We start from the raw sequence: 206,416 nt of genomic DNA on the forward strand, positions 1-206,416 counted from the left end.
TGTGTTGTCAATGCAACAGGCCTGGTCCTTCATCAGAAGAAAGGCGGAAGCAGAAGCAGAAGCAGAGAAGGGGCAAAGTGGTATCTTTCCCTCTCCCCCCCCCTCTCTGCAGCACAGTGTTACTGGTTCTACAGTAATCCATACTGTAAAAGACAACTCAATTAGTGAAGGTACTGTGGTCTATGTGGCAAACAGAAGCAGGGTCTTTCATAATGAGGCTCAAGAAAGACGTTCTCCAGAACGGGTCACGGTGCCTGGTGCGTTCGTTCCGTATCGGAGACACAAAAAGACCCCTTTGAAGTTCCCTCCCTCCTCTCTGCTAACGGGAGCGATGCGTCTCCCCATTAACGGGCGCTGCCAGAGAGTCGGGTTGCCATGGAGACCGAAGGCCCCGTCCGCGAGCTAAGGTCCCTTCTGGAGACCGGCTGCGAGACGCAAGGAACGATCCAAGGACAGAACGTCTGCGTTTTTTTATTCTACCGCGAACCGCGACACGGAGGAATCAGCCCACAGAGCACAGCTGCCTTTCACACACGCCAGCGATCACACCGAGTTTACACCAGCTGAACCGAACGCACGGACCAGGCCACTTAACATCTGGGGGATGTTAAGCACGTCTGACTGTGCGGCAGTGACATCCTGGAATTGATTCATACCAAAGATCTTTAATTTCACCATAAGTAACCGGCTCCCTGTAACACATGTTCAGCGAACTGAACCCAGCCTTGCACGAGATTACATTAAACTCCCTTCACTTGTTATTGGACTAAGTAAGAATCAAGTTCTTGGAAATGGAAATGGAAAAAAAATGTGGTTAAAAGTCCTTTATAGTGCAGGCTCTGGAATTTACCATACAGCACATTTCCTGTCACGCCGCTGCTGAAATGTAGGTCAGCACAGATATTATAATGTATAGAACACTCTCACTCACTCACTAAGACACACACACACTTCCAGATTGCTCATTAATAACACACACACAGTCTCTCTCAAATTAGTCATTAATAACTAACGCTCACTCACTCATTCACTCACTCACACACTCTCTCACACTTGCTGTGGGAGAAACCAGCACAGAGACTACAGGGTAAGACAGAGAGACCAGCACTGAGACTACAGGGTAAGACGGAGAGAGACCAGCTCTGAGACTACAGGGTAATAGTGAGAGAAACCAGCTGTGAGACTACAGAGTAATGCTGAGCGGGACCATCACGGAGTCTTTTTTCACCTCCACTTTGCACAGCATTGATGCTGTAGAATGAGAGGTGTGGTCATCATGCACTCTGGAAACAGCTAGCCAATCATTTCAGAGAATTGCCCAGTATTCCAACTGCTATATTTCATATGTACCACAAGAGGGCAGGCACAGAACTGAACTTTCAAATTCTGAGCAGTTTGGGAAGTGCTGGGTTAAACACATTGAAATTCCTGTATATATCCTGAAATTGTAGGTTAGACACTCACGGAATTTCCTGCAAATATGCTGAAACTGTACACACAGCGCACTGCCACAGGGTACTTACACAACACACTCACACAGTACACATACACAGCACCCTAACACAGAGCACTCACACAGTACACATACACAGCGCACAGCCACAGTACTTACACAGTGCACTTACAGAGTGGAATTCAAAAGAACAAAAATAGGGTTTTACTGCCAGCTTGAATGAGCACATCCGCGGAGCAGAACGTAGACTTCACGCACAAAAGCATGGAACTCGGACACAGCAAAATAAGCAAACGCACAGTACAGGAAACTTCAAACTACTTTTATTGGAGAACTAGTAAAAAAGTACAATATGTATAAAAATACAAAACTTGCATCGTATTTCTCTACGGTGATAAATAGAAAGTGCAGGAACAGCATGCAGGGCTAATCTAGAAGCACATCAGGCGGGTCTGAGGGCGATTACACTCGGCGCACACTTCTCCGCAGACCTCATTATTCAGACAGATTCGGCAGAGGAAACCACATGAAATAAACACAAAAATAAGACTCAGCTAGTGCTGCCCACCGCAAGTGCTAGCCACATTCGCACGGCTCAGCACTTTACTACAGCCAACTGCGATAATACACAATCTAGGTGTTAATAAGCACATTTGCTACAGTTTCAGGTCAGCCCTGGCAACCACAGATATTTGGACAAACACCGCCCCTTCCCCAAAAGGACAAACTAAATGTTAGTTGCCAGGCAACACCCTACAATTTCACGCAGGTAAGTGACGGTAGGTGAGAGACGGTAGAAGATATGACATCATGGACAACAAATCCATTTACATCATACAGATCTTAGTGGGTGCTCCACTTCCTCAAACCCGACCTGATTTAGAGCGGGAAAATGGGGGTTATTTTCAAAAACACGTTCAGCAGAAATTCATACAAATACAAATAAATAGAAATAAATAAGACAGAGAAAGCTTCACCGTTACAAGGATTTACCTGATTAAATATGTACACACAACTCTTTCAGAGATGAAGAAAATGAAATTCAGAAGGTACCACGTAGTGTCCGGAAGCAGTGTTCATACACACAAATGAGAAACAGATGTAACTAGCTCACATTACAGGGTGAACCGCTCCTTGGTAAAATGCATACAATACTCACTAAATATATTCAGAGGATAGCTGCCAATGCATTCAATGAAATATTAATTGTATTGCATATTATTGATAAAACAAAAGAATCTTACACTTGTGACGTGGGAATATTCATTTGCATGTGGACAAAAGTCAGTAAATTCATCATACAGTTTCAACACCAGGATTTAAAAGTTGACCGACTTGCGTAAAAATACAAACAGCACTGTGACGTGTCTAAATGGAATGGAAAAACACAATGGTTATGACATCACCCTGATTTCAAACTCCAAATGACTTAGTCTTTTAAGCTTTTACACACTTATCAAAGAAAGGCTTTTTAACTACAAAATTATAATTGTCTCTAAAAATCCCAAAGGGTTATTGGAAGAACAGTGACGCCGAAACGCTCCACCTTGTGGCTACAAATAACACTGCGCCCAGCTGCTCCACAGCAGACTATAATAAATCCAGGAGGACAAGAACCTGCACAGAAAATAAAAGTAAAACCCTGACAAACACACAAGACATTTTCTGAGAGCGTAAGTATACGACAAGATTCACCATCAAACTTTGCACTAAGCTTTTTTTCATGCTTTTAACTGTGGTGGGTAGAGGCTGGTGCTTAGCAGTTCTCTACGTTCACAGGAAAAGTGTTTGGACATGGGGAGCATACAGTATAGTAATTAGTAACTGGGGGTTGGGAGGGGCTAATACCTAATCGGTTTCTACACATACAAGGAAGAGGTCCAATTAAGTTCCAGTTCTAGAATGTTCTCAGAGCAGCAGAAACACTCAGGTGTGAAACACCTCTACCCAAAACAATGCTATTTACAAACTACAGCCAACCAAGAATGAGTTAATTACTGTAGTAGTTCAATACACTGGAAAGGACAACATTTTTAAATAGCAATCATCTTTTCTTTTAAATACAGTATATAGAGCTGCACAGAAGGAAGGTCTGAATATAACTGGAGCTCAAAGCTCTTTCTATGGCCATGCAATATGTCCAACTCATGCAAATAACCAGGGGAATCCTTTGGAGAAAAACCTACTTTGCGTTCATGCAGACAGTTAACACCCTTTTACCTTTTCAAGGCCAGAATAAAACACTGTACTGGAGCACACCTGGAGATTCGCCTATTTCTCCACGGTAAATGGAGTAAAACCCTTAAATAACTGAGAAACACGAATAAGGCTGGTGTATCTCCTGTGTGTGCGCGCGTGTACTTTTAGGAGAACTCTACACAGTGGTGTACAGGAAGGAGGAAGTCCCAGGCAAAGGCTAGCAGTAGCGGCTGGTGAGAAGGCTGGTGAGGTTCATGGCTCAGTCCTGTGCAGCACAGGTGAGTGTGTGTGTGCATGATTCCACACGTCTCTCTCACACTCACACACACACACACACAGACACACACACAGTCAGTCAGTCACTCTCTCACACACACACACACACACACAGTCAGTCAGTCACTCTCTCTCACAGACACACACACACACACACACACACACACACACACACACACACACACAGACACACAGGGTCAGTCAGTCACTCTCTCTCACAGACACACACACACACACACACACACACAGACACACACGGTCAGTCAGTCACTCTCTCTCACAGACACACACACACACACACACACACACACACACACACACACACACACACACACAGACACACAGGGTCAGTCAGTCACTCTCTCTCACAGACACACACACCCACACACACACACACACACACACACAGTGCCCGGTTGCTTGGTCAGAGATCCAGCATTTCATGTTAAAAGAGAAGAAAATCCTGGTATTGTGTAGGCCAAAAGTCAGGCTGCAGGTTAGAACACAGCAGGAGCTATCCCATAATCAAGGAATAGACAGAAACCACGGCAACCAGAGGCCACTTCAATACAAAACAAAACTCTGACCACCATCTCCAAGGTGATCTAGAGTGCCGGTGGAGTTCCGTGCGCAAGTGTGCACACGTGCACACAAGTGTGTGAGGTCACCACTCTTCCTCCTCCTCCTCCTCATCCTCCTCTTCCTCATCCTCTTCTTTGGCTTTTGGAGGTGACTGCACCACCTGAGGCTGAAGACTCTCTTTGCTCCCTTGGGCTACCTCCTCTTCCTCTTCCTCCTCCTCCTCCTCCTCTTCTCCCGCGTGCTCTTCCTCCTGCTCCTGTCGAGCCTGCTGCTGTTTTTGGCAGCAGGGTTTATACAGGTGGGGGTGAATCAGCACCTCCCCATACCTGCCCTTATATATGACACCGCAGCATACCTTCTGCCTGTGGGGGGGGGGGGGGGGGAGAAGAGAGACCTCATTTAAATGGGAGAGGAAGGCAAAAATCCACCAACACCACCCTGTCTGAAGCATTGAAATGCCCTTCCTCTCTCATACTAACACATTGAAGGGCACGGTGAAGTAGGAGGTGGAGAAGGAATCTACCTCTTCCAGTAGGTGAGATCCAGGAAAGAGAAGACAGGAGATTGGCCAGTTCCTGGGTTAAGCTCGTTGTCAGAACCCTCATCGGATTGGTTGCTGTAGCTGGGAGACTGAGCAGGGGAAGCGCTAGAAGTGCTGTGAGCGTCCGAGTCTGCGGAAAGAGAGAACCAAACAGCACTTCACATGCAACCCCGGAGCCAATTAGCACTTCACATTCAACCCTCAGAGCCAATCAGCACCTCACATTCAACCCTCAGAGCCAATCAGCACCTCACATTCAACACCCAGAGCCAATCAGCACCTCACATTCAACCCTCAGAGCCCATCAGCACCTCACATTCAACACCCAGAGCCAATCAGCACTTCACATTCAACCCTCAGAGCCAATCAGCACCTCACATTCAACCCTCAGAGCCAATCAGCACCTCACATTCAACACCCAGAGCCAATCAGCACCTCACATTCAACCCCCTGAGCCAAACAGCACTTCACATTCAACCCCCAATGCCAATTAGCAACTCACATTCTTCCCCCAGAGCCAATCAGCACCTCACATTAAACCCCCAGAGCCAATCAGCATCCCACATTTATCCCCCAGAGTCAATCAGCATCTCACACTTAACCCCCTAAGCCAATCAGCACCTCACCTTTAATTTTTTAGGGAGGGCTATGTTCTGTAGCGGTTAAGTAGAGTTCATGTCCTCAGGGTTGCAGGTTTGATTCGAAGGTGAGGCAGTGCCTGTACAGGCAATAACATGGTCTAGTAACCTGAGGTGTGTCAGTAATTATCCAGCTATACTGAAGATATCGATGAAAAAGTCATTCTAATTGGTAAGCCAATGAGTAATAACAGGAGCCTGCAACCCTGGTCCTGGAGAGCCACAAAATCTCCAGGAACAGGGCTGCAGACCCTATACAGTTACACAGTAATTGAATGATGTAATCGTGCATTACTGTGTCTCTTCAGAACGCCGCTGGTCTGGCTTGGTCTCATTCTCCTGGACAGTGACTTTGACTTCTTTGGCCTCACCGTCGTCTTTAAGCTCGATCCACCCCTTGCGTCCACCACCTGTAACAAGGCAGTGGAATCAGTGGGTGCTAGGATACCAGTTTCCATGGAAAGCATTCACAGAACATTCCAGAACTCAGGACAATTGCAACCGTGCAGAGCTCTGGAACAGCATCAGATGGTCACAGAAAACAAACCCAATATATACAGAATTTATATTGGAATAAATTCATGTAAATACCAACATTTCAGGAGGTGAAACCAAAAGACTGAGACTGCCAAGGCCTCAAAGCACAGCAGTGGTATTTCCCATTAACTTCCTAAAATAGCAGATTTAAAATGAAGTTGTCCTCCACAATACAGTAAATGAGGGAAAGAACAGCATTAACAACAGAATTGCTTCATCGAAGCAGAAAAGGGAGCAGGCGATATGAAAACAAGGACACATCTGAACAAAACCATCAAAGACACTTAATGCTTCAATATCAGACCAGACTGCCATTTATCATATCCATATCAACTTATGATGAGAAGCCACAAGAGGTGGGAGGTAAATACTCAGAAATCACAAAAGTGACAGCCTAGGATTGACCCGAAACGGAATACAGCCATAAATCAGCAAACATAATTTATACAGACCATGTCAATAATGAAAATACCCAGGACCTAATCAATATCAACACTCAAATGGAGGCCAAAAGCCCCACACGTAGCCCAAGTATTCATTTTCACTCATTACAAAACGTATGACCTGCCTTGGCTACCACTGCTTACATTTCTGATCAAATCGTGAAGACTAAATGTGGATACTTTAAATTAAATGCAGAAACAGAACACATACTGCAGCCAGAACACAAACCTCCCTGTCCGCTGTATAATTCATTACCCTCTCCCAACCCGGTGATTTGATTAGAATACAAAATTCGAATGGACTACAATTTTGTATTTATTTAAAATTTTTGCTGGAATATCAGGATTCATCTCCAACTGGTTGTGTGCGGGGGCAAAAGTAAACATTGCGCAATAGTTGTGATGATTATTTTTTTCCCATGACTAGCATTGCCTAACCTTGTTGACACTGTAAACTTAAGGTACAGTCTTGCCAGGTACCTGCGGTATGTTTTTACCTCAACGTGTCTTCTCGGTTAAGCAAAAGTCAAACTAAAATGTTCAGGTGCTGGCGCAGGTAACAGTAGAGCTCTTACATGGTTCCAGTTCTTCTTGGAGCCCACGGGGAGTTTTTTCCATCGTTTCACCAAGAGAACACAGGCGTTGCAAATGTCTCCAGATCGAGTTTCACACAATCTGCCAGAAGGAGCCAGAACAACATAAATAAAGTCCCTCAATATCTGGCTTGTCTGAGTAGTTGCCATAATATCTGCATTTTACACACCATTCAAATACTTGCCTTGGTTAAAGCACTTCCATGCATGTGGTTACATTTGGGTGATTTACTTCTGAAATTCCATCTTTTGTGGAAAAGCAACACTTTCAATATCCACATTTTAGGCTTCTCCGTATTTACAATATCAAACTAGAATATATTTCTTATTGAATAATAGTACCAACAGAAATCAACAAGCTATTATTGACAGTATTTATCAATTAAGAGTTCAGAAGAAAAATAAACATACAACAAATTGAATAAAGTGCACTTTAAAGTGAACTCAGACAGCCCACTGTAAGGGGACTGGTTCAGAATATGAAGTTTCACGGTTCAAAAAGAGTTGCCAGGCTAGTGCCATTTGTCCAAGACTTCTGTCATCACTTGGGAACGTTTTATTTCACTCTAATGAGAGCGACGGAGAAAAAGTGTGCACTGGCTGCAAGCACGAGACAAAGAGCTCATTCAAGGCTACGGTGACCCCGACAGATGCTGACCGGGGCGGGGGACCGGAGCGCACCTACCCGAAACAGCTTGGGAAGTCCTTCTCGTAGCGCGTGCTGTCAGTGAAGCGCGAGCTGGAGGACTTGGCTCGGCAGATGCAGCAGCCGTCAATGCTCCTGTACATCTTCGGTTTGTGGAAACCAAACATGTTTCTTCAAGGGAAAAGCGTAACTTGTGTAAATATAGTTGTGTGACGCTTCCAGTAAGTATCGATCTAAATAAACAAAATGGAACAAATCGATAGAATAGAAAAGCAATAAGGTAAAAACAAAACGTTTGGTTAGTTTACAGTTTGCCAATGAATCCGTTGCAATTCGATACAGATTACAATTGTAATAAGGACTAGGACTGAAATAATAATTCCAAACTACAAAACGATGGTCGAGCCACGACAAAGATGCCCGATTCTGTGTAACGGATGTTGATAATCGATAATTTAACTGATACTGCTAACAACCTCTCGAATGTAAATAGCTCGTAGTCCCTGTTACTGCACCATCATAAATCGAAAAATGAGTTTTCTGCAGGAACATCCACGGAGCGACTGTGATCCATTCTTACCAAAAGGACCATACCGCACAACTCTGTGCACTCGGTAAGACCTTCAAACATCACACTCCATCGAAAGTGAGCATCATGCCTCACATGTCTTACATGGCTAGTACTAGCCGACCACCAGTCGCATCATCACAGGATACTAACAGTTCTCCGATGAAGAACCGAGACCTGCCTAACCTTTGCGGTGATGAAGGACCAAGACTGGCTATAAATATAAAGTTATTTTAAAAAATAAAACTGCAAAAAGTTTATCTAAACGAACGTGTTACCGTTTACAGGAAATAGGCTAGTCGTACGTTTTTAATCAGTTAAAAATAGAACAAATTAGCCGCTATGGCAAAAAAAGTAAAATATGTTGGGGTAAAGATACATTATATTACTGAAAACTGTAGCTACAGTATGGGAAACATGCTGACTTCATATCACATCCCACAGTGATATTAGGGTGTTGAACTCGGTCACTGCAGAAAAATCACACAAAAGCACTACCTTGAAATAATGCGAAAAGTGCTGTCCTCTATACGGCCAGCCCTGTCTCCTGACAGTGGGCACAACTGTCTGTATAATTCAGCTCCTGACGTAATTCAAACATGGCAACACACTTCAAAGGGAGGGGGCTAACGGGGGAGTGGGCCGATTCATCTGACCTGTAAAACCATGTATTTACGGAAATAAGAATCGAAAAATAACTTCACATTTGGAAACTTAACCTACTAAACGCTCGATTGTTCTCGTGTTACCGTTAAAACGGTGATAGCTGAAAATAAACACGGAATTTCAAATGACAATTGTAAATGCGCCAAATGCCTCCCATGTGAAGGGAAGGTAAACCGATATGTTCACCGCCCACTACTTTTCCGAGGAAGCATGGCTCGCAAACCGCATCATGCGCACCCATTTTACAGCCCATTTTTACTGCAGCCAGATCGACCTGCAGTTCCAACTCGAATCACGTTAATAAAATCGTTAAATCGACGAAAAACAAAACGTAAAACAGAATAGATATGCCATTTAACCGACATATATCCAAGAAGTAGAATAACCTACGGCATGCCCTTTGTTTTCAAAGCGATTTTGAGCGTATGCGCAGTTTATCTCAGTTTCATTTTCAAACTGAAAATACGCGCGCACAAACTTGAGCTCTAGAGCAGAAATCCTTCATGACACAAATACACACAAATATTAATCTGGAAACATTCCAATTGCGGCTTTGATATAGACGGTCTTGTTTTAGCTACGTAACGCTGCAAAATCAGATGTGATAGTGTAGAAGTAACGCATTTGATTGTCTAAATGTAGACACGTCGCCATCGAATTGTAGCCAAGGGTAGTATTATAGGCTACTTATTACAAGCCATATTTCAGAGACGTGTCGATCATTTCTTGAAAACGGATGGTTCAAAAGCGCGTAGGATGTGTGCACTTTTGACAGAGCACACTCCCTTGATAACGTGCAATAGGTGTGAAATTGCACTGTTGTGAAGTTCTGCACAGAACTACAAACTGGTAAAGACAACAATCCACGTTGCCTATTATGAGGGGGCACAATCGTTGATTGATTGAAAACTAAAAATAGCATACAGAATAAATAGATAAGTAAATAAGGCAGATAAGACCTTAAAAGGGACTACGGCACAACCTGCATTCGGCTACATCACATCAATGTATTACAGTCACACAAATGCATTCTACACTACGAGCAAAGATGTTCCAGAGGTCGACACGGTTTTAAAATAAGCTGAAGAAACTATATTTTCACTAAACACGTTATCTGACCTTACCAAAAAGGCGTGCGCCACATTAGAAGACCTATTTGTAAACACCCACACAGTGCTTCGAAACAGCTTGCTTACTCACCGAAGCGGTTGTCCAAAAGTCGGTTCACAATCATGGACATTTAACCAGATCATAAACTACACGGGTACAGCAGTAAAATAAGTTGCTTTGGATGATAACATTTTAGCTATCCAATGCTGTCTAGGATATAGTTTCAAAAACATCCTAGGGCCACCATCTGCCTCTCGAATGAGACGCATTTCTTACCTTGTTTAGATGTAAAAGCAGTTAGTGAACTTGAAAAATAATAGTAAATACAGTTGTAACTCATTTAACAAACAAATAGAGCACCAGAAACACCTCACGCTTGTTGATGTCTCACTTGTGAGCTACGTCTGGGAAATAGTAAATTGTTTCGATTTGCGCATGCGCTTTCACACGCCTCCATTTTCCGAATTTCTTCAATCAAATAATTTGCATACGCGCCTGACGTTCATCTGCGTGTGCGTTCTGTTTGCCTTATAAGGAAGGGAACATTGCGCGGGAAAAGAGGGCTGTTCCTTGTTGCCATGGTGCATTCATTTGCGCTGCGAGAATGTAAGCAAAGAGGCGGGGTCGAGCGTTACATTACGGTGGAGCGGCAGATGGCTACAACGAGGCAGGAAACAACTAGGCTAGTCACGTCATTGTAGTGAGCAGTTACTTTGAAGCGGACACACATATTTAAGAATCGGGTATTGACGCATACAGAAAGCATAATTAACATTTCAGGAAGCATGAATGCGTTTTGTTTTTTTAGGCCGTCGCTGGCTCCTGTGTGTTATGTCTCGGTTTGTTCCTGAGAAACCGCAAATCCTTGCATTCGGTATTGCCAGTCATGCATGCATGGGCTCATATACTGAACACGTAGTCCGCGTTTAGCTATTTAATGCGTATAATTTAGGCGCACGTACAATAAGTTATCGCCTTTCTGATGAGAGTTACGTTGCGCGGTAGATGCAAAGACTTTCACGACGGTTCACGATTTTTATTTGTAGCAATATTCAGACATTTTAACCCCATCAGTGTTTTAGCGCCTGCCCATTGGAGGCACATTCAAATATGTCTAGTCTCGTACAGTAAAACAGGGGCGGCAATGCCACCGATGTGAGAACTCCCGGATCGTGCCGTATGGCTCACAGAGGCATGAGTTGCAGTGACCAGTCGGACACGAGTGACGTGAGGAGTAGAAGCTATTCGTAAGCCTTGGGTGAATTATATGAACTCAAAATTAAGATTTTAGTGCTGTTAGTGCATCTGGCATTGAAAATGATTATCTGAATCTGACTCTATACCTGAAGCAGGTGTTTACACTCCAAGTCCTCCACAGACGATGTCGGTATTTGTGTAAAGCGTCGACTTGAACTGAACCGATTCAATTTCGCCCACTTTGATTTGAGGTCATCACACACACACACTTGTATGGAAAAGCATCCATTAAAAAAATAATATACCTCCTCTTGAAATAGTATCAAAATTGCATATTGTAAGTGACAGTAAATTATATCAATAAGCAGAACACTAACATTGTCATTGCAGCAGTGAAAGAGTTTTATTTGAACTGAAGAGCTATACACTAGTACCTTATCTTAATGGAATTTTTGATTCGCAATAAAAAAGAAGTATGTCTGAAACCACCACCTCCATCACCCTGATGCAAGAGAATGAGTTAACACTCAGTTTACACACGTCCACCATGTATTCCCGCATAACTCATCTTCCTCGGTCAGGCCTGTCCCATAATTTATCGGTATCATCACCAAACGGACAGAAACGGGCAGTAACGGAACCTAAAGAAAATGAATTTATCAGGATTATTTCTATGTTTTAGAAATACGTATTTGCTGCACATGTAGGTTAATTAGATGCGGGTTAGAATGAATGCTGGTTTCGGCGCAGCCTCGAGCGCCAGCAGGAGAGGACCTAATGAGGTGGTCGTTATTGCTGCCGTGTCTCCCACACTTTACTCACGGGGAGAATGGATGTAAACTGCTTGGAAACCCAGAAGCCTTTATTAGATATTATTGGCACACATACAGCAGAGTACAGTAGCCTTCTTATAGCTTCCTTCAGGGATCAGGAGACATCAGATATATAATGTACATACAGGTGAGAGTTCAGAGTCCATCAGCACTGGACACTATGGGGACCGGATGTTTTTTTTTTGGAGGAGGTGTTGGGGAGCCCAAGCCAGGACTACAATCACATTGATGGTACCAATGACAACTTAAAAGGCAAATCCCCCAGGAAGTATCCAGCCTCCAACACAAAAATAATCACAGGAGTGCTAGTATAGCCACTGGGGAGGGGGTTAGGATGGAGGGAGAGAAAGTATGACTCTGGAAAAGCAAAAAAGTATCGGTTTGTCCCCCATTCGGTTGGGACATCCTTTTGATTAGGGGGTCCACTCCTATTCCCACCCCACCCAGACCCCTTAAGGTCCCTGACCCTCCAGTCCAGCACAGCCAATCACAGACAGTGCAGTGCAGAAAACAGCCAATCCAGGGGATCCAGTGTGCTACAGAGATGATGGGGGTCACCAACAGTGTCTCTGGCTCCTTTCATCCATCCCTCCCTCCCCCATTTTCCACTCCTTTTTCTCAGTATACTGTGTAACAGAAGCATGTCATAGCAGTGCTAGCTGCTTAATGTTAAATCACATGACAAGTACACGTTCTCTTTCAGGGGTCTGAACATCTCGGGCACAACAGCCTAACACTACTGGGGTTCAGGGAAGGGGCAGGTATACACAGCCATCACAGGGAAAATGTCCAGTTTCTCTAATTTTATAAGCTTGGTGCTAATTCTCATTGAGTACAAAATGGCAAACGTGGCAGCCATCTTTGAACAGGAGTTCCAGGACTTTTCTCTGGTTCAATGCTTAGGATGCAGAAAGTCACTCAGTCTTCCCCCGTGTATTAGTCACACAGCCCCCAACAATGGTCTGCGTGTCTGACTCTTCAGGGGGCAGCGAGACAACGTTTCCCAGAATCCTCGGCGGCTATAGGTCAATGCCCTTGACGAAGGAGGTCTCCAGGGTAATGGGGAAGTCGTGGAGCGTGTGCAGGACGTTGATGAGCGTGCTCACTGTGGCTCGGTCGCGAAGGAGGGCGTTCTCCCTGTACATGGACTCGGTGAATGGGGACTCCGCCAACAGGGGGAGCCAGTGAGGCAACAGCCGGTCTCTGTAAACACAGCAGGGCAAGAGGGCAAAGGTCAGATGCCTATTCATTTCACATCATATGCAGGACCATCTGGGACAGTTTGGAATCTCCAGTTTATAAAATGAATCAGTCGCCTTCCAAGTTGTAGTTTCCAGCAGTAAATAGCATGCAGTGAGGTGTGTGTGATATGTGTAGATATATGTGTGATAAATGTGTAATAGAGGTACAGGTGCATTTACTCACCTGGCTCCCAAGCAAACCAGCAGCTGGAACTTTCCATCCTTCCCGATGTTCCTGGGCGTGGCGTTGATGGCACTAACGTAGCGGAAAAAGGTTTCGCAGGTGAGCCCCAGGGGTTTGGGGGCCTCCTGCAGGTCACCCATTTGATCAGCTGAGTCCAGGTATGCCATGGCCTTCTCTGTCGGGGTGGAAAGGGATACATGGGCACACAGAACCTAGAGCCCTGCACTTCCCCAAAATCAAAGGGAGATATGCTAATGCTCCTACTAGCTGGAAGGAGACCTATTAGCTGAGAAGGAGGGAGGATAGCATGTGCCGCTGGCTGTTTCCGCTTTATTCACTGTTTTTTAAATAAGCTTTCTTTTTAAAATGTGTTTTATTATCATTTGTGTTCTTGCAATTATGGAAATTTAAAATGCAGTTTGCCACAGGAGAGAGACCTGCTAAAACGTTTTCAGAACATAGGGATTCAAAGGTTTGTAGTTCGTTTTATACAACAGTGATACAACGTTTGATACAACAGTTTTTATTTCTCCACTAGAGGGAGCCAGCTGAAATGAAATACTGTAAGTGCGAGACACTCAAATGCTATTCAGACACAAAAACGTAATGGAGACACAAAGCTAACTTCTGTTCTATCTACACAAATCCTCACAAACCTGCCTGTTTAATACATCATAACTCAGAACCATGACCATCACTGTCACATTTAAAGTGCCACATTAAAGTGGAAAACAGTCAATAATCATTCTGAACTGCCATCCAAACGACTACTTTTTAAGTACAATATTTTTGTTTTTATTCCTGAATGTAAATTATTTTGGTTTAACAGCTGACAGCTGTTTTGACACACCTTTTCATTTTTAGTACAATATATAAGTGGGGTTTTTTTTATTTATTTTGCCCATATTCACTACCAGTTAGGAAGGCCAGAATGTATTTATACACCAAGGTCAGCCTGCTCTATCAATTTGGGACAGTGCAGACAAGCACACGCTGTCCTCTGAAACAGATGTCAGCTGCCTCTTTTTCACTCAGTAGTCTAGTTAAACTCGCATAGACACTGAGTCAGAGGAAGATGCATATGCAGCTAGTGCAGGCGGAGTGTGGGAGTCCGACTGACCAGCAGGAGTCACTGCTGCGCAATAACACAGTGATGTCTCACCACAAGTGCCATTTATTATTATTATTATTATTATTATTATTATTATTATTATTATTAATATTATGGACTACTCACCCACAAAGTCCCATATGAAGGCATTCTTTTGGAACAGACGAGTGGATCTGAAGCCATGGTGGAAGAACTGCTCCAGTGCACACACCAGGCCATTCTCTCCGCAAAGAAGGACCGTCAGACTGCCCCTCTGCAGGGTGGGGCACACAGCGTAAGAGACAGTATTAATATCACATACAATATAATGGCTATTTAAATATTTACCCCACCATCTTCAATGCCTGCTATTCTGAGTGCACAGTGCTTTCCAATCAATCTCTGCCCTGATTGTCACATGACCACAATGCTTTTACCATGTAAAATACATTATGCACCTATAACAGGAAGTAATGTATTTACGCAGAGAACTCTGTGTAAATGCAGTAGTTGGTTAGCATGCTCATATATGGAATTACACACACACACACACCTCTTTCTCAGACTTCTGGAAGTGTGTGATGATGCTATTCACTGCCTTCTCGATTGCCTCCTGGATCTGAGCAACGTTTGGCTCTGTGAAGAAGCGGAAGGTGTTAAAGTGAGGTGGTAATCACTAAATAACCCAAAAATACATTCTGAAACACAGGCATAAACCTGAATCTTGGGAGTGACAGGTGTGGTGTGATTTAGTGAGAGGTGGAGCCAGGTTTAGTGTGATTTGATGACAGGTACACTCAGGTGTGTTGTGGTTTGGTGAAAGGTGCAGCAAGGTGTGGTGTGATTTAGTGAGAGGTGGAGCCAGGTGTGGTGTGGTTTGTTGAGAGGTACAGCCCGGTGTGGTGTGGTTTGTTGTGAGGTACAGCCCGGTGTGGTGTAGTTTGGTGTGAGGTAAAGTCCGGTGTGGTGTAGTTTGGTGTGAGGTACAGCCCGGTGTGGTGTAGTTTGTTGTGAGGTACAGCCCGGTGTGGTGTAGTTTGGTGTGAGGTACAGCCCGGTGTGGTGTGGTTTGGTGTGAGGTACAGCCCGGTGTGGTGTGGCTTGGTGTGAGGTACAGCCCGGTGTGGTGTGGTTTGGTGTGAGGTACAGCCCGGTGTGGTGTGGTTTGGTGTGAGGTGCAGCCCGGTTTGGTGTGAGGTGCAGCCCGGTGTGTTGTAGTTTGGTGTGAGGTACAGCCCGGTGTGGTGTGGTTTGGTGTGAGGTGCAGCCCGGTGTGGTGTGGTTTGGTGTGAGGTGCAGCCCGGTTTGGTGTGAGGTGCAGCCCGGTGTGGTGTAGTTTGGTGTGAGGTACAGCCCGGTGTGGTGTGGTTTGGTGTGAGGTGCAGCCCGGTGTGGTGTAGTTTGGTGTGAGGTGCAGCCCGGTGTGGTGTAGTTTGGTGCCAGGCTTACTATTGGCTCGGCTGGTTAGCGCGGCGATGCCGATGTGCTGGGTCTGGGAAGGTGAGCGTTGAAGGGGCGGAGTCCGGCATGGCTTCCCCGCCTCTTCCTCTCCACATGGTGCGACCAGTTCACCAATCAGAATCCGCTCCAGGCTGCCATCATCCACACCCTTACCCAACCAGCGACCACAGGGGAATCTTGGTGGGGGGTGGAGGGAGGAGGCAGTTAATTTCTTTACATGTGGTTTTCAGGTGTCTGACTATGAAGCTGGCTGTATGTGTGTATCCACTCTTACCTCTTACCTGTTTGTGTGTCCTCTACAGGACTCTTACCTGTATGTATATCTATTGGTCTCTTACCTGACTGTGTGTATCTGCAGTTCTGTTACCTGTATGTGTGTCCTGTAATCTCGTTCCGCACCATCACACAGTCCACCAGCCACTTGGTCAGCAACCCAGAGTTATCGTGTCCCAGCTGCACTGTACTGAGCTGGCCCAGGTTCTGGCACTGAAACACAGAGGAGAAATGCATGTGTGTGGGTGTGTGTGAGACTATTTTTATTCGAATAGTTCATATGATGACCGTGGTACATAAATCAACCACGGGAACATTCTGTGAAGAGAGCAAGATGGAAATCTGGCCTATTAGCATAGGATGCCATCACAATGTCCTCAAAATGTTCTCTCAACATCTTCATCTGTGTAACTTTGCAGTGATGCTAAAACATTGGTAAGACATTATATTCTGTGATGTGCTAGCTGGGGCTTCACTCACCTCAAAGTTCATCTCCAGAACATTCTTGGGGGTCTGCATGACGCCCGAGTCGCCCAGCTCACCCGAAACACACACCCAGGGGTTGGATGTGGTCATGGAATTACTCAGCTTCTTAATGGGAATGATGACTGCCCGGTACGGAATCACTACAGGGACAAAACAGACCAGCAGAGAGCTAAACACTAGCAGCCCAGCAGTGTTGAACAATAAGAGCTTGTCAGTGTTAAACACTAACAGCCCATCAGTGTTAAACACTAACAGACCATTAGTGTTAAACACTAACAGACCATCAGTGTTAACCACTATACATCACCATCCAGCAACCAGGCAGCCTCTCTACTTCCTGAGAGCATATGCATTACATTGCACTACAGGCATTTGGCAGACACTCTTATCCAGAGCAACTTGCATAGTTTTAATATAGAAAATATGCTGATAATGTGTGATGTTGATAAGCTGACGGTGTGGTCGGATAGCAGCACTCCCTACCACTGTGGGAGGTAGCATTAGCACGCTCTCTTGCTAGTTTCAGAGACCAGAGGCTTTTTGAAGCTGATTTAGTTTTTTTTTCTGTAGCGGGTAAGTGAGGAAATTTTCTGGCATCATTTCAATGCAACTACACACTGAATAATTCAGCCTGATATTTTTAATCTGTCATAAGGTGACTGCTGCACCATTTTTTATTAACGATAAACCTGCAATTTATCACATATATCACCTGGTCTATCTTAATTAGCATCTCAAAGGGAAATATCAAACAAACAAGCACTTAATGTCATGTTAATATCCAGGAACATAATTAAAGGAGTCAAAGTGATGCCTACCACTTCTAATCTTTTTTTGGACTAGTCTTTTTGCCTCATTTACATCAGCTGTACTCAGCAATGCCTGCTCAGCAGAGACCTGAGGTCTGCTCATGTTTGACAGGTGAAACATAGCTGTGGTTGTGCCTGACAAGTGTGGTTGTGGTTGTGTCTGACAGGAGTGGTTGTGGTCGTGTCTGTCAGGTGTGTTTGTGGTTGTGTCTTGATGGGTGTGGCTGCGGTCAGCCTGCAGACTCACTGATGGTGGTGAAGGCGCTGGTGAAGCAGAAGTAGTCAACGGCATTGAGAGAGAGCAGGTGGAACAGGAACTGCTCCTTTTCTTCTTCACACCGCAGGAATGCATATCGTTTATACAACTTCCTGCAGGATGACAAACGTTATAGTACACACACACACACATGCACTGGGACACAAACACACAGGCACACACGCATGTACATGCATGTGCACACACACACACACACAAATACAGTAGACATAAGTGTATGTGTTGTGTGCATGCATGTGTATGTGTGTGTGTGTGTGTGTGTGTGCATGTACATGTGTGTGTGCGTGTGTGTGCGTGACTGTGAGTGCGTGTGTTCTCTTACTTGGTTAATTCCTGGTCGCTCAGCAGCTGTTTTAGGTGCTGTGACAGCAGCTTCTTCTCCAGTGACAAACGGATCCAGGCCCGGGTTCGACCCACCTCCGTCCTTATCTCAGTCATGCTCTGTATGTGTCTGAGAGAGACAAAGAGTCGCATGTTGAGCTGCACTACGATGGATGGGTCTGCGTGTGGAATGTCCTCTGTTATAGGAGCAGAGGGTCTGGGGCCGGTCACAAGGGCAGAGAAGAGTGACCTCTCTGCACCAATCAGCGGTGGCATGCAAAATGACCACCTGCCCCAGGTGCGGGCAGAAGCTACTGATTGGCCGCAGTGAGGACGGTAAACGGAGATTGCTGAGTGAGTAGCAGGACAGAGGGCAAACTTGGCTCTGAGCTACAGGGGGGAATTCCTCGGAGAAGCCATTAATCACAGAGCTGATCCATTGCAGCAGTAAGCAGGCTACAGCTGGGTGACCACGGCAACGGGGGACCAGAGCAGGATATCCTGGGTGCCAGCTCACCCTGCCAACAACCTCATTTATTTAAACATTTATGTTTCTCAGCTTAGCTGACGCATTACCCAGAGAGATTTTACACAGCTTAACTGCACCCAGCTACACAGCTGCATGAACGCTGAACTTGCTACAAATGAAGCTCAAGGCCTCGTCTGAGATATAAAGAGCAGTTTCCCAACTCCTACACTATGCTGCCATCTCATTGGTCCTATTCATCACACAGTGGCCATTCACAGCACGACTCCTGCCATCCGTAGAGGTAAGAAGGGGAGTGGTCATGTACCTCATATCCTGTGTCAGAGACACGCCCAAGGGTGGCATGGCCCCGCCCCACTCAGACTTCAGTCTGTCTGGTGACACTGCAGGAGGGAGAGCAGAAAAGACACATCTCAGTTGGCCTCAGGCATGCTGAAAAACTGCAAGAAACGGACTTTAAAACTATGAAACAACTTAAAAGCTCACCTGGTGATGAGGCCTGCAGCTCCAGATTCTCCTCTCTCTTCTGGTAGAGGAGCAAGTGTGACCAGAGGGCAGACTTTCCCTGAACAGGAGAAATATCATAACACACATGCTCCAGTGTCTGCCTTTGCACAAGATAGAAACCTACACACAGCAATTACCGGTTTGAGCTGCAGCGTGTGTTACCCATGAGAGGTGGACGTTTTTGAGGCATTCAGCTCTGTGTTTACCAGTTTGACTGCAGCTGCATTATGCTGTTTGAGCAGCTTGTTTACCTTTGGTAGCTGGTTACCTGTTTGAACTGCAGGTGTGTTTACCTGTTTGAGCCGCAGGTGTGTTTACCGGTTTGAGCCGCAGCTGTGTTTACCGGTTTGAGCTTCAGCTGTGTTTACCTGTTTGAGCTGCAGCTGTGTTTACCAGTTTGAGATTCAGCTGTGTTTACCTGTTTGTGGTCCAGCTGTAATTATCTGTTTGAGGTTCAGCTGTGTTTACCTGCTTCAGGTTCAGCTGCGTTTACCTGTTTGAACTGCAGCTGTAATTATCTGTTTGAGGTTCAGCTGTGTTTACCTGTTTGAGCTGCTATGCTGAACTGCATGTTTACCTGTTTGAGCTGCAGCTGTGTTTACCTGTTTGAGCCGCAGCTGTGTTTACCTGTTTGAGCCGCAGCTGTGTTTACCTGTTTGAGCTTCAGCTGTGTTTACCTGTTTGAGCTTCAGCTGTGTTTACCTGTTTGAGCCGCAGCTGTGTTTACCTGTTTGAACTGCAGGCCGTGGCTCCAGATGCGCTCAAGAAGGTCACAGAGGTTGGCGATCAGTGTATCCTCCTCCACACCTGTCAGGCTGACCTCCCCGTGGCCCAGTTCCACCAGCCTGCTCTCCATCTTCTCCACCAGCATGCGCTTAGTCTAGAACAGGAACAGCACCACCTCTTACCACCTGTACCCACCTATCACCACCTTTGCCCACCAGGCACTACCCACCTGTCTCCACCTGTCTCTACAACCTCATTATCATTCATTGTTATTTACCTGATTCTGATTCGTAAGCTGCTTAATTTTTATAAACATTGTTGAACACACTGAGGCATTACCTGTGTTCTGTGCACAGAGCTGATATGGGGTCTGTATTCTAAAGAGGCTGTACTCTAAATGTGCACTACCTTCTGTGCATCAGTAAGGATTTTTTGGGTCCAGGCTGTTTTTGCGGTGTTGTGTTAGGTCCTGGCTATCTTTGGGGTGCTGTGTTGGGTCCAAGTTGTTTTTGGGGTGCTGTGTGGGTCCTGGCTATTTCTGGGGTGCTGTGTTAGGTCCTGGCTGTTTTTGGGGTGCGGTGTTGGGTCCTGGCTGTCTGTGGCGTGATGTGTTGTGTACTGGCTGTCTGTGGCGTGGTTTGTTGGGTCCTGGCTTCTGGGATACCTCACCTTCATGCGACACTCCTTCAGAAGCCCCTCCACAAATTTGCAGTTGGTCTGGGCGAGCAGGGCGGGGGACATGTCAGATAACCTGGGCTGCCACTGGTGCTTCCCCTGGCTCCGGGCTTCCTGCATGTACTTCTATTGGAGGAGCCCCAAGAGAGACAGACATTAACCCCGCCCATAACATCAGGTCACACCCCCTGCATGCACTTCAATTGGAGCAGCATACAGCCACATCTCACAAGCTGATATTTGAATGCGTGTGAGAGCACGTCAGACCAATTTTTATCCAGTTCATTCAAGAAATGAATTGAAAGCCTCTTACCAAACTGAATAATAACAATAACATTATTTTCATACTGAATTGAGATGAATTTCAGGAGCCCCTGTGGGCTTTTTTCTCAGTCCTGATTCAGGACACAGTGTGTGCATTTATGGGGGGGGGGGGTTAGGTGAGAGTGAGAATTAAAGTTTAGCTCTGTTTTCCTGACATTGAGCTGAGCATTCCAATTTGGTTCATCTTCAAGTGCAGTACAGAACTGTGGCTGTTCAGTACTGTAATACAGCCCCAGAATCTCTCTTGTATTTAAGAAACAGGGAGGATGGAACACAGCAGCTGAGTATCTGATGAGCATATAGAAGGGTTGGCATTTGAATGTAAAGTGTATAACCTGGGGTAAAGGATAGTGTTTTAGGGAAGAGGAAGAGGTGCCAGTGTGTGGGGAGCGAGTAGGACGTGTGGGGGAGGAGGGAAAGGGGTACCTCTTTGACACCGTTTTCGGGTCCCAGGTGCTCGGTGTGCTGTCTGTGACAGTCCATCCGGCGCTGGGCTGCAGCTGAACGACCTGACCACCTGCTGAGTCACACACACACACACACACACACAAACACGCACGCATGCACACGCACACACATAGACACACACATACCTGTGAGGATGCACAGTTTATCACTTCCTATTGACAGGGGGTGGGGCAGACACAGATACTCACTAGTTGCTCCTATTGGATGTGGGGTAAGGCAGACAGAGGTGTTCACTTGCTATTGGCTGTGGGGTGAGGCAGACACAGATACTAACTTGCTATTGGCTATGGGGTGAGGCAGACTCAGATACTCACTTGCTGTTGACTGGGCCGGTGGCCAGGACATCAGCCTGCAGGTTGGGGAAGAAGCCTTGATCGTATTTGCCCTGTCCGATCTTCATGTCCAGCAGGTGGGGGTGGATGGCCGTGTGGTCGATCTTCAGGAGCCTCTGCTCTATGGCCTGGGCTGGAGTGGGGTGGGTGACAGCACTACATCATCACCACAACATGCAGAATTGCATTGGAAACTGTGTCACTGCTGCCTGCAGTCACTCTCTATGAGAGCCCGTGTATGTCTGAGTGTGCGCTGGTATGATCACCTGACACAGGTGCAGAACCCTTTGCACAGGAAACGCACAGTTAGAACTGCATCACAGCAGTAGCTCAAACTCTACGTTCAGTCTGAATACACTGTAAGTAACTGCAGATGCTCTACAAACCGACCAGACTGTCAGCTTTATATTCTTTACACTGAGAGTTCCGTCTGTGTTGAATTGCTGAATTCATGCCTGTGTTCTGATTTTCTGGAGTGTTATGAATATTCACGAAGGGGCGTGGCTGAAGGGTGGCTACCCACCTGACTCCCGGATGGTGGAGCACCTTTGGTAGTGGGAAGACTGCAGATTTGGTGCACGGGCGTTGTAGAGGCGGAACTTCTCCACACGGGCGTCAAACACACTCAGCAGCGGATCCTTCTCCTCCCAATGGGACATGATCTTATTTTCGATGAGGGTGGCGAACATCTGCGTCTCAATGAAGCGGGACAGGAACGGGAGGTAGGGCTCAGGCTGGTCCCACAGGAAGGAGGTCTAAAGCACAACCAAAGAAAAAAACACACAGATTCATCTCTGTAACACAACCCATGAATAAAGCATCACTACAGGATCATGTCTAACACAACCCAAGAATAAAGCTGCTGTAAAGAATCACTTTTGCACTGTTTATGACATGTTTATCTCTGCAGAATCTTCTTTCTTCTCAGAGAAAAAAAAGATTTTGCCTGGAAAACCTCCAGACAAAGAATGGGCAACCCCAATGTGTACAAAAAGAAGGCATTGACCAATGCACTCACTGCAGGCCTGTCCCTGTGTGTGTGTGTGTGTGTGTGTGGTGTGTGTGTGCATGTGTGTGTGTGTCCAGTCTCACCTTGTCAAAGTTCTGCATCTGATCTCGGTTGGCCATCCAGGACTCCAGGTCGTGGGCGCTCTGGATGACGAAGGCTTCGTAGTTGGCGAACACGGCGACGAACTGGCTGGCAAACACTTCCCTCAACTGCACATTGAGCCTGGTGTCCAGTAGCTCCTGCTCCTGACCGGGGGCGTGGCCATCCCGGCCAGCCCGCCCCGCCGTCTCCACGGCGACGCCGGTGCGGAGGGCCAGGGCCTGCAGCCTCTCCAGGGCCGCCAGGGCCTCGCTGCCCAGGTTCCCGTTCCGCCCGTCCTCCAGCAGCTCCTGCAGGGCCTGGCTCTTCAGGCGAGCGGGGGCGGGGCTGGGGGAGGGGCTGCCGGCCACGCCCCCCTCCGCAGACACCCCGAAACTCCGCAGCACCTCGGTCAGCTCCTGGATTAATTCCGTCTTGTTGGGGAATTGTGGGAAATCCTCGGGGAGCTCGACGCAGCGGTTGTCCAGGTCCACAAAACACAGGTTGGCCTGGAGCGGAACAAACCGAAATCATCAGCGAACCGCTGTTGTTCTTTTACGGCTTTGCATTTAATGAGAAAAGGGAAACTCGCAGAGATAGCAACTTAACATTTTAAAACAGGACGCCTAAGGCTAGCAGGAGCGGAGCTGAAATAACGAGCAGACGTTGCTGCTCTTTCCGAAGGCTGCTTTGTGCTTCCCCGCTAGCAAGAAGCAGCAGGGGACCGGCATTGGCTGGGCTGGCTGAGCGTCGCTGCTGATTGCGAACGAGTGATCTCACGCAGGCACTTCGCTCAAGTGGGCAAAATGAAGTGCGAAGAGCGTTTCTGATATTTATAAAACTCTGCCGTGTGTTAGAACCCTGCATGCAGTCTGGAGGCCAAAGATATTTAATGAGCTGTAATGCACTGGGCTACTAAGTGTCGCAGTACTGAATGAGAAGGATAAAATGACCATTTTTTCCTCTCTTGTCTATCATGTCCCCCCCCTCCTCTTAATTATAAAAACACTATATTATTAATTAATATAGTTTTATGGAGCATAGTTCTAAGAAGAGGAAATATCAGTTTTATTGTTGCAGACTTCATGGAAGGTAGATATGGTATACATTAATTCTGTAGATGGTGAAAAATTCATTCATATAGACTATTGCATAGCCAAGCTATAGAAGAGTAAATATTCAACACTGAGAATCATATCCGCACACTCCTGGAAAATGTACAGGATAATAGAATAGAAAAAAGATTTTGTCAGCCTGCCATCTTGGGGTCAGGCTATTTCACCCCCCTTTCAGCCACTAGAGCACAAATCATGATGAGATTTGGCTGAAATTGCGGTCACTCTGGAGCCTGACAGTCTGTCAGCCTCCCGCATTCTGAGCCTGATGGAGTGTGTGGCATAAGATGTATGAGCTTGGTTCCGCACACACAGCCTGTGTGTGAGTGTGTGTGTGTGTGTGTGCATGTGAGCTAGATCCACCTGATTTGAGCTCCACACAAGCATACATCTGGATAGAAGTAACAAGACATAATAGTACCTTACATATTCAACATTTCTTTTTTATTTTGGAAAAAAAAAACTCAACCATGTAATGTTGCAACCTGCAATGTTTTTATGCAACTCTCCGATTAATTCAGCTGCAGGCCAGCCATACTTCAAAGAGTTATTTTGGAAATTATAATTCAGCACAAGTGCTCGAGGGTGGGTAAAAAAAAAAAATCAGCTGGAAAATTGGATTTGGAGGAAAGAGGCTCTTGGGAAACCGTACCCCCACACCGGCGCCCGAGAGAAACCCGGGTGGATAATTAACATTTGTGTGAAACTGTGGGGGATTAGGGTTTCCTGTGGGCGGATGTTTCAGGAGCTTGTTAGAATTCTGGGGCTTGTTAGAATCTTATCTCCTCTGTGCACGGGAGAGGCGTGTACAGAGGCATCATTCGGAAGCGTGTTTCTCCCGACTGAAGTCTGTTTCATTGCGCGTTTTTTTTTCTTTTTTCTCTGAGAGCGCTAAGAAATGGCGGGAGGACGAGGCCCGCGTTTAAAGCCGCTGTTCATCTCAGAGTGAGCAGGGCAGGATTTCCCGAAACGCAACAGACAGGACACGAGCGAGCGGGAACGCGGGGAGCGCATTTAAATTCAACTGAAAGCGTCCCCGTCGAACGGTCCGGGCCTGTTCGAATTCAGTAACTGAGTTTGGGTAAAAAATTTTCCGAATGGACTGTTAAGGTGGAATTGACCCATCCCCCGGAGTCCCGTTTCTCAGACACGAAGAGAGAGCGAGAGACGGAGACCGCGCCGAGCTCGGGTTCGAGCTGCGGGGTTCCCGGTTCGGTACCTCCTGGGGCAGCTGCAGTTTGGACCGGTCGGCCCCCTCGGTGCCCGGCAGGCCCATGAGGTAGGGGACGGGCGCGTCCAGGAAGTGGCGCAGCGAGGCGGGCAGGATGGGCACGTACGCGTGCTGCCACTGGAAGGGGAACAGCAGCGAGGTGATCGCCTCGGCAACCGTCACCAAGCACTGGTAATCTGCAAGAGAGAGACAGTCTTTAGAAACAAATATGTATAACTCTTACATACAACTATATAACTCACATATACTGTACATGTAATGACTCGTATATACGTACATGACTCATATATACATGCATATGACTCATATACATATAACTCATATATACAGGTACATAAACAACTCCTACATGCGTATGTCTCATTTGTGCATACATATAACTCAAAGACACATATACATAAGTCCTATATATATATAGTACATACATATGACTCATGAGACTCATGTGAAGGGACGGCCAGAACGACTGTGACGTGTTTGGACGCCCTGCTCCACCTCCTCAAACCGCACAGGAAGCGTCATCGTCTGACTCATCCGCGCGAAATCTGGGGACCTCGGCGTCAAAAAAAGCAAAGCGGCCCGACACAGCAGGTGACGCTCATCTCTGTGCGCTCCCAGACTGAGAGCGTCAGCTGAGCGCGCCTCTCGAACACGACTGGGAGTTTCACGTCCGCAGAAAAAGGCGGTGAAAGCGTGCAGACGAAAGAGCACGAATCCGCCTTCTATCAGCGTCTCTCTAAATCTCTCAGTCTCCAGTTAGCAGTCGCTGTGTCTCTGTGTAAAAGTCAGCACCGGCTGGGTCCTGTTAAATTGAAGATATGAGAAGCGCCCTGTGGGCAGGAGGCGGGCGGTGGCCTGGACTGAGCTCTGACGGACGCAGGAAAGCGGTCTGCACTGATAGAGGCAAGCCATGGGGTTATGATTAAACCTGTGATACAAGATGGCAGGTCAAGGTTGTCCTGTCAGCACTTCTTTCATTAAGACGCTTGGTTAAACTGTGGATCGGGCCAGCAGGAGGGGCAGAGCTTGGGGGGGGAGGGGGAGGGGGGGGGGCTGAGATGTGGAGCGTGGGGTAGCACCCATAACACCACCGTCCTTCCACACTTACAAGAAAGAAACACCTGCACTCACACCTGCATTTAGGATGTACTCCACACAACCCTTGACAGACACAGTCACCGAGAGGTCAGAGCCTGTATTCATAAATTATCTCAGACTAAGTGCACTGATCCATATCCTAACGCTATCCTTATCCGTCACCAGTAAAACTGATCCTAGGTCAGTGCTGTTACTCAGAGGCGACATGAAAACAGGCCCAGAAGTTCGGTTTCAGCCCAGTGAGTCAGAGATGGTGTCCAGGTGACCGGTGTACAGGAGAAAGTGTGCACCTCATCTGCAGGTGGAGCATTCAGGTAGATCACATCACATGATGGGGGTATGAACAGCATGTGGACAGCATAGACACGCCCTTCTCTGCCCATGACTGAACAAGCTCACCCATACTCTCTCCCATGCTCTCCCTCACTGAACCCATTCTCTCTCTGTCTCTCTCCACCTCTCTCTCGCACTCTCTCCCTCACTCCCTCTTTCTCTACGTCACTCTCTCTGACTGAGACACGCAGCAGTAAAAATATACATTATTAATATAACAGATGGATATAGCGCGCTTTCTCTACCCCTCTCCCTTTCACATTCTCCCTCTCCCTCACTCCTTCTCTCTGACACAATTTGGCAGGGATAATATACATTATCTATTAAACATAACAGATGGATGTAGCTCTCCCTCCCTCCTTCCCTGATAGACTTGCTGCGGTCTTCTCTCCTCTCCAGGTTCTATACACAACCATTACACAATCTTTACACACCCTTTACACAACCTTTACACACCCTTTGCACGCCCTTTATATTTGCAGCCTCCCCATGGCTCAGAGGAAAGCACTTCCCTGCTTCATTACCATCAAAGCTCAGAATTCTGTTTCGTGTAAAATGGCTGAGGTGTCAGGAGAGGCAATTTGCATTAATTAAGGCGGGGGAAATTAATTGGGGCTGCGGAAAATACTGGAGCCGTTCGCACCATACGAACATAAAAGAGACAGAGGAGAGAAAAAAGGGGGATGGGAGAGAGAGAGAGAATTACAAGTAAGAAATTTGGAAGAAACCCGGTCGGGATGGGAACCACAACACCGAATTTGGTTTTAACAAGAAAACCTGCTGATGCTACAGTCTGCTGCGTTGACGATGCACTAGCTCTGTTTATCAGTCTGTTGCCACCCATGTTTACTTGTAGTTGCGCTACACAGTTCATAAAGTTTACGGTTCAAACGAGGACTGATGCTAAGGAGAGTGAAGAGAAAAGAACATTTTAAATATTCGTTCCTGCGGGACTTCGCAGCCTAACTGACTTCTCGCTCACTGTGGTCTGATCTGTTTTCACGGCCTCAGAAGAGATAAGCTGGAACAAAGCCAGCCTCCTGAAACCTCTGCCATCTCCATACCCCAGGCTTAATTAGCCAGTGTGCTGTGATTAGAATTGAGACAATCTAACTACACATCGGTGAACTAGTTCAGTCCGCTGGAGTTTGGCCCATTTCTGCAAACTAGGCTTTAATCAAAGCCACTGCAAACAACTGCCTGCGATACAAAATGGGAGGAAAGCAAAGATCGATTTTATTACAAAAATGATCCAAATTAATCTATTGGGGAGCAGCACCATTTAGTGTGAGGGCATTTAAGTTAATTGGCAAAGACACTTCAGCCTATTTTAATTGAATCTCAGGGAAATCCTTTACGTCTCATTTTGAAAATGGACAGAATGGAATTATAACAAGCACTTTAGTCAGTCTGGACAAACAGATAGCGGCCAGTTTCTCAGCTTCGCGCAGAGTGATGACTAATACAGCACTGTGACTAAAACACTGTGTACAAAGAAACTGTGACTAACACAGTGTATGTAATACACTGCAGCTAAAATACTGCCACTAAAACACTGCACCTAAAACACTGTAACAGAAACACTGCAACAAAAACAATGACTAAATCTCTGTGTGTACAACACTGTGACTGAAACACTGCAACTAAAACACTGCATCTAGAACACAGCAGCTAAAACACTGTGACTAAATCACTGCATGTAAAACACTGTGACTGAAACACTGACTGCAGAAGGGGTAAACATGATCCTTCAAATGCACATTTTCACAAGTAAAAATGCAGAGATTTGTAATTCAGAGTCAGATGCTCTACCTCTGCCCATTTTTAATTGGCTGTCAAGTGTTTGCCATGGAGACAAGACCTTATCCCACCAGAGTAGAGCCTGTGTGGTAGTAAAGACATTCCCAACCAAGCTTTTAACTCAAAATTCTGTACAACTCAAGCAAAGTGAAACACTAAATGCTCTTTAAAAAAGGGAAATCTGTGTAGTTCTAAAACGGCAATCGACAGTCCCAATGAAAAATGTTCAAACGCAAATCAATATATTTCACTTTAATAAGAAAATTGAATTATTCTGATTTATGAGCTTCACATGGTCTGGTTAATAAAACATGGTTCTTCATTTGGGGGAAGCAGAGGCCCCATTAATAATGCCCATAATAATTACTCATGGGGAGTGCGTGACTGCTGTCTCTGGTATTTTCTCTCTCATAAAAATCAGGCCTGTTAATCAACACAGAAAATCCATCCTCGACTTCTTGCATATACTGTTGCTAATGTGAGCAAACCACTGGAACACAGTGTATAATTTTTAGAGAGGGGCCATTTTATTACCTTAAATGTGTCCAAAAGCACAGAACGTCCATCTATTATCTATGCCCACTTATCCTAGTCAGGGTCGCAGGCGGTGGTGAAGCCTATCCCAGCGTGCACTGGGCGAGAGGCAGGAATACACCCTGGACAGGTTGCCAATTTATTGCAGGGCACACACACTATCCACTCACCATTCACTCACACATTCATACCTATGGGCAATTAAGAGTCTCCAATTAGTCTACCTGCATGTCTTTGGACTGTGGGAGGAAACCAAAGTACCCGAAGGAAGCACAGAACCTTTTTTGATAGAGAAAATTATCAAATCAAAGTTATCTGTGTGTCTGCCTTTGAAAAGAAAGTTCTTCAAGGAATTCAGAAAGAACACTGATGCCCAGGTGTTGCCTAGCCTTATCACCATGGTAACCCTTTCCCCTACCTTGTGAGTAGAGCAGGATCTGCGTCTCGAGGAGCGCGCAGGTGAACACCTGGACCAGGTTCTCCACGCCCAGCAGCTGGAAGGCCACGCGCAGGGGGAAGTCGGCCAATGGGAGCTCCCCGGTGCCCGGGCGCTGGCAGACAATCGGCTCGTAGACGCCGTGGAACTTGAGCGATCGGCCCGGCGCCGGCAGCGGCACCTCGTACAGCAGGTTGTGCACGTAGCTCTCCAGCGGCAGCGGCGGCGGGAGGGGCCCGGCGACGGCCCGGTGCAGCTGGGACAGGAAGCCGCGGCAGGCGTGCAGGAAGGGGAGGGGCGTGACCAGGCAGAGCGCCTTGGAGACGTACAGCGGGTCGCGCGCCGCGTCGTACGAGCCCGCGCAGGGGGGCGGGGCCACGACCAGGGGGGCGTCGGCCTCGTCCAGGCTGCCGGTTAGGGAGTCCATGCTGGAGGAGGACGAGGAGGAGGAGGAGGAGGAGGAGGAGGCGAGCTCCGCCCGGTGCATCTGCTGCAGCGCTCGCATGGCAGAGCGGATGGCGGCGCTCCTCACCTGCTCGTAAAAGGTGAGCGCGAAGCCGTAGGCGCGCGAGCCGTCCTCCTGCGTGAGGAGGAAGGAGTGGAACTGCGGCTCCAGAGAGTCCGTCTGCGTACGGAAAGAGAGACCTCCCGGCATGCAGAGCTGGAGAGAGAGAGAGAGAGAGAGAGAGAGAGAGAGAGAGAGAGAGAGAGAGAGAGAGAGAAGAGAGAGAGAGAGAGAGAGAGAGAAAGAGAGAGAGAGAGAAGAGAGAGAGAGACAGAGAGAGAGAGAGAAAGAGAGAGACAGAAGAGAGAAAGACAGAAAGAGAGAGAGACAGAGAGAGAGAGAGAAAGAGAGAAAGAGAGAGAGAGAGAGAGAGAGAGAGGGAGGGAGGGAGAGGGAGAAGCAGAGTATGTTAATTACTATAAAAGTGAATTGCTTAGATAATATTGTAATATGCAACAGTTCAAACTGAGTTTAATTTAGAGGGAAGTTAGTCAGAGAAGTCTCATTGTATGTAACTGGATCTGATCAGTAATGATTCATTTGGACAAAAACATATTTCATCTCCGGTCAAATGGAGCATTAATCTCTCATGCCTGCAGGAGATGGAGAGTCCAAGGAGAGATTTAATTTCAAGTATACACACACACACACACACACACACAGGCACATCCATATACACACACACACACACAGGCACACACACGCACACAGGCACACACATATGCACACACATACAGACATCTCTCTCTCTCTCACTTGGTTTCTCTCATGCAGAACTCAGCTTTGCTCTCCTGTGGTTAAACAGCAGAGTAGTTTTCACACGTAATTTCTCTCTGACAAACACCAATGACTCAAAGGAATTGAAACAGCCATTAAAGAGCTGCGATAATTATAATTATATTTGTCACTGATTTGAAAGCCTTTCATATGGAGCAAGAGACAAATATTATTTCATATTTCATTAAGATGATGAGAGCACAGCATTACATTCATCACTCCGTGTCAGAACTAATGTGAGAATTTCATAAGGATGAAGTGCGGTGCAGTTTGAGCAGAGACCTGGCATCCAAGCCCTGCTGAGGATAACACTAACACAAGCACACCCAGGCCCTCCTGAGAATGACACAAACACAACACCATATGCGATACACACCACAACCATGCCTGCTGAAGATGACACAAATACCAGCACACCCATACCCTTGTGAGGATAACAAACACGAGCACACCCATGCCCTTGCCTGTGATGGGGAGTGATTAGATGACTATGGGTGGACCATCATGGACGGTCCTGTAAAGTATAAAGATACCACCATTGCTTGTGCATCATGGTCTTCATTTACCCTGTTTAATAAATTAGCTTCAATTGGAAATTTCAATTGATTTTAAAATGGTCGATACTCACAGTTTAAAATCCCCACACCCCTGCAGCCCGCCCCTCGCTCACTCACCATGCTAACGGCCTCCTTGTTGAAGGGGTTCCGCTCCACGTTCTCAGGGAAACGTGCCAGGATTTTGGACCTGAAGCTGCGCTTGAGTGGGCTCTGCTCAAAGTGCTGCCCTGGAGGGAGGGAGGGAGGGAGGGAGAGAGAGAGAGAGAGAGAGATAAGGAGAGGAATGACATGCTTATCTGGACCCAAAAACAAAAACACGGCAACAATAGACCCCCCTCAACATCGAGCAAGAGAACCATAGCCCTGTCACAAAATACACACTAAATTCAACAGGTGAATCAATCTCTGCCGCAGAGCCCCCAAATTAAGCAGAAACCCTGTCCCACTAACACACAGCTGATGGCAACCAGAGGTGGGGTCCTAAAGTGGGAGGAGGGATTATGTAAGAGCATTCAAATTCAGCACTATTATACATATAGAGCTATTACACATATAGAGCAGATCAAGGTAAATGTTATCACTGGTAACTCTTGGGAATACTGGTGCGGCAAATATTATTCAGGGCTGTTAATTGATAATCAATAACACCTCATTAGGTACTGTATATGCACAGATATGGTCGAGCAGATACACCTGAAACAGGCTCATGAAGGTCTTATAAATAGGTGGCATCAGCGAGTCGGCTGTGCGACGAAGGGTCAACAGGCCACGTTGCAGCTACGGTAAGAGCTGCAGTAAACACAACCTGGCACCCTCACACCAGCTGCAGTAAACACAACCTGGCACCCTCACACCAGCTGAACTAAACACAATCTGGCAACTGCTCTCCAACTGCATTAAACACAACCTGGCAACCTCTGCAAGGGATGAACCAGATCCAGTCTGTAACTACAATATGTGCAAGAAACCAAGGAAGAAAGATAATAGAGGGGATGAACGGGAAAGAGCTAACACCTAAACTGTAAACACGCACGTACAGTTGGATCTAGCTCGCATGCATACACAGCTGGACACACACACACTCAAGTGAGCAAATAATTACAAGCAGAGACAGCAGACAGCACAGACTGACTCCTCTCATTATGTCGTGATGTGACGGCCGTTCTGGACGGATCTAACAAGCCTGAGTTCCAGCACAGATGGTGGCACAAGCAGCAGATTCCAGAGCTTAAATGCCATCCGGTCTGAGAATGGGGAAAAGGCCGACAACAACATGAAATACAGGACCAATAACACTGTTTAATTATGCTTATCCTATTAAAGAATCCTGTGAAAGAATCTATTGCCATGCATGGCAAATTGTGGTCACTCACTCACTCACTCACAGACGACCTGCGGGACGCATGCGCTGGTGGTGCTTCATTTAGTAGGTCGCATACGCAGGTGCATTTCCCAAAATCACCACTTCGAACGGCACAAGATTTTTAAACACAGCTTTATCGCCTAACGTTACTTTCTCTAACCCTAACATGTTAGCGTTTCGCCTCCTTTAGTTAACCTACATAGCGCGTACCACCAAGACAGATGTGTGGACACACGGAGGACAACAAATAACGTTACAGAGGTGAGGACATGCCAAAGCTAGCTAGCTATATAGTTAGCCAAGTTTTACTCATGACAATTTGTACAGGTGCGCTGTGGGTCTGCGCGGTTTTGTGCTTGTTTTCATATTTCTGCGGTAATGGCATTGCCACAGACACTGGAACTGGAGACAGGAATGAACCAGCCCCAGGCCTCAGCCTGTCTGATTCACAGATGTTACTGTGAAGCGTGGCCACTGATCGAATTGATTAATGGTGAATAACACCATGGGACCGGCAGGAATCTGAATCAATCACAGACAGCCTTATGGATCGCAGAGCACTTTATCTAAAAGCTAGATTTCCACAGTTTTAACCCAGTACCAGCTCTTACAAATCCATCCAACCTAGAGGTATAATACAGGGTAGCACGGCAGTCTGCCCACACTGATTGGCTGGAAAATGGGTGGAGTTTCACCACGTCAATCATGTGGGAACTCACAGGCGATTGGCTGGGGAAACATCCATAAAGCTTCACCAACAAAATAAATTACATTGAAATACAGTAGACTGACAGAACAATTTAAACTTTACACATTAATAAATGAATAAAGAATTACGATGGAATAGTATTAATGTTATATCTATGGGTTATGGATTTTAAAACTGTGATTTCTTTCTGTCTGCATATTAATTACAAATTTGTGCCACAATGTAAGCACCGGGTTACTAATGTGAACATATTGAAGCGATGGAATCTCTCTCTGCTTTAATACTGCAGTGGGAACCATGGGGGAGTTTGGGGAGCGGTTAAAATTGCTGAGATGATAAATTCTCACCAAGAGGGCAATTAAGAATACCCCATTCCACTCCTCCCAGGAGAACGCCATCTCCGCAGTGATGTTCTTTATTTACATTATTATTATTAACCTTAATAACACCAACACTCACGCTGCCGATTTCTGATTCATTTACCACCCATCGGAACCACTGGAGAGAAACTGCGCTGCCAACGAACAGCCGACCGGCAGCTGCTGACCGGGAGAGACTGGGCGATCGGCCCAAACACAGGAAATACAGGATCATGAAAAACGCAGTTTCAGGCTGATCGTATTCCACACCGCCCATAGATCACTGCCAGCTCAGTTTCCACCGATAAGGAAGATTCACAACAAGAGGGAACACTGAACCCCCCCGAGGGACACCAGGTGACCCCTGAGCGACCCTGCCACTGCACCCACAAGGTTGCAGCACACAGCAGCATGCAGGAAGGATTATGGGATTGCTGATGCAGGGGAGCCCAGAGAAGCAGGCAATGTAAATGATCACAGAGTGTTTGGGGATCACAGGACAAAGGCTGCAGTTACAGATAAAGAGACACAGCACAGACTGGTTTATTATAAATGATATGTAAATACTGTATCCCAATACTCCATATTCCATAAATATACACTCAGCACAGTGACACGGGACTCTAACAGACCTGCAGTGGGCAGGCAGGTCTTTTGAGATCTGTTGAGGTTCAATAGGATTCACAATACATCAGAGTCAACATGCAGCTTACAGTGCGAGCTCATTATGCAGCTTACAGTGCGGGGTCATTAACAGATCACATGCAAGTGTCAGCATCGCTGAGGTAATCTCACCCCAAAGGGCTCTTAAACAAGCCGCTACTGTCCCAGAGCCCCCAGCGCAACCCAAACTGCCAGCCAAAGAGGAGGAGGGGGGCGGGGGGGTGGGGGGGGAGGAGGGGGCGGTAAATGAGTGGGGAGGAGCCAGCAGTCCCTGGTACAGGGGCCCAGAGACAAACTGTGCTCCACCAGCCTTCGGAAGACAAACACAGGGAGAGCGCAGGTTCAGCTCTTCATTTCACGGACGAACGCTTCTCCTCATCCCTCTCTTAATGGCTCCGCTGTTTTTGGCTGAAAGTCAGGGCGAGATAAAAATGAGGAGCTTAATTTAAAGGCTCTTATCGGCAGATAAACCGCGGTCTGCCATAAAAAGAGGCTTTCTGAGTGGAAGAGGGCTTAGAAACCCTTCTGACTGCACAGTGGGGCACAGGACCGAATTTGGAAGTACAGAAGCACTTCCTGGTTCGAGTGCGCAGTTAAAGTGTTTCGCACTGAGCGGGTTTATCAATGCAAAGGGGGTGTCTGTCACAAACACACAAACCAATCATATCAAAGCGGTGTGTATTTATTTGTGCAGCATATTTCACAGAACATTATTGACAATGTTCTGCAGAGGAAAAATTCCTCAGGAATTCCTCTCACGTGCTCAAATCACCAGGGACACAGACAATGGCCTTGTTGAGAAGCGACACAAAACAATCTGAAGTGAGAGAGAGAGTGAGAGAGAGAGACAGAGAGAGGGAGGCTCATTGTTCATACGGATGCTTTGGTACGGTTAGCGCTAGCCCAGATCAGGGATTATTTCCCACACAGTGATGCTTTTGTGGCTCTCTCAGGAGCAGCGGCGCTCAAGCTAAGCCTCCAGTCAACATGAGGCCTCTCCTCCATTAGAAGAATCCTGTCAACTGAACGAACATTAGGGGGGGGAGGGGGAGGGCGGGACCTCCTTTCAGCCAATCAAATACCGCCGGCCGGCTGTGAACAGTGAAGCACAACAGCAACAATAGTAGGTTGTGAAGAGCCAGTCTCTGCTCAATGTGTGGTCTGTAGAGCCAGTCTTTGCTGTATGTGTGGTCTGTAGAGATAGTCTTTTCTGTATGCGCGTCTACAGTAGGCGTCCGATATCCCTGCTCCAAAGAGCTTTGGTCTACAGCAGGGGTTTGGGTCTGCTTTAAAGGAGAGTTTCCGCTCCTGTTATGAATTTGAGGAAGAGGTGGGAGTGGGAGTGGAAGAGAGGGGGGGGGCTGGCTGTTAATTAAAGCCGTTAACTGACACGCAGGCCGACAAACGAACAATATTTCATCCCTTAACCCTCGACGCTCAGAGTCCATTTGCACTTAGCAGCCATTTGTTCTCATTTCCTCTCATTTTTTCCCAGTCTAAAAAATGAAAGAAAGATTCTGATTCAGTATCAGGATTCTCCCTCCCGTCTCTGACAGAGCTCCTGCGTCTCTATCAATGACGCACGTCTCACATCAAGTTTCCACGGTTACAGGGTCCTCCTCTGACACAGTGCACTGCACACCCGCGATGAGACAAAGCGATCCCCCTCTGTCACATCAGCCCTCAGCAGCTATTGTTGTAGGATTTATGCGGGAAGGTCTCAGCTCAATCTCTCCCTCTGCGGAGGCCGTTTGCACAGGCTGTGCGCAGCTGCGTCGGGAATAACGACGAGTCCCTTCGTTCCGGAAAAAACGCTAAAATTTAACGCGCTTATCTGCTGACGAACATCTGCTGAGAAACATCAGCGGTTCCCTTCAGGAAACATTCGAATCAATGCACTGTGAATCCCATTAGTTTAAATAAGGAACAACTAGTCTCATTGGACAGAGCTGGGAATTTCCCATGATTCAGCTGGAGGAGGCTGGTGGGCTGGTTGAATTTAAGTTACAAATGTATAATTATAAAATGACAGCATGAAAGCAACCACAGAGAATTCCCCTCAAGCCCCTATCCAATACATTTATACAGTGCCTTTCATCTTATGCTCTCTTACTTACAGTGGGGGGGGGGAGAACCCACCTCAATCCCCCACTAGTGTGTAGCGCCAACCTGGGAGACAAAGGGCAGCCATTTTGCACCAGAACGCTCAGCGCACATCAGCTGAGGTGGGGGGAGGGCAACAGAGGGACATGATTCCGTCCAATCACAGAGCGTGCTTTCCTCGCCGTGTCTGCTGTCCTCATGGGAGAATTCTGACACGGGGTACCCACAGGAAGGAGAGAGGGGAAGCAGAGAGTGATGCAGATAAATGATGATGCACTAAAGAGAGATGCAGAACTGCTATTTTTAAAAAGCACTTGCGTTTGCACCCTACAGGCAACTGTCACCCTGATATCACACACCACCGCTGATCCACAAACAAACAGAGAAACAAACCATCAAATCCTAACTGTGCTGTCAGACTACAGTGCAAACCCAACACACTACAGACCAATTACTGGACTGTATACAGACTATAGTACAAACCCAAAACACTACAGTACAGACCCAACACACTCCAGACCACTTAATTGACTGCATACAGACTATAACACAAACCCAACACACTACATTACATTTACATTACAATGCAATTATTTAGCAGGCACTTTCATCCAAAGCAACGTACACACATCACCTCTCACTGCACCATATCAACACACTACTGTGCCGACTCAACACACATGCAGTTGGTTGCATTTATCAGCCCAGTGTGACCCCTGCTGACCTTGGGGCTCCCCCATGAATCTGGCAATCGCTGCCACATCTGTTTGCTTCATTGTGCATTTTCATTGGCTTTTCATTGGTTACCGTGTATGCACCCAGAGGCCCGCCGCGACTCTGATGAATTGTTTGCCATCAAAGATCAATCACGGCTCCGAAATCTGTTTATGTAAGACCCTAATCCTTAATGCGCGCGGATGACAGCCGCAAAGCTTTTCCATTAACCGCAGGCCAATAGAAGGCCATAATAGTCACAGCAATCGTTTCCAAAACAGCCCACAGAACAGGACAGTTTGCTGCAGGATTTGGTGGTCTAAACACAATTCTCCTGAATTCTCCATAGACTTCTATTGCCCTGTGGTTAATGGAAAAGCTTTGCAACGGTCAGCCACGCACATTAAGGATTAAGGTTTTGTACCAATGGGTTTCAGAGCTGTGATTGAACTTTGATTGCAAAAACATTTGTGAGAGACAGCAGTCCAGAGAGGACAGTGCAGAAGACAGAAGCAGCATCAGTGAAGCTTATCTCTGCTACATCACTCTGTTAATTTCATCACGCTTTTTATGTGACTACTTTTGTGTCACTTTCAACATATTTTGTGTCAAAGTAACTATCTTTGGGTTGCAAATATATTATTTATGTGTTGCAAAATGAGACATTTCAAAAGTAACACAAAATGTCTCCTACCTAGACATGGAGGTGTGCTAAAAAAATGACATATTTTATGATGCAATGCAATCTTGAGAGTGATGCAATTTCCAGATAATTGGAGTTCTGACTGTGTGGAAGGAATTTTTTTCTGATAATTTAACTGTGTTCAGCTCCACTGACTTATCTCAGGTGCTTTAAATGAATTTGGTGTCGTTTGGCTTTTCAAACATCAAGTCCTCCTTCCTCCATCAGGGCTCATCTAAAATTCAGCTGTTCAGCCCATAGTAATGTATCACAGAGGACCATGCTGACTGTTTTCAGACGATGGAGAGGCTAAATGAGAACATTCTACACTCAGTGTGACCCTCAGTCCATGGCTGAAGCAGCCATTAGCCAGCGGATATCAGCAGAACCCGTTCTATAAACGAGAGACACCAGCAGAATGCATTTTATAACAGAGACATCAGCAGAACACGTCGTATAGCGGAGCGCCCCTTCTGATGCAATTATAGGAGCTGGCTTGAGGGCCAATAACATCCTGTCCCCTTCACAGAGCAGCGAGTCACGGAGGACAAAGTAACCGTCTGATTTTGAATGGTTCTCCAGACGACCTCCATAAACATCTTTGTGCTGGCTGCTGTGATGCTGAGGGGGGAGAGAGAGAGAAAGAGAGGGGGGGGGGGGGGGAGAGGGCAGTACACCGGCACTGCTGGAATACAGAGCACTGCCGAAATAGGATATAAATATCTTCTCACTCCCAGCACTTGCCTCTGACGTAGCAGCATCGTCTCACACAGTGTCCCTGAAAGCCCTTTGAGGAGAGCCAATAAAATGCTCTTGTGTGCAGAAATGATGTCATGGTGTCGCCTAAAACCTTGACTGTGTTCCATACAAATGTACAGAAAACTAACACAGTACACACACACACACACACACACGCTTTCATTCTGAATAGACAAAAAGCAAACCTCTATAAGGTCCAGGCCTAAGCTGCAGATATATTCTCCTATGTAAACGTTTCTGTGTCTTTTACTCTAGATCAGAGTGATGTAATGGGGCCAACGATTCATTTCCCACATCCAAGGAGACTATTAAACCCGAACAATAACATTCTCTTTCACCGCTGCCAGCAGAAGGCCAGGGCTGCCATTAAAAGGCGATTGTCTGTCCCTCCTGCTTTGTGAGTGGTGCTGAGGAGCTGAAGAGGGCCAATTACCATTCAAAGCCCAGCGGAAGGGCTACTGGATAGGTCATTTGTTTAAGGCACAACAGCGCAGTGCATGGATGAGTCTCGTGGGCCGCGGACTGAATCCAAACTGTGCCAGTGCCAACCGTAGCCGGTAGCTGCATGGGGTGGTATGCAATTGATGAATGCATTGGCCAGGGTATGGGAAGGGTTAGGTGGTTAGGGGTCCACATTCATCACAATCCAGTGACCCCTGTTGGCTGATTGGGCGTCTTTGGACTGCATGCTAAACCCACATATGAAATGTCTCGATGTGATTCAGCTCTGTGCTCTGAGCTTAGCAATAATCTGCGGTGTGAAAAGAAGCAGGTGGTGACACCACAGGTTTCAGAGGAGAACCGTGGATGTGTACACGCCTCAGAATCGGTAGTGGGGTACTTGCATTAGCATAGCTAATAGGTACAGCCAATTGGAAATTCCAAATAAGGGTGGGAATTAGACCATGTTCAGCCAAACATTAGGTGCAAAATTTATATATTTTTTAAAGACCTGGGAGCATATAGCATTGGTTTAGAGTTCTGAATTTCCAAACAATCAGGGGGGCTATACCCATATCAGAAAATGATTTGTTTTGAACAACAGCCATCTATTGTCATAGTTACTCCGAACGCATTCGAATGCAGAGAAATAATGGGATCTTCACATGGAAGATTGATCACACTTCAAAATAAAAATGAAATAAAATAACAACCACTCTAGTTTCACAAAGCAATTTGACTAAGGTAACAGGAGACATTGATTCTGTGCTTTACCATTCCTTATCATTTTCTTTCTCTTCCGAAGGGAAATTACTGCTGTGAAGATGCTGCATTATGAATCATTTTGGAGTCTATTTCTGTCAGCTGATTCCAATTCAAAGCTCAAACCTCAACCAGCATTTTATCAGATTCAGTATGGGCCAGTGACTCTCATCGCTAGCAGTGCTGCCCATGACCGTCTGTCCTGCCAGCTTGACACCTGAAAAGAATGTTCTGCCATCTTGGCTCGACATTTGCCAGCAGACTACAGGAGGGACCATTTTTGGATTTCATACAACCTTCTGCTCTTAATTATTTCATTAGCCTAGTCAATTATTAGCTACATTCTCTTTCGCTAACTGATACACTCATGAATGACATCTTGATTGTGTCCCTATGTGAAGCACCAGTGTTAATTGTACACTGGTGTGCAGGGTCATTTGTACAATTGGTGTACAGGGTTAATCAGCTAATTGAGCCAGCCACCCGGCAACAGGGTTTGAGTATCCATCACCGAACCGCAGCTGAACACCTCAAGGGTCTGGACCTCTGCTAAATGACCTGCCAAAGCGGTCTAAAATAAAATCCGGCAGAAGTGACCAATCAAGGTCACAGTAAGAGAGGAAGCCATATTTGCATGCCGAGCCATGGAGACTCATGACGCACACAGAGCTAAGGAACAGCTGCGTTCAAACCGTCAGCCAGTCACATCCCCTGTTTAACTTCACAGCTCTATGAGTGTGTCTGTGACAGCAGCTCTAAGACTTAGTGCCCCTTACCTAAGAGACACGATTTTATTAAGAAAAAGAGGATGTGAATGAGCACACAAAACAGCCTGATAAAGCTGATTCACAACACAGAACTCTGGAACTCTGTCTTTTATAACAGGTGCAATAAAGCACAAGTCGCTTGTAAAGCACTGTGAGGGAAAGCGTTTTATCCCACCCGGGGAAGCCACCTAGCAGTGGCTTTATCAACAAACTCAGCAGTTGATTAAATACTCTCACCGGCGGGACAGCCAGACTGTCGGCTCACTCTTAAACCGGGAGGTTCTGGCCAAAGTTTGGAATGTTGTGAGAGGGAGGACCCAATGCAGAGGTGAGAGGCACAGACGCACACCGGCACAGACATAACCGCACAGACACACAGACACCCCAAGCCAATAACAAATATATAACTTCCTGCCAGTGGAATCTCTCTCTTGGCGAGTGATGTCACGGCCAGCTGCTATGGCTGTTGGCCACAGGTAGCACCAGCCGAGTCTGGGGAATGTGTGTGCGTGACCAGGCCAACACTGAGGGGCAAACATCTCTTCCAGCCTGCCCATCTGGTTACGACAAACAGCATGCGTGTGACTGCAGTTTATAACAGCTAGTGTGTGTGACTGCACGATTAGAACAGATTATAACAGCCAGTGTGTGACTACAGTTTATAACAGCTAGTGTGTGTGACTGCACAATTAGAACAGATTATAACAGCTAGTGTGTGTGACTGCACAATTAGAACAGATTATAACAGCTAGTGTATGACTGCAGTTTATAACAGCTAGTGTGTGTGACTGCATTCTTAGAACAGATTATAACAGCCAGTGTGTGACTGCAGTTTATAACAGCTAGTGTGAGTGACTGCACGATTAGGACAGATTATAACAGCCAGTGTGTGACTGCAGTTTATAACAGCTAGTGTGTGTGACTGCATTCTTAGAACAGATTATAACAGCCAGTGTGTGACTGCAGTTTATAACAGCTAGTGTGTGTGACTGCATTCTTAGAACAGATTATAACAGCCAGTGTGTGACTGCAGTTTATAACAGCTAGTGTGTGTGACTGCATTCTTAGGACAGATTATAACAGCCAGTGTGTGACTGCAGTTTATAACAGCTAGTGTGTGTGACTGCATGCTTAGAACAGTTTATAACAGCCAGTGAGTGTGACTGATATCTCCGCAGCCAGTGGCAAAGAGGAAAAAAATGTCATGTTTACCCATGGACTGGAATTCAGGTGTAATCTGCATCGGCTGCAGTGGAGTTTCCCTGTGGACTGGATTTAAGGTGTAATCTGGATCTGCTGCAGAGGAGGTTTCCTGTGGTCTGGATCTCAGGTGCAATCAGTATGTGCTGCAGCTGCAGTGGAGTTTCCTGTGGACTGGAGTTCGGGTGTAATCTGGATCTGCTGCAGTGTAAGAGGATCTCCTGCTGCGTGGGGCAGTTCTGCTGAAGCCAACTTTCACTGCAGCTGAAACTCAAACCCCTTTCCTCCGCAGTGCAGAGAGAGAGCGTCTGGCCTAGCTGTTTTCCAAATTTTTTACTGCATATGAACACAAAGGCTAATCAGAAGGGGAACTAAAATCTGTGACATGAGATCATAGGTCTAAACCCACCGCACCCCCCCCCCTTCAAAACAAAAGCTCTGTTCCTGAGCCTGCTCTCCTCTCCTCCTCCACCTGGACAGTCCAAGGGGACACCCAGGGGCTACCAAATTCAGAAAGGCAGAATGTGACACATTCTCACAGTGTGACATTTCTAGCCATGTGGAGGATTCTGGGAAACACACAAAGACCATGCAGTAGTTGTTTGTGATGAGACTGGATCAGCAGTGCCCAAGACTGCCTACTGACCAAAGAGTCTGCAATAGCCTGTCTACTTCACTGCTCCACCTGCTTAATACAGCAGCAGTGATTCATCTGCACCCTAAATAACAAACAAACAATCAAATAGATAAATAAATGTGTCAGAATGCACAAGCAATAAAGTTTTGTGTTTCACTGTCAATAAAAACACTGCCACTGCCTCCAGGAGATGATCCCAGTTCAGTGTGCAGGTGATGTGAATCAAAACAGCAAAAAGTCAAATATGCATTTGAAATGCTTTAACCCTTTATATGGAAGTGAAGTTTCAATACCCTCCTGCAGAACTCCAACAAAACAGGTCACTATCCAAAAAGTAAAATCATATAAAAGTTGACTTTTGTTTGGAATATTTGTAAAAAGAAATCTTTTGGTTATCTTAAGGAATTCTACTGGTTAAATTATTTAGCATTGTTTGACCTTGGGAGGTAAGAAAGCTACATTAAGAAGGAGTTCAGCATGTGTCTCTACTGCTGAATCAGAGTAGAACTGTAGTTCATGGGTATCCAATCAGAGTAGAACTACAGTCCTTGGGTATCCAATCAGAGTGGAACAATACTTCACGGGTATCCAATCACAGTGGACCTAGAGTTCATGGGTATCCAGTCAGAATGGAACTACAGCTCACGGGTATCCAATCAGAATGGAACTACAGTTCACAGGTATCTCATCAGTACTGACAACCAGACCACTCATCTCCAGAAACATCAAGTGACAAATTTCTCAGATAAACATGACACGCACCATACACTCTTCGCAGAAATCAAGCACAGCAATAGGTGACAGAAATGTTTTCTTCTTAGATTAATTGTGATCCTTATTGAACACCCACCCTCGGGGCAAGATCCATACTTATTTTCTCTTCAGCAATGCAAAAATACACGTCCTACAATGTCTGACTGGATCACCAAAAAAGCCACTAGTTTGCATTAAACTTAAACATTACCCGAACAGCTATTCAAAAACATCAGCACTTCTAAAACACTATTCAATCCCATTCTTAATTAATACCCATGAGAATCTATTCATAAAAGCACTTCCTTCACAGCATGTTTATATATTAAGGAAGCGTATGCGTCATTCCTTCTATTCCTTTTCTAGTCATCATGAAAGCCAGAACTAAATCCAAGTACCAAGGCTATCATTGCGATTTAAGAGAAGACACGAAGCGTGCGGTGAGACAACACGTCCATTGGGCTCACTAGGCTCACCAGAAACACATGCAATGACAAGCGCAAATGCAGGAAACACGGTGTCTGATTTTGGACCTAAGTGGTAAAAAAGCACACTGTAGCCAAGAATATTCTGTCGCTTCTGTGATTAAGGGATATTGGAGGACACGCGACCAAGAATCCCCAGAGCTCGGTCACTTGTCAAAACACGTGTCTGGATTCCCAAACAGTGATCCTCAAAATCCACTTACGCCTCTTCACGAATTCTGATTGTGTAGTATGCAGCGCTTTTAGATGTAATTAAAATAACACAGAGATCATTAATTCAGACGGACGTAAACCTTTAAACCCGAAAATGCATAGGCTACAGTCTCTGAGTAGACAGTCCGTCCCGTTGGTAATGAAAACAAACTGGTTTGCTATTACGGAGAATTGGCATCGGAGACCTCAGTTGTCCTGAATCCCACCAAAACAATAACATCGCCAAAACAGCAATGTGTCGGAAGTAAACACTGATTTTTTGTACATTTCGCCAAATCATGATTTACAGATGATTTCATTATTTAGTATCACCACAACAAATGATTAACCTTACCGAAACCCTGATTTTCAGGACCAAAACAGGTGCAGTGTTTTAGTTACTGTGTCTACAAAACACTGTTTGGGAATAGAGACCTATTTAACATTCTCATGTATTTTTGTTCCTTCTTACACCACGGTTTTTAAAACTTAAACTTACGGGCTAGATCGTCAGGTTCCAGACCGGTTTCTGTGTCCATGCCGCATATCACGAAGTAGTGAGCGAAACGGCACGGGGCCAGTCCGGACCCCGCTGTCGCGCTCATTCTGGACCAAGATTTCAGCGTCCTGTTTACAACTCTAATCCACCGAGCAGAAAGTCTCCATACTCAAAAGTCTGAAAAAAATCAGTAGAAAAGGGAAAAATAAATCCCGTAGCGTCCACGTAAAAAACAGTAAACTGTCAGGGGTTACGCTGTTCAGAGGGGATCTCCCGTACCGTGTCTTCTGCAAAATAACGGGTCCGGAGTTCGAGCGCTCTGTGTTTCTGCGCCCTCCCTCCTAGGGGCGGACACTAAGATTGTCGTGTGGGAGGGCGGGGCATTCAAAATGACCAATACAGTTTTAACATCAACCCTTTTCCTGAGGTTATCCAAATAATACATATTAATGGTGTCAGACATTAGCAAAATAGAATCATGATCAAAAATAAAAGTAAACTTTTATTCGACGTAGTCAAATAAAGGTGAGACATTACATACATATAGGCTACTGTATGAGGCAGTTGGTTCACAGATGACAGAATTTGTTGTGAAATGTCGTTGCTAACAACCCCTAGTGATTGAAGAATGTAGTCATTTAAGCCCATAAAGCCGACCAGAATTCTAAAAAGTACAACGATTTCAAATACAAACCCATTAAGAATGTAGTTGGCGGCCGTTCTTTCTTATTCGTCTCATAAGGTCAATACCAATGACACTAATGCTCTTCAGTGTCGATTCGAGTAGCTCCATGCCTTTAATTTTCTAAATCTATATCATCTACATTTAGATATCGCCTATATTCGTTTTCCAATAACATTAAACACCAATTACATACTCCAACAACATGCATACGTTTTCACAAAAAAATGTGCCCCATTCATAAAGGTTTCGAGGCTTTTAGGTTTTTTCAATAAGCATTACAAATAAGCGTGGGCTTGAATCACATCTACAGTAGTAATGAATCACGTTAATTGTGTGTGGCACGAAGAACATTATCTGAAACGCAACAACTTGAAGCGTGATGCGGATCAGCACTCTGGACAGCTCACGCTGAGAAATGACGCCAATAGGCCCACCTTTTCAGTCTTCCCCTTCCTATTGTTGCTGCAGCCTGTAATTGATTAGCGTAGAATATTTATAGTTTAACGTATTAGAACATTTCAGATATTTGCACAGTTAAGTGTACGAACGATTCTCGAATGATGACCTAGTGCATTCAGAAATGTTCATCAGGTAATCTTTTAGGAAGTAGCCTACATTTTTTATACCCAACTGTCAATTCATTAAATTGACATTTAGCCTCGACGAAAATCATGGGATCTCAAAAAACTCGAGTGCATTTTCGATGTGTAAAGGGGTTTCTTTATTAATGATCATGTGGGTCAGGGAATCCCTAGCAGACAGTCGGCACTTTGCTTCCATCTGGTGTTGGAAACGATGGTCTTATACATGCAGGGATACATAAAAAATTCAGCGCAGAAAATAACACGCAGGTAAGCAGTATGTGTACATCCGTGCGTGTGTATGCATGAGTGTGCGTATAATGAATCACTCATTTTTTATATGCATGTTATTATTTTTCAAAAACTCTACATCTCTGATATGTGTTGCAGTTATTTCACAAACAAACAATGACTTAGTCTGGCAGGGCTGACGCATGGCCTCAACATCGAACTGAAGACAAAATCCCCCTTAAATGTTCTAATAGCAGTGAGACTGCTCACCTGTGCAGAAGTGCAGTTGAAGGACTGCTCACCTGTACAGGGGTGTAGCTGAACGACTGCTCACCTGTACAGGAGTGCAGTTGAATGAGTGCTCATTTGAGGGGTAGGAGGATAAGACAAGTGAGGGCTGAAGGATACCCTTTGACGAAATGCGAACTTTTACATTTTGGTTTTTACGCTCTCTTCTTTAACTCCACAACATATCCACCACAGAGGGCATGTAGCCACAGCAGAGATTGTTCAGTGCAGTATAAATGACACTTCATCATCACACACAGAAACACTTGTACACTTGTAAAAATACAGACTACAATAAATACATAATACATTTATTTCTATGTCTTAGAATTAGTGCAACACGCAGAACAGAATGAGGATGTGCAGTCCGGTGCTTCTGTTTTATGCATGAGAGGTTCCAGCAAGATCATGTGACTTTCAGTCAGTGAAGCGCTCAAACTCTACGGATACTGCAGTTACACTCCCACACATTACACCAAAAAAAGAACAGGAAGAATACAAAATGCATTTAATCCTTATTTAACACTCTCAAATTATTATTATTATTAGTATTATTAGAAAAGTTGCTTGGACATTTTGGCATCAAATGTTTAGATGTAGTCATTTTCCAGGCACAAGCCTCCAAAACTAGTGTGTAAATGCTCTGGCCTGATAGCGGAACTGTCCTGGACCAAAGCAAGTAAAGTCAATTATGAAAATTATGACAGTTTTCACTATAAAATCTCATAGTCAATACACAGAGGAAGTGACATCACATGCAATATACCAATACACCAAAAGGAGTGCTATACAAGAAGTGTGAAAGCACAATTGCACCAATGGTGTCTGACCACTAGAGGTCACCCTCACAACTCAAAAGCAGAACTGTGCAAACTGTTCACACGAAACGTTATAACAACAGTTACAGTTAGACACAAAGCAGCACAATCCTTTTGAAGATTACAAACACACACACACACTTGATACATAAATACAACCTTCCTGATAAATGTATCCTACGTAAGGCCCTTCATCAGTCGGCTTTTCGCTTTAGTGAGGCCAGGGCCTGTATTTAAAGAGCCTCAGAATCTAAGTGCTGATCTAGGATCAGTTTTCCGCCGTCCATATCCTAACCTCATTCATCCAGCTTAAAGGCAAAACTGATCCTACATCACACATCGCATGAAGTCGGGGTATAAAACTCTAGTCCTACAGGGGGTGCTGTGCCTACAGGTTAAACAGCAGTCCTGGAGGGCCAGAATGTCAGCAGGTTTCTGCGGTGTCCTTTCAATCAGCAGCCAGTTACGGCCTTGGAAACAAAGTGTGCCTTAAATTCAGCACTGAGGCACGGAAATAAAATGTGCATACACAGCGCCCCCTCCAGGACTGGAGTGTGATAACCTAGATGGAATGCAACGACCCAGTCCTGCATTCAGCCGGTCCGATCTCACCATTAAATCTACCCCTACTGGTAAAGTCTGTCATCAGTACAGAATGCAGTGTAAACACCCACAGCCTTCGCTAAACAGTAACAGCGCACACGCTCGGTGGAATGGGAATTCTGGAATAGAAGTGAGATGAATGTCCAGGAAACGCCCTGACCACGCAGTCAGGAGGACAGGGGGCAGCGACGCCCCCCCTCAGAGTCCAACCGTGACACCAGCGGTCCGGTGGCCCATGCGCTGGGGGTCAGTACACGGTCCAGGTCACCTGCTGAATTTTACCCGGGCCAACGAAGTTGTGCAGCGCCCCCCGCGACTGATCTAAGAGGGGGGGGAGGACAGAGAGAACATTTTCAGCATCCAATCAGCAAGCAGAGGCCTGCCTAACACAAACAAAGCCAGTCATGCGTTTTATGTATCAGTTAATGACTCTCCTATGCCAAAAAAAAAAAAACACTCAAAGACTGCAGTTAAGAGTGTTAACTTAAGACTGACTGTGATGGCCCACATATTGGGAGTTTCTGTAATTTCTCAGATTAAGCTGTTCTGAGATCAGCAGGAAGGTGTGTGTGTTAAAGCTGACCTGTGCATGGAGGGCCGTTCAAACTGACCTGAGATCAGCAGGAAGGTGTGTGTGTGTGTTGAAGCTGACCTGTGCATAGAGGGCCGTTCAAACTGACCTGAGATCAGCAGGAAGGTGTGTGTGTTAAAGCTGACTTGTGCATGGAGGACCATTCAAACTGACCTGAGATCAGCGGGCAGCCATGGAAGTTGAAGATCCTGATTTTCGGACAGTGCGTCAGCACCGCCGTCACCGCCTCATCGGTCACAAACTGACAGCGCACCATATTGAGCTCCTGCAGCCAACCAATTACAGAGCAGTGTTACATATCACTGACCAATTAGCACCAAGCAACAAACATCGCACCATCTGGGAAACCGCTACATTGTGAATCTTTCTAAATACAAGCATCATACATCTCACCTCTCTCTATCACAATAGCACTTAGTATTTGTCTCATAAGCCCTCTTATCTTCTGTGGGTCTAAAGAACTGGCCACAAAACCCATTCGAAACCCCAGGACAGCTGCATGCCCAACGACGCACACTCCCGTGCGTCCTGAGGGTAAACCTGCAACCGTGGCAACGGGAACACACACGCGCGTACCTTCAGGCTGCCGGAGCACACTCCAGTAGCCAGCCCGATAACACCTTCGTCTGTCACCTGGCGGAAAACACCGTGACAGAAGGGTCAGAGTTCACCATCTTTGGAATTCTGTGAGTTTCATAGATTATTCACAGAAAACTGTTCAAATCTTTACCAGTCACATTTCTTCACATGATTGAACACCTGAGGTTAGTAACATGCTTCGCTGCAAATTCTCAGGGATCTGTAGGATCCCAGCTTCTAATGAATGGATACTCAGGCCTGGACCTCCAATCCAAATCCAGCCCAGGTTTTCTTTCCCCCAGGTAATTAACTGAACAATTAGTGCTACTGATTGGTCAGGCTATATTCACCCCTGACTCTCACGTAAAGGGAGGGTGGAAAACCAGCAGTTTGTGGATCTCAAGGGCCAAAAGGGGTCAAAGGAGTTAAAGTATTTCAGATGCTCGGGCCTGTTGCACTATTCCAGACTGTAGTGGACTCCTCCTGACTGGACTTTTGCCTGGATTTACCCAGGGGTTGCCGAGGTACTGTGACACACTCAAACTCAAACAGCATGCATTGCACATCACATTACATTACTGGCATTTAGCAGATGCTAATGGTTAATGTGGGCAGAAGAAAACGGGCCCCGGCCTGGGCCAGAAACGCCGGGGTCGCTCACCTCCACACTGTTGAATACTTCAAAGTATGCACACTTCTCGGAGTCTGATGTAACTGGGTTTATTGTTAGTAAATCAAAGATTGCATACAAAAACCCGGGCTGATCTGCGCAGTTCAGTACAAACAACAGTCATTCACGAAGTAAAGACAATACATCCAATCATTCCCTAATCACTCACCAAACACTCTCCAGACACTCTTCAACTCAGTACTTCCCACTTATTTTTCTTTGTTTTCTTAGGTCTTGTTTTTGACGCCATTATCTCTCGGAGGCATGTTGCAAAGGGTGAGGAGTGGCATTTTTTGGGGTTACCCTCCCCCCCCCCCCGCCCCTTACTCACGAGGGTTTCTGACAAGTAGACGCTGTGCAGGAGCCTGCAGTTGCGAGCGAGGGCCTGTAGGGCGGCGTCGCCCACGCTCGAGCAGCCCCTCAGCGAGACAACCTCCAGCAGGGGGCAGCAGCGCGCTAACGCTAACACGCCTTCGTCCGTCAGCCCGGTGCAGCCGCCCAGATCCACCACCTGCAGGCTGGGGCAGGATTCCGCCAGAGCACACACTCCTGAGAGAGAACAGTGCTGTTAACACAGACACACTCCTGAGAGAGAACAGTGCTGTTAACACAGACACACTCCTGAGAGAGAACAGTGCTGTTAACACAGACACACTCCTGAGAGAGAACAGTGCGGTTAACGTGAACGCACACAGGCGCACACACGCCCCCCCCCCACCCCCCCCTTCCCTTCCCTGTTAAGCACTGAGATCTGGAGATGGACAGAGTACTGCCCCCTGCAGGACGTCCACGTCCTGACGCGTTTCTAAACGAAGGCGGGCGTGTCGTGGTGAACAGGCGGCAGGTGAGTGGTACCTGCTGAGGTGATCTCTGGGAGGCCCCTCAGGAGGATCCTACGCAGCCCGGGGCAGCGGGTCTGTCGCAGGGCGGAGTCCGACACGCGGCAGATCTGCAGGTCCAGCGTGTGAATCCCGGGATGCAACAGCTGAAGGCAGCGCAGCAACGGGAACCCAAATCAGCGCCACACATTCAGTGCATTCTGGGTTCATTACACCTGCATTAATTACACTATGATGTACAACACATAACCGACCACTGTGCATTTATTCTAATCTCGCAAAAAGAACACAGTGTTCTGTGTCTTCTAATCTTAAGAATGTCTGAGCTGCATGGACCTGGGGGTGTGGGAGGAGTAGGGTGTGTGGAGAGGGGGGGCAGTTTCCTTATGCCCTCTGAGATCATGCAGTGAGATGTGGGGGAAGGGCTTGGCTTCCTGGGCCTCTTGGTCAATCATAGGACACACAGAGAAATGGGCACCAACACCATAAACTTTACTAAAGTGGCATTCGTACTTACACAGAGCATCATTAACCCTCACATATGAATATGCACGTGTATACACCCACAGACAACTATTTAATGAACTAACACCAATTATCCCAGGGTGATTACTTGTCTATTTTGTATTGTTTTCGTTTGTTTTACTGTACTATTGTTTTTGCAGTTCTGTGTTTCTGCTCTCCTGACATCTCAGAACACTGTTCTGATTTACACGTAAGGGAGGCGCTACAAAAGAAGATAAAGAAACAAAAGGCAAAGTTTTATGACATCTGTTCCAATGCGCTCATTTCAAACTACACCCACCCAGGTACAAAAACTGCAGAGCCATCCATAACCATTGTTTAGAAAGACTAAAATGTATTAGAATGTGAATACCTAAAAAAACGCCCTGTAACCCAGTTCATAGTAGCGAGGCTTGCAGCTCTGAACCTCTTATCGGTTGCTTTCCTCTTCCAAGGTCGCACTAAATTGCCTTTGACTGTACTTGGACTGCCGGTTGATTTCTCTGCTTTCGTCCTTGATCAACCTTATCCCCGTTCCCATATCGACTCTCAATCATGTCCATTCTATCTGCCGCGTGAGACGAGATGAACTTTCTTCTTCACCAGGTTTCTTTGGCAGTGGAAAGGTGTTAAACCCGGAACTATGCTAACGCCACAGATGTAGGTGGACCACTATGAATAGCTATGCCGACACACGCTTTATGTAAATGCATTTTTTATGGAGACCAGAAGAGGCTTCACAAAGATTTCTAATTACCTGACTGATGTTGAAATCCGTCACCGCGCCCTGTGAGGTCATTATCCGCACCAGTTTGTCCTTAATGCCCACAGGTAAAGATACAATGTCGCCGTGGTAATTGTCGGCATATTTTGCGAGGCAGTTCAGGCTTCTGTTAATTCACAAAATAAAATATGATTTGGATATTGTGCAAGTGCGATTATTTGAAAATAGAGCTTGGATATCACATCCAGAGGCTAGTCATCCCGTTTTGAATAGGCTGTAAGTAATCGGAGCAGGGGAATTCTCCGACATAGACATGACGCATGAGCATACGAAGTATGCAACATCTTCAGTCAACATTTCCCCTGAAAATGTATGGATACATCTAACATTTTTATTTTATACTATACTTTTTATCCACAAAATATGGTTTTATGCAAGGTTATTAGCCTAGATAAACGCCACCATTAACAAAAAACAATGTCAAGTTAATGGTCTAATATCGTTTGTAGTCTAGCTGTCTCAAACTCTGGCGATACGGCTAGTTAAAAATACTATTTTAAGCTACCTAGCCATCTAGTCAATCAGATAACTTCACAGTTTGCCTCATTACGCTACTCGTATAATTTAATCACTGAAATATATATTTTTTCTAGCTAACAGCAAGCATCAAGCATAAATTGAGCTGACAGCAGGCTACTTACAGGTCCAAGAGCGAATATACAGCCATGTCGTTTGTTGCTGCCAATTTTAGTTGCTAGACTTCTAAACTAACTGGCTAGTTATCAAGCTTAGGCTATCCTATAGACAACATATGACTGTTTTAAACAAACTCGAACTCTACATAGCTAACTGGCTCAAATCTAACGTAAGTTACGATTATTACGATATCCCCCAAGTCAGAGTGAAAATTTTGCGTGCAAAAATAAATTAGGCGCTTATGGAATTCCTTTAAAACAATCTAGAAAATCTGCAGGACATCCTGCAATAATATGAATAATATGGCTCTATGGCTACCGACCGTGTCGCACATTTATGACAACAGCAAACCCTATGCATTCTGGTAATTGTAGTACATAGAAAAATGCTTAGTCCTTCATGCTGTCCGGGGATTGCTGGTTTCTTAATTCAAACATCTCTAAGGAATTACAGGTTATCCGTGGAGACATAATCCTCAACGGTAACTTTTTTCCAGAGCACCATGAGCCGAGGAAAAGCCCATGGCAGTGAGGGAGCGATACAGTGTGAATGGGGGACTGAACTGACACTCTCCCCCTATCAAAGACTTGCTGACCAATGTCCCAGTGTTGCACTATCCCTCTCAGTGGTTTGTAATGGGGTATATTCCTACCCTTCCTATTCCTATTCCTACATATCATTTTCACCACATGCAGTACCATATATTTTCAATGGTAGAAGGGTGAAACTGATTTAGGAATAAATCCCATGCATTTTGAAATATTGCGGGTGGTCTTTATTTTTTTTTTTAAATATGAAAAATTCTACAGGTCCTGGAGCACCTGCTAAGATAGATGTCATCATGAACACATGAACACCAGTACGTACCAAGATTTTTAAATAACAAAACAATGCAGTGTTCTATGCGGTTTCTTAGAATTGGGGAACCTGAACTAGACATGACCCTGAGTTGATGAATCGAAACCGAGGTTTGGGGAAGTACCGTCGGCCCAGCACAGACAGGAAAGAACACTGGAAAGAACTGTTATTTTGGACTAGTGCTTTGTTATTGGATAAGAAGCTGACACGTCATACGTAAATGTAACCTTTGGTGTGACCTATGCTATGATTGGTTTTGCTTCATTATGGTATATGCATACTAAGCCTATTGGATAAGACTGCCTCAGTAGAAGGAAGTTTGTCTATATAAGATCTATGCATTTCCATTGTTCAGAGAGTTCCTCTTATCTCTGCGAAGACAATGGGACCTCCCGCAGGCTTGCGTGGAAATAAATTATTAATAAGACTTTACAGTGTTAGAGTTCTTTCTTCTTACATCGCCAACTCTGCAACAAGATCTCACCTCAGAACCTAGAAGGAAAAGGGGGGGGGGGGGGGGGAGCACATTTTCAGCAGCCAATCAGCAAGCAGAGGCCTGCCTAACACAAACAAAACCAGTCATGCATTTCAGGTATCAGTTAATGACTCTGCTATTTCAGAGCAGAACACATTACAGAGCAGTGTTACATATCGCTGACCAATTAGCACCAAGCACAAACAGTGCACCATTGCGGAAACCGCTACATTGTGAATCTTTCTAAATACAAGCATTATACATCTCACCTCTCTCTATCACAATAGCACTTCGTATTTGTCTTATAAGCCTCTTATCTACCAGTATCCATTTTATTCATTCTGATTGAGTGCTCACACTGAAGGTATGACAGACTTTCCACAATTCTTCAAATCTTTACCAGTCACATTTCTCCATATGATTGTACACCTTAGGTTAGTAACATGCTTTGCTGGAAATTCTCAGGGATTGTTGGAAAATTCCAAGAGATATATAACACCTGCCGTACACCCTTTGTACACCCATCACTATATCAGAGCACATGTAAACAAAAAGAACACAGTGTGCAGATGACCGGGTTCCCATAAGGAGGAACTGTTTTGGAACTGCTTTCTTCAATCAACATCAAAAAACATCAGGAACTTCTAACGGCTGGCATTTTGTTTTTGCCAATTACTTATCAAGGCACATGCAACTTATCAAACTTATCAGAGTCACTAAACATATAAATATATTTTTGTTTTATTTTTTGTTTTTGCCAATGTTTGCAAAACATTTAGTCTACGACCTAAAATGTCAGGAATAGGAGGTGGTTTCCTAAAATGTCAGGAATAGGAGGTGGTTTCCTAAAATGTCAAGAACAGGAGGTGGTTTGCGGAATTTCCAAGGAACATAGCCACAGTGATTTCATAAAGTCAGCAAGATTGAGTGTCAACCAATGAACATCATTTTATGCAAAGTAAACAGATAAAAAATTGATAAACCACTGTGGCGTATTGAAAGAGGAAACACCCATAAGGAGGGAATTAAGGGGGGGTTAAGTCTGAAAAAGTGTATAAAAAAGAATGTAACTGAGGTGATGGCAGAGCTTTCTGCAGAAAGGTCTCGGCTTTGTGATCACTGGTTGAGAATAAAGTCTGATATTCTGAAGATTCTGCCTCATCCTCTTTATTGAAAATATTGAAGAAATTCTGCACAAAGATTGAAGAACTTGTCATCTGGAAACGACGACAGGATCTGCAGGATCCCAGCATCTAAAGCATGGATACTCATGCCTGGACCTCAAATCCAAATCCGGCCCAGGCTTTCTTTCGCCCCAGGTAATTAACTGAACAATTAGTGCTACTGATTGGCCAGGCTATATTTACCCCAGCAGTTTTTGGATCTCGAGGGCCGTGATTTGAACAACAGGGGTCAAAAGAGTTAAAATATTTCAGATGTGCAGGCCTGTTGCACTATTCCAGTGAGATGCCTCCTGGCTGGGCTCTTGCCTGGATTTACCCAGGGGTTGCTGCGGTACCGTGACACACTCAAATTCGGACAGCACGCGATATCCCTCACCCCACGGATATGTTCCTACAGGGCGTTCAGTCATATTACATTACATTCCAGGCATTTAGCAGACGCTCTTATTCAGAGCAACTTGCACAACTTTTACATGGCATTTACGCTGCATCCATTTTTACAGCAGGATACAGTATTACAGTATACTGAAGCAATGCAGGTGAAGTACCTTGCTCAAGGGCACAGCGGCAGTGTCCTAACCGGGTTGCAAGACCAGTACCTTACCCATTGCATTACACTGCCGTCAATCAGGGTCACCGACACAGAGGCATGTTGCAAAGGGAGAAGTGTGGAATTTTTCGAGGTTACTCCTCCCCCTCAATCACAAGGGTTTCTGACAAGTAGACGCTGCGCAGGAGCCTGCAGTTGCGAACGAGGGCCTGTAGGGCGGCGTCACCCACGCTCGAGCAGCCCCTCAGCGAGACAACCTCCAGCAGGGGGCAGCAGCGTGCTAACGCTAACACGCCTTTGTCCGTCAGCCCGGTGCAGCCGCCCAGACCCACCACCTGCAGGCTGGGGCAGGACTCCGCCAGAGCACACACTCCTGAGAGAGAGAAGTGCTGTTATACACACACTCCTGTGGGAGTACAGTGCTGTTAACACGCACACACACACACACACGCCTGAGAGAGAACAGTGCTATTAGCGCACACACACGCCTAAGCGAGAGCAGTGCTGTTATACACACACACACGCACGCACACACACATACACGCGCACACACACACACACACACTCCTGAGAGAGAACAGTGCTGTTACACACACACACACACACTCCTGAGAGAGAACAGTGCTGTCATACACACACACATGCGCTCCTGAGAGAGAACAATGCTGTCACATACGCACACGCACGCACACACGTGCACACGCACGCCTGATAGAAAACACTATTGCCTCTACACACACACACACACTCACACAGGATAGACAGTACTGTTAACACTCCCACAGCACCACCTGTAGGTCACACAGGGGACCATTTTCACCTCATTCTTGGTGAGGTACACACCTTTGGTTTTGAAAGTTCAACGTTGTGATCTGAAGTGTTTTGGCGTACCTGTCCCTCGCCACATTGAGACGGTTTGCAAGACTGTGAAATGGCAGCCTTGAAAAGTCCTCCTGCTGTCGCACCTAAGTTCTGACCGTTTTATAAATGAAGAAAGCTGGAGCATTGTATGTTAAACCGCTCCCCCCTGCCATAAATCTCGGCTGATAAAGCACAAAGCTCAAACGGCCTCCAGACTTCCTGGAGACTTGCAGCCAGAAGGATTCCCAGCCCCCTGGCAAACAATTTATTAGGGGCTCCTGCAGGAGGGCCTGTGATCACAACTCCGAGTAAAATTCCCCAAATTCCAGCTGATAAAACACTGTCCTCTTAACAGACATCCAACAGGCTTCCAGCAGACCAATCTCGTTAGTTTAAATCTCGTAATTAAAAAAAAAAAGAGTAACATTTAAAGGGTTTGAATTTTTAGGCGTACGTTCGTTTATCTTAATCCTTCTGTAGACAACTGAGAGGCCCCGTCTGTCTGTACTCTGTGCTCTGATTGACCGCAGTACCGAAGTTTTTCTAAAGTGCTTTTCGAGTGGGAGGACACAGCTTGGAGTTCCGTGTGTCTTCCAGAAATGTGCAGGCAGGGAAAGGTTGATAAATTGATGAAATCCTAAGCTTGGAATGACGAGATATGGGGAGCTGAGGGGGCAGAACTCCAAACCCTTCCCTCATTCTCCCAGTATTTCACATTAAAAAAACAAAGGTTCTAAACTAGCCAAAAGCAATGCTACCTCAACACAACTTACAAACGAAGACATGATCACCATTGCACAATTATTCGCGTACAATGGATTTCTTTCAAAAGGGTGCATAGACCCTATATATTATAATATATATATATATTGTGTTGTGGCCCTTGTATTTCGGTGCAGTTTTGAAAATCCCAGTAGGAGTGTGCTGCAGTGTTACTGCAGGAATAAACCTATTAGGTGCATCTCACTGTCCGCCTGGTCCTTGGGGAACATGAATATCTCGCGGTGTTTGGCTGGTCCTTGGGGAAGGGGATACTTCTCTGCCTAACGCCATGAGGGCCGCAAGTTAAATGTTTTTTTGAAAAGCTACCATGATTGATAATAAACACTTCCTGTCCAGCCCTTGTGTGAGGGAATTTTTTATTTACTTTATTTAACTTTATTTACTTCTTACTACAAACCTGACAAGGCTGCTCAGATTGCAGGGCTTCTAATTTCACCATTAGACCAGAACTGTGCTCCAAAGACCCAAGCCAGATTAGATATGTTACAAAGAACAGGTACTGGGGGGGAGGGGGCAATCAAATATGCTAATGTTTAAATGTGTGTGTGTGTGTCGCACGAGGGGGGCCACAGATGGCATGAGTGATGTCCCAGCTGAGCTCACCAGGAGAGAGTTATGCTCATAAAACCACATGGACCAGGGCAAGCTTGGCACAGACGAGTTCCAATTCCAAACAGAGGCAGTCACACACCCGCCCAACCTTTGGGCAACTACCCCTCCTGTTTATTTAGCCCACTTGCAGAAAATTCCCACCATTTGTTTTATATCCACATTTAACCTTAAACTGAAGTCAATAGTGGTACAGAAATTTCAACACACATGAAATCATATCATCCTCCTATAACTAAACAGTTAGCTTGACCGGGCAAGTAATCAATTTGGCAAACAAGCATCGTTAACGTTGAAAAACTTTGTTAACCTAGTAAAAACTCTCCTGAATCTCCTTCTGACTGTCTCTTGATCTGCCGATTAGCACTCGCTAACCACATTTACACAGAGCCACAGGTGGGCTCACCTGACGAAACAAGATCGTCACCCAGGTGGGGGCTACACACTGGAGTTTTCTGAGGAGCATGCCCCCCCCCCCCCCCCCCCCCCCCCCCCCCCTTCCCAGTTAAGCACTGAGATCTGGAGATGGACAGAGTACTGCCCCCTGCAGGACGTCCACGTCCTGACGTGTTTCTAAACCAGGGTGCACAACTCCGGTTCTGGAGGGCCGGTCTGCTCGCTGGTTTTGATTCCAACCAGTTACCTTAGTATTGAATTTCTTTAAAATTTATTTATTTTTTCTATTCTTAATTTTTATTTCATTTATTTATTTACTTTTATATCCTTTTGGCATGGTTCACAGTTAAAGTATTAAGTTGCTGAAGATGTTCACTATTGTGATGGCAGTGCCCCGGCCAACTTTTTGGCCGACGTGATGGGGCGTTGTGCTTGCCGGCGAGAGATTGAGTGAGATGGAAGGAATAGGATAAAGTGGAATCTGTCTGGGCGAGGGATCGCTATGCGGTCAACGCAGGCGTGTTGGGACGCCCGCTTGCTCGGCATTGCCGAAAAGCGTTGCCTGAAGGATTGGCCAGCGTATCACTACCTTTTAATATACTTTTACTTGTGTACCTTGCTTAAATTTGAGCATTACCGCACCATGAGCTGGTGTGGTGGCCAGTGGAAGGTGGGAGGTTGGGAGGTTGGGGGGGGGGGGCTGCATTGTTTTGTTATTTAAATATCTTGGTACGTACTGGTGTTCATGATGACGTCTATTTTAACAGGTGCTCCAGGACCTGTAGAATTTTTCATATTTAAAAAGAAAAATAAAGACCACCCGCAATATTTCAAAATGCATGGGATTTATTCCTAAATCAGTTTCACCCTTCTACCGTCTCTTATGAAGTATGCAACATCTTCAGTCCCATTTTCCCTGAAAATGTATGGCTACATCTAACATTTTTATCATATACTATACTTTTTATCCACAAAATATGATTTTATTTAAGGTTATTAGGTAAACGCCACCATTAACAAACAAACAAAAAAAAACAATGTCAGGTTAATGGTGTAATATCATTTATAGTCTAGCTGTGAACTCTGGAGATACGACCAGTTAAGATGCTATTTTAAGCTAGCCATCTAGTCAATCAGATAACTTTACAGTTCGCCTCATTCCGCTACTCGTATAATTTAATCACTGAAATACAGCCTATACCTTTTCTAGCTAATAGCAAGCATCAAGCATAAAAGAGCTGACAGGTTTACAGGTCCAGCGAATATGTCGTTTGTTGCAAAGCCAATTTTAGCTGCTAAGACTTCTAAACTAACTGGCTAATTATCCAGCTTAGCCTATAGACAACATATGACTGTTTTAAACAAACTCGAACTCTACATAGCGAACTGGCTCAAATCTAAGTTACGACTATTACGACAGCCACTAAGTCAGAGTGAAAATGTTGAAAATGTTAGGTGCAAAAATAAATTATGCGCTTATGGAATTCCTTTTAAAAAATCTAGAAAATCTGCATGACATCGTGCAATAATATGGATATATCAAATTGGCTCTATCATAGACATATGTGCTCAATGGCTACTGACCGTGTTGCAGATTTATGACAACAGTTTACCCTATGCATTCTGGTAAATGTAGTACTTAGGGATAACGCTTAGTCGTTCGTACTGCACGGGGAGTCCACCTCATTGTGCATGGGTAATGTGTGTTCATATAATATGTGACAACATATTATTAAAATTATGTGTGGAATATATGTGTGTGTGTCATGCTGTAAAGTGCAATTGTATAGACATTAGTGGAGCCAAAACCACCAGAGGCCATACAGCACAGCAGGTAGAAAAATCAAAGCAATCTTCAAAGCAATCTTCAGGACGTGAGATAGTCCCAAAAGCTTTTTATTACCCCCTAAGTGCACCACTCAAACAGGTGGCCAGGACACGGTCTGTTCGTATGTCGTAAAAAGCCCCCACAGGCACCCCTGGATCAGGCGAGAACCTGTCTAAAACTAATACCTACTTTATTTTAAAAAGCAGTATTTGTATGTGCATGCAAATAACTTGATATAACTTACTTGATATGATAAATGTGATGGACCAGGAAAAATGTCGGCTGAAATACAGGAGATATGTGATACTGTAGGAAAATCTTGAGATTCCCCATGATTGTGATGACGTCACATGTCAAAGTTAGGGTATTCCCATCAATGTTGATCAAACTGGTTCCTCCAAACTCTTGATGCTCCATGGTAAAAGTACTCTCAATGCTTCATGCTTCATGATAAAAATATATCACATTTATGACTATTCACTCATATAATCAATATGTAATCCAATAAACCTGTATCATTAGTTGCAGCTGAGCTTATGGAAACGCAAGAAACCACAGTATCAACTGTAGAAAAAAAGCAAGAGAATGCAGAAGGCTTAAAAAAAAAACACACTTACTCACTCAGCAGAAAACATTAATCAAATACTAACCATACACTTATATTTTCAAACTGATCAACTGCTAATAAATGTGCTAGAAGACTAATATTTTACAGTGACCCCTATGTAACCTGAATACAATGGAAAATTACAGGAGGCTGTGACTTGTATTCTTAATAGAAAATTACAGAATAAAGAATAATATTTTTTAAGGGAAAGTTGGGGTAACTTTCCACAATGACATTATCACCCAAGAACAGGTAATCATTGTGGTTCCAAGAAGGTCAGGCAGACCCAAGAACAATAAATCATTGTGGTGCCAAGAAGGACAGATGGTATTTTAAGGAATGTGTTAGGGGGAGTTGTGGGGTGCACAGTGTATAAAATGAATGTAAAACTGACAATCGAGGTTCAATTCTGCAGAGTTGATGCGGCTTTATGCACCTGTGCAAATAAAGTCTAACTTTTCTGAAGAGCTTGCTGCTGTGGTGTTTTTTCCCTCGTGAAGTTGTTTTCTACAAATTAAAGATTGGACTTTGAATTCTGTCGGTTCCTAGACACGACAATACACAGTTGCTCATGTCAATACCCAAATAATCTGTAGGCCTACATAAATTTTTCCAGGTTAAAGTCACTTCGTCATGGTGCAGAAATGTGAATTGCAAGATTCCCGGATTAGTAGTACCATTACCTGCTAGGTTAGAAGGTCTTTGTGTCAGAGAACAATTATATGAATGCCTGGCAGCTGGCAGCAGTAGATAGTCTTGCTCTCTGGAGTTCATGGTTTTGTCGCCCAGTATCTCATACATCCCAGTCAATGTGTGTATATGTGGACCCGTATACACACATAAACATCCAGGTTAAACGTTTTAAAACTAATGGGGTCTGGTAAATCTTTACATTGAAACCTTTGAAGTGGCTATATATTATTACATGATAACATCAGAAAAGAACATGCACTCAAGGTACTCCAATTCCCTTCCATTTACAACAGTAGCCTATTCCCTGAGGTAACTTGCTACATTTGCATTGGTCCGAACATAGTGGTTACAGAGGTATGTCAATTTAAAATTACTAATGTTAGCTAACACTTAAACCGTACTAGTATGTTACACTATGTCCAGCATCAAGCTGGCAAAGCCATATCTCGACTGATGCATAACGTTATGTCGATTATGTCATTTTTCAAAGCTGCTGCAAGTTAATCAAGTTCAAGTACTGTTTTAAACTGAATGTTGACACCAGATATTCATGTAGTTGGAATATATCCCTTTGTTGAGGAATATGCAGATTTAATCATTATCTTATACACATTTATGCATAGTCATTATTGATATATGTTTTTTAATGCCTTTTTATTCATTTAACTTTGTGCAGTAGGCCTCACACCCTGTGCTGTGGGCCTTACACTCTGTGCGGCGGGCCTTTGGAGAATGCAGGATATAATGGTCTAATTGTTGCCTGAGGGCCTGGAGCTGCACCTTCCCTCAAGGCCAGTGTACAGCCTGGCACTGTTTACCTTATCATTGGTCACCATGAAAGAAGATGTAGCTGAATGTCAATTTGGGAAAAATGTTTTTGTCAGAAAGATATGCGACGGGAGGGAGTCCGCTGTACTGAAGTGATAGCTGGTCAAGGTTGTTAGTGAAGACGTCTTTGTTAGAGAATTTGAAAATGTGGAAGGAGAAATGTGAAAAGAAGGTTGAGAGGAGTTCACAGTCATTTCTTATCGTTATCACTTATTATATTATCTACTATCACTCATTGCACACCACTGTCATTATCTATCATCGCTGTCTACTGTAGTCCTCACTTATTAAATTACTGTAGTAAATTGTATTACCAGTATATGTTATGTGTAGGGCATAATGCCATGCAGATATAGGGTGGGTTAGATCAGGACAGAATGCGTAACTGTTTGGCAAGAATTAGAACATTTAACCATTTATTTTTTATATTAAGGGAAGGGGGCTTGGAAATATTGGTGGAAAATTGTAAGAGTGGGACAAGCCAGTTAGGAGGGGTTTGATTTTAAGCTCCACAACAGGTGGAGCTAGAAAACAGTATAAAGGAAGAGTGTATTTAGAGTTGTGTTTCGAGCTGCTTCGTGCAGACCAGCCTCAGTTTCTTGTGTGCTACTTTGAGTTGCTTACAATAAACCTAATTACATCAGACTCTGCGGATTGTGTTTGTTATTTTTTGAGGAAGCATCAACAGTGTGGAGGGAACACTCAGTCCATCTGGCCCAGGCTGAAGCTAGTTTCTCCCACACCTTCTAGATAATCTCTGCATGAAACCTGATGATTAAGCATTTTAGCTATTTGAAGTTTTTTTTGAATATCTTTGTTGTCGAAATGTTTATCTAGCTATCTTTCATTCACCATCAAGCATTTAGTTGAATGTGATCTCTAAATCTGATAGAGCATGCAATACCATATTTTTTACTGCAACATTGGAGCGTGATTCCAAACATTTTAAATAAACAGTATAACGTGATAGCTTTTATTTTATTTATTTTATGGCGTAAGTGTAGGCTCAAACGTCTTACAATGTCGTAAAAACGTCTTACGGTGTTGATACAAAATTTTTACAAAAGCACAAAATTCTTCATGGATTTAGCCTCTTAATTTCCCTCTCAAATTGCACCAGATCGATGCATTTAACTGTTAATATTTACACAATCCCCCCCCCCCACCCCCAACCCGGACCCCCATGCACAGCTTCTCTGGCTTAGTTATGCATCAGTGTGTGCTCATAACTAAAGGCTCCTCAGTGTAATTATAATATCCAGAAGTGGACAAGCCTGGTCCTGGAGAACCGCAAGGTCTGTTGGGTTCCCCAAGCCTGGTCCAGCAGAATCGCAAGGTCTGTTGGGTTCCCCAAGCCTGGTCCAGCAGAATCGCAAGGTCTGTTGGGTTCCCCAAGCCTGGTCCAGGAGAACCGCAAGGACTGTTGGGTTCCCCAAGCCTGGTCCAGGACAGCTGTGGAGACTTCTGGGGCCCCCTTATGTGTATCACAATGTTGGTAAGATGCCAGACCAATTCAACAGCAGATGTGGACAAATACAGACACCCTGAGCTTTCAGAAAATATAAAAACAAAATATAAAACCGTAAAAATGACAAAATATACTCTTACAGTGTGAATCTAAAGAGCAAAACCAACAGGATGCTGGTAAGGAGTTGTTGACATCAAAATTACAAGTCAATGATTACAATCACAGAGAACACACTTCACTTCACACTTTGGCTCTCAAATCAAAGAGACATTCTTCGGATGGATAGCCGTGAAGTGAGAAGTTCTCACGTCTTCAAACAGTTTCCACTGGAAACAAGCAATCTTCACCGGAAACTCGGGTGAGTGTGCAAGTGTGAGTCATCACACTTCCTTTTGTGCCTTGAAAACAGATTCCAAGCAGTGCATTCTGGGAAAGCTAGGTGTTGTGCTTTGGCATGTGCCTCGTCTTGTAGTCCTGGAAGGATACACATGATGGGATGGTGCGACCATGCCATGTGACTTTCCTTTTGAACAGGAAGTGTCTTTCCCCACTGGACACTTAGCACAGGAAGCTGTCAAGTGGGACAAGAGACAAATTTTCAGGCACATCCAACAAAATGATAACAATGACCATATTGACTGAATCATTAAAATTACAGAAGTATTGCCTTTTTCTCTTCATAAAGCATATAAATATACTGATAAAAATACCAATACTAATATCTAGATCAACTTAATGAGTTAAGGATTTCTATGAGGGGTGCTGCGGTTATACTCTTCCTGAATGTCTTCAGAAAAATGGACCATATTTGAAAAAGATTGCAAGGTAATTCACTCTGGAATAGAGGCTGTGCTAAATGGCACAAATGTAACCAATAATAAGACTGGTCCTTTAGCTACAACAGAATATTGTAAAGATACCTTTGATTATAGACATTATATCAGTAATATTATAACAATAAAGTAATAATATTAATATATATTTTTTTTAAAAAGAAATTCACAATAAAAGAAAAATAGAAATGCAGACTGCAAGTCTCATTTTTATACTACACTGCTGCAAACACAGGTGCAGTTACTAGCAGTACTTACTCTTGTCTTCAGGAATTCTTGGATTTCACATGAACTGGACCATCCTTGAGATGAAAGGACCTACGCAATAGAACACGGACTTTCTCTTTCACTGCAATACAATCCGGCCCCCCAGTCTCCACTGTATTCTTGGTATTTGTTTTGGTTTTGGTTTTGGTTGTCAGGGTTGACAGTGGGCTCACCGGAAGATGCACTGGCTCTACTTCTTTAAACTTCTTTTTAGTCTTTTGCCTGTTGTTTTTGTCAAGGGTGGCTTGTGTTTCCTGGAAAAACAATGGGGCCTTCTCCAAATCCTGCTGCCTTGTTTCTCTGCTGGTCTTCCTGACTGAGGGGGAGTCCTGGGACTGACGTACAGAGTAAGGTGAAGAAAACTTATTTTCTGCAAATTTCCCTGATGAGCTCTTCTTTTCTTGAGTCTTATCCAGGTGTTTGTTTCCCATTTTAGGTAGAGTGCTCTTCTTTTTGTGACTCTTTCCCAAGAGTTTGTTACCTGTTTCAGGTACAGAACTCTTCTCCTGACTCTTTCCCCGGTGTTTGTTACTTGCTTTAGGTACAAAGCTGCTCTCCCGATCCTTTCCCGGGTGGCTTTTACCAGTGTTTATTGTTGAGTTCCTCTTTTCCTCCCTCTTACCCATGTGTTTGTTACATTCCCTGCGTTTGACTGTGGCAGCTGTGCTTTGGGAAACGGATTGAGGTCTGCATTGGATCCTCGATGACTTTGGATCACCTCCACATACAGTTGGATTAGCTGCCTTTGTTCCGACTCCTAGGTTACTGTATCCCTTTATTTTACCCTGCTTAGTTGTCTCAGTCTTAGATCTTTTATGATGGTTTAATGGCACAAAACTGCGTTCCCAGATTGAAAAGACCTGTTGTTTTGCTGGGCTTTTAATTCTTGCTACTGAATGATTACTGTCCTTGGAATGAATACTCAAGCCGAGGGTTAAAGGTGCAGGTAGACTTTTGCCTCCTTGGGACTTGAAAACTGATTCTCCACTGGAACTTACAACCCTATTTCCAGTTTTAGATGAGGATCCATACAATGTCAAATACATACCCCTGCCATCTGCTTTCTGCTTAGGTGACTCTTTTGATGAAATTCCTTTGCTTACAAATGGTCTTTTTTCAAAGTTGCTTTCTTGGCATACGTGTACGTCTTTGTGCAGTTTAGGAAGCTTTAATTTTGGAGATGCAAAGCAGTGATCTCCTTTACGTTTGACTAACAGGGGGTTTTCCCTGTTGTGATGACTGTGCTCAATTCCTTTAATCACGGCCTCTTCCCTCTCACTGATCTTCACACTCTGGGGTGATGGTTCTCGCACAGGTGATGTGGAACATGGGGACTTTTCCAGACTCCTCCTTTTGCACCCTTTTTCCCCCCTTCTGACATTTTCACCCTTATGACTGTGCTTCTCTATTGAGGGTAGGCGCTTGTGTAGCCTCTGCCTCAAGGAAAGAGAAGTTTGTCCTCCTATCCGTCTTTCCAGATCACGAATATCCATTGGCTCTGGCAGCTGATTGGGCACCTCACCCTGGGAACTCAACCTCATGTTTCCAGAAGCTGCACCATCTTCAGCTTCTAACCCAGAGGTGGGAACTTCATCCACATTTACCTTGAGTAGAATTGGAAGCTCACCTTTAGCAACGCCTCCTTTCCACAGCTTTTCAGACACTGCCGCAGCCATCTTCAGTGTCTCTTCATAGTCACTGTAGACATTCTCATTTTCAACTTCAGTTACATTCAAGACAGGGATGATGACCTCTTGAACAGTGATGTCAGGATCAAAGAGGATCTCTGAACTGGAGCACTCAGAGGGGTCTGGTGCATCCCTTCCCTCCTCTGGTTCACCAGATGACACTATGGCTTCCCCCTCTGTGTTGTTCCCCTCTTCCTGGGTGGAATTATCTGCTGGCCTGGACTGGGAGCATTCAGACACAGAAAGTGCCTTGATTCCAATATGCTGATTTTCTGGCAGGTCTTCTTCTGGCAGGTCTTCCTCTGGCAGATATTCCTTTGTAGTTTCAGGTTCATGGACTGAAATGGTGTTGTGCTCTCCAGCAGGGCAGCTGTCACCTCCCACAGAACTCTCCATCACTTCCAGTCTCTCACTTTTCTCCATTTGGTTGCTGGTGATGTCTATTTTTGATTCCCCCTCTCCACCTTGCCCTATCTTGGACTTAAACTGGCATGCGCAGAAGCCTTTTTTGTAGCTGGTGGTCATCTTGATCCAGCAGAATGAGCAACAGGAAACATCTACCTGTTTCACCTCTTTCTGCTGCTCCTCTGGCTGACACTGATAAGCTTGGACCCCCATTTGGCTCATTTCATCTCCCTGGCCCTCCAGGGCAGGCAGCGTGCTTTGTGGGTTGTCCAGCTTCACAATCTCACTCTCCTCACCACAGTAAATCCGCCTGGCTTCTTCAGGTGGAAGCACTCTGATTTTGATTGAGGAGAGGGCATCCACAGTGCCATCAACTAGAGCACAGTCGGCCTGTGACTGAGGCAATGGCAGGGGTGTGTTCCTGTTACTTCTGCATGTCACAGTTTCAGGCCTGACCATTTTTCCTTTCAAAGCTTGGTTTGATTTCACAACTTCATCCTCTTCCTCGCTGGGAAGAACAGGGCAGTGTTTGAGAATTTGGCAGTTCTCTGCCACAGCTTCAAGGCTTGTGGGATTAATCTGGGAAAACACAAGGTTTTCACCTTCTTTGCACACACTGCGGGCCTCTGCCATTATTGACTGGTAAAGGTTTGAACTGAAGACATCTGGGAGATCATCATAACCCTGCAACCCAAAAAGCTCTGCAGTCTTCTTGACATCCATCTCCTGTTTCGGAGTGCCTTCAATCTGATGGAAAAAAGTGATTAATTTAGCCACCTTTGCGGTTGTCCATTCAATTATAGACACAGACGACAAATCAAAGATAGTATTTTCCAACTCTCCATCCAGGTCACGGTTTTCATGAACTGCCACACTTGTTTGGGCACCTGGCATATTGAAGTGCATTCCTGAAGGGGGTGTGACTTCACAGAAAGTTGGAGGAGCTGGATTAGTGGGTAGTGTCAGGTCAGATTTTTGTTGGTTTGAAGGTTGAGGATCAATCTTCTGAGTAGCAGAATCATCAGCTGTTGGTGGAATCACTTGGCAGGTTGAACCAGACATCTGTGGTGTCATTTTCTGGTGTGGTACAGCCAGCTCTGTAGATGCTGAACCAAGGCTTACAGTAGTGGACACTCTTGAATGGATGTTCTGTGGATCTTTTTCACCTGTTCCCATGCTGATTAGCAAGGAATCGAAAGCTGTGTCGGTCATCTTGAAGTCGAACAGGCCTGCTGTAGACTCTGCACTCAGTGATATCACACTCAGGATCTTACACGGCAAGTCACTCTCTGTTTGGCAGGTGCTGCTCGTCTCATCTGCAGGGTCCCAGGACTGCGGTGATAGGGGGGTAACCACTGCCACAGCCTTCTGGGATGAGGAAGAGCCAGATGACTTGCTCTGCTGACTGCTTACTTTTGGCGACTTAAAAACATGTTCTGGAGATGGGGAGCCAGCATCTGAAAGAGGAGCACTGTCAGTCTTTGGGCTCTTGGCTCCACAGGTCTCTCCATAATCTTTTCTGTGGTCTGCTTTCACACTGTCACCTGCAGAAGACAACTGGTTATCTCTACGTTGAGCGTCTGCTTGGCTAGCAGGCTGGTTGCTCACACATGACTCATTTCCTGCTGTAAATGCATTCCCTGGCTTTGTAGCGAAAGAGACCACTTGTCTTTCTGAACCAGTCATTGAGTTGCCTGCGGTCTGACTACGGCACGGTAGCTTCCCCGACTGCACAGCTTGGCTGGGAAAAGCCGAAGTGGCAATGCTCGGCTCATGGTAAGAGCCAGCATCAGGAAATTCGCAGCCAGATGCACTGGGCTGGTTTGGGGCATGGTTAGCCATTTTTATTGCCTTAATATGCTTCACCGCCTCACCTGTACCTCCACTCTTAGTCCCAGGTGAAACATACGGTGGAGGCATAGTAAGGCCTCGGCGATACGTTTGATTAGCTGCTCCCTTTGTGTTTCTCCCCACAGGACCCTGTGCTGTTGGTGGAGGCTGTAGGCCGGTTGAGAGGAGCTCCCCCTGCTGGTCTGGGAAGGCATGATACTGAGGCGGGTTTACAGCTCCACTTTGACTAGGAACACTCTGGTAAGACTGCTGTGCTGTTGCCATGTGAAGCTGGTTCATGAATCTCTTGTCAGACCTGCTTCCTGGAGAACTGGACCAGCTCAGGGAGCTGTGGGGGGCAATTGCTGTCTCGCCACATTGTGCTTGAACCTGAGGCATTCCTGTATTTGGAATCACCTCAGTATTCTTAAGCAAGGAGCGGAGCAATCCATCTACTTTTCTATGTAAAAATGGTTTAGCCCAGCTTACCGTATGATCCACAGGTTGTGGATGTAGGGAAGTATTCTGTGCTGGCACAGCAGAATTTGGGCTGCTGGTGGCCAGCCCCTGACCCCTACATTCTGTTCCATGAACATGACCCTGTACCCCAGTAGGACACTGTACTTCAAACTTGGGGTTCAGTTTCACTTCCATCCCGCAGTTCTTAGTGACACCCCTCACACTGCCCATCTCCTGCCTGAGGTCTCTCACGCCTTGCCATGTGCCGCCCTTCTGCTCTACCATCGCAACCTTCACAGCAGACTGTAAATTCAAGCTCTCCCTCCTTCCAGTTCTCATAGCTTCATGCCAATTGTTCCATGCTCCTCGATCTCCATTCACACTCTCCCTACAGGGGTAGAACTGTGCAGAGGAGTACTCCCCTGCATCCTGCAGAGAGTGGTATGCTCCTGCATCCTGCACTGCAGGGATAGAGACCTGCCCCCCTGTACTCTGCCTCAGAATCAACTCCCTTTGTAAATGACCCTGGTTTATGGCACGATTCCCATGTGATAGTGAGGCAGGCAGCTGAGGCACATTACCAGGCCTTGAGGAGCGCATAGACTCTTGGGAAATGTTGTAATTGTGGGCTTGCACAAAGACTTGTGTGTTCTGCTGGTTTTCTCTGGCAACATAGACATCTGGTCTCATGGGAGTTTGCTGTGCTGTATACAGGGTCTTTGGAAAATTTGCTGGTGAGGAAGCATAAGTGACATGTCCATTTGTGAAAAAGTGGTTTCTTAATGGCTGCTGGTGCACAGACCCAACAGTTTGATTGGTGTTCCCTTGAATAGGACCAAAGGAAGAGCTCACTGGGAAGGGACACATATTTGGTGAGACAATGTGCCCGTGATTCCCATTGGTCACATGTCTGCTTTGAAAGACTTGCTGTCCCCTGTGCTGTGGGTGGTTAGTGGGTGGCACAGGTGGAGTCTGGTAGACAAATGCAGGACTCCTGTTATCCCATGCTCCATTATAATCACCATGGTAACTAGGGTTATTTAGTGCAGTTGTGCTGGTAGGCTGTGTGAAAATGTTTTGGCACTGCTGGCCATCCACCATGATATGGGTCTGCATCATACAGCTCCTGCAGTCTTCCAGTTCTTAGTGGCTCTCAAGTATACAGAAATAATATCCTTCCTGAAAAAACAAGAAACAAAAAGTCAGATTTACTTAAGGTTCCAGCAAATACCATTTAGCTCCACCATAACCAATATTTCTACTAATTTCAGTGGTCGAGACAGTGATTTGTGCTAAAACCTTTTTCCATTTGTTAAAACCCTTCTGGGGTAATTTTGGGGGGGAAAATGGCTTATTTTTGATCTTGACTGCTCAGATCTTTCTGATATTTGACACCCAGAATGCAATGCTAGAGTAATGACCATTGGTATACTTTTGAGGAAAAAACATAACTCATCATTAAGAAATTAGGGAAAAGGGGTCTGTTGTTGAAGTGAGCATTAAGTAAATTATGTTTATTTTATGAATTCAGCGGTTCCAACAGTCAATGCCCCTAAAATGTTTGGCACACTGAACACTGGTATCGTGTGCTAGAACCCCTCACTTAACCTACATATAAAATATATTTTATGCAACTTAATTTAATCATTATTGTTGAAAATGACAATTATCAATTAAAACACCAAATTAATTAACGGGCCAGTCTACAGTAAACTGGTGAAATCAACCAACTAGTCAGAACAAACTCTACATCAGGTTTTAAGATTAAATAACTGAATTAAATAAAAAGCAGTCAATTATTTTAATGAATTGAAATCATACATTTTTTATTGAATGCAGGCTCACTACTTCTAAATCACAACACAGAAGACATTAAACAAGATGTTAATTTGAAAATAATATGTAGTGGAAATTATTGTCTCACAAAGAACAGTCTGTCCACGAGGCAGCGGTGGATTCAATCAGAGTTGCTTTATTTAGCAGAAGAGAGTACACCCAGAAAACACTCAAAATAGTGCTGTAGGATGACTGTACCCTAAGATGGGGTAGGTCAGATCTTTATACACTTCTAGCCCTCCATATTACCTTATAAGGATAAAAATCTGCTTGTTCTAAAGACATTCAAAAGGCACAAACAGCATGTCTTGCAAGTTTTTCGGTTCCTCTAAATTGATTGTTTCACTCTATGATTCCGCATGCCCTGGACAGGGCAAGTTCCTCTTTTTACAATTTACCGTTACTGCTCAATCACATCTTAGTACTCAACATAGTGGCACTCAGTATAAGCAAAATGTATATAAAACAGAGTTGTATAAGTTGTTGTCTTTGGTCATTGGGTGCTGACTAAAGTTCTTGATGGGTAGGGGTCAGTGCCCAGCCAGATACAAAGGTTAACCAGGTATGATACACTTACACTTACAGTGCAAGCAGGATCATTCATCTGTATTGTTTTGTCATGATTGTATCTTTATTTGTTGACTTGGTGTTTCACTTTTATCTTTTGGTATATAAGGGCAGGCGTACATTGTACAATTTTCTCACGGGTTGTGACGTCGGGAGATAGGATGCCATCTCATACTTAACGAGGTTCAGAGTTTGACAACAGGTCGGATGGTCTACAACCTCCCCAGACATTCCCATGTCACCCCCCTGCTCACTGACCTCCACTGGTTGCCTGTTATGGCTTGCATCAAATTTAAGACTTTGGTGTCAGGAGTCCAGATGGTCAAACCTGGCCCTTCCTTTGACCCCACCCTTGCCATACCAGGGAGGAACCGTGTCTGACACCATGTTCCCTAAAAGTCTCAAAATATCTGTTAGATCTTTATCTCTGGACCGATTCCTCCACTCGGCCAAGGGATAGGGCACTTCAGTCGAGTCCTTAGCCTTCATACATTAGCTACAGTCTGAATGCTGCAGTCACAACATGACGTTCATTGGCAATTTTACTCTCTTCTGGGAACAGCCTAAATCTGGTTCAGTATGTCTCTCGTCCCACACATAACCGTGGCCATATTTTAGACCTAGGTAGGCTATCTTGAAGGGTATAGATGTCGATATTTCTTCCATTCTCGATATAATTGCCTTGGATCACTGTTGCGTTCTTTTCAACGTCAATCTGACATGCCGTGCAGTCAACTTTAACGATGACACGTACAGTTGCATCAAAATGAAAATTCAAAGCACAGGAACACTGCATGCTGGGATGCAGGACACAGGGGTATATAGCCTAACTGGTTCAGCCACATCCTAAGCTCTATTACAACAGTGCCCATGTTTATAACATGAGAGACTGGCAGAATACATTTGTTTTCTTTCTTTCCTTGTGTATTTTATTTTTCTCTAGTATGTATTAAGAAAAGACGTAATTTCTAGAACCAAGGGTCTTTGTAACATTTTATTAACTACTGAAAAAGCAGGCTTGCTGTATGTATCTACATCCCAACTTTTGTTGAATATGCATTCCAGTGCAGTGAACATGTGCCAGATAAGAAGCAGCAATCTTTCTAAACCTGATTAATTGGTAACAATCACAGACAGACCTCTTGCGAGAGAAATCCAGCAACATGCACAGCATTTACTTTACACACTCAAATTCTGTGTTGTAAAACCATGGCTTTGCCCCAAGTTCTTGTTTTCAGTACAAAGTGGTGTACAATGTGTACCAATAGAAGAGATAGGCCAGTTCACATCCGAAACAAATCAACAAAGAGACTGACCTTGTGCATTCACATAACAGTACACACAGCTAGATCTGAAGAGAAAGAAAAGAGCTTCACCAAAAGATGCTGGTAACGACTCGCTCCTGTATCGGTGGCATTATCTAATGCCAAAAGAGGAAAGAAAATCAGGTAGAGATTTCTCTAAAACTAGAATAAACAGCATTGTCTGCTCTAAACATGGTCTGCCACATAAATGTTTGACTCAGCAGCATATTATACAATTACAATAGCATGACATGAAGTTACTTCGTAGCCACTGTGTTTGAGAGGATATATAAAACGGTTACAATCGGACTATTGGCCTGTTATATCCTATTTGTTGCATAACAACGGTCCAAGTTCAACTACCAACAACAGTTTTTCTTGACAACGGTAAAATATGCCCAAACGGCTGCAGAATAATATTTCAATTTCAGGTGATTAAATCAATAAAACCCGTTGTATATAAGTGGAATAAACCCCTCCGGGCTGTCCCGGTTATTAGAAAATAATGTAGGCTACTTCGGTGGTAGTATGGGGTTACAGAAGAAATCATAGGACAGATGGACCAACGACAACGTCGCTTTTTCATACGTCAGTGGGCTAATTTGCCTAATCGTCGCGGGACTTTAGACTGGGGTGGAAAGGCAGACAACAATGGGCTGAAGGAACCTTTTAGTTTCTTGAAAAGTAGTTCCTGGGACTAAAAGGTACTTTTGGTGGAAACGCAGCTAAAGTGGGGCTAGGTGTATCAGGTAACTGTTAGCCTAGGACAGAGAGCAGCCTTTTTCAACAATTTATGTTGTCAAAGAGAAATAACCACACTCTGTTTCAGAGACAAATCAAGTGTATCTATTCATGCAGCACGGAGAGAAGTCACACAAAATAACACACAAAACACACAAAGCAATTGCTTTGACGGCTTATGAGAACAGTTTCAGATAGTCCTACACAGTGACACCCATAACTCAAAACTTATTGCAAAAAATGCTATATATAGGTACAGCTAAGCCATTAGTCTAGTTTCAGGACATGCTCGCACCATATCTAGTTGCAAAATGGAGCACAACAAGAAGCCCACCATTGTAAGCGAGTGTTCAAGGAAGTAAACAGGATGTTATTTCCGTTAGCATATCTTGACAGAATGTCTGATGGTTTGTGGTTTGACATACAGAGATGAAGCAAAGAAATTCTACACCCACATCTGAAAAGCCTCCTTCCTATCTACTGTGTCCTCAAAATATGAACTGTCTACTAAACATACTGCATACTGAATATTGTCTTCTGTGGTTGTAATGTTATGTTAAATGTATGTATCTTTGTTTCTTGTCCTAATTTTTGTCTTTTCTGTGATGTTGCAAATGGAGCTGCTGTGATGCAAGAAAGATTTCAGACTTGATCTGACAATAAAGTATTATCATCATCATTATCACCATCATCATCATCATACTGTTTAATGTGTATTTTTCCGTTGGCAGGGGGAAGTATGTGAAAAAATATACTTCATACTATTTTCCAATGGTACTACGGAAGTGTCGCAAGACATCACACCCTAATAACAAAGCCCCACCTCTTCTTCTCTGAATTATGTGACCTCTCAGTGGAGATTGTCTACATTGAGGGGGGAAATGAGACTCTGGGGTTGTGTCTGAAACAGCTTCCTAATTCCTGTGGTCTCAAAATATGTGCTGTCTACTGAACATACTGCCAACTCCTTAGCACATGTTTTCTAGTTCAGGATGGGGAGTAAGCAAAAATATCCTCCATACTATTTCCAACGGTACTGCCAAAGTAAGACGTTCTGCCTTTGTAGTAAGAAGGCCCGCTTATTCCTCTCTGATTTATGGTACCTCCTCCTAAAAATTATGGTTTACATCCGGAAAATCATGCTCCCAAATGCACTCAATGAAACGCTATAAATAAGTATATCATCTGAGGATTTTAAGCACACTAAATTTAGAGAAAAGTTTAGCCTATTTAACAACTTTCTCATCCAGTGTACTCAGTTATATAGTTGATAGTAGCCAAGTAATCAGTTTCGGACACAGACTCTTCCACAACATGTAGCTATAAAAAAATATTTTTTTTAATGATAGCTAGGTAGATAGCTAAATTTAGACTAGTGATCTTAGAAAGCGTCGCTTCTTTTGCTACCAAACTCGATGAATAAACAATAAAGATTCCGTTGTTTTACTTGAACTCTTGAAGCTGGCATTTTCAGTGTAGTTATGCCCGTCTGTAATCCTGTAAATCTGTTTTCAGAGAACTCGTAGCTAAAAATGTTGATACGCGTTCATGACGATGTGTATGGAAAAAGCGGACGTCTCTTGTGTGAGCAGGGACAATGGGTGTTATAAATATCAGAATGTTCACAACATTGCGACTGCTAAGGATGTTCCCTACTGCAGCTTTAATGTACACCGATAAATTACTTAATGTATTGGTGGCTGGCTAGTCAAGAAGCCGCTCCAATATACACGTGTTAATGTGTTTACTTCCGTGTTTACGTACAGCTAGTCCAGAATTGGGCTGTTAGTTGTCCAGTTATGGTACACCCAGATTTGCATGTGGGTCGCATTGTGGGTATTTAAACGGAGCGCAATGTCAGCGCTCCTAGCTAGCTCCTGAAGTCTGTTCTGTAAATCTCGTCCTTGTTTTGAAGCTGCATTCTCTTTTGCCTGTGAATGATATATAATAATAATAATAATAATCATAATATAGATGAGCGCAATCGGCCAGGGAAATGATCCGCCTGGTCTGCCCTTCCCTGAAATCGCTACGATATATATTGGCTATGAGAAAAAAATACAGTAAAACTCGTTTTGATTCTCATTATAGGCTATTAACTTTTTTATTGTTGAACCAATGTACTGTTGCAAACTTCGTTAAAAAAAGTACTCACACTTAACTTATCAACATCGAAATTTGCTTCCGTCAGAAAGATTACATGCCATACAAGTGTATGATATAGCCTAATTGATACATTCGAAAAGTACAAAACACTGCCTGCAGTCTTTTTGTTGGCTCGAGTTTATGAAAAGTATTAAGTTAATTTAGCTGAGCGATGCTTGCTGGCTGAAACGTTAGCAGCCAAACATTAATCCCAACCAAGCGTTGCCGATAACGTACATGTCCTAGATAAAACATGCAAAGAGCCCATCAGTACTCACATATTCTGAAGTGATGCTCACGGCAGTGAGACGCTTTCCTCCTATACAGATTAGGATTCAACAAGTCAACAAAGTTTAAACTCCTTCACTTTGTTTTCCGCAAAAAGTATACACGTACGTCCCAAGCAGTGCGGACCTTCTACATCTCCAGCCAGAAATAAAAATCCTCACATGAATCACCTCTGCGGCAGCGGTGGTGCCAAGATGTTCCCGCCCACACAGATCAGAGCTGCGTTTGATGCTTAACATCTGGGCACCGTGATACTTTTGGAAGGGTAGGCCTACTTAACAGTTCTGACATTCGTTTTTCTTATTGCACTTTCAAATGGTCATCGTTCATATACGTTTCTATATGAGTTCCTATATTTGTATTTTTGATTATAATGAACGATCTTATCACACCATAAACATCCCATAACAACTACTAATCAACAACAGAACTTGATGTTTGCAGTCTCTTCCTTAAGAGTTACTTGATACAACTATATCCTTGTCCGTACTGCCGCCTAGTGGTTTAACTACTGGCGTGTGGTTACATACATTATATCAGATTCTATTTTCCAAAGTGACTTAAAATACCCACCTAAGACTCGGAAATTCATTTTTGCGGGGAATTCGTTTATAGGGAATGGTCGATGTTATTTACTAATAAACGTTTTTGTTGATATCGCTCCCTTGCCTCTTTCGTGAGCTTTTCCCTGTACGGACATTTCAGTTTTTCACATTCTTTATACATTTATTAAAATTTTTTTTTTTTTTTTTAATTATTTAAAATGACTGAGTGACAGAGACAGATAACAGCTGACATACAGACCTTTTAACTTGTATTCTCCAAAGATGCGGAGCCGTCCCAGAATGCTCCGCGATTCCCATTCCCTATACTATATGCTAATATACTATGCTAAAACCTACACTACAAGGGACATTCAATAAAAATAAAATAATATGTTTGCAATTATGTTCACTGCAACGTGTTTTTGTCGTCCAAGACTCTTGTATGATGCCTAAAAATGTAAATACCTAAAAACTTTTTTTCTGCCTGGTCCAAAGTGCATTGACCTGCTTAATATCCCTTTGACTTCTGATACCAGCTTGCGTAAAATTCAAAACCGTTGTCCTCGTCAACTCAGCAGCCAAAAGGGCCGCTTTGTTATATTATCAGACCCTACGCACCAGCCAGAGCTCTCTGCTCTGCAACTTCTGGGCGACTTGAGAGATCCACATCCAGCCTGTTATCTAGTAACTGCACTTTTCTTCGTTGAGACCAATCAAGAAACAAAACGCTTTTTAATATATTTATTAAGATTAATAGTAACATGCTTGGCTGATAAAGAAATACTGGGAAAGTGGTGCATATAGTGTGGGCAGGAGAAAACGAGCCCCGGCCTGGGCCAGGAATGCAGAGGTCGCTCACCTCCACGCCTTGAATGCTTCTTCAAAAGATGCACACTTCGCAGAGTCTGATGTAACTGGGTTTATTGTTAGTGAATCAAAGATTGCACACAAGAACCCGGGCTGATCTGCACAGTTCAGTACAACTAACAGTCACTCACAAGTAAAGACAATACATCCAATCGCTCTCCAAGAATTCCCAAGACACACACTGAAATCCCCTGGGGCCAAATGCTTCTTTTATCAATTTTTGCTAACTCCTGTTGTGGAGCTTAAATTTAGTACTTCCCACTTATTTCTTTTGTTAGTCATGTCCTGTTTTTGACACCATTATTTCCCAATTCTTTGACACCAATATTTATGAGCCCCTTCCTGCTTTGTTTTTAAAAATGATGGTGCTCATCTCCCACCTGAATCTCCCTCCCCCTTCTATTGTTGTGTCTAGGAACCGGCAGGTTCCCAAAAACGCTTTTACCAGAGCTCTTGCTTGCAGGAGGCCCTTCTTGGGTTTTTCTCCTCCCAAGTCTCTGGCACCTCTTTTTTAAAACAGCAGCAACAGTGCAAACCATCAGCAGTAACAATATTTCCAATATTAATTCTGCTTCAATCACACTTTGCAACACAATTTATGACGTCCTTTCACTCACACCATACTCAATTCACTCACGGTTCGCTGCACACGTTTCTGAAGAGCTTCCTTTGCCCTCAATTTTTGGTGTTAGTGTCCAGGTTAGTTTTACGAGAGGATTTCACTCCCGGCGTCAGGGAGAGGAGGTCAGAGGGGACAGTGCCCCAATCCGAAACAAGTAGTTAAATACTCTTACCTTTTGATAAGCTGCGCAGATTTTTAAGGGACTAGTACCCTCTGCCTCTGTCTCCAGGAGCCGGGAGCTTCAGCAATCCCTTTCTCGTATCCCGGACGAGCCCCCAAAATGTCCTGTCTAGGAACTGACAGAATTCGAAGTCCAGTCATTAATTTGTAGAAAACTATTTCACGAGGGAAAAGACACAACAGCAGCAAGCTCTTCAGAAAGTTTAGACTTTATTGCACAGGTGCACAAAGCCCGATCAATTCAGCAGAATTGAACCTCGATTATCAGTTTTGCATACATTTTATACACAAATTGTGCCCCACAACCTCCCTTTAACACATTTCTAAAAATACCAGCCATCTGGTCTTTTTTGGCACAGTAAGGGTCTTTTTTGGCTGCGTAAGGATTTTCAGTTTCCTGCTCGTGGGTCAACCTGACTTTCTTGGCACCACAATGATTTTCGGTTCTATGGTGATCTTATCGTATCAATGGTTTTCGGTTCTATGGTAATCTTATCGTAGTGGACAGTTACCCCAATTTTCCCTTACTCTGTACTTTTCCACTATGCATACACGTCATCGCTTTCTGTAGTTTTTCATTACGCCTACAAGTTCACAGAGTTATAGCCTCCTGTACTTTTCTACTGTATTCAGGTTACACAGGGGTCACTGTAAAGTATTAGTTTTCTAGCATGTCTATTTGGCACTCATTTTCTGCTGAGTAAGTATGGTTTTTTTTAAGCCTTCTGCGTTTGCCTTTTTTTTCTACAGTGGATACTGTGGTTTCTTGCGTTACCATAAGCTTTGCTGCAACTACTGATATAGAGTTAGTGGATTACATATTGATTATATTAGTATATAGTTATACATGTGATATATTTTTATCATGCAGCATCAAGAGTTTGGAGGAAACAGTTTGATCAACATTGACAGGAATACCCTTTAACAAAAAAAACTTTAACATGTGATGTCATCACACTCATGGGGAGTCTCAAAATTATCCTACAACAATAAACCCTGTTACATCAGACTCCGAGAAGTGTGCATACTTTGAAGAAGTATTCAACAGTGTGGAGGTGAGTGACCCCGGCCCAGGCCGAGCCCCGTTTTCTCCTGCCCACACTACCTAGCTGCAAATGCACTTAACTGCAAATGTAGGATTTTTGTATTATAATTGTATATAACATTTTGTTTCCACTATACATTTTCTTTCTGTCACTTTATAATAAATAATCTACCTCAAATGGTCACTTTTGCTGCTGTTAAAATAAATATTATTAGAAAGAGGGAATTAAACGAACTGCAGTTGCTGCTTTTGAAAACTTTGGCTGTCCTCTCAGAAAATAGACTCCTCACCCAGATAAGTCTTTGCATACCATCTGGTTTAGGAAGCATCTTTGGGAAAGGTGCTATACATTGGGATCACCAAATGGGGGTTAATTTGTACAACAATAGCTGGGGAATGGGGAGGATTTTGACTGTCCAGCATCAAAGCAGGGTCTGTTTAGACTAACGGGTAAACCAGACGTGCAGATAAATCTGTATTGCCTGCATGATGCCACAGGGGGCCCTGGGGGGAAGGGTGGGGCGGACTAATGGATGCCCTGGGTGTGAAGTTTGGGAGAATAAAACAGGAGATCTCGCGCAGACATGTCGGCACTCAGCTCATTCATTTTTGTAAGTTACTCTACCACAGGTCTTACAGCAGGGCCTCGAGCAAGGGTCCCATGGGACATGCCTCTACCTCATGGGCTGGTGCTGGCGCATCTTAATCCTGGAACCAGGGTGTTAAACTACATACCATTGTGCCAGAAGTCAGGGAGACCAGGATGCTGTCAGAATTAAAAATTGGATGCGTGCAGGCTCGGTGGGGGGTGTGGTGTAGGCTGTGGTTCGTCATGTGACGCGAGTCGGGAGCCATTAAAGGGAGGGATAATTTGAGGGGGTGGTTTTTTCAAAAATGTGTTTTTTTAATTTCCACAATTTGAGGAATCTTGCAAGATATGCTATGATATTGTCACAAACTGTTTAACAGGATGTTAGCCTACTTAGATAAGGCCTACAACAATGAAACCTTATCTGAAGTCGCCGTATGAACACGTGCGACGGTTTCAAGAAAAGTGGATTCTCCATTTTCGACAACCCTTTTATCTTTATGTCTCCAGGCGTTAACAGAACAATAGGCTATTAGACACTAAATTTTGTTTTAAATAACGCATATACCAAACATATTTTTACATAAACTAGGCCTACAGAATAGAGCTGCAATATAACTAATGAACGTAGCTCCACCCATTTGTTAGTCATTCTTATTTTCACGTATAGCCTATGTCCCTTTTTAAAGTAATGTAGGATGAATTATATGCACCAAGTTTTAAAATGAATGTTTTAGGCCGATGTTTACGTTGGTAAGCTTTTGTCGGTAGCCTACACTGTAAAAAAGTTTTCTTGTAAAAAAAAACAGGAAACAGCTGGCAGCAGGGTTGCCATTATGTTACTGTAAAATTAACATTTTTTTACTGTCACTAACATTTACAGTTTTGTACTGTTAATGAAAAATACAGTAAGAACTGGTTTTTTATTACTTTCACAGTATTTTACTGTTAACTGACTTTAAAAATACATTATATAGCTGTTTTTTTTACAGTATCTTACAGTTCACTGATTTGTTTTAATGCACTATTTAGTTTGTATTTTTACATACATTTTAATAAACCTATTTTTTTAACCCAAATTAATACTGACTTAGCAGGTCATACACATAGGAATAGTCACACTACATACGATTAAAGGCACTTTTGTTAAGAAAAAGGCTATAATAGACCTTACTGGTTGTCAGTCTTCAAACCATGCAAACCATAACTTAACAAACCATAACAAAATGTTCTTTGTGAATGAAGAACAGAGCTAAATCACTGATTTTTCAATCATGTAATTACATGTGAGAGAAAAAAAATCCACAGCTTCTTACTTTTTATTTTGATATAAAGTTGGAAACATTTAAAGTTGCACATGCAGAACAATTGCATGTTAAACTAGTTAAACTTTTTATGAAAATAGTGAAATAAAAGTACAAGGCACAGCCTTAAGGCATATCAGTGGTACAAATTTTTTAAAAATAAAATAAAATAAATTAAATTGGAAACAGAGAGAGAGAGAGATAAATTAGTTCCAAAATAACTTTCATTGCAACTTCTCACATACAAAAGCGTGTGTGCCCCTCATTTCCTCTTATCATAAACAAACATAAAAATCCTACAAAAAAATATGCCAAGCCCTGAACTAACCCCTCAGCCAGCCAAAACATCCCAGCCTGGAACATTCAAACAGTTGTATGTGTAGTTTCACAAACGTAACACAGAGAGAATGACAGAAAGAATACAAGGTGTGAGAATAAGTGATGTCATAAGTAATGATAAGTAAAGAATGATTGAGAGAATAAAAAATAATGTCAGAGTGAGAGAATGGAAAAAGGATTCAGACTTTCTACTCAGTAAGGGAGAGAGAGGAAGGCAGAAGGGTGAGATTGAGAGGGAGAAATAATTAGAAGAATGAGACAAGCTGGTGTTTTGATAAATATACGTGAGTAATGGGATTGAGTAATCTCACCATTTTAAATGCAGTCCCACTCAAAGTCGATGAGTCTCCTGAGCAGCGGATACATGTGGATTGACTGTTGTTGTCTTTTTGTTGGTGACTTCGCCAGTTTTCTTTGATAACACTTTACCCCGTCCAGCCTTGGTGCCTCTCTCACAGTTTATTCCAACGAAGTGCCTGAAAGATGATAGTGTTTCTTCAGACACTGTGTAAAAATCAAGTTGTGTAACTCACTCAGATTAACAACACAATAAAAGGCAGCAAATGTATAGATGTGCAGTAGCATGTCATCGAAAAGTTAAGAAAAATACAGGTTTTACTGAAAGTATCTAACCTTTGGATGAATTTGAGTGTGCATGCTGCCTCTTCTTGGTATTGGAGATTAAAGGTGTAGAAGCTGGAAAATAATGCGGCAAGCCAGGTCAAGAAGGTGGGCTGGATCCCCTCACATATGATGTGGCCCTCAAGGCTGACCATCCAGCGCGGAAACAGCTTCCTGTCATTTCACCTGAAACATTTTCCTCTGTCAAATTTCTGGGTTTTTAGTCCATGTTTGAAATTAATTGTGTTCAGTGGTGAAAAAGGAATTTGCCAGTACTGGTTGAGAAACCTTTTTTTTTTTTTTACCCATTATGAATATTCTGTCAATCTTTTTCTATAGTACCCTGAATCAATATTTCTCCAACAGTTACTGCTTCTCATTTCAACTACCCCCAATAACAATAGTTGCACAGTAACATGCAGAGATGTGATGTTTTTATTGTTACAGAATAGTTATTGTGATATAAATTTGTGCATCTTGTTTGGCTTGTGCCAGAAAAATGAACAGCTGTGATTTTTTGATGCTCATACAACTAAGTCACCAGGGTACAGTCAGAGGTGCTTTTGATTTCCTGCCTTTTTCACACAGACAGCAATAGGTGTTGCACCATGTGAACAGTCCACTTTCAAAAACCGATATCTCCAATTGTGCTCATTTCTCTACACCATGTGTTTTTTTCAGATAATATCATTCAAAAACACTAGTTGACTAGTAGGCAGAAAGTACACCATGTAAACCATTACATACAACAGTTTGTTGTTTCTTTCAAAAATGGCATTTATCGTTTTTTTGCAAATTAATTCTTTATGTATTGACCATTACTCCAACCAAGAGAAATTAGATCAATCTGAAAAACAGCAATGCATTCTGTTAAGGAATATGCAGATTTAATCATTATCTTATACACATTTATGCATAGTCATTATTGATATATGTTTTTTAATGCCTTTTCATTCATTTCACTTTGTGCAGTAGGCCTCACACCCTGTGCTGTGGGCCTTACACTCTGTGCGGCGGGCCTTTGGAGAATGCAGGATATAATGGTCTAATTGTTGCCTGAGGGCCTGGAGCTGCACCTGCCCTCAAGGCCAGTGTACAGCCTGGCACTGTTTACCTTATCATTGGTCACCATGAAAGAAGATGTAACTGAATATCAATTTGGGAAAAACGTTTTTGTCAGAAAGATATGCAACGGGAGGGAGCCCGCTGTACTGAAGTGATAGATGGTCAAGGTTGTTAGTGAAGACGTCTTTGTTAGAAGATTTGAAAATGTGGAAGGAGAAATGTGGAAGGAAGGTTGAGAGGAGTCTATCTATCACCGCTGTATACTTTAGTCCTCACTTAAACTACTGTAGTATATTGTATTACCAGTATATGTTATGTGTAGGGCATAATGCCATGCAGATGGAGGATGGGTTAGATCAGGACAGAATACGTAACTGTTTGGCAAGAATTAGAACATTTAACCATTAATTTTTTTATTAATGGATGGAGGCTTGGAAATATTGGTGGAAAATCTACGCAGTTGTAAGAGTGGGACAAGCCAGTTAGGAGGGGTTTGATTTTAAGCTCCACAACACGTGGAGCTAGAAAACAGTATAAAGGAAGAATGTATTTAGAGTTGTGTTCCGAGCTGCTTCGCGCAGACCAGCCTCGGTTTCTTGTATGTTACTTTGAGTTGCTTACAATAAACCTAATTGCATCTAATTGTGTTTGTTATTTTTGAGGAAGCATCAACAGTGTGGAGGGAACACTCAGTCCATCTGGCCCAGGCTGAAGTTAGTTTCTCCCACAATTCCTATAACAAAGGAGATTAGAATAGCTGCTGAATCCTTCTATCACGATGTGCACATATTCAGTAATGCAAACCAACTGGAAACACCACTGATAGCACCGATTTATTAATTAAATAAAATTACTACTCACCAAATAATTAGTAAGATGGGGATGGATTAAGAAAAGAAAGGATCCAGCTTCACATGTGCAGTCCACGTGGAATTGCTCTTCCCAAAATGCAAAAAATACAAAAAATACTGCATGATACCGTGCTGTATTTTAGGAATACATTATAGTTCTGTTAAAAACGGTCAATAGAGTGCAATTTTACAGATTTTCTTTTGTATTAACAGTAAACGCTGTATTTAAAAATAACTGGTTAATACTGTTGAAATCCTACTGTTAATGTACTGCAATCAATTACAGCCGTAGCCTACAGCCGTGACACACACTTTTGGCCATGGACTTTGTTTTAAAACACGACTAAGCTATGATAGAGCAGAACCAGCAATAGCTTATATTTTAAGAACTAACGAGCTTACTGATCAGTAGATCTAAGAAACATTACAAATTAGCTTGTGCTATAGTTGATATGATTGGCTACAGACATCAGATTATTTGTTAAACAAGGCTACTCTATGTTTATGTATCAATCCCTATCTAAATAAATAATTCTTATTTCCATATGTCATATAAATAATTGTCAAACCATTAACAAAGCAACGTTGCAGGCCAACTCAGTCTTTGCCCAAGTTAACAGACTCGATCTCTCATATTCATCTTTTGTAAACATGCACTGGAACGCATTGGATTCATTAAAATAATGCAATGATGTGTTGCCAGTGTAAGTAGCTAGGGTTGTGTTATTTATTGACTGACCGAATGTCAAGAATATTTTCCTGTTATGAAAAACACAAGGGACGCGCACGCGCCCACGGAAAGAACAGGTACCGCGGCAGCCCGTGGTACAGCGTTGGTTGTGGGGAGAGACGGCAACAGCATCATCTCCAGCATCAACGACAGAATACCATTACATCACTTTGCCGAGATCTGATTGGATAAGGGCGCTGTTTTACAAACCAGCAAGCCATCGTCTTACATTCTCAAGGTTGATTTTGGAGAAAGATTCCCCCAATTAACAATATATTGAACACTTTCGATTGACAAAAACTACACAATGGCCGAGAGCGAACCAGAGACGCCCAGCACTCCGATAGAGTTTGAGAGCAAATACTTCGAATATAACGGAGTAAGGCTGCCTCCCTTCTGCCGAGGGAAGATGGAGGAAATTTCCAACTTCTCGCTTAGAAGTAGTGACATATGGATAGTCACCTATCCCAAGTCAGGTAAAGGCTCTTGATTGATGCTGTACATTTACAATGGGAACAATGCGATGAGCTTGGAAGCGGCGTCCGTGTGGGGGTGATGTATTGTAAATAGTACGGAACGTAGCCTATGCATGAGCTCCTGACGGGGGGAAATAATTCATGTTCAGTTATTACATATAGGGAATATACCGTTCTGTATTTTACATAAGATGGAAAATATGTGGTTCTCCGTCTTCCTTCATTTGAATAGGCTACCTGCCGTTTGGTAGCCTACAGCAACCGCAACGTGCGTTTGTCGTACATGCCGACGTTTGCATATGTTCATAATGCTATCGCTATTTCATTGCAATTATTAAATATGAATGCAATTAATCTACAACCAGAAAGCCTAATCGTCAGCTGTTCCAAAAACTGAGATTATGTAAAGCAATGCAAATGCAGTACACAACATTGTTTGCAGTTGTAAACTATCGTTTTGGTGACAAAATATAAATAGATATATCGAAATAATTTTACTGGCATTGCAAGTTTTCTCATTTCAATGATTTGCTCTTGCATCACGATGGGCCTTTCAATCGTGGTGCTGCTTTTTCAACGGAATAGTGAGTCACAGACTCAGTGGCTCACATGGGGTTCAGTAGCTTCCTTTTTATTTCCATATAGTGCTTTATGCTGAATGCTTTCCTCCTTAATCACACTAGAAAAATCAAGCCAACTAAGGTCAGAATTTGAACGATTCCTTTAACCCAAGTTCTTGAGATATGAGAAACTTTTATTTGAGGGAAATAATCCAGCATTCATAGCGTGATAGGTTGCAAAACCACTTAGTTACAGCATAAGAAAATTATAACAGTTGACTACAGGCAACTGATTATTGCTAAATCAGAAGCTACAGTAATTTTTTTTTCTACATGCACTTGAATGACCACAGCACAGTCAAACTATGGTGACCTTCACTCACAAAGTCAAATAATCTGTAGATTGATTGGTTACTGCACAGCCTAACTCCCTACACCCACATTACACACGTAGCCGCATATGTTTTAATACTTTAACAGGATTAGACACACCCATCCAGTCCACACCACTCACACACACACACGCACACGCACACGCACACACACACACACACACACACAAACACACACACACATTCCAATCACCAATGCCAGTCCCCAAGACATTCACACTCTTCACACTGTGTACATTCAGTTCCAACCATGCACACCACACTTAAGCCGCTTTTCCACCGCATGGTACCGGTTCAACTCGACTCGACTCTACTCGACTCTACTCACTTTTGGTACCAGGTACTTCGTTTTACACTGCAGATAGTACCCCCGTAAATGAAGCTGGTCATCATAGCGATGCCGCATTAAAAACTGCCATGACGTCATCTTCAACGTGACATGCAGTGTTTTCACGTCACCTTGTGGTATCGCCTCAGCCTGCTTGGAACCTCGATGGAGGTGATACCAAAAAAACGTACCGGGTACCAGGTATTATCCACAACTTTTGCTCAATGGAAAACCAAAAAAGTCAAATAGAGTCTAGTTGAGTTGAGCGGGTACCTCAGTGCATCTGGCTGAAGTGTCTTTATCCTCAGAGCAAAGTTGTTCAATTTTTGGTGAGGTTTTATGCTCTCTGACATGATGGAACCCTACATTTTCAAAAAGGTGCTCACTGCACATGTGCCAATCAAAAGGCCAATCCGGTGCTTTTCAGATACAGGACAATATAAGATCGCAAAAGGAAAAGGTCTGGATCACACGGCTGCAAAATAAGCCCTTTAATGGTGCAAAATGAAACTGATGCATTTTGGTGTCGTGGATGTTATAGTTTCTCACAAAGAATCATACTGTCCATGAGGCAGGGCTGTAGTCAATCAGATTTGCTTTATTCAGCTAAAGAGAGTGTAAACACCTCACAGCTAGACCAATGAGGGTTTGTAGCTGGAGGGGAAGGGACCGCGTGTTTTCCCTTGGCTGGTGTGATTCAAAACCAGAGATGTTATTTATTTTTCCTCTGTTCAGAAACTGCCAGTTTCATTTTTTGGAAAATTCATGTTTGGAAATCTCAAATTTGCTCTTTTCTACTGACACACTAATGAAGAAAAAAAATAAACATCTAAGACCAAATATATACTATATGTTATATTTAAAAATCTAGGGTGCCTAAGACTTTTGCGCAGTACTGTATTTATGACATGTATGTACCTGTTTACCACTGAACCGCTACAAAGCATTCCAGTTCACTCTTCAGCTTCCATCAAGTCTATAATTCCCCTTCCCTCTCTCGGGAACACTAGACCCATCGTGGTTTATGTGTCCCCCACTTCCCCCGGAAGGGCTAGTCTATCCCATTGGCCCATCGGTGTGAGTGTGAGCCCCAGTTACGCCACAACAAGATGCAACCTATATCATCTACGTATCATATGCCCTGCTGCACGTTATATGCACATTGGTTAATCAGTAGTTGAGTATGTTGCTGCGAAACCTGTCTGAACAAAAACATGTTTTCAGCATGCAAAAATGCCAAAGTACTGTCTATAAGTCATTAAATAAAATGAGCAAATTCTCGGCAAGGTGGCTGAATAATATTGCTTATGAAATATTATAGTTGAACTATTATGAAACATAGGGCTAATACACTAGGGCTATTTAAAGAAGGAGCTGTGCTTTCTTTCCCTCTCCCTGCTCTGATCCTGTGAGATGGTTGTCGTGGAAATTTTCAGTGAGCAAGCACTATCTCTTCTGGACACAAGACGCTGCTGTGTCAAGCACAACATGCTGCTGTGTTTACTGTCTGGACACAAGACGCTGCTGTGTTTAAATGAACGTTCTTTATTTTACGCAAGATCAAGCAGGAGAGTCTACTTCTGTCAGAATTTCGGGAGAATGGACCCAGATGCAGAGTGGGGAAAAAACCCAGGAGGCGTCAAAAGGAAAATTCAAACAAAGGCTTTACTTCTATAAACGAACAGGGAACAAACAAAAGGCCACGAGGGGCAAAATCACAAACTCACATAAATTCTTAAGAACAGAAAACACGAGGAACTCAAGAAACAAGAAAACATGCTGTGGAACTCAAAATACTTTGAAAACGTTATAAACAAGCTCGGAATCCTTGAAATACTCGAAGCCACAGGAACATACAATGCGGGAACCAAAATGCCAGGGCAGAACACACACAGGCAGCAATACACACAGAAACACAAGGGACCAGCACCCGAGTCAGGGAAACACAGAACTTAAATAAACCAGACACAGGTGAACTCAATACATAATCAAACAAGAGAGGGAAGGGATGAACAGAAACAATGATTAAATAATTGAAAACAATAACACAATTAACACAGGGGAAACCAATGAGGGATCGAACAGAAATACAAAACTGAAGGAACAACAGAAACATGACAACTTCACACAGTATGTGGAGTGAGTCTCAACATAACTTCCTGTGAGATGGACTTTTATGCATTTCTGTCATCATCAGATATTGGCTTCCTGTATTTTTCCTTCTCACCAACACTCTGACCTCGGAGTCATGCGCCCGTTTCACAATGCTTATCTTTGCCCCTTGACCAGGCCTCTATCAATCAGGATCCCCTTATTCCTCTGGTTCTGTTGGACACAGACCTGAAACATTGGGTAGGAAGGGGTCTGCTGAAATGTATACATGTGAAGCACCCAATCACCATTCTCAGAATGTTAAGAAATGAAGTTAGGCTATTTTAGAAATGGGTTTGTTTGCATTAGGGCAGGGAGGGCTGCAGTAAAGTCTGTTTTTTTTACAGTAATTACCCCAGGGCCATTCAGCCAATTGGTTTTACATTCACACCTATCCTACCCTCACACCTATCCAACACACCTATCCTACACACACCTGTCCAACATTCACACCTATCCTACACACCTATCGTACACTCACACCTGACCTACACTCTTACCTGTTGTGGAGGAGAACCTCCTCTTAGGTTCGGTGGGTGAGTCGGCGATGTAAGACGAAAGACTAGAAACTATGATTTCTTCTAATAATCTTTTATTTTCTTCTAATAATCTGTTTATTTTACATAGGCCTATGAGAGGTCTCCAGTACCATAAAGACACACAGAGAGCTCTCCAAATTACGTTTACATCCTTTTTTATACAATCAGATCTCCTTCTACCATGATGTATCTTCCCTCTAAAACAACCAATCCCAGCCTAGGTCACACTTATGTTTCACCAGCTAGTTTAACAATAACTATTATATAATTTTACATTTAAATGAATGACAGATATTTCACCACACACACTTACAGAGGTATGTATATCCGTGACTTGAATAACAAGTATTTGTTCTCATGATTGACAATTGTTTAGTCTTCCGGTTCCAAAGTACATGCACTTTAAATGCATTCAATACATGCTGTGATCCAAATGAAATATTTAACGCATATACAATCACACCAGCATTTTCTAACAGAATATGTTTATTTTATTACTATTGCTGTTATTAATTTGATTTGCATGTATTCATTTTAATAGAATATAATCTGTACAATTTCTAGATATAGCAAAACAGTTCTTTGTAAGTCGGTGTGTCCTTTCTCTTCTCTTGCAACTCAGAGGTCTTCTGCCCAAGGCTGTTCCCCAACATAAGCTACTTACAAAATTCCAATAAGTAAATGTTTACAATTTTCCTCCTGCAACTGGGGTTCAAAGATTCTCTAGGTCGTATGCATCAGTGTACAAAGAGGCCACTGTCTTTCCTTAGTTACAAATTCTTAGACGTAACACAGAACACCTGCTGTTCTTCATCGATCTTCACATAATCATATACATTTAACTATATTCTTGATCTTTAATAAGCAGAAATTTAAAAACATTAAAAGTATATAGGAGAAGCATACTTCAACACTGTCCTACATCATGCCTGTCCTGCACTCACACCTGTCCTACCCTTACCTACTGCCTTTATTGACAAAAAATATCAAAGGGAAATAGCCTGTGATTGGCTGGAAGCAGCACTGAGTTACTGGTTGATATGCAGTCTGTAATTACTGTTTATACTCCATAACAACATGCTGCCTGACTGACTATTATTCTGCACAAACCTGCTCCTTCCCTCTCCCTCTCACTTTCTCTCCCCCTCTCCCCCTTCCCTCCCCTCTTCTCAGGGACCAGTCTGTTGCAGGAGCTGGTGTATCTGGTGAGTCAGGGGGCAGACCTGGATGAGATAGGGCTGATGAACATCGACGAGCAGCTGCCAGTTCTGGAGTATCCCCAACCGGGCCTGGACATCATCCAGGTACCATCCTGCATGCTCACAACCTTCCAATTCCACCCTCGCAGCCAATCAAGAGCCAGACATGCCACAGTTCAGCGGTGCATGAGGGGTGCTCTGTCCCAGTGACTGTGCGCATTCAGCTGTGGGCAACTGACGGAAAGAGGCAATGACTGACATCACTGGTCAAAATGGGAGAAAAGAAGAACCATCTACAGAAATGTGGGGTCCCTTCAAAAGGCAACCCAAACTCACTGTTTCTTCCTCAGACTCTCTTTATTGAGCTTTAATGAGCTAATCAGAATTTTCTGGAAAAAAAACATACCAATCCTGATCTCGTCTCACAAACTGAGGGAGCCACCCAATCTTTTCATAAAGATTGATGTGTGCTATAAATTATGTGTGCTATATTTCTCATCTGTAATGAATCTTAGAGCAGAGTGGTATATAGCATCTATACGTTTATGGGTGGTAGTGGCTGCATGAATATAAATGACATAGTTTGAAACAGAGAAAAAGACTGCCTCAATTGCTCTCTTTCTGCAAAATAAAGATGTTTTGTTTATGTACAGATAGCCCAACTTTGACCTCAGCTTCCTGGCAAGATTGTTAACATGCCCTGTCCTTGCAGGAGCTGACGTCACCGCGCCTGATAAAGAGTCACCTGCCCTACCGCTTCCTCCCTTCCGCCATGCACAATGGAGAGGGCAAGGTGAGCCGGCACGCACGGGGTCAACAAGGCCATAATTTACTGGGTTAATGAGGTCACACCCACTGGGTTAACCAGGCAACACATTGGCTTAATGAGGCCACACACTTATGGCTATGGACACAAAGTCACTCGGAAATTGTCATTGCTTTGAATAAGCTGTTATCTAGCTTTTGACTGCACTTACTCTGTGTTTCTGCTTTTGTATTGCTCTCTTATTCCTCTGTTATGCTCTTTCACACATTTTGCTTTGGATATATGTTTTTATGTTTATGGTTTTATATTGTCTGTAACTTTTTGTGCTGCTGCCTTCTTGGCCAGGTCTCCCTTGAAAAAAAGATTTTTGAATCTCAACGGGACTAACCTGGTTAAATAAAGGTTTATTATGAATAATAATAATAATAATAATAATAATAATAACACACACTGTCTTAATGAGGCCACACTCAATGGGTTAAAGAGCCCACATGCTGACCTGTGTGTTCCACAGGTGATCTACATGGCCAGGAACCCCAAAGACCTGGTGGTGTCCTACTACCAGTTCCACCGCTCCCTCAGGACCATGAGCTACAGGGGCACCTTCCAGGAGTTCTGCCGCAGGTTCATGAATGAAAAACGTGAGTCTGCTCCTCCTGCCTTCACCTGGGCTCTCCAGGCTGCAGGCACATTACTGTGGAACAGACAAACACTTCAAACAGGTGTTGCACTTCACAGAGAAATTTGGCAAAGTACCTGTGGAGTTATTGTTGAGTATGCAGGGATGGGTGCTACAGAGGACTCTGAACTCGCTTACCTCTGTGTGATCTTCCCTGCAGTGGGGTATGGCTCCTGGTTCGAGCATGTTCAGGAATTCTGGGAACATCGCATGGACTCCAATGTTCTCTTCTTGAAACACGAAGACATGTTTAAGGTACTAAAGCAAATGGAGCATGTGTCTGCATTACCCCAGTTTCTAAATCCTCACCTCCTCTGTTCTACAAGTGAGTGAGTTAGTGGATGAGTATTTTAGTGGTCAGGGAACTGAGCTTGTGACCAGAATGTTGTTGGTTTGAATCCCAGGTAAGACACTGCCATTGCAGCCTACTCTTGAGCATCGTACTTTACCTGAATAGCTTCAGCGAATAGTATAAATCGATATGGAAAAATGCTGCAGCTGTGTAAAGTGACTCTGGATAATAGCGTCTGCTAAATGTCTGTAATGTAATGTGTGTGTTCACGTGCGTGTGCGTCCTCCCACTCCCCCACAGGACCTGGACACGCTGGTGGGACGTCTGGCGCGCTTCCTGGGCGTGGCCTGTGATAAGGTGCAGCAGGAGAGCCTGGTGGAGAGCTGTCACCAGCTGATCGAGCAGTGCTGTGGCTCCGATGCTCTGTCTGCCTGCAGGGGTATGAGCTCACGTCAGTCAGTTCAGTGAAGGACCGTGTCACTCTTATGAGCTCTGTTTAAGAACCAACCTTGCTTTTCTCCCTCTGCTGCCACCTTTTGGTTAATAGGTATAGTTACGGCTGACATGGAGAATTAAAGGTCAGAGTTGCACAAGGCCCAAAAAAAATCGAGTGAGAATTCAATTAATTCAAACATTTTTTTTGTTTCACAGTTTTTGTTTCATTGTTTGTTTTACAATGTTTGCTGTGTGCCTTTAAAGTTCAAATGTTGCTAGTCACTCCTGTGTACTTTCTTTTCCGTGTTTCATTTTCTGTGTGGTTTTACTATGGTTTTTGTTATTTTTCTTTGCCCCTTTTTTGTCTTTAGTGCACTGACTCATGACCACACTGGTGCTGGTGCAGTGAGCACTCTCAGTAGGAACTTTAATGCAGGTCCCATAGTTTCTCAGGAAGGTGAGTAGAGCAACACTCAATTTCAGGAAAGGGTCAGAGAAAACCGATACCACAGTTAAGAGAATCAGAACAAGAAGTAGAAGTATTTTTGCCATTTTGCTGGTTTTTGTCTAAAGAATCACCTTTCAACATTTGTTTTGTCCTCATGCTACAGCTCAAATGAAACGTTTCTCTCTTTCTCCTCCTTCACCAGGGCGTGTGGGGCTGTGGAAAGACATCTTCACTGTTTCCATGAACGACAAGTTTGATGCAGTGTACCAGGAAAAAATGGGAGAGTCTGATCTTAGCTTTGACTTTGGTCTTTAAAGACCCTGACCCTAACCCTGCAGACTCTGCCCCTTATCCTGCAGACTCCACCCCAACCCTGCAAACTCCACCCCTTACCCTGCGGACCCCACCCCTTACCTTGCAAGCTCCTCCCCAACCTTGCAGACTCCACCCCTAATCCTACAGACTCCACCCCAACTCTTCCCAGTATGAGTCCCTCCCATCCCTGGCTCCAGTCCCACACCACAGATTTTAAAATCCCACCAGATACTCAGCTCTGTGTTCCTAACATTTGTAAAGCTGAACATCCTGACATGCTGTCGTTGAACCAATTTTAGGCATCTTTTACAATTCATTAACAGGTGTGTCCTGGTTGAGTACTATGGGCCGGGATGAGATCGGAAAGGGCATGACATCACCTGCCGGCCAGGAGCCCCTCATCGAGCATGCCCAATGACAGCACTAGAAACCCCTGTTATCAACCAGAATCTACTGTAGGTCAGAAGCAGCGAGGACGGAACACAGTAGCTGAGTATCTGGTGTCTATTGAATCTGTGCCTGTACAATGAGGCTTCAATCATGGTGACACAGATCTCTCTGGATGGTGGATATCGCTCTTATTGCTTGATGGATTACTATTATCCTTGCTTTGTATGTACGTACAGTGTGTACACTACAGTATTTTGTGTAAAGCCACCTCCCATGACTCTGAATGAGTATTTGAGGTTGATGTTCCATGTGATGTACAGATCTAGCACACACAGATTCTCAGAGAAAATGTTGCAGCAACGTCAGGCAAACCTTATGAGAACATAACGTGCCAGTAGAGGATAAACTGCTCAGGGTTGGTCAGTTCTGCACAGGAAGGTCTGGTCTGCTTTTTCCTACCACGACCAGCTACTGACCACACATAGTTACTGCTACTGACAGATTTACATGGCCCTGTACCACCTTTCCTCAGGTATGCTCACCTGTACCTTCAAATTAACAGGAGCATTCACTTTTAGCGAGTTAGAGATTTAATAACAGTTCTAAAGTTTTAATACACCTTTTCAGGGAAAAGTCCCATATATAGCCCCCCATTGCTTCAGCCATTCCTGGTGATGTTGAATGCACTGTCTGTGCATGCTTTAGACATTGTGGCTCTAGAATTTTACAGACATTTGCTATCACTGCGTCTGCTTAAACTTCGCCTTTTATCGCGGTCTGTGCTTATCGGACCATTTTTAAAATCAGTCCTACTGACAACCACCCCCCCCCCCCCCCCATCTTTCTATGCATAACCCCCACTAGCGTGGGGAATGCCAGGTGATTCTCACGTCATACTGCCGAGGGGCATTTATACAGAACATACAGTGTTCATTTTGACGAAGCTTCCGTTGTACTTATGGGTTTTGTGTAAAAAAAAAATGCAAGTGAATTGCCCATGCATATACGTAAACATGAGCAGATTGGTGTAACATTCTGAAACATATCAGAGCTCGATGTGTACCCCTGCTGTCTCTTCCACAAGAACACTGGAGTTTAAGTCCTATTTTTATATTGTCCTTGGTTCATTAAACAGATTCTTTTGCTTGCTGATTTTCAAATAAAGATGTTTCCTCAGCGCTGGTGCACAGAGATTGGTGTGTGGTTCAATGGACAAAAATCTGATTGGGTTATACTGGCAAGTCTCAGTTCTCATACTTGCCTATCCTCTCACCCAACATTACATACCAGAGAGAACCAGACAACATGTAACTGCAGGCTTACTTGGAAAAGTGTCATTGATAGAACAGTTGATTATAAGAATAATAGCCTACTGATAATACAAAACAATAGAACAATTTCAGAATATAGACGACACATTAATACCAGATTCTCCTATCAAAACCTAAACATAGTAGGGTGCAAGGATGATTCCAGATGACTGGCATAAAATATTGTAATAAACCTAGATTGTGTCTATTGTGGAATGTAGGAGTTGGCACTGGATTCCTAATACTACAAAACATTCACAGCAGCCACTGCCTTTTTACTGGTTTGTTCCAGTGTTGAAGTTAAGAATAATGCACCTCAAACCACAAGTTCTAAAAAATATCAGCACACTAAAATCGGTACACTGACCGGACTCCACATCGGGTTAAACCGGAGTTTTAAAGAGAACTCTTGCCACGTGTGAGCACATCACAGCAAAGTTGAATTCTAGCTCACACCAAATATCCCTAAGCTCATGTAATATGACACCGCCACAGGCATAATTGTAATAGGCACGCGAGAGTACTCCCCGCTATAAACCCGAACACCCATGTTGGCTTTCGCCACTCTTTTGCCCTCCTTGACCCTGGCCAGAAAGTAGATGCTTTCTCCTCAACACAAGATAGACACACAAACCTCAATGTAAAACAGTATGCAAAACATTACAAGTTTTTTTTTCTTGTTAAAAAGGAATGCACTTTCCTGCAACAGTTTCACTTTTCCCGTCAACAAGACCCCATCAAGAGGTCCAGAGTTGCGACTTCTCCCCCATAACAAGCATGTTTGGGTGCGCTGGCTTTGAACAGAGCAGGTACTGTAACCCCACCCATATATATGTGGAAGACAACCAAGGCAAGCACAGCTGGGTACCCCAGTTTACAGGCAGGATACCCCATTTCACAGACTGGAATGCAGGACTCAGCACACAGTTAAACAGCAGAATTAACAACTACCTCTCTACACACATACCCCCACTATCTGCCCATCTTTGTCTTTAGACCCGGCCCATTATCCTCCAGAGACCAATGGCTGCCCCCAGGAAACCATATGTACACTTGATACCACGTACCTCCCCTCTCTTCACTCTCCAGTTTGCCCTTTTAAAAGGTCCCTCTCCAATCTCAGCTGGAGTCCAAACTGGCAGGGGCGCAATAATGGCTTGAACATTGGAGGGGATTGGGGTTGGCAGGTTGTCAAGGGATTCCCCTAATAAAAGTTTGAATTTGAACTCATTTTGTGAAATCTGAGGATATTTCATAGTAAATAACAAAATAATGTACCTAAATGATTTCAGGTAGTTTTGTTTCAAGACCAAACTTCATAGAATCAGAAAGCCATATATGCTCTTTTTCCAAGGAAATGATAATTCATGGGAAAAAAGGTATAGGCTACAATTAAGATCACCTGCTTATACTTGAGGATGGAAATCCTCTACAATAGGCTGTTGTCGGGATTTTTGTTTGTTTAAAAATCATTATTCGTATTTATACAGTTTTAATTGAGAAAGAAAGTAGCGAAGAATGTTTGGTTCAGAAAGGAGTGGTTGGAGGAACGTCGGTCGTAATTCAGTGTGGAAACTTTCAGCCAATCACAGACAATACCGGGCGGAGTCAGCAATGGTTGAAGGCGGCCAGGCCGTTTCTGCGGCAACCACGGAGCGTCTCGCTGGTTGCGAGGAGAGCAGCAGGCGCGCGGAAATCAGAGAGACGTCCGTGGAACAGATCAGACGAGAAATTATTAATAAATTCCTGCTGTATTATAGAAGGGGACAGGGTAAGTATTGTTACCAAATATTTCCGCACCACCCCTTAAGTGTCTTGCAAGAAAGGCACTGCAAAATATTCGAATCATGATTATTTTATAATTGTTACATAAACTAATCTACCAGCTAATGTTTAATTAAAACATTGTAGCTTTGCCATTCAAACAAAACAACAAATGTGTGTAAATGTTGTTTTTGCTTTTCAGTAGATTAATTGTGTTTGATTTTAACTTGAAAATGAAAAGCAAACAATTTTTAATCACAGAAGATTAGTAACACCAAATGTGGATGGATCAGAAAGACGACTGTTGCACACACAGGCGTTTTAATTCTTAATCAGCTTGGCACAATGACTGTTTGAAGGGGTTGTTGCCATTACATCAAAACAACGCTAAAAATGAATAATTTAAATGAAAAACAAGAAAAAAACGACCTTTGATAAAAATTGTAATGACAAAATCTGTAATTTAACGGTTAAGCTAAAGGCAGATTCGAAATGAGTTTTAATCCATAACTGGTTCATTTTAAAAAACAAGATTGTCTTTCTCTGTTTACGTTACTATTAATTGTTTTTAATGTTTGCATTGTCATGTATGGAATGTAGTTACACGCAACTCTACCCTTCAATCAAACGATTAAGGCGAACCATAACTTGAGCTGTCTGTTCAGGGCTGAACAACTAGCGATAAAGAGGTAACTCGGCAAGTAGGGAGGGCCAGGCGAGACGGCTGTAACTCGTCCTGTTTACATCGCTCTTAGTGACCAAATTTAATTGTATTTATATTTATTTTCATTGTTCAATCTAAAACGCCAATGGCACGTCAAATAATATAACAATTAAACATTATTTAGTTGATAAAATCATGTAGTCACTGTATTTTTCCTGCTGGTATTACCTCGCGCCACAGGATCTCATGAGATCCGTCCTTTGCAAATATTTTATCAAAACACGGCAGAAGAGCTTCTGCTTTTATATATCGCACAACATCATAAACTTCGGGTGACGGTTTTAATGCGGGTAGCAGGAGGAGGGAATGGGTGATTACAGGAACAGAACCTGTAAATGTCACCTCTGCACACTTTCTTTAACAGAAATGGCTGCAGTTGTTCCTCCAAACCTGGGTCCTCAGTGTCGGGCGATGGGAGTTACCCCAAGACCTCAGAGCTCTCTAAAAGCTCAGGGCACCCCAAGACCCCACAGCCCTCAAAAATCCCAAGGCACCCTGAGACCACAGAGCTCTCCAAAACCCCAGGCCACCCCGAGTCCGAACTGTTTTCCGAAACCCCAGGGCACCCCTCTCAACCCTGAAGGTGGGGAGCCTGGTAGAGACTCAGGGCGCAACAGCAGCCAGTCAGAATCCAGTAAGTCATAAACCAGGAAATGAAGACTGTCTACAAGACCAAGATATCATCAACACAAACATGCACATACATGTATAGACTGTATGCACACACACACACAAACATACTCGCACATGCGCACACACACACACACACACACAGTAATCCTATTGTAACAGTGTCTAAAAGGTTGAAGTGTAAAATAATAATGAGACCCAGAAGGTGACCCAGCTCTGCTCTCCCAGCATCCTCAGTCAGGTCTGTCCCAAACGAGGCACTTTCGGGGGTGCAGGTGGATCAAGCCATCGCTCGCGGGGTGCAGGAGAAGCAAGGGATCCTGAGGGCAGCGTTTCGGGCCCTGGACACTGAGGGGAACTTCACCGTCACTAAAGGAGAGTTCCGCCGCGTCATCGAGGGATTCATTCTCCCGCTAACGCAGCCGCAGTTTACAGCCCTGCTGGCCAAGGTGAGAGAACTCTGCTCTGGGGGACTCACCTGTACCCATCCCACAGGTCTACCTGAGCCTCTGTTCTACAGGTCTACCTGAATCTCCATCTCACAGGTCTATCTGAGCCTCTGGCCCACAGGCCTATCTGAGCCTCCATCCTACAGGTTCACCTGAGGCTCAATCCTAGAGGTCTACCTGAGGCTCCATCCCTCAGGTCTACCTGAGCCCCCATCCTAGAGGTCTACCTGAGGCTCCATCCCTCAGGTCTACCTGAGCCTCCGTCCTACAGGTCTACCTGAGACTTCGTCCTACCGGTCTACCTGAGCCTCCATCCTAAAGGTCTTCCTGAGCCTCCATCTTACAGGTCTACCTGAGGCTCCATCCTATGTATTTACCCGAGCCTCCTTCCTACAGGTCTACATGATGCTCCATCCGACAGGTCTCCTGTAAACTAAGCTCTCCTGTAGAGGCTCTATAGAGGGTGGGATTGCCTGGGGTATAGTCGAGTCCCAGATCACCCATTAAACAGTCATAATACTTGTGTTAGACCCCTTGTGGAAAAAACAGTTTGAACACCAAGTGATCCACCTAGACGGCTGACCACAGGCATGCCATTCTCTGATTCAACCAGAGGGTGGCAATAAAAGACAAGTTTAGACTTCAGATCAAGCACATAAAATGGAAAGATTCCACAAAACGGATTTATAGATCTTAATAATACAATTTGCTGAGAAGCAGCTGGGAAGGCTAAAGGCTGGATCAGTAGGTCATTTTCAAAGTTCACACATGGTTGGATTACTGAAGATTTGAGTGAAATGATGTAATTGCATCCGTTCTACAAAGCAATTGGTAGAAAAAACAAGCACGAATTTCAGCACCATAGACAGGCCGTCCTTTGAAACAAATCGTGTGTCAGCTGAGAATTTAAGTAGCATGACACCTATGCCATTACTAATGGGTAGTCGCACTTGGCCTGGACTGGAATCTCTGTCAGTACAGATGGTTTGCGCCATTGTCTTCTCTTTGTCCCAGACACCACATACATTTGCATTTAAGCATTAAGCAGACCCTCCTGTCCGCATTGTGACACCACACAATGATATCTTAGCTCTTCCTCCTGCTTGTCACTCCTTACATTGGAAAGAAAACACAACGCTACACGGGGCTTAAAACTGTCTCCAAATTCCGTCCCTGTTGAATTTCCCAACTGCATTACAGTCTGTGCATTTCCACAGTACGATGGTGCTTCGTCTACGAGATTACGTTTTCTCCTCACAATTAAAATGCTTCCTGCACATAATCACAGTGCTTTCTTGCAGCTTTTATTTAGACAAAAGCAATGATGCTTCAGTAAAATATGACAACTCATATTCTATTGTTTAAGCAAAGACCTAAAAATATTCAGTGAAAAGAGCAAAAAAAAATAAAAATAAATTCAAATATCAGCTGTTTATATAGTCCAGGTGGGGACACCACATCTGTTAATACTACTGCCAGTTAGTACAACTACTATCACTAAAACTGCTAATACCAGCACTAACACTACTACTAGCGTTACTTTTGCTGCTGCTACTACTACTGCCACTACCACCACCACCATATCAGTAATATGGGTGAGGGTTTCTGATAGATCTGTTCATCAGGATGTGTGGGGCACTGATAAATCTGTTCATCAGGATGTGTGGGGCACTGATAAATCTGTTCATCAGGATGTGTGGGGCTCTGATAAATCTGTTCATCAGGATGTGTGGGGCTTTGATAAATCTGTTCATCAGGATGTGTGTGGCACTGATAGATCTGTTCATCAGGATGTGTGGGGCTCTGATAGATCTGTTCATCAGGATGTGTGAGGCACTGATAGATATGTTCCTCAGGACGGTGTTTTGTTGCTGCGGCATTGTCACTGTGCCGTATGACTGTAATTGTCTGTTCCTTTGTGTTCTGTCTCGCTGCTCAAGACTGACAGCTCCACTGCGTGCTGTCGGCTCCTGGCTCATCCACTCGCAAAAAAAAAACACACCCCGACTTTGTTGGTTTTTTTCTCGAGTCGTTGAAAGTTTACTTTTTAAAGACTGCTTCTGCAGCAGCAGCTGTTAATCTGGGTACATCTGACAGATGAGCATTTAGCACTGAGATGCGGGATGCCAAACACATCTCTCTCTCTCTTTATCTCTATCTCCCCCTCTCTCTCTCTCTCTCTCTCTCTCTCTCTCTCTCTCCCTCTCAGAGCACCACCAGATGCAGAACAGGATCTCATTTTTTATTCTGATCAGTTATTGAGCATTAGAAGTAGTCACTTTTCACATGAGAGCACATTTTAAAACAATAATTAAAGTGACTGAATTCACCGATACACACAAGGAAAACAAATATCTCCTCTGAAAACCAAAGGAACATGCAAATATTGAATATTGGTACAGGGGCAAAGTAAACCTGGACATAAAGAAGCATTTGAAGAGGGGGCTCATGTTTGTGTAATAACCCTGTCAACTGAGACACTGATTTTGCACTGAGCAAGTCACTATTGAAGGTTCTCAGCTAAATGACTCAGTTTAAATGTCCCAAAATAAAAATGCATGTGCACAGCTACAACACAACCAGGGCATCTTCATTCATAGCGAAAACATGCTAACCAAACAAAGCCTCTTTCAAGAGCTGGTTTTGCCTTAGATACGGTGGTGTTTGAACACCTTTCTGGAATACAGTCATATTTGACAGACTTTGAATGTTGGCTTTGGGCCTGAGGGTCTGGTTCTGTAGTGTGGGTGATTAATCACTTGCATGCGGGTCCCTCTGCTCAGCGTAGTACCCCTATGCGTTGCACTCGGGTGCTACGGCCAATCAAACGCTGATGTGCAGCCACATAGTGCATACATTAGGGAGGAGCTAGAGGCCGTGACTCACAGCATGCTGGGTGTTTTACAGGCTCCGAGGAGAGACAATGGGAGTGTGGCCTACACAGAGTTCCTGAGGAGACACTGCAGAACCCCCACTGCACGGAGCAGGTACTGTAACCCCACCCGTTACCTGGACAGGTAAACAAGGACAGTGTACTGCCCAAAAGAACTTGGGGACAACACAATTTCAACACAAGCATTTAATTGCATTTCAATGAATTACTTGAAAAACCCTTATAAAACGTTATGGGCATTGTCAATTCATTAATGTAAATTCATTTCCTGAATGATCAAACTGAAATGGAATTGACCCTGATGCATGCGTGTGTGTGTGTGTGTGTGTGTGTGTGTGGCCGCGTGTGTAATTAGACAGCCATCTGTTGAGTATGTATGTGAATAGTAGTGCCCAGTTGAGGCTGTAGCTGCAGTCAGAGGTGACTGCCTCATGTACCGGATCATGCACACACAGCACAATTTCCAGAAGCTTCATAGCCAAACCTGAAACTCAACCCCACCATGAAAACAATCCTCAGTTGATGTTTGGATATGGAGATAACTCATGCTGGGATGGGTTTGACCCCAAATCTGAACCTGGCACCCCATCTCTGCCCCTGTTCCAAGGTTCCACCCAAGGAGCCGACAGCAGCCTATGACCTTGAAAGAACTTCAGCACTGCCTCAGAGACAAGGTTTGACTTCTTTTTTTCCTATCAAAAAAAAAAAACCCTCCAGGGTTGTGATTGGATAGTCATTAGTCAGTTTACATAGTAACACAGTGTTTTACAAATATTACTACCATTTGGAGTCTTTCGGTTCCAGAAATAAAAACCATTAACTAATGACTGATATGTAAATACTGACCTCAGTATTTTTCAACGAAATGTGTTTATTTGTATGAAAGGGAATTAGGGCAGTGTGGGAGGTCTGAGAGCATGTGCTTTTCACATGTTCCAGATATTAGTTTTGAGTAATTAAATGGAAAATGCACTGAATTAAATCAGTGTGCAGATACAGTAAATACCTTGGAGATTTTACATTCAGCGAGTCTTACGTTACAGTGGTACAACATGTATGGACACATCTCTCTGTATTACACACTGCTCGGCTTTACCATGCAAATGCAGTGGCTCTCTGTCTACCTTGCGGACCTCAGATATCATAGAAGAACATAGAATAGTGCCTCACAACATCTATGCTGCAGACATATCTATGGTGCTCAGGACTTTAAAATGGGATGCGCTGTGTGAATCCTACAGAACCAAAGGAAATATATGGATAATTTATTTTGAAAATCTGTTGAACCATCATAATTGCAGAAGGAAAATGATGGAGAGATAATAGATTATATCCATTATCTACAGTAATGTACTATTATAATTTAAATCAAAACACTTTTCCGTATCTGAAGCTGTTTGAGGACGCATATTTTAACATTATTTTAGAGCATCAGTTTGTGCATTTCAGGGGGAAATGTGATGGCTTTCGCCTGTTAGCAACCGAAAAACGGGCGGTGGTGTTTTTTCTCTGGAGATTCTGAGAAGAGAGCACAGCTGTTTGTGCTAATGAGTGATGTACCTACATCTGATGAGATATCCCACGCACATGTGCAACCTGCATGCATTTTCACGTGTCAATATTTCATTAAAAACAGGAGACGTTTAGCCAGACACGCGGGGGAGACCTGTGCATGTCAAGAGAGGCGTCAACCGCAAGAACGTCTCGGCATCCGAGCGGAAACTGTTGCCTTGGTCACGCGTCTTCCCATAAGCCCGAGAACACATTGTGCTATTTGTACGAATCATTTGGAACTGTTCTGCAAATGGTACTTGTCACAATACTGGGCCTAACTACAATGTGTTTGATATTGCACATATGCCACCCATCAACACCTTAGAACACTTGGAGGATTTCAAAGCTTGTTTAGCTAGCACTTGGGCATTTTCTGTAATACTACAGAGAAATATCCTAGTTAATATGTACCACAATATGGTTAATACGCATTAGGAGTATTAACAATACTTACTTGGTTAATATACTACTCAGCTTTGGTTATTTTGAGTGTTGTTGTGGAGAAGCTTATGAGTTTCTTGGTAGTTTGTTGAGAGGTTTAAGAATCAAAGACAGCCCCAAGGCAAATAAACTCACCTGCCGTCTCTACCTGCCCCCCATCTTCTTTCCTTTCATCTCTCCTCTGTTGTTCCTTCTGGTTGCAAAGTTCTCTGGAGAAGCATCAAATAGACTTCAGAGTTCTCTCCACGAGCCCAGTGTTCTCATCAGCTTCGATCTGCGTGGTTTCTCTCTCCCAGACCGATGCCTTCGGGACCCGCGTGGTTTTACCGCGGCTGTTGCCCTCTGACTGATGCCTGCATTCTAAGGTCCTTCCATTTCTCTTGCCTCTTTTTGGGTTACATTGCTACAGGAACATTCATTTGTTCAATTAAAGTTTTTCAGTTGCATGACCTTATTGGTCTTTATCCTTCGTTCCTGAAATCCAGCCATTTTGGAGCACATTTTATTACCATAAAAAAAGGGGCGGGGTAGGTGCTTGAAGAGAAATTTGTCAGCACCAGACACACTGGGATATCTATGCTTTCAAGCCCAACGGGCTCTATTTTTTTCAGCCTTGCTCACTTTTTTATGTCTGAATATGGACTAAAATCGTGCTAAATTCATCCTGACAGCAAAGGCCCATTCTGCAGCACACGTTCCCCATCTCCACAGATGGGAGAGAAATCATTTCTAGAGCTTTTTACAAGTGGTTTACAAGATTATTTTCAACCTGTTCTGTGGAGAACAACAGACTTAACATTGCTGCTAGTGTCAAATAATATCAGGTATTTTAGGGAGAGTAAAACAGAATAAATGTCTCTTTAGGGGGTCCTGTAGCTGAAGGGATCACGGCAGAAGTGTGTGAGATACAGCTTCAAAATAAACCCCTGTTTATGTTGCATCAATCAGAGGAAATTAGGGAAATTCGAATTAAAGCGAAGCAACCAAATGTTGAACTTCATCTCCTTCCTCTGATTATTTGCATATTTGAGCTGGTCTTGTTTGTGAGGACGCCAAGCAGTGTGCTACTGCAGTAGGTTGTGAAGACATCACACAGTGTGCTATGGCAGTGTGTTACTGTAGTAGGTTGTGAGGACGTCACACAGGGTGCTATGGCAGTGTGCTACTGCAGTATGTAGTGTGGATGGCAGGCAGTGTGCTACTGCAGTATGTTGTGAGGACACCACGCAGTGTGTTACTGTAGTAGGTTGTGAGGACGCCACACAGTGTGCTACTGCAGTATGTAGTGTGGATGGCAGGCAGTGTGCTACGGCAGTGTGCTACTGCAGTATGTTGTGAGGACACCACACAGTGTGTTACTGCAGTAAGGCGTTCATCGCAGATTGAGAGTTACAGACAGGCTTTTTCACCCAGTTGTACTCATATATTTGAAACTTCTACAAAGAGCATAAAGCCCAACTGTGATCCAGCCTGCAAGTTATCATTATTACACTAACCCAAGTCTGACTGGGATGGGATGGCGCTAGAGTCGAAAGTGCTTCTCAGCAAGGTGCAGTGATTGGCCAGAAGCTATTCCAGGCAGCGCACAGCTGCTTAGCGGGAAACTGGCATCGCTGACAGCCATGAACACCACCAGATCCGGGAGAGGGGCACAGAGGACCGAGAGCATGTGTACGAGGCCTGGAAATAAGATACAGAGAGATGAGACACATTAGGCTATCCCGGCTTTGCTTCGTGTTTTTAGCAAATTTTAATTAGCTGACCAATTCTGAAGTTTGAAAGGGGGGAGTGATGATTATTTATATCCATTTAAAAAAATTAATTCTGCTTCATTTGATCTTTTTATAACTAAGCTGTGGTGTACATTTTTTCCCTTTACACTGATTAAAGCACTTCAGCTTAATAAAAGTGTTTTTTATGCACGGGTAATTACTGTGCTTGTCAGATGCACTCCCGCAGTTTGTTTAAATTTTCCACGCGTCGGAAACGTCCTGCTGTGCTGCACACCCACCCGTCCGCTAAGCCGGAAGCGTCTCTCAGACAAACACAGATTATCTAAGGATGTGTGTTTTTGCACTCATCTCATTTATTTCAGCGCTGTGCACCCCCAACAGCCAAACCCCGCACACTTTGTTTCCAGCCCCAGAGACCACACCCACTCACATCTCCCTTCTGCAGCACCTGAATCTGGAGAGAGAGACAGATAGAAAAACAAACAAACGCACTGACAGGCAGACATACACAAATACAGACATGCACACATACACACACCTAACATCGCTTACTGTCATTTTAGTTATAGGCATTTCTTTAACTAATCCATAATCTATCATCTATATTGTGCAGTTTTATTATGTACCCTCTACCTTGGCAACACAAGTGCCTGTACTTGTCCTGCCAATAAAACACTTTGAAATTTGAAAATTAAAATTTGAGAGAACGCAAGAGACAGACAGAGATTGATTAATATACATTTAAATTGAATAATGAAATGAAATATTGCTCTGCAGTACCGAGTTCAGTTTCTGAGGTGAATTTTATTTTCTGTTTTAAACTTTCAAAGATTGGGAACAACTTAAAGAACGTGATCCGGGCCTTCCGTCTGTTTGACCACAACCGGGACGGAAAGATCCAGAAACATGAGCTGCTCAGGGTCTTGGAGAGCTACTGCCTCCCTTTGGGAAACCAGGAGTTCCACAGGTCTGACTGAGCAGCAAACATGAGAGTGAGAGTGAGTGTATGTGTGTATGTGTGTGTGCGTGCGTGCGTGCGTGCGTGCGTGCGTGAGCGAGAGGGCTCTTTAGTCTGTTGGTCTAGGGTGATATGCATTACAGTAACTCCCGTAGTGAAGTTTTTGTAATTGAAGTTCTGCCGCAGATGTTGGTGTCTGTAACACTGTCTTTTTTGTTCTTCCAGAATTTGGTCCCATTACAGTCCAGACAACCCAGGAACCATGTCATACCGAGATTTTCTCCAGAGACTCAGCATTGACTGTGAAAACAACAGGAAGTCAGAGCATCAGGATACTGTGAAGTCAGGTAGCGTACATTTTGAGAACCCCTTTAAAATTCCCAACTCAGTTACAGTGAGCCTGCACCTGTAAGGTGTGTGACAGACCAGTGAACACGGCCAGGTCAGGTGTGACCATACGGCACACAGGATCTGTCAGTTGTCCGGAGAGAACCCACGACGCCAAAACGGACCAATTTTGTGTTCTCTCACGCTTTTAGCAATCTTTCCCCTTGGTGAATTTGAGTGTCATGAAAAATATTTGAGTTGCAGCTTTGAACTGGGATTCTGTCAGTCAAGATAACGAGAGACAGCTGCAGGACAGGACACCTCCAGTCTCCGTTGCCCCACCGTCCCGAGGACTGACGCTAGAGCAGGTCCACGACGCCTTCCTAAATAAAGTGAGCCATTATTTCTCTCTGTTCTGTGTGTTCAACAGTAACCCCCAAATCTCTCAGCCTCTCAGTGAAATAGCGAACCAGGCATCAGGCATTCTGTCCTTTTTAAAGAGTAGATTTTTTTGGAATGTCTTTTTAAAATTCAGTGTTCTAGAACTCGATTGCCTTCGATTACCAGTAGTGATTGCAATATCAACATTAGAATGTTCAGTTAATAACATTCTAATCACATGTTCTTGCACCTTAAAGGGTTAAAACAGGAGTGGATTAACTCCTCAGCCCCCTGTTCTTTTTTGAGACGTTCTGGACCTCATCCAGCGTCTGTTAAGCGGTAGCTGGCGCAGGATATTGTCGCTAACTGGCGAAATATCGTTCACATGACAGGCAATGACAATTTTTAATTAAAACGTTTGCCCAGAACATAATCTCCAGAGTGGTTCTGTTAATTATGACTAATTTCAGCGACGGTACAGGGGAGATGAAGCAGCTCTTTAAAAACTTGTGCGCACTGGGTTTTCTCCATGGCAACGACTGTCAGGGCGGCAGTGTAGCATAGTGGTTAGGGAACTAGGTTTGTAACACAAAGTTTGCTGGTAAGAAAATTTGCAGGTGGGGCACTGCCATTTTACCATCTGCGCTTGTAACTTGTATTGTTATCTAGACGTGTAGCTCGTTGTCACGCCTCCTAGTTTGACTTGCTATAACTTTCTGACCTAGCTTATGCATACTGTGTGAACTGGACTTAGTGTGTCCAGTAACTGTTGCATAATGAGTATTGTACCTTATCGGACCTGTGTTTTGTAGTTGTTCCAATGAACTTTGGTATGCACTTATGTATGCACTTAAAATGAAATGTAATTCACCATTGACCAATTTACTTTACCTGTCGTGCTTCCTTAGATCCAACAGAATAAATGAGATTGTATTTCAAAATGGGAGCTGTGGATAAGGGCATCTGCTAAACAAACATTATATAATGTCACATGGTCCCCTCTGGCTCCGCCCCCGGGTGCATGCAGCATTGGCCCCTGGGTACTTTGTTCTGGAGTAAACTAAACTAGTTTGTTTGACCCCCCTCTAAGTATTTTATCCCTTCCTTATGGAGTCACCCCTCGTTAGCATTACACTGGCATTTCAAAGACAGTGTGGGAGAGAAACTAATCCCACTTTCAGCTGCTCACAGTAGGAAAATAACAGGCTTTGATACGATCTGTATGGATGTGGCATTTCGGTGCACTTTTTGGGGGGCCACGCTGACAAAACAGCACATCAAAAAGCATCAAGAGAATGCTCAGGTAAAGATCTCAGCTGGAAACGTATGGGACTCTAAACCAGCTCACTGACACAAACAGTGAGCAAATTCTGCAGCTCTGCCCGTATCAAGCAGACTTTTGGGTCAGTTCCATTTCAATTTAGTCAGCTAAGGAAAAGAATTGAAATGCATTTAATTCAATGAAAACCCCTCATGGAACCTTCTGGGCATTCTAAATGAAGGACATTTTTAACCCTTTGTTTAACTGGCTGAATTAAAATGGATGAAGCCCAACCCTGATGAGGTCATGAATACATTTCTTCCTGTGACAGATGCGTCTGAGCTACGACGATGTCTGGCGGGCTCTCCAGGTGTCTGACGTTACCTGCAGTGGAGTTGTCTCCCAGGAGGACCTGAAGTCCATCCTCAGCCACTTCCTGTTCCCCATGAGTGACTTCCTGTTCCAGGGTTTGGCGAGCCGGTAAGCTGGAAAGGAATATACCACCGATCACACGCTCTGATGTAACAGTGTTAAGGTTTACGCTAGGGCTACTCACTGGATGGCCCACCATAGACGTTCTCCTGGCCCTTATATTACAGCAAAGCAGGAAACTATTTTATTCAAAGATTTATTCAGATGCATCAGATATTATGCCAGGTCTGCACAATGTCAGCACAATAATGACTGAATAATAACTAATTATGATTCATAATTTAAGAAAGCATTACTTTATTTACACCTTTACAATACATATTTTTCATATTTTTTATATGTGGAAAAGGTCTGGCCCATCTTGTAAAAAAAAGAATCTGGCCCCTAGGGAGAGACAGATGAAGAAGCTGTCCAGTTTAACACTTTCCATCTTTTTCTGATGCAGGTTTGGGTTGAATGTTGCAGAACCAGTACCGTGGGCCCAGTTTATGGCCCAGTTTAAGGATTTGACCCAGAACAAGAGGCAGACATCACCTGTCAGGTGAGAGCAGTTTGGAGAACACCTGTGTGTCAGGTAGCAGTGCTCAACCTGACCTCTAACTTAAATATAACGCTCACACCAGTAATTAACTCCTGTGTAACTGCAATGAAAATATTCTCAACATTCTGTACACTTCCTGTCAGACATTCTGTTTAATCGTGGCAGCAGTACAATATAATGGTTAATAACTCAGAGGTTGCGGGTTTGATTCCTAGATGGGGCTATGCAGTTGTACCCCAGATTGCTTCAGTAAATATCCAACTATATGAATGGATTGCGCATAATGAAAATATAAGCTGTGCAAGTCATTTAGGATAAGCGCGTGTGCTAAATAGCTAAAATGTATGTACATATGGGTCCAGCAGGGGGCACTGTGAGCAGCAGGGCCCAGGCACAGCCCAGCAGAACCTCCAGAACCTGCAGGCCTTACAGGAAGTCTACCCTCTGCTGAAGAGCTCCATCCTGAAATCTGATAAAGTGAGGATTGCTGAAAAATCTAACTTCCTGTCAAACTTTCACTCTACCACCTGTTTCATAGTTCCCACTCAGCATGTTCTATAGTTTAAGTCCCACCCACAAAGCAAAGTGTTCAATGTAAAATCAACACTCATAGAGTACTTTTAACATCAATATAGTGCACGTAATCCCTATTGGACTTTGAGAACTTTGCTGTGCTACAATTTCCCAGCCACATATTCAATATAATAATATGAAATACCGAATCCTTCTGATAGCAAATAAATACATGAAAATCACTGACAATTGTAAACAAAATCCATACAGATATCCACAATAATATTTCAATTTCATATTATTTTGTTTTGATTAGCAGTGTGTTTTGCTGGAAATTTTCTGTGATCTGCAGTAATGTTTGCAAATTTCACTAGCATCTAAAGATATAATTGTTTAAAAACAGAATTAATGGAACAGATGGCCTTCATGGTCTGGCGAAAATCAGCACAAGATCTCTTCTGTGTCTAAGAGGAAGACTGCAATGCTTCATTCCTGAATCCAGAATTTAAATTTAAAAAAACTTTGTATTTTGTAAATTGTTCTCTTCATGATATCTCTCATATTTTTGGTAATAGTCTGTAGCTTTTAGTAATGCCTTCAGTAAGTTTTTGGGAAAAGAATTTAATGCAGTTTGATGTTGCTACTGTTTAATAATGTTGTTCCAAGTTTCTAAACTGTATGAAGCATATTAGTCACACATCTCTGGGAGACGTTCCGTCTTTAATGCCATAAAACAGTGAAGAGGAAAAAAAAGGTTACCTACTGTCTTAATAATAAACAGTGTGAGTACCGGATTAAACAAAGGCCTGGTGGAGCTGCAGCCAGTAATCAGGTTTACAGTAGGTTTGTTCTCCTAGCCCTGGGGAGAGAATGTGCACTGACTCACGATGTGCGCTTACGTGTTTCAGCGCCTAGCCAACGCAATTACAACTCTTAAAAAGTACAATCGTGCCACCGAATAAGGAAAAACTACTCCGATATGAATATGATTCTCCATTTCAATGTCACCTTCGGTGTCCTCTGTGACCAATCCGGGGCAGATGAAGGTGCTTGCGGATTGGTCAGGATGGACGGTCGTATTTCATGTAGTACAGCGAGTCTAGCAACTTGTATTTAGGCATTTTTGTAAACCCACTGACTCTAGAGAAGCTGAAGCTGAAATCTTAGGATGGACAGATAAACAGATCCCAGACGATTCTTCCACAGATTTCATAGACTCAGCAGATGCTCAGATAATACATTCCTTCTGTTCTCTTTGCTTCTTGACTACAAGAGGTTCCAATACTCTATCACAGTACAGAACGTCCATTGATACTTTACCTTGACTGCATTTGGTAAAACCCCTTAAAACATCTTCATTGTTGCAGGGCGGGGCTGGGAAGGTCACACGGACGGAGTTGCGGAGGTCGTTGGAGGGCCGGAAATGTCGCCTGACAGAGCAGCAGTTTAAGGAGATGATGATCCTGCTGGACCCTGAGCACACTGGTGTTATACACTGCGAGCGCATCCTGGAGCTACTGCACCCACCACCGGTAACAGCATCACCCTCCACCCACCACAGGCTAGCATGCTAACGCCATCACCCTCCACCCACCACAGGCTAGCATGCTAACACCATCACTCTCTTCCCACAGCATGCTTACATGCTAACACCATCCCCCTCCACCCACTACAGACTAACATGCTAATATCATCACCCTCTTCCTACTACATACTAACACCATCACCCTCCACCCACCATTAGCTAACCGACTAACCAGACATTCATACTCCACCAACTGATTGAGAATGTGGAGTCAGAGAACAGTGCCCTGACCTGCAGGTGTCGCCCTCTTCAGGTAGAGACCCAGGAGTGCAGTGGCAGCACACAGGAGCTTCAGCAGAAATACAAGCTAACTGAGAGTGATGCCTGGAGCACAGTGAGTTAACCAATGAGAGTCTTCCACTAATGCTGATTAGCCAATGATAGCACAGCTGGGACAGCATGATGGCATTTTCAGGGTGGCAGTACAGTTATGGCTGAGTTTTCTGATCTGACCCATGCTCTGATTACCTGTGTGCAGGTAGAGGGGTTACTGCGGGACAAACTGTCCGAGCACCTTGACCAGGTCATGGAGGCACTCAAAAACTACGACCGTGGTCAGAATGGGACGGTTCATCAGAATGAACTCAGGGAGGTCATTAACCGATATGGACTACCTGTATCAGAGGGTCACTTCTACAGGTAAGTCAGTATAGAGTCACAGACATTTCTACAGGTGAGTCAGTAGGCCTATAGAGTCACAGTCTGAGCAGATTTCTGGGTCTACACTTGTTGCTTTTAAAGTGAACACAAGAAGAACCCTACAGCTGTCTAGGATTAGAGTTAAGGAGTAGTGCTATGGAACTTACCCTCACAGCTGGGTGACTATAGTACAGTGAGTAAGACAGAACATTAACACTGACTGGAATGCAGGTTTCAAAGCCAATGTGGTGCTGAGTGAACCTACGTATATCCTCCAGTGTGATGCTTTGTCACCAGCAGTGATGAATAATTATAAGCACCTTTATCTCAGCAACAGGGAAACACAGGTCCATCCACACTCCGTCCTTCTAGTCACATTCTGAAAGCATAATTAAAAATAGATGCCTCTTTTAAATGATCGGTGATCTGCAGGAATGTTGCTGGTTGCTTTTAAAGTGTTAAATTATTCAAAATATTTCAAATCTGACCCAGTTCTGGTTGACACGTCTGTGGGACACGTGATGGTGTTTCCTTTGCCTGCTGCAGACTTTGTGAGCCACACACGGACTCAGGAAGACTCGCATATGGCCGGTTTCTGAACAGTCTGGGCGTGTCAAAGAGGAGCAGAGAGACAGACAGTGCTGCAAAGGCCCAGAGGGCAACCAGCAGGTAACGGCATTAATAATTCTGTGTACTCGCTCATTCTGCTAGTACGTGTTAGCTTATAATGTATAGCATTACATTACATTACATTACATTACAGGCATTTAGCAGACGCTCTTATCCAGAGCGACTTACACAACTTTTTACATAGCATTTTTACATTGTATCCATTTATACAGCTGGATATATACTGAAGCAATGCAGGTTAAGTACCTTGCTCAAGGGTACAACGGCAGTGTCCTTACCCGGGATTCGAACCTACGACCTTTCGGTTACAAGCGCAGTTCCTTACCCACTGTGCCACACTCCGTCCTATACACACTATAGCATTTTTATTAGCGCATTCTGCTACCAATTTCATAGCATGGTCATTAGCCCGCTTTGATAGCATGTTGAATTAGCTCATTCTAATAGCATGTGCATTAGGCCCTTTTGCTAGTATGGTGGTAGAATTGTGTTTGATAATTTTGGTAGCATGCGTTTGCGCACCCCTGTGCTGGTCCTCTGTAGACAGACCTTACATCCCAGGATTTACTGTATTTTAGATAATAAAATCTGTTTTAAATATCTATAATATGATTGAGTTTGGTTTGTAGCTGGAAAGCTCTGGTAATGTGCTGTTGTGGTTCTAGGCCATCTGTGCGCAGTGTTAGAACCCTGGCGGTGGAGAACACTGTCCTGAGGAAGCTGAGAGAAAACCTGGCTCTGCGGAACATTGCCATTGGCGACTGTCTCCTGGAAACGGGAGGGAACACAGATGGAACTCTGAGTTTAAAGCACTTCAGGAGGGTGAGCTTCTAAACATTTTCCTTACTCTAGAAGTTTCTGTCATGATTGAATAATGAGCCCAGCAGCACTGGGAGTTCTGAGATAACCCCCTACTGGATTTTTACGGACATGCCTGCACACTGATTGACTTTGTTCATGTTTTCTTTTTAACCCGCTTAATGTTTAAATAAATCAGCAAACAGCTTGTCAAGAGATAGGGACAAGCAACATAAATATTCATTTTGTTCCCTTATGATAATGAATAGTAATGAAAGAAGCATAGAAGTTGTAGGATAATTTTAATTTTTGACACCAGAACTTAAAATTTCAGTCAGTTTTCCTGATGAAGGGTGTGTATGGCCCAGGGGTCTTCAGAGTGCATCAAGTTTTGTTCTTACTCAGATCTTGATTAATCGATTAAAGCAGCTGTTAAGTCACCTCACCTCAGTTAACTCACCTCGTCATGTTACTTGGCTATAACCTGGCTGTTGACTTTACGGGGAAAACACAAGCCAGGTTGTTTCACTGGGGTGAGTGGCAGTAGAGGTGCTTCACGTATGGTCAGAACGGTGGCGGTGTAGATTAACTGTACATTCCCCTGATGAAATCTTACCCCTCAGATGCTGGAGAACTGTGGAATCCCTCTTGGTCAGGAGGAGTTTGACGTTCTGACTGAAGCTCTTGGTTTTAAGGATGGAACCCTCTCCCATGCCGACTTCCTGGTTAAATATGAAGGTGAGACTGGCCGTCAGGTGTGTGGGGACACACGTGAAGCAGACACTGACACACATGCGCACTCAAGATCCTCACCGCAGGCAAACACATTTCTGTTGAAGTGAAGGTGTTTAACAGACAAGTTAAAAATCTCATTTTTACTTCTCTTTCGTCGACCCAAAATACATGTGTGAAAAATCATTAAATAACAAAGCACCATCACAGATTCTATAGACACACCAGATAACCAGCTCCTGAGTTCCTTCCATCCAACCTGCTTCTTAACTACAGGAGGTTTGGGTTGGTTGTTTCTGGTGCTGTATTACAGTGCAGAAAATTCACTGCCTCTTGGCTGTTCGGCACCCCTCCCCCACATCTGTATGTCTGTCTGTCTGTCCTCCCAGATTCCAGCACTAAGCACATCATATCATAGCCTTTTCTAACTCGATGAGTCATCTGCAGGATAATTAAGTGCAGATATAGGTCCTCGTTTCTCATTAGCGGCAAAAACAGAAGGAACGTAGAACGGTTTCGTTTTTGATATTCTGCCTAATTATGCGTTTTCATTGGAAGCTTTTACGGTGAGAGGGACATCTCTCATTTTTATCTTCTGAAACGGCAATTAAAAGGAGCTTTAAATGCGAAGTCACGTGCGGAACACCTCAGAACTGAGAATAAAATGTAGGATGCGCAAAAAAATCCACATTAAAGAACAAATATCTGCTGTTAGACTAATCTCACCTCATAAATAATTCATTTGTCAACAAAACAAACAACTATATTGTTTTCAGTAAGTAGCACAGAAACTGAAGGCTCAAAATTACATTTTCTCCAAACTTCACTTATTGTAGCAGAAGAAAAATGTGCATCCTGCAATAATGTTGACCACTGCATAGTAGGTACAGTATGTGCATACTATTATAACACTGATCACTGCATAATTACATTTTATGTATTTACCAGACACTCTTACCCAGAGACACAGCTTACATTCTTTTATACAGAAGTAATTTATACTTCTGAATAGTAACTGAAGCAATTGAGATAAAGCACCTTGTTTGAGGCCACAGCAGACTTCAAACCTGCATTCATTAAGTAAGGTCAGTTTCCTCAATGCCACAGTTGCAAAGTGTGTGTATTGCAATAATAGTGTTTATAACAGTGTAATAAATGTAATTCCACTGTAATAACATGCAGATAAGAGGGCCACGGAGCTGAATAACGATAAGCAGGCACGCTTCCTGACAGCTGAGGAATGTCTCTCTCAGATGAAGGAGAGGATCGAGAAGCACCACGGGGTGAGAGGCCTAGACTCTATACAGATTTAAACGGGTAGCGCAGAGATCCATGGCCTCCCCATTGAAGAATTGTCGGCTTTTCAGGACATCCTCACCGCCTTCCTCCTGATAGACCGGAACCGGGACGGCGTCATCGACAGGGGCGACCTCAGACGCCTGATCGACAGCCTGGTATTCGTCACCAAAGAGCAGGAGTACCAGCGCATGCTGGACTTGCTGGGACTCAAACCCGGAGCCACGCTCAACTACACAGAGTTCCACGGCACCATCCAGGCCTGCAGCCAGCCGCCAGGGCCAATGCCGCTTTCAAACAAGTGAGCTCCCTGTCTCCCAAACATACCCAAACGAAATATCATCAAACTGTGTCTTACAGACATCCATAATCAGACATTCATCTATAGCCATTTATTCATATATACATACTACAGTATATACTTATATATATACGTAGGTGCAAAATAGCCCCGCTCAGCATTTTTTGTTTACCTTGTAGGTTAATCAGGCAATTAATATCTTTCTATACAGGCATTGTGTTGCTGCTCCGTGAGTGTCAGCCACACAGAGAGAGTGAATAATTTAAGCCTTGATCTATTAAATGAGCGAAATTATTTTTTGTGGTAATTCCCCTTTAAACATTTCCTTATTGTATGGTGGTACAGTATCCACAACCTGTGTGCTGTCAATGCTCTGATTCAATTATGACAAAAGTTGTTTTGGACTACAAGTCGTTATTAAAATGAAAATGCTGCTTGCATGCTCATGAATAGCTCAGAGCTATTTGTTTGGTAATGGATCTCTGAAGGCTGCTTGTTTTCTAATGAATCACTAGGAGCTGTTCGTTTGCAAAATAATTGCTAGAAGCTATTTGTTTGCTAATGGATCACTAGGAGCTGTTTGTTTGTTAATGAATCGCTAGGAGCTGTTAGTTTGTTAATGAATCGCTAGGAGCTGTTTGTTTGCTAATGAATCACTGGAAGCTGTTTGTTTTGCGATGAATCGCTAGGAACTGTTTGTTTGCAAATGAATCGCTAGGAGCTGTTTGTTTGTTAATGAATCGCTATAGGAGCTGTTTGTTTAGAAAAGAATTGCTGGGAGCTGTTTGTTTGCTAATGCATCGCTGCGAGCAGTGTGTGTGTGTGTGTGTGTGTAAGCACGTGGACCTGTGGGCAGCGACGCTGAGTGTTCGCTCATTGTGTGGTCCTGTACCAGGAGCCAACGGGTCATTAGTCCCAGGAGTCACTGCTCCCATGCCTCATTATTCCTTTAGGTCTTGAAGGTTCAGTAGTCCGTTTGATACTGAGAAACAGTTCACCAGTTCAGTCATTCACTGGTTAGATGGTCGATTGGGCCTGCTGCTTGCAGATGTAACTTTGCTCCTTAGGGCAGTTTGGGTGCATTGCTGCCATTGTGGCTCTTTCTTTGCATCACAAGTAATGCCTGTTGCAGTCATGCAGTGTGAAACACAGTAAATAACACTCCTGTGTTTCTCAAATAACATTCTTACATTTCTTCACAGATCGAAGCGGTTTGTGGAAGAAGCAGGTGAACAGGTCCACAGTCACCTGGTGTCCCAAGCGCGTCGCGGCTGGTCTGAGATGGCGAAGGTGCGTTTCATTTAAGGCAGACTAACAATCGCCCGATTAAAGAACAGGCCAGCGCAGGGGCGCCGAGCAACTCACTGAGGCTCTGCAAACTAAGTTTCACATTTTCACCACTCACCAACGGAGTGGGACTTAAATTTTCTACAGTTTTCTGTGTTTGTCACCCTGCAGTCTTGAATGTGGGAAATGTATGTGCAGTCACTTTCCTTAAGCTGAATGTAAACGGTGGCAATAAATAGCGATTTGCGCATGTGTCTCCTCCCTGTGCAGGCGTTTGTTCACGCTGATGAGGAGGGAAATGGCCTCGTCTTTAAGAAGGACCTGAGAGAGCTGCTGTACTCCTATGCTTTGCCCATAACTGCAAACCAGTTTGAAAAAGTTTGGTCCAGGTAACACGCATTTTTATTCGGGCACCATGTTGGACAACCGCATGGTGTGGACTAGAGTTAAACCATTTTTGTTACATTTTTTCTTACACGAACAATAATAATTTTCACTTTTTATCTTTTCTATTTAATTGAAATGTTTTCATTAAACAGTAATAAAGAGTAGCATGTTATCTGTCCACATGTGCTGGGATCTCTTACAACTTTTATACTTCAAATGAGAAGGAACCAAATGAAAAAGATATCACACTAGTGCCTGAAGAGTTCTTCTCTCTGAGAAGACAGGAAGTTCATTAATGTTATCTGTCGCCGGTTTCACTCAGGCAGTGCGTATATGCAAAAAAATGCCTTCAACTTTCTTCAAGGACAAACTCAAAGCACACTGTCACTCACAAGAAAGTGGGCATGCTTTACTGTCACACAGAAAGGAACATCCACACGGAACTTCGAATGTCCAGCTTTTTTATGATTTTGACAAATTAAGAGCACAATGGTTTATGGTTCAGCTAGGTAATCTCACGATAAATCAAATACCAATTCTTTATTTTTTTAGCAAACATAAAAATAGCCATTACATTAGTAGCCAGGGTATGTAATTAACTTTACTGTCAGGCTGTCCACCATTTTGATATTTCCTACTTCTCTGTGCATCATTTCATGCTCTATGCTCAAGGCATGGTAACACATACGGCAGTCTCTGTGCTGGTCTCTACTGGATACAGTGGACATGACATGGCAGGCGTATGCGTTTCTGTGTGAGAGAGACCCGTATGACCAACCGCCCCTACAATTTTGCCAACAGGTATGACGGAGAGGGAAGAGGCGTGCTCACCCACTCTGAGTTCCTTGAAAAGCTGGGCGTGGCTCCAGAGAGCAGTGGGCATGGCCACAGCCGGCAGACGGCGGAGGAGCGTTCGGACTCACAGGCACTGGCAACAGCTGGCAGCGTGACACCGGGGCCCCAATTAGGGCCACGCCCAGAGCCCGTCCCTCAGAGAGAGAGCGTGGAGCACCTCAGCCCGGAAAAGGCGATGCTGAGAGTGAGAGAGGAGGTCACGACCTCCTACCACACCCTCCACAAGGCAAGCAAAGAAATATATATAGTGTCTGAGTGAGTGAGAGAGAGAGAGAGAGAGAGAGAGAGGGAGAGAGGGAGAGAGGGAGAGGGAGAGAGAGACATGTGGCACATTATGCTGAAATGGACTATTTTATGCAGCATTTTTAAAATAATGTTAAATTCCATTATCTGTAATACAGTCTCTGTACGCTGCATTTTTCTGTAATTCTTATTCTCTGGGAAAATATATTATATGATCATATTAGCTATAGGGCATAATGTTATGATACGGAAATTTTCATAAAAAATAAGGTAGCATCTGCCAGTGAAAAATATGACAGTATAGGAAATGACTACTATTATGGTAGTTGGTGTGCAGTGTGCAGTGTGTAGTGTGTAGTGTAATGCTGGATTACATCAACATTTGTCCTTAACTTTGACTTGTAAATAAACTGAAGTGTTTCCCTTCACCCTTGTTCTGAATGATTGTGCTGAGGCCTCAGAGTTCATAAGCCTGAAGCCAACCAGCAGCATGTGAGGTGTATTGGACATATGAATTTACAGAATAATGACATATTGTCTCATTTGTAAGGACTGTCAGAGACAGAGGTGAGACTGGTACCCGTCTCAGGTAACACCTCGTTCTCTCCGCTCTGCTCTCTCTCCAGGCCTTCTCTGCCCTCGACAGGAGTGGGAGGGGTACCGTCTCAACCCTGGAGTTCCGGAGGGTTCTGGACCATTTCTGCGTCAGGCTGTCCGACAGGCAGCTCACGCACCTGCTGGCCGATCTGCCCATTAGAGAGGAGGATCACAGCGTCCCCTGGAGGGCGTTCCTGGAACGATTTCGCCTCAACGACCAGGTAAGACCACACCTCAACATCACAAACCTTACTCAACTTGGTGAGAAAACACCTTAACATCACAAACTTTACTAAGCACGGTGAGAACGCACCTTAACATCACAACCTGTTGATAGCACACTATAATCCCGCTATAAACCATCTTAAACAAGGTGGGAATGTTACTTTACCTGCACAGGCCTGCAGCAAAAGACCTCGCTGATGTTAACAGCTCCCTTCTGCTACTCTGATGCCACGAGAAGAATTTGTGGTGAAATTTAATTTGTTCCAGGGGAAATCTGAACAAGTGCTTTCGCAGTAATATTGCAGTTCATCTGCGTTTATAGAGAAGCCCAAGTACCCGTGAATGTGTCCCTGTGTGCAGGAACAACATTTTCTGTGCCTGTGAGGGTTTGAAGAGTGGGAGCCATTTGAATGTGGTCGCGTTTAAAGAAAAAACAGGAAGATTATATGTTCTTATTCGCACACTTACTGCATGTTAAAAGGTGTGTGTTTTGGGAAGAGAATGAGTGATAAAAGCATGTGTAAAATCTCACGAATGTTCACAGGAAACGGGAACGGTCAAAACAGCTGACGTTCGGCCGGGGAAAGTAGAGAAAACGGTAGGCTCGCCACAGCCACGCCCCCTTCCTCTGAGTGACATCCTAGAACGCATTAGGGAGGTGGTCTGTGCCAGGATCTACACTGTCGCCAAGGAGATGGCCGACCTGGACTACGCCCATATCAATTTCATCTCCAAAGAGGACTTTAAGATCTTCTGCGACCGCCATTTCATGAGGCTCACGACAGAACAGGTACGCCCTTGTTTTGGCACTCAAGGTATGAATCACTCAGCTTTTGTTATGAAATGTATGCAACTGCCCACTTTGGACATCAACAGGATTTTATATATATATAGATATATATATTTCATAGCACCATTTGTACATATGATGTATGAAAAGGCTGAAGTGTAAGGGTAAAGGTATTAACTTATTTTTGAAACAAAGGAAAACAATCCTTCCGAACAAATACACCCATACCAATACACCACATTTAAAGCATTTTCCTCGATTCAGAAGCAGCTTGTTTTTCTTTCCTGCTCGCTCCAGTTTGAGAGTTTGTGGAAGCAGCTGCCGGTGAATGAGTTTGGAAACCTGGAGTACAAAGAGTTTCTGAAGAGATTCAGTGGGGACTCTGGTGGGGAACCCCAAAGTTTGGAGGGAGGAGAGCCCAGGGCACACTCAGGGGTCCCCACAACAGCCATACGCCGCTGCAGAACTGCCCCCTGCACCATCGGACGCACAAAGGTAGAGTGCTTCAGAAATAATATATGAGGAACACAGCACCACGGACTAGAATGCTGCAGCTGAATTGACTGGGTTGACAGAGGTGTGGAGAATGATCTGCGACTTATGGGGTGATCATGTGACCTGTTAGGAACACAAAGCTGATAGTTTGTGGAACCTGTGGAACCTGTGGAACCAGTGGGTCAGTGTAACCTGTGGTCCTATGCATGTTCCATTTCATCATAATCTTACCGTTGCTCTTCAGGAAATTTAAAATTCAAATAATTCCCTTCAGACAAGCCAACATTCAGGTATTATCATCAATCTGAAAATTGTCTCAATGAAAAGGAACAATGAGAATTTGGTTAATTTAGAATAAGTTCTTCTAAATTTTATTAGAATTTTGTTTTAAAAAAAAAAATATGTCTGCCGCTCCTCCAGTCAGCAGATGGGGAGGAGCCGAGGGGGAACGCCTCTGCGGAGGGGGGCGGGGCCACCCCCCTGCAGAGCTTCGACGCTCTGGACAGGACGGTGCGTAGGCAGATCCGCGGCTGCTGGAGGGACGTCCAGCGACGGTGCCGGGACGAGGACGCGGCGGGATCCGGCGGGATCGGCACGGACCGTTTCCTGGGTACTGTGATGTCAGCAGCGGAGTTTTACATCGCCATTTCCCAGCAGACCCTGCAAACACACCTGGCTCATCTACTCTATTTACTCTAGAAATTCACTTACATACCAGTGAATTTTCCTTCAGAGTACAGATATTTTTTCTAAACAAATATGTGTTCACCAATATTCCAATTAAAATTCTCATTCCATATGATAGTTACTAAATGGATTTTGAACGCAAATATTAAATCAGGAGCCTGAATGACTGAATGGGACATACCTCCCCAGCCCTGATTGTAGACCACCTTTAAGTTTTTTAATTCTTACCAGGAGTCATATACTAAGAATATAGTTATCAGTATGAATAGATGCAGTTAGCATATGTGCGGTGAGCGTTCTGGTGCAAAATGGCTGCCATGCCTCACCCAGGGGGAAGCTACACATTGGTAGTGGCTAAAGCGAGTTTCCCCCTCATCACTGTGGAGCACTTTGAGTGTGACAACAGCACTATATAGACGCAACAAATTATTGTTATTATTATTATTGTTAGTAAATGTGTGGAGTTTCTCAGTCTGGAGCTGACGGCTGGCGTGTTTGTGTCCCAGCCATCCTGCAGGATCTGAGCGTGAGGATGACTCGGTCAGAGCTGGAGCAGCTGGCGCTGAAGTACGGCGTCGCGCTCAACGGCAGGATCCCGTACGCCGACTTCCTGCGACAGCTCCTCCTCTCCCTGCAGCCCCGCCCCGTCACCGCCTTCCATCGGCCCAAAGTGCCACTGCCGCGCACGCCGGTACGGCCCGCCGCTCATATGGAGGATCACATGACCTGTGACTTATAGGGGTGATCATGTGACCTGTGACTTATAGGGGTGAACATGTGACCTGTGACTTATGGAGAGATCATGTGACCTGCAACTTATAAGGATTATCATGTGATCTGCGACTTATAGGGGTGATCATGTGACCTGTGACTTATAGGGGTGATCATGTGACCTGTGACTTATAGGGATGAACATGTGGCCTGTGACCTATAGGGGTGGATATGTGACCTGTGACTTATAGGGGTGATCATGTGACCTGTGACTTATAAGGGTGATCACGTGACCTGTATTAAACTACTCAATTCAACTTAATAAGGGTCAACTAACAAGAGGCTTAATAAATAAAATATATCGTTTGAGCTATCTTCCAAGACTACACATCTGGTCCTGTGTAAACATTAATAATTAATGTAATTGGTGTCGTTTTCCTTTACACACACCATAAACACCCTTTATGTTGGGGAAAAGCAGCGACCGGAGGGCGTTATTCAGAGCAAACACACTGCACGTGCACTACTGGGTTTACCATGTCTCCATCCCAACTTTACTTTTCTTCGAGGAGTCTGTCAGCTTCAGACAGGTTCCTGAGAGAGAGACGCAGTGGAGCAGCACATAACACAGAGAGGACATACTGTGTGTGTGTGTGCTGTGCGTGCGTGTGCTTGTGTCTGTGTGCTCATGGGCCTGGGAATTCATTCATTTAAAAAACAAAGAAAAACCATGCCTCCCACAAAATGAGAGCATAAGGCCCAGTTTCCTTCAAAATGGAGCTCTGTGCTTCTCCCACATACCCGATTTTAACAAGCTTCTAATTAGAACACAGGCAGGTGTGTAACTGGCTGCGCCAATTAATTTGGTGGGCCAACCCACAATCCTCTCTGGCCTTTAACACAGAGGGCTCATTCCAATCGTTTATTTTATCCGTCCTCGTCTCCTCAGTCCTTGCCTGAGCCTGAAATTGATCATGGTCCACCATCTTTAAGGACATTCCAATTCGTTAAACGCTCCTTGGAGGAACGAGGAAGGAGGCTCTCGGAGGATGCTTCAGCAAGGATACACGAGTGAACCCTTTGCAGGACAATTTTTTTGCAAAGCATATAAATGATCAACCTGTGGATCCACCTCTCCCCATCTGCCACACCGGTAATTAACGTGGTTTCAAACTGATGCTTCACCAAACAAGGACGTTCCATTTTCCTAATACACATTTCCTCAAGTCCTACGTCCTCGTGTCCTTTCCTCGCATCCTTTCCTTGCATCCTCCATCGAGTGAAGCTAAGGAGCAAGGAAATGACATGAAGAAAGGATGCATGGAGTGAAAATAAGCGATTGGAATTAGCCCAGAGACTGCAGCTCAATCTTTCCCAGTGTCCACCGCCCCCAAAAAACACAGATGAAATCCTGGCCTCAGGCTGCCATGGTCATGTGACTTATTTATGTTCGAAAGATGAATCTGTCAAACATCGCAACCTGGAAAACTCAAGACCGCAAATACAGAACTAAATACTTCTTTCACCCCAAAGGGCTGTTCAAAGAGCCATAGACCTCTCTACAAATGGTACTTCAACACAGAACCATGGGGTAGTAAATGATGTATTCTTGTGTTTTTGTTCTAGGGAGATTATGTAATTTATTTGTCTGCTTAGCAACCTCTGGCATAATGACATGAGAAATGTAGGAGACACAATGCCAGATATTAATAACAGATATGGCGATTAAAATAAGACAAACTCACAAGCCGGAGGTGATGAGGGTTACAGCCGAGGCCTCTGCAGGATTGCTGATTGAGGGGGACATGCTGGTCTGCGCATTGAGCATGCTCAGTCTGGTCTACGTCTGTTTCCTTTCTTTATGGCCTGGTGCAGTCCGGTCCACTCCGGTCTGATGTGCTTCTCTCCCCGGGTCCAGGTGAACATGGGGGTTCTGACGGGGCCGTGTGCCGACGCCATGCTCAGAATGCTGAGCTCGGTCCGGAGGCTCCGGAGACCCATGAGGCAGAGCTTCGTCGCCTGCGACCCATTGCGGACCGGCCAAATCTCCATTGGGGATTTAAAACAGGTACACTGACCTCAGCCAATGCTGCGTGCTGATTGGTGCAAACAGCAGGCTACACCTGGCCTGGAAAACAGTCAGTAATCTGCAGGAATCTTACTGGCGTCTAGAAGGTTTAAGCAGGTATCACACATTCCAGTCAGGAATCGGCTGGCTTCAGTGTTTTTCAGCTCAGAAGTTCGGTTTAAGAACTGATTGGCTAGAGTCCACATATCTTGTTTCAAAGGCATACATTGGCTGCTAGATTGAAATCGAAATGGAACCACAGAAACTTACAGCACCCACTCCCGGACTGGAGTTAAACCTGCAGACACTATGACCTCCAGCACTGGAGTTAAACCAAGAGGCACTGCGGCTCAACCAGTATTGGAGTTAGAGAACCGTGTTAAAGGATATAAAGTAAGCCAAGGTCTGCGAAAAGTTTCAAAACCCTGTGTTCTGTTGCCTCTATTTCAGGTACTGGGGCAGTACGGAATCAGCCTTTCCCAAGATGAAGTCTTCCATCTTACCTCTTACTTTGACAAAAATCTCTCTGGGAAGATATCCTACAACCACTTCCTGCATACCTTTCTACAGTGAGGGGAACATGCAGGCAGCGCCTCCCTCTGTGGAGCTGATGCAGCAGGGGGTTCTGGGTAATGTCTGTGTGGTTAATGTTTGATGGGTTTTACCAGTGAGAAATATATACTGAAATAAGACTGAGTATAGAGACACATTCACTATAAGAAGAGTGAGTACAAAGAAACATTCACCACAATAAAACTGAGTGCGAAAAATATTCACTACAATAATTGAGAGTGCAGAGAAAATGTAACCAATCAAAACATTCCTGTCTTTGCATATTTTCTATGATTCCCCTTTCAGTCCAGGCTTGTGTTTGAATCATCGCTCCTTTGTGAAATTTTGTAGCTAATTATTGCTTTTTTTTACTTACCCAAATAAACTATTTTCTACATCTGAGCCTGTGCGGACACCTCGCCTTTTCAGAGCAGAAGCTTTGTGAAGAAATGTGTAAAAACGAAAAACCGGTAAGGGAAGGACAACGGGGACCGCAGCCTGCATAGCTAAACATGAAAGGAGAACGGTCCTTTCTGAAGGCTTCTCTATAGAGACGTTCCTTACGGCCAGCTGAATACCATCCATAAGCAGCGCGACACAGAATAAACCTCACTCCTTCCCAAAGGATTACTGATGTAATTATTTGAACGAAGCTTCTTGTGTGCGGAAGACGGAATTCGCAAATGCGAAATATGAAAATCTGATTTTATTTGCAGATTAGGTTTGCTCGGAATGTACATAATTCATATGAGATGGAGATCTCCTGTCTGGACTCTGGAGGATAAACAGGAACTTGGAGTTTGCCTGCGTGGCTTGTGCAGAGAATAAAGAGAAGGGGGGTATTCATGCAGCATTTGATTTCGCTGGTCTGAGTGATCTTTCTCAAAATGAATTTCATCAGTGGTTTGATGGAAGGAAATGCACTGCAGTGGCTGAAGATAAGGTTCACCTGAAATATTGAGAGAAGGTTTCCTTTGACAGTATGGGGTCCAGGCCATGTATTTTGTTAGCACAACCTACTGGGTCTGGTAAAGCATTAGCATATACACAATTGCTACTACATATTTTAACCCCTGTAAGGCTTATAAAATAATACACTACCAAATCAAACCGTTTTATTCGCATATTCCAGACAAAATACACAACGCAAAAAAGCGGGTGAGAGATTTATAACATGCCTAATGAGGAAGGGATAGGAAAGAGAAACACCCCCAGGGCACATATTCAAAGGAAGCAGGAACTACACACAGCAAATCAGAAAAGAGCAGTATTTAAACACAAACATGAAAAATAAACATTTCATACACAGAGCAATTTTACAAAAGCTTGTTTTAAAACAGCCTGACTGAAGTTTAATGGAAAGTTTAGAAAATAAATCCAGGAATTTAATTTACCCTGCATTTCCTGTTAAATTTTTTGTCAGACAGACACACTGCCATGTCCTCTGGATCATGCTCTCTAGCGCCTCCTTCAGGACAGAATATCATCATCCTCCACAATCTTCTCAGCACTGCATAAGCCAATCCCTGCCCATACCATAACCCCACCATTCATACTTCTCCACATTCCATAATTCCCCATCAGCCAATCAGAACATCCCATAATTCCCAACCAGCCAATCACTGAGTCATTCTACCCTACCCAACCGGCCAATCACTGAAACAAACCATGATGTGTAACAGTTTGGAACTCACAGGAAGAGGACATAAGGTGCACTTGAAACCCTTTAAGACCTTGTCCATTTCATCAAGAACACAAGCATATGGGTCTGATCTGAAGTGTTCTTGTTCTCAGTGTTACTGTAAAAACATTTCTGAAACTCTGAGAGAGCTGCGAACCTTGAGCGCGTAATGAAAGGAGCACTATTGGGACTCTCCGCTAGTTACTTTGCTGATTAACTCAAAGCTAATATTGGACCTAAGTAGGATTCGTGCTGCATAATCTCACAGTGCCTTATGATTATTGCAAGTTTGTACTGTACATTGTCTGGTAATTGTACTCATTCATCTTGAGAAAAAAGACATCAACATTCCCATCACTTTGACGGCATTAAATATTAATCCAATACAATGATCATTACGGATGAAAATTTATGTAAAACCCGCAGGAATATATTATCGCCAGGAGGCTATCGAGACTTTAAATCAAACTGAAACAGAGGACACACTGAGATTCAAATCCAACAAGAGTCAGTATGTTACCCACACAGAGAGATAATGTACTCTGAGTTTCAGAAGGATGTTCACCTAAACATATTTTAAAGAGCAGGCAATTTAAAGTATTAAATTATCTGAAAACACAGCAAAAGAACACTGTTCAAACAAGTAAGGACAACCATTAGAAAATGCTGCAATAAATACTATAACTTTGCACAATTCGTGTGACATTCTCATCCAATAAAACTGTTCTCAGCAGTAGGAGTTTACAGTGGCTCACTTGTAACACGCAGAATATTTCAAGTCTTTCCGAAGAAAAAAGAAACAGTGCAAGCGCACATTTCCATTACAGTTTAACTGTGCCAACACATTTCCTTTACAGTTAACTGTGCCAACACATTTCCATTACAGTTTAACTGTGCCAACACATTGCCATTACAGTTTAACTGTGCTCACACATTCCCATTACAGTTTAACTGTGCTCACACATTCCCATTACAGTTTAACTGTGCTCACACATTTTCCAGCCTGTAAGAAGCTGCTGGAAATGAACCCCAGTTTAAGGGGAGTGTCAGAGCATTTGACATTCAGTTTTGTCCCAGACTGAGAATGTGGTTCCTCTGCCTGCCCGGCCACCCACTCTGCTTTCACCCGCATACTTTCAGGCCTGTGGGCCATGCCCAAACACACGTGACAATCTCCGGTACCACTACCTTCATGTAAGGAGGAGTTACACTGCTGTTGTGGCTCAAAATCAGACACCATTTGCTACACTCTGAGCAGCCAATGGTGAATTCCAGAACTTGGAAAGTTTGGTTCCACAGTTCCGCAGTTCCGCGCTCAGAGGGGCGACTGCAGGGGGGTTCAGAGTGGCGGGTGCAGGGGGCCCCAGAAGGGTGGGTGCAGGGGGGCACAAAGGGGTAGGTGCAGGGGGTTTTGGGGGAAATGCAGTTTATACACGCTCAGGGCACCCACCAAAGTAAAAATGAAAATAAAATTTGAAAGAGTGGTGGAAGGGCCCTGGTAGATTGAGAGAGAGAGAGCACAGAGAGAAAGTAACAGAGAAAAACGGGGGGTATCGAAAGGAACAGAGAGAGAGATGGATAGAGAGAGAGAGGTACATCATTGTTAGCTCCCTGTTGTCACAACCTCAGCAAGAGATTGTGAAGGAATGAAGCACAGAAGGCGTGCAGAGAAAGTTCTAGAACATCCCAGAGGGAGGCTGTTTTGCTGTGCGGTTTTTTATGTTTGAAATGAATAAAAAGGCAACAGGATCCAACACAAGCGCAGGTGTGGAATCCATAGCAGGACCAGCTGAGACAGTCAGAATGTGGGTACATCCCACCTTTCCCCTCCCTCCCCCGCCCACGTTCCAGCCGCTGCATAAGGTCCATGGGGGTGGGGCAGGGGGGCGGAGCTTCCTCAGTCATGTGCTCCTGGACGTGGGCAGGTCAAACACGATGGGCGGGTTCATGGGCTGAAAGTTGACGGTGCAGGCCGAGGCGTTGATATAGGATGTGATGCCATCTGTCATCATTCCGTAGCCTATCAGGAGGAGGAAGGGGAGGGACAGGAAGTAAAGGTAAAGATGAACATATCCCAGCTGTGCCACTTCATCTTCCACACTCTGACTCACTTTCTAAAACCTGGGGACCAACTGGCCTGCTAAACTAGAAAAACCACCATTGGAAGCTCCGCAGTGACAGTACCTCCCAATCATAACTTCCCCAGTTACTGTAATTCTTCGTCAGAACCTCTCCAGTGACTAGATCTCCCTAGTGACTGTACCTCCCCATCAGAACCTCCCCAGTGACTGTAACCTCCATCAGAACCTCCCCAGTGACTATATCTCCCCAGTGACTGTAACCCTCCATCAGAACATCCCCAGTGACTGTACCTCACTTCAGAACCTTCAGACCTGATTTTAAACTATCACACTGTCACTCCTCTATAAAATATGTGCTTTAACTTTCATCTGTGCACATCTGGTCCTGCATGGTAATCTGCAGGAAATGTACTGGTGGTAAAGTATTTGAAAAGATGGTAGCAGCAGAGGTAGAAGTGGGGGTAGGAACGGGGGTAGAAGCAGGCAGGCGTGGCTCGGACAGTGCAGGCACACGGGACCCACCTTCGTGGATGTGTCCAAACACGTGCAGTTTGGGCTGCACTCTCCTTTGCACTGTGTTCAGCAGCTCCACACACCCCACCCTCTGCATCTTCCCTGGAACCCAGTCCAGGAACCCTGCCACAGGGAGAAGTCAATGCCATGCCCAACCACACCTACGACCACACCCACCACCCACATATAGACATGCCACATAACCCCACCCATCACCACACGCCCCTAACCACACCATAGAGAATTCTGTGCTTTCAACGTGGTGGCCAGTTTGGGGAAGGCCCTTTCCTGTTTCAGCATGACAATACCCCTTTTCACAAAGCAAGGGCCCATGTAGTGTATTTGGAGAGTGAGAGAAAAGGAAATGTAAGGTGTCATACAGGCCTTACCCAGTGGGGGGCAGTGTGTGATGAGGATGTCGGTGTCATCGGGAATTTGGTTCCACTTGTCTAGCAAGGCTTGACCTCGAGGGAGGTTAAAACCCCAGCCATAATACCAAGGTTGCCTGTGTGAGAGAGAGAGAGAGAGAGAGAGAGAGAGAGAGAGAGAGAAGAGGAGGGAGGAAAGCATGTAATGAGACGAGAATTCAACCCAAGACCAACATTTACATTGTACAGAATTGGCCACAATACTGGAACAATATGCAACCCCTGAGCTTACTGTACATAATTAAGAAATTAAATTCCTGCTCTATGTAGGTGACTTAGTGCTTCAGAACAAGGGCTACAGCCAAATCTGGATCTGGTTGAGCAATACTGTCAAACCTGGGCCCTGGCAGTAAATGTAAAAAATAATGATTTTTCAGAAAAGACCCAGATCTCAGGGCAATAATACAGATTTAATTTAGGATCAAACACAATAGAACATTGTAAAAAATTACACTCATTTGGCCTCACACTTAGTTCATCTGGAACTTTCAACTTGGCTGTGAATGAACTGAACAGAAAAGGCCAGAAGGGCTCTTAATGCAATTAAAAGGGAAATACACTTCCAATTCAAATTTGGCAAAAAATCTATAGATCAGCCATTCATCCTATTGCGCTTTATGGCAGTGAAGTGTGGGATCCACTTATAAAACGAGATTTTTCAAAATGGGGAAAACACCCAAAGGAATCCCTGTATGCAGAATGCTTTAAAATGATACTATATGCACAAATAAAAACACCCAATATTTCATGCAGGGCTGTATTGACCAAATATCCACTAGTAATCAGCATTGGAAAAAGGGCTATTAATTTTTGGCAACATCTAAACCACAGCAACCTCAAATATTACCATTATAAAGCCCTGAAATGCCAAGAGCTGAGCTAAGAAAATCAGTCAGCTGGTCCTGAGGCGTACTGCACTAAAACCTACTAACACAAATCAGCTTCAGGACAGCACCATCAAAATACATAAATTTAGTGTAAACCAAATTATATCACAACTTAAAGAAAATCATATCAGCTATTGGAACACTCATACCCAAACACAAAGTAAACTTAATTGCAAATTGCAAAAAAACAATACATTTTGCCAGATTACCTATCCACAGTCAAAAATACAAAGCTTAGAAAAATACTGACAATGTACAGACTAAGTGAGCACAGTGTGCGCATAGAGACCAGCAGGCACAGGCAGGCACAGCTTCACAAAAAGAAATGGCTGTGCTCACAGTGCCAACAAAGAGGCTGAGGCAGTGGAAAAACATTCTATTAAAATGCACAAAATATTAAAAAGAAAGAGAAATGTTCCTCCACAAAATTACACTAGTTTGACCAAATTTCCCAAAGCTTCCTGACAATCAGAAGCTTTGAGAATGAGAAACCCATTCTCCTAGGGGAAGAAGGGAAATATGTGCCTCTGGTAGCACAATACATTTCTGCTTACCACAGCCTATGAGACAGTGAATTACACAAGACCGAGACAATGCTAATATATTTATTATTTTATTTTACACATTCAAAATACAAATTCATATTTCATTTTATTTGAAATCTAATTGTAATTGTAGAAATATTAACTCTTGTTCATGTTTTATTTCCACTGTTATACAAATTGATTTGTATGTTTTTTGTTTGCTTTGGCAATATGTACTATTATGTATTTCATGCCAATAAGGCACACTGAATTGAACTGAGGGAAAGAGAGAAAGAGGGAGGGAGGGATGGGGGAGATAGATAAAAAAGATTAAACAACGTTTTCTTGGTCAATTCTGAACTGCACAATGTTTATTTATAAAATTATGTGACCAAGAAATCACTGTACCGACATGATTATGACTGATTATTAGGCTGTTATAATATATTTAAATAAAGATCTTTATGGGTGTGTGCCCTGGTGTCACCTGTCTAAGCACTACATTGGACACCATTTCTTAATCAGAAGTTAATCAAGTGCAACAGAAGATGACTACTGGAGCTCCCAGAACAAACACCACATACACTTCAGAACAAACAGCTCCGCCACATACACTGCAGAACAAACAGCAACACCACACACACTGCAGAATAAACAGCACCACCACCACACACACTGCAAGACAAACAGTCACCACCCCACACACTGCAGAACAAGCAATAGCACCACCAAACACTGCAGAACCAACAGCACCACCACCACACACACTGCAGAACAAACAGCACCACCACACATACTGCAGAACAAACACCACCACACACTGCAGAACAAACAGCACCACCACCACACACACTGCAGAACAAACACAACAACCACACATACTGCAGAACAAACACCACCACACACTGCAGAACCAACAGCAGCACCACCACACACTGCAGAACAAACACCACCACCACACATACTGCAGAACAAACACCACCACACACTGCAGAACAAACAGTCACCAGGCATGGGCCAGAGTGGCCCCCGCTTTGATATGATCGTTTATTACGGGCTGCTTTGGAAACAGGAAGGGGAGGGGACACCGGCGTCCATCACTCTGACTGCAGAGGCAACAAGCTTGACTGACGGTGTAGAAATTAACATGTCACTAACAATCTCTGCTGGTATCCATCTTCCACGCCCGCGTCGGGTTCCCCGCGATCCTGCGACGCCGTCGGTGGCGAGCTCTCGCTGGCTTTTGTTTTAATTTGCCAAGCGCAGTCAGTCGGATCGCAGAGCCTTGCAGCGTTTCGGGTTTCGCTGTTCCGTGCCGTTTCAGACGCCTCCGTCAGTTACTTCCCGCTCCTATCTCCCTGCCTGTCTGTCTGTCTCTGTCGCCATGGTGATCAGTAGACACCGGACGATGTGCGAAACTGAATTACGGAAGACAGTGAGAACCTTTTGTGGAACGAAAAGAACCACATTGAAGAATTTCCTTCTGAATAATCAGCGAAAAATGCATTTAAAAATGGTCAATCTGCATAAATTTTATTGATTGTCTAAATGGTTTGTATTGCTGATGTCACAGAACTTACATTGAAAACAGACTCTGACTCACCTGCAGGCCAGAGACACGCCCGATCACCTGGACAACACAGAACCACGCCCCCTTACCTGGACAACACAGAGCCAACTGCAGGCCAGAGACACACCCCTTTACCTGGAGCACTACCTTAGAGAGGGAATGCCTCCCAGGTTCTTTACACCAAAAAAGCCTGCTGCCTCACTTTAACCCTACCACATATGGGTCTGGGTAATCCATGGTGCTGGGTAACGCACGGTGCTGGGTTATCTGTATATATGAGGGGAGCATACCTTCCGGTCGCTTCTAAATAGACCTCACCGTGATCTGCTGGTTATTAAACTGTGAGCTGAATATATACCCCAGCACCCATGCCTGGATATTTCACATTTTCACCATCCGAAAAAAATAATTTAAAAGAATTCTGCCAACTAGAATAAGCGCTACTGGAGGAAAATTGGGACTTAGTGTAATCAGAGAAATCACAAACAGGCAGAGTGAGAATTACTAAAGAGATACAGGGGATTTCGATGAATGAGTGGTGTGCGTGTGTGGGATTTGTGGCTTCAAACATGGGGCTGTAATAGAGGGCTTCATATGGAATGAAAATGAGACCCCCCCCCCTCAAATGAGACCCCCCCTCAGAGACAGAGCTGTGAAAACGCTGTGAACACGTTGTTAATACGAAAGAGAAATGTTGTCACCATCACCAGATTCTATCAAGGAAGGGGTGCCCTGGGGATAGAGAGAGGAATGATGGAGTGTATGTGCATATGCGTGTATATGCATATGAGAGAGAGTGAGAGGGAAAGAGAGAAGAGAAAGAAAGGGGGAAGAGGGACAGAGAGAAGGACAGAGGGTGAACGAAAGGACAGAGGGACAAAGAGAGAGATAGAGGGAGGGAGAGGCCCTGTTGGAAAATCACAGTCCTCTAAAGTCAAACCCCAAGTTTGACTGACCCAGTTTTTCAAAGCTGGGAGAACAGCTCTTTAAACGCCATTTATAATAATATAGCAACGTAGCACCTCGATTCCTAATCAAATCCTTCCTGTTACAAATAATTGTCAATTACCATAAAGGATGAGGCTGTTTGCGGGGGGACGAAGGGGGTTTTCATGTTTCTGCTGAGGCCTGCTTTTGGCAGGTTTTTCACCTCTAATTGGTGGCTGACGTGCTCTGTGCTTTATGCTGTTGACGGGGCTGTTCTGGGACGGGCGGAGAACGGGGTCTCACACAGCCATTAGTGTCTGTGTGCTGTTGGGTCCTGCAAAAAAGAATCATGTGAGTCGCATCTCCTAAACTGTTTCTAATTCTGCCTATGAAGCACCCAGACCCTTATTCCCTCCCCCCCCCCCCCTTCCTTCCTTCGATGGAATGACGGTTGCCTTGGCAACTGTGCAAATCTTCTTATTCTCAAACAGATGTCCCATATAGTAGGAAATTGGAATGTAAAAACCCAGGAGATGCAAATAATTTTAAAGTTCTTGGAAAAAAAAGAAAAACTCAAACAAACCTGCACTACACAATGTCCCACTTCTTTAACCCGTTAAAATCCAGGAAATTTCAGGTGGAGTTCAGGTGTTCGTGGAGTGCACCTACCGGCTCACCTCTCTCTACAGTTCATTTAGAGGGTTCTCTGGGGGAAAGGCCCAAAAAATAGCAAACAGATCCCAACAAAGGGAGCAGGAGGAGGAAGAGGGAAGGCTACTGTGAGTGAGGCAGTTTCAGCAGACCAGACTGTGTAGGTGTGAGAGCTCAGTTCTTAGTGGGGCAAAGGCACAGAACTGCAATTCCCAGAATGCATCAGTGACCCCAGGGAGCACAGGTGCGAACGGTGAACTAGGTATACTGACAGTGAACGGAGAGTGCAAGTACAATATTGTTATTATTCATGGTTATAAATGAATGCACATCTACTGTACCACTCCACTATAATAATTATTTTAAAACCTGCTGTCCCTCCCTCTCTTCTGGCATAATGTCTTTCCCAATATCGATGGTGAGAGCCAGAGTTAACATCCCCCCTCCCAAGACAGGCAGAGAGGGGTTTACTTCATTTTAGGAGCTGGAAGGTACAGCACAGAGTGAGGAGATGGATTCCTTTTGATGATGCATTTTAATTAGGCTGCAACAGAAGAGAAGCAAATCCTCAATAATTAAAAAAAATATAATTAAGAAGTCTTTTAAATCCATCTCATTAATGACTCCACGTGGAGGGAGAGTACAGCATTTTCCCGTTTGATTTTTTTAAAGCACCCCCCCCTCCATTTCTCTCCCCCATCTTTAAGACAAAGAAATCTGTGACAGTCATTTAGCACATCCATCTGTCTTAAGGGTAGTTCGTTATCAAAATTGACACAATTTACACACCATGAATTAAAAATCGGCAAGTCCTGCTACCTTCAGACCCAAGAGTTCAGCAAAGACTAAAATATGAACACAGCAGCTTTGTGTAATTATCCTGGAACTCAGAGGTTGCAGGTTCAAATCTGAGGTTGGGAACTACAGTTGTAAAAATACCCAGCTGTATAAATGGATTTTGTGCAAAAATACGTAAGCCTCTCTATTATAATATGATAACGTACTGTAGATACAAGCCCCTACAACATACAGCAGCGGTTGTGCTGTGCACATGTCACTGCTAATTCCACTGGCTCCAGTGTGAGCATCGGCTGCTTGTCCCACTTCGGTTCAGTGCTGAAATGCTGTGTGTTTGACAGGGTTTCCTTCGCCAGCTGGAAAAGCCCTTCCTCACACTCCCATTCAGTCTTCCTTTCAGAAAGCGGCAAAGAGCTTTAGGATTTGGGGGGGCGGGGTTAGCTTGGTGGGGCAGGATATAAGAGAGAGCGAGGGATGGAGAGAGGGAGAAAGGGCAATGGGGAGAAAGGGATGGAGGGAGTGTTTGTGGGAAGAGGGTGCATCAGAGAGAGACAGAAGGAGAGAGAGAGAGAGAGATAGAGAGAAAGACAGAGATGTTCTTCAGACCTGATCGCCCTGAGGCAGAGAGGGCGGCAGCCCATAAATCCAGCTCGTTTGCGAAAAGAAATCACCATGGAGACCAGATTTTAACAGCTCCGTCCCGCTGTTCCTGAGACTGTTCCTGAGACTAAGACAGAAGCCCCAAGCCAACGAGATTCGGAGACACCGGCAGACAGACTGACGCACAGACGGACAGACACAGGACCGCTCTTTCAGCTGGAGTTCCCTCAAACGAAGCCTCTTCAGGCAGAAAGGCCGTTAGCTGTCCAACACGCGCACAGCAAACGTTTTATCAGGTGTGAAAAATGAACTGTGGAGCTCCAGCATCCCTACAGCTGTGACTTTACCTCAGATAAATCCTGACAAACGAAGCCACAGCGCTCCGCACCGACATGCTCCAGACTGCGAGAGACCTTTATTAAGCCAAGAAGAATCGCTAAAATCTAAAACAGAAGGGAAATACGTTAGACTACGAAAAGCCAGAGAGTCATCAATTCCCCTCAGGTGAACCACGAGCCTTGCTTTATCCCACCAGGGGTGCCGGATGAAGGCCTTGCAGAGCTCTGAACTCGTCTGAAGAGCGCCGAGGGGCGTGGGGCTTTCTGGGCGTGAGTGAAAACTCTGGGGCGTGAGAGGAAGAGGAGCCCTGAGACACCACGCGAAACGCAAAAACGGCGAAGGTTCGGTTCATTCGCGGCAGGCGTCCCTTAAAGCCGCGGACAGCGCGGCACAACGCACCGCACAAACGCGAAAAAGTTATAGCGCTCTTCGCCGACGACGCCACGGTTACCGCCTTCACCCACCTGCGGCAACCAGGTTCAGTACAGGAGGAACCAGAAGAGTCCACAAATACGTGATTCATCTTGATTAATCTGCAAATACTGATTTTCACACCCTAAATGTCCCTTTTCACTGCTAGTATGAGGTAAGTCCTCTGCCCCTGGTGAATACAGTACATTTAGAGTATTAATAAAGAAAAACAAAATCAGGAGATATCCCATATCTGAAATGGGTTACCGTACCCAGGCCAGTCCCGGGCCAGACCCGGACCGGATCTGGGTCAGAATGCGTACCGCCCAGCCCAGACTCACCATGGGGTCCCGTAGATGCGCAGGCCCCTGACAGTGACCTGGGAGTCCTGCAGGTAGATGCAGTTGGTGAGCCGGGCCCGCACGTTCTCGTAGCTCTCCCTCTTCAGCTTGGAGGCCGACGGGAAGTAGTAGAAGTCCTGCTTCACCAGGTCGGCCATGAACTCCTGGTCAAAGGTCAGCTCGTGGTTCCCGGCAATCACAATCTTTATCTCGTAGGGCAAGGTACCTGGACAGGAAGGGGGCGGAGGCACAGGTAATGGGTGAATGCGTGTGACAGGAAGCGACAAAGACACAGGTAACAGGTGAATGTGAATGACAGGAAGGGGTAAAGACACGGGTAACAGGTGAATGTGAATGACAGGAAGGGGCAGAGAGACAAATAACAGGTGAATGCTTGTGAGAGGAAGGGGTGGAGACACAGGTAACAGGTCAATGCGTGTGACAGGAATGGGCGGATTCAGATTAACAGATGAATGGGTAGGAGTACAGATATAGGAGAAGCATGGAATAGTGGAAAGGGTCGCATCCAGGGGACCTCAATGAGGGCTTAGTGCCCAGCTGAGATCTGGGGCTTCTAATAAAGGATCACATCTGTTTGTGCAGTGCACTGTCCCTTTAAGAACAATACAGTTTGAGATACAGTAAATAATACAATACAGTAATTATTTTCAAAACATTTTCCCCACAAAATGATACATTCACATGCAAATAGAATTTACCACACCAAATATTCGGCAGATTGTTTGTCTCGGATAATTCTGTTTCAATTTTTACGAAAGAGATATGATCAAAGCCAGGGTCTCTGGGGATGTGTACAGCATAATCTGCTCATTCTTCATGAAATTAAAGCAAAAAAGTTCCCTCTTGTCGTCCCTGATAAAACGTCGCATGAGATGGTTGTCATTTTGAAAAATGAATTCTATTTGAAATAGAAGTGACAAATATTTTGAAGTCAGCAAGGACCGAGAAGTGTGCGCACGTCACATTTTACCAATCGCGCCTGTTCGTCAAACACGCCTGTTCAGCAACACGTCTGTTCGGCAACGCGCGCGGCAATGTGACAAGAGTGGCCCAGTCACCTTGGGGAGTTTTGACAATTATTCTGGGAACGCAGAGGGAGAAGTTGCTGAAAAAAGCAGTAATTAAATGCCGCGTGAGAGCTGGCACTGCTGAGCTGGACAGAACGGAGATGTCACGCTGCGCGCGGAAGCCCGCCGCGAGAGCGCACCGCCAACCTGGCACCGACATGGCGGTAAACAGTGCGCGAGGACAAAACCACCGAAAACCAGAACGGACCAGATCCGACCTGGCACGCGACGGCCAGCCCACCGCATCCTTAACAATGCTAGCATGGTCAGCTCTGATAGCTCCATTATCACTTCTGGAGCTCTTAGCGCTACGAGTAGCTTTAGCCCTGTTAGCGGCATTAGCATCACTACCAGACCTGCTCAGAGATACAGACCCTACAAAGGGAGACCTGCAAAGAACTACAGACCCTACACAGAGAAAGACACCGAGGCATATCTCATTCACACATGAGGCTGATCAGTATAATGGTGCCGGACCCAACATTCCCAGCATGCAATTCATGTCTAATGAAGAGGCAGTGTAAAGACGGGAGGGGCCTAGTGTGCTTAAATCCTAACAGGAAACTGTCACTGGTTCTCCCTATGAAATTGTATCTACACTGTACATAACAGCACAACACAAAACACCACAAACACAGAGCACTGAGAATCTTCAGGGTTCAGGAGAGAGAGAGAGAGAGAGAGAGAGAGAGAGAGACAGAGAGACCCTCAGGAAAAGTTATCTACCAGCTTTACAGGAAAAAAGCTGTGGCTTTCAAAAGAGTGAATACATTAGGGATACCCGTGAGTCAAAACGCTAGCAAGTAATTCACACACACACAGGCGCACACATATACGCACATACGCAGTCGCACATGCAGTAATTCACACCTTACACAGATGTCTTCAGTCACATTCCCCTCACTCTCCACACTTTCTCCATCTCCTTCTCCTTCTCCTCCTCCCTTTCTCTCCCTCTCTCTCTCTCTCTCTCTCTCTCTCTCTAACGGAGCAGCTGTTATTCCCTCTCTCACACCTCGCAGCTCTTGGGCTCAGGGAAAAAAAGCAGCGACTAGAATTGTTCCACTAATTAAAACAGAGAGGGGGGAGTGCGAGGGAGAGAAGCATCAAATCAGGGGCCCTTCCTCACATTCACACTGAGTCTGACTCCATTTTTACACACATCAAACAGAAACTCTGCCCGTAAACGCTGCTTTTGGTCGCTCTTCCTGTGGGGGGGACCGTTTCACGCTGTCACCAAATATCATTATTTTCAAACCCCATAGAGACGCGATATAAACCGCACGCGGTCAATGATCACCGAAACGTTTACTGCTGTGCAGTTTTTAATTCTTACCCTTCCTTTTCAGAGGGTGGACCATTTTCAAGCGATGTGCACTCAGCTAATGTGCTTGTGTAGAAAGCAATGTTGATCCTGACAACACATTGTGATGGGAGTACAGCACAATGATTCCACACCAGATGCTTCACACACACCCGATACTCAGCTCCTGCGTTCCATCCATCTTCTCTGCTGCTTAACTACAGGAGGTCCTGGCAGGTAACGAGAGTCTTGTACTGTACTTGAACATGCCCGACAACCCTTTGAAGATCAGGTTTTTTTGGAATGCTTTTTTCAAAATTCAGTGTTCTGGAACTCCATTGCTTTCAATTACCAGTAGTGACAGTCAAATCAGAATTAGAATGTTCAGGTAAGAGCATTCTAATTACATCTTTGGGATCTTACACCTTAAAGGGTTAATGAATATTCAGAAGAGTGTTTTGGCTTCAGCAGAAGGGAGACAGCACTCAATTTTAATGTTATAGAGCTGTAATGTAAGTATCTGCAGGGCTAATATAATCTCTGGTGTTGCCCAGGGAAGGAGGGTTTCTACCCCCATCTCGTTAGCCACTGTGGACTCATCTGTTCCATCAGTCGGTGGTCTGACTGCATCAGCTGCTGGAATGCATGCGCATGCAAATTTGTGCATCCCAAAATATCAACAGGGCTTTTCAGTAATTCATAATTGTGCTTTCAAACTGAAGTAGTTAAAAATGAGGAATAAAACAGTGAGCAGTCAAACTAACAACTGTACAATTAACTCAGGGATCTTGTACACATTCAGCAAATAAGAATTGACATCCATTATTTTTTTCAAAGCCATTCAAACCATAGCCTATCCAAACAATTTTGTCATTTCATTTGAGAAGGGGGCGGGAGTGAGCACAGGGTCCCTGAGCATCCCAAAAACACCCGCTGATTACACAGGGGACAGCACATGTGGCGCACCCTACTGGTTACACAGGGGACAGCACATGTGGCGCACCCTACTGGTTACACAGGGGACAGCACATGTGGCGCACCCTACTGGTTACACAGGGGACAGCACAGGTGGCGCACCATACTGGTTACACAGGGGACAGCACAGGTGGCGCACCCTACTTGTTACACAGGGGACAGCACATGTGGCGCACCCTACTGGTTACACAGGGGACAGCACATGTAGTGTACCCTGCTGGTTACACAGGGGATAGCATGTGTGGTGCACTCTGCTGGTTACATTGGGGATAGCATGTGTTGCACTACATGGGATACTACAGAACAGCAAGTTAAATTACATAAGCCACCACCGCCAGCTGGGAAGGGCAAAGTGACAGACAGACAGACAGACAGCGCTGGTTCATAAGGCACCAGACTTCCATTTGCTCAAAGAATGAGAACATACCAAGTATCAATGTGCAAAACACTGGATAAAGAAAGTCATGAGCAGAGGTTTTGCCTCTTTGCTCAGTTACTGATTGTGAATGGGACTCCTGTACTACGACATGGCTGTATTTATGATTCATTAATTTATGAGCTATATATGACTGGGACACAAATGCTTGGCTCTGTGTCAGTTGCTCTTGATAAGAGAGTCTGCGAAAGGCTATAACTTAAAGTAATACAATGCATTTTCTCCAGAGCACTTAACATAAACCTTCAGTGCCTCAGTAGTACTCTTTCACGGGCTGCAGCTCTCTGTTAAATCTTCATATACTGCAGATTACAAGGCGAATTACACAGCAGATTACACATCTCCGTTAATCCATAATGGACTCAATGGGTGAATGTCACATTCACAACTAATAAACAAAGTTCCTAAGAGATTGTGTCTAATCACGTCCATGTAAGTAACGAATGTCAAAATATCAGCCAGAATTCACACATATAAACATGTCATACCAGGAGAAAAGAGGACATCCAGTTACACAAATGAGGATGCAGAGTCCTGTCGCAGGAATGCGTAACTGAGCCTCAGACACCAGAGAAGAAGACGGCGGAGCCTGTAAGATTTCCCTAATGTCTGTTCATACTGGTGAACAATAAAGACGTACTGCTTAAAATGCATTAATGCATTCGGGACGAATATAAAAATGCAGACTAGATACCCATAACTTCAAAATGCACTCGAGAACCGGAGGCTCAGACAGGCGTAAGTAAGCGATGCGCTCAAAGGCGCCGTCGTTCAGGACGCTTTTTTTTCGTTTCGCGCGCTATATTGTGTCAAGTTTTTTCTCATTAACATCTGGCGGCGAGCTCCTCTGTTGAGTAAACACAGCGGAACGGCTGACGGAAAACAGACTCGAGAGCACTCGGATCCGCTGGGGGAGGGAGCGGCTCATTAAACTTTAATGCGTCCCGCGTTATGTGCGCGGTGTGGATACAGAGCTGGGGTGTCCAACTCCGGTCCGGGAAGGCTGCAGCCTCTCCGTGTTTTCAGCGTGTTCCAGCACCTGTGATTAATGCGAGTTGTTGATTGGCTAAAGAGTCCACACACCTTGCTCTCATGGCCTTAATTGGCTGCTGATTGAAGGGGAACCACAAATACCTGCAGACGCTGGACACCCCCGATACTGAGCCTTATTCTAGGGGGGGGCCTGGGATTGGCAGGGAGAGGTCAAGTGGGAGGGGTCAGAGCTGTGTGAGGTGGAGTTCACCAGAATCTGAAGGCCACTTTGTGAATGGGACACATATACTCGAAAAGGCTTAATTCATCCTACAGACCACTCTGAAAATTTGTACAACTTTTATGAAATTTTTAGATCTCCAACAGTAAAACAGGTGCAACCCGTTACTCCGGAGCACTAATGGGTTGGACAATCTCCAAACATTAACTGTAAATATACCCAGTTTTAAGACTCCAAGTTGCTAGGAATTACAGGATTATCATTAATAAAAATCAAATCTTTTGCATTTAATTATTTTTTTAAATCATTGCTCACGGTGGAACTATTTTTACTGATGTATTCAAAGGTGTGTTAAAAAAAGAAGAAAACCCATGGTAACAAGTAGCTCTGGTGGGTGGGAGAAGCAGAGGATTGACAGCTCTTACCTAGCCAATCGTTGAACTTCTTGACCTCGCTGGGCAGGCCGAGCTCGGTGAAGTCCCCGGCATGGATGAACACGTCGCCGAACGGCATGTGGATGGAGTCGGTGCGGGAGTGGGTGTCCGAGATGCAGACGAAGCGGGTATAACCGGGCAGTTTTGGGGCATCATGGGGCAGGGGCTCCACCCTACAGCACAGTGCAGCAGTAAATGAAACACCTCTGGTAAGACATCTGGGCAAATACACCAAAAAATCACACCTGCACAGACTTTTACAATAGATGTGTTTTACTAGTGTATGTAGCATATACAAACGGGTGACAAATTAAAGGAAAAACCTGGATAAATGAATGGAGAAACATAACGAATACAGGTACTTCCATACAGGTGTACTCATGATGTAATTAACATCTTATCGTGCTCTATGGCATGTATAACAATGCTGAGCAAGACGGCAAGAGGAAAAGACCTAAGTGACTTTGAAAGTGGGTTTATTGGGGCACGGATGGCAGAGGCTTCAGTCACAAAGACTGCTTACCTTGCTAGTGTTCCCATAGGAACAGTGACTAAAGTGACATCTGCATTTAGATCTATGGGAAAGACATCAGTAAATAGGGTCGGAAATTGTGGTCGAAAGTGCACATTCAATGACCGTAGTGCTTGTGCATTAGTGTGATATGTAAGGAAAAACAGAAGAGCAACTCTTCCTCAGGGGACTGACAATGTCAGCGCAGGACGTAATCAGACTGTGTCAGCAATAACAGCCTGTCAACAACTACATAGAGAGGGCTATTATAGTAGGGTTGCAGTGCATAAACCCCTCATTACAAAGACAAATGCACAATTGAGAGTTCAGTGGTGCAAGAACCATTGGCACTGGCCTACAGAGATGTGGAAAAAAGGTTAGATATGGTTAGATGAGTCATCCTTCACCTTACAAGAGTGCATGTGTGGTGTACACCAAGAGAATGGTACAGGCCTGAATGCTTGACCCCTAAATTGAGGGGGTCCATTGGCTCTGTTATGCTGTGGGGGGTATCTTCCTGGCATGATCTGGGTTCACTTAGAGGGGAGGGTCACTGCAACTCAATACAAAGTTATTCCGAGTGATCACCTTTATTTTATGAAGAAACATTTCTATCCTGATGGGAGTGGTCTCTTCCAGGAAGACAGTGCCCTTAATGTGTGTGTGTGTGTGTGTGTGTGTGTGTGTGTATGCCTGTGAGTGTGTGTGTGTGTGTGTGTGTATGTCTGTGAGTGTGTGTGTGTGTGTGTGTGTGTGTGCCTGTGAGTGTGTGTGAGTGTGTGTGTGTGTGTATGTCTGTGAGTGTGTGTACAGGCTCATACATGTGTACGTGCGGCGGCTGGAAGCGGCCCTGGTTGATGTTGTAGAAGGTGAAGGCCTGGGTTGGGTTGGTGCTGTACTCGTCCACAGCCACTCCCCCGCCCCTCTGCTGTCTCCGCACCGCCATGATCTCTGACAGGGTGAAGGCCATGGCTCCGAGAGGGCGGGGCCAGGCGGGGCTGAGTGCGCTTCTCCTGATCGCTGTGTCTTCACTGGCTATCACCCCCCTAAAACACACACACGCGCACACACACACAAACCCATACACACACACTGAAAACACTGAGCAGAAGCAGTTTGGGCAGGTCTAATCCATTTTTGCACTAATTCTGACGGTGCACAAACGGATTAGCGCACCATTTACAATGGCCGTGCGTGTAAATAAGACTGCAATCTTAATTGACCTGCCTGGTAAAACAAAGGCAAAATAAATAATAAAAAGCATTACAGAAGGAGACTTCACGTGGGCTTGCCCACCACAGCTTTGTCTGTTTCACGGCCTAACACATTCGCTCTGGTCCAGATGTGGACCTGTGTCACCTGTTGCTCCAGGTGTTAGCCATAATTCGCAAGATACATAATTTACACTGGCAAAACAATGCAGGATGTGTGCGTTGTTGTGCTTTCCATATTACTGCCATTACTGAACATCCATCTATCTAACTCACAACCAAATAATAAACCTCCAACTAATCCATCACATTCTAAATAAGCACAAAGCTAAAAGGATATTCCACGTCACATGTGTCTGGCTTCAGGAAATAGTTGTCATCTTCTGACTGATTACAATATTATTATACAGCAATTTACACAGCTTATATTTTAATGCAGTGTCCCATTGATACAGCTGAATGTATTAAGAACACTGCTCAGTACTTCACCTGGGATTTGAACCTGCAACCCCCCCCCCCCCCGCCCGCCCGCCCCCCCCCCCCCCCCCCATTTTTAGGCACAGATTAATTTACCCATTAATTTACAGTGCCGTCCTTCAACAGCTTCAAAATCTCTCGCAGCCAGAAGAACCCTGTCACGTCACACGCTGCAATTCCACAATACCTTCCCACTCAGGACTTTGACATGAGCTGAGATGTCTTTCAAGGCTTGTCTTTCTGCTGGTGTCTCAGACGGGCTGCTGGGATATCTCAGAAACACACTTTCAATGCATTTCTGTTCACAGCAGCATAGCTGCAGGAGAAACAATACTTTGAGTATATTCTGGGTGACAGTTACCGGTAGTCTGTTCCTGTGTACAGTTTTGAAAGGGTGTTTTCATACGGGCTACTCTGCAGTATACACACACACACACACGCACACATACACACACACAGTTAATATGGAAGAGCACCTGACATGTGTCCGCATGTCCCGCTCTAACCTCTGGACAGGCAGCCCTCAGAAATGAATAATTATTTATAATTAATAATTTTTCAGTTAAGTTTTTTTTCCCCTAACAACCTCCATGATGCACACCGCATGCTGTTTTTTCCCCGAGTGGGTGAATATGATTACAGCATGACATTATAACTGTGTGTCAATGTGCAGGTTATGTATCCACAAATAATAATAATAACAATAATAATAATAATGAAAATAATAATAATTATTATTGTTGATAATAACAATAATAATAATAATAATAATAATAATCATTAGAAAAACATTTTCTACAAAACCCCACTTCCTCGGCACAACATAATACAAAATATGAACGCATATCTGCACTGCAATTAGCCATCACCTGTGCTAAAACAGTTTGCACTACTTGAAGCACAGGACATTGCTAATCAAATTCGTTTTCTACTTATTTTTCTAAACACGTATTACAGAACTACTTAATTTAAATTTACTAATTAAAAATCAAATTGTTTGGGAAATGGTTCCATGGTGCCGTATACCGAATAGGGCTACCGTATGGGATGGCAAATAGTAATGGTGAATTTAGTTAAATTATTATTGAAATAATGTGTAACCCTGGACAACTGGTTTGTTATGCTATCACGTGCAATAGTACACGACTAAATTAATCACTACATTCATTAAAATAGTAGCAGTTAAAAAATGATCTGCTGGAAATTCGTTTTACATGTCAACTTACAGCTATCACAAGCAAACGCGTTTACAACAAAAATTTATGTATTATTTATATCTGGTGTCCGTTACCAGGTGGAAACAATTACATTAATAGAATTTAAACGAAGATCTCTGCGGAGCACACTGAGGGACACGCAGAAGGACCTGCCTCTTCAAAAGTCAGGTACGGCTGTACGGTAGTACACTGTAGAGCGTCCAAACCGGACCTGGCTGATCGTATTTTACCGACTCTATTGATCAGAACCTAACATTATATGCGCTTTAGCCTATCATAAACATTGCCACTCGGTAGTACGCTTAGGTCAACAGCCGCATGAGTGATTCTGAATTTTAAACTACTCATGCACGCACACACGAACAGCGAAAGGAGACCGATTTAGAGACCATAGGCATAGACAGGGAAGTGTACGAACACAAACCTGCGTTTTTTTCCAAGCGGCGGTCTCAGTGAGCCCAGGTAGGGGTGCAGCTTTGCGGTCTCGCCGAGCCCCGGTAGAGGTGCAGCTTTGCAGTCTGGCCGAGCCCCAGTAGAGGTGCAGCTTTGCTCCGTGCCCGGGACTAGCCGCCGGGTCGTGACTCGAGTTTGGTTTGCCTCACTTCTGCCTTCTGCTCCTCTCCGGTCGTTGCGTTGCGCTCGCGCTCCAAGACACTCCCCCCTTTCTCGCGCTCCTGCTCCGCATCCTTTTATCCGTTTATCCAAATGAACGGTATAACGGAGGGAGGCACGCCACGGCACACCTAAACTGTTGTAATTATCTGCCTAATCCCGTCCTACTATATAAGGATCCACCCAGAAAAACATCCACGCTTTAGATATATATTTTCTTTTTTTACAAATTCCAATGTTTTTAATTCGGTGGAGTTTCTCCATAGTTTGACTAACGCATTATTTTCCTAATAGTCAATATATGAGGTATTTCATTGGCTATTAATTTGCTGGAAACTGTATATCACTGTTACATTAGTAGTTTCCTCTGAGTCAAGTGAATTTGTCTTTTTTTAAATTTAATATTTCAAACAAACTACATTTGATAGTTTCAATCGTTTTTCAGTCGTTATATTTAATGTCTGAAAGGCAGAGTGAAACAATTATTGCATTGTCCTAAAAAGTCGTTAACGTGGCTTAAACCCTTGTACCTGAGTTCTAATAGGTGTCTAATTTGCATAATGTATGTGCTTTCGCCATCTACTGGACGTTATTTGGCGCAGTTAGATCGAGGGATGCGATGCATATTCGTTACTAGCGTTTATAAATACAGTGGACAGTTCTTCAGTTTGAGAGTGAAATTGCGTAAGGGATAAAACGGTTGTATGAATTTTAAAGATTATTTTTTATTTTATCAGTTTGGATACATTTGATATGATTTTTTGTAGGACAGGAGTAGCCAATGCAAAAAAAATGTTATTTTAAAAAAACAACCAAAACACAGACACAAAATGGAATATTAAATAATTTAATAAGTCATGTAACAATTTTTTTTTGCCAACTTTGCCTCATTTTTTATTAAATTACATGTACTTTCCTTTTGGATATATAAATTCATCATAAGACAATGAAGAAGCAGTTTTATAAATCTAGTGTTCAAGCACTTTTGTTTACCATTGGACACAACTTGACAACAATAATTATACCATTATAAGCATGTTCTTTGATTATACAGATCATTTCCTTTCTCTGTCTAAGCCCTGTAATAAGGTAAATATAAACATTCAACCCCAAAACTAGCGAACGTTTGTACATCATTTACATATTGGCAATCCAAAAGTTTACACCAGCAGTCACCAGCAGCAATTTGTCTGTCTCATTTTGAAACTTCCATGCAAATTGAAAAAAACGTCTGCATGCATTTCCATGTGTCTCTGTATATCTGCATGAACATGTTTGCATTGTATATATGTGTGCATGTGCATGTGTGTGTGCGTGTGTATGTGTTGACAACAAGGTTGTTTCTAAGGGGTAGGACATTTTAATGAACAATCTTGCAAAAGAAGACTTATATTTTAAATACTGGCAGAAGTAATTGTTTCTTTTATAACTAAATAATCTGAAGGAATCAAACATGCATACACACAGAAAGATGCGTGCACACACACACGCACACTCACACACACACACACACACCAGTACTGTGCTGATAGTGGAAATACAGTGAGAGATAAAGGCAACCATTTTTTGCTAAACCCAAGGAGATATACATCTATAAAATACAAACAAAAGGAAAATAACACGTTTTCTTTTTTAAAGGTTTCCAATATAAAATTCAAGTGCAATTAGCATTCCAAATATAAATTACACCACATACATATATTACAGGTAGGTTGGCTATACATCTTGTGTAGAATAAGTGTCTTCACTGTTATTGGGAACATGTGCGGAATGGTTTGAGCATTTCGAAAGCAGGTTCTATTAATTTACCACACTCCAATGGTTTAACCCAAAACAAAAACAAAAAACAAGAAGACATTTTAAAACCTCTTGCCTACATCAGGGGATCCAAGAAACAACCCGACCAAATGCAGACACATACATGTACACGTGTACTACCACACCCTCTCATACATGTACATGCATACCCTCACATAAATGTATATACATACCCTCACATACATGTATACGTGTACTAATATGCCATCTTACACACATACACATGTATTAACAAACGCTCGCACAGACAAATATGTGTACTAACATACCCTCACATACATGTACACGTGTACTTATAAACCCTCATACACATTTACACATGTACTAGCATTCGCTCGCGTAAATGTACCTTCACATGCATTCACACCCACACAGACAGACAGACATACAGACACACACACACACACACACACACACACATAAATATTACTTGGCAAAGACAGACATAATTTAGAAATTAGCGTCCAAGCGGGGACCGCAAAGGGCAGCGGGCAGGGTTTGCGGGGTGTAGGCATCAGCGTGAGGTTCTGAGAGACGGGGAGTGTAGGGGGCGGGGTTATTTGTACGGCCGTAGAAACCTGGAGACTTTGTAGCGGAGGAGTCGGATGAAGGACCGGGGGAACATGGCCGTGTCCTTGGCCGTGTACTGGAAGTATTTCTGAGGGTCAGCCAGCACGTCGAACAGCGCCTTCACCAGCTTCTTATCCTGGAGAGGGAAAACAGGAAATGAAGGAGGAATTAAATCATTGCTTCCTGTCAGGCATTGACCTGACCCTCCCTGATAAATATTGCCTACATACACATATTTCAAATAATTATTTTATCCCAGTCTCATGTGAATGATATTGGCTAATACACATGCTGAGAAACAATGTATATCTGGAGCACTGTTTATAACAGGCCTGGGTCAAATAATAGTCTTCAATACATATTTTAATAATAATTTAAAATATTAAAAACTCGATGTTGGTAATATTCATAATATTTTATAATATATCACTTCTGATATTTTATATTTTCAGATAAATTATCTAAAAACAATGCACTAAAGTACAGACCTACACTGCTGCAGCTTAACTGTTTCAGCACTTCAGTAAATAAATGGATGCATGAGAAATACTAACTTTCAATATTTCTTGGTGATTCTCTGAGGCATACAGCCGTCCGTCCCGAACGATGTCTTCTACCAGCTGCTGATAGTCCTCTTCACAGAACAGAATTTAAAACAGGATTACTGAAAAGACCAGTACTCACGAAACAGTGCTATATTCACATTATACATATTATACTGATGTTTAATTTGTTCAGGAAATGAACTGTAATTCAATTGGCTGAAAAATCCTCATAGAACATACGGGTATTTCATTTCTTTTCCTGAACTGGCTGAATTGAAGTGTAATAAACCCCTCGTAACAAAGCTACTGTATTGGATTTACCTGATGTGTACATATTAATGCAGGAGTGCAGCTTGGGGTGAGTGGGGTGTAGTTTTGGTGTGAGCGGGGTGTGGATTTGAGGTGAGAGGGGTGTGGTTTTGGGATGAGAGGGGCGTGGTTTTGAGGTGAAAGGGGTGTGGTTTTGAGGTGAGAGGGGTGTGGCTCTGGTGAGAGGGGTGTGGTTTTGGGATGAGGGGAGCGTGGTTTTGAGGTGAACGGGGTGTGGTTTTGAGGTGAGAGGGGCGTGGATTGTGTGTGCAGCGGGTAGGATGGTGGGCCCAACCATCATAGGTGACGTAGGGCACTTGGAAGCCCTTGGCGCTGTTCCCCTCATTGGATTTGAACTGGATCCAGAGCTTCCGAGACCGGGAGGTGAAGGCAATGGGCCTCTCATATGTCTGACACGTCTCATAGGTGGTTATGGAGGTAGGCTGGGCTGCAGGGGCAGAGAGAGAGATGGAGAGGAGGGAGAGAAAGGGAGTGAGAGAAAGATAGAAAGAAAGAAAGCGGGGGAGAGAGAGAGAGTTAGTATTAGTTAGCCAAGTGTATAAATGTTTTCAATTAAGCACGCATGTTATCTGCGTGCAAGTAACTGAAACTGATTGTTTGAATTGTTCATTGCCTTAGGGAAATTTAAAAAAATACTGTTGGCTCACTGAACAGAATGAAATCAGTGGCAATGTCATCATCATCATCATCATCCTCACCAGTTTTCCTCATGACCAGCACGTCTCCGCACTCGTCCTCGATTGGCAGGAAGATCTCCGGGACGACGATGAGGATGCGTCGTTTGGGCGGCGGGTTAATGTTCCACACACAGTCGGCGTTAGAGGGGTAGTCTCCGGGGTAGTTTGGGGACTCGATGTACCCCATGTACTCTCCCAAATGCCCCCCACACAGCTGGTCTGGGGATGGGCAGAACCAGCTCAGCACCCCAAAACACATGCTTACCCCTCTCCATAAATTATACAGTGTGCACGACCAGCACTGTGATAATCTGGATATTGATACCCTGGTATTGGTATGCCAAACATTCATATTACTGCATTCATACTCAAGTTATTAGCACTTTATATATGGTGCTAATGGGAAGGATATAGATTTTTTTACATTATGTTCTAATTTCATTTCCACCAAGTACTTTGAGCTGCAAGTTCTCACACCTTAAGGCGTCAGTAGCCGGTGAATAAGTACTCTTACTTTTACAGTGTGAGACATCAGTGGCTCCGTCGAAGTCGGTGGTGGTGTTGCCAGGGCAGGTGATGCAGAAGTTCTGGCTGAAATCTGATTGGTAGGTGCCAGACGGGCAGCGGATGCAGCGGTGAGTGGAAGCATCATAGTAGTGACCAGGAGCACAGTGCACTGCAACACACAACACACTTACACTATACACACTTATACACTCTACACACACACTATACACTTACATACTTATACACTATACACACTTACACGCTATACACTTGTACACTATACATACTTATACATTAATAAACTTACATACCCACACATTATACACATTATACTTATGAATGTATACACAATACACATATACAGACTTAAGCACTATACACACTTATATACTATACAAATATACATACACACACACACACAAACACACATTACCTTTAGCCTCGCAGTCCTTGAAGGACACCCCGCCCACGTATTTGGTCATGAGCCCGCCCCCGCAGGGGAAGCAGAGGACACGCCCAGGTTCGGGCTGGTAGGTTCCAAGGGGGCACGGCTGACAGGGCTGGAATCCATCTGAGGAGAACTGGCCTGGCAGGCACTGACCTGGGATAGATTTCAAACTATTCACCTAACTCTGCATAGTTTTAATATTCAGTCGATAAACATGTTAAGATATTGAACAAAATTTATGACAAAAAGTCAGGTGCTGTTCATCCACTGTCCACTAGGTGACACCAATCCTGTCATTAAGCAGAAGAGCTGAAGCACAGTCCAGCTTCGCTGGGGAGATCAGCGCAGGATAGAGCAGTAATTTAACACAGCTGTGAGCAGCTATAGGTTCCCCCACCTCCACAGCAGGGGTCCCAGGCTATGATAATTACTGTTTTATATGATCCGCACTATGATTGCGGGCTCATAGAGCGCATCTCGCCGGATCTCCGGGATTAGCAGGCGTTTGTTCTGGACTTACTTGCACCTCATTTAATCAGGTCACTGAGCAGGGGGTGCGCCTGAGCACGCTCAGTAAAGCCAGGTAGAATTGCCTGGCGTATCAGAGAGGAATCTCTCTACTGACGGTGCATGTACACCCAGACTCTCATTCACACTGTCTGCATAAATCTTGCCTTTTATTAAACACACGTGCACACACACAGACACACAAATACACATACCGCACACACACACATATGCATGTATGCACACGGACATGCACACACACATGTACTGTTATGAGGACACACACACCTCCACACTCAGAGATGTTCTTGGCCCCTGGGAGGCCCTGGCTGTTGCTGTTGGGGCAGGGCTGGCAGGACAGCTGGCCGGGCGTGTCCTGATAAGTCCCAGAAGGACATAGCACGCAAAGGTACTCCTCACCACTGTAGAAGCTTCCCACACTGCAACTGGCTGCCACACACATCGAGACCACCAGAGACATTACATTAGAACACCTCTGCAGACTACTACACCCAAAGTACAATAGCATACCCCCACAACACAGAGCAGCAATGTGGGTGTGGTCTATACATAGCATGCAGTAGGTGTGGTCTAAACTCAGCACGCTGTGGGTGTGGCCTATATTCAGTATGATGTGAATGGGGTCTATATGCAGCACTCTGTGGGTGTGGTCTATACTCACCACACTGGCCCTCTCGCAGGACCTGGCCAGTGCTGCAGAGCTCTTGGCTGTGGGGGATGTGGGCGGGGCTGTGGGCGGGGCTCTGTGCCACCTCGTACTCCGTGTCTGAGAAGCGGATGTAGAACTGCTGCCTGTTTATGGACCTCCTGAGGCTGCGAACAGCTGCCTGCAACTTCTGCTTCATCCTCTCCCTCACCACGTCAAGGACTCTCACTGTAAACTTCCACACTCAACCCACACACAGATCTGTAGACACAGACACATTACAACACACCCCAGACACTACACCAAAGTCTGAACCCCACAACACAGCAGCAATGGGTGTGGTCATACATAGCATGCTAGGTGCAAACCAGCACGCTGTGGTGTGGGTATATCAGTATGATGTGAAGGGTCTATATGCAGCACTCTGTGGGTGTGGTCTAACTCACCACACTGGCCCTCTCGCAGGACCTGGCCAGTGCTGCAGAGCCTGGCTGGGGATTGTGGCGGGCTGTGCGGCCTGTGCCACTCGACCCGTGTCGAAAGCGATGTAGAGCTCCTGTTTATGGACCTCCTGAGGCTGCGAACAGCTGCCTGCAACTTCTGCTTCATCCTCTCCCTCACACAACCCACGTCACAGGAGTCTGTAACACACACACACAACCCACATCACAGGAGTCTGTAACACACACACACAACCCACATCACAGGAGTCTGTAACACACACACACAACCCACATCACAGGAGTCTGTAACACACACACACAACCCACATCACAGGAGTCTGTAACACACACACATACACAACCCACATCACAGGAGTCTGTAACACACACACACAACCCACATCACAGGAGTCTGTAACACACACACAACCCACGTCACAGGAGTCTGTAACACACACACACACACACACATACACACAACCCACATCACAGGAGTCTGTAACACACACACACAACCCACATCACAGGAGTCTGTAACATACACACACACAACCCACATCACAGGAGTCTGTAACACACACACATACACACAACCCACATCACAGGAATCTGTAACACGCACACACACTTACACAACCCACATCACAGGAGTCTGTAACACACACACGCACGCACACACACATACACGGTGCAGTAATATGTCCACAGACAGTCCACGTTATAGATGTGAGTAGGTGTGTTGTCGGTGTGTTGCTTTGGCTATGCTAACAACTCCAGCGCATCACATGAAAGGTATCCTGCAATGACCTTTGACCTTAGTTCTGTACGGACCCACCTGAGGCTTCCTCCCCCTCCATCTCCATCTCGAACTCCGCTGTGATGTGGGACACCTCCTTCGAGGGAGATTTCCGACCTCGCCGACGCTTCTTCGACGACTCGCACCTGAGGTTGACGAAGGTCACCTGGCAGTCGTCTGTGCAGGCGAACGGACCCCCTTCTAGTGAGAGAGGAAGGAGGAGAAAAAAGATTTTGACTTTTTTTTCTCCATTCTCGACTGGAACCTTGACTTTAAGTAGAAACTTCACTCAAATGCAGTGCTTCGTAGTCAAGTCACACATTTATTCAAAATGCTTTCTTCATACAAAAAATCTGACAGACACACACTGGTGCCTCTAAATAATCCCTTCTGAAAACTTGGTGCACTTCAGGCACCACACAAATTTGTGAAAATATCCCTGCTGTTTCCCTTTGAGAAACCTACATCTACCCTGTAAGATGTCTGTAAGCATGTGTATGTAGACACCCTGCAGATGTGTATAAACGTGTGTATGTAGATACCCTGCAGATGTGTTTAAACGTGTATGTAGATACCTTGCAGGTTAATGGGGGCATCGCTGTGCATTTCCTTAATTCGAGGCCTCAGTTGACACTTGGCATCTTTGATCTTGAAGCGAGCTTTCTGTTTGATGGGTGTTGCCACGATTTCTGATGAGGGAGACAGATACTGCTTTAGACTGCTGTACCCCTATGGCATTTGTAAATATATAGGGGTTTTTAACTGTAGCAACAAAGAACTTGAGCAAGTCCGTAGCACATTAACAGCTGTACTCTGTCTCCCATGATGCACAGCACCTGTGCAGCTCAGCATGAGGTCAGTAGCGTTCCTCTTCTGGGGAGATTTCCCAGGCTGCACTGGTGTCCCACAGCTGAGGGAGTAGCCACTTTCAGAGTCTGAAAGACACACACACACAAGCACACATAGAGGTGAGACAGACAGTGCCATTCAAACTGACCAATAGCCTCCTCTGTCTCTCTAAAGCTGAGGACGGGGTTATGCTACTGTAATTTAAGTGGAGAACACAGCCGGTCACATGACTCATAATCAGACACCAGCGAAGCCGGTTCCTGATACTCAGCTTCATTGCACAGGTGAACTGCAATTACAGCTTTTGCTCAATAGAGGCCAGCAAACGGCAAAGAATGAGCTCCATTCCTGGTGAAACCTCGGCAAGGAACTAAATCCAACCGAATACAACCTGCACTGGGGAGCCATACAATGACTGAGACACACCTGGTACAGGTGTGTGTGTGTGTGTGTGTGTGACTCACCTGTGGTGAAGTGGGCATTGGAGGGACAGGACAGGGCACACACCTCAGCGCCACCTGTCCTGGCGCAGGTGAGCTGGGCTCCAGGGGGGGTCTTACTGCCTGGGGGGCATTTAACCGTCTCTGAGGAAAAGCCAGGTTCATGTTACCGTAACAACCGAGGACCAGTGACCTCTGACCTCCACCTCTACACGAACTGACATCACGGTGACCTCACACCAGGGCAGGCCCACTCACACACATTCACACACACACACACACACACACAGATGCACACATACACACACACACAAGCACAATTACTTGCATTCATGGGTCGCTTACCGATGCAGTCCTTCTTGTTCCAGCGGAGGCTGTGGCCGGGGGGGCACACGCACGCGTAGCTGCCCGGCGTGTTCACACAGCCGTGCTCGCAGCTCCCGTTATTAACGCTGCACTCGTCGACGTCTGCCACGCAGAGCACAGAACAACCGTTATTAACGCTGCATTCGTCGACGTCTGCGATGCAGAACACAGAACAACCGTTATTAACGCTGCACTCGTCAACGTCTGCGACGCAGAGCACAGAACAACCGTTATTAACGCTGCACTCGTCAACGTCTGCGACGCAGAACGCAGAACAACCGTTATTAACGCTGCACTCGTCAACGTCTGCGACGCAGAACACAGAACAACCGTTAGCAACGCTTCACACACGCACACAGCGCGATCACAAGGCGGTCAGAATGCGTGCTGGTTACACGGCACCATTTATACACAGCACGACAGCCCTGTGGGTGTGGCCTATTACGTCAGGTGCGCAGGCGTGCCGCTCTCTCAGGTCACGCACCTCCGCAGTGCGTCTTCCCGTAGAGCGTGTGGCCTCTCTCGCACAGGCACTCAAAGCTGCCGGGGTAGTTGACGCACACGTGGTCGCAGGTCCTTTCGAAAGAGCACTCGTCGATATCTTGAAATTGAAACATGGAAATTGGTGTCAAAAGGTCAAAGGTCACAGAAACAGATGCAGCCGAAGGCTGGCTGGCAGCGGAGAACGTCATGCGACCGGAAACATCACCCCGAGCCCAGTGCGGCCTGGACTTCAGCAAGAACAGAGAGTCGACAGACCCCAAAAATCAATGGAGCTCCCAAATGACACTGATGGCCCACCCTCCCATGAGACAGCAACACTGGAGAAAACCCACATACTGTATTTTACACTTCATGCTTGTGAATAGGAGTTAAACTACGTGAGGTAAATGTGATTCACCCCCTGATCTACACCACAGTTTACAGTACTGTGTATCTCATGCACCACATTTTACAGTAATACTGTAATGTGTGTGGAAATATTTTCTGACAGGGAAAGAGCGTGCAAAATATAATGAGGTAAAGAGGACAGGAACAGCTGTGAGTTCCATAGAGACTGAGTTTGAACACGAAGCCCACTAATTTCTGGTACAAAATGGCCGCCATGCATCACCCAGCTGGGGACTACACATCAGCGGGGGTTGAAATTCACCCCTACACTGTGAATTGCTTTGAAATCCTGAGATGAAGGGTGCTGCATATATGCTCTTCCTCGGTGTGATGAATGCTACCACTGTGTGATTGACAGCTGTCGCTCACTCACCCTGGCAGCTCCTCTCGTCGGTCAGCAGCTTGTAACCCTTCAGGCAGCTGCACACGAAGCTGCCCACCGTGTTCCTGCAGAAGTGATCACATCCACCATTACTACGCTCACATTCATTTATATCTGCAGAGAGAGAGAGAGAGAGAGAGAGAGAGGGAGAGGGAGATCACATCCACCATTAATACACTCATCCATTTCTATCTGCAGAGAGAGAAAAAGAGATCACATCCACCATTACTACACTCACATTCATTTATATCTGCAGAGAGAAAGAGATCACATCCACCATTATTACACTCATGTTCATTTCTATCTGCAGAGATCACATCCACCATTACTATGCTCTCATTCATTTATATCTGCAGAGAGAGAGAGAGAGAGAGATTACATCCATCATTACTACACTCACATTCATTTATATCTGCAGATAAATCACCTCCACCATTACTATGCTCACATTCATAAATATCTGCAGAAAGACCCCCCGAAAAAACTAATTTAATACACTTATGGAGAACTCAGTGACACAGGTAGGCCAGGCCAGGATAGGCTAAACTAAGCACAGCTAATCAAGGCTAGGTTAGGTTACGCTAGGGTAAAAAAGCATAAGCTAGGTGAGGCTTGACTAATCTAGGCTAGGTTAAGTCAGGCTGGGCTATGCTAGGCTAGCTACTCTGACGTGAGAAAGGAAGGAAGCACTTAATCACACCTTATAATTTGATCGCTCACAACTGCACCGCCATGGGGTGATGCGCTAACCAAGCAGAAGCATCTTTATCGAGGCCACTCTAATTAAAACCACAAACACTCAGAAGTTATAACAAACTCTCATCCATTCGACCAGGACAGACCAATGGAACAGTGACTGAAGACCATCTCAAAAAACTAAACTAAAGCAGATCTTAAGGAGTAATAAGTCAATCTTCTGCAATACAGTAACCATTCTGCACATAACTGTGACACCATGGCACCTCTGGTTTAAATTAATAAATATACACAAAATGTTCATATGAGAAACTCTTAAGACAGATACAACTAATGAAAATAAAAGCATTGCCTCTCACGTGCTTAAAAACAAGCAATCATAAACCTATGTAATGATTAAGTCCACTACAATACACATTTAATAAGGAAAAACTCGCGATTGATGGAAGCTTGTGGATGTTGCATATGTTTAAATGAACTTCCAGTAGCATTGTCCATTCAATGTAATCTAATCTCTCTTCTTGTGGGTTAACCTGTTAGTGTGGGATAATCTATAATCACTTAATCAAAGGTTATTTGTATTCAGTTGCAATCGAGCATATATTGACCATCCCTTGGACAGCCACCTAAATACTGTAATTTGTAGCTGTACGCCTACCCCAGAAGAACAGTCTACTGACTGATTAATTACAGCCTTTGCAGACTGCTCAATCAATAACTGATCAATAACAGTGATCAGTGGTGCCTTGTTAAAACTGTGATTTCCACGAATTATCCACAAATTAAATCAGTTAATCCTTCCGACTCTACATTCAACAAGGGCAGAACTAGCACATTCCCTCTGAATCTCCACTAAAAACACAGTGACTTTTCCCCAACCGTTCCCCTTTAGCTTCATGTAAATCAGCTGTTTATTTCCAGAGAAATCTGTCAGAATATGTTTGGAGCTACAACAGATGCGATGCAGAGGCGGTATAAGTAGTTTCAAACAGCACATTTTCCCCTCAGGGACAGAAGACACTGAGGAGGAAGATATGGTGATGAACAGCAGCCTTCTGAAAGACTGAAGGACCAACGGAGGACAAATCCTGATGTGAGTGTGTAGGACCGCTTTTCTGTTCCTTTCAATGAAATGTCACAATATCAGCGATCATTGTGCGGTGGTTATTCCGAACGCGCTCGTAAAATCCACTGCGTGAACTATGCCAGCAATATGACAGTGACACGGCAGCGTCGAGGGCAGCCGGACCTCACAGTTTAAACAGCTCAGACGCCCCTGTGTCTCCCAGCAGCCTCTGTACGGCCCTCTCCCAAACATTCACCACCTACCCGCTACATTCCCCCTCCACCTAACCCTCCTCACCCCTACCAACCCAAGCCCTCAGGCCCAAGGAAGAGCTGACTGTACTGTGTGTGTGTGTGTGTGAATGGGAGAGTGGGCCTGCCCTGGTGTGAGTTCACCCTGATCTCAGTCCATTTGGAGGAGGTCACAGGTCCATACAACCCCCCCTGTTAGCCACGGCAACCCCCCTGTACCAATCAGTGCAAATGTTCACCCTCTCACCCCTGCTCAGTCTCACTCCTTTAATAAACAAAGGGAGAACCACACCCTCAGCATAAACCCACCCCCCAGAAAACATTCCATTAAAATGTACTACACTACAGCAATAATGACAGGAACCATTGGGATTTGGGAATCACCCATCAAAATATGCTCAACCAATCACTGCTCTGCGTGATCTGTACCCACAGGAAGCGTGGGTGTTGATTGACAGGTGTTCACAATGACAACATGCAGTTGTTACAGGAACTAATTAACAATTCTCAGTTTACCTTCAGTGTTATGGCTACATGAATCGTACCTGGTGGATATGAGCTGTACCCCAAACAGACACTTGACCCCATTTACTACCGACAGCTAAACTCCCACCCCCCTCCCCCGGGGCTGTGAGTCACTGACTGTTCCCGGCTTTAGCCCCACCATATTTACAGCGCGCAGGCACATACCACCACTCACAAACCTTTTCATTTTACCGCCGGGGAGAGCCGGGGGTCAGATCGCTCAGCGCTGTATTTATTTAGCAAGACCCTCTGCCGCTTCTCACGAGGATCGCTGATCTGGAGCTCAGCTAAGGGGAACCGGGGTGTGAAACTGGAGCTTACAGATGTTGCTGAAGTTTGGGAGTAGCCGAGCGCTCAATGGGAAAGACAGCAGGACCGGAGTGTGTACGGTGATGGGGTAGCAAACACGCTTTATGGAAAAGGAACCGGCCACAGTGAAGATGTAGTTTAGCTCAACCTCAATTCTAACTCCACATACTCCCACTGTAAACATACACATACTTAAACGCACACATAAAAACTCACGTAAATCCACACGTGCACACACACATACATGCACACACACTGAAGCACACCGAACACAAGGACAAAACGTCACAGTAAAACACACTCGCACACAGAGACACACACGCTCTCACACAGAAACACACACACGTTCACACACACACGCACACACACACACCTTTGCAGGTTTTGCCGTCAGGTTGCAGGGTAAACCCCGCAGGGCAGCTGCAGTGTACCCCAGTGGCGGTGTCCTTGCAGGTCCTATCACATCCCCCGTTGTTCACTGCACAGGTTTCTGGGCACAGAGAGAAAAGAAAACGACATGCCATCAACAATCTTATAAAACACACAATTGTACATATTTACACGCTTATGTATAGTTTATGTTTTTGTGTGATTATGACAGCCTGCTTTTGCTGTTTCACCCACAAAAACATAATGGCCCCAGTATCATCCCTTTAAGTTCCCTAAGCACTCCACCAGGGCAAAATCAGTCAGAAAACAGTTATTATCGTATAGAAAATTCACAGTTTGGTGGTAAAAACGCTTAATTTACCAGTTAAGAGAATCTTAACACAATGAACAGCAGAACACTGATTGAGGGAGGAGCTGAGCTCTGTAGTCATGTGACCCAGAGGGAGGAGCTTGGCTCTCCAATCATGTGATCCACACTGGGAGGAGCTTAGTTCCCCCTTCATGTGATCCAGAGAGAGAGGAACTTGGTTATGTAGACATGTGAATCGAGGAGTTCGGTTCTGTAGTCTGTCATCTTTGTGGTCACTGAACCCCCTGTATCTCTCCCAGTATCCCTCTTTTTGGTCTTCTGACCTTGAATAGCAGTTCCAGCTTTACTCTAGGGTTAATATTTTGCAAGCCTCACGTCTAAGTCTCATAACATAACAATACTATGAGCCTGATCAGGCTGACATTCAACTGACCCACTGTGTTAACCAGCTAGGGTTTATAATTCCACATTAACAGATGATACAAAAATTAATTTTAATACAGATTAGTTTCACATCCTCTTCTTTTCGACAGCATTTCACTGACATATAACATTGCAAGGCCATAGTGTCTGCAATCCTGGAGGGCCACAGTGACTCCAGGATTAACTCCAATACTGAAGGGGTATAGTGTCTGCAGGCTATCTCCAGTTCTGGAGGCCTGTAGTGTGTTTAAATACAACATCTGCTGATTGTTGTGGCAGCTGTTTAATTAGCCAAATTAGCTAATCACTAAAGGGCTGAAACACATCAAAAATCACCTGACAGCGCCCCCTTCAGGACTGGAGGTTGTGATCCCAGCACTGGATCCAGATGTCCTACAACTCCAGAGCTGAATTTATAAAACGTATCAGGCTGAGATGAAGAGACATGATGAGTTTCCCTGAAAACAGCAGATCTAAAGAAGCTTCTTTTCAGCTCCCAGGGGTGCAGACCCAGAGTTCTGTTTGTCTGACGAGGACAGGGAGGCACATGACTGATGAGGTGTGAGGTCACAAGCGGACAGAGGGCAGAGGGTAAAGTAAACCACTACTAAATGTGAAGTCATCCTTTTAAAATAAACTAGACAATAAAACAATGAGCCATTCCTTGTTGCATGGAAACCGCAGTATGACAAAAAACCATTATCAGCACAATGTGTCACTTTCATCCTCGTAGTGCAGTCAAAATCATAAAGGAGAAAAGTATGTAAACAATATCCTTATAAGTGACAGTATCCTACAGAATAAGCTGAAACTGATAACACTAACATTTTGTAACTGTTTTCTCTGTGGCCTAGAAAGAAGAACAGGGTTAGTACACAGAAGTAACCAAAAAAAAGTTTCATAACTCGTAATTTTTTCAAACTTAAAACAATAAAATCACCACAAGACCTCCAGGGAAAGAAAAGGAGATGTGAAACAACCTTTGAGCTATTAACAAAAAAAAAAAAGATAAAATATAGCTTCAAGCAGTGATTCACAGGGTCCAAGCAGCATAATCAACAGTTGGCAAACACAGAGAATAGGATGGTGGACATCAGCTTTACATGCAGATGTTCCAACTGAGATTGTGGGCCACGCCACCAATTTCAGGATCCATCTGATACAGCAGGGATTTTTGAATATCTTCATGTTTGGATCTCTGTAGCGCTACGGTGTCATTGGACTGGGCTAAGCCTTTAGGGCTTGAGTCTTCACCTTACAGTCAATTCCCATGCCAAGTTGCAAAACTTAATTTGAAATGGTTGTGGAATAATGAGCATTTTTGTGATAAGCCATGCCCATTGCAACTTCATTGGGCTGTCACATGACCATATTTTTACATAACCACTACAAACGTAATGGTTAAAGGTGTGTGAGATGAAACAAAATAATAAGTTGCATGCAAATTGGTAAATTTTTGTAGGAGAAGAAGTGGGGCTTTAAGTGGGGCTGGGCTTGTGAATGTCAGAATATTGTCACATGCATTATAGCGCCACCAAGTGTTAAATCTGCGCCATAATGTATGGGATCCAAGAGTTCAGCCATCCAAATAAGCCTACCGAGTTTGGTGATTCTGGTCCATTACAGCTTACAGTTAATTGAGGTGAAACGAGAGAGAAAAAAAGAATCTTAACAAAAACAACAGAGTTCCAGCATCTGTGCTGCTTGGACCCCTAAAAAGGAAGAGAAGACAAGCACAAGTGTCATGGCAACAGACAGGAAGAGGAAGAGAGGAGTTACCCATGAGCAGCCGCCGTTTCACCCGCTTGTCCACATCAGCTAATGACGTAGCATTGAGCTCAGAGCTCTCAACTGCAGCCTCATCTCTCTCTAGAACACAGGTGAGAGGGACACAGGGAGCAGGAGGTTAATGAGGAGTCCATCCGTACCTTCCCCAAAAGACAGCCCAAAGCCAAGAGGCTTAAACCCCTTAATTCCACCCTTTCCCCGCAAGCCTAAAAAACCCCACAAAACTTTTCTTTGTCATTAACCAAGAGGAACGGGGGGGAAAGGCTAAACTTCAACAACGACTTCCGTTCATCAGAAGAGATGGATGAACAGATGAGTGCAAGATGAAGCACATGAGTGTAGAAGCGAGGGAAAAGGTGGGTAAAAAATGAGGAGGGACGAGAGAGGAAAGGGTGATGAGAGGAGAGGGGAGGAGAAGGTGATGAGAGTGGAGGTAAGGAAAGCGTGATGGGTGAAGGAGAGCATAATGGGGTGGAAGAAAGGAGAGGCGGGGAGTGGAGTTCTGTGTTAAAGCAGTGTGAGTTGCGGAACAAAGTGACTCACAGGAAAACAGATGGAAAATAGTCAGATGGGGAAAGAATAAATAAAAAAGTGTGTGGGTGATAGAGAGTGTGTGCATGTTCGTGTTAGTATTTGTGCGAGTGTGAGAGAGTGTGTATGTGCAGATCGGGGGTGCTGCAGACAGGGGGGCAGTTTTTGGCCTGTACTGGTTGCCTGTTTGTCTACAGAACACACTGCGACTGGGCTTCAACAGCCAATCAGGAAACAATGTTACAAAGGGAGGGGCGGGGCCACTGATGCACAAGTGCCACAGTGGACCAATCTGAAGGGTCTGAGCGGGCCATAATCACTGGACATCACGGTGGGAGATGGTTCCAGTCCTAATGACCAGGCTGGACATTCAGGCACCTTGTGTTTGCAGATTCAGGCTGGTGGGGAGTTCTGGGATCGATCAGGCTGCAGTTGAGATATCTGCTCTAATCAATCCTGCATAGGATTTTAAAATGCCTCTCTGCTCAGACAAGACAGGCAAACATGAGCCATCACCAGCATGGAAACAGTTAAGCATATAGAGAGAGAGAACCACATACAAATACACGCGCACACACACACACACACACACACACACACACGCACGCATGTACACACGCACAAACTTTTTTTTATGTGCCACTCCCCTCCTTCCTTAATCATTCCATCATTCCTTTACCTCTTCATGAAGCTGGAAACGAAACCAGGTTTCAACCATTTTCTCTCTGCTAGCAGAGCGATGCTAAACTCTGCTCTGTGCTGTACAGTGTCTGACACCTCACGGAACACATGGCAGTAAGTGTTTTCTGTTCCTGAGGGGAAGAATGTGCTGTTTAACTTTGAAACTACTGATACAGCCTCTGGATCACATCTGCCGTAGATCCAAACAAATTCTGACAGCTTTCTGTGAGGCTAAAAGAGACGAATAAGGGCACAGTTCACTGAAGCTCCATGGTGCCTTGGAGCCTTGCCTTGGAGTCATTCGTAGCAATAGAGTCAACAGTATTTTATTCACCCAACAACAATAACACTCACATTTATTTTCCCTCATCTTTAATATCTCTCATTGCCAATATTCAATCTATAACAATAATAATACTCTTCTCTCATTGCTATTATTCACTAATAACTAATATTTCTCACCTCTCATTTCCAATAGTCCCTCATCTCTAATATTTCTCATCGCTGATATTCCCTTGTCTCTAATATCTCATATTGAGATGCTCAGGTGTGAGATTTTCTTCTATCAGAAGGTGTGACTGTAATGGCACAGGTGAAAGGGTTGGAGTTCTGGTCCGGAGTTCTGAACTGTTCTGTGCGGTTTTGCGGTTCTGCTGTCTGAGTGTGAAGTTCTGCGGTTCTGCAGCACTTACCAATGCAGGTTCTGCTGTCTGAGTGGAGAGCATAGCTCTGGTGGCAGCCACACACAGGCCCCGCCTCTGTGTCGTCACAGGTGTGTTGACAGCCCCCGTTTCCATAGTTACAAGTCACTGGTAACACAAAGGTCATGTGTGAGGAACTTAAAATAATGAACAGAAATCACGGCAATTAATAATTGTCTGATAAACCACTCTCAGTCCCAAATAACTAAACTATATGAAATTTAAAAGTGTATTTAACTTAAAGCCCTTAATATTCCCTCCATACCTATTGAGGAAATATGCAAATAGACATATACAATATTAACATAAACAGTATTTCACAATGTCGCTTCTCAATCACACTGCAACCCAGAATACAACTGAAATTTCCTTACCTGACCAACTACAGTTAGCGCATATTTCAGTCTTGAGAAAATAATGTGTTCAAGCAAACTGACAAGCAGCATGTTCCAAATTATACCCTTCAGCCAGGTGTACCATATGCTATATATCATATACCAGAAAAAACAAGCACGTATTGTATATGCACATAAGCACTACATACACATGCAGTCTCTCTGGTTCTCGGCCAGTTCGAACCCAGGTCTGCATTCACAGGCCACGCCCCCCTTGGGAGCCTCTTGACAGATATGGGCACAGCCATGGTCTTTATTCATACAGTTCATCCCATCTGAGAGAGAGAGAGCACAGAGAACAAGTCTAGGTTATCGCTAATTGGCACCTGAAGAGGTGGGAGAGAGACTGAATAAAAACATATTGTCAGCTTGCCAGTTTGAGGTAGTGTTTAGGAAACTGTGAATGAATTTTATAACATTGTAACCAGATGGAGGATGTGGTTGCTTCCTCACAACAACTTAGAATCCAGCTGTCCAAATTAGGCAATGGCGAAGATGATATGATATTATATGATATTAGTGGTACAGAGCTGGTGAACCTACAGAATCTGTGACAGAACTTTCAGAGTTGAGGATAGAGGGCAGAGCATCTGGCGGTGCCTATAGAATGTGTGGCAGAAGCTTGCAGGGGAGTTGGACAGGCAGGACACTGACACACAAAGTACAGACACTGACCGGCTACAGGGCTACCTGCGTGGTACAAATGCAACATACAAACCAGCAAAGCATGAGCACACAGACAGATACTATAATAAACAACGCGCATCAAGCAAACTAAAATAATACAAAGATTAAACAGTTCAAAACACCCCATTAGGTTTAACCACTGCAGTAGGCATGTCTGCACTTTTGCCTGGCGAGCAATCCCAGCAAGCTAGCGTGCTATATCAAAACTACACAATCTGTTAGTCGTTAAAAGACAGTTTACGATTACATACATTTGGATTCCTTGACATACACACAATAAAGTAACTGAGAAGTTCACTTGCATATAGACTTCCGGCAATATCTTCCAAAATACATATTGAAATCTCCTCCCATTCGTTGGAGACAAAGAGAGGGTAATTCTGCACGTATAACCTGCAATACATCATTCAAGCTTGATGCATCCACATCCACATGGCCCCATTCTCCTCTAGATTTTAGCCTTTTATAAATGCCTAGGTTAGTGGGAGGGAAATGAGGAAAACCTGATCAATGCTTATAATCATTATTTAACGAACACCACATGAAAAAAACAGAACGTAGCACACCAGCAGGTTTAGGTTTTATCCACAAAATCATCATTATGAATAAAACTTTGGTGTTGTGCAGACAGTAGGCCTTTATTTCTCTGTTCTCAGAGTGGTGACTAACCCCCAGAACATTTCACCTCTTGGGTTGAGGACTTGCTGTGAAAATTTTTGCAGGTGCCACACACACACACACACACACACACACACATCCGTACTGTCAGCATGATGTTTGCCAAATCCTAACTCAAGTGTGGAATTCTGATAAAAGCTTCAATGCACTGGCTTCTCAAGTTCATCCTGAAAGCTTTTACTGTACACTGAGCTTCCAGCACCTGAGATTCCCAGTACTGGCCCAAGACTATTAATGCCCCTAAAGCATTACTACCCCCAGGCCATTAATGCCCCAAAAGAATTACTGCCCCTAGACCATTCATGCCCCTAAAGCTTTAGTATACAGTAAAATTCCCAGTGCTAATTCAACTCTAACAGTGTTAATTCAACGCCACCAGACTTGGTTCTAAAATGTAATCTGTTAGAGTTGAATCAACACTGTTAGAGTTGAATTAATGCTGGGCATGTTAATGTGTACCCCAAGACTATCACAGCAGAGACACAGTGTGGTGGTGCGTATTAGAAGCTGAAATAGGAACAGTGAGAACCACACCCCTTCCAAACCCTCCCTCTACTAAACTCCATTTTAATGAAACCCTGCCAGTTTCTCTCTGTACTGCTATAGTACTCAGCCATGGCTTTCAATGAGCACCTTTCTTCAGATGAGAACCTCTCCTACCACAAGCTTTCCATTCCTCTACACACACACACACACATACACACACGCACACGCACACGCGTGTGCATACATGTACACCCACTATACACACTCTTTATTTCACATACCATTTGCTTCAACCTACAAGTCACGTCAGATTTCCTCATCCAGCAACGCTTCTGGTGATGTCATAAATGTGGGCGGAGCAGGAGTGAGAGAGATGTTATAAAGTGCTTTATATCTGGTTTTGTTGCTCCTGTGTTTATATTTAAAGCACACACACTGTGACTGGGGGAAAGCTGGGCAGGAAACTCTCTGTGGCTTAACCCAAACCCAGCTGCCCATTAACCACCAAGGAAAGAAAAAAGACTCACATCTCAGATATAAATAACAGTGGTTTGATCAGCTAAGCTCACTGTGTGTGTTTGTGTGTGTGGGTATATGTGTATGTGTGTTTATGTGTTGTGTGCGCATTTGCGTATGTTTGTGTGTGTGTGTGTATGCATGTATATGTGTGTGTGTATGCGTATGTTTGTGTGCATGTATGTGTGTGTGTGCGCATGTATGTGTGTGTGGGTATGCGTCTGTTCATGTGCATGTGTGTGTGTGTGTATGTGTGCATGAGTGTGTTCTTGTTGACTGTGCTGTTTTATTTGTTTGGTGGCAGAACAGAAGTCACTCAGAGTGGTAACCGGTCACACACGCTAAAACACTTCCACTCACCAAAGTCAAATTCTCCCCTAAAAATACCCTGGAAAGTCTCAGAGAAAACCACAACCAATATTTACCCTGAGAAGACCAGTCGATTCCAGCCCAATCGACAGGGATGTTATTTCAAAGCTTTTCCTATGAAAAACAATATTTAACCAACGTATTTTTAAATGAAGGATTACTCTAAACTTGCAGGGGAGAGCCGAGGTCTGAAATAGCCCAGATGAGGTTTCAGAATGTGCCTTCATCCAGGTAGCATTAAGAGAATCCCGCCTTCTCCAGCTTTGGTGTGTTACACTTCCTGCTTACACTAATCTACCTGGATGGAACATTCACGTTTACCGCAGAGGTCAGGTAAAGGCCTACCCCTGACTGAAGCCAAGCACAGCTGAAAAACCTGAGAGATAAAGTATGATTTTGAAGTACAAAATGGTTTCATGCTTTGCTGAGATTATTCTTCCAGTCCGCTCATAACCTTACAGCACTATGAGCCTGACCAGGCTGCTCACAACCTAACAGTAATATGAGCCTGACCTGGCTGCTCATAAGCTTACAATACTAGGAGCTTGACCAGGCTGCTCATAACGTTACACAACTATGAGCCTATACAGGCTGCTTATAACCTTACGGTACTCTTCGCCTGGTTAGAATAGGTTGCACTGTTATTTCATGAGGTCTTCTGACATTTCTACAGTAAATATATTCCACGTCTAGAGTAAATATTCTTCTGGTCCTGAAAGAAGCCACTGGTTTGTATTCATTCCACAGACACAGCTAATCCTCTGTTGGAACTTTGACATCACTTCCTGTGCTGAGGGAGCACATGCGGGGGCCAAATTGTACCGTTTAAGTCAAGAAAAAAATATCTGGCATGCGTGAAAGAAGTCAAACAGAAATGTGAAAACTAGCAGCTGCTCAGACTCTTGATTACAGGGGAACAATTAAAGCTGTCAGTAAACAAGGCTCTTTTCAGAGAAAAGTAATGTTTCAAGATGATTGTTCAAATCAATTATTTTTGATTGACCTGAAATATAGAACTCATTCATTTACCTGACAAGCATCATTATCCAGGGTAATCAACAGAAATGAAAAAAGTTCTCAAAAAACCAGCAATGAAAATACACTGAAAACTGAGCTGAAGCTGAAATGGGACATCTGACAAACTCACCCTCAGGCGTGGGGATAACGAATATCTCAGACTCATCCTCAGCTGTGAGGATAATGGATATCTCAGACTCACCCTCAGGTGTGGGGATAATGAATATCTCAGACTCACCCTCAGGTGTGGAGATAATGAATATTTCAGACTCACCCTCAGGTGTGGGGATAATGCATATCTCAGACTCACCCTCAAGTGTGGAGATAATTAATATTTCAGACTCACCCTCAGGTGCGGGGATAATGAATATCTCAGACTTATCCTCAGCTTTGGGTATAATGTATATTTCAGACTCATCCTCAGCTTTGGGGATAATGTATATTTCAGACTCATCCTCAGGTGTGGGGATAATGGATTTCTCAGACTCATCCTCAGGTGTGGGGATAATGGATTTCTCAGACTCATCCTCAGGTGTGGGGATAATGGATTTCTCAGACTCACCCTCAGAGCGGTGGATGCAGGTGTGCTGGTTGTAGCTCAGGAAGAACCCCTCGTTGCACAGGCACTCGTAGCTTCCCATGGTGTTCACACAGATCTGCTGGCAGCCACCGTTGTTATCCAGACACTCATCTACATCTGCAGGACGAATCAGAGGGAAAACATGGTCAGAGAGAACGTGATCAGTGGGAGAGAGAGAGAGAGAGAGAGAACATGATCAGAGAGATAGAACACAGACAGAGAGAGACGTCTTGTACCGCTACACGCTTGGTTTCAGAATCTTTGGAAGGACAGGGTAATTACAACCATTTGTTTCAGGTATTTGCATTTGCATTTTTGTGCAAACCACTTCCCTTCAATGTCAACAAGGTGATTTGACCCATTGAAGAGCATATGGAGAAACACAAAGACCTGATGGTTTATTCCTGTTCAACACACAGTCAAGGGCTAAATCAGAGGTGATTTCAAAATGGTCAGTCTCCCAACACATGCTTTTTAAAAGACAACAGGAAAGCCTGATGAAATTGTGCTGATCTCCAGTGTTATCCCATCATAGAGCTGGAAAGAAATTCTTCAAGCAACTATTCACCACTAAGCGGCCAATGCTCACACCACTGACAGTGTGAAACACCACAACTGATCTACAGCACTCTCATAACCTATTTGCAACACTCACATAACCTTTCCACAACAATCTCAAAACCTTTCCACAACACTCTGATAACATTTCTGTGGCAGAGCAATGGTAAACTAGGGTTTCGGGACAATGTGAACATTGCATTTTCTTTCTGAATTTACATTTAGCAAATCTCAGTACTGTCAGACCACATAGAGAGAGAAGGAGAAACAGAAAGAAGGAGAGATACAGAGAGAGAAAAAGAGACAGCGGGAGAGAGAGAGAGACACAGAGAAAGAGGCAGGAGAAAGAAACCGAATGAAAGGGAAAGGGAGAGAGAGAGAGGACAGTGAGTGTCCTGGCTGTTGTCGTAGAGGAAGTGGGCGCAAGTTGTTTGGGTGTTTAGTTTACAGGTGCGGTGCTTTGTTCCCGCATTCTGGTGTTTGGCTGGCTGGCTGGCGCGGCGCTCAGTTCCTGTGTTTGGGTTTCGCGCTGAGGTGGCACCAGCACCAGCCCGCCAGTGAGGTCACGGCGGGGGCGGGGAGAACGCTACAGAACTGAGGAGCCCTCCGGCCGGGTCAGGCCAGGTGCCCAAATCCCACATCAAAGCCCGTTGTTCTAGTTCAAGGTGAGGACACCTCAACAAACACGTGGTATCCAGCTCCGCAGGCTGCTGGAACTGTGTTGGGTTAATGTTGGTATAATCAGTACTTTACACACAGTTTCATAAAAGATAATATAGCTGCTATACTCACTTATTCTAATCCTGTTACAGTACAAGATCTGCACCAGATTGAATGACGACTGTCACCAATGCTCTAGACTCAGCAGATACACAGCTCCATATTCTTAACATTGGTACTTCTGTTTCCCAATCATTAAAGCTGAAGCATTTCACTTTCATCAATGTTTTATTACGGGTTGTGATCAAGTACAATACTGTGACACTGGATACTCAGTTCTGCAATACAGCACCAGAAAGTCCTGTTACGAACCAGAACCTACTGTAGTTATGAAGCTGAGAGGACAGAACAAATGCAGGTATTATGGTGAGTCTATAGAATCAATGGAACTGATTGACAGGCAGCAGGGAGTGTTCCCTTTATGACATCACAGCCAAGGCTGTGAGGAGACTGGAAGTTGAGGGACCTGATAGGTTTGTGGAAAGAAAGCCATTTTGAAAGTAAATGAGAGCCAGACTGTATGACACACTGTAGCCATTTCCCCTCACAGATTCCAAATGTAAGAAATGTTTATGAAATGTTGTGTACACATTGCCGGTTCACACTTTCAGGCAAGAGTACCAGATCAAAAGAGTGCTGGAATGAGCTGTGCTTTTGAGCGTTCTTCTCAACTGCCTGTGTTTACATACTGTGCGGAGAACCCACTGTTCTGGGTTGATCCGAAGTTCAGTGTTTTCTTGGGCATAACTGCTCAGTATAATGGACTCAAAGGGGGCAGCATATGTGGTTAGAGCCTCGCTTGGGAGAAATTTATGTCAGCAGGTATCCATGACTCATCGCTCACCAGTGCCCCCCTCTGTTCAGTCAGACTCCCGCTCTCTGCCTGCACAGGCTGCATATGATGTGACCTCCTCTGACTCAGTGTCTGTGTGAGCTAAACTGGACTGTGGAGTGAAGAGGCGACAGAGGAGAGGAGGAGTGTGCATTTGCCTACAGCACAGCAACACTACCAATAACCGTGTAAATCCGTGCCATTAAGAAAAACATGAATGTTTCGAGTTGTACCAATGATTTTTTTCCTCCAATTAAAACTGGACAACCATGAGAGAATTTATTCAGGGGCTGATTCAGGGGCCAATTTTTGTTTTAAAGTTTCTGTGAACCCAGAAATCACCTGTTCTGGAGACCTGACTGTGCTCACTTTGCAACCACTACTGGGCACTAAGTTTTCCACTGAGAGTATTTTTCGATATTTTAGTATTGTCCTGTTCCAGCCAGTCATGCCCCAGTACTGTGAACAGGGTGTGCCAACGTCATGGAGCTCCCACTTGAGTTTCCCTGATTCTTTGTCTTTGTCATCACATATGGCCACTTGAAACGCACTTTTGTCTGGAATATGATTAAATATTTATTGTAGTGAGTCTGTTTCCCCAGTCATTTCCGTTTTTGTTGTTTTCTGCCCATGCGCTCCGTGACTGTGCACAGACTGTAAATGCTGTCCCTTCCCTCCCATCACCTCTCATTCCTCTGCCCCCTGAACTCTGCCAAGCTTTACTGCTCCCAGGGCATCGATCCTGAAACTACAGCACCTTTGCTTTGTTTGATAAGGCTTCAGGCTGTGCAAATGTTTATTTGGACCAGTTAGAAAATGTACAACACATCAGAGAGAGAGAGAGATCATGAAAAGGAGAGAGAGATCATTCATGAAATTGCATTACAGTTTACATTATGTAATGTGTTACGAGAGAGAGAGAGAGAGAGAATTTGAGAAGCAAAAACAGTGTCTACAGTACAACTTGCCACTTTGAGGTAGTGGTTAGGACACTGAGTGAGTTCAACACTTTTGTAACTAAATAAAGGATGTTGCTGACACAATTCCTGACAATCCAAAGAAAGGGAGATAGAGAGGGGTGAAAGAGTTAGAGAGAGAGAGAGGGAGCGAGAGAATTTTAAAAGAAAACAAACTAGTACCAGCCCCAGTCATTCATAAAAAGGGCCAAATTATCAACATATTGGACCCAGCTGCCTTCAGGATAGAATAAATAAATAAAAAGTTTGAAGACAAAGGGGGAGCTATAGCACATATCTTTTAATCACAGCCCCATTAGCTAATCTCAAATCAGTTAAGTTTCTAACTAGTTGATATGAAGCATCTGGAGCCCTATGGAATTACTTCCTACACACGCTGAGACAGACGTGACGCTTTATGTCACGCTTTTATTTTTGTTCTGTTCTTATTTCCCCTTCATTCAAAGCGCCTGAGGTCTCTGCCCATCATTCCTGGGACAGAAGGAAAGTGGTAGGGAGGGAGAGAAGGACAGCGAAGGAGAGCGAGGGGAGAAGAAAAAGTATGAAGGAAATGAGAGAGTAGTAGTAGCTTTTTGTAGTTTCGACGGTGATTCTAATTCATAATACTGTTCTATTTTACAGTGTTTGTAAATTAATCACCCCACCACTCCTCATCATGGTTGGCTGAATTATTGTAGTACAAATATACTATTTTATACTATAAACATATTTCAGGGAGATGCAATGAGTGAGGGGTTACAACTTTGTTTAATTAGAACTGATTGTGTCACTAGTCGCATAATGAACATTCAATTACATCCTGTTGAGTTGGATTCCAGTGCTTTCTTTGAAGCTAGATTTAGACTGTCAAAGGAAATGCACATCAGTTTGCGGAAAGAAAGGAGGTAATTGCTATTAAGCCACAAGTAATATGCAACCCCTTTTCCCACCAGGACGTACTAGACTCTGCACTTTAATTAATGGAGGGGCCACATGGCTGTGACACAGATGTGGGTGTTTACCACGTTTGCGCAGACGTGGGGGAGTGGGTGGGGGGGTTTGAGGGAGCACCCCAAGAGGGGGCAGCAGGATTTTGTCAACACCTCACAGATTTTGAATGCTGCTGTTTCTGAAAATACCACTAAACTCCAAAATAAATCTTTTTCTTCATGTGTGAACAGCCACAATGCAGACATCTAACAAGTGAGGAAACATCTGCAGCTATTTAAATATAAATATTTAAATATAAAGGGTAAGGGCGGGACGGTCACGGACAGGACAACAGGGAAGGGGGCCCTGGATTTTTATGATATATATTAGAAACATTGATAACTTTCATTGATAATTGACAACCATTGAAAACTTTCTCACTTAGTGTGCTAGTGTGTTTTTATTCACTTCATACTCAAGCATAGATCAGTGCAGTGTGGACACCAGCCCTTCTCAGCTCAGTTAGTGATTTCATACCAAATGTAGTCAAAAAGGGCAAGGCACAAGTGGGCGGTGACATTGTGGGTTAACCAATCAGGATGTAGCTGCTTGTAGATTCCACTGAGACATTAGAGGAGGGGGACCCCAGTCAATACACCTACAAGCTCACGCTGTGCTTGTTTCTGAAACCATGGAAACAGGGGCAGAGGGATCTGCTTCATACTGATGTGATGAACACACCCAACTCTGAAGTGCACCGAGTTCACATTACACAACACTGTCTGCTGTGTATTTTCAGCCGCAACACACGAAAACCAGTTAGAAAAGTACCATCTCCAATCATAAAGTAAAAACAACAATGAGCTCATCTCCAAGAAGTGAAAAACGCATGTACGTTTGATCTAAAAACAGGACACTCTTTTATTTAGATAATAACACGTACCCAGGCAGTTGTGTCCATCGTTCGCCAGGGAGAAGCCGTCGTAGCAGGTGCACCGGTAGTTCCCCGGGAGGTTAATGCACTCATGGACACAGCCTCCGGTGTAGTCATTATCACACTCGTCCGCATCTGACAGATATGCAAATGAGCTAATTAGTCAACAGCCAATGAGGAATGAGGGTGTGGGACAGGTGGAATATTTATCTGAAGCACAACAGTAAAATATCTGCAATTACTGACTACTGTAAAAGAAACAGAGGGAGAGGGAGCAAGAGAGAGAGAAAGAGAGGAGGAGGGGCAGGAGCGCATAGAGGGTGTTGGCTAGCCCCCCTGCAGAGTGGCTTCCTGAAACCTTGCTTAGGTGTTGACATGTGCCCGCTGCTCCCTGACAAGTTTCAAATTCAGCCTCCGCCATTTCCGCTGATTACTCGCGCGGCTCTAATCCTGCAGGAAATGGTCGCTCTGTGCGTCCCGCCACCTCGGGATTAGATCCATGCCCTGGGGCCCTCGGGATAAGGAGCTGTCTGAAACATGTGGCCTAATTAAAAGGCTCCTGTGCTGGGCGGAGCTTCCCTGACGCGACTGAACTTCCTGAGTTCCGACAGGTGCGAGGGGTGTGTAAGAGCAACACGAGTCTCCAGTGAACATACTGATGCTCCTGCTGAAATACAGGTGATGCTGTCACTCGAACAATGCATGGAATAGACTGTCGCTCAAACCATATATGTAACACATTCCCTGACGCATGAAACACACTGCTGCTCAAAACACGTATTGAACCACAGTCAAGTATGGGTGAGTCTAACTGCTTCTGAGACCAAGCTTAATTAAGAGGTCACTCCTTAATCAAAGACCATCACAGATAATGATGCCAAATATAAACAGTTCAAGAATCCCAACAAGGGTATTTTCTATATATTCTCTCTCTCTCTCTCTCTCTCTCTCTCTCAAACACACACACACACACACACAGACACACACACAGGCTGTGAAGCTGACTGCCCACATTTGCACAGGTGCAGTGCGCTCACCTTCACACTGTTTCCCATCCCCCTGGTACCCCGCTTTGCAGATGCACTTGTAGGACTGGGGCGTGTTCTGGCAGAGAGCGTCTATGTGACAGTCATCTGTGGTCTCTGAGCATTCGTCAACATCTGGATGGAACCACAGAAATCACCAAGGGAACATCTGTCAAACGTCATTCAAATGAAAACACATGCGCATAAAACCATTACAGCATGGCAGACGCACATAAGGACCGCTCATAAACGAGACTCCGTTGAGGGGGAATCTTAGTCCAGGAGGGGGAACGACAGACAACAAGAGGTGGCCCATAGAGAGCTAGGTTTATGGCCTAACCTTCCCGAGAAAAAGTCTTATCACACGAACAATCTTATTAGTAAAAATATTATCGCGATATAACGAATATCATCACTTTTACGGCTAAGAGAGGCCACGACCGCTGTAGGATACTCGTGCTCTTCCGCCGCCAAGTGAATAATCCCGAAACATCAAAGCAACAATAATCCAGCCTCCAAGCGACCGATGCCATTTTCTGATGATCCGGCCACCGTTAGCGGAGCCACTCACATCTGGTGCTAATCCGGGCGCACCGTGCGGTTAATAGCCTCTCGTTCAGTTTTTAATTGGCGAGAAAAAAAGTGGTCTGCGTTCGACAGAAAACGGGCACGCGTCTCTGTTTTAACTCTGTTTTAACTCCGTCCACAAGCATTTGTGCCAGAGTGAAATTTCAGATGACTTGCTGCTCTCAATCTCGCCCTTAACAGTTCAAAAATATGTTTTGGGGCCAAGAGTTACATAGTAAGCCTCTCATTTATTTCTTCTCAGAAAGCCGAATATGCTCCACGGTGAGCAGTCATAAAGCCTGCCCAAGCTTCCCAGTAACTGCCCAACAACCCACTTCAATAAAAAGAAATAAAAGATCAAATGCAATTTACAACCGATATTTATACAGATCTGAAGCCAGATTTCTTTCCTCGTGAGTCACTCTGTAGCTTTTCTGTGCCACTGAGCAGAAATATGGGGTCCGTTAAGTTGAACAGACTGACGCGTGTGCAAGTCAGTGTGGTTCTCGCTACTTCTCATTCCAATTTACTATTGAACGCACAGATTATAAGAAGCAAAATGTAGAATAAAGACCATATTTTTAAGGGTGAAATTTCTGTTTTAAATAATTATGATAGATTTACACTCGGTCGTTGTATTATCCTATTCGTGCCTTCAAGGACCACACCACCTTTAAAAGGCTCACCCACATGGAAAAACGGAGCAAAGAACGGTTACTGCTAAAACGCTTTTTCTCTGGTCACAGATAGTCCGAATAAAAGATTGTAGCTTTTCATAATTTGGCTGATTTACCTATCGCAGCTTCACTCGGTTGACCGTTCCAGATGTGCATCTCAAAATTGCTTTTGATTCATCCTCATATTAACACTTAATCAGTGTAAAAGGTTCAGAAATTCCATACATTATAAGAAAACATAAACAGAATTATTACAGCTCATTATTCATTGGGATATTAAGAGACATAAACAGAGAAAAATCCACTGAAAATCCAGATGCAAATAGTTCCAAGAACCCACCCATACCCAAAATTAAATATGCTTTAAAACAATAAAAAAGTACATATTTTAATTTTGGTAGATTCATAGAAAATATATACAAAGTAGCTTAAGAATTATCTGTTCAACGATCCAAGTAGGCAATGTCCAGTCCAACCAAAAGTTAATATTTCCTATTCCTTGCAGTTAAGATGTGCCAACAAACCAGAGACCTTGCTAGTAAATTAATAACACCATAATTTGTATTGCTATAAGGCTAACCGTTAACAGAAAACGCAAATTAATTATTGACAAGAGAAGCTGGAAACGGAATTGTTTTCGAATTACATGCAGGACTATGATAGTCAAAAAGGCAAACGAGAAACCCTTACCTGCAAGCGCAGTGTTTCCCGTCACACCACAAATATTTACGAGGACAAAAAACAAACATAGGTCCCAGGAAAAGCAAATTCTCTCCATTTTAGAAGCGGTGATTGTACGTTGTATTTGTGCCTGTGTTTCTAAGATAAGACCGTTTCGGGTGCTGCCAGCTACACTGCGCGCACCACGTGCGCTGATTGGTTTACGCGCACGAGGTGGTACAAAGTATATTAAGTGGACGAGAGACAGGGACGATGATATGACAGAGAGAGAGAGAGCTTCATTGATGAGAAAAGGGTGGGACCATGATTCTGGTCCGTCACATAGCGAATAATCAGAAGAAATGTGGGTCAATGAAAAATGAAAATTGTCCTGTAGAGACAACAGCAATAATAATGATTATTCAAAGCATTCCACTCTGTTATCAGTTCTGGCTTACCCTACACCCTTTGCATTTAGTAACACTGGGACGTTTTTACATTAAGATTGTGGTAGATGCACGTATTGATATTGAGGAGTCTGTTTTATTTTTAGACATAGAGCAGATTAAATTCAAAAGACAAAAAACTACAGGTTGGATACTTATTTCAGTGACGTATGACCATAAAAAAAACATTATCCAAAGAGGATCATTTTGACTATTTATTGTTATTATTATTATTATTATTATTATTATTATTATTATTGCTGTTGTTGTTGTTACACAAAATTATGTTTTGGGTTGCCTTAACAAAATATTACTTCATTAAATGTTTTATTTCGGGGTCTAATGCTCGGCCTTAAAATAATTTTGACTGAAACCAAACAAATCATTTAGCGCCAGCCGTCTTGAACAAAACTTGACCGGAAAACCCTATCTAAGTATAGCGCCCTCTCCTGGTCCGAGTCAGTTCGGACAGGCAGATTGATTACAAAAAGACAGAGAGCGATAGACAGTCAGAAAGAACAGAGATGGGTAAAGGGTACATAAAATACTAAGAAAAAACGGATAAACTGAGGAAAATACTAAAACTATGCAATTTTGTTCAGATAATATAATTGTTTCATTTTCAAACATTGCATCATTATGGAATTTTAAGAAATAGTTGATGTGATTGCATTTATTTTCTTTTTTTTTTTTTTTTTTTGGTTCGTAGTTCTGGTTTCCGATTAGAAATTACTCCAGTCTGTCATTAGAGTAACTGTAGTTCGGATCATAGACATGTATATAATATATATGTCTATGGTTCGGATGGGGCAGCTGTGCACAGTCTCCTCCTATAAAGTGACAGCGGGCAGCGCCCTGGCCAATCGGCGCGCTGGAGGGAGGGGGTTGGAGGTGTCATGGCGTCTTACACGGATGGGTCGTCTTTAAGTGCTAAATAGTGTCTATTGCTTTACCACCTGAATTGCAGTAAATATCGTGCAAACATCTTCAAAGGAACATATTTTTTAAAATCGAGAATCTAACATGGGGACTGTCCACGCCAGGGTAAATCCACGTGCTGTAACTGAAGGGTGAAACTACTGTGCATGACCTCTGATCGCTTTGCTATGTGCTATGGACACGAGTAGGCCGTAGCTAGCTTGCTAACGTTAAGACTTAGACCTGTCAACATTAAGCTAGAGTGTTCAGAACGGCAAAAAATGAATTTAAATATGGCATATTGCAGAACAAATAATCACATTATATGTAACCTTTCAATGCAGCGACCGTGCTGGATAAATAATTAAAGCTGTAACAAGATCTGCAACGTTATTTAGCCATGGTTCTCGAGAATGTTGCAGTGCTAGTTAGCTAAGTTAGCCAGGGGTTGGTTAATGGCCAGCAGTGCACTGATCGGTATTTCTTCTGACGGTTCAGAGTCTCGACCCCCTTCCAATGCAAGGACCTGACCTTGGGGTGCAAGCTGATGATGTTGACATGGTGGAGGTGGAACCGGAGTCAAAGCAAGAAGTTCTTGAAAACAAAGATGTGAGTACCATGTTTTCAAAGATTTGGCTTACTAAATGTGCTTTTGTTGGAATGATACTGCATAAGGGCACGAAAGTGTGTGGCTATATTCATTATTTTTCTTTAACTGTGGCCACAGAGTCTCGTTAAAGATGAGAACATTAGCGAACTGTCATAAACTGAGATGGTGGTGTACTGAACATCTAGCTGCAGAGTGCTATTACTAGTAGGCTACTGGCGGTTTCGAGCAGAGTGACACCGATTCTTAAATACGTCACTCGTTATTGCTGGTTACACCCACAGCATGCTCACCAGAGGTGATCAAATATTGTATAGCTCAAACTCTAGCAACAGCATTAACTCCTGGATTAAGCTGTTTGAAAATATACGGTATGTTTTTTCTTATTTAGGTTGTAGTCCAACGTGTTCATATAGACGGACTGGGAAGAACTAAAGAGGATATCCTGGGTTATGAAATCGCAGAAGTCTTCGCTGCCAAAAACCTCATAGATGTAAGTATCTTTCACCTTCAGAGAAAAGTTTACAGTTGTATCAAGCATCGCTTTAAAATAACTTTTATCTCAGCAAGAAAAGCTGCAATGTTTTGGTCAATGGACCAAAGCTGCATCGGAAAATACCCAGTAACACTGTCGGTTGTTCAGCTTTGTTGAAAGGTTACTGACGTTTGTATGTCAGTGCCTGGTGACAGTGCATTGTGTGAACGGGCTCTTGTGTGTACAGAAATTGTGGATATTTGTGTCAGGGATGTGCATCTACCTTGCAGGTCATGAAGAAATCACACGAGGCTCGGGCTAAGCTGCTACGGCTGGGCATTTTCAGACAGGTGGAAGTCCTCATCGACACCTCTCAAGGTAGCCAGCAGTACACAGCAACCCCACGGGGTGTAAAAATGAGCATATACTTAGCCTGGCATGAAAACCTGTTCTTTGTGTGTAAGAGGCATTCGTGTGGCTGAAGTTAGTATTTGAATACAGTTTAAATGGTTGAGAAGGCCTGGTTCAATTGATATTGCCTGGAGTGGTTGAGATTTTCTGGTTTAACTGATATTACATGGATAAAATCGATATTGGAAGGTTTGATTAAGAATGCCTGGTTTGTCATGAACGATTTCAGACATCCGCTTTCATGCACAGGAAATGACGCTCTGCCCAATGGGCTTGATGTCACGTTTGAAGTGACCGAACTAAGAAGGATGACGGGAAGCTACAACACAATGGTTGGGAATAATGAAGGAAGCATGGTGAGAACTCTTCTATTTAAGTGCCCATGACCACAGATTTTGTACACCCACCAGATGCTCTGCTCTGTACTCTTAATACTGAAAGCTGTGTCTCCCTGCTGTTGGAGCAAAAACATTCCATTCTGGTCAACCATATTGATAGTCATTGAGGGGCGTGGCCTGTACTGTGGCAATTTCCCATTACTAACCGGAAACTCCTGTATATTGCAGGAGTTGATTATCTGGTGAGTGTAGAGGATCTGTGCTGTGACCAACTGGAGAGCTTTTGACCCATTGAAAAAGCACATTGATCTGTGTGTCAAAGCAGCACTCAGTTGTACATTGGTTATAAGTAGGTCAGGTGACTCAGGTGTGTGGTTTACCTGTACCGTAGGTGCTGGGCATTAAGCTGCCAAACTTTCTTGGGCGTGCGGAAAAGCTCACCTTCCAGTTCTCGTACGGAACCAAAGAGACGTCCTACGGCCTGTCCCTCTTCAAACCTCAGCCTGGAAACTTCGACCGCAAGTACGGCAGGAGCCCAGAACCCAGAGCCACTCCCTGCTGTGACCTATCCAAATATAAACGCACAAAGGCGCTTACAGTTCTAGTCTAAAACTGCAGAGTTTCCACACTGTGTGGCTTCGCAGTTAAAAAAAATAAATAAATAAAAAAAAAAAGTAAACACAAACTACAGTTTTCTCCAGGAAAAGATGGGAACAAACCCTGACACACTCTCCCATCTCACATTTCCTTTTTGTGCTCATTACCACTTATACTTTATACACGTACATACACATACAAACACACACACATGCATGCATGCACACACACAATAATACACATGTGCACGCAAGCCACTCACACAGTGCCTTTCATTATATTTTCCTGTATGATTATTATTGACTATAAGTGAGAGGTATTCAGTCTTGTCCTGGAGAGCTGCAGTCTGCTGCTGGATTTTGCTGTTACTTAGCAGTCGGCTGATCAGTTAAGGCAGCTGATCACACGGGTAATGTCTCAGCTGGATCTTTGGGTCTGAATTGGTGGCAGAATTTTTTGAAAAGCCCAAACCCTGCTGCTCCCCAAGGATAAGCATGAACATGGCTGATGCGTGACACTGATGTGGGATTTATTTTTATTTATTTATTTTTGCAGTTTCTCTGTAAACTTGTACAAAGTCACGGGACAGTTTCCCTGGAGCTCGCTGAGAGAGACCGACCGTGGCGTCTCTACAGAATTCAACGTAAGCAGCCTAACACCCCCTCCCCCCCACACACACGCACACACACACCCCAGCATGGGCCAATGACTGATGGCCAGTATTAAAGTCATCACTGCTGAGATCACAGGGATGCCAATATTACCATTCATCATTGCTACTGTCCGTGATACAGAATGTGTATGTGCGTTCGGGCCGATGTGTTTGGTGATTGTACGTGTGGATCTTTATTGCTGAATGCGAAGCAGTGCTAGTTGCTGTTGACAGTTGGTGTCGGTGGTGAGTGTCAATGCCTGGTGTTGAGATTCGGTGTTGACTCTGCAGTGTTGTCCCCTCTCCTGCAGTTCCCAGTGTGGAAGAGCAATCACACGCTGAAGTGGGAGGGGGTGTGGAGGGAGCTGGCCTGCCTGGCCCGTACCGCCTCCTTCGCCATCAGAGAGGAGAGTGGCCACTCCCTTAAGTCCTCCCTCTCGGTAAGGAAGCCCCTCCTCTCTCCCTGCAGCGGCTCCTGCGGGCAGCCGTTGTTCCAGGCGCAGGTGAGATCCACTCATTCTCTCTCCTCCTTTTCCCCCCCCCTCCCCAGCATGCCATGGTCATTGACACCAGGAACTCCGCTATCCTACCGAGGAAAGGTGCCTTACTGAAGATCAACCAGGTAGGTGTTTGTGCGGGTATGCGCGTGTGTGTGTGTGTGCGTGCGTGCGTATTGCGCGTGTGGCCTGAATCGATCACGTTTTATAGTGCCGGGCTCTAGCTGAACCGGGCTGTCGTTCCCTGGTTTGACAGGAGCTGGCAGGCTACAGCGGCGGTGACGTCAGCTTCCTGAAGGAGGACTTTGAGATCCAGCTCAACAGGCGCCTCTTCTGGGATTCGGTGAGTCGGCTCTTCCCTGTGGGGGGAAACGCAAACTGGGCAGGGAGAGGCTGAGGCAGTGACACTGAGCGTCAGACGCTGGTATACTGGGTACTCTGAGTACTCTAATCAGTACAATAGGTTAGCTGTATGCACTGAGTACTGTCCAAGTACAACTGGTCAGCTGTACTCACTGAGTACTGTAATCAGTGCAACAGGTCTTCTGTACTCGCCGTATACTGTAACCAGTACAACTGGTCACCTGTACTGAGTGCTGTAACCAGTACAGCTGGTCACCTGAACTGAGTGGTAGTTCCATCGTGCGCTGGCAGTGCTGTGTGTCTGTCCAGCTGCTCACCTGCGCTGACAGAGTGGCGTGTGCATTTCAGGTCCTCTCGGCATCTCTGTGGGGGGGCGTGCTCATGCCTATCGGAGACAACCCTGCCAGCATCGCCGACAGGTACGTTTCCACGGTCACCTTCCAGCGCACTGCTCTCCGTGGGCGTGTCACAGCTAGAATACTGCTGGTCAGAATGTCGTGTGGAATGTTAGAAGGTTCTATATATGGATACAATGCTTGGCTGTAAATTACCTTAGCTGGAGTCTAGATTCTCGCTGTGAAATGTATCATGGCTTCCATTTTCTGACTTTGTGTATCACTGTAGACTCTGGCCTCGCTAGAGCGACTCTGATATCATGTGTAATATCTCAGGTTCTACCTGGGGGGTCCCACCAGTGTGAGGGGCTTCAGCATGTACAGCATCGGCCCCCAGAGTGAAGGTGAGCCGCTCCCCCGGTCCAGTCTGCATTCTCCACACACCAGAATTACCCCCACAAAGACCGAAACGGTGTTGACCTGTGACCTTTCACCATTGGTGTTCCAGGTGATTACCTGGGTGGGGAGGCCTACTGGGCAGGCGGGGTTCACCTGTACACCCCCCTGCCCTTCCGTCCAGGCCGCGGGGGATTCGGGGACCTCTTCCGGACGCACTTCTTCCTCAACGCCGGGAACCTGTGCAACCTTAACTACGGTACGCACCTGTGAAATGCCTGTGCAACCTCAACTGTGGTGCATACCTGTACAATTTGACGTAACGTATCTATCGACCTCAACTGTGGTACATATGTTCATAGCCTGTGTAATCTTCTCTATCTATGTACAGTCCATCTATGAAACCATGGCTACCTGTGTACCTGTGCAATCTGACCTGTGTTGGACTCTCAGAGTGATGGCTGTGATCCCTTTAGGACCCTATACACAATACTCCCATTGAGTTTAACATGGTGAACGCAGCGAGCATACAGCATAGCACAGTGAGCATGTGTGCGTTCTCTCCAGGTGACGGGCCGCGGGCTCACCTGCAGAAGCTGGCGGAGTGCATCCGCTGGTCGTATGGAGTGGGCATCGTACTGCGCCTGGGGAACATCGCCCGGCTGGAGCTCAACTACTGCGTTCCCATGGGAGTGCAGAGCGGAGACAGGTACCACACACCTGAGATCACTGCCTCACTCACCTATAGGGGCGACATAGCTCAGGAGGTAAGAGCGGTTGTCTGGCAGTCGGAGGGTTGCCGGTTCGATCCCCGCCCCGGGCGTGTCGAAGTGTCCCTGAGCAAGACACTTAACCCCCAACTGCTCTGGTGAATGAGAGGCATCAATTGTAAAGCGCTTTGGATAAAAGCGCTATATAAATGCAGTCCGTTTACCATTTACCTTAGCTCTGTCCACACCTGCGCATCTGAGAACACGCCTCACCTTAGCTCGGTCCACACCTGAGATCACCGCCTCACCTTAGCTCTGTCCACACCTGTGCAAATGGAAATACTCTCCCCGCCTGGGATCTGCTCACAGCTGCTCACCTGAGCCACATCACCTTAGCTTGCTCACACCTGAGATCCCCATCTTTGCTCCGCCCACAGCTGCACAACTGATTCCTTTTTCCTTGGTTCCTCCCACACCTGATTCCATTTTTCTTTGCTCCACCCACACCTGATTCCTTTTTCCTTGGCTCCACCCACAGCTGCTCACCTACTCACTAGCCCTCCTGCAGGCAATGGAACGTTTTTTTTCAGATCTGGTCTGATTTCGATTTTTCCTTCTCCCTACAGAATATGCGATGGAGTCCAGTTCGGAGCAGGAATCCGCTTCCTGTGATGTCGCCTGCTCCCTAGACCCTACAGCAAAGCATCATGGGAAAGTGCAAGGGGGAACATTTTTTTTTTTTGGCACTTGTGTGCTGTACCGAGTGTAGGCCTCCCAGAGGGGCCCCAAGAAACACCTGGCCCCCAGGGGCCCCGCAGTCCAGGTAGCATAGACAGAGCTCCGCCCACTTGTCATTTACACTCTTTTGTAATACAAGAAATGAGGTTAGGGTTTGGTTTCCAGACCTGGGGCAATTTCATTAAATACTTTCTGCAGATTACTGACTATTTTAAGAAGAAACATCTGTTTTCAATATGATTGTACATTTTGGTCAGTAAGTTGTTTTGCTGGAAATTCTCAGGGATCTGCAGGACTGGAGGGTTTAATTTTTTTTTTTTTGCCAGCATCTCAAGAGTTAAAGTAATTAAAATGTGTATTTGAACCAGGTCTGGTGTATTGCACTTAGACGGACTGATTCAGGGTCAGTCATTGGCACTAACTAGAAAGGAGCTCAGTATTTTCTACCCATTGTGGCTGATCCAGGATCAGTGTATTTGGTACCAAACGGAGAGAAGCAGGTCAGGGCCTCGCATTTGGACTGCAGCCCCTGGAGGTCAGGGGTGGAAACCCCACCATCAGTGCCCTTAGAAGTCATGTTTAAATGTCGTCTGAACTCTGATGCACAGAAATAAAAACGTTAATTGTTTCTCCTGGTCTCACTGTTCAGTTTACCCAGGAAAAAGTGGTAAGGATTTGAGGGGCCCCAGGCTGGACCGGGCCCAAAAATGTTTGGATTGACAGGGTGACATCGGTTTCCTTAAGTGGCCTGGTGTCATGTATTTGCATGGGGTCCATGACCCCTGGCAGGTTCCCAGTGTAGCACATTGTCTTCATGCCACCTAGTCAGTGACTCTTCAAACCTATCAGATATTTAATATTTTTGTTCTGAACAGTCAAAGATCAGTCTCACTGCAGTTAAATCCCAAAACCTCCCATTTTTGGTTCCAATGTTTAGTATAAACAAAATAACACGTTGACAACCTGGGCCCTGTTTCATGAAGCAGGATTACAGAGTTGGCTGCATAACTGCACTGAGTAAAACCTGGAACCCTTCCAAATCTGGAACATGGATTGAAGTAAAAGGAGCTGTTCCAGGTTTTACTCAGTGCAGTTATCCAGCGGTCTTGATAATCCTGCTTTGTGAAACACCCCCCTGATCCCCCTATACTAGAAGAAGGAAGGCAGTAGTTGCCCATCTGGTTTGTCTGTAGGGTCTGTTACCCAGTTTGGCACACCGTGTCTCAGCACTTCTGGTTTCTGCTGATATGGGATCAAGGATTATGGTCTCCTCACAAACCGCCATTCACACTCGAAACCAAACCCAGATTAACTCAACCCTTACGCCTGCTGCATTTATGATTGAAATATTGGTTCTTTTTTATTAACATCCAGTATGTCACAAAGATGCTGTGATTTAATGCACACGATTAATATAAACAAATGCAATTTTCTGTACAAAGGTTTTTAAAAAATCAACAAAAACAAAAAAACTGGCATGTGCCATAAATGTAGAGAAAAAGAGAGAAACCATCCCGGTGGAGGAAGTCGGTTTCCCTCTGCAGGAAGGGGAATTCCCCTGCTCTACCCTGGCCACTCCCTCTCAGTAAGCTGCCCGGCCACACGTTTTCCTGTCTGTTGCTCAAGTAACCAATCAAAATGGGAATGTCGGAGTGTTAAACACAGCAGAGTTACAGGCTTTTGAATCAGAAAAGAAAAAAAACCATTGTACAAAGGAAATTGGACGCGCAGAAACATAACGAAAGTTTGCCATTGTAAACAAGGCACTACACTGAACTTTGTAGGGTACAATTAAAAGGCGCAGATTTTTAATAAGGACAGAAAGGCATCGACGTGCAAGACAAATTTCAATGTGGTACACAGCCATCGATCAGACGTAAGGATAGTAAAAACGACAGAACGCATTTGATGCAACAGAAACGGTAAAAAGTTGCAGTGAAAACGGGATCAGAAAACGGTCAGACTGAGCCGGACTGAGCACTCCGACTCAAACGCGAGACTGGAGAACACAGCGGAATAAACCGGAAGGATTTTTTTTTTGTCCGTGGACTAAATGCAATTTCGTGATCAGAGAGGAGACTGTTTCTTTAGCTCTCACTGTTCCTTGCTCTTTAGATTCGCGTTACAAGATCAACGGTCATTGTCCATGTCCTAAAACAAGACAAATACAAGACAAAACAAGACAAGACATACTCAGGTTATACTTCATATAAGGGGGAGGGACACTGATGATGACATATCAGTACCACCCAATCAAAAAATAAAATAATTAAAATCTGTTCAAAATTCCAATCAAATTGCCACAGCAATCAATTCTTGCAACCGTGAGTATTTGTGACTGCAGGAAGATGGCACAATCCCACAGCTGCGTACATTAGGTTACGTTAGGGAAATCCACAATGCGCTGTTACGAGGAGACAAGCCAATGTTAACCATTTTCAGCAGCGTTCTCTGTCGAGTTCACTAAGCTGCAAAAGCAGGGTTGTAGCTGCGAAGCGCTTTTGCGCGCAACTGAGCGGCTGCCAACGTCCTTCGGTTCATTCGAGCAAGAAAAGGAAGTGATAAAAAGACAAAACTGCAGTCCCTCAGACGAACACTCCTGGTCATCCTGTGCTGTGTGTGTGTTTGTGGGCGGGGGGGTGGGCGGTGTAATGATGAAGGAGAGGTGTGTGAACGGAGCAGGAGTTTTATTAGGAGCAGAGAACAAGACCCGGGCCGGCAGATGCACATTCTGCTAACGTAATGTGAAGGTGGATCCAGAACCAGAACCAGAAGACTCTAATGATGGAACTAGGATTCAGGAAGCCTGGCCCTGTTCAGGTCCTGAAACAGACCAGTCCGAGAGAGAAGGGGTAGGATTACCCAACATCCTTTGCTTCCTGATCACACTACTCTGTCCCACCACCTGCAGTCCAGTCTTTATCCTCTTCCCCCCTCTCCTCTCCTTTCCTCCCTCTCACTCTCTATATTCTCCCTTGCCGCCTCCTCCTCCCTCTCTCTCTCTCTTTCTCCTCTTCTTTTCTCTCTCTCTCTCTCCCTCTTCCCTCTCCGAGAACAGGTGTGTGGGAAGCGCTGCTCCAGTACAGGCTCTCCGCGAGGTGTGAATATCCGTGAGATGCCTAGGGTTAGCCACACCCCCACCTCTCACTTGGGGGCGGGGTCTGAGGCAGGATCACCGGAGGGGTTACTGCTGCCCGATTTGTACGCCTCTTCTGAAAAACAAGCACAGCCAACGAAGAAAAGGGTGTGTTACTTGTACATGAATTCAGTTTGCTTTACACTGGGTCAGTGTGTGTGTATGTGTGTGTGTGTGTGTGTCCGCGCGTCTCACCTCTGTCCTTCCTCTCCTGGTTCTCTTCTGCAGCCGTTTTGTCGGCTCTGAAGAAGATGCGTGCGCTGCTCAGGGAGAAATACAGCAGCTCAAACTCCTGCAAGAGAAATACAAACAGCCTTAAACATCATCCACCTGTTTAACTACATTACCCATGATTACCTGCAGGTGAAGAACAGCCCCGGTTGACTACATTTCCCATGATTACCTGCAGGTAGATGTCAAGCCTCTTTTGGGTGAGGTTCATGGTTTGCAGCAGCTTCTCATCCTGGCCCGAGGCCTGAACATTCTGCTCTTTAGTCACCGCGCTCAGCTCCTTCCGGTACTTATCCCTGACCGACTGGAACCAGTGCAGCGAGTCAAACTCCTGGTATTGATCGAGCAGCTTCAGAATGTAGGCCACACCTGTACACACATATGTACATTAGCACACACGCATACGTTAATGCACACACAGGTATACATGTATAAGTTAATATAGGCACAGGTACATTAATAAACAAACACATCACATGTGCAACATATATGGCTAACTGCATTATCAGGTACACACACACCATATGCATGGTACCACCCATCCATAGCAAAGCATTATACTCAGCAATACTGTTCTATGCTCAGCTATACTCACCCATGTTCCCCTGCTATACTTTTCTATACATTGCTCTACTCTGTTATACCACGCTATACTATGCTATACCTACCCATACCCCGCTGTACTCTAGTCTGCTACATCGTGTACCGTGCAACCCTGTGCTCTGCTCACCCATAGCAAAGCCATCGTCAGTGAAGGCAGCCCCTCCTTTGTTCTTCTTGTTGAGTTTCTCCTTGCAGCCGATGGAGTGCTCCACGAAATTCACCGTCTGGAGGCCAGAGAGAGAGAACAGCACTGGTGTTAGGTAGCCTCTCAGACACTACAAAGCCTCAACACAGGAGCGCAATCAACAAAAATGAATACAATTACTGCAAGTGAAAAATCCCTGACAAACAAACAGACAGACAGAGGCAGACTCAGAGAGATAGGGAGAGTTTTTTTACAGCGCTATAGAGGGCTAGCTGACTCCACACAGATGGGAAGTAAGACTGACTCACCAGTGGAGGCACGATCATGTAGAAGTTCCTGAGGTGCATATTTTTAACACTGCGGAACTCCTGAGCGAACACGCCCACCAGCATCTTAAAGTACTCCGTCCCCTCTGCCGAGTTACTGGTCAGATCACCCAGGACCGAGTCCAGCACGCTGGAACATACACATACGCAGACAGACAAGACACTGCGTTAATTCACCTGTATTTAATCTTACAGTTAGAGCCCACTAAAGTAGTACAATATATCACACTTTCATGTTTAACTGAAACATCAAAGTCACAGGTGAAGTAACCGGTGAGGTCACACGTGAGGTCACAGGCAAGGCGTCCACCTGGCAGCTTTCTGCGTCTCCTCCGAGAGCCCCTCCTCCTTCACCAGCTCCTCAAAGTTCACAATGTCCTCGAGATCCGGAACAAACCTGGAGAACAACGATTATCTGACTGTTAAGCAGTGAAACACCAGCAGCCCTCTCCCAGCGGTGGGTAAGGTAACTCTAACACTGGGCTAGCAGGCCTCTCCCAGCTGTGGGTATGGTAACTCTAACACTGGGCTAGCAGCCCTCTCCCAGCTGTGGGTAAGGTAACTCTAACACTGGGCTAGCAGCCCTCTCCCAGCTGTGGGTATGGTAACTCTAACACTGGGCTAGCAGCCTCTCCAGCTGTGGTCGGTAACTCTAACACTGGGCTAGCACCTCTCCAGCTGTGGTACGGTAACTCTACACTGGCTAGCAGCATTCTCCCAGCTGTGGGTATGGTAACTCTAACACTGGGCTAGCAGCATTCTCCCAGCTGTGGGTACGGTAACTCTAACACTGGACTAGCAGCATTCTCCCAGCTGCGGGTATGGTAACTCTAACACTGGGCTAGCAGCCCTCTCCCAGCTGTGGGTATGGTAACTCTAACACTGGGCTAGCAGCCCTCTCCCAGCTGTGGGTATGGTAACTCTAACACTGGGCTAGCAGCATTCTCCCAGCTGCGGGTATGGTAACTCTAACACTGAGCCACTGGCAGGCAGAGCAGTACAGGCCGATTCTGGAACCTTCCCTCTCACCTGATGGCGCTGCTGCAGCAGTGGAGGCCTCCAGAGCGGATCATGCGCACGTAGCCCATAGCATTACCTGTGAGGAGGAGGAAGCTCAGTCAGGTTATCAGTAGTAATGTAGTGCAGTCACGCAGCTGCACAGTGATGCGTTGCCACGGTGACGTCTCACCTATCTGACTGATGAGCTGTCTGAACTGGTCCAGGTAGCTCTGTCCATCGGGGGTGATTCCCAGCTTCCTGATCCCGCGATTGAACTTCTCCGCCCGCTCAAAAGGGTACTGCACAAACACATCATGGCCACCAGGGGCAGCAAAAAGCAGGAGCTCAGTCTGGATTCTGTGATGGGGCCTGGCCCCAGTGTTACCCATCATGCATTTAGGACAGCAGCTATTGCACACCTCTCTGTGACTGCAACTTTGTTTTTGTCAAGGAAGAACCATTGTAAGCTGCTGGTTAATGGGAATCTGAGTTGGATCTCCAAGCAAGAAGGTTAGTGATGAAATAGAAATTGTTTGGGGGGGGGAAGAAGGAGCGGGTGATGCGGGGGCCATGTCTCCCACCTTCTGATCAGACTGGTCTTTGGTCTCCCTGAAGAAGCGAATGTCCTTGATCAGACGGGACTTGATGTGTTCGTCGTACATGAACTGGCTGAAGATGTAGAACTTCTTCCGTAGGAACTGGTAGGTAAAATTCACCTGTGGGCGAATCAGACAGGGAAGCGGTCACATTCAACACCGATAACAAATCTGACGCGCTCATTCCACATTAAATGTGAGCGATTAAAAAATTATCAGCGCCATTTCCTTTGTCTAAATGTGTCAGACCGGCTAGATGTTAATTAAGAGACTAATTAAACTCCAGACACTGCTTTCTTTGAAGGCCTCTGGACAAGTATGCTCTCAGGAAGTCTTCCACATGAAAATAGGAGAGGTAAGGATCTGTTCCATCTTTTAAGACTTTTATTTTATTAAAATTATTTCATTTTGATTTTAACTGTGTGTTGCCTTTTTACATTTGGTACATTTTTATGGACATACTTTTTGAGCTGTAGCCTATTTATGCAGGGGAGGGGGGGTGCGTTTTACCATCATCACCATCTCTCTGTTGTTTCTCTTGATGTTGTTATTATTCACTGTATTTTATAGTGGTACCGTCTTCATCACCATCATCATCATCATCATCATCATCATTGTCTCCAAGTGTTAATATACCAGCGCGCCCCCCTCCTCACCGTGGTGTTCATGATGCCCGTGCCGTGGGTCCGGATGGAGTTGGCGATGTGGCGGATGTTGATGGTGTTCAGGTGCTTGTTGTTGCTGGTCCTCTCAATGAAGATCTGGAGAAGCAGAAAGGAGATTCAGAGGCCCTAGCTTGGGGAGGGCAGGGGGGACTTTAGTGTCCTCTCTTAAACCCAGATCAGGGGTGGGGGGGGGGGGGTTGCAGACAGGAGGCTCACCTGGTTGTTCAGGTTGTACAGGTAACGTGAGACAAACACGTGGATGTTCCTCATGATCTCGAGAACATCCAGACCCTGAGGAGGAAAACATGCAGAACATGTTTCAAATATGTACTTAACCCAAATGTGGACACACTCTCACACTATCACTCAAATGTAAAACATATTTACTCTCTCACACACACTCACACACTCACACACTAAAGCACTAAAGCACTAAAGCACTCATACTCTTACGCTCTCAAGCACTCACACTCTCACACTCTCAAGCACTCACGTGATCTCACGCTCTCTGACGCACACACACACATGCACACCCACCTGTTCCAGGGTCTGGCTGGGCAGGTGCGCTTCGGTCATCAGCAGGCCGTAGCGCTGGGTTGCCAGGTTTCTCATCTCGCTGTAGGTGGCCCAGTCGTGCAGCGCCACCGTGGTCAGGTTATAGAAGGTCTTATCCAGGTAGTGTGTCACATAGGCTGCAGGAGAACAGACAGAGAGAGTGTGAGACAGGTACAAGGGTGTGGCAGAGAGAGTGTGAGACATGCAAAGGGGTGTGGCAGAGAGAGTGTGGGACAGGTAAAGGGGTGTGGCAGAGAGAGTGTGGGACAGGTAAAGGGGTGTGGCAGAGAGAGTTTGAGACAGGTACAAGGGTGTGGCAGAGAGAGTGTGAGACATGCAAAGGGGTGTGGCAGGAGAGTGGTCGGTATGCAGAGGTTAGCAGGTGGTGTGGCAGAGAGAGGTTGGCAGGTACAGGGGTGGCAGAAGAGTGTGGGTCACAGGTAAAGGGGTGGCAGAGAGAGTGTGGGACAGGTAAAGGGGTGTGGCAGAGAGAGTTGAGACAGAAAGGGGTGTGGCAGAGAGAGTTGGGACATGTCAAGGGGTGTGGCAGAGAGAGTGTGGGACAGGTAAAGGGGTGTGGCAGAGAGAGTGTGGGACAGGTAAAGGGGTGTGGCAGAGAGAGTTTGAGACAGGTACAGGGGTGTGGCAGAGAGAGTTTGGGACAGGTAAAGGGGTGTGGCAGAGAGAGTGTGGGACAGGTAAAGGGGTGTGGCAGAGAGAGTGTGGGACAGGTAAAGGGGTGTGGCAGAGAGAGTTTGAGACAGGTACAGGGGGTGTGGCTCACCTTTGATGTCGATGAAGCGGTTGAAGAAGCGGATGGGTTTGAGGGAGAACAGGTGAGCCAGGTCCTTCATCCCCACCTTAAAGGGGTTCCTGTCGTCCAGTTTGAGGTGTGTGTGGACGGACAGACGGAGGTCTTTCTCTATCTCCTTACACAGCTTATCCAGGAGGTGCTGAGAGAGACAGAGGGAGAGAGCAGGGGAGCAAATTAAATTGATTCGTTCAACTTAAGTGGGAGTTTAAAATTTGAGAGTAAAATAAATCCCTCTTTCCCTCTTGCACTCCCCGTCTCTCGCTCACCTCCTTAAACACCTGCATGGTCTCCGTGTCATAGCTCTCAAGCAGCTGGTCACATGACTCCAGGTGTCTGGCGTGCAGCATGGTGGGGACGCAGTCTCTCAGAGCACTGAACATGTACTGAGAACCAATCAGGGTAGTAGGAGATCGGGTGCCAGCCAATCAGAGTGGAGGAGAAAGTACACAAGCCAATCAGTGAGGTGGAGAGAAAAAAACAGCCAATGAAATGCTGATTTGGGAGTACGATGGCAAGTGGACTCACGTGAAGCCGCGCTGCGTCCACCGCGCTGTCGTAGACATCGTCCAGGTAGATGGGGAAGACCGCGCGGTGCCAATACAGGAAACTGCAGTCACACTGAACCTTCACCCTGAACACCAGAAACATCTACCCTCAACACTGAACCTTCACCCTGAACACCAGAAACATCTACCCTCAACACTGAACCTTCACCCTGAACACCAGAAACATCTACCCTCAACACTGAACCTTCACCCTGAACACCAGAAACATCTACCCTCAACACTGAACTTTCACCCTGAATACCAGAAAGATTGGTGTGTATGTGTTTCTGTCTGTGTATGTAATCTGTGTGTGTGTGTGTGTGTGTGTGTGTGTTATATATTTTACCTCTCTCTCAGCTCACTGATCAGGTCCAGTTTCTTCAAAACCAGCTGCAGGGGCAGCAGCTCCTCATCCTTAAATGTTTTCTACAGGAAACAGAGAACACACAGATTACACAGATTATACACACATACACACACACACAGATTACACACATACACACACACACACACACACACTCTCTCGTACCATCTGGGTTCCCACGCTGAGAGCGAGCGACACCACCAGCCGCCGTTCCCACGTGCTCGGGCCGTTCAGAGCGTTCTCCGCCAGCACCAGCGCCGACAGCACGTCCAGCCGCTGCTCGCTGTACTTCTTGTCCGAGATCACTCGTTTCTGCGGGACGCAGTTACCGTGGTTACCGCGCGCGTCCTACCAGCCCGTCCAGCAGGGGGCAGCAGAGGGCGCTGTGTCACTCACCTTGGCCGTGGCGATGGAGGCGAGCGCCTGGGACTGCAGCTGCTGGCTGATGTGGGACACGGAGTCAGCGACCACCATGGAGCGCCTGTGGAACGTGTGCTCGACCGCCTGGAGCACCGACACCGTTACTGAACACCAACACCACTACTGAACACTGTTACTGAATACTATTACTGAACACCAGCACCATTACTGAACACTGTTACTGAACACAGTTACTGAACACCAGCACCATTACTGAACACAGTTACTGAACACCAGCACCATTACTGAACACAGTTACTGAATACTATTACTGAACACTGTTACTTAGCACCAACACTGTAACTGAACACCAGCACTGTCCCTAAACACTAACTGAACACAAACACCATAACTGAACACCAATGTTGCAGGAGCACCACAGCACTGCAGTGAAACAGTGAAAACTTTCCATGGGCCTTTCCCCTGTACCTTGAGCAGCTCCACCAGCCTGCACAGGGCCTTCACCGTGGTCTTGGTCATGGGCTTCTGGGTGGACATGTACAGGTTCATGGTGGTTCTGATGATGATGCCGATTCCATATGCGTACAGAATGCCCTGTAGGAGAGTTACATCACCATTATTTATCCCAGTAATGAATACTTCCTCCCACTCACATTCAACATCATTGAATGTAATCATCACTTCCTGTACACAGACACACCTGAATATGATCATTACTTACACGCAGACACACCTGAACTTGCACAGACACACCTGAACATCATTACCTGTACACAGAGACACCTGAACATCATTACCTGCACAAACACACCGCATCTGCTGCTCAGATCTTCGGCGAACTTGTCGCTCCGTTGCTCTTTGGACAGAATTGACTCCATCTTCATCATCCACGAAGTGACAAACACATAGTAGGACTGCACATCCCTACACAAGAGCATGACGGGAAACAAGAAGTGTCATAAAAAGGCATGTCCTCCACTTCCATACGTATTCCATAAACTGTCCTATGATAACATTAGCACAGCTACTTAACTGTGCTTTTCAGCCAGACAGGGTGATAGAGGGACAGACTGATGGAGGGATAGAGACAGAGACAGAGGACAAGAGAAGAGTGATAGATGATGAGCATAGAGAGGCGTATTGGAGAATCGTGCTTTTAGCTGTGAAAGATGTATAAAAACAGAGTGACAAGACAGAGGTAGGTGATAGAGTGAAGAGGGAAGAGTGATAGTGATAGAAAAGAGCGGATTGTGTACTGTGAGAATCAGAGCTTTCTGCTGTAGGGGAATAGAGGAACAGAGTGGTAGAGGAATGGACTGATAGTGATAGAAGAATAGAGTGATAGTGAAGGGGTGACAGATGTATGTACTTTTTTAAAGTCTGTTTTCTGTTGCAGAGAGATAGGGTGATAGTGATAGAGAGCCAGAGGGATGGAGACAGAGTGATAGAGTGACAGAATTAAAGCGACAGGACGACAGAGGGAGAGACGTGCGTACTTGGTCAGGCTCTGTGCTTTCTGCTGCAGGAAAGCTTCTCTCTGAGCTTTGATGCTCTGCAGACTCTTCTTGTCCATCAGTTTGGCTGCGGCCGGAACTTTAGTCATCAGGAAGGAGTCGGAGAACCAGATGATGTTCGCAGTGAGCGTTACAGCCGGGACCTGCGGAGAGAGGGAGCGATCAGTGCACACACACACACACAGACACACACACAGACAAACACACACGCGCACACACACCTTCTTGCAGATGTCCAGCAGGGCTTTGTACAGCTTCTTGTCGACGGCTCTGAAGATGTGAAAATGAAGCACGAACAGCCCACAGACGCCAGCATACTTATCCCTCTGATCGATCTCTGACGGCTCACCTGGAACATACAGCATGGTAGTCAGAGCCACACCCACAGGGCACAGAGCCACACCCACAGAGTACACAGCCACGCCCACAGGGCACAGAGCCACACCCACAAAGCCATGCCCACAGGGCACAGAGCCACACCCACAGGGTACACAGCCACACCCACAGGGCACAGCATCACGCCCAGGAAGGGCAGCGCAACATATCACCGATGACCCAGATACTTAATTAATAAAGAAAACAAACCCACAGCAACATACCGAGCTTGGACTCCACGTTGGTGAAGATTGTCCGGATATTGAGGGCGAACTCTTCCGCGAAAGCGCTGTTTTTGGACACGGAGACACCCTCTCCTGGGTTATCAAACCTCTGCTCCACACATGCCTAAGCAGTAACGACAGGGGTGTTAAACGCCAGCGGTTTGTCTCTCTCCACACACACACACACAATGACCGTTAATTTTGCAAGAAGGGAGTTGAGAAATACTGCGGCACCAGAAAGCTCAGACAGGAAGTGAGGTAACAGGTCACCTGGAAGATCATGCCGTCCAGCAGCTGCCCCTCCAGTTTCAGTAGAAGCTTCTCAAACGGCTTCAGCTTGTCCTCCGGGATTGCAAACTTGGAGGGGTTGTGGTGTACGGATTTGAGTAACCTAGGCAACGAGCAGAGAGCTCAGCAACTCCCCATGGCATGCGTGTGCATGTTTGCGTGTGTATGTACAGGTCATCAGTCACTGTGCACATGTGTATACATGCGTGTGCCTATGGGCATGTGTTATGCATGTGCAGACCATACTAGGCCTCACCTCTTGTACATCTTCCAGTGCTCTTTCAGGGTGCTGTGGTTCTCCATAATCTCATCCAGGGTGATGAGCACCACCAGCAACTCCCCCAGCTGCTCGTACACCGTCTGCACAAGAGAGAGGCATTATGGGTACGGTATAAATAACCCATCCATTCATTCATCTATAAAGGAAACTGAAAAGGGCTGTTCTTCGTAAGCTCGCTCTCCTGTGGCATTGTGGGAATGCTCATGCTTTATCTTCAGCCAAACTGATGAATCACATTCACTCTTCAGACTGTTTGTTTGCGTTCGGGTTACTGTACCTGAAAGTGAACTCCAGATGACTCGATGATTTTTGTGGAGCCCCTTAAAGGGAAAAAAAAGAGCAGAACTTAGAGAAGTGACTGTGTGCTGCTATGGGATGCTGCATTATGCTCTGGTCCGTGCTACGCAGGCGATGTAATAAGTTCTCGCTTGTGCTACGCTCAGTACGCTGTGCTACGCTATGGCCTGCAACACACTAGATACCGTGTTACGCTCTCTCACTTGCTGCTGTTGTAGAGGGAGGCCAGCTGGTGGATCACGTTCACCACAACCTCGAAACAGCGAGACACGAAGCACGATAGCTCCTGCAACATAAACAACAGACACAGATTAATGCTCATGTCACTGTCTCTCAGACACACGCGCACACACGCACACACACACACACAACACAGAGATTAATGCTCATGTGTGTGTCTCTCTCTCTTTCTCTCTCTCTCTCACTCTCTGTCTTTCACACACACACACGCACACATGCACATACGCACAAACGCACACGCACAAACACACACCCACTCACCTGCAGGAAGGATATAAAGCGCCCCATCTGCACCTGGGACTCCCCCTCCAGCACAGAGGTGTCCGACACTGAAACACACACTTCCTGTCAGCCACAGAACAGTGAGGACCAATCACAGCGCTCAGGCACAGGTCACCAAGGAAATGTTGCACACTGTCAGTTACTATTGGCTGGAAAACTCTGCAAGGCTATTTAGTGGCCATTTTCCCTTTCATTTCCTAGAGCTGGGGTCCCCAACCCAGAAAAGGAACTGACTCCAACTCTGCACTGTACACACAAGAAGAACTGTATACAAAATCATTTAACCAGAAAAAATGTTAGCCCAGTTTATAAATATTAACTATCTCAGGTAAAATCAATGCTAGGATGCCTTCATCTTCAAATCTTCCTGTAATGTATAAGAATGAGTTGTGCTTACCTCCTTCCCCATAGTACAGAAGACCATTGTAGAATTTAGTTTCAGCCTGCAGAGTGAGGGCAAATTCAATTAGAGTTTGTTGGATTTTTGCCATAAAACACAGCTCGTCAATCATCTTAAAATAGCCACAGCTAGACAACAACAGAAGAAGCAGCTTATCTTTAGTGTTTCTAAAGGCAACAAGAGGATAAAAAAACCTGTCTCCCAGTATCCTTAAAGCAACACATTAACCCCCATATCTTCAAGCATTCTTAAACCAAACGCTGCAGTCTGGCTGTTATTTTAATGACTTTATCATCAAAAAAAAAGCGAGAACTATTAAAGGCAATGCAGACTTCACATGATCCCACAATGCACCGTAACACAGGCAGCCAGGGAGTTCACACTAAAGGAGATTTAATAAAAACGGTGAAATTCTTACCTCGTATTTCAGTTTTTTGATTTCGCTACAGAGAGCGGCGAAGACAGTGATAACTTTGTTCAGGACCTGAGGGACACCCACAAAGAGAGACCCAAAAAAAAAACATACAAAGCATGAAAGCAGAACAGACTGCTGACTTCTCTCTTCTGGAAAACTCGTCAAAATGTTTGGACAGCATTCAGTCACAGAAAAGAATAAGCACACTTGAGGACAGGAACAGGATATTCAGCCCACATACGCTTGTTATTCATGTCAAACTCAAGCCCCAGAGCGTCAACGTCGGCAGATTTTCAGCGCGTTTTGGCACTGAAGCGCTGAATTTAAGTTAGAGATTGGTTACAAAGTCCACAAAACTCGTTTCCAAGGTCTAAATAGGAGGAATCATCCAAAACCTGCAGGTGCTGTGGCTCCTAGGAAGGGATTTGAGATCCTTTGTCTAGAGTTTATCCAGCAGTGTGTCAAGCTAAACCTGGACTAAGATTATCCTGAAGGTTTCTGCCTCGATCACATGACCACACAAGATGGTCTGATCAAAGGCTGCTTAAGGTTATTGCATAAATACGGATGATGTTAGACTACCAGCATGGGCGAGGAGAGAAGAAGGTCGAGGAGAGAAAAGGGCGGGGGGGGGGGGGGTGGGGGAGAAGGGGACGGGGAGAGAAGGGAGCCAGGTGAAGACGTCCCCAGCAGAGGTATCTTACCTTGTTGTCTGTTTTGATCAGCTCCAGGAGTGAGGACTGCTCATAGGGGACAAGCTAAAGGGACAGATGCAGAAACACACTGAAGAGAGCGTCTCACAGGAGATGCGCACTGACACAAATGCACACGCACACTCACACACGCACACACAAAGCAGTGCAAGGTGGGGAGTGCAGTTTTTGGGCTGTGGTGTATGGCGTTTGGGGTGTCAAATTGCACCTTCAGAGCAATGGGGTCCAGGGTGAAGTCCCACACGTCTCCGATGGAGTCATCGAGCGCGTCCTCGATGCCACGGAGCTGGGACGTGTACTCTTCCAGAAACTTCCCATAATTCTTCAGTTGCACCTCCGTGTGGATCTCTGGGAAAAGGGGAAGAGCAGGGATTCAGTGGCTACACGGTACTCAAAACATGTTACACGGCTGTGAGACGCTACTCGACAAACATGCCACAGGGCTAAAACAGGCGACAGGCCCAAACCTGCTACTACCTGCCCTGTTAACAAATTTTATCCTACATGCGAGACGTTCCTTTTCAGCACTAAACATTAGAATGACACTAGTAAGATATTATGAGGGAAAGAGAGTGTAACACAAGCAGGTTAGGCTATCATTTTGGCAACATCCAGAATGCCATTGTGAATAACAGAAAAAACACTTTACAAAATGGATAGCCATTTACTGAGAAATACCTATTGTTATATTACTTGTGGGAGTCTTTTGAAGTAGGAGTCTGCAAATTTTGTTTGCTATTCTAGCTGTGCAAGAACAGTATGGAAATGGACCAATCAAAATCCGCAGGATTTCGCCTACACTGACGTTTCAGCTGAACACATTTACAGACACAGCCTGTCAGATACAGAGTCTAGAAGCGGGCCAGACCGTTTGAAATGAACACGAACAACCTACAGTCTTTTGCAATTCCACGAACGTCTTCTCCATTCAGACGCAGTGTTTTCGCAAGATTGTGTCTGACTTCACTAAGTGAAACATGGCGTTCGGTGTGTGTGTGTGTGTGTGTGTGTGTCTGTTAACCAGCTAGCCTACTCAGCATTCAGACCGGGTTATGCGCGCATGTAATTCAAGTCTACTCACAAAAATAAAAGATCTGGCTAGCAACCGTCCTTGCTCGTAAGCTAATTAATTCTGCATGACTTTACAAGCAGCTTGAGGACATAATACAGCCACTAAGCTATAGACACCCGTCCACAATAAAGCACTGCGACAATCGCGACAGATCGATTCCAGACGTGACCAAGCGCACCAAATAAATATTTATTGCGCTCAGCCGGGCCAACTTCGTAGCTTGAGCTTTTTACCCAGCTAGCTATCGTTAGCTGGCTGCTCAGGGACAATGGTTCACTGCAGGCACAGAGTAGACAGCTTGCACACAGCTCCAAGTTATTATAGCTAGAGTATCTGTGACCATTAACAACCCACCCATGCGATGTAAAACGACACAAGATGACTGTTCTAAGCTGATGGAGCAGCTAACTTGTTTGCTGCTGCTAGACAGCGGTATGATTCAATCAGAAACATTATCGATAGCTAGCTAACAAGCTTGTTTTTTGGATCGGGCTACTTTCTACTATCTACTTCCGCACAAGTACAGCTTACTAAATAACATGTCAAATACCTCATTAGCGCACCATAATAAAATATAAAATATCTTACTTTGCGACCCATCGTCAAATCGGTCAAATTCCCAGTCTGGAGAAGAAATAGCTTCCACTGCCATCATAACAAACCCGACACCGCTGTCAGGCCGCTTATCTGTGGGACTGGCAGCCAGAGAAAGTGAAACGGAGGAGCTGCGGCTCTCCCGTGACTTACCTCATGATCTATCACGTCTAGGTCTTATCATTATGGGAAATGTAGTTTAGAAGGCGCAGGGCGATGCTTCGTAACTTCAAGTGCTTGTTTTCAGCGGTTACTTTGATGTTTTTGTTACCCGCTTTAACTTATAATTGACATACATCTTCGTTTCAGCAATAACATATTTTTCCTGGAGAAACTGTATTCATGATATAAATAAAACAGCCACCACTGACGACAGAAAACTTTTGGATATTTTGGACAGACCGCAGTTAATAGAAGCCAGTCAGTGACTTCGTTCTGATATATTTTCATTTCTTATTTGTTTGGAACCTAATGCCAGTCCTCTTTTCCCATTTCAACTTGTACTATATCAGAAGAAAAGGTTCCAAATGGCTTTTCTGTTTATAGAGGATCGGACCCCATCTAGTGCAAGTGTTCTTGGTAAGACAAAATGTTTCTGTATGGGAACACCTACCGTAAAGGGTTTTATAAAGAACTAAAAAGGGTTCCCCTATGGAGACAAGCCAAAGAACACTTTCTCTGAGTGTATAGTCTAGGCCTCTAGATGACCACAACTAAACAGTATGACAAAGCCTTTTGTTATACTGATATAACCCCCTTTAAAATAAAATGTCACATATAAATTCATGTGAAAAAGCAAATTACTTTTTTACAACTTAATTAAAACTGTCATTTGCTTTTTTCAGGTGTATTATGAAGTTTCATTTGTTTTCAAATTTGATGCTAATGAAATTAGCATTTATCCTGCAAACCTCATTGTCGAATCAGATCATTTTTACTTAAGAACCACAGGATGGCGCTAGAGACCCACGATTTAGTGCTGTAGATGCTCACGTGAGGAATGTGCTGAGAGACGTTTATTTCAGGGCTCATATTTTTACATACTGTACCTGGGTGCTAAGACATTCCAGCAGTGAGAGACTGGGAGTGAGCTGGTCCTAGGGTCTGCAGTATGCTTTCACTGGTGGCTTCTTTTAAGCCTCAGGAACCCTGACGATTTTATACTGTGTTCAGGAGTCCTTGAATTGCTTGTGTTTAGCCTTTCATGCTTTCTGCAACCAATACATAGAGCTTCCCATCACATGAGCTGAGTCACCCTTGTGAGTGCTGGTCTGTTTTCTCCAGGATGTTTGATTTTACTGAGATGTGCTTTTCTGAATCCCATCTGCTGCTAGAGTTTGGCTTGACCCACTTTTACAAGATATAATATATACGCCCCCCCCCCCCCCCTTTTAAAAAACCTTTTTATTCTCTCTTTAAACTGCCTGTTGTTAGTATACGTTTGTATATGGTGCTATACAAATATAGTAATTGATTGGTTGGTGGATTGATTGCTTGTCTGGAGACTGTGGTATGTTTTCTCTATTGTGCCATTTTCTTCATCATCCAAGTTACATGTACTTTTACCCGCTTTATTTGTAGAAGAGATGCATGAATATGGCAAACATTCAGTATTCATACTATAAATAGTCCATGGGCTATGGGCTATATGTTTCTTTTATAATCTCTGGTCATGAGACTGCATTACAGTAGGCCTTTTACAGCCCGGACTTCAATTTTTGTCAGGTCACATTTCTGTGGGATATGCAGCATGTGGTTTCCTCATGCAACAAGCCCCCTCCAGACACAGTAAAAAAATGGCTCAATATTAAAATGCGTTTCTGTACAGGGCAGCGTTCAGAAAAGTAGCTGTTTTTCCTTCGGAAAGTGACGGTCACATCCTGAAATGTCAAATTAATTGGGAAGCACTGCTGGTGACCACACAACTATGCTAGAAATAAATGTTTCTTTAAAAAAGGTATGTTGGCATGGTTTATACGGGGATCCCGTTAAATCCGTGCAAGTCGACTCGATCAGGGCCACGAGAGACAAAGACTCCGCTTGTTTCAGCAAAGTGCAGCCATAGAGTGCATACCAGTCTATGAGCAAACATATGTCTATGATAGCACACATGTCTAAGTGTGTAGGCTTATACATGTCCATTTAAAATATAGCACCTCTCCAGAGAAAGCATTGCAAGGTACTTCAACAATCAACACAAACCCATTAGGACTCTCACAATACAACAACAAGCTACACAAGGGCGTCAATGAAATGCATGTCTGTACAAAAAGGTTTTCGAACGCTGTTTAGAACAGTCCACAGCGCTTACCAATCTAATGTCCAGGGGGAAACTATTCCGAAACCTAGGAGCTACAGAAGCAAATGCTCAATCAGTCCATGTTTTAAGTTTTGTCCTAGGGATAGCCAGTAAACCCTGGTCAGATTACCTAAGAGATGAGGGGACAAAAGTTCAAAAATATAAAGGGGAACTAGATCATGGAGTGCCTTGAAATTGATTAATAACATTTTAAATCTATCTTACATCACCGTTGTGCAGTACAGAGAGGCCAACAAAGGAGAAATGTGAGCTCTATGGATAGTGCAACGGAAGGATCTTGCTGCAGCATTTAGGACCAGCTGCAGTTTCCCCAGAGCTGATTTGCTGAGACAGATGAAAAAAGAGTTGCAATAATCCAATCTGGGTGAAACAAAGGCATGTATTACTGATTCAAGTTCATGACGAGAGACAACAGACTGTAATTTAGAAACATCAGAGTCTTTACATGCTGATCAAGTCTCGTATACTGATCAAATATCACTCCTAAATTCCCCGAGAAAAATCTTACATGAGTAGCTAGTGAGCCATGGTCAGTTTTACCTAGTTGTCATGCCATCCGGGCCAGTTACTAGAGGATCAGTTTTATTGCAGTCGAAATGCAGAACATGGTTAGCCATCCAGTTCGTAATGACAGCTAAACAGTCTTACAAAACAGCTATCCTCTCTAGCTTATGAGGTTTAAAAAAGATGTAGGCTACAGTTGAGTATATTCCACTTAACAATGGTAAGAGGCATATTTTAAACATATTTTAATAACTTGACCAAGTGGAAGAATATAAATAGCAAAAAAAAATAGCCCCAAGAACTAAGCCCTGTGGAACATCATATGAAAGAGTGGAGAAGATGATAAGTGGCTACCAGCAGACACTGTTCCTGCAATGCCCACCTTCTGCCTTAGCTCCTCAATGAGAATGCTCTGATCCATCGTATTAAAAGCTGCACTGAGATCAAACAGCACCAAAACTGTGCACTCCCTTGCATCTGCACAGCATGATGTATCATCTGACATCCTGTGGAGTGCTGATTCAGTGCAATGCTTCTGACAGAAGCCAGACTGGAATTTATTAAAAATATTGTGTTTCCAGAACATGAAGCAAGTGTTCAGTAATCACCTTCTCGATGATTTTAGAAATGAATGGCAATTTGGAAATGGGTCTGTAGTTCTTAGGGAGCGCAAGGGAATTGTTGCTTTTAGCCGCTAACCAAGGACCAGTGGAATTCAATATGCGGTTGAGAAAAGAAGTGGATAGGATATCCAGGGGCCTAAATGAGGAACACACCGGATGGGCTGTGTTAGTGAGATCATGGAAAGTGATAGGTGAGAGAAGCGGTCCAAAACTGCGGACTGCAATGGATAATTAACAGAGGGTGCGGTAGCGGAGGGAACAATCATGGTCTTAATGTCCCTAACTTTGTCAACAAAAAGTGAAGAAACAAACATGTCTATATGCACAAGGCTGCCGTGTCTGCCCACCACAAGTACTGTTGACCGAATGCGTAAATAGATTGTTTACGCACTGGTAATATGATGCATCGCCACAGATTTCCACACCGAGACAAACCCAGGATAATTTCATACACCGAAAGAGTGCATCTTCATTTTGCATTTTTTGCATCTGAAACTTTAACTGAGGTAAGTTCCTCAACTGCTGGTGAGGCCGGTTCAATTACAACAACCGTTTCTAAGTATAGGATTCACTTATGGTTTCGGCATTTTAGGTGATTAGGATCATTAAGTTTGTGCAACTGCTTAACAACAACACTTACAGAAATGGGAGTGTGCTGTCAGACAGTTTAGACGAGCACGTCTCCTCCGTCATTATCTGCAAACATAAATATCTCTTCATATATACTGAGATCCTAAAGCAGCTAAAGATGCTAAAACAGTATATTTACTGTGAGGTGGGAAGCAGTATGCTCTTACCATGTTGCTGTTTTTATTTGTTGAACTATTTTGAATTCAAGATGCAGAAAAAGGAAGCCACTGTCAATTTAATGTTTAATTCAATAATTTACAAAAGTCCGCGTATAAATGAATGCCTTAATTTAAAATGTCAGCTGATGTGGCTGATGGTAACCTGTGCTGTAACTGTGCCACCAGATTTGTGTATGTGTGTGTCTCTGTGTCTGTGTGTGTACGTTTGTGTGTGTGTGTGCACATTCAAGAATCTTGGAGTGTGTGTGTGTCTGAATTATAGCCCGAAAAGTCATTTGCTGGGTGATTAATGATCCAGGCTGGTGTCTTAATGGTAAAGCGCTGGGATGCTATTTATCTTAGAGTATGCAGAGACACATTCTGCTACCTCCAGCAGCTCATTCACTGACTTTAGGCTGTTTGTTGGCACTCTAACTCCTGTAAGTAAAAGCTCATTAATCCTGACTTATATTACCCTGCTCCGCCATCCACCCCAAAGCCAAAATCTCTCATCACACATCCTGTCCAGCATACATGAGGAGAGGCAGGTGGAGGTGAGGTAGTTGTTGGAGCAGACACAGGTGGAGGTGAGGTAGTTGTAGGAGCAGTCACAGGTGTAGGTGTGGTAGTTGTAGGAGGAGACACATGTGGAGGTGAGGTAGCTGTAGGAGCAGACACAGGTGGAGGTAAAGTAGTTGTAGGAGCAGACACAGATGGAGGTGAGGTATTTGTTGGAGCAGACACAGGTGGAGGTGAGGTAGTTATAGGACTAGACACAGGTGGAGGTGAGGTAGTTGTTGCAGCAGCCAATAGTGGAGGTGAGGAAGTTGTAGGAACAGACGCAGATGGAAGTGCGGTGGTTGTAAGGCTAGACACGGGTGAGGTAGTTATAGGAGCAGATGTGGGTGGAGAAGATGGAGTTGTGGAATGGAGCAGAGGAAGGTTTGAGAGCCAGGTGTAGGACAGAGGTGTACTGTAGGAGTAGATGAACTGTATAATGACACGCGGCGGCAAGACAGAAGGAGGTGGGACTGGAGCCCTACAGGGACAGACGGACAAACACATGGGACTTTACAGAAGTTTGGCCCTTATCAGACCCCAAATGGAGAACAGGCTGTGTTTGCGGTGCTGGCAGGGATTCCACACTACTGGCGAAAAAAGGCTATAGTCCTTCATCTGCAGTCTCCTAAGCATAACTGTTAGCACAGAGGAGAGGCTAAAGCATTATTTTGAAGTCAGACAACTGAGATAACATTAAATTCATCCAGTAGCGCAGGGAAAAACTTACACAGGTTTCTTCCCCGCTCAGGCTGTGGGGTACAGTGGTCACCCCGCTGGGCTGCAGTCGCCCCCTCGCCCCTCCCAGCTGTGCTCCACTGCGCGCTGACCTATAAAACTGCCCCCCTGCCGAGTGGAACAGTGTGCTGGGGGTGGGTGAGCAGAGGAGCATGGATTTCTCCCACGCTGGGGGCACGCAGAGGGCATCGCCTTCTTATATCTGGATCTGTCTGATCCGCTCCATAATCTGGGGTACAGGCCACTGCCCCCTCCCTCCCTGTGCCCTCAGGATCAAGATGTGCCAACCTCAAAAATGCCCAAATCCTCCACGACACCACTACACTCCCCTTCCTATATTCTTTGGGTACTGAATGCGCTGCTATATAAGTGAGGTTTCATTCTGGTTCACAGAAGTAGCCTTGTTCTTAAAGACTTAAACATCTCACGCATTAAGATGCGCCGGGCACCACACGCATTGGATTGTAATGTGCTCTGCTTTTACGTCCACATTATTTAATACATTAAGACCGGATTCGTAGCTGAGAATGTTAGTGGTAGTAAACAGTCGGCTGTTCAGGAGGGGGGTGGAGGGGGGAGGGTGCATGGGAGTCCAATAAGCAAATCCAGGGAAACATTTTGGTTGGCCGCTGCTTAATTTCCCCTGTGGCTATCCGCTGTGATTAAGGTCAGATAATGCTGTGTGTTTTTCCCCAGGGGAAGCGAGACGTGGCCGGCAGGGGAAGCCGCTTCTCTGTGGCCCGCGCTTCCTGCCGCTCGTCCGTCAGGGCCAGAGCGAACCAGATGTGCCGGTCGCCTTTCTTTAATGCCACATCAATCACCGCACACGGCCACCTTTCATACAGAAGCCCTCTCCAGCGCGGGCACACCCACATCTCCCTGGGTAAGAATGCGGCTCCTAAACACACGCTCACCCGAGGAGCGCAGACGCTCCAGAATACTGTAGCTCTGTACTGCGAGGACACCGTGAGTGTACCAGGAACAAACATGCCGTATGATCATTGGCAGGCATCCGTGTTAAATATAGGACTCAAACTCGCAACCCCTCCTGTCCAAAGTCGAAGAAATATACCCTGCAGCTCTGTTCACGCGCTGATTGGTGGCATTTAGCGCCAGGACCGGGATAGTCACACCAAAATATAATGGTTAGGGACTGAATGTGCATCGGCTTGTTGCTAAAAGTTGCAGATTTGATTGCCGTGCGGTCACTATTTTTGTACCTCTGGGCGAGTTACTTAACCCGAATTGCTTCAGTAAATACCCAACTGCATAAATGAATAGTGTGCATGTCA

The 206,416-nt window shown here is 44.7% G+C and overlaps 9 protein-coding genes and 3 long non-coding RNA genes across 20 annotated transcripts; 4 read left to right on the top strand and 8 right to left on the bottom strand.

The window, feature by feature from the left end:
• Positions 1 to 2,921: 2,921 nt before the first annotated feature.
• LOC135259784 (SIN3-HDAC complex-associated factor-like) lies at positions 2,922 to 10,704 on the bottom strand. 3 transcript variants are annotated; one of them, XM_064344522.1, is made up of 6 exons: positions 10,529 to 10,704; positions 7,948 to 8,141; positions 7,245 to 7,344; positions 5,985 to 6,099; positions 5,034 to 5,181; positions 2,922 to 4,872 (listed from the first exon to the last, which is right to left on the bottom strand). In XM_064344522.1, exons 2-6 carry the CDS (start codon positions 8,073 to 8,075, stop codon positions 4,593 to 4,595), a joined length of 771 nt encoding a protein of 256 aa, XP_064200592.1. In that variant the 5' UTR covers positions 8,076 to 8,141; positions 10,529 to 10,704; the 3' UTR covers positions 2,922 to 4,592. The 3 variants fall into 3 exon arrangements, with proteins under 3 accessions (XP_064200592.1, XP_064200591.1, XP_064200590.1); XM_064344521.1 differs by having other exon boundaries at positions 7,948 to 8,079; positions 10,529 to 10,702; XM_064344520.1 differs by lacking the exon at positions 10,529 to 10,704 and adding an exon at positions 10,343 to 10,495 and having other exon boundaries at positions 7,948 to 8,079.
• A 1,586-nt stretch (positions 10,705 to 12,290) lies between these two features.
• On the bottom strand, positions 12,291 to 44,832 carry LOC135259783 (DENN domain-containing protein 5B-like). Of its 2 annotated transcripts, none has more exons than XM_064344519.1 (21): positions 44,505 to 44,832; positions 31,534 to 31,643; positions 29,560 to 30,238; positions 25,365 to 25,552; positions 23,036 to 23,539; positions 22,467 to 22,698; positions 21,926 to 22,076; positions 21,570 to 21,660; positions 20,814 to 20,945; positions 20,146 to 20,298; positions 19,398 to 19,476; positions 19,219 to 19,294; positions 18,426 to 18,554; positions 18,074 to 18,195; positions 17,012 to 17,157; positions 16,626 to 16,744; positions 16,247 to 16,434; positions 15,351 to 15,433; positions 14,945 to 15,071; positions 13,708 to 13,882; positions 12,291 to 13,485 (listed from the first exon to the last, which is right to left on the bottom strand). In XM_064344519.1, exons 1-21 carry the CDS (start codon positions 44,608 to 44,610, stop codon positions 13,302 to 13,304), a joined length of 3,774 nt encoding a protein of 1,257 aa, XP_064200589.1. In that variant the 5' UTR covers positions 44,611 to 44,832; the 3' UTR covers positions 12,291 to 13,301. The 2 variants fall into 2 exon arrangements, with proteins under 2 accessions (XP_064200589.1, XP_064200588.1); XM_064344518.1 differs by having other exon boundaries at positions 21,570 to 21,663.
• A 1,747-nt stretch (positions 44,833 to 46,579) lies between these two features.
• On the bottom strand, positions 46,580 to 52,654 carry amn1 (antagonist of mitotic exit network 1 homolog (S. cerevisiae)). Its single transcript, XM_064344523.1, has 7 exons — positions 52,320 to 52,654; positions 51,652 to 51,784; positions 50,407 to 50,536; positions 49,883 to 50,100; positions 48,879 to 48,935; positions 48,456 to 48,567; positions 46,580 to 48,031 (listed from the first exon to the last, which is right to left on the bottom strand). Exons 1-7 carry the CDS (start codon positions 52,343 to 52,345, stop codon positions 47,958 to 47,960), a joined length of 750 nt encoding a protein of 249 aa, XP_064200593.1. The 5' UTR covers positions 52,346 to 52,654; the 3' UTR covers positions 46,580 to 47,957.
• Positions 52,655 to 62,945: 10,291 nt separating this feature from the next.
• Positions 62,946 to 76,183, bottom strand: LOC135259786 (uncharacterized). Its single transcript, XR_010331376.1, has 3 exons — positions 75,808 to 76,183; positions 64,546 to 70,115; positions 62,946 to 64,025 (listed from the first exon to the last, which is right to left on the bottom strand). It is a non-coding gene; the product is annotated as an uncharacterized LOC135259786 (long non-coding RNA).
• A 5,436-nt stretch (positions 76,184 to 81,619) lies between these two features.
• On the bottom strand, positions 81,620 to 82,113 carry LOC135258624 (uncharacterized). Its single transcript, XR_010331045.1, has 2 exons — positions 81,942 to 82,113; positions 81,620 to 81,784 (listed from the first exon to the last, which is right to left on the bottom strand). It is a non-coding gene; the product is annotated as an uncharacterized LOC135258624 (long non-coding RNA).
• A 2,586-nt stretch (positions 82,114 to 84,699) lies between these two features.
• On the top strand, positions 84,700 to 94,732 carry LOC135259787 (sulfotransferase 4A1-like). The gene is made up of 7 exons (XM_064344525.1): positions 84,700 to 85,051; positions 90,195 to 90,325; positions 90,933 to 91,013; positions 91,501 to 91,627; positions 91,826 to 91,920; positions 92,258 to 92,396; positions 93,043 to 94,732. The coding sequence occupies exons 1-7, from the start codon at positions 84,883 to 84,885 to the stop codon at positions 93,153 to 93,155; spliced, it is 855 nt and encodes a 284-aa protein (XP_064200595.1). The 5' UTR covers positions 84,700 to 84,882; the 3' UTR covers positions 93,156 to 94,732.
• A 1,755-nt stretch (positions 94,733 to 96,487) lies between these two features.
• efcab6 (EF-hand calcium binding domain 6) lies at positions 96,488 to 125,402 on the top strand. Of its 2 annotated transcripts, none has more exons than XM_064344527.1 (29): positions 96,488 to 96,626; positions 97,708 to 97,977; positions 98,202 to 98,422; positions 101,330 to 101,409; positions 101,923 to 101,989; positions 105,874 to 106,010; positions 106,227 to 106,348; positions 106,593 to 106,720; positions 108,302 to 108,450; positions 108,848 to 108,943; positions 109,309 to 109,420; positions 110,824 to 110,988; positions 111,295 to 111,375; positions 111,520 to 111,680; positions 112,227 to 112,349; positions 112,976 to 113,132; positions 113,732 to 113,846; positions 115,023 to 115,123; positions 115,208 to 115,437; positions 116,640 to 116,727; positions 116,995 to 117,113; positions 117,913 to 118,192; positions 118,836 to 119,027; positions 119,576 to 119,821; positions 120,119 to 120,316; positions 120,737 to 120,926; positions 121,510 to 121,694; positions 123,633 to 123,782; positions 124,233 to 125,402. In XM_064344527.1, exons 2-29 carry the CDS (start codon positions 97,710 to 97,712, stop codon positions 124,353 to 124,355), a joined length of 4,284 nt encoding a protein of 1,427 aa, XP_064200597.1. In that variant the 5' UTR covers positions 96,488 to 96,626; positions 97,708 to 97,709; the 3' UTR covers positions 124,356 to 125,402. The 2 variants fall into 2 exon arrangements, with proteins under 2 accessions (XP_064200597.1, XP_064200596.1); XM_064344526.1 differs by having other exon boundaries at positions 109,306 to 109,420; positions 124,233 to 125,401.
• A 32-nt stretch (positions 125,403 to 125,434) lies between these two features.
• On the bottom strand, positions 125,435 to 145,510 carry LOC135259790 (metallophosphoesterase domain-containing protein 1-like). 2 transcript variants are annotated; one of them, XM_064344532.1, is made up of 8 exons: positions 145,375 to 145,510; positions 143,921 to 144,049; positions 142,867 to 143,091; positions 141,526 to 141,707; positions 136,086 to 136,311; positions 128,999 to 129,114; positions 128,619 to 128,732; positions 125,435 to 128,035 (listed from the first exon to the last, which is right to left on the bottom strand). In XM_064344532.1, exons 3-8 carry the CDS (start codon positions 143,013 to 143,015, stop codon positions 127,917 to 127,919), a joined length of 906 nt encoding a protein of 301 aa, XP_064200602.1. In that variant the 5' UTR covers positions 143,016 to 143,091; positions 143,921 to 144,049; positions 145,375 to 145,510; the 3' UTR covers positions 125,435 to 127,916. The 2 variants fall into 2 exon arrangements, with proteins under 2 accessions (XP_064200602.1, XP_064200601.1); XM_064344531.1 differs by lacking the exon at positions 143,921 to 144,049 and having other exon boundaries at positions 145,375 to 145,505.
• Positions 144,544 to 153,030, top strand: LOC135259791 (uncharacterized). The gene is made up of 3 exons (XR_010331377.1): positions 144,544 to 145,118; positions 150,025 to 150,137; positions 152,894 to 153,030. It is a non-coding gene; the product is annotated as an uncharacterized LOC135259791 (long non-coding RNA).
• On the bottom strand, positions 146,394 to 176,280 carry LOC135259789 (signal peptide, CUB and EGF-like domain-containing protein 1). 3 transcript variants are annotated; one of them, XM_064344528.1, is made up of 24 exons: positions 176,087 to 176,280; positions 174,165 to 174,287; positions 173,137 to 173,262; positions 168,180 to 168,314; positions 164,014 to 164,139; positions 163,461 to 163,577; positions 161,548 to 161,637; positions 159,019 to 159,135; positions 155,790 to 155,912; positions 155,010 to 155,126; positions 154,505 to 154,627; positions 154,184 to 154,303; positions 153,707 to 153,805; positions 153,446 to 153,559; positions 152,910 to 153,071; positions 152,200 to 152,272; positions 151,647 to 151,789; positions 151,253 to 151,414; positions 150,443 to 150,610; positions 150,017 to 150,178; positions 149,524 to 149,721; positions 149,100 to 149,252; positions 148,505 to 148,584; positions 146,394 to 148,086 (listed from the first exon to the last, which is right to left on the bottom strand). In XM_064344528.1, exons 1-24 carry the CDS (start codon positions 176,172 to 176,174, stop codon positions 147,937 to 147,939), a joined length of 3,069 nt encoding a protein of 1,022 aa, XP_064200598.1. In that variant the 5' UTR covers positions 176,175 to 176,280; the 3' UTR covers positions 146,394 to 147,936. The 3 variants fall into 3 exon arrangements, with proteins under 3 accessions (XP_064200598.1, XP_064200599.1, XP_064200600.1); XM_064344529.1 differs by lacking the exon at positions 176,087 to 176,280 and adding an exon at positions 175,513 to 176,050; XM_064344530.1 differs by lacking the exon at positions 161,548 to 161,637.
• Positions 176,281 to 177,357: 1,077 nt separating this feature from the next.
• Positions 177,358 to 184,167, top strand: LOC135259794 (sorting and assembly machinery component 50 homolog A). Of its 2 annotated transcripts, none has more exons than XM_064344534.1 (15): positions 177,358 to 177,546; positions 177,919 to 178,029; positions 178,419 to 178,520; positions 178,793 to 178,880; positions 179,163 to 179,269; positions 179,643 to 179,773; positions 180,404 to 180,491; positions 180,812 to 180,940; positions 181,051 to 181,122; positions 181,254 to 181,340; positions 181,709 to 181,779; positions 182,032 to 182,098; positions 182,194 to 182,350; positions 182,659 to 182,800; positions 183,428 to 184,167. In XM_064344534.1, exons 1-15 carry the CDS (start codon positions 177,526 to 177,528, stop codon positions 183,471 to 183,473), a joined length of 1,419 nt encoding a protein of 472 aa, XP_064200604.1. In that variant the 5' UTR covers positions 177,358 to 177,525; the 3' UTR covers positions 183,474 to 184,167. The 2 variants fall into 2 exon arrangements, with proteins under 2 accessions (XP_064200604.1, XP_064200605.1); XM_064344535.1 differs by having other exon boundaries at positions 177,359 to 177,546; positions 182,032 to 182,099; positions 182,204 to 182,350.
• Positions 183,843 to 199,746, bottom strand: washc4 (WASH complex subunit 4). Its single transcript, XM_064344533.1, has 33 exons — positions 199,588 to 199,746; positions 198,136 to 198,275; positions 197,919 to 197,972; positions 197,218 to 197,283; positions 196,797 to 196,842; positions 196,379 to 196,446; positions 196,081 to 196,163; positions 195,858 to 195,900; positions 195,557 to 195,660; positions 195,283 to 195,403; positions 195,013 to 195,136; positions 194,635 to 194,762; positions 194,396 to 194,556; positions 193,697 to 193,823; positions 193,368 to 193,493; positions 192,915 to 193,022; positions 192,684 to 192,830; positions 192,501 to 192,580; positions 192,135 to 192,240; positions 191,876 to 191,992; positions 191,580 to 191,748; positions 190,778 to 190,932; positions 190,457 to 190,531; positions 190,232 to 190,336; positions 189,561 to 189,695; positions 189,170 to 189,278; positions 189,010 to 189,076; positions 188,291 to 188,377; positions 187,963 to 188,110; positions 187,637 to 187,733; positions 187,079 to 187,275; positions 186,871 to 186,967; positions 183,843 to 186,751 (listed from the first exon to the last, which is right to left on the bottom strand). Exons 1-33 carry the CDS (start codon positions 199,652 to 199,654, stop codon positions 186,684 to 186,686), a joined length of 3,525 nt encoding a protein of 1,174 aa, XP_064200603.1. The 5' UTR covers positions 199,655 to 199,746; the 3' UTR covers positions 183,843 to 186,683.
• Positions 199,747 to 206,416: the final 6,670 nt, after the last annotated feature.

This window comes from Anguilla rostrata, chromosome 7 (assembly GCF_018555375.3).
Source record: "Anguilla rostrata isolate EN2019 chromosome 7, ASM1855537v3, whole genome shotgun sequence".
Lineage (NCBI taxonomy): Eukaryota > Metazoa > Chordata > Actinopteri > Anguilliformes > Anguillidae > Anguilla > Anguilla rostrata.

Bases quoted from the DNA above. Each gene is read 5' to 3' on its own strand.
- amn1 (XM_064344523.1), bottom strand. From the start codon at position 52,345: ATGGCTGTATATTCGCTCTTGGACCT. The intron at 50,537-51,651 runs GTAATTAGAAAT...CGCTGCCTTCAG, and splicing joins CGGATTTCAACATCAGTCAG to CTGTTGCATCCCGGGATTCA. The intron at 48,568-48,878 runs GTACGCGCGTGT...GGTTGGCTGCAG, and splicing joins TGTGCTCCGGCAGCCTGAAG to GAGCTCAATATGGTGCGCTG.
- efcab6 (XM_064344526.1), top strand. From the start codon at position 97,710: ATGGCTGCAGTTGTTCCTCCAAACCTGGGTCCTCAGTGTCGGGCGATG. The intron at 101,990-105,873 runs GTTTGACTTCTT...AAACTTTCAAAG, and splicing joins AGCACTGCCTCAGAGACAAG to ATTGGGAACAACTTAAAGAA. The intron at 106,721-108,301 runs GTGAGCCATTAT...TTCCTGTGACAG, and splicing joins ACGACGCCTTCCTAAATAAA to ATGCGTCTGAGCTACGACGA.
- washc4 (XM_064344533.1), bottom strand. From the start codon at position 199,654: ATGATGGCAGTGGAAGCTATTTCTTCTCCAGACTGGGAATTTGACCGA. The intron at 190,337-190,456 runs GTGAGCCTCCTG...CTGCTTCTCCAG, and splicing joins TGTACAACCTGAACAACCAG to ATCTTCATTGAGAGGACCAG. The intron at 188,111-188,290 runs GTGGACGCCTTG...TGTATGTTCCAG, and splicing joins GAGACGCAGAAAGCTGCCAG to CGTGCTGGACTCGGTCCTGG.
- LOC135259787 (XM_064344525.1), top strand. From the start codon at position 84,883: ATGGCCGAGAGCGAACCAGAGACGCCCAGCACTCCGATAGAGTTTGAG. The intron at 90,326-90,932 runs GTACCATCCTGC...CTGTCCTTGCAG, and splicing joins CGGGCCTGGACATCATCCAG to GAGCTGACGTCACCGCGCCT. The intron at 92,397-93,042 runs GTATGAGCTCAC...CTCCTTCACCAG, and splicing joins TGCTCTGTCTGCCTGCAGGG to GGCGTGTGGGGCTGTGGAAA.
- LOC135259794 (XM_064344534.1), top strand. From the start codon at position 177,526: ATGGGGACTGTCCACGCCAGG. The intron at 181,123-181,253 runs GTAGGTGTTTGT...CTGGTTTGACAG, and splicing joins CCTTACTGAAGATCAACCAG to GAGCTGGCAGGCTACAGCGG. The intron at 182,351-182,658 runs GTACGCACCTGT...CGTTCTCTCCAG, and splicing joins CCTGTGCAACCTTAACTACG to GTGACGGGCCGCGGGCTCAC.
- LOC135259783 (XM_064344518.1), bottom strand. From the start codon at position 44,610: ATGAGCGCGACAGCGGGGTCCGGACTGGCCCCGTGCCGTTTCGCTCAC. The intron at 22,077-22,466 runs GTGGGTAGCCAC...ACCCCACTCCAG, and splicing joins CTCCACCATCCGGGAGTCAG to CCCAGGCCATAGAGCAGAGG. The intron at 13,486-13,707 runs GTGAGTAAATGC...CTGTGTTTACAG, and splicing joins CTGGTTTGCTTGGGAGCCAG to AGACCGGCTGTTGCCTCACT.
- LOC135259784 (XM_064344520.1), bottom strand. From the start codon at position 10,395: ATGATCTGGTTAAATGTCCATGATTGTGAACCGACTTTTGGACAACCG. The intron at 8,080-10,342 runs GTGAGTAAGCAA...TTTCCCTTGAAG, and splicing joins ACTTTTGGACAACCGCTTCG to AAACATGTTTGGTTTCCACA. The intron at 6,100-7,244 runs GTAAGAGCTCTA...GCCTTGTTACAG, and splicing joins CCAAGAAGAACTGGAACCAT to GTGGTGGACGCAAGGGGTGG.
- LOC135259789 (XM_064344528.1), bottom strand. From the start codon at position 176,174: ATGGAGAGAATTTGCTTTTCCTGGGACCTATGTTTGTTTTTTGTCCTC. The intron at 150,179-150,442 runs GTAATGTGTGTT...TGTGTGTTGCAG, and splicing joins CAAGGACTGCGAGGCTAAAG to TGCACTGTGCTCCTGGTCAC. The intron at 148,585-149,099 runs GTTGGGCCCACC...TGTTCTGTGAAG, and splicing joins GCCCTACGTCACCTATGATG to AGGACTATCAGCAGCTGGTA.
- LOC135259790 (XM_064344532.1), bottom strand. From the start codon at position 143,015: ATGGCCTTCACCCTGTCAGAGATCATGGCGGTGCGGAGACAGCAGAGG. The intron at 136,312-141,525 runs GTAAGAGCTGTC...CTTCCTGTCCAG, and splicing joins GAAGTTCAACGATTGGCTAG to GTACCTTGCCCTACGAGATA. The intron at 128,036-128,618 runs GTGGGTCCCGTG...TCCTCCTGATAG, and splicing joins GTTTGGACACATCCACGAAG to GCTACGGAATGATGACAGAT.